At 38.2% G+C, this 247,639-nt stretch overlaps 1 protein-coding gene and 1 pseudogene across 7 annotated transcripts; both read right to left on the bottom strand.

The window, feature by feature from the left end:
- Positions 1-4,494: 4,494 nt before the first annotated feature.
- SPHKAP (SPHK1 interactor, AKAP domain containing) lies at positions 4,495-164,690 on the bottom strand. Of its 7 annotated transcripts, XM_032400601.1 has the most exons (14): positions 164,163-164,690; positions 142,584-142,662; positions 131,136-131,241; positions 109,269-109,376; positions 51,983-52,042; positions 50,241-50,375; positions 43,919-44,174; positions 38,853-42,612; positions 25,270-25,455; positions 24,914-24,940; positions 23,149-23,235; positions 20,893-20,945; positions 20,621-20,802; positions 4,495-6,369 (listed from the first exon to the last, which is right to left on the bottom strand). In XM_032400601.1, exons 1-14 carry the CDS (start codon positions 164,185-164,187, stop codon positions 6,226-6,228), a joined length of 5,208 nt encoding a protein of 1,735 aa, XP_032256492.1. In that variant the 5' UTR covers positions 164,188-164,690; the 3' UTR covers positions 4,495-6,225. The 7 variants fall into 7 exon arrangements, with proteins under 7 accessions (XP_032256492.1, XP_032256515.1, XP_032256500.1 ...); XM_032400624.1 differs by lacking the exon at positions 23,149-23,235; XM_032400609.1 differs by lacking the exon at positions 24,914-24,940.
- Positions 164,691-222,081: 57,391 nt separating this feature from the next.
- LOC116637787 lies at positions 222,082-223,150 on the bottom strand (annotated as a pseudogene).
- Between the last annotated feature and the right edge of the window lie 24,489 nt (positions 223,151-247,639).

Raw genomic sequence — 247,639 nt, 5'->3', positions numbered from 1 at the left:
TTCCTTCCTTCCTTCCTTCCTTCCTTTCTTTCTTTCTCCTTCCTTCCTTCCTTCCTTCCTTGACTAGGACATAATCTACACACACAAAAAAATGCCTTTAAAAGAGTATTCGTTTTAGTTAGAATCTAACCCTTTTGATATGATTTCCTCACAAATCCATGAGATCCTAGAAGGGGGGTTTCTTTAAACAAATATGTATTGAGGATCTTTTTGGTACTAAGATAGAGCAGGTACGAGAGAGGATCTGGAAGGTGATAGTGAATGAGTTGTATGGTTCTAGAGATGTAGAGTCTAGAGCAAAATTCTGAAAATGGCTTGAATAATCCTCCTGAAACTGTACAGGTAATCCCTGAATTTTACATACGTGCAGTTTTCCTTAGATTTTCAAAAGAGCCTATACCACAAAAGTGTTCAGAATCGTAACTTCATTTTTCTTTGTCTCTCTGAATACTCTCAAACGTTCCTTCACCTCTTTATCCAAAATTGCTCAAAATCTGATTTCTCTGTATCTTGCTCCAAACATCGAGGAAACCAAGAAACAGCCTGCTGCTTGATGTTTAATAAGAGGCCTGTTCAAATCTTTATTTCCCTGAGACATGGAATTCCATAGAACAACTGATTTGTTCCTCCTGGGAATACCGCCTTTTCCGTTCTCTCTGCCAAATAGCAATGTGTAGAAAGTTGTAGTTGGAAGTGATTTTATATATCATATTGTCTGTATACTTTTATCTGTTACATTAAAAAAAAACCACCAAAATGTTTCAGAAAAAAAACTTAGGTGCTGGAGGGCACACACAGCTGGGACTGGAAATGACTGCTTTGTCTATAGATCCTTGCACTTACATTTTAAAAGAAGATCCAGATGTTGAGTGAAGGAAGAAGGAGATACTGATCTAATTGAGGAAGGCTTTACTAGACATTTCTAAGGCTTTGGCAAAAGGCTGGCATGTGGCCTACTGCCTTTATCACTAAAAATTATATTGCTATACTTAAAATAATTGGCCTGTTGCTTGAAAGAGTAGGCCAGAGGACCCTTCACACATGGCACACATGGCTGTGAAGAATCCAGTACACTTAAAACTGGAGGATGTCTTGGTTTTATCCACCTTCATTCAACTTCGACAAATGGCGATTCATTCTGTTTTCCCCGGAAGAAGCAAAACTCTCCTACCTTATCTGTGTCCCATGTTGTTGTTTGTGATACGGCAAAAGAGGGATGTATTTTGTGTTTATAAAGATTTGGGACAGACTAGTAGAAAAAAACAAACAAACAAAATATAACCAGTGTTGACAAGGATGTGGAGAAAAGGGAACCCTCGTGCACTGTTGGTAGGAATGTAAATCAGTGCAGTCACTATAGAAAACAGTCTGGACAGCCCTCAAAAAATTAACAACAGAAATACCATATGATCCAGTAATTCCACTCTTGGGCATTTACACAAAGAAAATGAAATCACTAATTCTAAAAGATCTATGCACCTCTGTGTTTGTTACAGGAGCATTATTTATAATAGCCAAGATACGGAAACAATCTCGGTGTCCATTGATAGATGAACGGGTAAAGAGACTGTGGTGTGTATATATGATGGAATATTACTCAGCCATTAAAAAGAATGCGATCTTTCCATTTGTGGCAGCATGGATGGACCAACAGGGAACCATGCTAAGTGAAATGAGATAGCCTGAGAAAGACAAATACCATATGATTTTGCTTATATGTGGAACCTAAAAAACAACAACAACAACAAAAACCAAACAAGCAGAAACAGGTTCATAAATACAGAAAACGCACTGGTGGTCGCGAGAGGGAGGAATGGGTGGAATAGGTGAAGGGAATTAAGAGGTACAGACTTCTAGTTCTAAACTAAGTAAGTGACGGGGATGAGAACTACAGCATAGGGAATAGTCAGAAATATTGTAATAACACTGTAGAGTGACTGATGGTAGCTGTACTCATTGTGGGGGGCATTGAGTAATGGACAGAGCTGTCGAATCGCTACGTGGTGCACCAAAAACTAATATAACCTTGTATGTCAACTATAGTTCAATAATACAAATTAAAAAAAAAAAAAAAGACTTGGGCCACGTGTTCAGCCCAGGGACCACACAATTTGCCAGGAAACAATCTTTGCATCTGGGATCTGTGGCACTTTGAGCATCGTGGTAGCATCTGGAGTCCCTGCCACGTTCCGGGCCGGAAACAGGCACAGCAGAGATTGAAGCAGTAAATGGGACAGGGTTCAACAAAGCAGTGAGAATCTTCCAAAGGCAAATAAATAACTGGTTGATAAGAATTTAACAAAAGGCCATCTCTGAAGGACAGACAGGGAGGAAATAGGAAGGGGATGTGAAAACTGAGAAGAAGCAGGAGAAACTGGATACGGGGCTTTAACGGGGCGGGGCGGGGGGAGAGCATTTTAAGGGAACTGTTACAGGAAATGGAAAATTTAGGTGGTCGAAGGATTCTTGCAGCAACACCAGCAGATTGCATTTTGTTGGCTTTTCTCAAGCACAATTTTTGCTGATAGAAGGGCAGCTCAGATGTTTTTTCCCTGTCCACTGCATTCAAACGTGTCTATACTCAATCGGCCTCAAAGTCCTGCTGATAATGTCCTGAATATGATTTAAATGCATCCCAATACCATGAAAACATTCTCAGTTCTCTGATCAAAATTCTTATGCAACTAAAATAAAAGGCAGTTTTTCATAGAAAGTTTCACTTGCTTATGTCCAAAAGTAATTTCATAAAAAAATCTCAAGAAGCTTAATATACCAGGTAGCAGATTCTGGTAAGCTAAGAAGAACATTTTGGTAGAATTGTGTTTCAGGAATTAGTGGTTGAACATCATTAGTTGGAAACAAAAGTTACCCACAGCCTACTAGATTTCCCAGTGGGCAAGGCTTTGTGCAAGGACTAGGGCGGAAACCACAGACCCAAAGGTGGCTCCACCCTCAAGGAGCTTACAATCATCACAATCATCGATGCCCAGAGATGCAGGTATTCCACTTACCACGTAGAAGCAGGTGGCGGAAAGGGTGTCAGGAGGCCTGGTTTGCTCAAACCCTGCAGATCCCGAAAAGAGGCTTGTTTTCAGATCATGCCTTTGGCTGATTCCTAAGGGCTAAGCTCTGAGCCTTGGACTCCAGGATGCCCTCTTATTTGCCTCAGACAGGGACCCCCCCAAATTCCCATTCTTCACCTTATAAATGATTAACTTGAATGACTCAAACCCACCGATCAACTGGAGCAAGGTGATTGTTCACCAAATTCATTTCACCAAAATTCAGGAGCTTCTGTCCTTCCTCCAGGCCCCTGAACGTTGACCCATCCTCAACCTGATCCAACCTACAGCCCTCGTTAAGAAGCCCCTCCTGAGGGGGTGCATGGGTGGCTCAGTCGGTTAAGGGACCAACTATTGGTTTCGGCTCAGGTCATGATTTCAGGGTCATGATCTCAGGGTTGTGAGATCGAGCTCTGTGTAAACTCTGCACTCAGCACAGAGTCTGCTTAAGACTCTCTCTCTCTGCCCTTCCCTCCATCCCTCCCTCTCAGTCGATCACTGGCAGGTCTCCCAGGGGGACCACTCTCACTGTTACCACAACCTCGGTGCCCCATTGCAACAACCCCTTTCTCCTTCTCATTATAATCCTTTCAAATAAAGTCTCTCCTTGCCAATGTCCAGAGTTCATTTTTATTTGACATTACCCTGTGGCTGACTGGATAAGCCTTTACATAGCATTATTTATGCCTTCTTCTTAGTGAATAATATAAAGTGCTCAGAAGTCTCAGTGTTTTATTTGCACAAATTCTAATAATTTATTTCCTGAATTCAAAGAGCACCAATCCATTTACCTCTAAGCCTGATAAGTTTACCTCTAGTTTACTGGAGTCTAGGTCAGTTTATCCCCAAGCCTTGTTTGCCTTGTGCTTCTTTCTTCCATCCCCCAGACTTGCTGTAAAGGCCACAGCCCATGGGCCTTGGGAAGGTGAGAGGGAATGCTTGGTTGTCAGGTTCCTACTGGGATTCCCTAGACTAGAGACTACAGGCTCCCCTTCCTTTACCCTAACACCTTCTAGAGCCTCAGGCTCTGCCCCTTCAGTGCATTATTTATACCAGCAACCCCTAACTGGTGGTGATTTTTGTCACCCAGGGAACGCTTGGCAATGTTGGGAGATATTTTTTGTTGTCACAATGGGAGGAAGTGGTTACTGGCATCTAGTGGGTAAGGGCTGGGGGGCTGCTAAACATTCTAGAAGGCACAGTAACAAAGAATTATTTAGCCCCAAATGTCAATAGTGCCAAGGTTGAGAAATGCCAATTTACATGAATATCACTGGTGCTAACTAATTTAGTTAAAGAACACGGGCTTATTTGAAAGTTGAGAGTGTAACAGTAAAACTTGTCTAAGGGATAATCTACCTTCATCCAATCATACTGTGGCTCTTGTGTTATATGAGGCACTCAGGACTTTTGGAGAAAAAAGGATGAACAATTCGGCAACAAAAATTTATTGATTAGTTTGCAACATTAGGTACAACATATAACTTTATCACACAGTTACAATCCAGTATTTGTGCTTTGTAGGATAAGTAAACATTCATTTGAGCACAACAAATGTCCACACACAATATTCTGGGATTGTTTAAAAAATAAATATATCCTTTTCCATTTAGTAGCACAAAGAACTTTCAGCTTGAGATAATGGATACATTTTAAAATTTGACATCTTGTTAATGTGACAAATTAAACATATATCCTAAATTTGGACTATTAATATAATAAATGTCTAGTGAGTACTGGGGAGGATTCCTCCGTGTGTGTTGAAAAGGGAAGTAAGTCTTACAAGGAAGCTTTCTTGACATTTCAAGATGGCGATGATGCATAAGGCCCTCATTGATGGCATGGGGCCTTGTTCACACTTAAAATTACTTCACAATTTTTAAAAATAGAATAAAAGCATGGTATTTCAGGAAATCTTCAATAAACACCTTCTTTGGTCAAGAAAATAAAAGCCAGCGTACCTCATTTAGTTGAAGGGAGAGGAGAAGTTAGATACTTTTTATTTTTCAGAACAGTCAATCTCTGTTATTAAAATAAATTAAATGTGATAAGGTTTTCTTCTTCCCACATTAAATGCCAATATCTTTGAATCAGGAAGAGTGTATGATCCTAGCAGGTTATGTCAAATCCTGCGTCTGTCATTATAAATGTCACCCAGGTAACAGGTCTGCCATACCAGAACCAACACATTTATAATAAAAGCACTGAGCTCACGTGTCAAGATATGACACTTAAGACAACAATCCCCTCATGTTTTATGAACCTCTAAGATAACTCAATATATTATTTAAGATAATAATCTCTTCATAATTTACAATAAAAATAAAATGAAAGTTTATATCTTATATAATTTAATACACAAGCAGATTTTATCTCAAAAGACTTTTTTTTTTTTTTTTGTAAGAAAGCTTCATCTTATGGTAAGAATTCTGTGAGCATGTTACCCAAGTAATACAGAGATGGACATGAGACAACCTTCAGTCTTTCTCTCTCTCAACTAAAAACCAATAGTATTCTGGTTAGGTGGGAACACAGATATTGTTGGGGAGGTGCAGAGTATTATCAATGAGTTGAAGTAAATAAATGAAATCACCTCAGTAGAGGACATCAGTAATACTCGTGCCCTTCTGTTAATATCCACTGATATTGGTCTGATAGTGAAAATCCTTTGTATCAAAATTCTGGAAATTTCTCATCCATATCTTAAGTGTTGACCTGGGCTGACAGCCCCTGAATCAGCTTGAAAGAGTAAAATAAAGGTTATATCATAGTTTACAAAATTATTTTGATTAGTTACTTTGCTTCTAGTTGATTCACATAATTGGAGACATTACACATCAGTTTATATAATTAAAAATATTTAAGAACACCTTTCCTGGATTTTTGGGCCTAGTTTTAAGCTTTTAGTTTAGGGCCCACTAAATTTTTGTTTTTCCAGCCATTCTAATACAAGCTCTTTTGAACTTGCTCATAGGTTGTATTGATTTGTACAAACCTATTGCTTTTCCTCAGACTTGTTCCATGTGCAGTAGAGTTGAATAGCAGATTTTTTATAGCTCTGCTAATGTAATGGGATGTTTTGAGAAAGTTTAGAGCATTTAGAGCAAACCACTGTAATCTAAGCTGGGATAAAGGAAAGGAATACTCTAAAGGCAAAGCTGTCTTATCCCAGTTCCAAGAGCCAGTCAAAGAGACTTGGGGTCCCATCCTTCTGTTCCTCATGCATTTTGCAGTACTGAACAACTGCATGAAAGATATCTCCCACTTTCCAGGACTTCTGCTGAACCAGCTGCACGACATCTAAAAACTAAAATAAAGCACAGAGTTAGGATTCCCATATCATGGATGAGCCTCAAATTTATCGCATTCAATCATTCTTCCAAAGCCAACAGCTCTCTAGGCTATATTTTTAATCTCTAGTGACAGGGGGCTATTTTCCAGGACAGTCTATTTTCTTTTTAGACAATTCAGATTGTTGGAGAGTTCTTTCAAGTGAACTGGAATTTTCTTCTTCAGAGCAGTTGTCATCCATTGACTGCTGGAGACTAAATGGAATTCTTCTTTCAAGAGTCTGTCTTTTAGATATTTCCAGAGTTTCCTCAGGTTTGCGTTTCTCTGGGTTGGACTCTCTCTGGCAGGACCGTACAGAATAGCTCCCAGCACCTTCTACCTGTCTCAAATAATCTCTGATTGGGTGCATACATTTAAACTAAATAAATCGAGGGCTAAATTTTTGGGTATGGTCACTTACAGGCTCTTCACTCCATCTTGAAAAATCCCCTCCCCCATCATCACATTTCAAGAGACATTGGCTTTCCATTGCAAAAGGTAAAGTAAAGATTAAAGAAACACCCTAGATTTGCCACCCACTTATTGGTACCAACTTCAACTGGCCACGACTTAGAGACAATGTTTTTGGCTGCAGGTGAATTGTGAGCTGAAGTGTTGAAAGATGAGAAATCATTGTAGATCATTCCCTTCATGACACTGTGGGCTGAAGCCAGGGTGAAGGCCTCTCAAACTCCTTAGGCAGATACTTTTAAAGAAAAGTGACAATTATTAAGGGCCAAAACCTGTACGAAGTACATTTCCGCATGTAATCTCATTCAACTCTATCAACAACTCTGTGAAGCAGACATTAACAATGAAAAATTGAGGTCTTGGGAGATGAATACATGTGCATGATCTTTAGGATGATGTAAACAAAGAGACAGATAGGAGGTCAATAGCAACTAGGTTATAGATAATAATCCCCCAGGGAAGGACAACACCTAAGCCGTATCTTACTATCTTGTTCCTGTACCTGATAGGTGTTCAATAAATATTTGCTGAATGAGAGAAGGAACAAATGACCAAATGTGAGTCAAATACATTCAAAATGACCATGAAGACTATTTGAAATATGGGATGGCATCCAGAATCATTGAGGATGAACCTCATCTAAGTATTCTTTCTTAAGTGTTATGTAATGTATTTACATATATGTAATTTAAACGTGTATCTTGAGGCTGTTTAGTCAATAATTTTCTATTGATAGGATGCTCCACAAAAGTGGTTGTAGGCTGAGGCTGAACAGAGCCTAGATTAGTGAAATGGTAGTGGGCAAGAAGCACAGTAAAACCTGATCATGTGGCATCTGTCTTATTGAATTGTGACTGACAGTGTTGTGTGTGTTGTGGGGTAGGATAGCCCAGACCTCTCTTCACTGTTCACTTGAACAGCAATGGAAGGTTAACTCCATTCAGCTCCCTCGGTCTCAGTGATAACATTTCATAGACTACTAGTTGTTTGGGACCCCTTTGCAACTTCTGCCTAGCTTCCTGTCAGATTCCTGAAATTTTAGAGAGCTTAATCTTTTAGGTTAAGACTTTGCTTAAAAGGCAAATACCCTCAGATAGGGGAACATTTCTAGCAGCTATTAGTAATTTATGGAGATGAATAAAAATAACTTTGTGAGCTGTTACTTATATCTTGGCATGTATGAATGATCCGAGGCATGTTTTCTGTCATACTAATGGTAAAAACATGAAGCATCAGAGAAAAAGAGAGAAAGGCTAGGATGTCTTTGCATGATTTGACAAATCAGACTTTTCCAGCTCTTACTGGAAGTCTAGAAAGTAGGTGTTACCAGTGGAGAAGGCTTGAACATCAAGCTTCTGAGGTCTCATTGTGAGAGGTTCATAGGTTGGTGACTTCTCTTCAAGATTTCCTTCAAGTGTCACCAATGGCCTTAGGCCAGACCCATCCCTTGAGGGTGTCTCCTCTCCCTTAACATGTCTTATAAAGATGCAGTCAACATAAAGTGCACAGAAATATAAAATTAGCCTCAGCTCCTTTTTTTCTTTCTATAAACTCTGGCTCACTGGTCTACCATTTTGTTCCCAACTTTTATCCCTGAGTCATTGCTCTAAGAGACAATCAAAACTCTGGAGCAGATGTCAGTATTTGCTAAGCCCTTCCCAGAAGGCTCTCAGCCTCAGACCTCTTTAGAAGCTCAATTACTGCTTCTTTCCATCTACTTAGGACTTGTTGAAGGAGGATCTCCCACTGTGGTGATGACCACAGGATGAGGTTGATTGACCCAAAGTTGTCAAAATGCCCCACAAGGTAGTCACTCTGCCAGTAGTTTGTGGAATGGTCACAGGCTAGAATCTGTCTCATGATTTCTAAATCCAGTCTGATATCCCAATAAAGAAGCTTTTAAGAATGATCTGCCCCACTAACTATAGCCTACTCTGAGGCTGTGATGACTTAATCTCAGACATCAAGACCTTGAAACATCTGTGGGTCTGATGAGCAAGAAGGTCTTACACTTTCTTTTCTTCCTTGACTGCAAGAAATTTCTAAATAAAAATGAGGCTAAAATTGTGAAGAAGCCAAGAAAGGACATTTCCAGCTTGTTACCATAGCCTTTAAAACCACATTCAATTTAGCAGCTGACCCTAGATCTTTCATTGTGCCTGTCCATGTGTTTGCTCTGGTAATTTCATAATCAGCTTCAGTCTGTCAGTGATCTGAGTTTTCCATTTCAATGCACTGAAAAATAAAAATCAAATATTTTCATTTCCTGCCATTTCACAATCAATAATAATTAGGTTCCCTTTCTATAGATCATAATTGGCATTTCCTTGAGCAAATATTTTGTCTTAAGGAACTAGAAGGATTTACATCCTGTGATGGTGTATCATTGACAGACTCATTTGAAGAAGAGTGTTACATGGTAGAGGACTTTTATATTCACAGGCACATTTACTAAATTAGATCAGTTGTTTACAAAATCCTATGGTAAAATCTATGGGAGTTGTTGCAAGCTGTGAGATTTTAAAGAAACACTCAGCTTGGATGTCTGAAAGTAACTACCTTCTTTTGCTCCAAGGCAGAATTCCATTATCATTAAACACAAGTGAGTTGGTTTTTATATTGCTCCTGCAATTACAGCCTGTAGAGCTATGATTACCAGCCTTGCCTGTACCCTGGAACCACCAGAGACCTTTAGAAAACTCCAATGCCTGGGCTTCATACCAAGAGGAGATTCTAATTTAATTGGCCAGAGCATCTGGGTCCATAAATCTCCCCAGGTGATTCTAGAGCACACTGAGTTTGAGAACCTTGACTAAAGGGTTCAATTCAAGACAATTTCTTATGTTTATAAATGAAGAGATTTAGTATCTATTATCCACTAAATGTCAGTATTCTCCACCAAATTCATATATTGAAACCGCAAACCCCAATGTGATGGTATTACGAGGTGGGGCCTTTGGGTGATAATTAGGTTTAGATGAGGTCATGAGGATGTGGCTCCCATGATAAGATTTATGCCCTTATAAGAAAAGGAAGAGACACCAGAGCTCTCTCTGTCTACCATATGAGGACAGAGGGAGGGAGAGGGCCCTCACCAGGAATGGAATCTACTGGTAACTTGATCTTGGACCTCACAGCCTCCAGAACTGTGAGCAATAAATGTCTTGTATAAGCAGCTCAGTCTATGGTATTTTGTTAAGGTAGTCTAAGTTAAGGCAATATATAATTCTTCTCTATTTTTCCTTCATTTTTTTCTCTTATTGTCCTTCCACCACTTTTCATGTTGAATAGAATGAGAAATTAGATGTGAAATCATGTCTCTTCTGACCCTCACTTTCTTGGGGAGGTATGCATACACCTGTTTCCACTCTTTCCTCTGTTCTTTGCATTGCCTCCAAGAAAAGGAAGTAATTCTCAAATGCATAAAGATGAGAAAGGCACTGATTTACAGTGAAGCCAGTCATCAGGCCATTCTAGCTCACAGAAGCTCATTAGATTTAGAAAAGGAGCTAAAGTGCAATGATACCTTGTATCCAAGAGGCAGAATAATTGGCTAATTTATGTCTTTTTTTAAAAAAACAGTTACCTTCATGATTTTTTTCACTTTGAATTAAGCAGATTAAATTTTTTAAAAAATTCTTTATTTAAATTCAATTTAGTTAACATATACTGCATTATTAGTTTCAGGGGTAGAATTTAGTGATTCATCAGTTGCATATAGTGTCAGCCATTGTGAGTGATGTTTACAAACTGTTTTAGATCATTAGGCATTAGGATTCTCAGCAATCTTTGCCCTGGAATTTAGGATACTTAAAGTGTACCTCAAATTCTACCACCTCTTCAGGATATTTCTTATGGAAGGGGGTCTCAAACTTTAGTACTCATCAAAATGACTTCACTTGAGGGAAATTGTTAAAAAATATATATTTCTGGGCCCCATTTAACGTAATCAGGGCCAAGGAAGGGCCTAGGCATATGAATTGTAAGTAAGTGTCCCAGGTAATTCTGTGAATTTGGCTCATAGTTGAGGTGTGAGAAATCCCATTTTTAAAAAAATTTTATTATGTTATGTTAGTCACCATACAATACATCATTAGTTTTTGATGTAGTGATCCACGATCCATTGTTTTTGTATAACACCCAGTGCTCCATGCAATACGTGCCCTCCTTAATACCCATCACCAGGCTAACTCATCCCCCCACACCCCTCCCCTCTAAAACCCTCAGTTTGTTTCTCAGAGTCCATAGTCTCTCATGGTTCATCTCTCCCTCCGATTTCCCTCCCTTCATTTTTCCCTTCCTTCTCCTAACGTCCTCCAGGCTATTCCTTATGTTCCACAAATGAGTGAAACCATACGATAATTGACTTTCTCTGCTTGACTTATTTCACTTAGCATAATCTCCTCCAGTCCCATCCATGTTGTTGTAAAAGTTGGGTATTCATCCTTTCTGATGGCTGAGTAATATTCCATTGTATATATGGACCACATCTTCTTTATCCATTCATCTGTTGAAGGGCATCTCAGCTCTTTCCACAGTTAGGCTATTGCAGACATTGCTGCTATGAACATTGGGGTGCATATGGCCCTTCTTTTCACTACATCTGTGTCTTTGGGGTAAATACCCAGGAGTGCAATTGCTGGGTCATAGGGTAGCTCTATTTTTAATTTTTTGAGGTACCTCCACATTGTTTTCCAAAGTGGCTGCACCAACCTGCATTCCCACCAACAGTGCAAGAGGGTTCCCCTTTCTCCACAACCTCTCCAACATTTGTTGTTTCTTTCCCTGTCCATTTTTGCCATTCTAACTGGTGTAAGGTGGTATCTCAATGTGGTTTTGATTTGGATTTCCCTGATGGCTATTGATGATCAACATTTTTTCATGTGTCTGTTAGCCATTTGTATGTCTTCTTCAGAGAAGTGTCTTTTCATATCTTCTACCAATTTTTTGACTTGATTATTTGTTTTTTGGATGTTGAGTTTGAGAAGTTCTTTATAGATCTTGGATACCAGCCTTTTATCTGTAGTGTCATTTGCAAAAATCTTCTCCCATTCTGTGGGTTGCCTCCTTGTTGTGTTGACTGTTTCCTTTGCTGTGCAGAAGCTTTTTATCTTGATGAAGTGCCAAAAGTTCATTTTTGCTTTTGTTTCACTAGCTTTTGGAGATGTATCTTGAAAGAAGTTGCTGTGGGCGATGTCAAAGAGGTTACTGCCTATGTTCTCCTCTAGGATTTGGATGGATTCCGGTCTCACATTGAGGTCTTTCATCCACTTTGAGTTTATCTTTGTGAATGGTGTTAGAGAATGGTTGAGTTTCATTCTTCTGCATGTGGCTGTCCAATTTTCCCAGCACCATTTATTGAAGAGACTGTCTTTTTTCATTGCATGTTTTTTCCTGCTTTGTCAAAGATTATTTGACCATAGAGTTGAGAGTCCATATCTGGGTTCTCTATTCTGTTCCATTGGTCTATATGTCTGTTTTTGTGCCAGTACCATGCTGTCTTGGTGATCACAGCTTTGTAATATAGCTTGAAATCGGGCAACGTGATGCCCCTAGCTTTGTTTTTCTTTTTCAACATTTCCTTGGTGATTTGGGGTCTTTTCTGATTCCATACAAATTTTAGGATTGTTTGTTCCAGCACTTTGAAAAATGTCATTGGAATTTTGATCGGGATGGCATTGAAGGTATAGATTGCTCTGGGTAGCATAGACATTTTAACAATGTTTATTCTTCCAATCCATGAGCATGGAATGTTTTTCCATCTTTTTGTGTCTTCTTCAGTTTCTTTCATGAGTGTTCTGTAGTTCCTAGAGTATAGATCCTTTACCTCTTTGGTTAGGTTTATTCCGAGGTATCTTATGGTTTTTGGTGCTATTGTAAACGGAATCATTTCTCTAATTTCTCTTTCTACAGTTACGTTGTTTGTGTATAAGAAAGCAACTGATTTCTGTGTATTGATTTTGTATCCTGCCACATTACTGAATTGCTGGATGAGTTCTAGTAATTTGGGGGTGGAGTCTTTTGGGTTTCCCACATAAAGTATCATGTCATCTGCGAAGAGAGAGAGTTTGACTTCTTCTTTGCCAATTTGAATACCTTTTATTTCTTTTTGTTGTCTGATTGCTGTTGCTAGGACTTCTAGTACTATGTTGAACAATAGTGGCGAGAGTGGGCATCCTTGACGTGTTCCTGATCTTAAGGGAAAGGCTCTCAGCTTTTCCCCATTGAGGATGATATTCACTGTGGGTTTTTCATAGATGGATTTTATGAACTTGAGGAATGTTCCCTCTATCCCTATACTCTGAAGAGTTTTAATCAGGAAAGGATGTTGTGTTTTGTCAAATGCTTTTTCTGCATCAATTGAGAGGACCATATGGTTCTTCTTCCTCCTCTTATTAATGTGTTCTATCACATTGATTGATTTGCGAATGTTGAACCACCCTTGCATCCCGGGGATAAATCCCACTTCGTCGTGGTAGATGATCCTTTTAATGTCTTGTTGGATCCTATTCGCTAGGATTTTGTTGAGGATTTTGGAATCCATATTCATCAGGGATATCGGTCTGAAATTCTCCTTTTTGATGGGGTCTTTGCCTGGTTTGGGGATTAAGGTAATGCTGGCCTCATAGAATGAGTTTAGAAGTTTTCTTTCTGTTTCTATTTTTTGAAACAGCTTCAGTAGAATAGGTATTATTTCTTCTTTGAATGTTTGGTAGAATTCCCCAGGGAGTCCATCAGGCCCTGGACTCTTGTTTTTTGGGAGATTTTTGATCACTGCTTCAATCCCGTTACTGGTTATTGGCCTATTCACGTTGTCAATTTCTTCCTGTTTCAGCCTTGGCAGCTTATAGGTTTCCAGGAAGGCCTCCATTTCATCCATACTGCTCAGTTTATTGGCATATAGTTGTTGATAATAATTTCTAATAATTGTTTCTATTTCCTTGGTGTTAGTCATGATCGTTTCCCTTTCATTCATAATTTTATTAATTTGGGTCCTTTCTCTTTTCTTTTGGATAAGTCTGGCCAGTGGTTTATCGATCTTATTAATTCTTTCAAAGAACCAACTTCTAGTTTTTTTGATCTGATCTACTGTGTTTCTTGTTTCTAATTCATTGGTTTCTTCTCTAATTTTAATTATTTCTCTTCTAATGCGTGGCTTAGGCGTCATTTGTTGCTTTTTCTCTAGTTTTTTAAGGTGTAGAGTTAGTTGGTGAATTCGGGATTTTTCTATTTTTTGAGTGAGGCTTGGATGGCTATGTATTTCCCCCTTAGGACCGCCTTTGCAGTATCCCATAGGTTTTGGACCGATGTGTTTTCGTTCTCATTAATTTCCATGAATTGTTTAAGTTCTTCTTTGATTTCCTGGTTGACCCAAACATTCCTGAGCAGAGTGGTCTTTAGCTTCCAAGTGTTTGAATTTCTGCCAAATTTTTTCTTGTGATTGAGTTCCAGTTTTAAAGCATTGTGGTCTGAGAATATGCAGGGAATAATCTCAATCTTTTGGTATCAGTTGAGATTTGATTTGTGACCCAGTATGTGGTCTATTCTGGAGAAAGTTCCATGTGCGTTTGAGAAGAATGAGTATTCTGTTGTTTTAGGGTGGGATGTTCTGTAAATATCTATGAGGTCCATCTGGTCCAGTGTATCATTCAAAGCTCTTGTTTCCTTGTTGATTTTCTGCTTAGATGATCTGTCCATTGCTGAGAGTGGAGTATTGAGGTCTCCTACAATTAACGTATTGTTATCAATATGACTCTTTATTTTGGTTAACAGTTGGTTTTTGTAGATGGCTGCTCCCATGTTGGGGGCATAGATATTTACACTTGTTAGATCTTGTTGGATAGACCCTTTAAGAATGATATAGTGTCCTTCTGTGTCTCTAATTACAGACTTTAGTTTAAAATCTAATTTGTCTGATATAAGAATTGCTACCCCAGCTTTCTTTTGAGGTCCGCTGGCATGGAAGATGGATCTCCATCCCTTCACTTTCAGTCTGGATGTATCTTTAGGTTCAAAATGAGTCTCTTGTAGGCAGCATATGGATGGGTCCTGTCTTTTTATCCAATCTGCAACCCTGTGCCATTTTGTGGGAGCATTTAGGCTATTCACGTTGAGAGTGATTATTGAAAGATACGAATTAATTGTCATCATGTTGCCTGTGAAGACGTTGTTTTTATAGATTGTCCCTGTAAATTTCTGTTGTATATCACTCTTAGGGTCTTTCTCCTTTTACAGAACCCCCCTTAATATTTCTTGCAAGGCCAGCTTAGTGGTCACATATTCTTTCAGTTTCTGCCGGTCGTGGAAGCTCTGCATCTCTCCATCCATTCTAAATGACAGCCTTGCCGGATAAAGTATTCTTGGCTGCATGTTCTTCTCATTTAGTACCCTGAATATATCTTGCCAGGCCTTTCTGGCTTGCGAGGTCTCTGTGGATAGGTCTGACGTTATTCTGATGTTCCTGACTCTGTACGTAAGGAATCTCTTCCCCTTAACTGACCTTAAGATGATTTCCTTGGTTCTAAGATTTGCAAGTTTTACTATTACATGCCGGGGTGTTGGCCTGTTTTCCTTGATCTTGGGAGGGGTCCTCTCTGCCTCTAGGATGCGAATGTTTGTTTCATTCCCCAGATTAGGGAAGTTCTCAGCTACGATTTGCTCAAATACATCTTCTAATCTTCTCTCTCTCTCCACTTCCTCTGGGATTCCAATTATTCTGACATTGGAATGCTTCATGGTGTCACTTATTTCTCTGATTCTATTTTCATGGATTCTGAGTTGTTTTTCCGTGGCCTCCTCTTTTCCCTTTTTATCTACTATATAGTCTTCCAGGTTGCTTATTCGTTCTTCTGCCTCACTTACCCTAGCTGTTAGATTATCTAGATTGGATTGGATCTCATTGATAGCATTTTTAAGTTCTGCCAATTCAACTTTCATTTCTGCCCTTAGAGACTCTATGTTGCCATTAATTGATTTCTCCATTCTAGCCATTGTCTTCACAATTGCTAGCCTGAATTCCATCTCCAACATCTTGGTTAAATCTGCACCCATTTGTAAATCTGCAGCATAAGTCATAATCTCTGAGTCTTTTCTATTTTTGGGGTTCCTCCTAGTCATTCTGTTGATGGGTGTTTGAGGGAATGTATAGAGTCCAAATTATTGACCAGAACCCAAGCAAGATGCACCTGTTTTCTTGGGACCTTAGGGTTGCTGGCCTCTTGTTTTCCCAGCCTGTCTTCTGGGGGAGGGGCCTGCTGCACTGTTACTCAGGCAACCCTGTTTGGGCAGAGTTGCCCTGCCCCCCAGTGGTAGGAGATGGGCTCAGTGGGAATCAGTTTTGGGGGCTTTTGTTCTCTAGCAGCTTTCCCTGGTGGCTTTCCGTGTCTCTTCCGTGAGTCAGAGCAGAAGAGACCGTTTCCAACCCTCTGCCTCAGAGCAGAGAGATCACAGTTTGTTCTTCAGTGAGCTCTCCAGGCCACACCGTCTCCGTTTCTGTCTGTGCTGCTATAAACTGCAGCGTCCTGGGTTGTGCGCCCTTCAGCAGTGATCCCAGTCCTGCCTCCAGGTCGGGGCACGTCTCTGCCCTTTGTGCTTCTAAAACCTCCAGTGGCTCCCAGTTTGCGCAGGTGACCCCGCTGCTCTGGGTTTCTGCCCCAAGGGCTGCCCTAAAGCCCTTTCCCCGCTGTTACCGGTCTGCAAGTCTGTGCCCTGTCCCCAGTGAGTGAGACTGTCACTCACCAGTGGTGTAGGATCCCCAAGGCCAGGCTCCCTCCCACTGCCGTTTATCCTCCAATATCTGCCTGCAGAATCAGGGCTCCCCACTTCGTACCTCGAAACCAACCGCCTGTGATATTCTGTTTGTAGAGATCCAGATCTTCTTACATCTCAGGCTGGTTTCATGTGTGCTCAGAGTGGTCTGGTAGATATGCAGCTCAATTCTGGGGACCAGTTGAAATAGGTTCCCCTACTCCTCTGCCATCTTTCCTCTCCCTGAGAAATCCCATTTTCAATGTGTTTGTCATCTGCTTCTAAAATAAGTTTCCATCATATTTCAAGATTTCTCTTTACAATCTGAGCTTCTCCCAGTTTATATTCACCCTACTCTGGGTCCCTCTGGAACTGGAATGGAAACTCCATGGGTCGTAAGTTTTGTCTCTTTTGTTCCCTCTATTTCCAGAGCCTAGAACAGTGCCTTGTTGTACATGCTCGATAAACATTCGATGAATGTTCTGAGTGTATGACTTTCAAGTGGACAGCATTTTAATGAGTAGAAAAAAACACCATGAAAGAGAAAGCTTAAAAATGAAAGTGTCGGGCGCCTGGGTGGCTCAGTTGGTTAAGCATCTGCCTTCGGCTCAGGTCATGATACTGGAGTCCTGGGATCGAGTCCCGCATCGGGCTTCCTGCTCTGCAGGGAGTCTGCTCCTCCCTCTGACCCTCCCCCCTCTCATGTGCTCTCTCTCTCATTCTCTCTCTCTCAAATAAATAAATAAAATCTTTTAAAAAAAAATGAAAGTGTCATTTTATCAGAAAAGAGTGACACTACGTTGGGCACCAAAAATGCTTGGAATCTGCCTTTGAGTTGAAATGTGGCTGAAATTCATTATAAGCTGACTTTAATTAAGTGCCCTTCAACTCCAAGGTCAATGGTGGGAAAGATGAGCTGCTTCAGTATTTACTCACGATACCCTCTCCTCTTCAGCTCACGCCTGTATTGTCACAAGGCAGGGGGTTGATGAGGGAACACCTTAGTGGGAAAATTGTTAACTAAGTTAATCTATTTTAAAAATTCAGAATTCACACAAATGGGGACTCAGGGCATAGATCTATGAGTGATGTTTAATATTCGAGTGATGGTGGGAAAATGACATTTCTGAACTAAACAGAGATGCTTCTTTAATCCTCTACAAACTGAGTAGGAACATGTGAGACATTGTTGCCCTCATGGGAGGCCACAATCTCTCTTCCACACTACTTCAAAATAACTACTTAACTAATTAAGAAAGACAATCAGAATGAGGTTTCCAAATGCAGCATTGATAAAAGAAAGGATGTCAACATTTTGCCTGTGGGTTTGCTTTATTTGACCAGTTCCATCTCAGACAACAAACAGTGCCCATTCATGGAGAAGCCACTCTGCATAGAGAACTTTGAGTCTGAAAAAAATTAGAATATTTAGTCCCTAAAGTTACATTACTTAGAAATAAGTTCCTTGACCTGATGCTACATTGAATGAGTAAAACATTACTTCCTGTTTTTCTTGATAACATTAGTGGAGTGTTTATTTTCTTAGAAAAACAGCTATAAGCAAAGGCAGGAATTCCCTCCAAGAATTGAAAATTAGTGAGGATAGTGGGAGGGATGGGGTGGATGGGTGATGGACAATGGGGAGGTTATGTACTATGGTGAGTGCTTAATCGTGTAAGACTGATGAATCACAGACCTGTACCCCTGAAACAAATAATACATTATATGTTAATAGAAAAATTAAAAAAGAAAAAAAATAAATAAAAAGTAAAAACAGAAAAAAAAAAAGAAAAGAAAATTAGTGAGGATAAATAAATAGCAAGTCAGGGCCCGATTTACAAAATCAAGTTAGTAATCAAGTTCGTGACACACCCCTTGTCCTTTCACCTGATAAGGATTTGTGAGACACATATTCACATAGAGTACTATGTTGTTTCTTCAAAATGATGGATTGTATAAAAATCTACTTTATTAAGAGACCATCCAAAAATGCACCAAGTAATGCTCTGGAGATAAAGTTGGAAACCAGCCGTCTTTCATTTTTTCCAGGAATTTGAGGATCCACTTTACCTGAGAATGTTCTTGTTCTCCGCCCCCATGGCAGGGAGTCTTTAGGATTGTGTATGACAAGAAGGAGGGGTCCAATGTGGAGTGCTCTTTCACTCCACTCTTTGCACTGGGCAGGCTGGGTGGTAAGGTGGAAGGAGAATTTATCAAATAGTGAACTACTCATTACCTTGCCAACAAAGGTATGACAAGTATAGGATAGTATCTATAGATAGTATCTAGATTCAGATGGCATGGAATGGTAGGAAGAGAAATATGTTACTGGTTGGAGAGAGAAACTGATGCGGAAGAGGGCAGTATCAATTATGTCTCCTTCTCAGTTTTTCCAGTAGCCAATGCCATTGGCTGGTGATGCAGAAATGGGGAAGCTGTTCTAATTACCATGTGCACAGGCCACATGGTAAAGGATTTTTTCATTTCAGCCTGCTAGATTTTGACAATGAGAATTCCATATTTAAAAAAAAATCCAGATCATAACTCCAAGGCAATTTAACCTGAGAGAGACACTATTGAGAAGTTTCCAGGACTAGGCTCAGACATGACTACCTGAGGACTCTCTCATGGGCCAGCCACTCTGAGTCCTTACTTGCTCATTAAAAAGGGATGATAATAGCCATTGGCTCTTCTGACAGGGTTACTGAGAAAGAAGTATAATCATATGTGGAAATACTTTGTGACAATAAGACATTACAAAATGCACTGTGGCAGTGATTGGCAGGATCCTAAACCAGCTTCCAAGATTTCTGCCCTAATCCTCATTATCATGAATAAGATGAGAAAATTATGACCTCATTATGTACACGGCAAAAGGGATTCTTTAGTTAATAATGTGTTAATCAAAAAGGAGACTATCTGGTGAACCTAATCTCATTGCATAAATCCTTTAAAAACCATTTTCTCTGGTTGGTGGCAGAAGTAAGAGATATTGACTGCATGAGAACATAGAGGGGTCCATAAGACAAGGAATGCTGGAACTTTCTAGAAGGGGCACAGCAAAGAAATGGGTTATCAGTCCTACAACCACAAGGCACTGAATTAGGACAACAACCTGAACAAACTTGGAAGCTTGTTTTTCCCCACAGTTTTCAGACAAGTGCCCAGCCAGGCTGCCATCTTGATTTCTGCCTTGCAAGTCCCTAACCAGAGAGCAAAGTAGAGTTCACCCAGCTTCTGGCAACAGAGCTAGGGGGTGTTGTTTTAACCTAGCAAATTCGTGGCAGTTTGTTACACAACAATAGGAATCTCATACGGCCACATTATTATTAATTTGAACATCTTTAGAAGGAGCATGCTTTTAAATTATGGGAAATTGAGCTTGAAGACATTGGCAGATGGATTTGTGCTTTAATCTTAATAATTAACATTCTATAACAGTTAGTGGACAGTTTTAGAGTTAGAGTGATAGTTGCTTTTAATTTAGAGGTTGGCAAGGGATCTATTCCCTGACTTTATATTTCTGGTAGGTGGAGAGTGATAAGGAGGAAGTCCATCTAATGCAAACCTGTTCAGTAGAGGATTACTTGCATCTTGTTGACACCATGTCACAGTCTGTTTTAAATATCAGTATGGCCTCACTTTAGTTTCTTGTATCTATCAAGCCTTTCCCTTCTACCTCTTATTTAAATGAGTGGTATGAGGAGGTTGGTTCCAGAGCAAGGAAACATCAAAACAAAAAACAAAGAAACAAAACACCAGACTCTGAGAAAGTTCCCATCTCCGCACTTCACTTTCTCATTGTCACCAATGAGCCGAGACCAACTGAGGGTCAAAGAAACAGTTACCATGATTATACTGATGCAGGTGGAAGGTTTCAAAGTTCTAGTCAAAATTTTAAGGTAAAAAGAACAAATAGTTCACATTTAAATGAGTTGACTGGGGATTTACCAAGTTTCCAGCAGTAATAAAAGCACAATTTATTCACACCCAAACACAGGACAGGGTACCTTTTCGATTCTGTTTTCTTGAGATTTCTTAAAGTAGATGGTGGGGATCCCAAGTTCCGAGGCAGCTATCCACTGCAGAGTGGCTCGAAGTTCAGCGTCAGGACACTCTGGCTCCAGATCAAAGTTGATCACTAGCATGTTCCCCTGGGGGCTGGCTGCTCCCATTGCCACTCCAGAGACACCTGAACACAGACCACAAGCCCAGGCTTACTATGCGTTCCAGGGGGAATCACAGGCAAATTGTATGTCAAAATTATGGGAATGTGGCTTACCCTCTACGTTTTCTGACTGTCCTTTAAGAATCTCCTTTTCTTCTACTAATTCACTTTGGGAGAAAACAACAGTATATGGTTGGTAATATTTAGACATTAGCTGTAAATAGACGATGAGGCAATGGATCTTATTGATCTAAAAGCTTCTGAAGTTCAATCTAGATTTATCATTTTCATAGAGGGAAGTAACACTGGAGAAATAGCAATGTGGCTATTACGTAGGATTATTGGGTCTGCCATAAATAGCCCTGGCCCTTAAAAAGGCCAGATAAATTATATAGTTTTAGTTGGGATAATAAGTGTGGGAGAGTAAGAAATTCATCTTTCTCTTCTCCTCAATTTCTCTTCCATCACTGGTTTGAACAATCAAGGAAATATCTTGTAGGCAACTAGATCTGATTTGGGGACTTATCCTTCTTCTGTATTTGACTTGTCATTTAAAAGACCATATATTTCCATCCTAACACAGTGATTTTTTTCCCCTATACTATGATAGCAACAAATTTACATTTTAGTCTAGGAAAATATTTTTCTAATGTTTGTGGTTCTTTGATCTGAAATAAGGGTAAAAAACAACCAATGAACAGCAGAACTTAAATTGTACAACAAAAGATCTCAATTAAAATTGAAAATTTTCTTTTTCTATCAGGAGGATGGAGTAGGCTGGAGGAGATAAAAAACTAGAGACATAACTGAATTATTTCATTAGTTAAAGCCATGTTTAATGTTTGAGGTGTTTTCATACAGTAAGTACTTGTTAGGGAGTCTTAATGTAATGGCAGGACTCAGTAAATGCTTCCAAAATGAGAGCATATGTCCCCACAGCTGAAAGGAGGTGACCATCTTGGGAAGCCTGTGGTTGTCCTATATTTTTGTACGGGCTAGAAATTCAGAATACAGGATCTCTTAAAATGTGTATTTTTATAAGAGTATTCTCCCTTATATTTTCTCTTACTGCTAAGATTTACTGGCTGTAAATTTCACTGTATTCCTCTTAATGTTGAGAGAGAGAGTATAGTTGTTCTGCCACGCATATGGAATTATTTCTAGAAGAATGACCAATTTCCCAAGGGTCTAGAGCCTCTGCTAGGTCTCTGCAAGAGATCTGGTGATGCAGCTTCCCCATTTCTGCATCACCAGAGACCTGCAGAGAAATGAAAGATGGTAGGGACAGTTTCTGCTATTGTGCAGCTGCAGGATGCTGATAGGGGGTGGTCATTTTAGTTTTCCCTGAATGCATAGATGTGTTTGGGGTCCTAGGCTCTAACCCTGGAGAAAGATGGAAAAAGATAGCTAAACAAATGTTTCCTGAAGGAGAAAAATTTACCCCAAGGTAATTTTTTGTTTGTATTTTGGTTCTACTTTTAAAAAACAAAACAAAACAAACCCAAGATCACGTGTATGTTCATCTCTACTTGTGAATAGTGGCGGTAAGGAACAACAAAGGATTGATTCCTTCAATCACTGAGGAATACTCCCGCAGGCAGGATACCTGATTACATAGTGAAATAAAAATGACTTAGCTATAGAGAGTAACTGAGGAAGTAGATAAGGGAGCAGCATTAGTCTTATATTTCATTTTTATCCTTCTGAGATTTAAGAAAACTCCAAACAGTAATAAGCTAAGTCGTAGTGGTCAAAGATAGATTTCAATTCATTTACTTTTCCAGAATAATCACAAATTCTGGATATAGCCCTGACCTCATGTTGTCCTCCTTTTCCACACTGTATTTTGTGTTACACGTGTCATGCTCCTTAAGTGCTATTTCTCCTTGGTCTTTGGAAGGTCTTGAAGTCTTGGGAAGCAGAGTCACTGTGTGGCAATGACATATCTGCATTGTGGCCCCATTTGGTATTAGGCACATTTAGTAGTGATTATCCCAGGTGTCTACAAGTAAAGGAAAAATCATTCACATTATATTCTATTGAACAATAGTCTTTGTTGGTTGGCATGGTATGATTTAAAAGGATTTTTGCTTTTCTGTGTCCAATTAAGTAAAATGACATGTTATTTCTGATTATATGGATAAACTTCTTCCGGGATGATTTTATCAGAGGAGGCAGATTTGAAATCCAGAAAACAGTGGTGCTAAGGTAGGACTAGTCTCAGCCCCAGTTCTTGCTCCAGTGACATGGAACCACGGCAGTCTAGACAGGATGATTCAGCGGTTGGGCACAGTCTGAATGATCAAAATGGATTGCCAGATGGAATTAGAGTAGTGGTCTCACAATCACTGCATCTCAGCGGCTACTTACTTAATCATGGGAGAAGTTGATATGCCTTCCTGATAAATGTCCAGGTCCATAGTGCCAAGACTGCTAGTGGCACTACTGTTGCCATTGCTGACAAAGCAAAAGTTTACATATTAATGCCTGTCTCCACCACCTGGCCACACGGCCAACGCTGACGTTCCATCTTTCTTCCTAAGAGGTCCTTCTTTGGGTGCCCAGAAGAATATTGTTGGGGGCCTCCTAAATTAATATTTATTTCTGGACAAATTAGGGGAAGACACAACAAAAGACACTTTTGGCTCCAGCCAATCATCATCATTATCATCATCATCATCATCATCATCATCATCATCATCACTGTTTTTGAATTTCTGCACTGGTGTTATAGCTAGTGGGCCACACCTAGTGGGTGACTATCAGCATGGCTTTTGTGTTCCTCATTCTAGTTACAGTGAGGATGTTTATCTGTCAGCAAGAGACCCTTTGGTATACCCACGGAGACTGGGATACTTCTGAGAATGCTGGCTGGGGAGATATCAGAAGGCTCATTTGCCTGCTTCTTGACTTCTGACAGAAACCAGTAGACACATGTTCTCCTTTTGCCATTCAAGGGATTTTTCTGAGGGACATTCCACAGAATATGCACCTGGCTGATTATTTTCCTGTGGGACTGCAGAATTTACAAATATGAAGTTGGGCGCCTGGGTGGCTCAGTGGGTTAAGCGACTGCCTTCAGCTCAGGTCATGATCCCAGAGTCCTGGGATTGAGTCCCACATCAGGCTCCCTGCTTCTTCCTCTGACCCTCTCCCCTCTCATGCTGTTTCTCTCTCTCTCTCAAATAAATAAATACAAATATGAAGTTGGGCAATGCCAAAGTTTTATTAGCTTCTTTATTGTAAAATCTTTGAGAAGCAGCACCTGATACCTTGTGTATCATGGAGAAGGAGGGCTGCTGAATCATTTACATAGGTTACGCAATCAACATATGGTCTAGTTACTAGCTTGGAACTTAGTTGCTGAAACATAGTAGACTTGAGCCAATTTTTAGGCTCTGTCGGTACTTGCAGAATGGAATGCATCCAATTTCAGCAAACCGATTGAGTTTCCTCATACTCCCACTATTTCCCAGTGACATCTCTTCCAAGTCAGGTTTCCAAAGGATGAGTGCTGGTGTGTCCTGTAACGGGACAGTCTTCCCTGGGGAGTACCATGAGTAACAACTGTACTCCTTCAATTTCAAATTCCTGCTTTGGGTTTCATGTGGGGCATTGAATATATTCACTGATTGAAATCTGATGACTCAAACATCGCACTGAAGGCCATTAACATATAAACTGCTGCTAAGTCTAGAGATTTATATTCTCTTTTTTTTTAATCTCCATATTGTAATAATTCTCACTGGTCTGGGGGGATTTTAGACCAAGTGTTTAACACTGAAATTTTCCTAAGTCTAAACAGACTGAACTGCCAGAAATAAGACTGCTAAGGAGCCATTACCCCCAGATGCATCTGAATCCCATTTTCCCACTGGTCTTTCTGGAAAGTCTACAGATTTTTTCCAGTATCATATCAAATAAGACTTGGGGCAGAAATGTGGAGATTCTTTTCATTTCCACCTCACAGAGGGATAGTGTTTAGTTTATGTCTCTTGATGGGCTTGGGTCCTTCCAAATCTGATCTTTCACTAACTCGTCTCTTGCTTTCTCTGAGCAACAATACACAGGGCAGGGGAGAGAAAGGAGAGAAACAATTAGGCCAAACAACACAACACAATGTGGAAACACTTGCCTCATGTAAACCCAGCCTGGGTTGCATCTGAAATACAAATGAACCAGAGAGAAAGTATCAAACACACCAGGTGTAACAGCAGGTCTTATTTAAAAATTCCCAGTTGTTATTGAATGCACTAGCTGGGGCTTACAGAGAAAGGAATACAACTGACTCTTAACCTTGGCCAAGGTAATTAAAGGCACAACTGGATATTAAGAAACCTCTCACACAAATCATGACAGGCAGGCACCTTGACCTAGCAGAGCTTTCCTTTTTGCTCTATTAGGGACTCTTTGTAGAGAACCATTTAGAAAGTATTTTTAGAATCTGTGTTGAGACCTGTTTCCCTGGGAAGTCAAGTAAAGAGCAGGTACCTCAGGGATCGCTCACTGAGCTGCAGAAAGCTACTCGTGTCATCCGGATTGTCCTCCTCATTGGCAAGCTGGGACCAGCTGTCCGTGCTCTCCCCGCTGCTGCCAGAAAGGTTGGGGAACTCATCGGGGGCTCTGCCTTCTGCCATGACTTCAGCCCCTGCTACATCTCTGGCATCAAGACTGTCACTGTAGATGGGCAAGATATCATTACCAAGAGCGGAGACACAAGGCAGAACTTTTCATGGGGACCTGGCTGGCTTGAGCATGAGTCTCTGCCGCAGTGAGCAGGATACTTGGAGATGGGTGGATTTTTTTCTTTCAGGCTATTCTTTCTCCTGGTGCCCTAGGGCCCATTTTGCCTTTTCAAGATTGCTGTCCATCAGTTTCCCCATCTCTTCATTTTATGTCTTTCTACTGACTCCCTCCATTCACTTCAAAAACACAGTGAAGCACCCTGGGCTGCATACATAAGCATAAATGTGGGGCAGTAGTGTTTCTAATGAAGAGACCCAGAATCTCCTCCCAGAGATTATGAGTCATTGCTTCTGCAGGGAGACCAAGAAACCTGCATTTTGAACAACTACTCCAGGTAATTTTAATGCAAGTGGCACATGGACCATGCTGGGAAAAAAACGCCCACCCGGTTCTGCAGGTTTACCAAGTTGTATTGCCTGCAAATGCCTCTGAACACATTTTGCATTTGTAGCTACCCAGTTACACCATCCTCTCCCTCTGAAACCTCTGATTTATATCAGCACCACCTTTCTGGATGAGTGCTTTTTTAGGTCAAGTTTCTCTCCAAAGCATTTAACCCTGGATCCGACAGGCTTTTCTCCTTGCAGCCTTTGTTTTGCTCTCTGGTTCCCAGGACTTCCTGCCTCTGTGGTCACACCTTGCCGAGAGCCTGGTTCCCTGTGTTGCCTCTCAGGGCCGCCGTCACCAGTTCCAGTCTGTCCCTCCGTTCCAGTCTGCCCCTAACAATTTCATCTACTCTCCTGCCTATGAAAATAGCTTCTAAATCTGAACTCAACCTGGGCCCCTCTTCCTGCTTCTGGGGCTCTCTTTTCAGCGGGTCTTCTGAACATAGTCAATCTGTCTCATTAACATTTTGGAATCAACACATCTTAAACGATTTCTGATTGCCCTCCTATCCTCTTCCTGTGTTTTTTATTTCCATTGACCTTTCTGTCTCTCTGCTCATGAAATTATCTTAATTTAGGTCCTTCTAAATTGCTTGAATTTAGATTTGGAAGGAACCTCATAGATTTCCTGTAGATTAGGATGCAGAAGCTTGGTGAATTAAATGATTTGTCCAAGATTGCAATAAGAGTTGGTACCAGACTTTAGACTTCAAGTTTTGAGACTCATGGGCATTGCTCCATTACTCTTGGCTGGACTATATTGTATTGGCCTCCTAACAGTTGAGTCCCAACTATTTCTCCTCTTTCAACTATATGATCCAGAAATTCCATTTCTAGGAATTTATCTCCCAAAACCAAAAACACTAATTTGAAAGGACATACGCGTGCCTATGTTTATTGCAGCACTATTTACAATAGTCAAGACACGGAAACAACCTAAATGTCCATCAATAGATGAATGGATAAAGAATATATAATAAATATATACAATGGAATATTAGTCATTAAAAAGAACATAATCTTGCCCTTTGGACAACATGATGGAACTAGGTGGTATTATGTTAAGTGAAATAAGTCAAACAGAGAAAGACAAATACCATATGATTTTACTTTTATGTGGAATGTAAAAACAGAACAAATGCTGGAGAATCATATTGTGAGGTTTGCAACACAGAAAGAAAACCTCAAAATTGTGAAGCTTGGAGCTCATATAGGAGTTGCTGCTGACACATTTGCCTCTCTTCTTCACCAGGGGGAGAGAGAAAGGAGAGAGACAGAGAGAGACAGACAGAAAGGAGCGGGGGGAGAGAAAGGGAGGGGGAGAGAGAGAGAGATCACTTATAAACAAATCCAAATGTTCTCTGCAGAGAGGAGGAAACGGTCTCTACTTCACCACCCTGGATGGTAAACAAATAGCTCCAGAAATGTAAATCTCTGTATCTCTCTAAAAGTCTCTATCTTTAGGGTTAGTATTCAATCATTCTTTGATCCAGGTGTCAATACTCTTTGTTCAGAAAACGAAATGTACAGAAATATGAACATACTCATGCAACCTTTCTCCTGACACTACTGACCGTCATCAAAAATTAATAGTATAGGAGAGAAGGACATTGATAACTGCAAGCAAAAAGCAAGAGGGTATTTCTCAGGTGACAACAAAAAAATGCAATAACCTGGTGTAGTGGATACAGAATGCTTTTCTGGGCTGTTGCACACTGACTGCAGAGAATATTGGCTGCTGCCAGTGTGCGCTGGGAATCACCAGCAGGCAGAGAACTGCCTGGCCAAGGTTGTACCCTCTCTCAGTGAGCATCCCAACAACCAACTGATACAAAGACACAAAAGGCCAGTTCTTGTCTCACTTGGCACCAAACCTGACAGACCATTACTTCTTCAGGGGTTCCTGTAGGATGTGCTGAAGCCCCAGTTGTAAACATATTTGGGGGCACCCTCTCTCCATATAATCTTGCCTTTCCTACCTCCTTACAGATGTATGCACACATATCTCTGGAGAGCACTTTCTCCTACCAGATTATTGTCCTGAAAATCTCCCTCTTAAAGTCTGTTCCCAGGGGATGCAACCCAAGACACTCAGTGTCCTTCATTCTAAAAATAGTATATTGGCTGCAGAAAAGTCTATGTAATTCTCTTCAATCTTAGGATTAGTACCATTATCTTTTCTCCAAAAATGGTTATACTTGAAAAATTTTTAAATGAGTTCTAATATAGAGAGTAGAGTTTCAAATGTATAAATTTTGGAGTTTGATGAAAAATTTCCTTTTTGATAGGTGAACTGGTTATCTAGAAAATTTCACGAAAGCTTTGGATACTTGCTTCTAAGACTCCTTCCCACAGCATTCTGGATAGATACAGTATTAAAGTGTGGCTGTTTCTAGCATGCTGTGCTACTAACACCTGATGAAAAAAAGTCCCTAATTAGCTTGATTTGCCTTTCTAAAATGTTGAGATTTTTCCAAATTGAGCAGGGAGAAAGTGAGAGAATGGCTGCCACCAAAAAGACATTGGGTGAATTTAGTTAAATTCAAATGAAAGAAAAGTTTATTGAAGATAAATGGAAACAATACAAATACTCCCAAAAAGGGGGTAAATAAGCCAAGTACTGAGCACAAAGGAGAGGCTTCTAAAACCATCTGTTTTCTTAGGTAAAAAGAAATTTCCTGGACTAATTCTTTACTAAATTAGGACCTTACATTACTAGAAAAAACTCATTCCAGGATATTTCTCACTAAAGCAGAAGTTAAATCTCAGTGATTGACATTGAATGTTCAGGCTAAAAATGAGTCTGTCAGCATATTTTATTTTATCTAATTTCATGCTCTATTTACAGTAAATCTCATATTCTATGTCACATAACTGGGAATTCAAAATGAATAATGATTATCTAAAACACTGGTTTTCATTTTCTTTTGAGAGAAATGGGGGTATAGCTTTGCTCATTTATTTATGAATAATACACAGATGTGTTATGCAGATGTATGTAGATGGCCTTTTTCCACTTCTGATTTCATAGTTCACATACAGAGCTTCAGAGGACCGTTTTTTATACGATATCAAATTCAATTGTAGAATTTCTGAGTTAGCAGGGACCTCAGAAATCATCTAACCTAATGTTCCCCCAGCTTAATTTACTAGCAAACCACTGTCATGATTTTTGCCATACCTGCATTCCCCCTATATTATATTAATAATAAAAATTGTAAAAATCAGTTTAAGTAAACTAAATGTGTATTTTAAAAAGAAATATTGAATCATCACTGTAAATGGAAAATAGAAATCACTCGCCATAGGTAGAAAATAACAATAAAAATATAAAAGCCCTCTTTCCAATGGGTCATCCAGTTGTTTAGTTATAAAAAGTTCATTGAAGGGGGAAATCATAACAAACATACACGTTTCTTAAATTTAAATTTTAGTTAGTTAACTTACAGTGCAATATTGGTTTTTGGAGTAGAATTCAGCAATACATCACTTACATACAACACCGACGCTCATCACAACAAGTGCCCTATCTCATACCCATCACCCATCTAGCCCCTCCCCCCCCACCTCCCTCCATCAACCCGCACTTTGTTCTCTGTCTTTAAGAGTCTCTTATGGTTTGTTTCCCTCTCTCCTTTTTTCCCCTTCTCATATATTCACCTGTTTGTTTCTTAAATTCCACATCTGAGTGAAATTATATGGTATTTGTCTTTCTCTGACTGACTTATTTCACTTAGCCTAATACCATCTAGTTCCATCCATGTCATTGCAAATGGCAAGATTTCATTCTTTCTGATGGCTAATATTCCACTGTATGTATATATATGCCACATTTTCTTTATCCATTAATCAGTTGATGGATATTTGGACTCTCTCCATAGTTTGGCTATTGTTGATAATGCTGCTATAAACATCAGGGTGCATGTACCCTTTGAATCTGTATTTTTCTTTTGGGTAAATACCTAGTGGTGCAACTGCTGGATTGTAGGCTAGTTCTATTTTTAATGTTTTGAAGAACCCCCATACATTCTCCAGAGTGGCTGCACCAGTTTGCATTCCCACCAACAGTGCTAGAGGGTTCCCTTTTCTCTGCATTCTCTCCAACACCTGTTGTTTCTTGTTTTGTTCATTTTAGCCATTCTGACAGGTGTGAGGTGGTATCTCATCATGGTTTTGATTTGTATTTCCCTGAGGATGAGTGATGTTGAGCATCATTTCATGTGTGTTAGCCATCTAGATATCTTCTTTGGAAAAGTGTCTGTCTTCTGCCCATTTCTTAACTGGATTATTTGTTTTTTGGGTGCTGAGTTTGTTAAGTTCTTTATAGATTTTGGATACTAACCCTTTATCAGGAATGTTGTTTGCAAATAGCTTCTCCCATTCCATAGGCTGCCTTTAGCTTTGTTGATTGTTTCCTTCACTGTGCAGAAGCTCTTTGATGAAGTCCCAATAGTTCATTTTTGCTTTTGTTTCCCTTGCCTCCAGAGATAGGTCTAGTAGGAATTTGTTCCTGTCGAGGTCAAAGAGGTTTCTGCTTGTGTTCTCTAGGATTTTGGTGACTTCTGTCTCACATTTAGGTCTTTCATCCACTTTGAATTTTTTTTTGTTAAACATACACATTTTAAATATTGTATTTTAACTTTAAATGTATAAACATGTCTTTATTCACCAACCTTTGAACTAAAAAAAAACTTTTAGTTTCATTGATTTTCTCCATTCTTGTCTATTTCTGTTAATTCTGTTTCTTTGCTCTTATTTTTATTATTTCCTTCCTTATATTACCTTGGATTTAATTTGACCATCTTTTCTTAGTTTCTTAAGGTGGAATTTCAGATTGTTGATGTTAGGCAATTCTTCCTTTAAAAAAAGCAACCCCTGCAAATTTTGATATATTGTGTTTTCATTTTCATTCACTTTATTTTTTTTAAAGATTTTATTTATTTATTTGAGACAAAGAGTAAGACAGAGAGAGAGCATGAACAGGGAGGAGAGCAGAAGCTGGATGTGGGGTTCCATCCCAGGATACTGGGATCATGATCTGAGCTGAAGGCAGACGCTTAACTGACTGAGCCATCCAGGCGTTCCCCATTTTCATTGACTTTAAAGTTTATTCTAACTCCCCTTGTGATTTGTTCTTTGACCAATGGATACTTGAGAAGTATGTTGCTAATTTCCAAATATTTGGGGAGTTTCCTAGATGTTTTGATTTTGTTTAATTTCATTGTGGTCAGAGAACATGCTCTATAATATTCTAGCTTGTTTTTTCAATTTATTAAGACTTATTTTTTTTTTTAAAGATTTTTTATTTATTTATCTGAGAGAGAGAATGGGAGACAGAGAGCATGAGAGGGGGAGGATCAGAGGGAGAAGCAGACCCCCCGCTGAGCAGGGAGTCCGATGCGGGACTCGATCCCGGGACTCCAGGATCATGACCTGAGCCGAAGGCAGTTGCTTAACCAACTGAGCCACCCAGGCGCCCCTTATTAAGACTTATTTTATGGCCTCATGGCCTACCCTGGTTAATGTTTCAAGTATACTTGAAAAAAAATGTATACACTGCTACTGTTGGTGGAATGTTTAATAAATGTTAGTTAGGTCAATTTGATTGAAAACGTTGTTCAAGTCTTAAATATCCTTATCCACTTTCTGTCTATTATTCTACCAGTTACTGGTAGAAGGGTGCAAAATTTCCAACTCTGATTATGGATTTGTCTATTTTGCCTTCCAGCCTTCCAGCTCCAGCTCAATCAGATTTTGTTTCATGTAGTTTGAATTTTTGTTATTTAGGTGACTACATATTTACAATTACTGTTTTCTTAATGAATCAGGCCCTCTATCATTATAAAATATCCCTCTTTATCCCTGATAAAATTCCATGTCCTGAAGTCTACTCAGTCTGATATTAATATAGCTACTCCATCTTTCTTTTTATCATATCTTATTTCATATTTGATATTTCTTTTTCCATTCTTTTACTTTTTATCTATCTATGTCTTTATATTTGAAGCACATTTCTTATAGAGTGTTACAGTAGGGGTTTGCTTTTATATTCAGTCTGACAATCTCTGTATTTTAACTGAAGTGCTTAGACCATTAAGAATTAGTGCAATTATCAATATGATTGTGTTTAAATATATCACCTTGATAATTATTTACTATTAATCTCATCTGTCCTTTGTTTCTGTTCTCCTCTTTTCCTGCATTTCTCCAGATTAACTGAAATATTTTTAGCATTTCACTTTATCTCCACTATTAATTTATTAGCATAGCTCTTTGTCTTATATTTTTAGTAGTTATTCCAGAGTTTACAGTATGCATCCAATTATCACAGTCTACTTTCAGATTACATGATACAAAGTCACATAGAATGGGAGATTTTTACAACAGTATACTTCTTTTTCTCCCGCCCATCATTTGTATCATAACCAACATATATTTTAGTTCTACATATGTCATAGAACATTTTGTTTTAAATAATTATCTTTTAAAGAAATTTTAAAAGTAGAGAAAGTGTTGTGTATTTACCCACATACTTAGTATTTGTGGAATTCTTGGTTCCCTTGTGTAGTTCAAGTTTCCATCAGTATTGTTTTCCTTCAGCTTAATGACTTCGATTAGCACTTCCTTTTGTGCAGATCTAGTGGCGTGTTCTCTAAGATTTTGTTTGTATACAAAGTTACTATTTGGTCCTTATTTAAAATTTTTTCAATAAGCTTTTTTTTTTTTTTTTTTAGAGTGTCTTCAGGTTCTAAAACTGAGTAGAGAGAACAGAATTCCCATGTGCCCTTGGTCCGCACATGCATGCCTCCACTATCAACATCTTGCACCAGAATGATATATTTGTTACAATCAATGATCCTATGTTGACACATCATTATCACCCCAAATCTTGGCTTACATTAGGGTTCACTTTGGTGCTGTGCATTTTATGGATTTGGACAAATGTATAATGACATGTATCCACCATTATAGTATCACACAGAATGGTTTTATTGTTCTAAAAACCTTCTGGGTTCCACCTTGTCATCCTTCCTTCCCTCCTAACCTCTGTCAACCACTGATCTTTTTGCTGCCTTTTCTCAGAATGTCCTACAGTTGGAATCATATATTATGAAAACTTTTGGATAGGCTTCTTTCACTTAATAATATGCATTTAAGTTTCCTCCATGTTTTTTTCATGGCTTAATAGCTCATTTATTTTTAGTGTTAAATAATATTCCATTGCCTGTATGTACAAGAGTTTATTTATCCATTAACCTACTAGAAGAAATCTTGGTTGTTTCCAACTTTTGTCAGTTATGAGTAAAGCTGCTATAAAATCCTGTGAGCAGGTGTTTTGTGTAGACATAAATTTTGCTCTCATTTTGATAAATACCAAGGGGCATGACTTTTGGATCATATGGTAAGTGTATGCTTATTTTTGTAAGAAGTTGCCAAACTGTCTTTCAAAGTGGTTGTGCCATCTTTGCACTCCTACCAGCAATAAATATGAAAATATGAATTCTTGTTGTTTCACATCTTTCTCAGCATTTTGTGTTGCCCATTTTTTTTTGGCCATTCTAACAGGTTTGTAGTGTCATCTCTTGGTTGTTTCAATTTGAAATTGCCTAATAACATATGATTATTGAGCATCTTTTCATATGCTTATTTGCCTTCTGTATATCTTCTTTGATGAGGTGTCTGTTGAAGCCTTTTGCCCACTTTAAAAGTCAGGTTGTTTGTTTTCTTATTATTGAGTTTTTAAGAGTTCTTTATATATTTTGGGTAACAGTCCTTTATCAGATACGTCTTTGGGAATATTTTATCCCAGTCTTCAGCTTGTCTTCTGGTCCTCATGTGTCTTTCAGAGAGCAACAGTTTTTAATTTTAATGAAGTCCAGTTTATCAATTATTTTTCTCATGAATCATATCTTTGATATTCTATCTAAAAAGTCATTACCAAACCCAAGGCCACCTGAATGTTCTCATATGGCATCTCCTAGGGTTTCACAGTTTTATTACATTTTATATTTAGATAGAGAATCCATTTTGAGTTAGTTTTTGTGAAGAGTATAAATTTTGTTTCTAGACTCATTTTTTGGCATGTGCATATTGAGTTGTTCTGCCAGTATTTCTTGAAAAGACTATCATTTTTCCATGGTATTGTCTTTGATTCTTTGCCAAAAATCAATTGACTATATTTGTGTGGATCTATTTCTGGGATTTCTATTCTGTTCCATTGATCCATTTGTTCATTCTTTTGCCAATGCCACACTGTTTTGATTACTGTAGCTTTATAGTAAGTCTTAAAGCCAGGTAGTGGCAGCTTGACTTTGTTCTTCTCCTTTAATATTGTCTTGGCTATTCTGGGTATTTTGTCTCTGCATAAACTTTGGAATCATTTCATTCATATCCACAAAATAACAGGCTGGGGTTTTGAATATGCTTGCACTGAATTTATAAATCAAGTTAGGAAGAACTGACATCTTGACAATACTGAGTCTTCTTATCCATGGATAGTCTTTATTTTTTGCTAAGTGAAGAATACAAAGCTGGCAGTTTTTTCCTTCTGCACAGGAAAGATGTCATTCTTCATCTTTTAGCTTTCATTTTTTTCTGATGAGAAACCTGAAATTTTTATTTGTGTTCTTCAGTATGTAAGTTGTTTTTTTCCTCTGAGCTGCTTTTAGGACTATTTCTTTGTCTTTGGCTTATAACAATTTGGTTATGATGTGCCTTGATGTGGTTGTCTTTTTGTTTATCTTGCTTAGGATTCATTGTACTTCTTGATTTGTGAGTTTATAATTTTCACCAAATTATATATTCATGTGTACCTTCAAATATTGGAGCATGTTTGTAATAGCTATTTAAAGTCCTTGTCTGCTAATTTCATCATCTCTCTACTTCCTGAATATATTTATATTGACTGATTATCCTATTGGTTATGGGTGACATTTTTCTGCTTTGTTGTTATTTTTTTTACTTGCATTTTTTTACATTTTTAAAATTTTACATTTACTTGCATTTTTTTACATTTTTACATTTTTAAAATCACAAGAATTTATCTTGTGATTTGAGGTTCTGAACCCTTATTTGATGGGGCTTTACCCATTGAAATCCTTTGAGACTTGGGCTTAAATACCCAGGGATTTATTGTTGTCTCTTCGAAGGTCTCACAGTGCTGTTAACCTGAAATTGCTTTAAGTTAATTTACCAACTTGGGGTTTTCTGGACCACACAGATTGTGTAAATTAGAACCTCACATATGCATTAGGGAATCTGTGGTTATAAATTCTTAGAGGATTTTCTTACTTCTACCTAGAGCCCTAACCCCAAAAGATACATCTTCTTATCAACTCCTTTTCTGGTGAGTTAACCTTTTTTACTAAGTTTGTACTTTTTCTGACGACGTAACACTTCAGGATATGGAGGTTGGTGTCATTTCTAAGTCTTCACCATTCATGGACCCACAGTCTTATTTCTTTTAGAAAATGAACTTGTAGGTTAGGGAGACTGGCAAGGCCTCAAGAGCAAGCACAGAATTACTACTTTTGTTTCTATATCCTTTCATTTTCTGCCTCCGAGATTTTCATCATCATTGTTTATTAATACTGTTAAGGTCAGCCCTGTATTCAAAAGGGTATTTATGATATTTAATGTGGGATTTCTACGTGGTCTGTGGTGGGAAGATTTTTTTTTAGGTTAGCTAGAACACCAGTACTGCTTGAAACACAAATGTACATCTTCCACTTCAATTCTTTACATGATGGGCACCCTTTCATCCCCTAGGTCTCATCCAAATGCCCACATCCTATCTTAAGTAAACACAGTCCCCAACCAGTTGTTCTCCATCACATTATTCTTTTTATTTCCCTCTCCTAACACACTGTAATTATCTTTTCCCAAAGGGTCTTTCCATGCATATTGTCTTCTCTCCCACTGGGTGTGTAGGAGCTATGACAGCAGGTACTAAATCTCTATTTTCTATTGTGTGTTTAGCCCCAAGGATAGTGTGTATCACAGAATGGACATGCAAATATTCATTGGATGAATAATTGTTTTCTTGTAGCAAATAGAAATAAAAAAACCCACAAAATATACTTCTAAAAAACCAGATTATGCCAACAAGGGTGACATGTGAATGCTCAGAATTCTCAGCTTGGTGTTTATACCTTGTGATCTCAAATTATCAAAAGGTTATATAATTGCTCTTCAATAATCTCAGAGAGGGCAGCTGAGTTAAGAACACATTACTGCCCACCAATAGGGTACGATTTTCCCAGAAATCAAGAATTGGGCTATCCTAAATCATTTACCTTCTTTATAATTGAGGGATTATTCAGGTATCTGGACAAATGTGGCAGGTTCTTATTTCCATTTGGGCATGGCTTCCATAATGAATTCTGAAATTGTTACTCTTTTTCAAATAAAAAAATAAGAAAGTGATTTTTATTCAGTATGTTGGGCTTTTATGAAGTTTTAGCAGAATTATGAAAATGTCCTTCAAAGAATAGCCTAAAAATATCTTCAGGACATGACACCTCCCTATGGCCAAACAGAATCAAGAGTGTCTGTGTCACCTCCTTCCCTCTGTGTGTAAGTAGGCAGGAACTATTTCACAGAGAACTGAGTTCTGTATTTTGACATATCAAATCCCCTAATTACAACACTGAGCTTAGAAAATGTGATCTAAATATAACTAATTTCCCCCTTGTAAATCTGTTTTAACAAAATTTTCACACTGTTCATAACAGGTTTCTCTTGGGAAAAAAACATCTCTTGAAATAAAGGCAATCATATACCCTAACCCCAAACAACAAAAACAATGATAAAGTAAACATTTATTGAGTACTTCTAATGGGCTAGGCACTGAGTTAAGAGCTTTATCCCTATAGGTGAGTAAACTGACATAGAGAGATTAGGGAACTTGCTCAAGGTTAGTTAGTGGAGTTCTGTAACAATTCTTTATATTGCTCCACAAAGAAAAATATATTCAATGTCCTTATGTTTTGGAAGCAGATTCAGCTCTTGAATTTCTAAGACTGATGATTCTATATTCTTTTTTCTTTGGTTGTTGGAAAACCAAATCAGAAGTCCATATCATGAGTTGAGAGAATGTGTGCTTGGGTCCTTATATAGAATATAAATCTAAATTAGTGGGAAACTTTATTCATGCATATTTCCCCAATAATTTGGAAGTGTCCAGGTTGTATCTATTTTAAGCATAATATTAGTGACATTTCACTCAAAATTTTATAATGGATATTATTTTATTTCAGTGGCAATCAGTATTTGATTTGAGCCTGCAGCCATGAATCTTATCTTCATAAATGCTCCCTAACTAGGTAACTTTCTTGGGCTAAAATTCTCGGCTGGTTTATGAAGATGTTGAAGAAGATTCTAAGTCAGACACCTGGAATCTAAAATAAGACATTTTCATTTTCATATATCTCATGTTAAGGTAATTCTAAAGAATATCACTTTGGTATTTTGTTTCTTCAACTCTTTGATCACTTTTAAAAACTTGTTTCTCCATACTTCCTGGAGGTGGTGAACACTAAAGTGAGGTATTGGTATTCCTATAAGACATTGATAAGTATTGTCTAGAGCTGGAGAATTATGATACGTATGAATTTGTTTTGGTCAGCTTGGCCTGTATTCCATTTTGTTTAATTTGATGTTCTTTTGCTTGTAAGTTTTCATGTTCCCCCCGCCTTGAATTCTTCCAAGATTTAATTCAATTGGAAAGTTCTCAGCATTAAGTGGCTAAGAAGGAAATACTCAGGTGCACCTGGACCACCACCACCCACACCTTGTAATGATGCCCTGTAGTGATAGGGAGCACCTTTCTGCTTCCCTCATAGGGGTGGGGAAGTATTAGGGATTTTCTAGAGCAGCTGAAATTTGATGAAGACTGTGTTCAACTTGCCTACTGCACCTAAATAACAGGCTCTTTGTACAATAGAAATATGTCCCTGAAAAGACTACATAGGCTATTTCTCCAACTTATGTTTTCCAAGGCTAGTAGCTTAATATCTGTTTTTTTTTTTTTTTCTGTCTTACTTAGCTAGAGACAATAAGTCATGAAGATGAAAAGTACAGCATAGGGATTATAGTCAATAATACTATAATACTATAATAATATATGGTGACAGATGGTGACTACATTTGTGAGCACTGAGTAATGTATAGTAGAACTGTTGAATCACTGTGCTGTGCACTTGAAACTAATATAGTATGTCAATTAACTTTAATAATAAATTTTGACACAATGGTCTCATATTCAAGAATATTATGAATTTTCTATGAAAAGAGGAGATGTAAAAGGACTGATTCTTCCTTAAGAACCTGGAAAGAAATAATTCCTTTATCTCAAATTCAAAATGCATTGTCACTTACACTACAATTTTCTGGAAAGGAACTATTGAAATAGCAAAATTCTAATTTTACTTTGTAACACTGCCATGATTATACCATGCATCTAAAGGTCCAGCATTTGTGGGACAAGGTGTCCTTGCAAAGATCTTTAGAACAAAACAAAACAGAAAAACTTGAAAGGAGAGATGATAGAGAAATGATACCAAAATATTTAATGTCAGATTCCAATATTAAAATTTATTTAAATTTAACTATTTTTCAAATAAGTTGGCATAATTTTCCTTTTTGCTTGAAAATTTTCATGACTGAATTTTAAGAGGTAACATAGTATGGGATATTAATTTTCTTGGGGAAAATGAAACTCTATTTCCTCCATTACATAGATGAACTCCATTTGTTTTAGAAATTTAAAAAAATTACTCCCAACTTTCTATTATAAGTGTATATTAACCCAGGGAGGTCATTTATTGTCTCAGGATTTCAGTTCTCACCTCAATAAAGCCCCTAGGATTTAGAATAAATACTAATTAAGATGCAAACTCCAGTACTATGCACCCTATCTAGTCTAAGGGGTCATTCACTCACCTAGGGTTTTGGCAGGCACTCACGGCAGTGTCTCCACCCCTCAACACATCTGGGACATTTTCATCTTTCAAATGCTCCTCTGCTTCCTGTAGGGGGCTGCTTTTGGAGGGGGAGTGTTCAGATTCTCCAACACGCTCTTCTCTCTGATCTGTTTCGATCTGAATTAAAGGCACTTCCCTTGAGCAAAGTGACCGCCTGGCGTGGTTGACAGGCACAGCCCCATGGCATGAAGAAGTTTCCTTTTTAAAAGGATCTAAACTGTTGTGGTTTGTAAGAGGAGCAGCTTTGCTCTGAGACAACACTAGGGGATGTTTGCTTTCGGTAATGAAGTCTTTCCTTGGGTTACCAATGGACTCCTGAACAAGAAGAGTTGGCCCACTTTGCACTCTGCTCGAAGCTGATCTGTTTGCACATTTCTCCACTTGCATGCGAGAGCCACCAGAAACAGGCTCAGCCTCAGCTGCCTCAGCATCATCCACTATAATTTTGTTCTTCTGCATGAGGGCCTTGATTGAGTTTGCCCACGTCTCATGAATTAACATGTTGGTGATCTGGTCCGTTCCACCTCTCCGATACAAGCAAGAGTCAGATTTGCAGAGACCCGAGGAGGAAGTGCTACTGACTGGATGTACACTTAGGAAATCTTGCTGGCTGTTTTGAGCGAAGCTATCTAAAGAGTTGGCTTTAGTGGGTGCATTCACTGTCAGCCTGGCACCCAGAGATCTGCCATCTGGCATGGACGACTGCCTGTAACACAATGGGGATCGCAGAGAAGGTGACAGTAAGCCAACTGTCCAATCCTGGCTGCTTCGTCTGGAGGAGGTGCTGTCTCTGCTTTCTCTTTCAATGTCCCTCAGCATGTACCTATAAAACTCCTCGGTTATGCTCTCAGTGCTGGACTGCTTAGAGGGACAGCTTGGCCTCACAATGAGGTGGTCATTTTTGCAGCATGCCTGTTGCATGGCTGAGTTCAGGATGCTGCTGGCATTCTTGCCCGCATAGTAATCCAGCAGTAACTCAAACCCTCTTCCTTCATTTTCCATCTGGTTCACCATGAACCTGGAAAACTCCTCAGTGATGCTTTCACAGCTGGACTGCTTGGAGACAGAGCTGTCCCTGCTAACTGGCTGACTTAAGGTACTCATTAAACCTAGGCTATTAACATAAGCCTGGGCATTAGAGTCCTCTTCTGGGATGCTTTCACAGCTGGAAGCCTTCAGTCGGTTCCACCTGTCTCCACTGAGTAAGCGGTTCCGGGGATGGCTCTGGGCTTGCCAGACGCCGTCCACCATTGAGAACTCTGTTAGGTTCATGATCTTGGCTGCCACTTCATTTGCAAAAATATTGACAGAATCTGGGACATCCTCAAGATTCATCGACTCATCCACAACCCTGTTCATCAGCTTCTCTTTAAGCTCTGGGTGCTCATCTGTTTTCCTCTTGATCTCACTGAGCCTTGGTGGCTTGTGCTTCCTCACTGTGGCCCCACTGGTCTGGTTTTCCTTCTTCCTCTTCAAGGACCGGCAGGATACGTTCGGGGTAACCAGAAACTCATTCCCTCTCTTCCATGCACAAAACCAGGGTTGTTTTCCATTTGAGTTGTCAAGGCAAATTGCTGCGATTTCAGTTGCCATGGAGACAATCATCTCTGCTAATTCTTCCGCAAAGTCTGTAATGCAGTATATATCTGCATGTTTTTCCTGTAGCACAGATTGAGCAGGAAGCAGCAAGTCATTCCCTAACAAAGACAGGTTCACTTGAACTTCATTGTTTAGAGGAGGGGCACGATTATACTTCTCCTGGGTGTTTGCACTGGTGCCGTCCTCTGTGTCCTGGGAACCTCTGCTGCCCTTGCCCACTGTCAGTGTCCATTCTCCCTCTGAAGGGGCTCTGTACTCATCCTCATTGTGCCTGAGCATCTGATGAGAGTTGTTTGGATCTTCTCCTGCAGTTCCTTTTTGATATATTTCTCTGGGGGTTGTTTTAGGAGTTGAAGAATCAGGCACTCTGGGACTACAGGGCAATTCAGATTGCAGCATGGGCTTCTTGAAGAGTCCTGGCTTCGCTGGGCCCTTGCTATCTTGCTTCAGATAAACATCATCTGCAAGACTAGTGCTACACGGATTGCTAAGTGGATAGCTGCTGGAATATTCAATGGCTTTGGTCCATGTTAGACCAGAAGCCTGGTCAGGTGGCCGGCAGCTGAATTCCGTTTCCGTCCAGCTGGTGGTCTCATTAGCAAGGGTGGTGGGGCCTTCCCCAACCTGTACCAAATGACTCATCTTCTTGAACGTGAAGCATATCACACTGAAGAGCAGTTGATTTGCACTTTCCATCAAGGTGTCAAGAGTTTCAGGTGAATGCCTGCTATCATTGGGATCAATTATTTTGTTTTTCTGGTGAGCTTCATCAATGCATTGCTTCAGGATAACATTGGACAGGGTCTGTGCCAGGTCATTCCTGAGGACATTTTCTGAGCACAAGATCTGAGGCTTTGAAGCAGTTTCTATGATTCTCTTGCTCATTGATTCCATGAGGTCTCCAATGCTGCTGCAGGGATTGGGCCTTGTTAAAACCAGAGCAGCTTCCTTGAGCAATGCCCAAGCAATGGCCTCATTTCCCAGCTCTATGTTCCCCACTGTCGCCAGACTGCAAGGCGAGGGGGCCGCTGCACAGGCCTCAGTTGCACACGAGAGGCCTCTGGGAGCCTTCGCTTCTCCTGTTTCACCCAGGCCACACACAGCAATGGCACTTGCCACCTGAGTCATGCCACACAGAGCAGAGGGAAAGGAGTATTCACTGATGGATGGCTCCTTGAGTACTTGGGATATTTGAGTCTGCAGCGGTTCATTGCCTCCCACTGGATGGGGTGAAACCAAAGATTCTTGCTCCATTTTGAGGCTTTCTGTGGCCTGAGGACTGGAAATGGTTCCAATCACAGTGGCCGCACAAGCCAATGCGACTTCTAGAGCACTCTGAGGCTGTCTGCTGGACTTCTCTCCAGAGAGGACACCTGAGGTTTCAACGGAGACCTCCACCTCAGACCATGAGGCGATGCCCGCCTCAGGTGCGGCATCACTGCCATCTGGACTCTGAACAATGACGATTTTGGGGAGCTCATCCCATGACCAAGGGCCCACCATACCTTTGGTGGAAGAGCCACTGGGTAGCAGAGCATTTCCGACAGAAACACTGACTGCCGATTCCTGGGGCGGTGTAGGCTGAGAATGGGACAACCGAATAAATGCGTCTTGCAGCACGGATTCTGCTAAATTTGTGGCATACTCGCCAGTTGTGGCTTCTCCATCTTGTTTGGGAGGAAGGGAGTTTATACCATCTTCACAGTCCCCTGGGTCTAAGCTGTTGTCATGCTCAGCGAGGGCACCATAGACGGGAGGCCCACCATTCTTAACCATCCTGGAGAAGTAAGTGTCCCCTGGAATATAGGGTGCCTGGGATTTTTCCATGTGACCTTTAACATTTCCTGAATAGTAATAATTTGTGGTTGGCCTCTCCTTCTGCACAGCTTCATCTTTCCATTCTGATGGCTCGGCCGATGCACCGAGGCTCTGCAAAGTGGTGTCTGCTGCTACTTTTTCCAGAGATCCTTCTGCTTTCATCGTCGGATGATATTTGCCAATACGTTTGTCTTCCAAAGCATAAAGCAACTTTTCCTTGTTGCAATTCCATTCCTCCTGAGTGGCTTCCTTTGGTTTTTTACTTTCCAAAACATTAGCCGAGATATTTATATTTTCTTCACCTAGTGAAGACAAAATGAGGGCTCACTATTACTTTTTGGATAGCGGGATCTCATGAGTCTAAAATAACAATTATTTTTAAAAAAGGCCTTATAGCACCAGGGTTCTCCCCCCCAGAAAAAACAGCATTTAGAATGTTCCTTCAAGACAAGTGAATCTGAAGAGGTTTTTGAGTTTCGTTATGGAGCCCCACTCAACAAAATGGCTTTCAATGTGGGATATTAATGTCAGCACTAGAGTGGGAGAAGATAGCACTGGGGAGCTGAGTGCTGATCACCTTTCTTTCTTTCTTTTTTTCTTTAAAGATTTTTATTTATTTATTTGAGAGAGATAGCACGAGGTGGGTGGGGAAGGGGCAGAGGCAGAGGGAGAAGCAGACTCCCTGCTGAACAGGAAGCCCGATGAGGGGGCTTGATTCCAGGACTCTGAGATCATGACTTGAGCTGAAGGCGAACGCTTAGCCAACTGAGCCACCCAGGCACCCTTGATCATCTTTTTCCATGGCTCCATGGGAAAAGTAACCCAGACAGTTGCATCTTAGAGCTTCCCAGTGCAAACGGAAGGAGGAAGAAGAATGTTTACAGCAACCTCCATAGTAAGCCTTCTTGCAAAACTTTGCTCTGAAGTTTGGGTAGGACTTGTCCCAGGGACTGACAACAGCATCTGCAATATCCTTTCCTCTGTGGCTAAGAGTGGGGAAGAGGAACACATCGTTCACTGAGCTCTTTGAATCAGTCAATCAAAACTGAATAAATGCTAAGTGCTAAGTATTCTCTTGTGTTATTTCCTTCTGTCCTTACCATAATAAAAGGTAAATATCATAAATACAAAAACCTGAATATAGTAAATGTAACAGTGCTAGAGGCATTATTATACTCCCAAATACTGGATAAAGAAACTGGGGCTCAGAAGGACTAGGTAACCAATCCAGGCTTCACAGTCTCAAAGAGGCAGTGCTAGAATTAGGCCAGTTTAAGTTGGCTTCAACTAATACGTGGCTTTGTGGAAGTCTCAGGGAAGATAACTTTCCTCCCTGTGATAGTCTTAGCCTCTTGGCAGGCAGGAGGATGTCCTTCAGCATCCCTATGCATCGTTAGGAAAATGGAGCCATCCAACCATCAAGTCTAAGTGCATGAGTCAGCATCCTCACTCATGGTCTGTTATCCTCCTGCCCTCCCTAAACTTGGCATGTGAAGATTGTGATGTGTCAGCCAAACTGACATGGCCTGAAACTTTCCTGAAATTTCACTCATTTTTAGAGGGTGACTAATTTCAGGATGCGCATTTGTTTCATGGGGTAGTTCTCACCGCTCCTATAGTCTTCCACCTCACTTTCCTCCTCCAAGTGCTCAGAGGCGGTGAGAAAGTCCTCCTCGATTGAAGACAGAGAGCAGTTGGTGTCATCCTCCACTTTTAAGATGTTTGTTTCCAGGTGGAGCTGCCGCTCCTGCACCAGTTCGAGACCAATCAAAAATTTGTTGATTTCAAAGATGATGCAGTTGGTACTGTTTGCCCTGTTCCCTCTCGCACACTGGACCAAGCAGATATCTGGCAGCCAAGGGCACTGAAAGTAGAGAGGAAAAAAGGCATTTATTGAAAGAGAGAATAAAAAATCATTGCTTCTGACCTTTCTTCTTCCACCAGTCTCTCTCGTTACAAGGAGCGGGGGATGTTTAAAATATTTGGAATATCTTCTGGGATTTGATTGATGCATGGTTTGAAAAAGACTCAAGTGCTATTCGGGCACACAGGGTACCTAGGAGAAAGTCTGACTTCGGGGAAACTAGACCAGTTGCATCACATATTTTTGTTGTCTCCTGTCAAAGCAAAAGTGGCACCGGGCAGAGTTAAATAGGTTAAGGAAGACTTTCTTCAAAGCTCTTAAAGTAGGAAAGAGGGGCCAGAACTGACCTGGACCACAAATCCACTGAAACAAGCACAAGGGCTTTTAAGAGCTGGTATCAGAGGGCTGCAGGCCTTCTGCACTTGCTGATTGGCTTTATCCAGAGGAAAAGCTAATGTTCTTGTATCTGCATGGCAGGAGGTGGTTTTGCAAATTGGAGTCAGGCTCCTAATGAATCTAGGCTCCCATCCTTCCACAGAGAAAGGGAAACTATCTTCTTTGATGATCTTACTTCAGAGATGGTTCTCAGGTCTCTGAAAAAGACACTCCTGGGCTTTAAACCTGGCATAAGCCTTTTCAAATGATTTACATCTCAAAGGGGCAGAGACTCCTAACGATGTTTTCTAAAGGAAATGTTCTAAGAAAAGGGTGTCAGCGCCTGGAGTCAGGAAGAAGCCTGTCTGAAGTCTAGTCAAGCTGAGGGCAATGTTGAGGCGTCTTGGGCACCCTTCTTGATTAACCCGAGTCCCAGCTTTTCAGACCAAGATCCTTTTCTGCCTTGGTGATGTTCAGTAAAGCCTCTGCCAGTATTTCAGTATTTCTATTAACTACAGTTAGAATTTATGTGTATTGCTCATCTGAAGAAGCAGACACAATGAGGTACAAAGAAGTCCCCCGGAAGAGCACCGATTATTTCTAAAAGTCCAGCATAAACAATGAATCATGGAACACTACATCAAAAACTAATGATGTAATGTATGGTGATTAACATAACAATAGAAATAAAGAAAAATAAAAAATAAAAGGCCAGCATATGAGGAAAGCAGTGATAAGGAGGCCCAAATCATTGGATGGTGTCCCTGTGAGACCTATTAATTCTGTTCTCGTCTAGGGTGACAGACCATATCCTTATTCTCCACTACGAACTTTCCGCTCTCCATATTGTTGTTCACTAGAATAGTGATAAAAGTTTCAATTGCTCCTGCACAGATGACTAGTAAATTACAAACATATCTTGTGCATTGGGATTTTTATTTTCATAAAAGGGACAATACACTGATTCATAGTAATTTTTAACAGAAAATTCTTTGAATGGAAACAGGAATTAGTGGGGAGGAGAAAGCTAAATAAATTTATATCAAAGTGGAATTTGAAATGTTTGGGGGAAATAGTCTACGTATACATGTTTATCTTACAAAGAGGATTATTTAAATCAAATGCTTATCTGCATTTAGAGTTCATTGGGTCTAATCCTAGTTAACTTGCCATTTTGGAATCCTTGAGTCTGAATACATGTGTGTGTAAGGGGTAAGTATGTGTACATGCAGAGAAATACAGACACATAGACATCCATATTGTATTTCTGAAAGTAGTATATCTTTTTTCTTACATAAATGTCATTTATTAATCTATTTGGTTGAATATTATGATTAGAATAATTCCAGGACACTTGATTACAAAATGAAAAATCCAGTCATTCTCCAAGGGGCCCAAGGGGGCTCAGAAACAGAATTGATCTATGTGCTTATGTAATTAGGTCTGTTTTTCAAGGAAAGGGGTTCATAACCTCATTTTTCAAAGTGTGGGTTGTAGACTAGCAGCCTGGCAGATTGTTAGAAATCTATAATCTCAGGACCCACCCCAGATCCAGTAAATCAGAAACTGTATTTTCAAGAAAAATCTCTTGGTGATTCCTACATGCATTAACATTTGAGAAGCACTGGTCTATAGCTTTTATGAAATTCACAAGGGGTCTGAGATCCCCCACGATGATGAGGAACTAATGCTGTAGAGTAACAGTAGCTGGCTTGATTACTTTTATTTCCAATGAATTCAGACATAATGCACTAACTTGAAATTTACAAGATACTTTCTGGGTGTCTATTATATGCAAGGTATGCTGGGAGGTAGAAACATGAATTAGATGGGGGATGGGGGGTGGGGGGGGGCACAATATCCTGCCAGTGGATCAGGCATGAATAAAAATAATTATAAAGTTGAATTAAACGAAGTTACCATATTTATAGGTAAAAAGGGTTGTGTATTGGCCATTTTCTATCATTCAGATTGAGTATTTATAACATAAGGTTTTATATATCGTGGCAGGAATCAAAAGAGATATTACTAAATCAACATGAGCAGTTAAGTAATACCTCAAAATAAACTTAGAGAAAGGATTGCATGAAATGTGCAATGTTCCACGGCTACTGCATTTGTAGAAAGAAAATATATTTTCTTAACTATCTTCTTGAAAGTAAATAAACATCCTAGGAGTCTTAGGTAAGTGAAGGCCAAATGATACAACCTGTAAAATAATGGCAGGTATTGTTATATAATTTTTATTGTAGTCTATTAGGTGCTTCGACTATCCTATTACCTTTAAGGCACACATGGTTTCTATGAGATTGGTGGTGCCATTACTCTTTTACAGAAGAGAGATCAGACACAGAAAGGCTAACTGATCCTTTCAAGGTTACACAAATATAAAATGGAAGAGCCAGCACCACAATCCAAGCCCAACAGGGCTCCAATTCCTATGTACTTTCCAATTTGCCCCATGGCTTTCTGGTCTAATCAGCAAAACTCCAATACCCACTGAGGATGTGCAATTTGGAAAGAAGAGTGGTTTGCACCTGGACATCCTTGAACTCATGCATGCCCAGTAAAATTACGTGTTCATCTCATAGAAAGGACAGACACAGTAGTAGATCTTATTATTGTACCTAATATGCATCTCTGAAATTTTTTTATTTGGGATTATTTATTTGGGAGAAAAGGGGGAGGGGACAGGGAGAGAGAAAGAATCTTAAGCAGGCTCTAAGCCCAGCACAGAGCCCCATGTGACGCTCGATCTCAGGACCCTGAGATCATGACCTGAGCCAAAATCAAGAGTCGGATACTTAACAGACAGAGCCACCCAGATGCCCCTTATTCTGCTTTAAATAACATTTTCTTTCTACTTCACCTTTTTGGACATGGAAGCAAAACACTTTTCATTTGAATAGTCCTTCTCAAGGTGGCTTCTTCTTATTTTATTAAATCACTATGTCTAGTCTCTGAGAATAGAGGAAAGTTATTTTTTTAAATCTCCATTTTATAGACTAGGAAATTATAGTTGAGAGAGGCGAGGTAACTTGTTATCTGGACTACCGAAAATCTTTGGCGTTGCAATTTCCTGGGTCAAAGGTGCCAAGTGGCTTGTTGATTCCCTTCTTCACAGGGTCACTGGGAACAATAGTTATGCCCTGGGGACTGCTTTAGACTTCTTCCCCTTAACCCAGCTCAAGTTGCCTATGCCAGTATCTACATGATTATTTGTGGATTAACAGGTAACTAACTCCATGAGTCAAGGCGGCCAAACTGAGACTATCCTTAAACAATTAGGTTATGGCTATGGTTGGCTAACATGGGATTCCATATTGATATGCTGCCCGACATCGCTGATCTATTAAAACACATGGACTGTGGTACCTAGAAAATGAGGTAGACCTTTGGGAGACTGCAGAAGGGTGAAGTGCTATGTAGGAAATGAGGGGGACTCTTGGGATAGAGAAGAATGAAATGTTTAAGAGTGCTACAGCTTACAGGCAATTCTTGACAGCTCTTAGGAAAAGTATGCAGAATGTTAAATATTTTTTTTTTTTTTTTTTTTAAGATTTTATTTATTTGACAGAGAGAGACACAGCGAGAGAGGGAACACAAGCAGGGGGAGTGGGAGAGGGAGAAGCAGGTTTCCCGCTGAGCGGGGAGCCCAATGCGGGGCTCGATCCCAGGACGCTGGGATCATGACCTGAGCCGAAGGCAGACGCTTAACGACTGAGCCACCCAGGTGCCCCGTTAAATATGTTTTTGATGGATGATATTTGATGAGTCCTGGGCATTTGGACTTTCCCTGACCCCAATTAACATCTGTGCTGCTTTTCTGATACCACATCATTCAATCTTCTTCTGGTTTTCATACCCTGTGGGGCACCATTTTCTGGTCTACTCACGGTCCAAGTGATTTACATGGAGTTAACTGACCTCAAACTCTGAGTTGATCATGTGACCCAGCCTGGCCAATCGGAACACTGCAATCCTCAGGCCATAGTGATTGGTTCAGAAATGGGCACATGACACATGAGAGCCAATAGAACACAATTAGACTTTTGCTGTGAGTCACCTGGAGGAGACAGTCACTCTTGCTCAACTTGAACCCAAAGGGATAGTGCCTCCTCCTGGGAAGAGACTTGTCTGATAGCGGGTACAGAGAGAGAAAGTCTGAAAGAGGCCACAAGGGGAAATCCATGTCCTGAATACACTGTTCAAATAGCTGTAATAATCTACCCACTATACTTTTTCGTTACATTCCTTTTATACATTATCCAATTTTCTGTTATGTTTAATTACATATCCTAATAGGCCTGGTGCAAAAATACTCTTTTAAAACTCAGATGTGAAAATTACTTTTTGTCATCATAGTTTTGCCCAATATAAAGAGAAGTCACTTAGAACCATTTCTGTTTTCTTTTTTCAGGTGATTAATTTTACCACTAAGAAAATGTGTTATTAAATTGACCAGGAGAAATTTTGTTCTAGTCTTTTTTTTTTTAAAGATTTATTTATTTATTTTAGAGAGGGAGAGAGCATGAGCAGGAGGGGGAGAGGGAGAGGGAAAGAGAATCCCAAGCAGACACTGCGCTGAGCACAGAGAGACATGGGGCTTGATCTTAGGACACTGAGATTACCACACTGAGATCATCGCCTGAGCTGAAACCAAGAGTCGGAAGCCTAACCAATTGCACCACCCAGGTGCCCCTTTTCTAGTCTTGATTACCAAATTGTAATAGGCTGTGTGCAGATTTTTACAAAACATCTGGAGTAGATGCAAATGGGTGGATTTCTGAGTTTTTTGATATTTTGAAGGACTGAAGAATAAAAGAATATTTTCAAATTTTCCAGCAAAACTGAAACCCAAGAAAGAACGACTGGAGGAAAACAACTGTTCATCATTTTGATTTGTAGCTGTGTTATGTGTCACTATCAGCATACCTTATTTGGGAAGATCCACGATCTTTGATACAGTGTGCCTTTAGAAATCTTATATTTGTTTCTGTAAATCGCATAAACGATTTAGAATTGTAAAAATTTAAAGAATGTTATAATGATTTATCTAATAACAAAGAACATCAGTACACTGAAAAAGAATAATAGTGTCTGAATTCTTGCTTTATTTTTAATAATGCTCATTTCTTCTAGGAATTTTACTCTTTAAGGAAAATTCACTCTTTAAGGACTCACTCACTCACTTCACTCTTTCTAGGAAACTCACTTTCCATCCATAGGGTTGCTATCCTATATTTATTAGCCTGGCTCATTTAGTATATCCTAAGAAATAAATATAAGAAGAAAGAAGAAATGTTAGGATTCTGGGACCATATGGTATGAATTAGAATTTTGGTATTGTTTGTGAAACAGAAGACGAGTCTGTTTTTGATTACCTAATAGATTTGAAGAAAACCAAGCTAAGCAGTCAATGCCCAGTGTGTCTGCTCTAGTTAGCATCATGAACTTGAGAAGATAATAAATGTTAGGCATTGAGGTAAGGGAAGCTCTGTCAAACTCTGAGTGGCATATTTAGAAGAAATACAAAAGAAGACTCTTCTTGATTACAAAGAGATTTTGGGGTCCTATGCTATGGGAGCTTACGTGTAGCATCTGTTTGAAGTTCATACTGACTTGTGCCAAGAACTGACTATAGATAACTTATCACTAATGAATATTTTACCAAGAGCTTACATCGCTTACCTGTGAAAGTTCAAAATCTGCCTGGAGATTTCCAGATGTTAACCCACTTAGAAGGACGATTTCATTTTCTTTTGGCTGTTGGACATTCATGGAGCTGATGAGTTTTGGAAGATCTGGTGAAACATTGACCAATTTCTGTAGAGGAAGAAATTAAGTAGTTTAGATAATTTCTTTTCACCTCCAAAACTCTACCCCAAAACTATTTATTTGCAAAAATAATACATAACGTATGCAAGCAATAGATTACTTAATCTACTAAGATGATTACTAGAAGAGATTGTGTGAAATTGAAACATAAAGGTTTAGATTGGAATAGAAAATTACTTAAACATAAAGCTTTAAAAACTCTTTAGTTCTAAATTTTCCAAAGTAGATATTTAATAAATACTGTCACATCACAAGTATACGTAGTAAGGATTTTTTTCTCTTTTAACTCTTGTAATAAGAGATTTGTTGACTAATATTATTGGCAAAGGTCAATAATAATCATATCAATAATAAAATAATTTCCAATATTGATTTTGCTCTACATACTAGGTGCTATGCTAAAGACTGTACATACATTACACCTTAGTACATTTAATCCCCACAACACCCCCACATGGATTAGGTACCATTATTATTTTCTTTTTACACATAAGTAGCCTGAGGCCCAGAGATTAGTTTATACAAGGTCATATAACTAAATCAGTGCCAAGTTTCTACTCTTAGCCATAGCAGAAGACTGTCTCAAATCACTCATATAAATCTTCAAACACACAGTCCCTAAGATGCCAACTTGCTTTGGTCTCTCCTGCTCTCTTTGACAGACTCTGTCTGCACCATAAGTCCATTAAATGAAATCATATGTAAAAATATTTTTTCCCAAAAATCCCTCCAGGACTACACAGATGAATGATATTTGAAGCTCTGTGGAAATCTATAATGGATAATCTGTATGGGCAATTGGGTTTGAGAAACTTCAAACGCATTTGCAGCATTGTCAAGAAAAAACATTATAGGAATAATTGAGTGATCACAGCCCCACTGTTCTCACTGTCAACCTGCAAATAGTGTCTATTACACCACTATATTATACCAAATAGTGAGGTCAAGCCACCTTCAGCTTTGGGTATGAAAGGATAATCATATCACACCAATTAATTCTTCCTATCAGACCCCCTATTGACCCTAGTCCAAAGGATTGAGGGGCCCTTCAATTTCTTGCATGTTGTCAAGGATTTACATCAGGATCCTGCAACCTTGGATAAGTTTGGAATACGTACTTGCTGCAGAATGCAAAGAGTCTGAGCCCCAGTTGAGTGTAGGACTGGGAAACCAAAGTTAGGGACAAAATGTTTGATAAAAGCAGCAGGAAAGAGCAGACCTGAGAGCCACAGAGAAGGGCTGGCTGGTGTCAAGCAGATTTGGAAAAGCCTTGGAAACATCATCTCAGGCAGGGTGTTTGAGAGCAGAGGAGGTGGGGGCAGAGAAAGCCACTATCAGGCCCTGCGGGCAGGGGAAAACACCTGTTTGGAGAGCAGCTCTATTATATTGGGAAAGCAAGGTTCCCAAGTATAAGGAAGGCAATCTGCATGGGAGGTGGCAGGGAAAGGGTCAGGGAATGGGTTGTGATGAAGCCATTCAACTAAAGAGTTTCCAACTGAATGAGCGCTATTTATAGATAAAGTCATGTCTGCTCTCTGGTCGGTGCAGCCAGCCTTTGTCATGAGCTCCCAGAGAGCTCATGTTCCCAGTGTTACCTGCTGCAGGTGCTCCGTGCTGCACGCATCCTTATTCACATCCAGGTTCACGAAGCAAACCTGGGGAAAAAACCCAAAACAGCCAAGTAAGTGAAAAACGTGGCAGTTCTTTTCGAAGAAAGCATGGAATCCATTTGGGGAAAATGATTTGAGAATCCTGCACATTTTGTACACTTGGTCTGACACAGAAACAGCCACTGTAACTTTGGGCTTCTGTGCAAACCTCTAACACCCTAGTCACAATTCCCTTGATCCCACTGCACGCCCTCTTCTATTCATGTCCCAACAAATGAAACAGTCTCTATGTATTCAAGTCAATGTAAGTCACAACAAAATCTTCAGACTTATAAAGGGTTATCGAATCTCGTGAAATAGGAGAAAAGACTTTTAATACTCTAAACCTCTATTGTTTTTTTTTTTTAAGATTTTATTTATTTATTTGACAGAGAGAGAAAGAGCCCAAGCCCAAGCAGGGAGAGGGAGGAGCAGACTCCCCGCAGAGCAGGGAGCCCTATGAGGGCTCGATCCCAGGATCCTGGGATCATGACCTGAGCCAAAGGCAGACACTTAACCGACTGAGCCACCCAGGTGCCCCTAAACCTCTGTTTTTAATTGCAATGAAAATTCCTCTCCATTTCTCTTTTTTTCTCATTCCCCCACTTTCTCCTCTTGTTTTCAATCCAATGCATGATAAGCGGATTTCTCTTTGTTTCATGGTTTTTGTTCATTTATTTAATCCTGTTGTTTAGTTTGCCCCTTTTTAGCCATCTTAAATAAATGTCTGAATAAGCTAAAGTATGAAACCAATAGCGACAATCTTAAAAAATAATTCAGAAAAACAACAAGAGAATTGTCGTAGCTTAAATCTCAAATACAGCGCATAGAAAAAAGTCTACTATAGGCATTTGCTTGGAGATGGGGAGAAAAACTTAAAACATAAAGAAGTGAGATATATTCTTTTCTTTCCCCTTAAATAAATAAATTTGATTTAATTGAAATCTTATTTATTTAATTATTGAGTATGGTTGGCACAAAATGTTACATCAGTTTCAGGTGTACATAGCGATTCAAGTTTTTTACTCTTAACAAGTTAATTTGCCCATATAAAACTGATAACATTAAGTATCTGGATATTTATTTAGTCAGATGTTTGGACTTATGTAGATGCTTGGAAGCATATGGGGCCTTTCATTTCAGTTGTTTGGGGTTATGGTTTCTCAGAGGCCATCTTTTCTCTTTTTGCAGTTAAAAAAACATAATTGAAAGATTTGCGGTGAGTCTTTAAGAACTACAATAGTTATACATTGCTATAGTGTAAAGCTCACTACTGTTTTATTCCTCCAATGGAAGGTTTTCTTGATTTCTGAACTCACAATATTTTTGCAGCATATCTCTAAGATACAGTATCTGCTTGTTAAAAATAACCTGATGGGCATTTGGGGGAAAAAGGGGAACGAACTGCCATCCACACTCTCACTCAGAGGCTCTCCTCCATTGGGTTAATAGGATGTCTAAATAGGAACAAGGCATGAGTTCCTTCAGGGGCAGCATGAAGAGAGGCATGAATAGCAGATAGTGCTTGGAAGGAGTTCATGGTTTATAGCAGTTTGTGAATATTCATACAATAATTGGAACTTTGCCCTTGGAAAACTGGTTCAGTATCTGTTCGTACTCAGTGGCTTTGAATAACATGCAACTGGGACTGCATTTACTGAACTGATTAAACAGTTTTCCAGTCACCTTAAAGAAAGGTGTGTTACCTTGTCCTGGCACCACAAGGCTCTTATCTTCTATCACAGTGGGAGAAGATAATGCAGAGACCAAGGGAAGTAACTACTTCTCCACCCTCTGATATTGTCTTTTGTTCTCTGAAGATGAATTTTCTCTCTATTCATTCTGGGCTGCGATGTGAAACCCTGCCTACATTTGGAAGAAACCCTCCATACTTGCTAGCTGGGCCAAGACCAGAACAAAGCCAGACATAAACCAATCATTTGCTTATACTTGACACATATATCTTTCCATATCTTGGTGGCAGAGGATGATCCAGGTTTTCAGGACCTGATGTACATACAATTTTGGAAGAAATTCTTTAAGAAAAGGAAAAACAATAGGAAAGAATGTCCAATGGAAAAAAAAGACAGTCTCTTCAACAAATGGTGTTGGGAAAATTGGACAGCCACATGCAGAAGAATGAAACTGGATCATTTCCTTACACCACACACAAAAATAGACTCAAAATGGTTGAAAGACCTAAATGTGAGACAGGAGTCCATCAAAATCCTAAAGGAGAACACAGGCAACAACCTCTTCAACTTCAGCCGCAGCAACTTCTTCCTAGAAACATCGCCAAAGGCAAGGGAAGCAAGGGCAAAAATGAACTATTGGGACTTCATCAAGATAAAAGGCTTTTGCACAGCAAAAGGAACAGTCAACAAAACCAAAAGACAACCGACAGAATGGGAGAAGATATTTGCAAACGACATATCAGATAAAGGGCTAGTATCCAAAATCTATAAAGAACTTATCAAACTCAATACCCAAAGAACAAATGATCCAATCAAGAAATGGGCAGAAGACATGAACAGACATTTTTCCAGAGAAGACATCCAAATGGCCAACAGACACATGAAAAAGTGCTCAACATCACTCGGCATCAGGGAAATCCAAATCAAAACCTCAATGAAATGCCACCTCACACCAGTCAGAATGGCTAAAATTAACAAGTCAGGAAATGACAGATGTTGGCAGGGATGTGGAGAAAGGGGAACCCTCCTACAATGTTGGTGGGAATGCAAGCTGGTGCAGCCACTCTGGAAAACAGTATGGAGGTTCCTCAAAAAGTTGAAAATAGAGCTTCCATACGACCCAGCAATTGCACTACTGGGTATTTACCCCAAAGATACAAATGTGGTGATCCAAAGGGGTACGTGCACCCTGATGTTTATAGCAGCAATGTCCACAATAGTCAAGCTATGGAAAGAGACAAGATGTCCATCGACAGATGAATGGATAAAGAAGATGTGGTATATATATGCAATGGAATATTATGCAGCCATCAGAAACCCCCCTGAAATCTTGCCATTTGCAGCGATGTGGATAGAACTAGAGGGTATTATGCTGAGCGAAATAAGTCAATCAGAGAAAGACACGTATCATATGTTCTCACTGATATGAGGAATTCTTAATCTCAGGAAACAAACTGAGGGTTGCTGGAGTGGTGGGGGGGGGGGGGGGGGGGGGGTGGCTGGGTGATAGACATTGGGGAGGGTATGTGCTATGGTGAGTGCTGTGAATTGTGTAAGACTCTTGAACCACAGACCTGTACCTCTGAAACAATATAGTAGGAAGGGAAAAATGAAGGGGGGGAAATCGGAGGGGGAGATGAACCATGAGAGACTATGGACTCTGAGAAACAAACTGGGGGTTCTAGAGGGGAGGGGGGTGGGGGGATGGGTTAGCCCGGTGATGGGTATTAAAGAGGGCACATACTGAATGGAGCACTGGGTGTTATACGCAAACAATGAACATTGTGGAACACTACATCAAAAACTAATGATGTAATGTATGGTGATTAACATAACATAATAAAAATTTTTTAAAAATATTAAGAAAAAAAAAAAAGAAAAGGAACAACAAGGGGCGCCTGGATGGCTCAGTCAGTTAAGCTTCCAACTCTTGATTTTGACTCAGGTCTTGATCTCATGGATTGTGAGATCGAGCCCCACGTCGGGCTCCATGCTCAGCAGGAGTCTTCTTGAAGATTTTCTCCCTCTGTCCCTCCCCCCACTCTCTTGAGCATGCTCTCTCTCTTTCTCTCTCTTCCAGCTAAATAAATAAATCTTTTTTTAAAAAAGGAAAGGGAACAACAAAACTGAAAATTCTAAATTAGATATGAAGGTGAATATTCATTTATTTAGAAGGAGAAAAGAAATCACAACAAATCTCAAATTTAAAAAGGGTGACAAATATCACAAACATGACAACTTCCAGAAAAATATTTAACCTACTGCCTAATACATCTCCATAATAATTTTTCCTACATTTTTGGCTCCATACTCTTTGATCAATTCTTTGTATGGTAGTAGTTTTATAACATTTTCTCTAGATAAAACAGAAAGATAATTCAGTCTTAATCTAATATTGTTGGTTGATTTTTTCAGCTTTACAAACTTTTGTTGATAATATCTTACACATTTTCCAAGTTGTTGTCAAATTCAGTGGGAAACCACTCTAAAATTTCTTTCATATATGAGTTGTTATAGGCATACTCACTGTTTGTAATACTATTACAAATTTGTGCTCTACGAACATAAGAATTTGGATAAATTGTCTTTTGTTTAATTCCCATTATAAAAGAAAAAAATGCATGGTGCAATTATAATTTTCAATGCTATCAAATAAATTTCCTCCAGGAGAGAACTTCTGTGTCGACCAGGCATCAATGAGACCCAGTCTTGTGTTTATAAGTTCACATGTCTGATGACTGAAAGAATTCTCCACAGACTAGTTTCTGGCACACAAATCTTGTTTTCTCTCCACTCTCTACATATATCTAGTTTTGGAAACAGTAGGGTATACCTTATATTGTGAAACCATCTCGACCTGATACCTTCATGTCTCAATGTCTGACTGAGTTCCCACTGTCGATGGTAAAAATATTTCTGAGAGCCATTACTACATGTGCCTGGCTACCAATTGCTTAACTATACACTGAAGTGACCTCAAGCCACATAAATATATCTCAGGCCCATACAACCCCACTCAATTTCCCTTCAGCCAGACTCCCACACATGTTTGTGGTCACTCCGATGACTCTCAACATAATAAGATGTAGTGGGAGTTTGATTGGAAGGAGATAATTTTAGTTAAAATGTCTTCCTTTTGAAAATTTCACAAAAACATATAACCATGTGAGCTGCTGGGAATGGGGCCTGTGCACCTGATGAGCCCTGAATTTTCAGCTTTGATGGTTTTATAGTCACGCTAAAATGGTCTATGTAATGGTATTTCTCTCTTCATAGGTCCACTCTCTGTGACCTTGGGATATTTATTGAGACTTAGGCATCCACTAACACTGAACTCCAAGTGGAGAATGTGACAAGCTTGTGTCCAGAAGAGCTGGGGAATGGTGGGTGTGGGATAGGAGGTTTGTGCAGGTTGAGGAGAGGACAAAGAGCTCCATGTTTCTGAGGGGTATGGTTTTGATGCTGGGTTCTGAGAAGACAAGCAATACGAGGTATTGTTCTTACTCTCAGGGAGTTTTGGTCTGGAGTCAGAACACATTCCTTAAATCTATGAAGCACATTTTTAAGTATTACAGAAGCAGCCAGCCTACATGCTGGAGATGAAGGTGGGAGAACGGGGTCAATCACAAACAGTGGTGCAGGGAAGGCTGGATTCGAGGTGAGCAGGCAGGACACATTTAAAATGGCACAAAAAATGAACGGATAAATCCCCCCTGATCAGCGCCTGCTGAGTGACAGTAAGAGGCTCTGAATTAAGCACAAGAGAAGAGAGGGAGGAGACAGAGGCCGTGAAGTCTAAGGCAACAGTTATGTCCTAGACAAATTCCAGAAGTGAGGCCAAAGTTGGTGAGCAAGATGCCTTTCTTTCTACACTATGAAGACTCTGGGCATAATTCAGCAGATTTTTTAAAGAATGAAGCAAAGAAGAAATCATAATTTTATGCTATGCTCCATGTGCAATAAGAGTTGAGAAAGACCTGAGGGTTAGACTTTCCCTTCCAACAAGTGAGGCTGCTCCCTGTGTTATTACAGAGGTTATAAGGAAACTTCTGGTAATGGAAGTTGAATATAAGCTTCTGGGGGCTTAGGGTGAATGTTCTATGTGACTAAAATATTAAATCCTGGGAGATTCTGCATTATGGTTCTATGAGCTGTGTGTCAAAAGGAGTTCCTCAGGGTCCAGAGAGAATGCCATTAGTGGGGAGGCTGAGGCCATATGTCGGAGATACTAGCCAATTGGGAATAAGATGTAACTTCTCTGTGTTGACTCTTCTTCTCGGTCTGGAGTGATGCTATTGAGTTATCTGTAAAATGCCCAAAGATGCAAATCCAAATATACCAAATGATCCAGGGAAAAACTTTTTTAAGTATGTGCGTTTATTTAATAATCTCTTGAACATAGTTTATTTCCCTGCAGCCTTCACTAGATTGTTTATTCATGAAGGCAGGCCCTGAAATATTAGTGTTTAGCAAAGCCTGGTACTTGGTAGGTGCTCAAAAAATGCTGATAAATGCATATGCATGCGTGGAGTGGAAGCGCTGTCTCAGTAATCACGGGCATCACCCCTGTAATAATTATTTTCCTTATTTATGTCATGAATTCCGATGCTGTCTATAAACAAAGTTTTCTTCCAATAAGGATATAAGGCAATAGATAGAGGAGTTATAGAATTAACTGAGCTAATGTTAATCTAGCAGTTGGTACTGTTTAAAGTACTTGGATTGGTTTCTTTTTTCCGTGAATAAGGATTTGCTAAAAATCAGAAAAAGGCCAAAGTCGAGAACCATAATTGGTAATAAAGACACGTAAAAGATATTAACACTTTCTTGCAATGGAAGAAACTCCTTTCTTTCACATAAACTGCATTTCGTGTTGTGTCTGCACGTGTCCTTGTTTAGACCATCTGCAGAGGTACTCAGCCGAGGCAGATGGAAACAAATCATCACCGGGAGAACACAGACACCTCTTTTTTTCCCTACTTAACAAAGCCAATATTGTGGTTGTATGTACCTTTCAAATGCAAATGCCTCTCTTCTGTAATTATTACAGTTTTAAAATAAAATGTTGGAAGAATAAGTATCACTGAGAAAATGATGCCACTTTATGATTGTGGCTTTTACACAATCTAATACAATAGTCTTCAAAAGTTATTTGTACATCCTAACCATTTTAATGTCCATAGGCGATATGCTGTTTACTCTGCTTAGTATTATGGATTATTTAGCCAAGCAATACCAATTATTTATTTCACTATAAGTCCCTTTTCAGAAATAGAGGACCATGTAGGCATGTTTATTTTTTTTATTATGTTATGTTAGTCACCATACAGTACTTCATTAGTTTTTGATGTAGTGCCATGATTCATTGTTTGCGTGTAACACCCAGTGCTCCATGCAGAACATGCCCTCCTTAATACCCATCACCAGGCTAACCCATCCCCCCACCCCCTCCCCTCTAGAACCCTCAGTTTGTTTCCCAGAGTCCATAGTCTCTCATGGCTCATCTCCCCCTCTAATTTCCCCTCCTTAATATTTCACTATGAAATTTTAGTAAATAATGATTTAAGATATATTTTGATAGAGGGGTGCCTGAGCAGTGTGGTGGGCTAGGCATCCGACTCTTGGTTTCTGCTCAGGTCATGATCTCAGGGCAGTGAGACTGAGCCCACCTCGGGCTCCCTGCTCAGCGTAGAGTCTGCTTGAGATTCTCTCCTCCCTCTGCCCCTGCCCCCCATGCGTGCTCTTTCTCTCTTTCTCAAATAAATAAATCTTAAAAAAGAGACATATTTTGGCGCAAGCCACTGTGAGAAAAAGGTTAACATTAAAATGTAGTTAAAACAAGAAAAAAATAATTTAAAGTGGATTGTAATTCATAACATCTCTTGTGAGTTAATTATATTTAAAAATAGTTTTAAACATTTATTATGTATTTATTGTAGAAGTCAGACAAAGCCATTTTAAGTCAGACAAAAAAAGCGTCAGACAGAAGCAATACTGTACATCACGTACAAAATTCAGATTTGACATTTTGAATTGAAACCACAGAGAAAGAACTGATGATGACTGCCAAAGGCAAACTCCCATTGTGTGGGGACAGTTTTATTTTTTCATGGACTCTTCAGATAGTTAATGTGATATTCGAGAAATGCCATTGCCTTATGGGTCCAGGAGGAGCAGATCATGATGCCAGAGGTTACATGTCAGCAGGCTTTTAGCCCAGAGTGTGGGGTCTCTGACTTCTGCTGGGTACTTTCTCATCTCTCCTGAAGTCGGCTAACGCCTGTGAAGGCAATCATCTTATATGGAGATCCTGCTTAGATAACGTTAACAAAAAACAAGGATGTAAAATTGCCTTTAAAATCTGGGCATTTGAATGTTTACTATTACCAAATGTATACTTAAGTTTTATCTTAGAAGAAAGCCAATCCCTTCCTCCGGCAGCTTCTAACAATGCAGCCATCTGGCCATGCGGAGTGGGTGGGATCCCTTAATTTGGTGGCATTAAAATGCTGATCTACAAATCTTTTGAAGAAAAAATTGCCTCTTTTCTTACCCCAGTCTACAGGCTCCTACTAGATTCAGGACCCTGGACCAAAATTATCTTTGAAAGAATATGACATTTTCCCCGATTAGTGTTTTAGACTAATGGTAACTAAAATGGCAATTTATGCATCAATGTTGTTATGCCATAGTGCTGTCAGACATTCTGGAACACACTTGAGGTTTGGAATGATAACTGCATTTGTATCCAGTTATGATTGCAGTAATCACACAAAATGAAATATAAAGTTTTACTTACACTGGAGACTGTCAAATCTCTCTGCTTTTTAAACTGTCAATATTTTAAAAAATAGCTTCAAATTGCCATTTTGAGGGCAGCTGTTCAAGCAGTTTGTGATGAGAGACTCAGTAAAAAGTATAGAAATTCCTAAACAATGCCAGATTTTAACTAGCCCATACATCAAGCCAATTTTATCGCTAAACTAAAAAAATAAAGAATAAGTATGCTACTCAAGGAAATTACTTTCCCACTATTTTGTTGTTTCTAAAGACATTTATTTTGGAGCAAAAGAGCATATTTATATATAAAATCTGACATGCATTTACCGGTTAAAGAACACACTATATTTATTTTAAATTGCCATTTTAAAGATGTGTTTATTGAGATATAATTCACATGCCATGTGACTTACCCATTTAAAGTATACTTCAATGGTTTTTAATATATGCACAGGATTGTGCAACCAATGCCACAATCAACTTTAGAATATTTCTTCATCCACAAAAGAAAATGTATTTATTAGCAGTCAGTCTCCATTTCTCCCCCAAAATCCTCTCCCTAGCCCTAGGCAATCACTCATCTTTCTGTCTCTACACATTGGCCTATTTTGGACATTTTATATAACCAGAGTCATTCAATATGTGTTTTTTGGTGACTGATATAATTTTTTACAACACTTTGATTTGATAATTCTACACATAACACTATGCTCATCATGCTAAGTGCAGTCACCATCTGTCACCATCCAACTTATTACAATATTATTGACTATATTCCCTATGCTATACTTTTCACCTCTGTGACTTACTTATTTTATAACTGGAAGTTTGTACCTTTTAATCCCCTTCACCTATTTCACCCCCCCCCCCCCCCCCCCCCCTGTTTCACGCACGCGTACGTACACACACACACACACACACACACACACACAAGCTTTTTGACTATAATTTTGTCATCTTTCATCTCCTTAGTGATAAGAGCTTTCTCTTGTCATCTTCTCCTACTGAAAGGGGTAGTATTAAGGAAACATGATGCCCAAGGATGGTGGGGACAGAGATGAGTCAAATTTCCTTTGGAACAGAATTTATCTGGAAGCTTTACCTTGTTTGTATTTTAAATTGAAGGGAAAAGGAATACATATGATAGACTTGGTTCCACTTCGTTTACTTTTTCTCTCACAGAGGTTATTTAGATTTCTAATACATAAAGAGCTGAGATAAATTTCTGAACTCTCAGGAGCCATTCTCTGGGATAGTGCAGGCAAAGAAAATTCAAATATGGATCAAATATCAAGCAGATGAATTATTACAGATGTCCAGGGACCTTCTATTCATAAGCAGACCTTTGGTTTCTTTTTGAATCAAGATGATTTTTCAACTCTTCATTTTGACTACAGCAAGTAAGCCAAATTTCAGGGAGCCACAGTAATACATTAACAAGTTTAATAGGGAAAATCTTTTTCTGGAGTATGTGGAGCATGTATTGAGCAAGGGGAAGTAGACAAAGGATTCATGTCTTCCGATAGATGAGCTAGACCTCAGGAAGTGGTAGTTGAGATGATTTGTTTGCTGATCCTAAATCACTCATGACTGGAATATGAAATGCTTTCCCATTATCAGGTCAAATATAGTAATTCCATATATATCATCCTTCAAAATTCATTGTAGTTACACTGCCTTTTTTTTTTTTTAATAAGCTCTTCCCACTCTCTTGGATGGTTTTAATTCAAACCTTTAACTCTCCTTAATCTGGATAAGCATGCTCAAATGAAAGCATGACAGAGAAAACAGGGCTATTCCTGAATCACGGAAGCCACAAATAACTCAGATCCCCAAAGTATGAACAACCATGATAAAAAAAACTAACAACAAAGAACTGGAGAAGCAAGAAGGCTATGTGACCAAAACCCACCTAGTTTTCAAATATTTTAAAATAATCCTATTTTCCATGTAGAGGATACATCATTGTTCAGAGTGTTAGAGTTCTGTAAGTTTCACCAAAGAACAATGGAATAAATTCCAGACACAGTAAATGACTTATCTATGTCGACTCTTTAGACTCTTTAGCTGACCCTTGGGAGAATGTGTTCCCCTTACATGGCTAGAACATTCTCTCATCTTTGAGATATGAGTTCAGAAGAGGCAGGAGGTTGTGCTTTGCCTACAGTCAAAGCCTGGCTCTGTGCTTGCTAGATCCTAGTCTAAAGGGCTGTAATAAAATACTGTGCAGAATTTCTATGAAGACTAAAAGAAATACAAAGAAATACAAATCAGAGAAAATTGGATACCATTTTATGGATTTCTGGGTTATTGTCTATAAGGGTGAATTATTTGAAGTTGCTGCTCTTAGTTCACACAAAAATGGCAATTTCATAAGGCCCAATCTAAATAATTTGAGGTAGAATAATATAAAGTGCATCTATTTCATAAAATGTAAAGCAATTAAAATTTGGATCCTTGCATGTAGCTACTCCCACTTCTACCCAGATCTTATTTACTTGGTATAAATCTTTGTCCCCATTTAATTATGTAAACATTATTTATAATGAAAAACATTAAATTATTTTTTCTAAATCTTCATTATTTATGTTTGGGGTACATATAAGTATAGCGTGCCACCTTGTTTTTTAGGGCTATCAAATATTTAATTAAGAAATGCCTTCCTTCTTGTTCCCAGAAGTATTTATGACTTAATTTATCTAAATGTACACCATGGGTATGAGCGCTGCCTGGTATCACATCCATAAAACCAATGGATGATTTCAACAGACATGAAAGTGCCAAGTGCATATGTGGAAGTAAAAAAAAAAATACAATTTAAAGCAGAAATGTAGGCAAGTTAAAAACATCTAATCATTATCATTTAAGTCCCTAAATGTGAATACTGCTATTTGTGAGAACTTATAGACCTAGACACAACAGAGACTCTTTTATTAGAAAAAAGATCTTAAATCAGAATGAGTAAATACCCACCTTTATGTGTACAAATCAACCACTAGGATCCAATGCATAATTTCAATTTCTTAATACAGTATAAAAAAGGATATATGGATTAGTTTTACTTTAAACACTTAAAAACAGCAGCCAGGAGTACACTTTTCATCAATGTGGAAAAGCTTATCAGTTAAATTGACAAAAATCCTCCTCCAGGTATGATGAGACAACTCATCTTTGACTATGGCATAAGAACCAAGTGCTATAGGTTTGATAAATTGGCTGTAAATACATAGTTTTAAATTTTGTAGAAATCTTTTTAAGGATTTTGTTTATTTATTTGACAGAGAGAGAAAGAGAGCACAAGCAGGCAAAATGGCAGGTGGAGGGAGAGGGAGAAGTGGTCTCCCCACTGAGCAGGGAGCTCAATGTGGGACTTGATCCCAGGACCTGGGATCATAACCTGAGCCGAAAGCAGATGCTTTAACCGACTGACCCACCCAGGCATCCTGGGATTTTGTAGAAATTTTTGTGTTGGTACAAGAAAGTGGTCAAGTTTCATTCTTCTGCATGTTGCTGTCTAGTTTTCCCAACACCATTTTTGAAGAGACTGTCTTTTTTCCATTGGATATTCTTTCCTGTTTTGTCAAAGATTAGTTGACCATATAGCTGTGGTTTCGTTTGTGGATTTTCTATTCTAACCCATTGATCTATGTGTCTGTTTTTATGCCAGTACCATACTGTCTTGATGACTACAGCTTTGTAATATAGCTTGAAGTCTGGAATCATGACACCTCCTGCTTTGCTTTTCTTTTTCAGGATTGCTTTGGCTATTCGGGGTCTTTTGTGGTTCCAAACAAATTTTAGAATTGTTTGTTCTAGTTCTGTGAGAAGTGCTGGTGGTATTTTGATAGGGATTGAATTAAACGTGTAGATTGCTTTGGGTAGTATAGACATTTTAACAATGTTTGTTCTTCCAGTCCATGAGCATGGAATGTTTTTCCATTGTTTTGTGTCCTCTTCAATTTCTTTCATAAGTGTTTTATAGTTTTCAGAGTAAAGATTTTTACTTCTTTGGTTAGGTTTATTCCTAGGTATCTTACTATTTTTGGTCCAATTATAAATGGGATTGATTCCTTGATTTCTTTTTCTGGTGCTTCATTATTGGTTTACAGAAATGCAACAGATTTCTGTATGTTGATTTTATAACCTGTGACTTTGCTGAGTTTATGTAATAGTTCTAACAATTTTTTTGATGGAGTCTTTTAGGCTTTCTAAATAGAGCATCATGTCATCTGCAAAGAGTGAAAGTTTGACCTCTTCCTCGCCAATTTAGATGCCTTTTATTTCTTTTAGTTGTCCAATTACTGAGGCTAAAACTTCCAGTACTATGTTAAATAATAATGGTGAGAGTGGGCATCCCTGTCTTGTTCTTGACCATAGGGGTAAAGCTCTCAGTTTTTCCCCATTGAGGATATTAGCTGTGGGTCTTTCATATATGGCCTTTATGATGTTGAGATACATTTCATCTATTCCTATAGGCAGTAACCTCTTTGACATTGGCCATAGCAACTCTTACTAGACACATCTCCAGAGGTAAGGGAAACAAAAGCAAAAATGAATCTATTGGGATCTCCTCAAGATAAAAAGCTTCTGCACAGTGAAGGAAACCATCAACAAAACTAAAAGCCAGCCTACAGAATAGGAGAAGATATTTACAAATGACATATCTGATAAAGGGTTAGTATCTGAAATCTATAAAGAACTTATCAGGGGCTCCTGGGTGGCACAGTTGGTTAAGCTTCCAACTCTTGGTTTTGGCTCAGGTCATGGTCTCAGGGTTGTGAGATTGAGCCCTGTGTCTGGCTCTGTGCTCAGCATGGAATCTGCTTGAGATTCTCTCTCCCTCTCCCTGCTCCTCCTGCTTTGTGCTCTCTCTCTCTCTCAAATAAATAAATAAATAAATAAATAAATAATAAATCTTTTAAAAAAAGAACTTATTAAACTCAACACCCAAAAACAAATAATCCAGTTAAAAAAATGGCAGAAGACATGAACAGACATTTTTCTAAAGAAGACATACAGATGGCTAATAGGCACATGAAAAGATGCTCAACCACTCATCATCAGGGAAATACAAGTCAAAACCATGATGAGATACCTCCTCATACCTGTGAGAATGGCTAAAATGAACAACACAGGAAACAGCAGATGTTGGCAAGAATGCAGAGAAAGGAAAACCCTCTTGCACTGTTGGTGAGAATGCAAACTGGTGCAGCCACTCTGGAAAACAGTATGGAGGTTCCTCAAATGGTTAAAAATAGAACTCTCTTATGACCCAGTAAGTGCACTAAGTATTTACCCAAAGGATACAAAAATAAAGATTTGAAGGGTACAGGCACCCTGATGTTTATAGCAGCATTATCAACAATAGTCAAACTATGGAAAGAGCCCAAATGTCCATCAACTGATGAACAGATAAAGAAGATGTGGTATATATACACAATGGAGTATTACTCAGTCAGCCAAAAGAATGAAATCTTGCCATTTGCAATGATGTGGATGGAGCTAGAGTGTATTATGCTAAGTGAAATAAGTCAGTGAGAGAAAAACAAATACCATACGATTTCACTCACATGTGAAATTTAAGAAAACAGATGAACATATGGGAAGGAGGAAAAAAAAGAGAGAGGGAAGCAAACCCTAATAGACTCTTAACAATAGAGAACAAGCTGGGTAGAAGGAGGTCGGTGGGAAAGGATGGGCTAAATAGGTGATGGGTATTAGGAGGGCACTTGTTGTGATGAGTACTGGGTGTCGCATATAAGCAATGAATCACTAAATTCTACTCTTGAAACCAGTATCACACTATATGTTAACGAATTAGAATTTAAATAAAATTTGAAATGAAAAATTTGTAGAAATTTATGTTTTACATTACATGTTAATGAACTAGAATTTAAATAAAATTTAAATAAAATCTGGAACAAAAATTTGTAGAAATTTATGTTTTAACTCTTCAATTAAGCTTTCATTAAAGGTTATTTCTAATTTTTCACCTTCAAAGTAATAAAATCAAATAAACTTCCAGTGATTGCCTTTCTTCACTTCTTTAAAGTCATATACATTTGCAAACACAGAAAATGTAAAAGTGTAGACACACGTTTGCAGTCTGAGTAGCTTAATTATTTTAGAGTAGATGAAAAGCAATTCAAGTGCTTAAAATTACTAGGAATGATAGTGAATCTAATTTTAAAATGCAAATAACTGATCTAAACTAGACATCTAACTAGCACATCTCCTATTTTTGACAGCCAAACCCATAAATAACTCCAAACTTTACCTCTCCAGGTTGCCTCAGGTATACTTGAGGAAAACACTTTGTGCCTCTCCAATGATTAATGCTGCGGTCCATCAGTATAGATAAAAAGTGCAAAAACCAAACACTCAAAAGCAACTTCTAAACATGCATCCTGGGTGATGTAATGCAGGGAAGTGGAGTGACTCTCTAAAGAATTCAGTCCCCCAGTCCAGCTGTTAAGGGGAGAAAGGTACTTTTCCTTCCTTTGAACAGATCTAGATTGACTATCTACATTGATGAATGGCACCAGAAAGCAGTTGTCACTTCCACATCACTGGGCTCAGTCTATTTGACCTGCTCTAGGTCTACATATGAAGCCATTAGCTCAAGGCACGTGTCCCAATTATTGCCCCCATAGCTTTGATCCTGAGGGCCCTTTAGAGACTCAACTTAAAATATTCTAATAGGTTGGCAAGTCCTCAGAAGTAACTTGCTTTTCAATTAAATGACTGTAGTTTGCACATCGTGAATAAATAATTAGATAGGTAAAATATTTAAAGAGAAACAAAAAATATGAGAGAGAACATCTATCATAGTAAAAGGATAAAAACTAGTCTTTCATATTTGTTTCCTCTGACAATGATTCTGATTACTTACTAAAATATCCATGTTTCAAAAGTCTTTCTGCATAGTGAATACAGTGACTGTGTGTGTGTGTGTGTTGGTAAAACTACATATATCCTGATTTCTGGCTTCTTTATCCAGTTTGCTTCCTTAAACTTTATTTCTTTAAGGTAATGACTTCTGGAGAAATGGCTAATTCAAGTTAGCTCAGGCTGGTAACAAATATGGCAAGTAAACCTTCAATTCTAATTATGGAATCAAGTATTCAAAATAGGTGACTCAGAAACTCTTCAAACACTTTATATTCTCTAACTACTCCAAAAATCATGCAGGGAGCTGTTTTTTTGTTTTTTTTTTTTTAAGTTTCATGTTTCAATGTTTCTGACTTCAATCATGAAAATGCCCATTAATCTGACCTCATAATTTACAGAAAAAGAGGGAAAATTAAAAAATAAATATCATTGTAGTTTCCTGTGTGAGGTTAAAAATTCCAGCTTTCAACTGAAGAATACTGTGAATTGCGTATTTGTAGCTTTTGGAAAGCCTCCAAAAGACCTCTTTCTGTGCAAGAGAGGCAACACTGTCTGGACAAGATCATCTTAGGCTATGAGGCCGTGAAGCTCATTCATTTGTAATGCCCAAACCTCATCATAGCATGTCTGTACCCAGCTAACATTTACCACTTGAAAGGGAAACAGAGTAATACATAAGAAACATTCTTGGACTTCAAATAACTTTGTCAAATTTTTTTCACTAGGAGTAAATAATAAGAGAACAATCAAAACAAATAACTTCTAAAATGTAAGTGCAAATACATATAGGAAAAATGTGTTTTTAGTATTTTTATTGCAGTATAGAATAACAGAATTTTAGAGCAGAAAGTGCATTTAAAAATCATCTGGGAGTGCCTGAGTGGCTCAGTCAGTTAAGTATCCTGGCATTGATTTTGGCTCAGGTCAATCTCAGGCTCGTGGGACCCAGCCCCACATCGGGCTCCGCGCTAAGTGCAGAGTCTGCTCAGGATTCTCTCTCTCCCTCTCCTTCTGCCCCTCCCTGCTCACTCTCTTTCAAAATAAATAAATCAAATCTTTAAAAAAAATCATCTGGTTCAACTCTTTCATTTCATCTGTAAGGAAACTGAATCCCAGGTAAGGGAAGCATGCCAAATTTCAAAGCTAGTTCCCTCTTTCCTTCCTTCCTTCCTCCCTCTCTCCATCCCTCCCTCCTTTCCTGCATGTACTTTATTTATTCTATTCACTCATTTATTCATTTAAAGAAAACTTAGAGGGCAACTTCTATGCTTGTTGAAGTAAATACTGACATACAACAATAAAAGGGTCAGAGATCCTTCCCTTCCTTATGATCTGGTGAACTAAAGTATTTATTTACTAGAAATCAGACCACTGTAAATGAAGACAGAGAGGAATGGATGCTTGAAATGTACTTGTGTGGCAGGTACGTTTGTGCCTATCATCTTCCTTATAGGAACTTGCTCTGAGCCTAGCCCACTGACTCAAGGACTGTAAAGGACACGATCAACACCCAAACCCAGCCAAGCCCAACCTGGCAACCCCACAACAACCTGAAGACCCATGTGAAGTATATCTTTGGATACCACTGAAACATTGTGGTTGACTCTTATACAACAAAAGTCAGTTCTTACACCTATTTTTTCTGATTAGTTTTGTTTTACAGTTAGTAATCTTCTTTAAAATTCTAATAGATTTACAAAAGCATTAAGAATAACACTTTTCATATCATTAAACACAATGCGACTTTTACTTTTTTCCCCTTTAACCTGGAGACATTTTTATCGAGTCCCCTACCCTCTAGTCTCATCCAGGTTGATTGTCCTTCAGGTTTCATGCACAGCTGCCTTCCTCAGACTTTCCAGCCTCACCTATTTTGGATCTTCTGCTTTAAATAACCAATGTCTCATTTCTTGATTTACTCTCTTGTTTTGAATGTGCACATTTGTCAAGTAGCTTTCTTAGGGCGCATGGAAGAAAGCTTTAGGCATTGCTCATTTTGGAAAAGTCTTATTTTAATCCTCACTTTTGATTGATAGATTGGCTGGGTATAGAATTCTAGGTTGAAAATCCTTTCACTAAAAAATTTGAAGACATTGCTCTGATGATTTTCAGCTTCCAGCAATGCTGTCAAACAGCGATATGCTGTTCTGATTCTTTTTCTTGTGTTAATGGCTTATTTTTCCTATTAGAAGCTGTGATAATCCTCTTTATCCTATCCCTGGTATTATAAAATTTCATGATGGTAAGACTTACTGTGGATTTCCCCTACTGGTTGTGGCCTATTTTCTGAGATCTATTAAGCAAAACACTCTTTCAAATCTGAGAAATTTTATTATCTTTTTGATAATTTTGTCTCCTCCATTTTCTGCTTTCACTCTACCACTTATATTACTTAGATATTGGATTTCTTGAATTGATCCTCAGATTTTTTTTTATTATTTCCTCTTTGCTTGCGTTTTTTGTTATATTTTCTGAAAGATTCTCTTGACTTTATCTTCCAATATATCTATGGAATTTAAAAATTTCAGCTCTCACAATTTTAATTTCCAAACTCCCTTCCCTTTTATAATTGCTTAGAAGAATAAGTCCTATTCTCATTTTATGGATGCACTGTTTTACTTATTTCTCTTATTGTAAACATTCTAGATATTTATTTGTTGATAAATTACTTTTGTTCCCTATATCTTTGTCTATTTCTTTTGAGTCCCACTTGTCTGTTTTATTTGTCTCTTTTGTGTTAGAGGCTTTTTTCAAGTCTCTGTCTTTAATTGAACATTTATATTTAGGAGTGATGAACTCAAAGTCAGATTGGAAGCCACTGAGTGTTTATTAACTAACAGTTTTCTCTGTCAGTTGATTGGATGGGGGTGCAGCCATATAATCCCTTGCTATCCGTATGTAAATGTTCCCTTCCTTGCAATCAATCTGTTTATCCAAAGAGGAATTCTCCAATTTATTGCTTGGGGTATTGTAGTTAACAGTTTGGCTTCTAGCATTTGGGGATCTTGGTAGTATAGGAGTTGGAAGGAGTGTCTTATCACTTAGCACTTGGCCTTTCACTTACACTCAGTTTTTAGTACCGTGATTTTCCCTTATCTTTCTCTGGAGACTAGCTTAGTGTCACTATGGAATAAACCTTCAGTACCATTGGTTTATTGAAGAATCATTGGCTGAGTATTTTATGCGCCACCTATTGTGTGAAGTGCTAAGAGTGCAATGAACAAAACTTCCTGCTGAGAAGGAAGGGATAGTGGCCTCCTATGTAGGATTAGGGAGAGTTTAGAGGTCTAGCTCTTCTTGACACAAAGTTTCAATGAACAAATCTATTTTAAGGTCCTGCCATAGCAACTTCTTACCAGATATGTCTCCTAATGCAAAGGGAAACAAGAGCAAAAATAAACTATTGGGACTTCATCAAGATAAAAAGCTTCTGCACAGTGAAAGAAACAACCAACAAAACTAAAAGGAAACCTACTGAATGGGAGAAGATATTTGCAAATGATGTATCTGATAAAGGTTTAGTATCCAAAATCTATAAAGAACTTGTAAAACTCAATACCCAAAAAAACAAATAATCCAGTTAAGAAATGGGCAGAAGCCATGAATAAGCATTTCTTCAAAGAAGACATACAGATGGCTAACAGACACATGCAAAGATGTTCAACATCACTCAACATCAGGGAAATACAAATGAAAACCACAGTGAGATATCACCTCGCACCAGTCAGGATGGCTAAAATTAACAATACAGAAAACAACAGGTATTGGTGAGGATGCAGAAAAAAGGAACCATTTTACACTGTTGGTGGGAATGCAAACTGGTGCAGCCACTCTGGAAAAACAGTATGGAGGTTCCTCAAAACATTAAAAATGGAACTACCCTATGACCCAGCAGTTGCACCACTACCTATTTACCCAAAGGATACAAAAATACTGATTTGAAGGGATACATGTACCCCAATGTTTACAGCAATATTATCAACAATAGCCAAATTATGGAAAGAGCCCAAATGTCCATTGACTAATGAATGGTTAAAGAAGATGTGGTTATATACACACAATGGAATATTAATCAGCCATCAAAAAGAATGAAATCTTGCCATTTGCAACTATATAGATGGAGCTAGAGTGTATTGTGCTAAGCGAAATAAGTCAGAGAAAGATAATACCATAGGATTTCACTCCTACGTGGAATTAAAAGAAATAAAACAAATGAACATGGGGGAAAACAACAACTTAACTATAGAGAACAAACTGAGGGTTACTAGAGGGAAGGTGGGCAGGGGAATGGGTTAAACAGGTATCAAGGAGGGCACTGTTGCGATGAACACTGGGTGTTGTATGTAAGTGATAAATCACTAAATATTACACTTGAAACTAAAAACAAAAACAAACAGAAAACAACAACAACAAAACTGGATGAAAAACAAAGTGATAGTATGACTAAGAAGTGTTAAGCAGTTAATGGCACCATCTACCAGCTCCTGGGATTCCCCCCCACCCCCCCACTGGGGAAGGTTCATTGCTATGGCATTGGTTCTCTTACACCTGGAGGGTAGAGAGGATTAACAGTGGTAATAGTAGAATTTCAGGTTGAGAGTGCCAGCTCAGAGTCTGGTAGGAGCTGGGGCACCTTCCTCAGGGAGAGTTACATGCACACTGATGACAGCTGATGGCATTCGGGCTTCCAGTGGAAGGAGATGAGGCTGCCATCTGAAATCCATTACTCCCTTGAAAGCTGTGCTTTATGGCAAACCTCTGTCTCTTGAAAATGCCAACAGTAGTATTTAAGGACTTAAGCACAGTTCTTAGAGACCACAGGATTCCAAATTGCTATTCCAGTTTCTTTGGGCACATTGGTGCCAGTATCTTCAACAGCCTAGAGCCCCCAGATGTGAGAAACAGCCCATGTAAGTTTGATGAGATCGTTCTGGTGCTGCCCACAGGATGGACCTTTATTTTTTGCACACCTGATCTCCACATTCAATCTTGAAGGATAGGATAGGATGAGGGTAAGAAATGGGAGTGCATTTTTTTCTTCTCATCATTCGGACCTCTTAAGTGCTACCTCCTCAAAGTGATCTTGTACAATCATCCTGCTAGTCTCTTCCGACACTGAGCACTTCTTCATGGTAGTTATCACACTCTGCATAAGCTTTATTTAATTATTTCCTGTCTTTTTTCTCAATTAGAAGGTAGATTCATGGAGAATAGGACCGCTGTCTATCAGTGTGTACCCGACATCTATTAAAGTGCCTGGCACCACAAATGTTCAGTAAATAGCTGCTAAATTAATAAAGAATGACCAGGTCATAGAGGAAGATAGAGAGATCTTGAATTGGCCATGTCAAATGCTCCATTTGGGCCCAAACCTGTGTTGTTTCGGACTATTGCTTCGTGCCTGATTTGATTGGAAGCAATGTTGTAATTAATTTTAGCATAATGTGGCAGGACCTGCTTTCCCTAGGCACTAAGCTGGCAATTCTCATTCTTTCAGACTTGAGAGCATCTTAAAGTGTTTTTTTATTTTAAATATGAACAAAGGGCTACAGCAAATAAGCAAAAAAAAAAAATAATATCTTTGTTCTTCAGGAAGTATTACATATGGGCACGAGCCAGAGGGCATCATATTTCCAGGTAATAAATACAGTAAATAAAAGGCGGCTTATGAAGTATTGACAAAAGTGCTTGTAAGCCAATTATCAGACAGCTTTTGATGTATGAATAGGCAGAATCCCCTTCACACTTCCTGTGCCTTGTATGGGAAGGGGCTTTTTTCCTTTGAATGGCTGTATATGTGTGTGTTTGGGGATATTTTAAGGTGGATTGCTCTAGCAGTATTTCTGAGAGTAGTTGAGATGGTCCTCATAGTTGGGAAAGAAATAAAATCACAAACCACCGGTGCTCAACAAGGTACACTTGACTTGCTTAGCGGACTAAGGATGCACCAAGTACTTGCATTCAACAACCTCAGCTGCCACTCACAATTAAAAAGGAAGGCATAAATGAAAATCAAAATTGACTTGACCGTATGTTTTACCTCTTCCTTTAAAATTACCTTGCATACCATAGTTGCAGAAGATGTTCTGACACTTACTACAAGTAAAATATCTTAAAAGAACATAGTATTGAAAAAATACGCTAAAAATCATTCTTTTGGTAATGAATACCATCACACTGTGGGGTAGGGCTTTAACATGTGAATTCTGCAGGGACACAAACATTTAATCCATAACTTCATGTGTCTGTCTTGGAAAGACCCTTATGTGGGCAGTTTCTTTCCCCGGACTCTACCCTTCTCGAATTCTAACATCAGATTAAAAATTGGTCTCATTTCATCTCAGATCCTTGTACTTCTACAGAGCTACAGAGATAGGCCTACATTTGTTTTGTTCCTGCTGCTGCTGTCTGCTCTAGGACCTCGTTCTCTCTGACTGGGAGCAAAAGTCTTCAAGTGACATCCCCAACTTCAACTATCTCCATTCTAGCCCATTCTGTGTCCTGCTCCTCCCCAGCCTAAAAAGCTTCCATTTTTCCTTTAATGTCTAGAGGAACCTTAGCAAGGGGTGTGAGTCACTCCATGTGCTAAGTGCTTATACATAAATTATATCACTATACATGCATTGTTACACTTTGTATACTTTAATCCTCATGTGCATTCTAACATTATACACACATTATATCACATAATGTCATTTAATCCTCACCGTCCCCAGATAAGGTAGGCACTACCATTTTCATGCACTCCACTTGTCAACCTGCTCCTTAAACTCCAGCCAAATGAGACCAGTGGAATTGTCTGAACATGCCCAGGGCTTTCTTTCCTCTACCCCTCTGCTCACACCTTTATCACTACTGGGGAGGGGCCTGTTGTCTATGCCGTGCTCCTCACCCCCTCCTCCATGCATCCATTCAGACCTCAATTAATATGCTGCCTTCTTCAATGCCCTTACTTGCAGGTTTTCTGAAGTCCTGTGTTCCCCTAAGCATTTGTTCTTAACTGCTGCTACATAGCATTGTACTAGTCATGTTAATAGATAGAAGGGTCTTCTTTTAGTAGTTCATGAACTCCTTATTAGAAGTGTTTGCTTATTCACTTTCATTTAAAAAATTATATATAGTAAAATTTACACCCAATAAAGCTCAGTTTTGGGGGTGTACAGTTCTATGAGAGATCTCTTTCCACTGTGTGTGGGCACAGCAAGAAGGCAGCTGTTTGCAAACCAGGGAGAGAGTTCTCACCAGAACCGAAAACTTGTTGGACCTTAACGTTGAACTTTCTAGCCTCCAGAACTGTGAAAAAATAAATTTCTGTTGTTTAAGCCATAAACATGTAAAATAAAATAAAAAGAGTAATCTTGAATATTTTTTTTGCCTGATTGCATCAAACTAAACAGGGAAAGAATCATTATTTAGAAATGGGAAAATAAAAATTTTCAGTGGGTTAAAAGTGGACAAAAAAAAATGGGGGCTGTTATTTTGACAGGCAGAAATCTGCACATATTACGCAAGAGATGAGCAGACCTGAGACAAATTTGTTTCAGATAAAGTAAACCAAATGAGAGGAAAAGAATAAAATAATATTAACATAAGCATTCTCTCTTTGGATTTGGCAAGTAGAACTTCCTTTTTTTTCTTGAAGCTACATTAAAAACACCTTTTTCTTTAGAAACTCCCTCCAAAATCATTTGATACCTGTATTTTAATTGGGTAGGAAATACTCTGTTGTCGTGTGTAGATTTACATACATCTTTCTCATATATCTTGTCAGATTGTGTCATGTTAAAATTTCCAAGTTATGGCGAATTTAATCACACAGTCCACGGCTTGCTGCCTCTGTGGTTCTTGTAACCAGTAATGAGATATTCACTCTACAGCCTAAAATATTAAACAGCTAAACAGCTTTTTAGCAGCTACAGATGAGTGGCATATGAAACCATGTCTTGAATGCGATCTTTGTGAGCCTTTTATTTTCTGTTAGCAATAGCAACTTGCTTTCTCTACTGGGCCAATTAATTGTAGAAGATGTGAGCCAGTATTACGTTCATATTCTCTTTCTCCTCTCCTCCATCATTTTTCGTAGAAACAACACCAAAAATATATACACTCTATTTTTCTCTATATTTCTGCTTTACAAATGAGTCTTCACCACAGAGGAGTTAGAATTTTATGAAAGGGGAAGATTAATGAAAGCAGGAGGAAGCTGCTGCAGGTAAATAATTAAAATTAATAAACTTGGATTCTAAAATGATTCCTAAGTGAGAAGGAAGATAATAACTAACATTTATTGAGTCAAACACTATTCAAAACACTTTGTGTCATTATTTTACTTACTCTACATAGCAATCCTGTGCAGTAATTACTCTAATTATTCCCAGGAAACCAAGGCACAGAAAAGGTAACCACAATGTGTAAAACCCTATGCTAAAAGTCATCAGGGGAAAAAAATAAAATAAGATAAAATAAAAGTCATCAAGGGGCATAAAAATATCAACCCAAAGACCCAAGGTCTAGAAGGGAAGGTAGCAGTTGTAATAACATGTATTGGTTGTGTGAGTGAGTGCTAGGCACTGTGCTATGCATTATTTTAATTTGTCTTCTGGAAGTTCAAAGATATAGTTATTGTGATTTCTGTTTTCTAGGGGAAGAATTGGGACTTAAATAGGTTAAGTAAATCCTGCAAAGTCAGGCAAATACTGTGCATAAGAGTGAAGATTAAATTCCAGTCTGCATAAATATTTTAACAATGTTTATTCTTCTGATCCATGAGCATGGAATGTTTTTCCATCTTCTTGTGTCTTCTTCAATTTCTTTCATGAGTGTTCTGTAGTTCCTACAGTATAGATCCTTTGCCTCTTTGGTTAGGTTTATTCCAAGGTATCTTATGGCTTTTGGTGCTATTGTAAATGAAATTGATTCTCTAATTTCTCTTTCTACAGTTCCATTGTTAGTGTATAAGAAAGCAACTGATTTCTGTGCATTGATTTTGTATCTTGCCACATTACTGAATTGCTGTAAGTTGGGGGTGGAGTCTTTTGGGTTTTCCACATAAACTATCATGTCATCTGCGAAGAGGGAGAGTTTGACTTCTTTGCCAATTTGAATACCTTTTATTTCTTTTTGTTGTCTGATTGCTGTTGCTAGGACTTCAAGTACTATGTTGAACAATAGTGGCGAGAATGTTGCTCAGAGCAATCTACACTTTCAACGCCATCCCGATCAAAATACCAAAGCCATTTTTCAAAGTGTTGGAACAAACAATCTTAAAATTTGTATGGAATCAGAAAAGACCCTGAATCACCAAGGAAATGTTGAAAAAGAAAAACAAAGCTGGGGGCATCACGTTGCCTGATTTCAAGCTATATTACAAAGCTGTCATCATCAAGACAGCATGGTACTGGCACAAAAACAGACACATAGACCAATGGAACAGAATAGAGACCCAGATATGGACCCTCAACTCTATCGTCAAATAATCTTCAACAAAGGAGGAAAAAATATGCAATGGAGAAAAGATAGTCTCTTCAATAAATGGTGCTGGGAAAATTGGACGGCTATATACAAAAGAATGAAACTTGACCATTCTTTTACACCATACACAAAGATAAACTCAAAATGGATGAAAGACCTCAATGTGAGACAGGAATCCATCAAAATCCTAGAGGAGAACATAGGCAGTAACCTCTCTGACATTGGCCACAGCAACCTCTTTAAAGACACGTCTTCAAAGGCAAGGGAAACAAAAGCAAAAACGAACTTTTGAGACTTCTTCAAGCTAAAAAGCTTCTGCACAGCAAAGCAAACAAAAAGGCAACCCACGGAATGGGAGAAGATATTTGCAAATGACACTACAGACAAAGGGCTGATATCCAAGATCTATAAAGAACTTCTCAAACTCAACATCCAAAAAACAAATAATCAAGTCAAAAAATGGGCAGAAGACATGAACAGACACTTCTCAAAAGAAGACATATAAATGGCTAACAGACACATGGAAAAATGTTCATCATCATTAGCCATCAGGGAAATGCAAATCAAAACCACAGTGAGATATCACCTCACACCTGTTAGAATGGTAATCATCAAAACAAGAGACAACAGATGCTGTCAAGGATGTGCTGGAAGGGGAACCATTATACACTACAGGAATGTAAATTAGTCCAAGCACTATAGAAAACAATATGGAGGTTCCTCAAAAAATTAAAAATAGATCTACCATACGATCTAGCAATTCCACTTCTGGGTATACACCCAAAGGAAATGAAAACAGGATATTGACAAGATACATGCACACCCATATTTATTGCAGCAGTATTCACAATAACGAAGATATGGAAACATCCCAAATGCCCATCAACAGATGAATGGATTAAAAAAAAGATGAGACATATATACTATATACAATGGAATATTATTCACCCATGAGAAAGGAAGATATCCTGTGACAACATGGATGAGCCTTGAGCACATTATGCTAAATGAGATTAAGTCAGACAGAGAAAGACAAGTGTTGTATGATATCACTTATATGTGGAATCTAAAAAAGTCAAGTCTATAAAAAAACAGAGTAAAATGGTGGTTACCAGGGGTTGGGGGAGGGAGGATAAGATTAATGGTATTTAAGGGTGCAAACTTATAACAAGTAGTAAATAAGCCACAGAGATCTAAGTATAATAGTAGCCAATAATATTGTACACAGTACAATAAAGCCAATAATATTATACTATAATGATGTGATGAATATTATTTCAATGGCAATCATATTACAATATATAAGTGTACCAAAGTAACACCGTATACACCTTAAATTTGTAAATTGTAACATGCCACATTTGTCAAGTAAAAAATTCATTAAAAAAAAAGATGAGGCAATGTCTCCCCTCCCTACCGACAAAAGAATAGGCTCATTTATGGCTCACTATAAAAGCAATGATTTTTCCAAGCTCATCATTCTTTGGTTGTGCTGCAAACGCACAGTGTGCATGACGTATACTTGGGATCCACCAGTATCGGTCCTGTGGTTCTTTGAAGGCAAGAGAAACTGACAAAAGCACACTGACTCTGACCACTGCTGGGTTTGTCGAGTCTTTTCTTGGCGTTGGTTTAACAGTAACAGCCTAATTATTAACTTGAACCCAGGGTAAAATCTCAGCTCTTTCACAGTCCTTGACAGACACTTATTCACCTAAGGAGGCATCTGCTTTGCTGAGAGGTCAAGAAAGATAAGGATGGGAAAAAGCTCTTAATGGCCCTTGATACACTTGGTAAGAGTAGTTTCCATGGAGTTCTGAGGGCTGGAGACAAGCCTAATCAATGTCAAAAAGTTTGTTGATAAATGAAAGTACAGAGGAGGGTAACAGCTGAAAGAAGCAATGGGGTCAAAGGAGAATTCTATTCAGTTATTACATTGTGTCTCCCTCCCTGCCGCTTTCTGCCCCGGGCTTCGGTTTCCCACTCAACTTTAAAGGCTGCTTCTTTCGGTTGCGCAAGTCTGTGCCATTATAACTCTAGGGGGCGCCATTTACTTACTAGTCAAGGTAGAATTGTAGGGTTATTATAACAGTTTTCTGGAGGGAGGTAGGATGTTGATTTGAAGAAGGGGTGCTCTTTGGACCTGTGGCAAAACTGCCTCAGGGGACACTCAGGATAAATCTGCCATTGAGCAAACCAACCTCAGGCCGTAGAGATGGCTTCCTTGCCTGCACTTGACAAAGATTTTATCTGAGTTAACTAAGCAGCAGGGACAGCAGTACTAGGATCCACTAGTGTACAAGACACACTTCCAGCCCTCAAGGTTCCAGAAACCTTTCAGCGAGAAATAGATGCTGACCACGCTGAGGCATGACCAATGGATAGCTGTCAGCCACCAAAGTGGGGAGTTCAGAGAAGTGAGAATCGTTTGTGCAGACTCTGAGTTGGAATGATTCATATTGGAGGGGCTAAGGAAGAGTGGAGTGAAGCTTCAGATGGCATCCTTTATCCCACGGGGCCCCTGTGGTTCGGGCTGGAAGGGCATCATTCACGCTGGAACTTAAGTACGCCCTCGGAGGCCAAGAACAAAACCGAAAACTGTAGCAGTCCCAGAAAGAAGGAAAGAGGTATACTTCACTTTTTCTAATAATTAGACAATCGAATAAGAGCCAGAGAAGCTCCAAGTGTTTCTTGTTTGTTTTTTCTCATGTTTTCCCTTGGATTTTGCCTCTAACTGATTTCCCAATAAAATGTGGTCTATTCTATAGCTGAAATATACTTGTGTTCAGAAACTTCAAAGGTTGATGATGCCAGGGTGCACCTCGGACGCCATCCTCAGCCACAGCTACACCCTTCCTGCACCTCCCATTCTCGCCTCTGTCCTTTGGGTCTCATCTTGATACAAAGTAATTCATTTGCTATAAAATGGTAATTTGTGCCTCTTTGAAGTGCATCCTCTTTTCAAAAGGTTATCCAATTACCTTCTGTCTCCTTTCAAGCTACAGTCAAGCTGTTTGAATCTGCAGATGCAAAGCTCCCCTTCACCTTCTGGAGAGAACAGAGAGCAGAAGAGCTGGCAGCGCCCTGCAGCCCTGCTGTGTGTGGGCAGTGGAGCCAGAACCCAGGGCTGGGATGAGCACACAGTTTCAGGTTGCAAATTGCTCAGATGGTGACAAATCACACTCATTTCAGTGTCCCCAAGAGAGGGAACACATTTCTCAGCTAGTCGAGCTGTTTGGAGCAATAGGAGCATTCACTCTTCCATAATAAATTCTCCTAGCACAAACTTACTGGAGCAGATGATCTTTTAAAATTCACCCATTGTTTTTAGCACTCATTTAAACAAAGCCAGTAAACCGAAGAGATAATACTTCAGAGGCTGTAAATGTGTTTTTGATGTACTATCCTGTCTATTAGGCTTCCTTTCACTTCTTTATTCGTCTGTCCGGCTTCATTGTGTTTACTCCTTATTGCAAAACATATCCAGGATTGTCCTTCACCTAATGTGAAAATTCAACACCATGGATATGACTTGAAAAGCACAAACCACCGAATGTGTGTTGAAAGACTCAACAACCTTGGTTTTTTTGTTGTGTGAGGATGTCAGGCAGAAGGCTATTTTGCTTCTCTCTTGCAGCCTAGCAGTAAAAGAACTGAAAAGGCAGGAGCATTTGCCTTTTTTATTTGTACACTACCGAGGCTAAGTAATTTGAATTGCAGAGACTCACTGGTACCTGTTGGAAATACAGGTGGGTGCTTCCAATCACAGTCAAAAGTGATTTATTCTTAAAATCACACAATGAAATAAAATAGATAAAAGATCAATATCGAGCTAGCAATTTGCAAAGCATAAAACTGTATGTGAACTACACACGTGGAGCTAGAAATCTGGGGAAGCTGAGGTTTCATATGCTCCGGTACAATCATCTTGACTTTGTGACTGACAGGCCCTCTTGAGGGCTGAGCCAGCCACATATCAGACAGACAGACAGATGTGCAGAGAGACTGTCATTCAGTCATGTTTTCAAGGGCCCCTGGTTCAGAGCTGTGAATGAATTTGATTCCAATCAGGGCCCCAGGACTTTAAATGAGCATTTCTATGCTTCTGTTTTCTGTTTATATACTGGGGGACAGGTGAGACTTCATTTGAAAAAAGATTTTTCCTACTTAAAAAAACAAAAGACCATGATGCTAGGCATATTCAGAGGCTTTATATGAATTATTTACAAATATACACGTATAGTCACAAATTTTAGCTTGAGTTGTTAAATATATAAGGAGATGGAAATCTGCCTTTGTCTTTGGGACCAAACAAACCTTGAAAGTGTTACCTAAAGCAGGTTAAAGTAGATCAGCACTAATATTTTGAGCATGTTAAAATTTTATGTTCCAGGTTTCTTTAGTTATCTTTAAAACATCTTTGTTATTATTTAGAGTTTCAAACATTTCCTCTCACTTCAGGCATTTTGTGTTTTATTCCTTTGGATTTTAATATTACAGAGTTTCATTTTTGATGAAAATTAATCACCAAACAGCTATGAAGTGGTGAGTTCTGGTCTTAAAATCATGTAAGACAGTCCTTTCTTTCAAAGATGCATTAGGATCTTTCCTTAATGTAAATATCAAACCTAGTTTATGATTACATGTATTTGCCTTTGATCATGTTTCTACCCCTGCCTAGAATTGTCTTCCCAATTTTTTTCATCCAATTAATGTTCACCCCACAATTTAAAAACATAATCACATCTCCTCTGGAACCTACTTTGCATGTTTAGTTTTTTCCCATCACCTTCTCTGACCTGAAATAACTCTTCCCTCCCCTGTGATCCCACCTCCCTTCATTAGTATCTTTGCTGCTAAGATATCACCGTGAGGTGGAGCTGAAAGAATGACAACCTTCCCCCATCCTCACAGAGTGCCTTGTAGACATGACTTATCTAGCTTTATTTTTGTTGTAAAAAATGTTTTTATTTATGTTTTTACAGATAATATGGCCATTATAATAAGTGAAACAAAAAATAAGCAAAGACAAAATGGATCACCCCAACTCCTCTCCCCACCTCCGCTCTCCAACATTCATTCCAGTGCAGTAATAAATTTTAACAGCTTAATGTATGTCCTTCCATATCTCTCTCCAAACCAATCTGTATCTATATAGATATATAGCTCTATCAACATATACATGTATGTATGCATAGGTGTTAGGATTTTGTTTTGTAACAATAGAATTTTACTATGTATGTTACAATATGCCTTTCACATGGACACCCATATATCTAATTATATATAATTGTTCTAATTTTTCATACACGCACTATAGTTTTCAGTAAAGGGGATCATAATATAATACATGATGGATTTTTCATCCACAAGATGCAAGAATGTATTTGGGGGGATTACTGAGGGAAAGTGCAATCTTTCTTTTATTCTTTTCCTTTTTACTTAATTTGCCCTACTCCTTTATCTGTCATTTTCATGTGAAATCCCTATTCCTTCTACACCCTGATCTGTGGTAAGAACCTGATATATGTATTCATGTGTGTGCATGTGTTTGTGTGTGTACATATATATATGGGGGGTTTGGACATTGCTTTATAAAACTGAGATCATATTATATATCTTTCTTTATAAGTGATTTCTCCCATTCATCAGTATATTTTGGAAATCCCTCCAAGGTAGTGATACAGCTCCAGTGCCTTCTTTATATTAACTGCATTTTATTCTCTGGGCCAACAGAGCGTAATTTATCCAAGCAATTTATCCAGGTTTGTTGGTTTGTTTATTTCTGTTGTTGCCACTATGAAGAATGCTATATATAGATTCTTGTTTTCAGTTATTTTAATGGATTCACACCAAAAGTGGGATTTCTGGGTTGAAGGGCACACATGCCATTTAAATTTTAACAACCATTTTGGTTTCTTATCTAAACATGTTGGAATAATTTAGATGTCATCAGCAGTTTGGGAAAACGTCCTTTTCCTGCATTCATGTCAGTAATATAGGTGTCTTCTTATTACTAAGAAGCATAAAATTGGAACGTGTTTCCTTGATGAAGCTCACGGATCGTCCCTGTTCTTTTTTTTTTTTCTTTTCCTTTTCTTTTCAGTCCCTTTTTTAATGGAAAAATTCAATCCCCATGCACTTACTTTGCCATTTCACCTTTCATTAATCTTTCCAGTTACTTGGTGAACCATTGCAGTCTGCAGAAGCAAGTCTTTTTTTTAGTTCAGGTAAGCATTTCCTTTTAAATTATTTAATTAACATTTCCCTTTCATTTCCTTAAAATTCCTTTGTCTTTTTCAGAACCTTGTCATTCTCCTGTTCAATTTCCTACATCTGTCTTCTTGCTATTGAATGCTTTTATTTTCAAAATTAGCAGTTTGAGATATTTCTTTTGCTTTATCTCCTGGACTACAAATTTGAATCTCTATAGTAATTGTCTTCCACTCAACTTATCTCTTGGAATTCTTAATTTTAAAATAATGGTTTTCAGTGTTAAATAACTCATTTTTGTGTTGTGAGTAGGTTTCCTTACGTGCTCTGTACTGTCCAAGCCTAGCCAGTCTAGAAGCCCCAGAGTCTCCCTTCAAGAGAGGCAGCTAGGTTGGAGAGAGAGCTGGGTGAGAAAATGACGTGGGACTCATGAAGCCACCTCGTTCCAGATACTGAGTAACTTACAGAAGCAGAGGGAAGTAGTTCGAATGATTCAAGCTTGGAAAACATACAGAAACCCCAAGAAACTAAGTGGCTGGATCCACACCAGATCAGAACATTGAAAGATTGATTAGGTGCTATTGCCATTGTCACATTAGTAAGCTGTGACTTGCAATGTTGCCACGTAATATTGAGTGCCACCTGCAGGGAATGAGTTCTGAACTGCCCCCACTTCCTGTCCCAGTTGGGGACAAGAGCAGGTTATTGGCCAAGCTTGAGTCAGACACCCATGTGGTGTCTGGAGAGTGAGTACCGATCTGTCTTTTTCAGCTTCTAAAAGAATTAAAACATTAATAAATCCCCTAAATATAGGAAGGAATTTCATATGCTAAGCAGACAAAGAAACTTCAACAGCAGTGTGATGATTAATTTTATGGTCAACCTGACTGAGCCATGATAGCAAGTTAAACATTACTTCTGGATGTGTCTGTGAGGGTGTTTCCAAAAAAGATTAGCAACTTTCAATTATATAATACAGTATTGTTCACTATATTCACCATGCTATACATTAGATCCTGAGAATTTATTCATCTTATAACTAAAAGTTTGTATTCTTTGACTACCTTAATCCATTTCCTAAACCTACTCACCTCTGGCAACTACCAGTGTATTCTGTTTCTATAATTTGTTGTTGTTGATCCTACATATAAGTGAGATCATATAGTTTTTGTCTTTCTCTGACTTATCTCACTTAGCATAAGGCCTTCAAGTTTCATCTATGCTGTTGCAAATGGCAAAATTTCTTTTTTTTTTTGGCTGAATAGTATTCTGTTGTGTGTGTGTGTGTGTGTGTGTGTATAGTGTGTATATTCATATACATGGTATATGTATATGTGTATATATATATATTTTTTCTTTATCCATTCAAGTGTCAATGATACGCAGATTGTTTCCATGTCTTGACTATTGTAAATAATGCTGCGATGAACATTGGGTGTAGGTATCTCTTCAAGGCACTGATTTCATTTCCTTTGGATATACACCCAGAGTGGGATTGTTGGGTCATATGGTAGTTCTATGTTTAAGTTTTTGAGGAACCTCCGTACTGTTTTATATAATGACTGACAATTTACGTTCATACCAACAGAGCACATAGATTCCCCTTGCAATGTCTTATCTTTTCAATTACAGCCATTCTGACAAGTGTAAGTTAATTTCTCATCTCTGTTTTGATTTTCCCTGATGATGAATGATATTAAGCACCCTTTCATATATTTGATGGTCATTTGTATGTATTCTTTTGATAAATGTCTATTTAGGTCCTTTGCCATTTTTTTAACAGGATTATTTGCTTTTCTTGTTATGGAGTTGTATGAGTTCCTGATATATTTTGGTTATTAACCTCTTATCAAATGTGATTTGAATATATTTTCTTCTATTTTTTAGGTTGCCTTTTCATTTTGTTGATCATTTATTTTGCTGTGCAAAGCTTTTTAGTTTGATGTAGTCCCATTTATTTATTTTTGCTTTTTTTTGCTTGTGCTTTGAGTGTCATATAAAAAAAAAAAATCATTTCCAAGACCAGTGTCAAGAAGCTTTTTCCCTATTCTTCTAGTAGTTTTATATTTCAGGTTTTATGTTTAAGTTTTTAATCCACTTCAAATTAATTTTTGTGAGTAATGCAAGAAAAGTAATTCTTTTGCATGTGGATATTGAGTTTTCCAATACCATTTACTGAAGAGACTATATTTTCCCCATTGTATATTCTTGGTTCCTTTGTCAAATATTAGTTGACCACTTATGTGTGGGTTTATTTCTGGGCTGTCTATTCTGTTGCATTTGTCTTTGTTTGTTTTTGTGCCAATATCATACTGTTTTGATTACTACAGCTTTTTAGTATATTTTGAAAACAGGATGTGTGATACCTCCAGCTTTATTCTTTGTTCTCACATTTGCATTGGCTATTAGGGGCCTTTTGTGGTTGTGTTTAAATTTTAGCACTGTTCTTTTTATTTCTATGAAAAATGCCATTGGAATTTTGATAGGAATTGCACTGAATCCATAGATGGCTTTGGCTAGTATGGATATTTCAACAATATCAATTCTTCCAATCAATGAACATGGGATATCTTTCCATTTATTTGTGTTTTCTTCAATTTCTTTCATCAATGCCTTTCAATGTTTTCAGTGTATAGATCTTTCACCTCCTTGATTAAATTTATTACTAAGTATTGTGTTGTTTTTGATGCTACTGTGAATAGGACTGTTTCCTATATTTCTTTTTCTGATAGTTCATTGTTAGTGTGTAGCAATGCAACTGATTTTTGTATGTTGGTTTTGTATTCTGCGAATTTACTGGATTTACTAGTTCTAACAGTTTTTGGTGAAGACCTTAGGGTTTTCTATATATAATATCTTGTCATCTGCAAACAGACTCATTTCTTTTTTTTTTTTCTAATTTGAAGGCCTTTTATTTCTTTTTCTTGTCTGATTACTCTGGATAGGACCTCTAGTACTATGCTGAATAGGAGTGGTGAGAGTAGGGACCCTTGACATGTTCTTGATCTTAGAGGAAAAGTTTTCAAACTTTCAACACTGAGGATGATGTTAGCTGTGAACTTGTGATATATGGCTTTAATTACATAGAAATACATTCCTTCTATACCCAAATTTTTGAGAGTTTTTATCATGAAAGAATGTTGAATTTTTTTCAAATGCTTTTTTTGCACTTATTGAGTTAATCATATATTTATCTTTCATTCTGCTAATGTGATGTATCACAATCATTGATTTGCCTATGTTGGACCATCTTGGATCTCAAGGATGAATCCCACTTGATCATGGTGTATGATCTTTTTAGTGTGCTGCTGAATTTTGTTTTCTAGCATTTTTTGGATAATTTTTATTCATATTCATCAGGGAATTTGTCTGTAGTTTTCTTTTCGTGTAGTGTCTTTATTTGGCTTTGGTATCAGTTGAATCCTAGCCTCAAAAATTAAATTTGAGAGCATTCCCTCCTCTTCAATTTTTTGGTAAAGTTTAAGAGGCGTTGGCATTAAGTCTTTAAATGCTTAGTAGAATTTACCAATGAAACCATTTGTTCCTGGGCTTTTCTGTGTTGGAAGATTTTTGATTACTGATTCAACCTCCTTACTCATTACTGGTCTGTTCAAGTTTTCTATTTTTTCATAATTCACTTTTGGTACATGATATGTTTCTAGGAATTTATCCATTTCTTCAAGTTTGTCCAATTTGTTGGTTAAAATTGTTCATAGTAGTGTCTTATGATCCTTTGTATTTCTATGATATCAGTTGTAATGTCTCTTCTCTCACTTCTAATTTTATTTGGCTCCTCTCTTTTTTTTCCTGGTTACCTAAATGTTTGTCAATTTTGTTTATCTTTTCAAAGAATCAACCCTCAGTTTTGTTAATCTTTTCTAAGAATCAACCCTCAGTTTTGTTAATCTTTTCTACTGCTTTCCTATTTTCCTTATCATTTATTTCTGCTCTAATCTTTATTATTTCCTTCTTTCTGCTAACTTTGGGCTTAGTTTGTTCTTTTTCTAGTTCTTTGAGATGTAATGTTAGACTGTTTATTTGAAATCTTTCTTGTTCTTGATGCAATTATTTATAACTAGAAACTTTCCTCTCAAAAATTTTTTTTACTGTATGCCACAAGTTTTGTTTTTCCATTTTTTAAAAAATATTTTTAAGACTTTATTTTATTTGGCAGAGAGAGAGAGAAAGAGAGAGAGGGAAGCAGGCTCCCCACTGAGCAAGGAGCCTGATGCGGGACTCGATCCCAGGACCCTGGGATCATGACCTGAGCCAAAGGCAGACACTTAACCATCTGAGCCACCCAGGCACCCCTGTTTTTCCATTTTTGTTTGTCCCTAATATATATTTTTTTATTTCTCTCTTGATTTCTTCTTTGATCCATTGGTTGTTCAGGAGTATGTTATTTAATTTACATGTATTTGTGACTTTTCTAGCTTTCCTGTTTTTACTGATTTCTAGTTTCATACCATTGTAGTCAGAAAAGATACTTGATATAATTTCTATCTTCTTGAACATGCTACAACTTGTTTTATGGCCTAACATATGATCTATCCTAGAAAATGTTGCATGTGCTCTTGAGAACCTTGTTCTCCTGCTGTTGGATGGAATGTTCTGTATATGTTTGTTAGACCCATTTGGTCTATGGTGTTTTACAAATCTGTTGTTTTATTATTTTTTTTCCACTAGAAAGTAATGTTTTTTGAGATTCTACCAGCTGCACAATTTGCTCCTGACATTAAGCTCCTTCTTTGCAATTCATTCTTGCTTAAGTGGTCTCATGAATCCTTTCTTTTCCTCCACAGTCTGGAATTGGCCATGGCCAAACTTGGAGGTGGTGTCGAGGAACTTAAGGTAAATCTTCTCCAGGGCCTGCTGAGGACTTGGAGAGAGCAAACACTCGCTTCTTGGTTCCCAGCACACAGTCTTTCAGCATGACAAGGTCACTGGTCACTTCATCATAGTGGACAAAGCCACCCAGAGGGTTAGTGCTCTTGTCAGACAGATATAATCAGTGGAAGCATTGTTCTTGATCAGTTTGCCATCCTTGATGAAGTAGCCCTGGACAATCTTGTAGATCTTCTTGTTGATCTCAGTGTGGTGATGTAGCCTTTCAAATCTGTTGTTTTCTTATAGATTCTCTGTGTAGATGATCTATCCATTGTTGAGGGTAGAGTATTAAATCCCCACCTATTATTGTATTGTTGTTTATTTCTCCTTTTAGTTCGATAAGTATTTGCTTTATATATTTCATTTCTCTAATGTTGAGTGCATAAATATTTAAACTTGTTATATCTCCTTGATGAATCCTCTCCTTTATCATTATATAATGACCTTCTTTGTCTCTTGTGACCAATTTTAGCTTAAATTCTCTTTTTTTAATATTTAAGTATAGTTACCTCTTTTTTCCTTTGCTTACCATTTGCTTGGAATATCTTTTTTCCATCCCTTCACTCTTAGTCTTTTGTGTGTCCTTAAGCCTAAAGTGAGTCACTAGTAGGCAGCACATTAGTGTTTTTATAATATGAGAATTCAAGAAGGTGGAAACTATGGCATATTACTCCTATCTATACTAGATTAAACATATTGAAAAGTTACTTTGGCATGACATGATACTGTGTTTTCCAGAGGTGGTTACACCAATGTTTATCACTTCACATGTTCTTTTTATAACACAACACAAACATTCCTCCAGTGAATGGTGGGATCATTTCTTCCTTTTTTATCTTTTATCTTTTTTTGATCTTTTATCTTTTTTTAGCCCATGTCTACAGTAGAAGCGACCCTGGTGATATATGAAGATAGGTCAAAAAAGGCATTACAGCTTCTATCTAGCTCCTGGAATACATGACTTGGGAACCCTGAGCCACCATGTAACAAGTCTGGCTACTCTGAAAACCTTATCCTGGAAAAACCACTTGGAGAAAAAGAGAGATTAAAAAAAAAAAACATTGAAATAAAGAGCTATACACAGCAAGGCCCAACTGTTAGAGATCCCAGCTGTTCGAATCTTCCAGCTCAGATGTTAGACATTTGAATGAGTGAGCTTTTAGATGATTCTAGTCTCCAGACTTCTGGCCAACTTATTTGATGCCCAGTGAGCCAGGCTTCTAGTCTTCCTGCTGAGTCCCAGATAGCATAGGGCAGAAACAAAACACCCCTTTGTGCTCTGTCTGAATTCTTGACCCACAGAATTTATGAGCATTAAGGTTTGGGGTGATTGGTTGTGCATCCATATTAACTGGAACAGATAATTAGAGAATCAAGGACTTTCAGAGATAGAAAAGAATTTTGAGAAAATCTAGTCAAAGTTTATTTTACATATGATAAAATTGGCTCAGAGGGGCAGAATAATTAACTCACCATCTAACAGCTCATTTGTGGCAGAACAATGGTCTTTCCTTTCTTGCCATGTGAGGAGAGTGCTGGTCTGGTAGAGAATGCCCTACACGAGTTAGTGAATTGGGATAAGGTCTTCTCTCTAAATGAATGTTGGTTCATACAGCTCCAGATACTCAGGGTGGATAAAGCAAGACCAACGGCAATGAGGTTCCCAACAGTTACTGCATGCTTTCTAATATACTAGGCAGATCCAGTCCCCAAAACTGTTAACTGTATGCACATGTGTGAGTATGTAAGTGCTACATAGGGGTTAGGAGGATGTGGGAATCTTTCCAACTCCGATTCATCTGACTCAGAAGTATAAATACCAAAAAAAAAAAAAAGAAAGAAAAAAAGAAGTATGACTACCAAGGGAGCATGCCTAGAATTATTAGATGGGTAGTCTTGAAAAAAATGCATTATTAATGTACTGCTTAACACACAGAAAGAACTAAAACATGGTGACATAAACAAAAGCCTGACCCCTCTGAGATCTTCACATGTGAGTGTGTTGCCTAGATTTTCAGCTGTACCACAATGCTCTTCGAATTAAAGCAGCACATCAGCAATCACATAATTTCTAGTGCACTGTTAACTCTTTAACAACTAGCCACCTGGTCATTCCTTTCTGCTAAGGGACAAAACTGCTGCCCTCAGGACATTGTGGACCGAAGATTTACATGTCTCAGCCCCTCTGTGAGTAAGTTTGCTCAATGTTACTTTAGCAGCTATTCCTATTATCATTTAATATATATTTTTTAAGAGCATATAATCAAAGACTTTGAATCTGAAGTTAACAGAGCTATGATGCCATGAGGAAGACCAAAGAATCATTCCCAATGACTCCCTATGGTTAATGTAGGAGAGAACCAGTCTGTGAAATATGAGACAAAATTTTTTAAAAAATCACAGCCGTTTCAATGTTCAGTTTGCAAAAAATGCCATACAGGAGAACAAAGATAAGCTTCTGGAAATTAACCACGAGGTCAAAGTTTCCATAATGTGCCCCTATGACCTTAAGCCAAACAATTGTCTGCACTAAGGCAGGCTGCATTTTTTGATAATTTGAAAAGAGGTGTAAGCAATTTAACAATTACTGTAAATGTATGCTATAATTAATAAGTGTATTTAAATGCAAAACTATTCTGTAATGGGAGCTAACTGATATAATCCCACCATTATGTGTACTTTATATTAAAACCCATGCAAAAATAATCTTGAATTATTGAAGTCATCAGAAGTATTCCCTTGATAGTATATGACTATTTTTTAAGGCTGTCTGCCTTCTTTTTCTTCCTTTCTTCCTTTCTTCCCTCTTTCCTTCCCTCCCTCCTTCCTTCTCTTTACCTTTCCCTCTCTCTCAGTCTCTTTCAACATGCATTCCTGCCAATCAAATTTCTGTTCACCATGAGATAAACAATGTCATCACAGAAAAAATGAGGTTATCCTATTTCAAAGCCAAGAAAATTTTGGCTCCAAGAGCAGAGACTGCGTCCAGTCACCATTGTAGTTCCAGGGAGTAGCACAATGCCTATTGAGGTAGGAAGAACATAATTATGGAAGTAAATTAAAATTACAGAATATCATCACAAAAATGGATTTCAAAGATGAAAGGATTTTTATACTTATGTTTTTCTCTTGTGCCAAGTGTGTAGTAACTTTTTAGCACATTGTTTTTTGGTATTCACAAATGTGTCTGTTTTTCAAAATTAATAATGACTTAGAGCTCAGGTTAACTTACTTCCTGAAATCTGAGGCCCAGAAATGAGGAAATGTATCCTGGATCCCACCCCTTTTGAATTCTCAAGGACTTACTTTCCTTTTCTAAAGAGCTGACCAATGTTTGATCCTCTCTCTGAATTGCAAATCACACATCAAAGATTTTTCAATGACTGGGAGCATGGCTTTTGCAATTTTTGTTAGGTTGTGATTAATAGGCTACAGTAAAATGGGATAGCAAATTAGGGTTTACAGGACTAAAAGTACTGTTAGTAATTACAGCTTTGAGAAAAACAAAGGCTAGGTTTATGCAGGAAGCAATATTGTTCTCCCCAAAGATACCCAATTACTCTTCAGTGAAAAAAGAAAACTCAGTATATATGTCTAATTCTCAGATGTAAGTCAGGGGAAAATGCTATGAAACATGTAATTTCTTAAGACACTTTGAGTAGTTAAGCTAGAAGCAGCTAAGGGCGGGGGGGAAGGAGAAGCTAAGAGGTAAAACAAAAAGACTACTAACGTGAAACAAGAATAAAAGAGTTTGTGGGAAATTATTATGAAAAGTCACGTTGATAAAGATTTCAAATCATATCATGGTTTCATGTAATGGGAAGCAGAGACCAGGCAATTAAAAGTCTTGATGGTGGAAAATAAATTCCTTCAAACACTTGATGCAAAAAGACCTGGGAGTTTCTTTAGATAGAACAGAAATAGTCTTGTTTTTATTCATACTAAACCAATAATGCAGAGAAGTATTATTTATTTTTCAAAGCATTAGCTCTTTGTTTTAGCATACAGGTTGGCAAACTGCTTCTATAAAGGGCCACATAGTAAATATTTTAGGTGTGCAGGCCATAAAGTCATTGCTGCATTTACTCATCTCTACTGTGGTGGTGGGGAAGCAGCCATAGAACATACCTTAGTTCATGGGTGTGACTGTGTCTCCATAAAACTTTATTTATAAAAACAGGAAGTGAGCCAGACTGTATTTTACCAACTGCTGCTCTAGAAAATCAAAGTTATGAAATCATAAGACTTTACTTTCCCAATTAATCCTTTAATTGGAAAGTGACGTGGCCAGGAAGAGGCTATTTGGCAAATGTAATTAGAAAATCTGGTTTCAGGCACCAACTCCATCACTTTATGATCCTGGACCAGCATTAAACTTTTTAACACCCATGTGCATCTCTTCCATAACGATACCTCTTCTGGTTACTTCATAGGGTTTCTGTAAAAAACTCAGTGAAATAGTATTACTAGTGGAAACACTTTGTAAACTAAAGTATTATAAAATTCTCATCACTAACAGGTGGTAAGTGAGCAGAAAATTTATTAGATAGGAACCTAAGATTGTAGCAAAAAAACAGATGCAAATGTATGGAATCACAAAGCAATCACTTTCAGAGGCCCTCTGTTTCTATATAAAATGGAACAGACAGATTGTTCGAATGCCATGAAATCAGAGGGCTAGAAATGGCTTGAAACAGTATGGAGACTGCAGGAAGTGCTGGAAGATAGGACTCTTGGTTAGATGGCTGTGTCTTACTCCTGGCTTCACCATTTACTGGCTGTGTGACTCAGATACACCACCCATGTCAGCCTCGCCTGGAGAAAATAATACTCCCTACTTTGTAGAAATGTTACATGAGTTAATGAATCCACTTAATGTTCTTAGCAGAGCTGCCTGGCAGACCAGAAATATTCGATAAATGTAAGTTCTTTTTTATTGAAAAGTTTCACAAAGTCATGTAAGTCTGGAATGGAAGAGCCTGCAGAGATCATTTACCAGATGCCTGAATCACCTGTAGGTTGTGGCTCTTTGTTCATCCCATCTCTGAACACTTATTAGAAAGCTCATTACTTTGCACAGAACTCAGTATAGGTAACGAATTCAATATTTCTATCATTATTATAGGAAATTTATTTCTTCATAGGAAAAAAATAAAGCAGTGTTTAGATTTATTGTCTTTTTTTCATTTCTCCTACACATATCTAAGCCCTAAAACAATACACAGTGTCCTGCCACCTTAATACATGGTACCCACAGGATGTAGCCTATAGAATGCAACACTGGCTAGGAAACCTTCCTTCACCTGCCTCTCAAAGGATTGGCTGGCAAAGCCCTGCCCATTTCATCTTGCAAGGGCAGTGTGTGTTATTAATTGGCATTGATAATTAGTGTTAATTTTTAAAAGATTTTATTTATTTATTTGAGTGGTGGGGGGAGAAAGAGTGAGAGAGAGCATGCACAAGTGGGAGGGCTGGGCAGAGGGAAAGGGAGAAGCAGACTCTCCCTGAGCACGGAGTAGGACCCGGGGTTTGATCCCAGGACCCTGAGATCATGACCTGAGCCGAAGGCAGATGCTTAACCGACTGAATCACACCCAGTATTAACTTTTTTTAAATTTTAAACAAGACATGAGATTCATAACAGAGTAGCCCTACAAATAGGAAGGTAAATAAATGACTATACAGATTCAAAAGTAGCTTAATGCCTGCATGGATTTTTCCCATCATTAGCAACACCCTAAGAAAACATCAGGTCCATTCATTTCACATTTTTATATATTCCTACATAAATATTGTTTATTATAAATTAGTCAAGTTTTTGGTTGGTCTTGTTTTCAAACAAATGAGCTGACATAAATTTTCATGCACCACAAGAATCCATTTTTCTGTACCATCTTAAATGTCTTGTGAAGCTTTGTTTTAGGCAATCTCTAAAATGTTCACCCTTGATTAATTTTGAAAAGTGCTTTCAAAAACTATAACCCAAGTGGACTTTGCTTAACACATTAATTCCTCCTCCAGTTTCCAGGCACATGAACAGGGCTTGAGTCCAATCCTGTGCTTTTCTCCTTTCAAATCACTTCTCTTTAGACCAAAGGGATCTCTGCCTAGATGACGAGTCAGAAAGGGTTATGATGGACAGAGGAAAAAGGGCATCTTCACAGACAAGCTTATTGAAGGAAGAAAAATAGTCAGTAAAATTGAGTTGTCATAAGAATAGCTTGAAGCCTGTGGCATTGATTGATGAATTCCCTTTGCAGTTACTAAGGTAAACCAAAAATACACCCTTAGTTCTTTTGCCTTTTAGGTCATTCAGACAGAATGTGTTTTCACAGACAAAGCATCAGAGCAACAACAATCTGCTGAGTTAACAGAATACGATGCTGAAGATCAGTGTAAAATTTAAAAAATAAAATAAAGGCAGAAAACATTATGCTGCTCTCACTAATTAAGCAAAATATCACTTTCTTCCAATACTTCCTTGTCAAGAACAATGAATATGCATTTGAAAAAAGTCTTAAATCTGCAAGAAACTTTGAGCTCACATCGACAAAGTGACTTGGGAATTTGTGGTGATAAATGAAGTACAACCCTTAATTTTCTTAGATCTTTAGCCTGCACTTACCTCATATTATTTATCAATACTCCTTGACAAAAAAAATGCAGTGACCAGAGAATTTTCTTTGCTACAGATAAATCTATCCATGAATTTCTGGTTGAAAATAAACAAAAATTCTAGTGTGTTTCAAGAATACACAACTAAAGTCTCTTGTAGGTTGGTAACACAATTATGTAGGAGCAAATAGTGGCATAAGAAGACAATTGGGTCTTTTCTGCAATTAGTACTACAGAGAATGACTCAGTTTTAGCTATTTGACACTTACCATCATTTGCCAGATCTCATTTAATGTTTAAGTACCTTCCAGCCAACAACAAGATTGCAAATCAATTCATATAATATCTAAGGGAACATTTTAGCAATGTTTATTTTGTGGGTTCACTTTGAAATTATATTATATTCCTTAAAATTAAAAAAAAAAATCAATGCTGTTTAACAAGTTTTTAATGGCTACTCTGGATACCGAGTGACCCCTGTTAAATGTTTTCAGAATAAAATTAATAAAAGCGTCTTCTGAAGCTGGACTCCATGTATTACAAGAAACTCCAATTTTTCTCCCTCTTGTCTCTTTTGACAAGTATTCATTTGTTAACTTTACACAAAAATGAGATGCTCTCAGACGGTAGATCCACTTGTGGTGAGCACAGCATAATGTATACAGTTGTCGAATCACTAAGCTGTACACCTGAAGCTAATGTAACACTGTGCGTCAACTATACTTCAATAACAAAATAATAACATAAAAATAAATAAATTTTTAAAAATGAGATGCTCTTCTGCGGGGACGTTGGATGCCTTAGCTTTCATAAGACAATATCCACTCTACATTCAAGAAGTCTGAATGCAAAAGCATATTAAGCTAATTTTATTTAACTGGAGACATGAAGCTCCTGACTCTAGAGTTATAGACCCTGCCTGGGTCACCAACCTCCATGGTATAGAGTAACATGGGCTAGAAAAAGAAGCCACAGTTAGTTTCAGATCAGGGATGACAGCATGGGGAACTCTGTGGACCAACTCCCTGTTGAAATAGGCAGAGCTGGCAAAAACCATGAAAGAAAACATCTTAATTCTCAAGAAAGTGTCCTCAGGACATAAAGAAAATGAAGAAATTTTTCAAGAAGATCTAACACTCAGAACAGGGAGACTCTGTAGCATTTAACCCATTTAAACCACAGCTCACTTTCTCCTTTCCCTGCCTCCCCTTGGCCCAGTTCAAATTGACAGAGCCCTTTGGGTTCCTCTTCCCCTCCCAAACAAGGATTACTATCTCTCACTGAGAATCAGAGACCGCCAGCATTTCTCATCCCGCCTAACTCTGAATTGAAGAGGTTAAATTCTTGGTGAGTAAAACCAAGAAGTCAGGGGTTTCTTTCCTCCATCTGGGCCCGACTCAGGGGCCACCCCAGAACTGACAGACTGACAACCCCAGAGCTGACAGACTGTCAGCCCACCATGATCACCCTCACTCAACCTGCTTGTAGAGGAGAGGTTCCAACTGGCAGGGCCAACCAAGAGATCTAGAGGCTACTGCCCCACCCAGTACTGAGTAGCAGCTCAGAGAGCTGGCCCTGGAGGAGATGCAGTCTGTAAGAAAAGAGAGCTCAGAAGCTCTCCCCAAAGGAACTGAGATGATCTGAAATGGAATCTGTGGAAGCCAAGATAAGGGCACTCTCAAAAATAGGAGCTCCTCTTAATTAAGAGCAATAAGCTAAACTGCAGGCCAGCTAGTTTACTAGAAAGAACCAGAAAAAGAAATAGCTAAAGAAAAGCCCTCATGGGGTCAGAACAGAATTCAAAACTGGTCACAAAAATTATGCCTGCCTAAATTTAATTGGATCAGACGGCTGAGCAATGCATACTCTAGGGCATTGTTAAAAGCAATAGAGCAGTCAGTTAGTAAAATAGTAAAGTCAAACAGGAAGGGGTAAAATATCAAATGAAGCAGGCAGCTTAAAAGAAAGATCAGAGGAAGACAGTCAAAGAGAGACTTGCTAAGACCAATGTCATCCTAGGTGACTGTGCCCAGGCCCAAGGTTAAGCACTGAGGAGTGACACCAAAGGCTTCACGCTGTAATGGGGAAATAGATTTCACTAAAACAAAATAGCCTAATAAAAAAAAAAAAATTAAAAAAAAATCAAATAACAACAAAACAAGCCCAGGAGAGTGAGGGGGGATCAGTATACAGAGTTGCTATATTACCTAAAATGTCCACTTTTCTGAGCTGCTTAAGATGCAGAGATTCTGTGCTCATATTTCCATACCCCTCAGAGGTTCTGATAGAGTAGTTTGCACAGAGTAAAACCCAATAAATGCCAGCTGGATGAGAAAGTGTAGGCATTGCCCCTTGAGATGACCAAGGGCTAAGTGGCCTGGCTTGATGCTAGAGACATACCAGATCTTAATGACATTTATACCTACAAATGATGATGTAACCAGATATGTTAGACACAATCAACAGTAATTTATAGACAAACATGTGACAATCTTAAATTTACTAAAAACAACCAATAAAGCTAAATATCTTGGAACTTTTCAATAATACTAATTTAGGGTCTTCAGCTTGGATTACTAATGCAAGTCCCTTATGCCTCAATCCTACAATGAAGAAATTGTATACTTTTTATGACATTCTGACACAATAATTATAATATTTTACAGAGGTGGGGACCTACCATAAAATTGAAAAAGTATACTCACTGCACGAAGAGCTGGTGGATTTGGGGTTTAGACTTGGCCTTGCTACTACTAATTTACTCCGGAGCTCTGAGCAACCCTTTCTCTTCATTGCAATTTTTTCTCCTCACCTGAAAAGTGAGAAGGATGGGCAATATACCTTCTTAGGTTTATTCCAGTTTTGGGGTTTTGCGATGTCACAAATGGAAGCTTAGCCACTTAGTTTGGCAGAATAGGAGAACACTAGTTCATTCTGTTTGCTTAGCATGTGGTGTAAATATGCGCTCCAGTTAATATTAGATTTCAGCGTTACCAGTAGACTCTGGCAAATAAATATTGTGTTTCTTTTTTTTTTTTTTTAAGATTTTATTTATTTATTTGAGAGAGAGAATGAGATAGAGAGATCATGAGGGTCAGAGGGAGAAGCAGACTCCCTGCTGAGCAGGGAGCCCAATGCGGGACTCCATCCCGGGACTCCAGGATCATGACCTGAGCCGAAGGCAGTCGCTTAACCAACTGAGCCACCCAGGCGCCCAAAATATTGTGTTTCTAATGTCAAAGTGTTTCTTCACTGGCCTGTGATTTAGCGTAGCACTTTAAAAATTAGGATAGCGATCGTGAATCAACTCCTTTGGACTTCATATTCAGTCCAATCGCAAACTAAAGCCATGGTCTTGAATTAGACACTGAACTGATTCAGCAGCCCCTGGAGGAATTCTGTGATGCTGAGGGCGGTAGTGGGGACTGGGAATATAATTATTCCTACCACCAGAACCTTAAAATAAATCTAGGAATTTGTTGCTGCAAAAGATTTCAGGAGGAAAAGATACCAGGGCCTTAGGGTGTTCTTTGCTTTTCTGTTTTGCTTTGTTTTTTTCCCCTTCTTTGTGTTTGCTTTTGATTTTTGCATATTAAATCATTAGAAGAAATATGTGGGATATTAGGCAATAAAACAGTAACAGTGAGAATGGAAATGCACAGCCAGACTTGAAAAATCAAAACGGCTTTTGGTAGCCAATTAGAGATGAAAAGTAAAGGAGAAACATGAGTGTGATTCTAAGGGGCATAACATGGGGAAATGTGTAGATTACAAAACCATCAGTGGAAATTGAAAATTTAGAGGGCAGAACATATTTTTAGATACTTACCTCCAGTTATATTGAATTTGGGTTATTTCTGAGATGTTCAGGTGGGTGTATCCAACAAGTACCTAGAAATAAGTCTACAGTACACAGCAGTCACAGGCATATAGATGTGGCTAAAATCATGAGATATGGATGAATGATCCAGTGAAAGCAATCAGCAAGAAGGGACCAGGCTTTTGCACAGATCATTGGAAAATGCCACCACAAAGGGCCAGGTGGTGGAGAGCAAAAGTGCAGGAATAAGACAAAGAAGTAATGATCCCAGAAGCAGGAAAACAATTAGAATAATAATGTTCTTGAAGTCATGGAGAAAAGAGCTAGTTTTCAGAATCTGGATGAGGGTTATGAGTTCAGTGAGTTCTGCCAGGTAATATAAATAGTGAAAACACATCAGTGGATTTGGTGACACTAATAAGAACAATTTCAACAGAATGGTGAGACAGCCAGGTAGTAGCCAGGTAGCAGAGACAGTATACTTTTTATTTGTTTTTAAGTTTGGTGATCAAGAGAAGGAGGAATGTATGATGAATGGTTTCACAGGCAGAGAGGGGCAAGGAAAGTGTCTTTTGCTTGTCTCGATATGTGCTTTTTAAAGAAGATTTGGAGTAACATAAGTATATGTAAGAATGGAAAAGTATATATAAGTAATAAGAACGCAGTGGTGAACAGTACTTTTATTTTTTTAAAGATTTTTTATTTATTTATTTGACAGAGAGAGACACAGCAAGAGAGGGAACACAAGCAGGGAGAGTGGGAGAGGGAGAAGCAGGCTTCCTGCTGAGCAGGGAGCCCGATGAGGGGCTCGATCCCAGGACCCCGGGAACATGACCTGAGCCAAAGGCAGACGCTTAACGACTGAGCCACCCAGGCGCCCCGAACAGTACTTTTATTAAGAACGATGACCACTTGTTCTCTTTAAGACAAAGCAATTTTGAAGCACTACAATATTGAAGTAATTGACAAACTAGCTGTCAGTTCCAAATAAAGTAAGGAATGCAGGAAATTACAGTGAGTTTCCCAGGAATTAATCTGAAAGAAGAATGCAATATTTTTTCCTGAGTTGTCATGAATAAGCAATGCTTAAAAGATGAAATGACGGTTTTGTGTGAACATAGTTGGACTAAAAAAGTATAAGAATTTTTGAGGCAGGAGGCTGGCTCCAGGGCAGCCTAGGAAAAGGAAATAGCATGGGCAAAGGGACACTGATGTTTAAAGAATGGCAAGTATTCCAGCGAACTTGGGGAAAGGGTGGTAGCAGGGAGTGAGGGTTGATCAAGAGACAAATTTGGACAGGGCAGATGGTGGAGGGTCTTGAAGTGGATGCTTGAGCCCAAATATGTTTATTGGATTAATTTATTTTATTTTATTTTTTTATTATGTTATGTTAATCACCATACATTACATCATTAGTTTTTGATGTAGTGTTCCATGATTCATTGTTTGCGTATAACATCCAGTGCTCCATTCAATACGTGCCCTCTTTAATACCCATCACCAGGCTAACCCATCCCCCTACCCCCTCCCCTCTAGAACCCTCAGTTTGTTTCTCAGAGCCCATAGTCTCTCATGGTTTGTCTCCCCCTCTGATTTCCCCCCCATTGGATTAATTTTTATCTTTTGGACCATTCTTTTTTGGTTGGGTCTTCATGAAGTGAATTGTTTACTTACTAGACCAACACTTTCAACAGAAATATATCCAATATAATATTATAAAATGTATATATATATATAATATATAGTATATATTATATGTATATGCATACATGAATATATATATATATATATACATATATGCACACATATGAATAAGGGAAATAAGTTGGCATAATCCACTGTCCTTTATTTTCCAGATTAGTTAAGACTTTATTTTCCAAATCATCTTCAGAGAGTAAGGCCACAGAAGAAGGTGTTGTCTACTCATGGAGAGTGGTAAAAATCCAGACACGCTAATTCAGGTAATGAGAAGGAGGGTTCTAATAATGTACTTGGTCCTACACTAACATACTTTTTGAGCTGGAAAGCATTTGAGGGATTGTTTAGTGACAGAAGTCCTGAATTCAAATGCAAATAGAAATTGGCAGGTAACAAAAATGACACCAGCTGTGCACAAGATGAAATGGCAGCTGTCAGAAACTGGAGTCTTACCAGCTCATTCCATCCCATAGACGTGCTCTGTTTTGTTTATACAATGTTGAAAGAAAATTTTATTACTGGTCAATTTTTAGAAGTCAGATTTCATGTAGAAAACAAAATTTCTGACTTCTCTTAAAAATGAGGAGCCCTTCAACCTAGGACCCACATTCCCATCTGGAATAGAGATGAGCTGACATGCCTGTTCTTTCTGGTTTGTGGGGGAAAGGGTGGAAGGAAATAACCTGGGTACCAAGAGTCGATCCATTAGGTATCAGAATCAGGGTGCTTTTCTTTCTTGTTGCTTTCCAATTGTCTGTTACGTAACTGCATTATATTTGATAAAAGAAGGAAGATATGTTATAAATAAATGTAATACACCTCAATCTAGAAATTGGTTGCCTGGGATATTCCAGTGATACTGGATTCTATGTGTGGGACCTTGACCTACAGGTAGGTATTTTGAACTGGTTTTGGCTGTCTCATGAACTTTCATTTTCAGTCCTTCCTCCCAGTGCTTATGGCCATTGATGAGGGTAACAGGTGAGCGAGGATAATTTGGGAGTAGTGGAGGCTGTGCTTTCCTTCCGTGTCTCTGCAGGCGTGAGGGGAGCTCAAGTTGAAGCCTATGAATAGTAGATACTTCAGGAGAGACTAGGGGTTAAAGCTGAAGAAACTTTAGAGCAGCAATTGCAACTAGGTGAGATTTTGCCCCTCATCCACCACCCCCAGCTAGGAGAGATTGGCAACATCTGGAGGCATTTTTGGTTGTTACAACTGGAGAGTAGATGCTACTGGTATCTACTAGGTGGAGACCAGGGATGCTGCTAAATACTTTACAATGCACAGGAAAGCCCCCCACAACAAAGAATCATTCAGCCTAATCAAACAATAGGGTCAAAGGTTGTTGGCTCCTGCTTAAGAAGAATTCATCTCTGGGTGCCTAATAAAACTACCCAAACCACTACTGACTTAGGCTGTCTGCTGGGTTATTGTTTTAAACTAAACCCTAGGCACAACTTAGCAAGGGGCAAACTTGCCTTCGTCCCTTCTGGACACTTCAGATGCTTCTGGAAAGTACACTGAATGCCTCCAGATAATTTGACTCAATTTCAACCAGCCAATGTGCTCAGTACTGTCTGAAATGTAAAGTAAATGTAAAAGTAAAGTAATGTAATGTAAAATGTAAAGTAAATGTAAAAAGGGCTGCCTCTGGTCTTAATAAAGAGAATAATATTCAAGTATGGAAGAGCAGAAATTCTTCTTTTAGCACTTTCTTATTTCCTAATAAACCTCTAGGTTGAGCTTGTGTCATTGTTACAAAAGAGAGAAATAGTATTCCAGGGGCTCTGAACTAAAAAGCAGACATCTTACAGTAGTCATTAGTGAGGCCCACTTTTTAAATTTCTTCTTATTTATTTTTTTTAAAAAACTTAAGACTCTAAATTGTAAAAAAAAAAAAATGCTATTACTTATAACTAGTTTTCTTGGGATTCTGGAAGAACTGATTAAGAAAGACATGTTGATCCAAACAAACAATTCTACTAAAAAGAAATAGAAATTATATAGTCAATATCCTTGAAGCTGAAAGGTATTTAATGAGGAACATTGTTTATTGTTTTTAGTTTTTCTTGATTGATAGCTTTTCCACTCAGAGGAAAATTGCTATACTAGCAGGAATTGTATGAAATTTGAAATTCAAAGCTATTCTGAGCTATTTTAATAATAAAATGAATTTTAAAGAGAAATAGTATGAACACCCAGGTTTAAATGTACACTCAGGTCTATTCATCCGACTGTACTGTAAGCACAAAAATATCAGGATACATAAAATCCTCCATTATGTATTTGAAACTCAGGTTTACATGCTTAAATGATAATCTCTTGCTTTGGGGGGACCCTGGGACATGGGGATTGCCATATGAGCACTTATCAGAATACCCCATGCTCAGTTGCAAATCCTTTTTTTCTATCTACACACCCTTTTTGGTTTGACTGATCTTCTCTACTCTCTGAGGGTCCCCGTGAAGACCCTCAAATCTCTTATCTCTCAACCTGATCTTTCCAGCAACTCTAAGTTGTACACCTAACTGCCAACTTGACATTTCCACTTGGATGACTAGAAGATATTCAGCACCATCCTCCTCCTCCCACCTCCAACTTGCTCTCCCCATCACAGTCAATAAAACTTCCATCCATCTAGGAGCTTTAGCCCAAATAATAGGACTTAATTCTTGATTTCTCTCTTTCCTTCATCCTACTGATTAACCTGCCTTGTTTAATATATATTATGTACAATATTGGAGCCTATTTTTTATACATAATTACATTGTGAGCCTCTATTTCCATGTCCTGAAATATTTTTATTTTATAAAACTTTGTAAAGAAAGCATTAATCCTCGTGGTATAAATGTCCAATATTTATTTAACCATTCCCGTACTATGGGGCATGCAAGATTTTTCTATTTTTTGCCATCACATGCTGTTGAATTCATTGAATACTTAATCATATTTACTATGTGCAGGCACTGTTCTAAAACTTTAGACATGTTAATGCATCTAATCCTTACAATCCATGAGATAAATACTATAACATCTCTATTTGACAAATGAGAAATCTGAGACACAGAGAGACTAAACAGCTTGCTCAAGATTATGTAGCTAGAAAGGGGAGGTGGAATTCAAATCAAAGTACCCTGACTCCATGTTCCTGAGTCCATGTTTTAAGTCAATCTGGTGTGTTGCCTTGGGTACATTACTTTGCGCGTTGACTGTATTTTACATCAGTCTGCACATAACTCTGGCCATTTCTTTAGAAGTGGATCAATAGTCATGAATATTTAAAATGTTTTGGACAGTACACATTACAAAGCTTTTATCCAGGAAGGTTATACTAACTTTGTCAATTTCTACTCCTTATGTCGGTTGTTGAGAGTGTCCTCTTAACTGTGCTTACATCAACACTGGGTATAATAATTTTTACAATCTTAACAAGTTTATTGGAAACAAATTTTGTAATAGTTATAGTTGATTATCTTTGATTATCAGAGCAGTTAATTTTTTTTCAAGTCTAGAATAACAATTGTATTATTCAGTGAATTTCTTTTTTTTAAAGATTTTATTTATTTATTTATTTATTTATTTATTTATCTGAGAGAGAGAACAAAAGCAGGTGAGAGGTACAGAAGGAGAGGGAGAAGCAGACTTCCCACTGAGCAGGAAGCCTGACGATCATGACCTGAGCCAAAGGCAGACACTTAACCAACTGAGGCACCCAGGTGGCTGTTCAGTGAATTTTTTATGTTTGGCTTTTTGCCAACTCTACTGTTGGAAATTTCACTTTTTCATAATGAATTGTGGTCACTCTTTATGCACTGAGATTAACATCGTGAGGCTGTCATATATATATATATATATATATATATATATATATATACAGTTGTTATTTGATTTTTCATTTTGTTTCTATTGTTTACTGAAGTATAAGCACTGAAAAATTGGTTTCTGCAGTTGCATCAAACTTAAATAGTCATATAAATAACCACCTAGATTTCCCTCTTAATGTTTTTTCATATTATGAATTATTAGTAATCTCATTCCACTTGTTTAAGTAATGGTTAGATATACACCGTAATTCCCGCAGCCAATAAAGAAAGTCAAGGATCTTAATTTTAATTATGCAGCATTTTACCTATAACATAAGCGATAGAACATGAACTCAATTTTCAATTAAAATAAACTTGTAAAAACTCCCTCTTAGTTTCAGGATCCATGGCATTGATAAATGTTCAGACTAGGTCTAACGTCTACACCCACATTACTACGTACTATTTGTCCACACACTGTAGGTGTCGCCCTCAAGTTGTATCAGAAGCTCTATTCAGTTTTATTTATCATGTTGCTAGGTGTCAGTTTCTTGCACGTGACCTCATGGATTTAGAGCCGCCTAGTTGCTTTGGTGGGTGGCTCTTTTCTCTACCACCCCTCTGTGTCATGCTTTATCACAAAGTGTTCTTTCTCATTTATTAGCTTCTAGAGGCTTGGCAAAGTTTAGTGGAACTTTTTTTCATTGAGAGTCAAAAATTTTCCCTGGGACTCACGGATTTCCCAAGGAGCCTCAGGAGCTACTGCCCAGGGCAAGGTGAGGCCACACAGACCACTTGTGGGCTTCTGCTCCACGGCACTCAGAGCCGCCTTGCTTTCTCGGTTTTATCTAGGGCTGGGTTAAGAAGCAAGCCTCCAAAAAGTTCTTCTGGACCAATCAATGGTGGGGGGTGGGTACCCAAAGCCCTGGAAATCAACATGGAAGACATGTAACTTACCAAAACTTCTGTTCAAGAGCAGTCCTGGATGAAGTTGGCAGGAATAATCTACCAGGGCTGAGGGCTGAGAGCTCCCTCTCATGTGGGCAACCTGACAGTGTACTGTCTCCTGAGACTGGGTCCACTTAAATACGGGGCTTTCGTTCTACTCAGTCTGGCTGACTTCCACTGCCAGCATTTGGTTTTTCACTTTTATGGGGGCAGCATTTAGTTTCTCCTTGAAAATTGTTGAATAAATATTTAAAGAACATTATTGTGCAGTTGGTACCAAATTAGTAGCCTGAACAAGGGTTTCTGCAGCTCTGGGTTCAATCCTGGTTTTAAATATTTATGTTCCACACTGAAGTATGTAGGGATAAAGGGGCATTGTGTCTGCAAATCATTCTCAAAAGTTTTAGAAAAAAAAATGCTATATGGACACTTACAGATGCATATACACACACAAAAGGGAAGGAGAAGCAAATATATGGGGAACCTGGGAATTCTAGAAATTCCTGCAATTTTTCTGTAAGTCTAAAATTAAAGAATTTAGGGGCGCCTGGGTGGCTCAGTCGTTAAGCGTCTGCCTTCGGCTCAGGTCATGATCCCAGGGTCCTGGGATCGAGCCCCGCATCAGGCTCCCTGCTCAACAGGAAGCCTGCTTCTCCCTCTCCCACTCCCCCTGCTTGTGTTCCCTCTCTCGCTGTGTCTCTCTCTGTCAAATAAATAAATAAAATCTTAAAAAAATATATCTTTAAAAAGAAACTAAATCAGTTTTTAATTAAAAAAAAAAGTCAAGAGACTTGAAAAGTCCAATTCCTACCCCTTGTGTTAAGGACCTCTATTAAGATAATGTCTCAGCTGTTGGGTTTGGAAATTGGCTTCCAATTCCATTACCCTTCTCCACATTTCCTTCTTTTAAATAATCAGGTTAGGGGCACCTGGATGGCTCAGTTGGTTAAGCGTCCAACTCTTAATTTCAGCTCAGGTCATGATCTTGGGGTTGTGAGATGGAGTCCATTGTTGGGCTCCGCACTCAGCTCCGGGTTGGCTTGTCCCTCTCCCTTCCCCTTTACCCCTCCCCTTGCTTGCTCTTTCTCTCTCTCTCTCAAATAAATAAATAAAATCTTAAAAAAAAAAATGAGGTTAAAAAAAAAGACCCTGAAGGTTAAGGTTAGTGTATTAATTTTTTTTTTTTCAGAATGGCAAATTAGAAAGAAAATGAAGTTTGATAAGAGAATGCTATTTAGGAAAACATAAGCTAATTGTTTATATTTGATACCTGGTGAAAAACTTTTAAGGGTGACTTTTAGGGGGTTTCTCGAGCCAGACTTCCTGGCAAGCTGTTCCTGTTTGGTGTGCCTATCATATTTCTGACTACTTCAAACTACTCTTCATTAAGGCTCTTCATTTTAGCTGTGAAATGAATGCAGTTCTCTATTGAAATAATAACTAAAAAAACTCTTCGCTTGATGCTTGAGAACAAACAGTCATACTGACCCAGGAGCACCACACCCTGAAGGTTTTCCAAGTCTGAGTTTGTCCCTCAATAAAAATTTTAAGTGGACATCTCGAATTCAGAAAATGTTGGTACGCTGAGGTTCTTAGTTCTAAAAAACTACAAGTCCAGACACTTGGAATTCAGTATATTGGATCCCAAGCCAATCAAAACTGGTTCTCAAAAAGTTGGCTGCTAATTTTGATAGGGAAGAAATCAGTTAAAAAAGCAACGATTAACACAAGAGCTATGAACAGAGTACAAAGTGATAAAATATGAGCCAATATTGTAACAGGTTACTCAGATTCTGTTCTGGTTATTTGAAAAGAGATTTTTTCAAACTGAAAAAATGATTTTATTAAACTGAATTTTTAAATGAAACTTGAATAAAGATATTATTTTAAAATACAATAATTTTTCCCTTAAATTATACCTTTTACTTTCATCCTGCTATGGAGAATTTTGTTTTTGAAAGGCAATTAAGTACATGAATTAATAAAACCTGAAAAAAAACACACCAAAAAACCCCAAAACCCAGGAGCACCTGGGTGGCTCAGTCGGTGAAGCGGCTGCCTTCGGCTCAGGTCATGATCCCAGGATCCTGGGATCAAGCCCCACATGGGGCTCTCTGCTCAACGGGAAGTCTGCTTCTCTCTCTCCCTCTGCCTGCTGCTCCCCCTGCTTGTGCTCTCTCTTTCTCTGTCAAATAAATAAGTAAAATCTTAAAACAAACAAAACCCCCAAACCCTGACCATTTTGGCCACTCCCTATGTATTGTTGTTCGATTAAGAGGTCCTGGTCCTGATCTCCATAGCTCACCTCTATTTCGCCTCTAGAATTGCTTCCCTCCAGCAATGTCTAACTCTGGACTCTGTTTTCTCTTCTCACCCTAGAAATCTGTGCCAAGTCAGAAAGAGAGAAAGGACTCCCACTTTAAGAAAATGGGACTAAAGGATACTTTGGAGAGATTGGGGGCTGGCAACTTTGCCATAGGGATTTTGAAATTTCTTTTAGCTTTAGAGTCATGGACAATTTTTATAAACATCGTGGGAAAAAAAATCTTCCAGTATGCCTTTTATTAGTTTTAGGATTTTTCCCCTTTTGGAAAGAATAGAAAGAACTGTAAAGGCAGGATGAATCAGCTCAACCTCACTGATGTCATCTGACACTATAAAGGGACCAAAAATTAAGGAAGGAAGTCATATGGTTTTAACTCCAAATTTGAATCCCTTGGGATTGGTGGGGAGTGGGAGGAGAGTTCTCTTCACTTAGGGAGATCCAATGGTAATCTTGAATCTGGCTATAAATTAAACATTTCTAATTGCAGAGTTCTAATCCAGATTCCAAAAACAGAAAGTTTCGAGAAGACCTCTTTGCCCTCCACTACACAATTTTTCGTGCCCCAACTTTCATGCTTTCTCCAAATGGGAGCCTTCGGTTTTTAAAGGTTTTATTTATTTATTTGAGAGAGAGAGTGGGGGGAGGGGCAGAGGAAGAGAATCTCAAGCAAACTCCCAGCTGAGTGTGGAGCTCAACTCAGGGCTCCCTCTCACATCCCTGAGATCACCACTGAGCTGAAATCAAGAGTCTGACGCTTAACAGACTAAGCCACCCAGGCGCGCCTCCAAGTGGGAGACTTCTTAATACAGGAGCTGCTTGGAGGACAATTTTTTTCCAGAATGTAGCTGGAAAGCCTTTACGCTCCATTTTTCTCCCTTTTACAATGGACAGCTGTGTGATTAGAATTCTGTATCCACAAATGTCTGCATTTTCTAACTTACCTCAGAAGTAAATTCGCAAAGGAGGTATCACTATTAAATTACTTGCCTCCTAATCCTTTTTGTTTTCCCCAAAGATTTTTAGACAGCAACCAGTTATCTGGATAAGGGATTAAAAGTCCTAAAAGTAGCGGGATTAAAATCATTTGCCTAAACAAAGAGATTGAAATAAGTCTGTTGAATGGACTCTGCTTTCCTTGTGCGACGAGACTCTGCGGTGTGAAATGTTTTACATCCTCTGTCTGCCAGTTCTAGTTCTGCCCATTTTATATAAAAAGCTTCTTCATCCCATTTTCAGCTTCCTTCTTTTTTTTGTTTTAATTTTTTTTTTCTTTTAACAGAAATGCTGGCATTCAACTTACCTCCAAGAATAGCTCAGAGCTGAAGTTCTCAGTTTAGTCATGAGAATTACATTTCTCTCCGCTTTGGAAATACTCTTCCCCAATCTCTCTAATTATGACCCCATAAGGGCGAGGTGATTTCAATTAAAATGAAACATATCGCTTTGTAGAACATACAGGAAAGAGCATCTTTGAACAGGAAAAAGAAATCATATTGTTGATTTCTCATGTCAATAATATGTACCCACATATTACGATAAGAATTTTGTTTATAAGAACATCTCTTCCTTGAAAAAGAAGGTTTTGTATGTAAAGCTCAGCTCCAGTATATTAAAATGCATGCCTGTACATTTCTTAGGTTTAAAGGTTTTCAGATGATGACTATAACTTATAAGAATGGTAGAACATTTTTACACAATTTTCGTGTTGGAAAATAACCCACTAGCAGCAGTTATAAAATATATTGAAAAGAATCCAAGAGGGCTCTTGAATGGTCTCTTATTTCTCATCATACAGTTCTATATCTGAATCGTTTTCTCAGTCAGTTTTGAAAATATAAACATCATTTTTCCTTTTCAGAGAATTGATCAGGTTAATTTACCCACTGAAATGAGCAAAATGAGAGTAGAAACATGAGCTCAGCATGCTATTTTGTTAACGGTCTGTGCAAACCAGTTATGCATTTTCTGAAACGATACTTTCCTAAGCTTGTATTTAATGAATTATGAAACTTCCATCTTTAGCATGAGCACACGTGCCGGACTCCCTGCTTTCTCAAAGTAGACCCTGAGAGTTGTGTTTACTTACGGTAGCACAGTTTTCAGACTTGTCTTCCACAAAACCAATCTGGCAAGGCGTCCTTTGATTCTGTAGCCAGTAGTCTGTAGACTCAAGCAGGCTGTTGCTGCAAAGAACCTGGAGGGAATCGAGAAAACCTTCTTAGTGTTACACGGCCAGGCTTTCTATTTCAACAAGCAGCTGTTTTCTGAAGAATGTAGGTGTTTTCTTCACCTCAGAGCATCTGGATACTGGAAAAAAACTTACATGATAATAGCACCTCTAGAATGTGTAAAATATTCAACCAGGAGCTGGTTTTAGAGGAATACATTGATGTTAATACTGATGTTTCTTCTGTCATCAAATCCAACATCTGGAAACTTCAATGATGTCCAATGTGTGGAAACTTCAAATGATTATTTTGGAGTATGGTTCAATTGATAATGAGGATCAAAGTTCATTTTAGTGCTAGTGCACTCTATGAATATTTTCCATCTTAAAAAAAAAGTGTTTTTCCTTTTGGTGCAATATTGCTACTGAAATGATATTCCTTCAGCTTTAGCTTTGCCAACATGTCTGTGAAATAGGGTTCAATTCTTACAGAATACCTAAGGTACTATGTTAAGTTTAAAAATTATTAAGAATAGGGCGCCTGGGTGGCTCAGTTGGTTAAGCAACTGCCTTCAGCTCAGGTCATGATCCTGGAGTCCCGGGATCGAGTCCCACATCGGGCTCCCTGCTCAGCGGGGAATCTGCTTCTCCCTCTGACCCTCCCCCTCTCATGCTCTCTCTCTCCCATTCTCTCTCTCAGATAAATTAAAAAAAAAAAAAATCTTAAAAATTATTAAGAATAAGTAAAGTACATCATGACAATCATTTTCCATGTCAAAACAGTACAGTAAAGCAAAACAAATTTGAATACATGAATCAAAAAAAAAACCCAAATATGATTAACAAATGGCTGGTTTCTGGGCTTGGATTTTAAAGCAAGGAAGAAAAATTATATTTCTGAGACAAGATATTTTGAAGATGCAATCTCATGAATAACCAAACAATTCAAATTCTAATGTGTTTTAACATTACCCAAACAGTGTATAAGATTTTTCCCATCTTATGTGAGATTTCCAATGCTCTCCTGGGGTCCTCTACTTTATTAGGGTACACATCTGCTAATATTTGACTCACTACATTCACTTAAGCAATAGAACAGATTTAATCAGTTTGGTTATTGCCACAAAATAGAATGACACTTCAATTACATTTCATCTGTATAACAAAGGATTGTCTTATGCTGTAAAGATAAAAACACATGAATTTTTGTCTCAGTGTGAGTTAACCAAATATAATTATGACACATCTTTCCATAATACTTTTTGTTTTTGCTGAGAAATATTACTGCTTTTAAATCTTTTCCCACTCAGTTTTGTTATTACTAGAGATGACAGATTTCCATTGTCCTTTTCTAGAATAGTACAAAGAGCCACATAGTGGACAAGCAGGTAATTGAATGATGAACTTGGACTATGATCGCGGACTAAAGTTGGTGACAGAGCTTCTCAATTCTCTTGCAGATTTTACCTAAACTGTGGTTCTCAAAGCACAGGCTGGGCCCCCAGGGGTCCCCGAGGTCTTCCAAGGATGCCAGCTGTCAAACTACTTTTATAATAACAGGAAGACTTTATTTGTCCATTTCACTGTCACGGTCTCTTAAGTTTCCTGCGGAGTTCTCCAGGACCCACGCCAGATGTCAGGGCACAACTTGGCCTCATACAGAAGCCAACAGCAGAGTCTGGTTGCCCAATGTCAAGTGGGACATTAAGGAGATTTGCTAAAACTGTAAAATGAAGTCACTCCTCTTCTCACTAAAAGAGGTTTTTTTCTAAAAAACTATTTTTATTTTACATAAAAAACATGCATATTAATTCCTGTGTTGTTCATTTTAGCCATTTTTTTTTTAATAAAGAAGATGTGGTATACATACAACAGAATATTAGCCCTAAAAAAGAATGACATCTTGCCATTTGCAACGACATGGATAGATCTAGAGAGTATAATGCTAAGCGAAATAAGTTAGTCAAAGAAAAACAAATACCATATGATTTCACTCATATGTGGAATTTAAGAAACAAAACAAATAAGTAAAGGGGGAAAAAGAGAGAGAGAGACAAATCGAGAAATAGACTTAATTATAGAGAACGAAGTGATGGGTATCAGAGGGGTGGGGATTGGGGGATGGGTGAAATAGGTGATGGGGATGAAGGAGTGCACCTGTCGTGATGAACATCAGGTGTTGAACAGAAGTGTTCAATCACTATATTGTACACCTGAAACTAATATTACATTGTATGTCAATTAACTGGAATTTAAATAAAACTTAAAAATATGCATATTAACATGTAATGTGTTTATTATTGTTTTCAAAGTATTTTTAAAATAAAAATTATTATTTTAAAATAAATAATAAAAAAACCTTTCTTAGCTTTAATTGATAATTTGAAAAATGTCAGAAAGTATAATCCCTATAAACAAAAGCTTTGTGAGGTCCCCAATACTTTTTTTATAGTATAAGGGAATTTCAATTCCAACCCTCCAAAATTGAGAACTATTAATCTAGACTCACTTTATTTAAAGTAGAAAAAGGCTCTTGGTCCACCCCACTCCTCACTCTTAATCACTTTCACTTCCAGCATGGAATAAGAGTTTAAGAACATGCGCATAAGTGGTCTGAGTTGAAATCCTAGCTTAGTAATTAATGGTTATTCTACCAAGGTTATTTGGGCAGCTGACTTTAATTCTGATTTCAGCTTCCACACTCGTGGAAGGAGAAAATAATACTCACCTGGTAGGATCACTGACTATTCAGAGAGATGACAAGTGTCATACACTGTGGCATGCAGATAGTGGGTTATCCTCTTTTCACTATTACTATTTGTAATGAACTACAAAGGGAAATAGAAAATTGAATGCTTTCGCTTGAAATTAGTGGATTGAAAGCATTTCAGATCTGTGAAGACAAATTGTCTTTAGCAAATATTCTAATCTAAGGTGTGATGTTGGTTCTGCATTTTGTAGTATTAATAGTTACAGCTACTATTTTTTGTATGCTTAGAATGTGCTGGAAAAATGTGCTAAATTTTTCTTTCTATCTTTTTTTTTTACCTTTTAATTTAATCCTTATTGCAATGCTACAAGGTAGAAGTTATTTTAAAGATAAGGATCTTCACAGAAATTGTTCTTTTGAAGGTGAAGATCTTGAGGCTCAGAGAGATTTGAGTTTCTTTCCCAAGTTGCTCAGAAACTGGCTTTGGATTTGGTTTTGAAGGTACCAAGGCCTTTAAGTGAAATAATTTAATTATGCTGCCTTCCATAACCCATGCAAAATGACTCTAATTTGGGGTATGTTTCTCAAAAGTTATGGACATCTCATTTTTGTTAATATAACTATGCCTTCTTATGGACTTCCATTTTTTTTGTTAAGAGAGAGAGAGCATGAGCAGGAAGGGTAGAGGTAGAGGGAGAGAGAGAATCTTAAGCGGGGTCCATGATGTGGGGTTCAATCTCATGATCCTGAGATCATGACCTGAGCTGAAATCAAGAGTCGGACACCAACAAACTGAGTCACCCAGGCACCCCTATGGACCTCCATTTTAAAGCTGTTTTCCATGAGTGAAATTCTGAAGTGACACTTTTAAGGAGAAGAAACATTTTGTAATGTAAATTATAATAATTAAATTAACCCACTTGGCAAATATTATCAGTATTGAATTTCTCAAAGAAAAACATGGTTTTACATCTGTGTTAACACTGAAAGAAACCCATATTGTCATGCCTCTGCTCTTTGCCTTTCTGTGATCTTTAAAATTTAGAACACCCATGAGTGAAACAAGTTTTCCTTCATTCTGAACCATAAGAACGTTAGAGACTTAAAATGGAGGCATCAAATGAACATACTAGTTAACTATACTTTACTGTGCAGTATAATAAACACTCTGACTATAATCACTTCTTAGTTATTTCAAAGCTCACTCCTCAAAAAGTAGCCACTGGACGTCTTCTACTTTTTATATATTCAAAGCACATAGAATTATGGTTGCGACAAAATATGTCAACAAAAGGAAGCAACTGTCATTTATCAGAGCATATGAACTATTTTTGTCCAAGGTCAGCCTTAGGAAGGGGACAGAGTTCAGACACAAGTCACTTGGGTCTTTCAGAAAGTGGTAACTGGGTTGGCATGTTTTCCTGGTGAAACACTGAGAAGCAGAGATGGAGACACCCAAAGGCCTCAGCCTGTCACCTCCCACTGTGAAATGCCCAAAGCTGTGATAGACACTGCCTCATGACGAGGCCGATGGAGACAACAGCTGGCTAACTTGCCGGATTTCTCCTGCATTTAACTTCTTCAACAGAGAAATGAGGGCAGAACAATGAATCTGTCAAGTCTTCTACTTTAAGGGTATTTTTGTACCTATTTTTAAAGTAAATAATAACTGAAAATATGCAAAGACCTTGTTCTGTCCTATCCTAGCAGTGAGGAAAGTCAAGAGCTTTTTGGATCCGCTTACTCAGTGGAAAATGCTAGAAAGACTGCCTGTTTGGCTAGTCCATACCCCTGGGATACTGAGTGTCTTCTCTATGGTACATCTTTGCTTCAGAGGAAATAGAAATGGCAGAAAAAAGAAGTGGAATTTAAAATGAAACCTAAGTCTTTCAGTGCTTTAGAAGAAATATTTTGAAAGGAGCTTTGATGAGAGTATTCACTCACTATGTAATTAAAATTTGAATTTTATTCATCATAATTAAAGAAATAGTTCACTTGATTATGTTAATAATTAAAGTTGCCCCATACATTTCATTAATAGAGATATAATACCTATATTCTTGACTAAATAATACTACATTTATTGAGAATGTTCTGGGCTAAGGCCTTAAGATATATTATCTGAATTAAACCTCTAGACATACAAGGTAGAATTTAAGGCCCATATATGTAATGTGCTTAAAACAAGAGAACCTATAGCAAGTTTTCAATAAACATTAGCTATCATAACAATGATTATTCTCTTTCTCCTGGGCTTAGAGGGGTCACTAATTTGCCTAGTTAGTGGAGAAGTAGGATTTGAGCCGGGCTCTCCAATTCCAAAGCCCTCATTAGCCGGTGCTCCATTTTAAGTTGGTAAAATTACATAATTTCTTATCCTTGTGTTCTAAGGCATCCCAGTCTATGCATTTATTCATGTCTCTCTCTCAGGACGCTGGTCTGGGTGGTAAGGAGGTTTGAGTTCCAGTCCTGAGCCTACTGTCTGTTTGGTTAAATCACTCACTAGCTTCCAGCCTGTTTTGTAAACAATTAATTCATGTGATCTGAAGGCATGTAACTTCTACACTGAGCAGCATGTAACTCTCCCCCTCGTCCTCCTGCTTGCCCTCGCCCTGCCTCCTCTTCTCTCAGATATATGAAAAGCAAAATAAGCAAAGAGAATAAAAATTCAGCCTTCAATAAACCATTTAGCATCATATGTTAGGCAATTTTAACCTTTGAAGAGCTTTTGGTCTAATGGTTTAGACAAACCATCAGACACAGGAATGCTAGAAGGAAGAATACATACTTGAAAATCTAATGATTTTGAAGCCTTATGAATATGATCTCCCTGCTGAGAGAGTCACTTTCTGAGGGGGAGAAGAGAAAAACTCATCAGGTTCTCAATGGCTCATTTATTTATCTGCTATTTTTAGTTTCAGGTTTACTTATTTCAGATGAAGAGCTAATAATGAATGTGTTGTGTGTTCACAAACTTGAAGTAATAATGACACATTTTCTCTTGAAAATGCATGGGTGTTCTAAACAATGAAGAAAGATCTATCTGCTCTATCTTATAGTGATTCCTCTTTTTTATAGAGATCCAAGTTACATAAATTTACTTTTGACATGGAATGGGGAGGGAGAAATAAACTCTTAGTAACCTGGACACATCTAAGCTGTGCCTTAAATCTTTTTTCAAAAAGTAACCTAGGTTGGAAAAGACAGTATGGTTAGTTAGTCACAGAGGTTTAGAGGTAGAACTGGAATTCTATGCCACCTTATCACTTACTGAGTAAACTTGGGCAAGTCGGACTTAATTTCTGCATCTATTACATGAGGACAAATGAAGCCCCTTCTGAAAGTTGTTCCAAGGTTCAAATAAGAGCCATGAAAAACTATGGGGAAGAAACTGAGGGTTGCTGGAGAGGAGGTGGGTGGGGTGATGGGGTAACTGGGTGATGGGCATTAAGGAGGGCACGTGATGTGATGAGCACCGGGTTTTGTATGCAACTGATGAATTACCGAACTCTACATCTGAAACTAATGGTGTACTATATGTTGGCTATTTGAATTTAAATATAAATAAATTAAATAAATAAATAAATAAATAAATAAATAAATAAATAAAATAGACTCTGGAAAAAAATGTTTGTAAAGGACTAATCTCTTCACAGAGTAGGCAAGTGATATAGGATAGCTATTGTCACGAGAATGCAGTACTGTTTAGACAATGTTTTCCAATGGAACATTTTCTTGATCTTTGCGCCACAGTTGACAATGTTTTATTATTCATAATTTATGATGTACCACTTTTTTTCCTCCTACTTCTCTAATCTCTTTTAGTCAATATTTGGTCAATGAAGGTTCGTTGAAATCTTTAGATGTTTGACACTTGGAATATTAAGATGAACAAAAATGATCACTCCCTTTTGGAAATTAAACTATAATAGGGGAGAACAAACATTCACAGGACTGATAAAGAACGCAGGTGCTTTGATCATTGGCAGCAGCCCAGGACAGATATCACCCAGGAGGAGTGGGTGCTTCTACCTGTGGCAGGGCTGGCGGGAGACTGCACTTGACCAGAGCTTGCAAGATACTTCTGAGTGGTCTGGGAGTATTGGGGGAGGCAGTGGGGAGGACAGGTCTCTCTTTCTAAATGGCTTTTCGTCCTCTGATGCCCTAACTGGGAATATTCCCTCTAGTTCTGTCCTCAGGGTGCTGCTCTTTTCCTCAGAGAGCTCACTGACTCCCGGTCATTAGTTACCATCTGGAGGGAGGACTCAATGGTCCACAGCTTCAGCTTTGACCTTTCTCTAGAACTTGGCTTTTCATTTTTCTAACTGTTAGTTATTACGCTTAGGTCTCCCGCTGTCACTATGAAATCTTGGTTTCTAAACCCAAACCACCTCCTTCCCCAATTCCAGTCTCTAAAAGAAACCTGACTCCCTAACTCCCCTGTTTACAGTTGAAGGCAGAACAATTCTCCTAGCCACCCAGGCTTGGAACAGCTGTGTCATCTGGAATACTGATTTGTCTGTGTCTTGTCTTATATTCTGCTCTCCAAAGTTTATTATTTATTTATTCATTTATTTATTTATTTATTTTTCATTCTCTCCCCATGAGACTGCATACCATGGACTAATCTAGTCTCTGTGGGATACGATAGTGAATAATACAGAGTTGATCTCCATATTTATGGAACTTAAAATATAGCATGGGATCCAAATAGTAAATAAAGGAGCACTGAAATGCACATTCAGTTACAAATTGTGGTGGGTATTATGAAGAAATTCAATATGACACATTGACAGAGGGTAAAGGGGATGGGGCTGATATTTGGGAAGGACAGTTAGGGAAGGCTGGAGCCCTAACGGTTCATGTTGTAACTGTCTGCCTCTTCTATCTCCCTTACTCCCTCATCCTTTACTTCCCAAATCCACCTAGCTCATTGAAACCAGAGTAAAGGATAAGTATGTAAGCTTCCATGACAAACCTAGTTGCAAATTCCAATTTTTCCACTAATTAACTAAGCAGCCGAAGGCAAGTCACTTAGCCTCTTTGAGACTCAGTTTTCCCATCTACAAAAGGAGGTTGATATTGCCACTCAGAATGAGGGATTTTTAATAGACATTAGAAATAATAAATGCACACAGCATCTGATTATTTTAAGTGTTCACAAAAAGGTTTATGTCTGTAAATTACTGATTTTATGTAATTCTATTCCAAGACCTTCACCTTGATTGATTAATTGAGCCAGTATATATTAGCATTTTACCAGCTAGTCCTATTAGCCACTAGGCTAAGCAATGGATAATAGGAAAGAAGGGACATACTTGCTGTCAGTGAGCCCAAAATTTTATGGCCTAACATTCAAGACAGATCCTAATTCAACTCCCACCTGTTAATCATTTCATGGACATTTACCAAGCTCCAATGATGAAGATATTGTCCTATGCCCAATATAGCTGTTTTCCAAGCTTTGTCTCCAATTATTTCCGTGCACATACCCACTGTTATAGTCCACCAGTTTACTAAAGAGCACAGTCTTTATGATGCACGTGGTTTTCCTCATATCTTTTCATCTGCTCCCTGAATTTTTTCCATCAATGTTCTTCCCCAACCATCAAGAACTAATTGAATCAAGGCTCCGCTCCCCACAGCAAGTGTTTCTCTTCTGGTGAAATCTCTATAATGAAAACAATACTTCTACCTCAGAATTTTAAAATGTGCATGTGTGTCTTTTCCTTCCTATTATGATATGGGTGCATGAGTATCTTACTCCATTTATCTTCCACACTTATCTCTTGACATATAGTTGGTACTAAGCAACTGTTTGTTGTTTGGCACTAAAACATTTTGCACTTTGTGTAATGTAGATTTGTAATTTTCTTTTCCAATGATTGCATTTAAGAAAGAAAACCTGTGAGTGATTTATTCAATATGAAGAAAATTTAAGAGTTAAATCTAGGACACAATGATATTTTATATTTCTGCAAGGCTTTTATTTCTCTCAAGGATTTTATGCAAAGGTAACAATTTTAAATTAGACCAGGATCTGCATTTTTGTAGTGCTCTACTACCAAAACATAATCAAATTTCATTTTCTGATAATTTTAAGTGTAAAGATGTAAAGCAGTCCCAAAGCTTTTTTTTTTTTTTTTTTTTAAAGATTTTATTTATTTATTCATGAGAGACAGAGAGAGAGAGAGAGAGAGAGAGGCAGAGGGAGAAGCAGGCTCCCATGGGAGCCCGATGCGGGACTCGATCCCAGGACCCTGAGATCATGACCTGAGCCGAAGGCAGACGCTTAACCATCTGAGCCACCCAGGCGCCCAAAGCAGTCCCAAAGCTTTTAAGAGAGGAAATTTTCACACACAAAATGCTGTATTTGCTTAATGTATGCATTGTGATTAATGATGGAACGTTGCTTAAAATTAACTGAATAATGCCATCAGAAAAAAGGATTCATTTTTCTTCAAAAGCAGAGATTTACCTGCCCTTCCAAACAAGTAGACTCAGAGAAGTTAAGCGTGCTGGAATTTTAAGACATCAATGCGAACAGGGCCTGGCGTGGCCATTTCAGGGCATGGACCCCTGGTCATCTGCTTCCTCAAGAGTTTCAAACAAATATTATTTTTAAAATGAGTCATAATACAAAAAAGGTTTGGAAACCACTGTCCAAAGAAACCTTTCTAACAAATATGACACACAATTTTCACGGAAGAAAGAAAAAGCAAGAGCTATAAAATAAAGGGAGCAAGAGAAGCCCATTGGAAGAGCCATGGGCATCATTCCGAGAAGAATCTCCGGGCCCCACTGGTGTTCTAGACTCTAAGAAACTTAATTAAATGTTTCTTACAGAAGAAGGCTATAGTGTGAGCAGGTCAATCAGATTTGCATAGTAAGTGGGAGAGATGGCAAATAGCTGATTAGGATGAAGGCAGCTACTCATAGATGCTGTCACCTCTGTGCTCCGCAGTATAATTAATGGCATCTCTACTGCAGGTGACTCTTTCTTCATGGAGATATCGTGATCCTATAAAATTCACCCCCTTTTTGTGTGTGTAAAGTTCTATGAGTTTTAAAAAACACACATAATTGTGTCACCACCATCCTAGTCAAAATGTAGAACAACTTTTCAGCTCCAACCCCCCCAAAATATTCCCTCCTGCTCCTTGTAGTCAAATGCCTCTTAAGTCCCAGCCCCTGGCAGCCACTGATTTGATTTCTATCCCTAAAATGTTGTCTTGTCTAGAATGTCATGTATGTGGAATCACTTAGCATGTAGCCTTTTGTGACCTGTTTCTTTCACTTGGCATAATGTGTTCGACATTCATCTACATTGTTGTGTGTTTAGTACTTTTTTCTTCTTTTATTGTTGAGTGGTATTCCATTGTATGGATGTGTACCGATTTTTTACAAAACCCATTTTCCAGGTGAAGAACATTTGGGTTGTTTCTAGTTTTTGGTTAAATATGAATAAAGCTGCTATAAACATATGCCTACAGGTTTTTGTCAGAAATTCAGGTTTTGCTTTGCCTGGGTAAGTACCCAAGAATGAAGTTAATAGGTAGTATGGTAACTTTATAAGTCAGAGAAAGACAAATACCATACGATTGCACTCGTGTGTGGAATTTAAGAAGGAAAACAGATAAGCACAGGGTAAAGGAAGGAAAATAAAATAAGATGAAAACAGAGAGGGATGCAAACCATAAGAGACGCCGAACTTTAGGAAACAAACTGAGGGTTGCTGGTGGGGAGGTGGGAGGAAGGGGTAATTGCTTGATGGGCATTAAGGAGGGCACTTGAAGTAATGAGTACTGGGTGTTATATGCAACTGATGAATCACTAAATTCTACCCCTGAAACTAATAATACAGTATATGTTAACTAAATCGAATTTAAATAAAGAATAAAAAAAGAAACTGATAAACTGGCTTCTAATGTGGATTTATCACTTTCCATTCCCACAGGCAAGGTATGAGAGCCCAAACTGCTTCACATCCTCATCAGTACCTGATGTTGTCAGCTTTTGCTGTCAATTCATTTTAGACATTCTATCAGGTTCATAGTGGTATTCCATCCTGGCTTATTTTCCTTTTAATTTGTAAAGATATGATTTCTTTTCCTTTTTAAGATTCTTCTAAAATTAAAATCTTAATTTGGATTCTATCTTGGTGCAAACCCTTTTCATAAAACCATAATGCATAAATTAGACAATATATTTTTAAATTTTTAAAAAATATTTAATTTATTGATTTGAGAGAAAGAGAGAGAGCGACCAGGGGGAGGAGAAGAGGGGGAGGGAGAAGCAGATTCCCTGATGAGCAGGGAGTCTGAAGCAGGGCTGGATCTCAGGGCCCTGAGATCATGACCTGAGCAGAAGGCAGACGCTTAGCCAACTAAGCCACCCAGGTGCCTCTAGACTATATTTGATGCTAACTTTGAATGCCATCTCTAAGAGAAGGATAATGCCATCCACAGTAACTTTTCATTCTTTCACTCATTCATTCCACAACTACTTGTTGAGTACATATTAGCTTTGAGGGTTTTTAAGTTTTGTTTTGTTGTTTTCTTATTTAAATATATATTTTTTTCACAAAATGCTTTTATTCAATGGGAAAGCCAGTTAAGAGGAAGAGACTTGAGAAGCAGAGAGCTGAATGAAATGAGGCACCAGCCACACAGCCTTTTGGGGGAAGTACAGCCCAGGCAGAGAACATCAGCAAAAACAAAGGTTCAAAGCAGGAGTGTGCTGGTTGTACTAGAAGAACAGAGAGACACCATCTTGGTTATGCAGAGTAAGCAGAGGAGAAGTGAGGAGAAAGTATTTCATTACAATTTTGGAATGTTTAGTCACTGGCTTAAATAGCATTTAACTGCTAACTTAATTTTTTTTTTTTTCCCCAGGGAGCCTGATATGGGACTCGATCCTAGGACCCTGGGATCATGACCTGAGCCGAAGGCAGACGTTTAACCATCTGAGCCGCTCAGGCGCCCCTAACTTAAATTTTTATAATAGCTTAAAGCCCCCCCCCACACACACACGAGGTCAGAAGACTTTGTATAATTTTACACATGTAATTTCATGTTGATTTAATCTATGCTTCAGCAAACTTTCTGAGAATTCTGAAATCTTGTTTCCACCTTGGAAAATAATTAACTTTGCATTCCTTCATGGGGAAATTATAATGCTTATTTAAAACACACCGAGGGGCACCTGGGTGGCTCAGTTGTTAAGCGTCTGCCTTTGGCTCAGGTCATGATCCCAGGGTCCTGGAATCGAGCCCTGCATTGGGCTCCCTGCTCAGCGGAGAGCCTGCTTCTCCCTCTCCCACTCCCCCTGCTTGTGTTCCCTCTCTCGCTGCCTCTCTCTCTGTCAAATAAGTAAATGAAATCTTAAAAAATAAAAAAATAAAAAATAAATCAAACACACCAAAATCCTGAGAAGAGACAGTATACAAACTGGCAATCAAATTGTGTGAAAGAAAAAAAAAAAACTAGCATAGAAAACTCAGTGGTTCAGTCTTCTTTCTCTGAAAGTTTAATTAAATGTTAAGGTAACATTTTCCTTTTAATGATGATTCTAGTGGCTGGCTGCCTGAGTTGCTGTCTATTTAGTGTCCTTTGACAAAAAGGAGAAACTGTTATCCAAAGCATGTTTGATTATTCCTAGGACATAGTCTGTAATATAATTATCTGCTGGGTGGATGTGAAGCATTCTTGCCTCTTAATACTGACCCCTACTACAATTTGGAAATCTTGTAATTGATTATGTGAAAGGAGATTCCAAAGTGAACTAAGCATTGCCAAGAGCATCATTTCAAAATAGGGTGATGAGGGCATGGAAGAAGTAGGGCCTATGCACATCCCCTGTTTCAATTCTGTGAACACCATGAACTTTTGACTTTCGTCAATTGCGACTGGACCACCTCCTGAAATACATCCTTCTACTTTGGACTGAAATAGTGAAACATCTATTGGCTAAATGGCCAATCCTGTATTAGTCAGTCAGTTTAAGTTTGTCAGCACCAATCATAATTCCTTCAAAATAAGTTATGTAACCTGGTGGTTTTTGCCTTTATAAGCCTGTACTCCCCACATGCAATTCAGAGCACACTTTCAACTTCAGTCCGCTCTGCGTCTAAGACCCCAAATACATGCTTTTGGTTGCTCAACAGCCTCTTCTTCTTGGTCAACAATTATTTTTAAAGTATTGGAAAATAAGGGAGTTTTTCAGGCCCTGGAACAAAACAATTCTCCATTATTGAGGAGGGGAGTGCCTAGAAAACACCAGATCAGAGGCATTGTTGGTTGGGAAGGTTGAAAAGGAAATGGTAAGCACAGGATCTGCACCTCATTCTCTGTCTTTACTGTGCAGGGGTGGGAGGCAGTACCCCCAGATAAGAAAGAAGGCAACATTGTCATACCTCATCATAAACATACCTCTAGATAAACTGTATTTTTATAGCAGGAGAGTCCTTACCTGTGGAATGCTTTTAGCAATAGGTACCTGGTCTAACTAAACTTGCCTCTGATAAACATGGGGCATACTGATTTATGGAGTATCTATCTCTGACAAATGTCACATATGGATGCACCTATCTGAGTCTAAAATGGAGATTTTTCATGAACAAAAGTAATCTCTTCTTTGAAATTATTGTCCTGGTGTATGTAATTTAGAGACTCTGTGTGTTGACCTGGGCCAGAGCATGTCCTAATGTGGCAAGAAATGAACCAGACAGAGCCTCAGTGACAGTTTCAGATATCTCACAGCGTTTCTTGGGCTACACAGTTACTTGTTTCCTGGAAACCACATTGTATTTCAGTGGAGTCACAGAATGCTATAAGAGCATAGAGGACAATTCAGAAATATCAAGCCATACTTGTTTACTTCTGCCACATCACACAGATGTCAGGTGGCTGAAGAATGCTTTGAAAGTTGATCAGAGCTTTTTCTGCATGAAAGTGATAACCGAGTTTGAGTCTCAAGTGTAAAATGCAAGAGTTACGGAAACAGATAGGCTCAGGAAATGCAAATATAGTATAATTTATGAATGGTCAGCAATGTTTTAAACAGAATAAAATTAGACGTATAAATAGAGGACAGCTGATTGCTATTTAATTGCTATTTGGAAGCACTATAATGCTGTAATGTTGATATGATCAGTAAGGGGAATGTTAGGAGAAGCAAATGTTTATGCTAGGAGAAGCAAAATACAAGAAAAACACACATGTCAGAAAATATATGATATGCATCAAGGCTTACCATTGATTTTGGATTATTTTGTATAGGCTTCTGAAGTGTAGGTAGTGTGAAATTTACCACTGGTCAAAGGGACAGTGGATTTAATGGCCATGTATTATTTGGGGATTGATGCATGCCTTTGGCCTTTGGCAATTATAAGAAAGTGGCAATTCTCATTTCTTGACTCTTCTCTTGTTTGGAAGAAGCTACTGGAAGCATCTACCTTCTAAGATGTAAACAGATCGACACATAACTTGCTAAGGGTGTCTAGACACCTGCTTCTTGGATGCTCTCCATCCTGGAGAGTATGAGCCCTCACATGGGTCTTTCAGGGTGGGTCTAATTTTGGAAACATGGACACAGAAATGAGGGGGCCTATTCTCAGGGATGAGGCCCCCAAAGGGCCTTCTCTGAGAGCTGTTCAAATTTATCCGGGCCGTATCCTTCTTTCCTTCTCTGACACTGGCTGAAATGACAATTGGGCATTTCAATCAGAAGAGCAAACCTGGAAGGATATAGGAAAAGTGGAAGCTCTTAGGGCTGGTGGGGGATGCATTGTTTACTCCACACTCCAAAGTCAAGAGGGCTGCTTATTCGGGAGACTGGAAGGGAAGAGAGTAAGCCTTAATGTAGGTGGTAGGGAGCAGGGATGGCAGGTCTTTTTTTAAACACCCAAAAATAGAAAGGAGGAAACTTTCTATTATTAGATATTTTTTAAAATTTTAGACCCCTTCCATTCTTACGTAGAGATATTTAATACATAATATAAAGGTTTGGGGAAACTGCAAGAATTCAGGAAAAAAGATCACTTGCCTAGTTCCCTTCGTGCAGCATCACCCTCAACTCCACAAAATGTTCTAAGCTATTTTGGGTTTTCAGAGTCCTACTTTTTGGTTAAAAAAGAAAAGAAAAGAAAAGGCACTGCGAGCTCCTTCCAGGAGTTCTCCACACATAGCAAAAAGGATGCTCAAGGAACTGAGCTGTAGAAGACAGAAGACTAGCATATTGGAATCTCAAGCACGGTAGAGCAATTGCTGGAGGCAGAGAGAGGGGAATAGAAGTTTCCCAACATACTGGCTTTTGGAATAAGAAGCTAAATCACATTCAAACTGCAAAATAAGCCATAATTGATAGTTTTAAACAAAGTCTCCCACATAGGATTACCAAACTGGCATTTTCTGAAGAATGAACTCGCGTGTAGTACATGAAGCCCCACCTCTCCATCTCAGTGTGGATCTGCTGAAGGCAGAGGAAATCTGTCCCACCAGAGCCCTCATTAGCTGCGTTCTGGTCTCAGTGCAACTGTGGCCTCCCGGATGTCAATGTGGTCGGGGCATAAAGAAGGTTTCTTAGGTGGTCAGGGAATTTTGTGGCTGGGCTCTGTAGATGCAACTGGCTGAATCTGAATCTGAATGCTTCTTTTGCTACTTAGTCTCCTAGCTTGTCTTCCCAGTGATCTCAGTGGCACCACCGCTCACGGATGTTCTGGCTTAAACAGACAGAGCTCATGGTTCTGTTTAACTCTCACTGCCAGGGAGTCCTGATCTTGACTTCCACACATGTGTCTGCTCCCACTGCCTGGACGCAGGTTCGGCCTCCCCTCTCCCCGCTCCCCTACCCGCATCAAGTGTGCCCCTCCTGGCATCCCAGATTCCAGTCTCCCTTTGCTCTAAGGAATTCTTTTTAGAACTACTAAATTAGCTTTCTTCAAATATAACTTTTAGTAAGACAATTCTGCATTTATTTTCTTTAAAATCTCCCTATTTCTTCAATGCCTCTGATGACTCCTGCAGAATGGCAATAAAACAGAACACCCAGCGATTTGACAAAACCTAGCTAGGCCATTCTGGTATAAGGAGCTGGGTCTGAAGACCACTGCCAGGTTGCCTGATCAGAAGAGAGTGTTTATAAAGCTGTTGAGTGCTGCATACTCCAGGGTGAAAAGCCTCGTATCTTCCTTCTATAGAAAGTGAATATGCCCAATTATGCTGATTTTGTTTTTAATTTTATTTATGTATTTACATTTTTTTAAAGTCCTTCCTTCCTGTAAGGAATCAGCTTCTAGAAGCACAGAATATTATAGCTATTTTCTATCATGTGCTTCCTAGAAGTACTAATGGGGCCTTTGGCCCAGAACAATACAATTCTGACTAATAAAAATGTCTTTGGAGGTATAGATCAGATCCCGAGAAAGCCTCCCAATTTATATGTCTGTGCCTGCACACATTAATTGAATTGCTTTTGTTAATTACATGCCATCAAGACGATATGAGCTTAGATGAAAGGGTATTTTACAGAATAAGATGAAGCATCCAGGGACATCCATTTTGACAATTCTTCAGAGATTTCTGTGCCACTGTTGACAACAAATTTAACTCAGTTTAAAGGAGGCTAGTCATGGCAAAGAATGCTCTTGAAGCTTCAAAGAGATGATCAGAAATCTTATTAAGATCAAACTCCACCTCTGGGAAACTGAAGTCTTTTCACTCTGCTGCCTTTGGTAGGTCCAGGTTTAATGGGAATTTAATTAACATGACATAAAAAGAGAAGGATATTTAGGTGTTGATTTTTCCCCAACAATTCTTTTGTCACATGAATCCTATTCAGAGACTTGATTCCACTCTATCCTAAAGAGCAAATCTTCAGTCCCATGAAGTGCAGGAAAGATTAAAAATGTCTAGCTACTGTGGAAATGTGACATCGTGTATAAAGCTTTCAAAGCAGAAGAAAATCTAACAGAGATTCAATATAATGAGGGGACAGTGCATGCTACCTTGGATTAGTTTTTAAATTCTATTTAAATAAAATTTGCCCTGTGTAAAGATTGTTTATTTGGAATCAACTAATGTGTACTGAGCACCAGCTGTGTGTGCTAAGAACTTACACAAAGCAGGACTGCCTGGATGGCTCAGTTGGTTAAGCATCCGACTCTTGGTTTTGGCTCAGGTTATGATCTCATGTCATGGGTCAAGAGGTCGAGCTCTGCGTTGGGCTCTGAGCTCAGTGGGGAGTCTGCTTGAAGATTCTCTGCACCTCCCCCACAATCACACACATGCTCTCTCGCTTTCAAATAAATAAATCTTAAAAAAAAAAGAAGTTACCAAACCTTTTTGCATATAAACGTCACACCAACTCCAAGACATCCAAGTCAGAGAAGTTAGGTCACTGGCCTAAGATCACACAGTAAAAGAGAAATGTGGAATCTAACTCAGATCTTTGGATTCTAAGTCCAGCTTTGTTATGTGGTATCCTACTGTCTCCTAGAGATAACAGATTTTGATTTATTATAAAGAGAATAAAAACAACATAACAATAAAAAAATTAAAAAAAAAAAAAAAAAAAGAGAATAAAAAGGCTTTTTTCACTTAGTGTCTAACAGATATAAAATTATAACATTTATAATCATTTAACTCATTTAATGGAAAATCCCTATGATTCAGTTTAACAATAGTGATTGTGTTTGTCTTATAGGAAGGATTGGTCCTATGAGAAGGGGTAACATCAGACAAGATCTGTGTGAGGTAAGATTCAAGAGGTACCACACAGGGCTCTAGTATTCACTCTCCACCAGCTACTCTTTCTCTCCAATTTTTTTCCTGCAATATTTTGAAATTCCATCCTTTTAAACACATGATTTTGGAGCATCACATTGCACACATTAAGACCTTCCTCGAGCTCAGAGCTCAGTAAATTACTGTGACATAGAGGATATCTCACATTCCAAGTTGGATGGATTGATAGTGTCTGCTTGGAGCTTCAAGATGAGTAGAATTCTGAATTCAAGTCCGGGTTCAATAGGATCAATTATCAATGTAAGTTAAGGGAGGGGGCGAATAGTACTAGTTCAGCAGTAGTAGTAGTTAAGTAAAAACAGGTTTTATTTGTCACTGCTATATTAACCTACACAATCACTACTACCTCAGTGAGAATTTATCTGATAACTTTCCTAGCATTTAGAGGAAGGGAAGAAGACAGAGAAAGGATCATTCTGAGGCTTGAGCTGGTTATATAACCATATAACTTATTGTGGCACTTCTGAGAGCAAAAGAGGGTCTATTAACAAAATGCGAGGATAATATATGTAAACTACGATTGGGTGGTATGGTCATCTGAGCTCTGGGGAAGGGCAGTCCCTTAAGGAGTTCCTTCTTTATTTCTTTCTTTATTTTTTAAAGATTTTATTTATTTATTTGACAGAGAGAGAGACAGGAGAGAGGGAACACAAGTAGGGGGAATGGGAGAGGGAGAAGCAGGTTTCCCGCTGAGCATGGAGCACGATGCAGGGCTCGATCCCAGGACCCCGGGATCATCACCTGAGCCGAAGGCAGCCGCTTAACTGACTGAGCCACCCAGGCGCCCAAGGAGATCCTTCTTTAAATAAGTCCACCTAAATCTTTTTTCCTGATGCTATGGCTTTTTCACAGCAGTGGCTCCCAGCAACTATATTTCCCCAACAGCAAAGAGGAACTGAAGCAATTGCATATGTTTAGGAGTCCTGAAACCCTTGGAGATTCAATGTGACACATGGGAGAGAAATTCAGTCAATTTGCAATTTTTCAGAGGCTGATTCTCCAACTAGTGTATTAACTTCCAGACCCCTGTTTTATTTCTTCCACCAGTTAATTTAGCAATATGTCAGTTCTGATAAGAAGGTTTGATGGGGAAGAAGATGAGGCTATTACATAAAATCAGTTTGGGGAATTACCAATAGATTTCAATTATCCATGGTACTCTTATTGAAGGTTGATTGACTGTGAACCGTGGTGATTCAGCTGGACAGCCTTGCTATTTCTAAGAAAGAGCTCTCCTCGTCTTTTTGTCTCTTCGAATACACATTGTATGTGCACTTATAGATTCTCACTTGCCCAGGCCCATTATCTGTGATTAACAAGATTTGTTTTTTCAAATTGATCAATGATCACTTAAATCAGTTTGCAGTAATATATAATAATAAAATAAAAGGATGAACTCATTCAATATTCAATGTCTTGTTATTGAGGGCCTATGTTCCAGATATAAAAAAGAAAACAATAGTGAGCTAAACTTTTGAAGGGAAGGAAAACAATTAGAGCCCACATGGTATATGACATATGGCATATAGGCTACTAACCTGTCTTTAAATGCAATTATTACGTAAGCTTAAGAGAACATTTAAAATGAAAGGAATGCACCCTGAACATTAGAAAAATACTCCAGGACACAAAGGTGTTAACTTCTCCTGCATTAATCTGTAGCAACTTCTCCTAAATTAAGTTGGATAATCAACCTAATTCACTCATTCAAATCTTGATCATACTTGAAAGCCCAAATTAAAATCCAGTTCTCTTTCTGAAGACTGTTGTCTGTTTCAGGTCCAGAGTCTCTCTCTGTTCTTCGCTATAGATGCTCACAATACTCATTTTTCCCATAATTGATACTATCTTCAGATATTACTATATAGTTATCTCACATAGTTATTTAACTTATGAATTATTATTTGACTTTTCACATGAGAAACCAGTATTATCTCCCAAACTGGACTATAAATATATATGTGTTCTTGTATCTCTCCCCAAGATCTAACAGAATTTTGAATGTATTTATACCAGAACATAGGAAATTGCTTGTAATTGATCATTTTTAATCTGTAAAAAAAGAAAATTTCATATGGTTCAACCTGCTAACAATTCTAGAAATGGTTGTGGTATGAGTACAATTATGTTTAAAACTTTAAATTCACATATATATACACAGACATATTATATGTGTACAGATAATAAATGATTGAGTTTGGGTTTTTATTTTTTGAGTAGACATCAGCCCCAAAGAGCTCTATTCAGTAGCTTGCAGACATGATTTTTAAGAAATGAATATGATGACTTCTTTTCTCAGGAAAAAAAAATGTAGCCGAGATAACAGAGCATAAAGTACTAACTCTCTCAGCATAGCAATGCGTATATCAAATTATTTTCTGGCACCGTGTACTTATTGAAAAATTACTCTGTAGAATAATGTTCCTCATAGATAGTCTTTTTTTTTTTTTTTTTTTAAAGATTTTATTTATTTATTTATTTGACAGAGAGAGAGAAATAGCGAGAGAGGGAACACAAGCAGGGGGAGTGGGAGAAGGAGAAGCAGGCTTCCTGCAGAGCAGGGAACCCGATGCGGGGCTCGATCCCAGGACCCTGGGATCATGACCTGAGCTGAAGGCAGATGCTTAACAACTGAGCCACCCGGGCACCTCCCTCATAGATAGTCTTTATTTTGAGTGCTTACGATATGCCAGGCACCATTCTAAACATTTCACATCTATTAACTCACTGAATCCTCACTTGTCACCTTCTTTTTTCAGATGAGCAAATTGAGGCATGAAGAGGTAAGATAATTTGCTCGAGATAACACAACTAATAATGATTGAATTGGGTGTCAAATTCAGGAAGTCTGGTTTCAATCCTTAATTTAAATACCACATGGACTCTAATCAATAGAAATAGAGTTATTTAAAAATTAGAATAAATGCAACATCATGTAGCTTTGGGAAATGTATAGCATCTGGTGAAGACTGTCATTTGGAGTTACAGAGTTGAACAGAACATACCCCAAGGCTTGAAGACCTGCAGTTTTAGCTCTCTCATATAAGCAACTTGAAATCATTTTGAATTATAGTACTTCAGTTTTCTGCATTAAAAATGGACATTTATAGCACTGACTCTTCTATAAGAATTTTATTAGAGGAGAATGAATAACAGATCTTATAACACATGAAAATTAGAGCCTTGGACTGATTAGACCAGTTTATTTTTATATTTGGTTATGAATGTATACATTCAAATAGTTTTGTAAAATTATGTTTAATGCTACTTTTCTATAATCAGTATATGTTCTCTAACACAGATATGTATGTGTCATTTTCTTTGGTACTTGAAAATGATATAAACACCACACAAGCAGAGAATAAATAAGGCTGCTTAACTGGGTGTAGTAATCAATCAATACACATATGCATACATAATGTTACAATATGTATTCATAAATTATATATATATATACACACATATATATACACTACACAATATGTTTAGTAATAGAATTTGTCTTGATTTACACCTATGAATATTTTTTATAATTTAACCTTTTTAAAATAATTAATGAGATAATCCAGTGTGATATCATCTAAGGTTGGATGAGAAGAAACACATCTTTCTCTGGAATTCTGCAGCAAATAGTAACAAAAGCTTTAGGTGGGAAATCGGATGTTTTGCTTTGAGTTTCTGGGCCTTAAGTTGGATTGACTGGAAAAACAAAGCAGATGAATTTATATTGTTCAAATGACAACTTTCAGCAAGTGTGTGAAAGCAAGATTTGTTTTTTAGTTCTAAAGTCTATATTCTAGGAAATGTAACTCTGTGCCTCATAATAAAATGAGCCAAGCACACCCTTCTCTTTAAGAAAGTATCAGAAGAAGAACAGCCATGAGTGTTTCTTAGATACAGATCTAGGTGCTTCCTATAATAAGATGAGCCACTCAAAACCCGGGAAGACTTTTCTGAAGGGAAATGCAGCGAGAAGCTGTCACCCATGGCCGAGTTTGCGAAGAGAAGAGGTAGAAGCTTTGGTGGACCCGCAGTGCGGGCTTATAATTTTCAAGTCATACCTATCTGAGCTGCTTGAGTTTTCTGATCACTCTCATGAATTCCACTTTTAGTGGCGTCAGAGGTTAACCAAGCCAGCAAACTGTGGGCTACTCCATTGTTTGTTTCTGTTGTCGTTGTTGTTTTCTGCTTTAGAAAAAGTACTTGGAGAGTCAAACTACACTAGTGATCAAGTTCAGTCAGGGCGAAGAGAGTGCTGGTAGGCAAGCTTACCTTCTTACAGGCTGTGATGGAGCTCCCCAGGCCGCCTCTCAAACTGTGGCTGGCACTGCCCTCCCGCGGCGCAGACACCTCGTACATCAGTGGTGACTCCAAGTTGCTGTTGGTGCCCCAAAACACAAAAGAGAACACATTCAGGGGAGTCATCTCCGTATTCAGAACGGAAGAAACACAATGTGGTTTATCAAAAAACATCTTTTCAGATTGCACGGAAACTGCAAATCCTGCCGACACTGACATTTCTGTTGGCTTCACTCCTATAATTGGTGGAGCCACTGTGAGCTCTTCTCTTGGGAATAGGAAACCGTGATCCAGTGACTTCTCACGGCTTACGTGGACGCAGTGCATCTGTCTGACTTCCAGCCCTGCTAGTTTTTCTTGAGCAAGCAGTTTTAAAACCCAAATAATGCTTTTTGAACACCACATTAATTCTGCTCGGAATTAAAAATGTAAAAATATTCATCTTATTTCTTGAAATGAATGACCAAACATAATTTTAATCAGGAGTCAGGGCAGTACCATGAAAAGAATGTGGGCTTTAGAAAAAGGTACATCATCTCTTTAGATCTCTGTGGCTGGAAACATAATACCTTAACTTCTCTGCCTCCAAAATTCTAGACTTATCTCCCCCTCCCCCCATCTCTAATTGAGATCATTACCAATCCTGCTTTTCATGGTATGACTGGAAGATTTTGAATTCAGTCCAATTGAAATATAAAAAGACCTCTGGGTTTATGTATTTCTAAATATTTCTCTTCTGAAAACATGAAAACTAGGAATTTAAAAAAAAATGTATGGGTATCTGAAGTCTACACATTTTATTTTTATTGTTCTTGACCACATAGAATATGTACAACTCCTCAAAACATATTTTTTGAAATATGATCTAATAAATCTTTGTGTACTCATCAAGCCAACATTTAAAAATGTTCTCTTAAAAGAAACAGCAAGTAGAAGATCAGTTAAACAATGCATTTCTAGCTAATATGTAACCCTCATGTTTTAAGTTCTAAATTAGTCAATTTTCATTACATTGCAATTAAACATAAGTCAGAAATACATAAATGAAGTCTGTTAGTATTTCCATTATTAACTATTATGAATGGCTTTTTTTTTTTTTAATGACTGCTGATGGTGTATATCACAGATCACAGATTCAGGTAAAAATTACACAGAATAATTCAAGTAAAATCTATTTTATTTTAAATCTTCATATTATTTTCTGAGTAATTGCCACCCTGAGGACTAGAATGAGCTTAATTTAAGTGAAAGGAGAGCACTCATGTTAATCTTGGCTTAACTGGGAAAAGGCAGTGGAAGGAAAAAGGAAAGGAGGCTGGTACTTGGCTCCAGATTCCTAGCTACTCTGCTGCCTGCTTCTTTGGATCTGTCTCTTCATTTTTAAATGAATGCTGGGAGTAAAGTCTGTGGTCCTTTCTGGCACTAGAAATCACTTGCAAAATATCATGGAGAGCCCAAGCCCTATTTTTACAGATGTCTTATAATGTGGGGCCCGTAACTTTTAGCTGACACTTAAGTGTGTCTATACCTCACACCCAATAGCAGATGCCCCTCTGAATGCTTTCCTGGCCTTAGGACAGTCTGGCTCTTACCCAAATGCCAAACATTTATCATTGGTAGGTTCCAAGCCACTTCTATGTGGAAGGTAAGCCCATAGAACAAGCTAACTTGGATATGTAATAACTTGGCTCATGAGTCAAGGAAATCATACTTTCCAGGGTTAGGACATCTCCCATGTCTCTCTACAGGGTTAACAACCTTAGGAGTGAGACGGAAGCAGGCTGAGAAGTACGGTTGAGACAGATCTGATGTGAAACAAGGTAGGAAAAGAGCTTCAATAATCTCTGATTGCTCTAGAGAAGAATGACATCTACCTTGGGGAGAGTTAGTTAGGTCCAAAGTAAGGGTTAATGGGAACACAGAAAAAAGTAAAAGATCACCCATGGAAATTCCTCATTTCCCCATAAAGCACGTTGTATATGACTGCAAGTAGGCAAGGTGCTACAGTAATTTTCATGCATAAAAAAAGTTTAAGGACTGCTGCGTTAGTCTAGTGGAAGGAAGAAATGACAAGTCTACCCACACATACCTTGGTATGAAAGCCCGACTGCCTTTAAGATGATTGTGAGATCCCAGTTGGAAATGGAGGTGAGGAAGGACTTTGAAAGTGTTATTTGCCTATAAGGCTCACTCCATTTGTCCTAATGCTAAGTCCGTATAGCACTAATACAGAAAGTAATTTTAAATATATATGTGCATATGTGTGTATTTATTTATTTATTTATTATTGTGAGAATTAAACAGGGTAGTAGACTCACATTAGTGGGAGTAAAATCAGTGCATTACTCGACAAAAGTCCCACTGCAGCAATATTCAAAGCGAAAGCAACTTCTAATCCCCAGAAACACATTATAAATCAATTTGGTGATGCCTAATATACAAAACTATGTGTAGAGAGGCTTCTCTTTTAAACCACGTGACATGGGTGTGAGTTCCCAGTAAGTGACTTGACAACGCAGCCCCATCTGTTCCCATGCCTTTGGGATGGAGATGGGATTTTTAACGTGTTTGCAAAGATGCTGTCTTTGGTCTCTGGGGAAGCAGAACATTGGCTGCTACAGGATGAGGCAGAGACAGCAACATGAGACTCAGGCATTTATTAAAATGAGGGCAAACTGAAAAGAACTGCTGTCAAGACACAGTGCAAGCTTATAAGTTGCTTCTAATGGGGAAGCCTGCAAGTTCTTCCCTGGGACATTTTCTTTGATTTTGACAAATGTTGACAATATTTCTTAAGCACATCCTTTCAGGCTGGTTTCATGCTGGAACTGCTAAATGTGTTTCAATGAGGAGGTAGATCAAAGTGGAAAAGAAGGTACAAAAGCAGAGTTTGAAGTAGTGACTTTAAAAAAATACAATGGGAAGAGAAGTAGTCTCCCTTACAGATAATATCATATGTGAATGAGGTGCTGAGTTACCACCACAGGACAATCATCAAGGATTCATGCAGTGTGAATAAGTAGGTCATCAGTAGTGACAATGGCTTAGGGAATAGTCAGTGACTTCTCCGGAGAGAGATAAGTGTCCTGTTACTGGAAATCAAGTTGCCTATATTTTGCTACTCAAAGTTTGGTCTGTGAACCAACAGCATTGATACCGCTTAGGAGCTGGTTATATACCCAGGAATTCAGGTCTCTCCCTAGAACTACTGAATCAGAATCTGCATTTTAACATTCAACCTGGGGGATTCACCTGCCCATTAAGATTTGAGAAGCATTTATCTGACTTGTTAAATTAAATACATATTCCCGTTTGCCCTTGGATCCTTGCACATGGTATTTCTTCTTTGAAGAACACCCATCCCAGGCCCCCTCCTTCCTCTTGAATAATACCTACTCTACCTTTTGGGTCTCCATTTATAAATCACCTCTTGCAGCTCCTTCCTCCCCAAGGAGGCCACTACTCCTCTCCAACGCATCACCAATACCTCATGCAAACACAAACGCACTCACACTCTAACCACGCCCTCTATTCCCAACCTTACCCTAACCCAAGAAATGGGATGGACACTCTTCTTGTGTGTTCCAACAGCACCCTGTACCATGTCCTGTTACAGCACTTGTCAAATGGCATATAATTTTGTAATATTTGTCTGTCTCCCCTTTAGGCTGTAAATACTGAAAGAACCCGGACCTGTTAGGACGGAGAACAGCGCCAGCCAGTGGTGGATGCTGAATTAATACTTATTAATATTCTTACCTTCCTGAGCATCCCGGTGGACATCAAAAGATTAGGCACAAAAGAGTGTTTGAATTCAATGCTCAGTTTTCTGCAGTGGTGACAGATGGTGAGATAAACCATCCTTGAGGAGATCATTTAAAGAGTTTCCCAGGATAGTTTTAATGAAAAGGGATCCTGCTGCTATTGTTGCTCAAATGTCAAGTAAACGAAGTGTAAAGTTAAAATAAATTGAGCAGATTCTAAAAGGTAGGATTTGTTCTTATCTCCTGCCCACTTATAGAATGTTTGCAGTAAAATGTAGTAATTACCATTCCTTTGATTATCTCTATCCTATTAAGGATATTTACTCTTGAGCTTTATACTAAATCCTTCCATCTCAAGACTGGAGAAAAAATAAAAGCTCACCTCTATCAGAAGAGAACTTTAAAAGGGAATTGAGATGGTCTCATTAAATTCAATTTAATGACATACCACAACTAAGAATTTAGAGGACTTTATAACACAACTTCACGTGGTTCAAAATGAAAGTGTGCTCAAGTGGATGTCCTTATTTTACTCTGAGCCAAAGGGATTAACATGTTACATGAAGCTCAGAGGTTTAGGTCAGTCTTTCAAAAACCAATTTGTTTTTAAAATCCCATGATGTTTGTTTCTCTTACCTTCATCTTCTTTTTTAAAAATTTTTAATTTTTTTTCCTTTTTATTTAAATCAATTAGCCAACATATAATACATCATTAGTTTTTGGTGTAGTGTTCAATGATGGTCATTAAGGAGGGCACGTGATGTGATGAGCACTGGGTGATATAAGCAACTAATGAATCACTGAACATTACCTTCACCTTCTGACTCGTCTATTGACAAAGGCTTTCTCCTTGACCAAACTTTAGTCAGCTCCCCCAAGTGTCTTTTCAACTAGATCTTGACCTTGAACTACATCCTTGCCCTTGACCCACTGAGTGCAGTTTTTGGCAAGGAACCCTGCTAAGTCAGTTTAGTAAGAATCCCTCCACCCTTGACATCTCTCCTCATCCCTCACCCTTGATAACTACGTCCTTGGTTGGCTTTTACCGGGAATACTGTTAGGCTATTTTAGCAAGGATCCCCCTACCCTCAGTATTTCCACTTAGTATACTGACCCCCTCACTCTGCCTATTGCCTCTAAGTCCCCATTTGTCCCTGTTATATGTGGAATTGAGCTCAGTGTTCTATACTGATGTCTTTCTCTCCTACTGCAGTAACTCAAATAAAATCTGTCTTGCATTTTCAGCAAATGTTTGCGGCAAAAGTTTTTGTATACAGTATGTGCTCTTACACTCTCCTGCTCCTTCTTTCCTTTCCTAGGTTGGAGACATCAGAACATGATTTTCTTATCATGCCATCCATACAAATTAAATATGTCACCAGTTCATCAGAGGCTGAAAGACCTAAATGGTCCTCATTAATTCTGTAAGACTTTAGTAAGCTTATCAGAAGGAACTACTATCCAGATTTTGGAAAATATTTAGAAACACTGTTAAATGTCCTACTTCAATATTTAAAGGCAACTGAGTAACTATAGAATGGTAAATTCCAGACTTTCCCATCTCTTGGACCAGTGAAATAACAATAAAAACATCAATAAGATTATAAAGTGGCCATCCTTTTATTCCCAATAAGAACATTTAAAAAAAAAAATCCCTACCTCTGCTTTCACCATAATTCTTCAAAGAAAGAACATTTTAACAATGTAACAAAAAACTATGATAGATGATTTAAGAATGAAGAATATTTCTTTTTAAGAAAAGATCATTGACACACTTGATTATCATTTTTGTCCTCAAATCAGTGAAACTATTGTTGCAAACCTAAGTTTGGGTATTAGCAAATGATAATAAGCAGAATATAAACAGGCCATTCATTATTAATCATAAAACAAGTAGCTTATTCTTAGCAGAAATAGTGGCTTCAAATTAGCTATACTCTAATTTAATTTTGATTAATAAAAAAACATAAACAGAGGTGCCTGGGTGGTTCAGTCGGTTAAGTGTCTGCTTTTGGCTCAGGTCATGATCCCAGAGTCCTGGGATCAAGCCCAGTGCTGGGCTCCCTGCTCAATGGGGAGTCTGTTTCTTCCCCTGCTTATGCTCACTCTCGTTCTCTCTCCCCCACAAGCACACCTGTGCACATGTTCTCTCTCTCTCAAATAAATAAATAAAATCTTTAAAAACGCATAAACAAAAAAGACATATGATTATAGCATAGTTAATTCATTTGGTAGACAATTTGTACACCCAAGGGCTAGTGATTTCTCTATTTTCAGTACTAGTTGGGCTGAAATCTTTTATGGTGAGAAATTAAATTGAAAATTGCTCAATAGAGACTTTTCATTCAGGCAACTCTCAAATCTATCAGATATATCCAGTAAAACATAAACCTCATCATATGTAGATACTGTGCAAAAATAAGTAGATTATGATAGAAAAAACAGTCAACTTCTTTATATAAGAAAAGTACATATGTGTATATATATATATATATATACATATATATACACACATATATATATACCTGTAACATCATATTCAACAGTATATATATAATAGAAAATAAATATATTGAACAATATCTTGTGTGTCTCAGAAGCTGTGCTTTGCAAATCCATATATTATCTCTAAGAAAAGAGGTGATAACAAGTAATGTCCTCATGAATTTAACCTCTACTATGGGGTTTATTAGCTTTGGACCTTAAAAAGCTGTTTCACAATCTCAAGCTCCACCAAGACCCCAAGAAATCATTTTAAAGCTATATCTTCTTGTTCAGAAAAGCTCAGGCAAAACAGCATGATAGCTTAGCTTCTTTTTTTCTTTTTGCTAATGAGGGCTATAGGGAAATTTTGCAAGACAAATATCTTGCAAAAGTGTTTGCAAAAAGACTATTTAAACGTAAGGCGAAAAGTACGCATCACTGTTGCTAAGTAAGTGTTGCATGAATATGTATTTATCCATGAAGACTATTAGATGCTTCCTACTGAAGTATTTATCCCTAAGTCCTTTGTTTCTAAAAAAAAGTCTTAAGTGTCTGTTTCCATGGTCAAAACACTTTGGGTATGTCACTGTATTCTGCTGCATCTAGACTTTTCAGATACATTCAGAATGTATGTTATGGTAACCACCTCAGCTCCCAAGGATTTCTGCTCTTCCACCAAACCACCTGGCCCCGTGCTGTTATAAAATCTTCTCTATGTTACTTTTAACAACAATTACTATCATTTAATGTATAGTGGGTGCTTAGAGCTCTAAGAGATATTTTACTTAGTCTTTTAATTATACCCTTTTTATAGATGAGAAATTAAGGATTAGAGGTTAACATAATAGAATCCAAGACTATATTACTCGTAAATAACTGATCTGAGATTTCACCTGCTTCTCTTAGCACTATACCATGTTCTTTTTCACTGTGATCTCTCATATTCCATCTAATCCTTTGCTTCTATGACCATGACATCCAAATCAGTCCTAATGCAGCCAAAACCCTGCCAAAGCATGGGCTTTGGCATTTGAGAAACCTAGATTCAGGTTTCCACTCTACCATTTACTATCTGGATGGAATGGGAGGGGTGCCTGGATGGCTCAGTCCTTTGAGTATATGACTCTTCATTTTGGCTCAGATCATGATCTCAGGGTTGTGACACTGAGCCCTGCATTAGGCTCTGCTCTGGGCATGGAGCTTGCTTAAGATTCTCTCTGCCCCTCCCACACACCCCCTCCCTCTCTAAAAAAAAGAAAAAAGAATTGGACATGTTACTGAAACCTCTCTAAGACTTGGTTTCCTCATCTGTAAAATGCAGATTAGATTATAATAGAAGCTTTGTCATAGAACTCTTCTGGTGGTTAAATAGGGTTATTCTCATAAACCAGCAATGTAATGCTGGCATAGGGTTAGCACTCAATATTAAATTGAGAAATGATATCACATTAAGCCCTATAAACTAATTTATTCTTAAGAGTTTCCCTGTTGGATTTTCAGCACTTTTAAAAAAGATTTATTTATTAAATTAAATATAACATATGCAGACCTTTTGAATAAATGCATAAGTACTTCTTACAGTGACATTTCTCTTTTCTGTTCTCAGACCTAGGTTTTGAAAATATATACAGTAAAGATTTTCATACTTATGCTGACTCTTGACTGTTATCACGAGATTATAAAATGAAGAATAATTAAGGCTTTTTTAAATCCAAGAAAACACAGAATTCATTCAATTAGTCTAAAACTGTACAAAGATGTGGCCCATTCAGGCACAGTTTTATATCTATCAACATGGGAAAATACCCAGAAAATTGAAGCAAAGTCGCAAAACTCACAAAAGACTAGTCCGATATTGGTGAAAATTTGATTTGAAAGTGTTTCTAGGGAAAAGTAGTTGTATTGCTAAAATGCTACTTTAGTTGAAAAAAATTAATAAGATTACCTTAATAAATACATAAGAGTAATTTTTTTAAGGTATTTAATATTTTCCCTCCATGTTTCTGTTTGCCCTCTTCATTTGCTTAGAAAACCCTTTCTTCTGGAGATACTGGGACTTAAGCTTCCATGGAGCCCTGCTTCAGTTATCACAAACATCACATCATGAAACTGAATTAAAGAACTGTTACTAGAGGGGTGGGATCCAGATTTAAACCACGCATGCTGGATATATGTATATATTTATATATTTATATATAAATTTTTTTTTTTTTTTAAGATTTTAATTTATTTATTTGAGAAAGTGAGAGAGAGCAAGAGAGAGAGAGCATAAGCAGGGGGAAGGCAGAGGGAGATCGAGAAGCAAACTCCCTGCTGAGCAGGGAGCCTGACGTGGGGCTCCGTCCCAGGACCCTGGGATCATGACCTGAGCCCAAGGCGGATGCTTAACCAACTGCGCCACCCAGGCACCCCTGGACATTTATACTTAAATTCAGTTATATGAAGTGGTACCTGGGTGGTGCAGTCACTTAAGTGTATGTCTTCATCTCAGGTCATGATCTTGGGGTCCTGGGATAGAGCCCGCAGTGAGCTGCATTTCGGGCTCCCTGCTCAGCTGGGAGTCTGTTTCTCCCTCCCCCTCCGTCCCTCACCCTCTCCCCCTGTGCTCTCTTTCTCTCAAATAAATAATATCTTAAAAAAAAATAATGTGTGATATAATGCATGTTGCTTCGGGGAGTATATAAATTGACATGGCTGCTAAGGAAAACAATCTGTGCATGCTTTTCAAGATTTTTATCCATGCACACCTGTCACTCAGGAATGCCCTTTATAGGAATCTATTCTAGAGCACAGATAGCAAGATCAAGTATGTACTGAGATATTCAACTCAATATTATTAACAGAAAAAGCTGAAAATAAATAATATGTTCACCAATAGATACACTGATGGATTTAGTATGCAGACATTAAGATAATGTCTCCTCTCCCGCCCAAGAAAAAGGTGCAGGAAAATATTGCTCTGTTAAATGAACATAGTTGAACACAAAATGTTATTCTAGGTCAATTCTGTGCTCAAAACTTTGCACTATCACTGCAGTTCATTTCCAGGAAAGTCATAAGTCATTGCCGTGGGCTGTAAGGCCCTAATGCCTGGACTCCCCATCACCTCTGAGACCTCATGTCCTCCATGCTCTCTCCGTCTCCCTCCACTTGTTCTGCTGTCTTACTGCCTTCCCTAGCCTGGAATGCTCTTTGGCCAGAGACCTGCACACTTCACTTTATCACCTCCTTCAGGTCTTTCTCGAAGGCCTCTTCTGGATGCAGCTTCCCCTGACCATCCTGTTTACAGTTGCCACCCAGACCTCCCTATCCCTGGCTTCCGATCTTTCCTATCCAGTTTCCGATCTTTCTCAGTTATCAGTATCATCTTCTAATATTCCGGAATGTATTTATTTACTGTTTATTGTTTTTTATGAGTCTCCACACACCCCACAGGCAATACACTCCACACCACCCCTGCCACAGGCAATAAACTCCACAAATGCAGGGATCTTTGTTGGTTTTTCATGATACGATACCTGTGGAAATCACGATTCAGGAAACAGATCTTCACCTATCAATTTAAAATGTATCAATTTCCATTTTAAGGCACATCTGTATTTTATATCAAATGAAGAGGGTTTCTACAGTCTAGCTCGGGGTTCAATTAAAATTGGTAGACTTTCTTTCCAAATTTGTTATTTAGTTCTCGAGGTGAGAAAGAACATCTAATTCACTATTGAACCTCACAAAGTGCTTAACACAACACCTGGCAATGGTTAGTCAGTGCTCAGTAAATATGGTAGGGTCAATAAATGGCACCACTTAAAATCTTAGCAATTTGTCTTTGTCAGATAAAAGTAAAGACAGGCTCTCAGTTCTCACTTCATGCTTTTGTCTGTGATGGCCTACAATCCTGAAATACAAATGTTAGTGAAACTATCAAATAGCTAGAAATAATCCATATAAACCATAAGGGAAACGTCATGGTTTTTGTCAAGATGAAACTCATGTAAATTATAATTGCAGTATTTGAAACCACCACAATAAATGAAGAGATGTGACAACATCCACACATTAAACGAATATGCCAGATGAGAAGACTAGCAGTTAATATAAATATGCCAAGACTGAAAAACTTCTTATGTCATGTGATATAGTTAAAATATGACTGCATGGTGGAAGTCAGAAGACCTGAATTTGGGTCCCAAATGTCACTTTTATTAGTTTGACCTTAGGAAATTTACTTAATCTCCCTGAGCCTCAGTTTCTTCATCTGTCAAATGGGACCAACACTTGTTACTTTTCATGATTTGCTGCTATTGAAGGGAGAAAGTCTCAGCCAATACTAACAGGTATACTTGATTGACATTCATTCTACCTCCATCGTTATGACGGAACCTTTATCTTTGTCACTTCATAGCCTCACAGCGTCAGGACAGGGGAGGGGCTGCTAGCCTATTATCTTCATAAGACTGACTCAGAGGTTTAGAATTTGCTCAGAGTTACACAGTTAAGTGGCACAATTTGAGATGCAAACCTAGATGAACCAGACCCCTGGTCTGTGCTGTTTCCCAGGTGCCCAGCTGTCTCCACGTAGCACCACTTGCTTTTGTCACACGCTAAGTTTCTTAACAACAGTTTTCTTTCAGATGCTCCCATTTTATGGGGGGGGGGTACCTTTGGGCCCAGAGAAGAGGACTGCAGACAAGGAGTGAGGGTTCACAAGAGGGGATGTCTCTGGCTGCTGCACCAGGTGGGATGGCTAGTCCCAAGGGAAGAGGGAGGCTTCAGTAAAACACACTGCCAGCTCCTGGTCTCCGTGAAAGGGGAATAAAAAACAACTTCCTTTTGTGATTTTGGGGATGAGGAAAGCCCCGCCTAACTAAACATTTCTGCCACCTAGCAAAACTTGATCCTGGAGTCCCTGTGAATGCCTTAGAGTCATTTAAATGGAAAGAGGACTCCAAAAGGATGGACACAGAAAGGGTAAAATTTGATGGTAAGAAAGAGATAACATGCACTGCAGTTTGGAGCTTGGCAGAAATAGTGTTGCAAACCAGAAAGCCAGCAGTCAGGGTCAAAATCTTAGAGTTGGGAACCCAGGGGGCCCATGGGATGCTGGAAGGAAAGTGGAGGCCCTGGTTATGACTTGGCTGCATACATCCCCTGGACCCCACACCCCACAACCCACCTGGATTCCTGGGAGTGTCTCCTGGTGGACAAGGCAGCAGAGAGGCTGGTAGGTGAGTTTGGTTCAACTACCCACATGGCTGATGGAGAGGACCACACCCACAATAAAGGAGTTACAAACACCAGCAGATTTGGAGAGGAGGCAGGAGAGGAACAGGGTGGGGAAAAAAAGAAACAGAAATTTTAGTGTCATTCAAGGAGAAAGGCACACTCAAGCAGGCTGTCTTTAAAAAGAACAAAAGTAGCTAGATGATGAGGTTGTTAACAGTTAAAAACAAAACAAAACAAAACAAAAAAACCTCAGTAAAGGATTCAAAAATTGCACGCATATTTTCAGATAGCCTCTGTCTTGAGTAACGTGCTGGATGTGTGATTGGGCTTCACATCTTTGATGCATCAAAAGATAATCCACATCTTGCAGATAAGAATTACAGATCCTTCTAACCTAGTTTATGGGTATCTATAGGTGAGGAGCATTTTGTGCTTCTTAAGTTTAATATTTTAATATTAAGATTAATATTAAGAGAAAAACAGGGCAACAGATTTTTATGGAAATTGAATGCCTTGTAATCAAGTTTCTATACAATGCTTACCTGTAGGTATGCTCTAGTCCTTTTTTTTTTTAATTCAAATCAATAGTGTATTACCTCAAATCTCAAAAGCTAGAAAGTCATCATAACTATGAAAAAACAGTAATATATCTATATCTTATATATTAGATTTATAAGAGCAAAGGTGAATAAGGAGACAGTGAAATTATCTTTGCATCTCCATGACTGGTAGTTAGCAGTACATGATTAGAATTCAAGAAATTTTATTGTGTGGATAAAGACGTCAGAGAAGACGAAGGCGGTAAAATATCAGAGCTATGAAAGCAGGAGATATGTGGTGTGAGGGCATGGGGTATAGCACCATCTCTGGTCTTATAAGAAGACCTCCAATCTACGCCATTCACTAAAGGTTACAATTTTCTCTGGAAAGGTCTTGTCTGCTTTCTTTAGACTTAGTCCTAAAAAATTCATATTTATTGAAGCATAAAAATGTCCTTCTTAAATCTCACTTTTTGTTTGTGGCTCATACGAAAAAAATGTACTTTATGTGTGTGCTTTGATTAATATTCAGCAAACATGATGAACTCATTTATTAATCCTAATAATTAATCTGCAGATATTTGGGGCTTTCTGTGCACACGATCAACTAAACTGCAAATGTCGAGAGGTTTGATTTCTTCTTTGCCATACCTTCTACTTTTTGTTTCTCATTATTGTCTTTCTGTGTTGGCTAGGATCTTCAGTGAAATGTTGAATAGAGTAATGCAAAAATCCTTAAAGTTATACCACTATGTATTATGTTTCCTGTAGGTTTTTATTAAGGAAGTTCTTGTCTATTTACATTTTTCTAGTATTTTTATCCTATTAATCATAAAAGGATGTTGCGTTTTATCAAATGTCTTTTTACATTTACTGATATAACCATATTGCTCTCTTCCTTTAGAATGTTAATTTGATGAATTATAATTGATTTGTAATATTAAATCAGTCTTCAGTTCCTGAGATCAACTCAATTTGATTACAAATGTATTATCCTTTTTATATATTGTGGGACCTAGCTTGCTAATATTTTGGTTGGGAACTTTTTTCCCTCTGTGATCGTGAATGAGATTGACTGTATTTCCTTTCTTCCCTTGTCAGATTGGTATCAAGGTTATGCCAGCTTCATAAAAGAGATTTAGGGTATTCCTCTTCTATTTGCTGGAAGAGTTCTGGTGCTATAGGAATTAACTCTTCCAGTGAGGCTGTCTGGGAGTGGAGCTCTCCTGTTGGCAGGGTTTTAACTACAGAGTCAGTATTTCTAATGTTTATCATGGTTCCTATTTCTTCTTCAGTTACTTTGGTAGGTTCTATTTTTATTTAAAATTGCCTTTTTAATCCAAGTTGTATATATATGTATTGACATGATGTTTTATACTATTACTATAATTTTGTCTTTAGTATCTGTAGTAATGTTCTTTTTTCTTTTTTTTTGTCATTCCTAAAATCACTTTTTTGTGCTTTACCTATCCCCTTTTTAAATTAAATGTGTCAGGGATTTTTGCCTCTTCAAAGAACCATCTTTTGATTTGTCTATCCTTTACAGTACTATGTTTATTTTCAATCATATAATTTCTGATCTCATTATTATTTACTTTCTTGAAGGTTATTTTGTTGTTTCTTTTTAAAATCTCAGGAGATCAATATTCACCATCATCTTTAGGCTTTCCTTTCGTTTTTTTTAATGTATGTCTTTAAGGACATAAATTTTTTCTCTTATGATAGCTTTACCTGCATTCCACAAGTTTTGAAATGTGGTACCTTTATTATCCTTCAATTCAAAGACTTTCTAATTTTCATTATAATTTTGTTGATTTTATTTCAATTTATATGGAAAATTTCAATTTGTCTTTTCATTACTGACTTACAGTAGAATTGCATTTTACTCAGACACCACGGTGTGCCTAACACTGATCTTCGTATTAAGAATTGCTTTATAATCCAATTATGTGGCCAATTTCTGTAAATGTTATATGTAATCTGCAGGTTTGGGTTATCATAGTCTAGGCATGTACATTGAGTTAAGTTGATTGTGATAGATCTTCTAAGTTCATACAGATATTTTTTGGATAAATTCTTTTTCTATTTCTGTCCATTTTTTGTTTTAATTTTAAGGATACTTTGTTATATGAATACAAATTTAAAATGTAGGTATGCCTTCCTGATTATTCAACACTTTCCATTATGCAGTGACATACTTAACTTCCGGCAATGCTCTTCTGTTTTAAAGGTTATTTTGTCTGATAAAAGCAACATCAGTTTTCTTTGGTTAGCTACTGAATTATGTATTTTTTTCCCATCCTTTTAGTATTTTAAGTTTTAAATATGTCTTACTTTCTTTGATTTTGCAAAATCCAAATGATAATCTTTGCATTTTCTCTGGAGCATTTAGTCCATTTACTTTTAATGTAACCATTATATGTTTAAAATCTTTTATAATATTCTTTAGTAACACTCCCAGTTTTTGCCTATGAGAAAATATATTTATTTATTCTTGCAAGATATTTTCACAAAGCATAGAATTCTAAACTGGCAATTATTTCCTTCATACAGTGACAATATTACCTCATTATCTTTGGATTCCCATTGTGGTTTTTGTGATATCAGCTGTCAATCCAATTGTTAGTTTTTAAAGGTAATGTATCTTTTTTCTAGCTACTTTTAAGATTTTGTTTTTCTTTGATGGTCTGTTGATATTTAGCTAATAATTCCTTATTATCATATCCACCCTTCAATTCTTTTATTAAACTTTAAAATGTTTTATTATAAATTCAGTCATTTTCGGCAAGAGGATTGATGAATAACTTTGTCATATTGCTGGAATTAGAACTCATAGGCCTTTCAAAGTTATCTGATGGTGTGGGGAAGAACACACAGAGAAAGGAAAATAGTACCAACAGGTTTCAAGGATGAGAAAAATGTGAATTAAAAACAACTGACCCATTTCCTGAAAAGCTTTTCATGAATTAGAAGCAGTGGGGTGGAGAAGGGAGTAGATAATTAAGTGACTTAAAGGTATCTAGTCACTCAGTCATTTCATGCAATAGCAGCACACTGTAGCAAAACAGAAACAACAATGGCAATAATGCTTATTATATGTCACCCCTTGGAAGTTAAATAAAACCATCTTCATTTTTTATGAAGATTAATATATAGCTAAAGTGACTTACAGTTTTCAAGATGGACCTGGTTTTAAATCATTTACAGAACTGTACTTCAAAAACACATCATATTTGGCAGGGTAAGTGTTGAAAAGTTTGGAAAGTTTGAAAAAGATGGTCTTCATAAATAGATAAATATAGCATACAATCTTTTTCTTAGAAAGCAGCCATACTTTAAAGCAAGTTTACCTCTACTCAATATATCAAAATGCCAAGGCACAGAAAACACAATATCTGAGTTTATTGATAATCATTGAATCTTACATTTTGTGTTATAAATTCATTATAACAATACATTGTTGTTGGGTTTATAGATTTAATTTTGTAGAAAAAGCTTAGGTAAGTGACTCACATACAGAATTCAGGTAGGATGCATGCTACCTCCCTGCCAGATCTAAATTGCTTTCTCCACAAGGCATTTTTTTACCCTAATGGAAGTTGAGTAGCACAATGTTAGGGAGACAGGTAGAATGATCAATTTTTCTATGACTCCACTCTGGTTTAATTTTTTAAAAAACCAACTTAAAAACGATCAGGTTTTAGAATGAGATGCAGAAATGAAGGAAAGAATCAAACATCTACTTTTTCTTTTCTCATGAGTTCACTCAACTAAAAAAATAAGTAAGTGAATGGACTAATAAAAAGACAGACAAAATGCAGATCATCATATTAAGTCCTAAGCTATAATGCTTGAAAACATTGAGCTTGCAAGAGAAAAATACATCTGCACTTTCCACTTCATAGGAAAAGTATGTGAACCAAAGGAGCTTAGAGATTCCTCTAAGTTTTATACTTGAGAGGAAAATTTTAGTTAAAAATAATGAAATTCTAATTTGGGCAGCCCTTCAGAAATTGGAATAATTGATATTACTGGCTAAATTATATCTTTGCACAATTTTAGATAAATTATTTTTAAGCCAACTATCCATTTATAAGGTTTATTATCTAACCCACCTAAGAAAGCATTTTTGTAATTGTATAGCAACATTCTTCCTTTTTTGTGTAAATCATATTCCTAATCACAAATGCCTCTACCATATACCATGAGGCATCATCAAACTGTTCAACTGTATTTTTTTCATCTAAGTTAATCTCAAATATTGAAGTTTAGCTGGTATGGTTTTCTTATTTCATCTTTAAAGCTAACTTTGCCCAATCTTTCTGCTTTCGGGAGGTGAAATCAAGGCCTAGAGCTGGGACCAGAATCTCTGTTGGAAGGTTAGCAATGAATACTCTTGTCACTCATTCAGCAGTACGTATTTCTGAGATAAAATTTGACAAGGGTAAGAATTGCTGCTTCCTAAAGGTAGACATGAGAATAGAGCAATCAGAACACAAATTATTAAATAGTTGGAATCTATATGCAACTATTATTAATGAGAACCTCAAGTGTAATGTCACATATGAATCATAGCAACCTAAAAGGTCACTCAATAAAAAGACCATAAAATGCATATAAATATACATTTCAGATTGTATAATTCCATAGATTCCCAAATAGCCAAGATTCAAGACACCTTTACTTGTTCTTGGAAACCACATTTCATCCTTTCTAGGGGACATGGAGCATGGAATTTTACTGAGGTTGAGCAGATGAACGTGTTTCATCATTATTAGGACAATATAGTCATTGTCACTGCAGGTTGATGCTGTTGCCTCATTAGATGTCACTAAGAAAAGTGAACTGAGAGCAGAGAGCAAATCCAGATAGGGAGATTATGTAAAGAGACCTCCAGGCTGCTTGGTGCCTTGAAACACTCACTCTCTTATTTCCGAAGTGTTCAAAGTACAATAAACATATTTCTGAAACAAATTCTGTAATTTAATATTTAATGGCAAGTTATAGTTGCAAACAGGCAATCGAACATCTATGTGGCACAGGCAAAGAGGGAAAACAAAGGCTCAAAGTTTAGGAGCTGCTGTTAATTGTAGCTCAGGGAGAGAATGCAGCAGACCATCCAGCTTATTAAACTGTTTCTCGGCAAAGTGAAATGAATGTGTCCTAGATAGATCATCCCGGTTAGAAAGGTCTTCCCTTGTGAAAGATTTAAGCTAAAATATGACAACTAAGAGAACAAGACTTTTTCTTTCCCCTTCAACACCTTTTCGAGATAAGATTACTATCTTTTATGTATACCTTCACAGTGTCTACATTATGATTTCTCAGAGAATCTGATGTGCATGTCTCAAACATAGCTACATCCTGATTGTGATAGACCCACAAACAGCAACCTCAAGGTAGCCTTACTTATATCAGTGTTCTTGACGTGTACTGTAGGATTGCCTGAATGTCTCAATTCTTTTCCATTGTAGATGAATGAAGTTCACCCTCCAAAAAAATTACAAGTGTAAGGGCTAACATCAATAAATAGTCAGTTATATATCCCAAACCTTTTGGCCACTAATTCAGATTTACCTCTGAGTCTCTCATTTTCTTAGGCAAGATCTTCTAGAAATGCACAAACATTTAATTTTTTCTGAAATGCTCAATCAAAATGAGATTCCTTTCTAACAATGTGTTAAGTTCTAATAGACACTTTGTACGCAGAAAAGGTTACTGAGCACCAAGCATTATATGAAGTGTTCAAGATGCTACCGTGAATAAAATCGAAAGCCCTGCCTTCATGGCATTTATGTTGCATTGATGGAGAGAAACAAACAAACAAACAAACAAACAAAAAAGCAATATAAAAGTAGAATATGTAAAAGGTTAAGGAAAATAATACTTGAATATTACTCTGATGAAGTGAGTATTTTCACATAGGTTGCTTAGTTTTCTCTGCACACAAGTAATGAGAATTGGGTCAAGAAACATTAATATACAGATTCAGGGTAGTTAAATAATTTGGCCAAAATCACACAGTACATCAAAGAACATCTTACACCCAGGTCTTCCAATCCCATGCCTTGAGATTTTTTTCCATTACACAACACTGTCTACACAGTACCAAAAGTAAATTAAATGTTCCCAAAGAGTTGTGTATTGAATATCATGGAAATGAAATATCCAAATGATCTGAAAGATTCAATATGTATCTGAATATTTCAGGGTTCTCCACTCATAGGCTCAAAGAAAGCAGGACTCGAAGAGAATAGAATGAAGCAACTGGATAATTAGCAATGGAACACCTGTTATTCCCCTTTTCTATTTTTTTTTTTTTTTTTTTTTTTACTTTCAGAGGAATTCAGAGTCTATTTGCCTCCTTGCAGGTGTTTCTATTACTTTGGCCTATTAATACGGGAGTAAAGGAGGCATTATTTTGATGGAAAGGCAATGGAAGAAAGAGAGCAGTACATGTTCTTAAGGGCAGGGATAGTCCACAGAGATCACTGGAATTTGAAATAGTTGGACTGCTTTACAATTGCTAGGAAAGCCTTCTTTGGAGAGTCTTGAAAACAAACACGTTGGCTGCAACATTTTCACGGATTATTTGGATGCCACAGAAGCTCAGTAGTTGTTCTGTTTAGGTTGAATAATTATGATTCTTGAAAGTAAAGTTACCAAGAAAAACAAGGAACCAAAGTTTAAATAATGTTGCTATTCATTAAGCCATATTCACCTGCCTCAGAATGCAAAACTGGTGTAGAAATGCCAGGGGCAAAACAACATGTCAAATTTAGTGAAGCTAATTATGACTGATATGCTTGCAAAAAGTCAGAAATAATGCATCAGAATGGACACCACACTCACAAGTTCATTTCATCCATGACTTTGCACTAAAGCCAAGCAATAGGGAAAATCCAGCAATTATCTAGTGAATTTAATCAGTGCTGATGTCCAGTGTTGATCATCCATTCAAACAACTTCCTATTTATTGTACAAATTGTCCACCAACTGCCTTGTGGAGCAGTGGAATTAGGATTCCAGTCTAGGTTGTGGGACCCCCAGGTCTGAGCTCTTCCACCACTGTCCTGCTAACTAACTTAGAAATAGTCCAGGTTCCTACACATGATGTCAAAGCAAAAATTGTACCAAGGTTCACCAGGTAAGGAAGACTTTATTCAGGGCTACTGCAAAAGGAGAGAAAGCAGTCTAAATTCAACTCCCTTCAAACAAAGAGTAGGAGAGTTTTTAAGAGCAAAGGTGGTGGTGGTGTTAATTGGTCCTACCAAAGGAAAAGTAAACTTTCTCATATCTTCCCATAGAAGACAATTTTATAACTTAGAACAAAGGTGCCTACAGAAGCTAGGCTCTTTTGCTCCTATAGAAATTGGGAGATCTGGGTGCTATCTCCTATGGTGTTTACATTCCAAAGAGACTGTTTCCAGGTGCTTAACAAAGACATTCTTGGCTCATAAAAACAAAAAACAAAAACAAAACAAAAAACAAAAAAAAACTTTTCAAAGGGGCAGAGAAATCATTTACAAGCACAAGTTTTTAAAGAAAATGCTCTAAGAAAAGAGAAGCCTGGGGCTGGAGTCAGGAATATGATGTCTAAACTTTAGTCAGGATGAGGGAAATGTCCAGTCCATCTTGGTGGATGGGCTGTGGGTGCTTCCATCATCAAGCCCTTGGCTTCCCCTCCATCCTTATTTCTCACCACAGGGAACCATGCACTTTGCTTCAATGCTATCATCACTATACATCTATGGAAATAATTTCTGTAAAAGTGTGTCTTTAAAATCTCCCTCCAGACTGATCTATTGTTTGTTGACTACTACTGGGAATATGTCAGGTGCTGGGAGCCAAGCTGGGAGCATTTAGTTTATTAGGAAAGGGAGCAGAGGAATCAGGTGTTCCCTACCCTCAGCTGCCAGGTAAGGGCTTTAATATAAAAACTTCATCCCTTTGAGGAAGACAGAAATGAGCCAAAATACAGATTAAAGAGGAGTAATTTCAGCTTTAGTTTAGTGTTTTGAATGTATCTGAGAAGTGATGCTGTCAATGGCATTTGTGGGCTTAGAAGCAGGAGCTGTGGAATGTTGTATTAATCATGTCCATCTTCTCTGTGACCAGAACATCCAAATGATCTTTAGTTAGAACTATGTGAACCTTCTCAATTAAATGCTTTGATATATTTATTTGGTTAAGAGTAGACTTTTGTATACCAATCAAGGATACTCTGATGGGACAATGAATATTTTTTAAGTGTACTTTTTCAACATATTCTAAACCTTTGCATATTTGTAAGATAATAAATGTTTGGATCCAGGGTCCTAGACTCAGTGCCCCTTCCCTTACATGGACTTTCCTGATCTTCCATTTGAGATATTAGCATCTATGTTCTCTGCACTCATAGGTAAACTTGGCTCAAGAATTATCAGGTAAAATGTATATTTAATTTATTCACCTTCCTTGATGCCTTTTCATACATTCAATCTAAATTGCTACCTGCACCTTAAAAATAGACCAATACTTGTGAGATATTTTGTAAACACAAAGACTTCTGTAATCTTCACTACCGCAGAGATTCCAGAAGATTGAGTTTTTGAAATACTCAATTGCACCTGTATGACTTCATTAGATAATTTGCTCATCTACAGACAATGTTTGTGAAAATAGAAAAGGTTTTCAGCAGTGCCATACCCTGGAGAAAATCTGGTAAACTTAAAGTCATTGGAACTTATCCCCCCACAGATCAGGTGTCCTAGTTATTCATTAGCCAGTCCCTGCAGTTTCAAGATTGTGTAAGAAAGCAAATGGACTGACCGCTAACAATTAGTCTCCAGTGAAGATCCTTCCCACTTGAGTGTTTATCTCTGTGCATTGCATCAACACTTTCGATGGTTGTTTTCTGTTAACGAGTTCAGAGGATGTGGCTTTTATCTAAATCAAATACTAATCAATTGAAAGAAATCTTGCAAAAGATGCAGGGATCAGAAAGGAGAAGAAAATGATACTGGAGAAATCTTTATCACATGTCAAACCATCTCCAAATGAGCATCTGGTAGAGTGAGATCAGTTAACATTGGAAGAAGAGAAAATCAAAGAGGGTGATGACATGATAGATATTTTCACAAGAGATTGACTTGAGAATCAAAGAATTAAAGGGAACATTAGCAAAATGGATGAGGCTGCTGAATATAGTACTAACACTGTTTATGATATTGTGACCAAAAGTGCCATGTTAACAGACAATTTTGAAGGGAAAATTATGATCTTCCAATCAGCACTTAATCCATTATTTGTTTATTACACCATTCATGTTATTTTTAAAATATTGATAAAATGAACTAATTTTTAGAAATTTTATAATTTTTAAGATAAATTTCCAGTCAACTATATTCATTGTCTTTACCATTTAATGACATTTACTCTTCTTTGTAGTAAATTTACTTCATGTGCCCTTTTCCAGGTTCCTGTCATCCTCACATGTTGAAGATGGCATTCAAGTCACTAGGTTTCATTTTCTCCTTTCAAGTAAGCAAGTAAGTCCTCCCTGCTATTTTTTTCTCCCTCTCCCAGTCAATCATACCAGTCACATACAATCCTCAAGGTTAAAACTTGGATTAGATCTCCACAATTCCTGTCTCCCTCTTTATATATGCCCTTATCCATTCTATGGAAAATATCCTAGACCCAGTGGGAAAACTGAGAAAAGTGCCATTATTAATATTTTGTTGATATGCTTTCTCCTTCATGAAGGATGACTGTGCTCTAGAAGGGCTGGTGTGATTAAGTCTGGGATGACAGCTTCTCTGGATAACATGTTCTCTGGATACTGAATCACCTTCTTGGACACTTTTTTTTTTTAAAGATTTTATTTATTTATTTGACAGAGAGACAGAGAGAGAGCACAAGCAGGGGGAGCGGCAGGCAGAGGGAGAGGGAGAAGCAGGCTCTCGCTGAGCAGGGGGAGCCTGATGCGGGACTCGATCCCAGGATGTGAGGCTTGATCCCAGGACCCTGGGATCAGGACCTGAACTGAAGGCAGCCACTTAACCGCCTGAGCCACCCAGGTGCCCCACTGGACACTTTGTTAATAGTGATTCATACGATGAAACTATAGCTAATTTTCTAAATGACAAGGTTCCAATGAAGTCACCACATTTTTTTCACCTTTGCAAGAAAAGAAGGCTAATGGTTTAACAGAATGCCTGGTCAGATCACTGACCTGTTGATAATTAGACAGGTGAAGTGTATTACCTCTTTAATTGTTATTTTGAAGCACTGTTAGTTCATTCAGGGAAAAAAAAAGTAGAAATTAAAAATCTTCAGGTTATATTGAGTGCATGAGTCAGCAATGAGCACATCAGGTGGGGCCAAGATTTCACATAGAAAAAAATGACTTCAACTTGTCCCTTATTTTTTACCTGAATTTTTTTTTTTTTTTGGTTTAAATTACTGAGATATATTTTTTATTTGTCTGCATAAAATAAGTGGAAGTACTGGCTACTGAAACTATAAATGAATGAATAAATCTATTCATAGGCATAATCTATTAAAGTTATTTATTGCATTCTTTCGTTATTATTATGTTAAAAGGTCACATGCAAGGAGGACAGGAACTCAGTCTTACCCTATCCCAGAATCTTGAAGGTTTCAGGAGTGAGTGTCTGCTCAATAACTGTTGCTTGATATCTGACTCTCCAGTCTTCCTCTTCTGTTGACATGCTACCAGAATCACGGTGCAGCATTAGAAGCATCTAATGCAGGGTTTGAGGTCTAATGTCATTGCTTATCTTGAAAATGGTGTGGAATCAAAACAACCTTTGAAAATTCCTTAAAAATTTATAAATTATGGCATGTTGACTTTTGTGAAAAAGTCTCATAACGTTATTTGTGTGTGTATGTACTATATAGAAATGCAGGATATGTATTAAAAATACAAATAAATATAAGCTTACCATGTTTTTAATAATGAGAGAGAGCCAGAGAATGAAAGAAGTAAAAAAGGAAAATGAGCATGTAGCATTGAATTTGCATGGGTTAAATGTGCTTACGGTATGCCATGATATCATTAAATAGCAGCAGCTCTGTGGGACTGTGCAATGGGCAAGGAAGGATATCAGGATATCAGGATGAGTGTGATTCCCCTTTCACACTCCATGTCCTCAGGAGGAGAGAGCGACAGGCCACAGTATTCATTGTTATTATCTGGAGCTGGTGCATAGGGCCTGCTTCCTGACTGCTTCAACAACTGGCCAAGGTGCGTGTCATATCTCCCTTTCTCCAATCCCATCCTCATATCACTGCATGTTAGCGATGAGGATCTTTGGAAGTCCAGAGCAAAAAGAGAATTCTGTGAGATCAGGCACAATGCACTAGGTTTTACTGCAGTTTCAAACAACTCCAAAATCCCGGAGAATTAAAATCACGAAGGTCTATGTCCTGCTCGTATTACGTATCTGTCATGGATTGGCTGAGAGCTCTGCTTCAAGTTGTGGTCACTCTAAAACTCAGGCTGGTGAAGCAGCCACCACGTGAAATCTGTTATTCACCATCATAAATGCCCTCTTTAACACTTCCACTTGGAAAAGACACATGTCCCTTCTACACACTTTGCATTGGCCCAAGCAAGTAATATGGCCATAGCTTGTACCAAAAAGATGAGCAACTGAAATCCTACCCAATGCTTAGGAACACAGCTAGAAATACTTGCTGAAGAGCATTAATGACCATTGCAACAAAGAGATGTGCCAAAGAGTGAATTCTGTAAGGTCTCCAGGTCCACTCTGAACTGGTCTTATGTTCTTTTTTTTTTTTTTAAGATTTATTTACTTATCTGAAGGAGAGAGCATGAGCATGGGGAGGGGCAGAGGGAGAGGGAGAGACAGAATCCCAAACAGACTCCCTGCTAAGCATGGAGCGCGACATGGGGTCTATCACACCCTGAGACCATGACTTGAGCCAAAACCAAGAGTCAGACGCTTAAGTGACTGAGCCACCAGGTGCCCCCTGGTCTTATGTTCTTAAATAAACTTCAGGAACCGGGTCATTATGTCAGCTTAGCTACACTGAATGACTCACATATAGCAGTGGAGAAACAAATCATCCTGTCACTTTTCTCCTTTATTTAAGAAAAAGGAGGAGAGAAAGAGAGAGAGAGAGGGAGAGAGAGAGAAAGGGTACTCCTGGTAGAATCTCAAGTGCCATTTCAGAGCCAACATGATAAATTTTTTAGTTAAATTAATGCTTGTGGTGGCCCCCAAAGATGTCCATTTTTAAATCCCCAGAACCTGTGCATATGTTGTTATATGGCAAAGCAGAATCAAGTTTCAAGATGGAATTATCTGACCTTGATGTAGGGAGATTATCCTGGATAATCTGGAAGGATCCAATGTAATCACCAGAATTTTTAAAAGTGCAAAAGGGAGGCAGAAGAAGAGGTCAGAAGTCAGAAGCATGTGATGTAAGAACTCAAGCCACCATTGCTGGCTTTGAAGACATAGGAAATGTGTCATCAAGCAAATGCTACAAGCAGCCTGTGAAAGTTGGAAAAAGCAAGAAAACAGATTCCTCTATAAGGCTTCCAGAAAAGAATGCAGACCTCCCAACGCCTTGATTTTATTCCAGTGAGACCCATGGCAGACTTCCAATGTAGAGAATTATAAGATAATAAATTTGTGATCTAAGCCACTAATTTGGTGACAATTTGTTAAAGCAAAATAGAAAACTAATATAACACCTTTATTTTTTTTTAAACTAACTTGTACTTCTAAAACCATGGCTACTCTAAGAAGTTCTGTTAACTATTTCAATAATTTGGCCGTACGATACATATTTTAAATTAAAGGAATAAAAAGAAGCACACTGGTCTGCATATTATTTTTTTAGAGAGAAATTCTCTCAAACCATAGGTCCAAATATGTCACCTCTTCTATTTCATGCAGAGTGTGGCTTGATATGCAGGTAAGTTTTCAGTGCCTGGATTCTTAGACCTCTTTGGGAACAGACACAAGCTTTGTTTCATTTATGTGCTTGACTCTATTGGTTGTCATGTTCTGGGTTTCCACTGCATTCCTGTTGTGTCAAAATCTCTTACAGCATCCACCTATCTTCACAGTTGTTTTTGAGTTAGACACCATAGTTTGAGAAAAATTGAATCAAAAGACATTTAGCAAAAAAAAAAATGCATGTTGAAATTATATACTATGGTCATTGAGGGCAAGAACCATTTCTTACTCACCATTATATATGCTTCAGTAACTTTCTTAGGAGTTCAAAAATGAAACCATGTGGCATGAATAAATGTCTTGGAGGCCTCCAGGGTAGGAATGTACATGTATTAGGAAACAGAAAAGGACAGTGATGTAGTTTGACAACATTTGAACACTGGAATTTGAAAAGCAGTGTTCAAATTCTGACTCTGTCACTCACTAGTTGAATCATCTTGTGCAAGTCATTTAACTTTTCTAAGCCTAAATTTCTTCATCTTTAAAATGGGAATAAAATAATTGCTCTGACTTCCAGTTCCCACTCCAGGAAACTCTACTACCCTATATAAGATATCAGGCTTTTAATAAAAAGTTATAAGTCATGTTAAAAGGCAGGAGAAAAAAAAAAAACTTTCAAGGGACAAAGCAACCAACAGAACCAGACTTGACTGTGTCACTGATGTTCAAACTATCTGGCAAAGAATTCAAAATAATGATAATTAGTTTAATGGCTCTGATGGAAAAGGTACACTGCATGCAAGCTGACATGGGTAACTTTTGTAGAGAAGTGGAACTATAAGAAAAATCAAATGGATACGTTAGAAATACAAACCACTGTAATAGAATGAAGAATGCCTCTAATAAATTCTTCAGTAGAATCAACTTAGCTGAGGAAAGAGTCAATGAACTTGAAGTTGGCCAATACAAATTACTTAAACTGAAACAAAAGGAGAAAAAATAGAATAAAAAACTAACTAACTAAACAAAACCAAAAGTGAGTATCCAAGAACTATATTCTGATATATGCACAATTGGAATTCTAGAAGGAAAAGAGAGAATGATAACAGGGTAGGAAACATATTAAGAGATCATGGATAAATTTTTTTCAGAATTAATAACAGACACTAAACCAGAGATCCACGAAGCTCAGAGAATACCATGCAGGATAAATACAACACACACACACACACACACACACACACACACACACACACACATAAACACACACACACATTCCTTGGCATATCACATTTAAATTGTTCTAAATAAAAGATTAAAAAGAAAATGTTGAAGGCAGGCAGGGAAAAAGGACATATAACATAGAAAGGAGCAAAAATAAGAATGTGAAACAGTTTCTTAGCACAAACCATAAAAGCCAAAAGACAATGGAGTGATATCTTTAAAACAGTGAAAGAAAAAATATCTTGACAACCCAGAAAACTACAGTCAAAAAAATATGATTCAAAAAGTAAAGGAAAAACAGACTTTCTCGGGCAAAGAAAAACTGAGAAAATTCATTGCTAGCAGACATCCCTTATAGGAAATGTTAAAGGAAGTTTTTTGGACAGAAGGAATGTAATATTAGACCGAAGCTTGGCTCTACACAGATAAAGTGTCAGAAATGGAATAAATGAGGGTAAAATAAAATTTATTTTTTCTTATTTCTAATTGCTCTAAGAAATATCTGACTTTGTGAAGCAAACATAGTAGCACTAATTAGTGTTCATAGCATACACAAAAACAAAATATATGACAATAAGACAAAGGATAAGAGAAGAAAATTTGAATATATACCTGTAGGAAACTTACACTGGGGATGAAGTGGTATATTATAATTTGAAGGTAAATACTAAATAATAATAATAATAATATACATAAATTTTTTTTTTAAGATTGATTGATTATAGAGAAAGAGAGAGAGAACGCAGGGAGGGGAGGGATAGAGGGAGAGAGAGAGTCCAAGCAGACTCCATGCTGAACATAGAGCCCAATGTGGGGCTCGATCACATGACCCTGAGATCATGATCTGAGTAGAAATCAAGAGTCTTGTCACTTAACCGACTAAGCCAACCAGGCACCCCTATAAATTCTAAACCATAAGGCAATCACAAATTTTTAAAAACAAATATAAACAATAAATTAATAAGGATAAAATAGAATCATTAAAAAATTCTCAACCTAAAGGAAGGCAGAAAAGAGGAAAAAAGGAACAAATAACAGATAACACAAATAGAAAATAGCAAGTCAGTTGGTGAATTTTAATCCAGACTTTCTAGAATCATAATAAATGTGAAGAGTCTAAACATACCAATTAAAAGAAAGAGATTGTCAGATGGGATTTTTAAAAAGTAAGATACAGTACCCTATCTATAAGAAACAACTTTGAATATGAAGACTTAGGTTAGGAGAAAAAGGATGGAAAAATGTAGGCCAAGAGGAAGCTGGAGTAGCTACGCCAGTGTCAGTTAAAGAGTGCTTCGTGTGTGAGTTATGTGGGCTATTCACCAGCACTGATTTTAAAAATCTATCACAAAACAGTTGAATTTAGAGGAGTTTATTAGGTATGATAAGCAGCAACAGCTAAAGGTTCACTGCTCCTTGTACTTCATACACGCTATCTCAAATCTTACAAAGTTTGCCCCAATGTGGGCAAACTGTTAAGTAGTAAAACCAGGATATTAATCACTGTGCTCTGTGAATAAGAATAAGATTTTATTGTACCTTCTGTGAGCATTATGCTGCTCTCCATATGGGGAGACATTAAAAACAATCCAACCCATTCTCTAAGCTGGGCTTTCTTTTGGATGGGTGGAGTGTTGCTTCAGTTCTTTTAAATGCCTTAACTTCATCTGTCTCTTGCAGGAGAATGAGATATTCATCTGTCTCATGCCCAGCTGAAAGTCACTGCTACAATAAAGTCCGCAGCAGTATAGTTTAGAAGTTAAAGGGACCTAGAAGAGCAGAATATTCAGGGTATATGTCATGACATCTAGAAGAAGATAGAGGAGTCACAGGTCAAGCAACATGCCGAGGCAGACACAGCCATCGCTTTCAGAACAGGACTAAACACCAGGTCTCCCGCCATCAAATACATCACTATTTCTTCTTTCTCACTTTACAAGTCTCTGGAGCTATTAACTCTCACGCACAGAATAAAACCCCATTAAAATGAATAGTACCAGACAAAGGCAACCCCTTGTGAATGAGACAAGCTCTAACAGTTCATTTAAAAATTGATAATTCGCTTTTATTGCTGAGTACTATTCCATGGGATAAATAAACTGTGGTACATCCATACAATGCACTACGACTCAGCAATAATAATTGTTGATACACGCAATGACTTGGATGAATCTTGAAGACATTATCCTGCGTGAAAGAAGCCAGTTTCAAAAATTACATATTGAATGATTCCATTCATATGACAACCTCAAAAATGTAAATCTGGACTGATGAAGAACAAAGGTGTGGTTGGCATGTGGCAGGGGAAGGGTGTTTGAGGTGATGTAACCATTCTTTATTCTGATTGTGGTGGTAGTTACAGGAATCCATATATGTATTAAAATTTATAGAACAGTATAAAAGAAGTCGATTTTAGTATAGAACAATGTAAAAAATAAAACTTAAAACGGAGGCTTGTCACTCCTATTTTTAAAAAAATTGATTGGTATCAGATACATATTTTACTACAGGAACCACATGGCTAAAGATCAGAATGCCTTCAGAGTTTCTGTCTCTTCTCCAGATACCTGTTACCCTACGGGAATATGGATCTCAGAGTCCTTGGTAGAAGGACTAATTTCCAGTTTCTTTCTCTGTAGTAGGAAACAACACCTCTTGGGCTGTGTTTCCTTGTGAATTATGAGTTGGAGAATGTGGTCATGTCAGTGCTGCTTTTGAAGAGAGCATGACTTTCAGGATAGAGAATGGCCTTTGGTTTACACTTAAGGTATTATCTGTATTTGTCCCTGCTCCTCAATCTTTTCTGAGAGTTTCAGATAAAAAGGACACAGAAACGTAATGTACTCTTGAATCTTTCCTTTCATATGAATTTGAAAACAGATAACCTTTCAATAAAAAACTTGTTGACAGAAGACCATAGTCTAGTTTACAGTATTAGGTTGTTTGCTCCGTTAAAAGAAAGGAAATCCAGTTGGTTTTTTTCCCCCTAGAACTAGCATTCTTCGAGGAAAAACCTTGAGATTTTGGTGGGCTTTAGTGAAATGCTGCTAGGTTAACCTTAGGTTTGGTTAAAATAAACTCACGGGAAATCTATATCAAAATACCTTATTTTTTCAAAAGTTCATCTTTGATAATTTTCTCATTCAAAGTGTCATATAAAATCATTACTGAAATAGAATCGAGTAAGCAAAACAAAACAAAAATAACAAAACAATACAGTATTAAAAAATGCAAGTAATTTAGGAAATGAGATGGCCCCTTTCTTAAACTTCAAATTCAACCTTAGATATGGTCAAGGTGACAAATTATTTCTGTTTACAAAAATGATTTTTTCAATGTTTGTTGGCTTTAAAAGATGATCTTGCTTTTAGGCTGCCCCCATGTGTTCTAATGATATCAGTGTTTGCCCAAACTGTGCACCAAAATCTCTTTTTCCTCTATTTGAAAGAAAGCATGGATTTTCAATCCATACAAGAAAGAAAACCTCACCTAAAGCCAGAAGAACTCTGTGGATGACCCAGCTCTGCTACATACTATTGTGTGGCTTTCTAAATCTAATTATTTTCCTCATTTAATTTCCTTTTGCTTCAAAATTTTCAACTAAGAGGAGATAATTATATCGGTCATATTAACTCACCAGGATATGACGATCAAACAATTTAATATATAGGCTAATGCTTCATGAAATATAAACCTTATTTTATATACACTAGTTACCAATATAAGTGAGACTTTCCTTCTATCAGGGGCGGCTACTGTATTATAGTGCAATGAACTACAGCCAAGGAACACGGTGGGTGAGAGTCCTTGGATAGTCTTTTATTTTCATAATATCTAGTTGTGTGACCTTAGCAAATCAAATAAACTTTTTATAAAATAGATAACGAAAGAATTGAAAAAATTTTCCCCCTTTTTTTATGTTTTTTTTTCCCTTGAACTAGACTACTAGTCGGGACACACTTGGCTTCTGGATCTATAAAACAACTAACATGGGAACACTTCATCTTCCCATAGCTCAGCCCCATGATTGGGGACACCTTCCAGCTTTGACAACCAGTGACTGAAAGAACTCTGTAATGTAATCCACATAGCTTATCGTACATTTAGAAATGAAAATATTAATATTAACAACTAATAGGAGCTTTCACAGAAGTAATGTAATATAGTATAACAACTCGAAGCATAAATAATTCCTTTTTAAAAAAAACATGCTTCAAGTATCTAAACTGTATGAATAAAAACAATTTTGAGATCAGTCGTCCCAGAACATTACTCAAATAAAATTTCATTTATATCCTTGATTCACTGAAAATTTTAAGAAACTGTAAAAACCAACACACAAAAAATTCTATAATTAACTCAGTGTATTACTAAATCATTTTGTTTTTCCTACCCAAGTGTTAAACAGAATGTCTTCAATTGCTTTATAATTCTTAAGGGAAACAATGATTTATAATCATCCACTTAATTATATTAATACTGAAAACATTTCAGATTTAGACAGCACAAATATTGACAACAACTTGATTTTTCCTGATCATTGTCATTTTCTTGAAAAAACTTGTGAAGAGTTTCCTGTCATCAATTCTTTAAATTCAAAGTTCTGTGGACAAGTGGTATGACTAATATAATATTTCCACACACTGTTTGATAATTCTAGTTTACTTTTTGCATATCAGTTCCTATGGTTTCCAATTAAATATTATGTTTCTTTGAAAGAGAGGATCAAATTAGCTATTCTATTAGAGTTAACTGAATATGTTTCATATGAGTAAAGATGTTAATAAAATACCTGAATTACTACACTGATTCGTGGAAATGTTATGTGTCTTGGTGAATAAACAATACTATTTAAATTTAAATTCAAAATTTAATTTGTGGCAGCTGATATTAAAGCTATATTAATATTTTTATAGGATGCTACAAGACACAGAGAAATTATCATCGCAGTTGCTTGGCTCTTTATAAACCCTTTTTACAGTAATGCAATAGAAATAATTTTAAGGAATTATTGGCATAATGAATTTTAGTATTTTAGAAAATGTCCCAGCTTTTGAATAGGAATATAGTCCTGATTCAAGCACAGCACTATTGATCTGCAAACCTGTGTGTAAGACAAGGGATCTCTTTTCAAAAGTGTCTCTATGGGAATGCTGGAATCACAGTTTACCATTTCAATTCTAAAGATCTTAAACAGTAGAATAGAGGGTGTAGAAAGTGAAGCCCCAGTGGGCTTTCTTTCAAAGTGCCCCACACTTTTACCTAAAATTCAGTGGCAATGTTTTTTTAAGTTTTAAAACAAAAACAAAAACAAAACAAAACAAAAACTTTTTGCTGTTCTTATTGTCCTTTTCATGCATTAGGGCAGAGTGGAAAGACTTCTGGTAGCTTGACCATGTTTGGCCCCAGGGTTAGAGATTTTGCACTGGAGAGCAGCTTGAGGCCAGGCATAGAAACCACCATGGACCTTTTCAGAGCCCTTTGCTACCCTGACAGACAAGGGATGCTTGAAGCAGAAATTGCCCGTGGAGCTAGGAAAGCTCTATTTCATTACAGAATATAAATACTTCATGTCTCTAGATGGCAGCCTTCAACGCGCTTGAAGAGCAGTTTCGTCCTCCTCTGCCACCCCCATTCCACTCTCAGCCCCATCTTGGCTACTTGGCAATATAGTATCAGCTACATGTGTGCCCTAGCCTGTGGATGTGGGGTTTTGCCGCTCTCCAAGAACGCGAGCTGAAAAATGTCTATTCCTGTGCCTGACGATCTCGGCGGGAAGCCGCCTAGATGTGTGCTTGGGAAAAAGGGGAAGGAAGGGATGACAGGATGAGCCACAGGAAGCCCCTCACCCAGGAGAGGTGGGGCTGTGCGGGCAGCAGTGAGACCCCCCAAACCCCGCGGTCTGCAGCATCCCCTGTTCTCTGTGCGGACCCTCTGCCACCCTGCACAAAGAGCGCAAAAGCCACCTGCCCAGCTGAGGGAACACAACCGGTGCTACAACCTCAATTTACCCCTAAACGTTTTATGGGGGTTGAAATATAAAAATTTCAGTTTCTCAAATTGGCAAAGGACTGAATGTGAAGGAGCGCGGAACAGGGGCGAAGGGAGAGAAGGAGACGCAAACCAGGGAAACACGCTGCTCGCACCTGGCTGAGTTGAAGGTGGCGTCCCTGACCTACCCCGTGTGGGGACCCCAGGCTGGGACGGAGGCAGGGGACGCGCTCGGCCAGCGCAGACTGGTCTCGGATATGGGGGCGCTTGAGGCGGGTGGGACTGGAGCGGCCCGGGTCTCGCTGTCCCGGGTCTCGATGGGGCGCAGCCTAGGTGTCGTCGGGGATTAGGGGCAATTCCGCCGCCCCCCACCCCCCGCCCTCTTCCCCAACCACTTGCCACCCTGGCAACAGCGGACACTCGCTCAGATCGGAATGGACGGGGATGGGGGTACTTTGCCCTAGTCCTGCTCCCTCCTCTTCTCATCCCTACCTTGAAGCCCGTCTCCCCACAAGGCGCGAAACCCGTGCAGGCTGCGTCCACGGGAAGTCCGGCTCCTGGCTCCCGCCGAGGAGAACAGACCCCATCCCCGGACCCAGAGGCGAGCCCGAGCTGTCCCTCCACCCTGAGCCGCCCTGGCGCGCAGGCCGCACCCAGCTCCGCGCCCTGTGGGGCAGTGGACTGGGGGCACCATCCCCCGGGCGCCCCTCACACAGCCGGGGCCAGACCCTGCCAAGCGCAGACCCTGGCGCCCCCGGGGCAAGTTCGGGAGCCACCCGAGGCGCACGGCGGAGTTTGAGGGCCACTGGGTGGGGCAAAGGGGAGAGCAGGTCTTACCTTGGTACGGAGAGCAGGGATCCATCCATTTCGATGGGCGCGCAGAGAAGAGAGGCGGAAAGCGCGGGCGAAGGACGGAAGTCTGCGGCGCGAGGAGCTGGTTCCCGGAGCGCACGGACGGGCGCGCGCGGGGACAGAGGCGCGCAGGCTGGGACAGCTGTCGAGACACGCTCCGCCCCGGCCGGGAAGCGCGGCGCGCCGCGACCGCGGGAAGGTCCTCTCCCGGTCGCCCCTCTGATCTGGCTAGAGCGCTGAGCCAAAGCGGCAGCCCTTTGCCCTGCTCCAGCCCTTCTCCACCGAAGCCCCGGGCAAGGTTGCTGGAGGCTCCCTCTGAGCTTTCCCTGCCTCTCCTGGAGCCCAGCAGAGGTGACCCCGACAGAATTTCTCCCCGCCCCGCCGTCGCGTCTCCTCCCCTCTACCTCTTGGGTACAGCAGGTCTCAGCCCTGAAGTTGTTCACCCACTTTCCCACATTTGCACTCTACTGGCAATACCCATATTCCCCACTGGTCGTGCAGCAGTCCTTTGGCTGCTTCTCTAGATTTGAGGTTATTTTTGTTACCTTCTGCAATGTAATGGCTGATAACTCAGAGCAATGCAATGCTCTCCTTGATCCCCCAACTATTTTCCTTTTACGTAGACTCTCTTTCCTGTTTTTGGTTATCATAATTCATCTAACTCATTTTGCTTAATTGTGACTCACTTACTCCTTGCCTGTTAGAAGCTTGTGTGCACATAGAGATCTCAAAACCCATGACAGTGGCCATCCATCAGAGTCCAGCACCCAGGACCTGAGAGGAAGGCTGTCACAAAAATTCCTATGTGCCTGCTTCAGTATCTCCTTGAGCAAAAATGACATTTGTTTTAAGAAGAAAGACGTTGGTAGTAGCAAATGACTGTTAAGAGGGTACTATTGACTCTGATCCTTTTTCATTACACAAAATATTATGTGTTATATTAAATTATATATTACATATAATATATAAGTGTATATATATATATAAAAGAAAACCATAGAACTTCCACAAGTGGGAAGGTGGAGTATGTGTATTTTGCCCTATCCCTCCTGGTAAGTGCAACTAAAAGCCGGAGATTATAAAACAAATATGAGGGATGCCGGTTGGCTCAGTCGGTGAAGAGGCTGCCTTCAGCTCAGGTCATGATCCCAGGGTTCTAGGATGGAGTCCCGCATAGGGCTCCCTGCTCAGTGGGGAGCATCCTTCTCCCCCTGCTTGTGCTCTCTCTCTGTCTCTCTCTCTCTGACAAATAAATAAATAAAATCTAAAAAACAAAAACAAAAACAAATATGAGAAGACAAGAAGGTACTCAGAAGAAGGCAGACAAGCTAGGGACCTTGGGACACAAGGATTGACATTGTAGTGACTTCCTGGGTTTTTCTTTTTGCCTCACATATCCCAGCCTTGGGGCTGAAGAAGCTGGCAAACTGGAAATGTCAGTGGGTGCAGACAGAAAAACCCTCCTGTTTCTAGCTATAGGATCAGAAAAGAGGCAATCTAACAAGACAGAATATTTACAGACAGTAATAACTATGCTCTGTCAGAACACAAAAGAAAAATTCCTGTGGTTCCACCTTAACGTACACCATGAAAGGACAAGTGGGAAACCCAGATTCTACTATTTCTAGGCTCTAAGGAAGCACCCCAATCCCCCACCCCAGCCCAGCTGGTGTCAGAGAAGGCTAAGTAGGGAGCCAGGCATTTGCAGCCATCCCTCCCACCTTGGTGTCAATGAAGCCTGTATTTTCATACAGCATAGCAGTAATGAGGCTGCTCCCCATTCTGCATTGGGGGAGTATAAGAGGAGGCAGAGTGGAGAGTCACAAGTTTCACCACTGCCCAGAACAAATGCTGAGGAAAGCAACTGTCAACACAATATCTATTATCCAGTGAAAATATTCTTCAGAAATTAAAATGAAGTCAGAGCATTCTCAGATGAATGAAAACTAAGATAATTTGTCACCAATAGACCTGCCCTGGAAGAAGGGCTGAAGGAGGTTCTCCAAATGTCAAGGACATTATAAGGAAGGAATCTTAGAACATCAGGAAGGAAGAACACCATAAGCAGTAATATGGTAAATACAAAAGGATTTCTTTCTCTTCTTGAATTTTCCAAATTATATTCTACAGTTAAAGCAAAAATTATAAACAGTGTCAGATTTCTCTTTTTTTTAAAAAAAGATTAATTTATTTAAGAGAGAGAGAGTAAGAGGGCATGTGAGTAGGGGACAGGGGCAGAAAGAGAGAGAGAGTCTTCAGTAGACTCTCCGCTTGAGCATGGAACCTGACATGGGACTTGATCCCACAATCCTGAGATCATTACTTGAGCCAAAATCAAGAGTTAGATGCTTAACCACTGAGCCACCCAGGCACCTCAGTTAGATGTGCTTCTAAATGTAGAGGAAACATTTCAGACAATTATAAAGGGGAGAAGATAAAGGGACATATGAGATCTTAGATTTCTACATTTTACTCAAACTGGTAAATTGACAATACCTGGAGACTATGATAAGTTATGCATATATCATGCAATACATAGAAAAATCATTAAGAAAAGCTATATAAGTAGATATGCTCAAAACATTATGGATGAATAAAATTAAAATAATAAGAATGTTAAGTAACCACAGTAAGGCAGGCAAAAGAAAACAGAAGGAAAAAAAGAGAAAACAAAAAAACCCCCATAAAATGTCAATTTTAAACCCTGGTATATTGATGATTACATTAATTATCAATGGTCTAAATACAACAATTAAAAGACAAAAATTGGCAGAGTAGATTAAAAATTCACCCAATTATTTGCTGTCTATAAGGAATTCAAATATAACTATATAAGAAGGTTGAAAGTAAAAATGTGGAAAAAGATAAATCATGCAAATATTATTCAAGAGAAAGTATTAGTGGCTACATTAACATTAGATACAGTAGACGTCAAAGAAAATAAAATTGCCAGAGAAAGAGAGGGAGATTATATAGTGATAAAAAGGTTAACCCACAAGAAGGCATAGCAACCCTAAATATGTACACATTAAACAACACAGCTGCAAAACATGTGAAGCAACAAACTAATAGAACAGAATGGAGAAATAGGCAAATTCACAATTATAGTTGCAGACTTCAACCACTCTTTCTTAACAATTGATAAACTAGACAGAAAATCATCAAGGATATAGAAGGACTTAATGGCAACATAAACCAATAGGATCTAATGGTACTTATAGAACATTGCACCTAAAAATAGTAGAATACACATTTTTAAAGAATCTATGGAACAGATGCCAAGATAGACCATAACCTGGAGCACAAAGCAAACCTCAACAAATTTAAAAGAATTGAAATCATATCCAATGTGTTCCCCAAGTGCAGTAGAATAGAAGAGAAATCAGGAACAGAAAAATAAAAGAAAGATATTCCAAACCTAAAAACTAAATAACACACTTATAAATAACCCATGGGTCAAAGAAGTCTCAAAAAAAAATTTAAAACACAATGAATTCGATGAAGATGAAAATACAACATTATCACAATATGTGGGACATAATTAACCAGATGGGAAAGTTTATCACACTAAATGTACATACTAGAAAAGTGAAAAAGTCCCAGATCAATAATCTAAGGTCTCACCTCAAGCACTTAGCAAAAAGAAGAGCAGAATAAACCTTGATTTAAAAACCAAGGGTGGAAATAATAAAGATAGAAGCAGAAATCATTGAAATTGAAACAGAAAAACAATTAAAAATTGAGTGAAACAGAGATGCCACCTTAAAAAGATCAGTGAAATTGACAAACTTTTAACAAGATGAACAAAAAAACCAAGAAGGAATAAACCACCAAATTAGTCATTAAATAGGGGGTGTCACCACAGATCCTGCAGTCATCAAAAGATTAATAAGAGAATACTATGAACAACTCTGCACACGTAAATTTGATACCTCAGATGAAAAGGACCAATTCCCTGAAAAACACAAAGTACTTTTTATGGGTTGAGTTGTGATCCCCAAAAAAAGATGTGTTGAATTCCTAACCCCCAGTGCTTCAAATGTGAATACATTGAGAAATAGAGCCATTGCAGATTTAAGCAAGTTAAGATGAGGTCATTGGGGTGGGCCCTAATCCAATATGACAGATGTCCTTATAAAAATGGGAAATTTGGACATGCACACACATGGAGTGACGATGATATGAAGAGACACAGAGAGAAAGCAGTGTGATGAGGGAAGCAGAGATTGGAATTACACTTCCATAAGCCAAGGACTGTATGGGTCTATCAGAAACTGGAAAAGCAGAGAAAAGATCCTTTTCTGACAAGTTTCGGAGGGACCCTGCCAACACCTTAATTTTGGACGTCTAGCTTCCAGAACTGTAAGAAAATAAATATCTGTTCAAAGCCACTCAGTGAGTGGTATTTTGTTATGGAAGCCCTAGGAAACTAAGACACTATCTAAACTGACCCAATATGAAACAAATCATTTGAACAGCCCTATAACTATTAAGGACATTTGCAATAGAAAAAAATCCTTCCTAAAACACTCTCCAGACCCAGATGGTTTCACTGGAGAATTCTGTGAATACTTAAAGAAAAAATTAACACCAGTTCAATGCAATCTCTTCCAGAAAATAGAAGAGAAGGGACTATTTCCTTATTATTTATTTATTTATTTATTTATTTTTATTTATTTTAAGTAGACTCCCCGCCCAGCATGGAGCCCAACACAGGGCTTGAACTCTCGACCCTGAGATCAAGACCTGAGCTGAGATTAAGAGTGGAGCTGAGATCAAGAGTTGGAGGCTTACCCAACTGAGCTACCCAGACACTCCTCCCAATTTATTTTCTGAGATCCATATTCCTTGATAGCAAAACTAGAGAGATTAAAAGAAAATTATGTACAAGCATTATTCATGAATACAGACGCAAAATTCCTTACCAAAATACTAGCAAACATAACTCAGCAATATATAAACAGAATTACACATCCATGACCAACTGGAGTCTATTTCAGGGATCCAAGGGTAGTTCAGTATTTGAAAATCAGTGTAAACCACCATGTTAACAGATAAAAAAAGAAAAAGATCAGATCAACAAGTGCAGAAAAAGTATCAAATAAAACTGAAGAGCCATTTATAATAAGGAAAACTCAGAAGAATAGGAATAAAGGGTGACTTTCTCAACTTGATTCAAAACATCTACCAAAACCCTACAGCTAACATTGTACTTGTATATATGGTGAAAGACTAAATTATTTCTCCCTAAGGCTAAAAACAAGGCAAGGATGTCAACTCTATTCAACTGTACATGCTGGAAGTTCTGGCCAGTGTAATAAGCAGGAAAAGGAAATAAAAAGCATACACAGTGGAAAGGAAGGAATAAAACTGCTCCTGCCATCAAAATATATAACTGGCTATGTAGAGCCTAGAGCTTAAAAATTGCTAGATTGCAAAATACAAGGTCAATATGCAGAAATACAAGGTCAATATGTAGAGCCTAGAGCTTAAAAATTGCTAGATTGCAAAATACAAGGTCAATATGCAGAATTTTGCAACATGTTACCATTGGGGTAAATTGGTGTTGGAGGAAGTCATGGAGAGTGTCTGACTGTTGGTTGACCTGCCAACTGGACCCAGGCAATCGGAAGGTCCTTACCCCCTTCATATCCTTGGGATGTAAATTGTATTTCTATATACTGGTAATGAGAACATAAACATTGAAATTAAAAATACAATGTCATTTAAATTTACTCAAGAAATGGAACACTTAGCTATAAATCTAATAAAACATACACAGCTCTTGTAGCTGAAAACTCAAAATACTGAAGAAAGAAACCAAAGAAACTCTAAATAAATTAAGACACATACTGTGCTCTTGAATTAGAAGGCTCAACATAGTAAAAATGTCAGTTCTCCCCAAATTCATATTTAGGTTTAACACAGTTCTTGTAAAAATCTCAGCTAGTTTTTTTGGGGTTTTTTTGTAGATATAGACAAATATAGACAAGATTATTGTAAAATTTTACAAAGAAAGGCAAAGGAACAAGGATAGCTAAAATTGTTTTTAGGAGAAATAAGTCTATTTAAATTCAAGACTTAGCATGTTGTTACATTAATTAAGACTGTGTGGTATGGGGGAAAGAATAGATAGATCAATGGAACAGAATAGAGAAACCAGAAATAGACCTGCACAAGTATGTGCAACTGATTTTTAACAAAGCTGCAAAAGAATTCAATGGAAGAAAGACAGCCTTTTCAACAAATAGTGCTGGAACAATTGGACATTCCTATATTAAAAAAAGAATGGACCTTGACCAAGTCTCACACCATATATAAAAATTAACCTATAATGAATCTCAGACTGAAATGTAAAACATAAAACTATAACACTTTTAGTTCAAAGCATAGAACTAAATACTTGAGATCTAGGGTTAGGCAGAAGTTCTTGGACTTGGCAAAAGCACAATCTATAAAGAGAAAATTAGAAAAATCACATTGAATTTAAAATCTTTTGCTCTGAGAAAGACCTTGGTAAGAGAATGCAGACAAGCTACACACTGGGAGAAAATATTTGCAAGACAGATAACTGACAAAAGACTAGTACCTAGAATCTATTTTTAAGACCTCCCAAAACTCAACTAAAAAACAAACAAACAAACAGAGGTGCCTGGGTGGCTCAGTCAGTGAAGCGGCTGCCTTCGGCTCAGGTCATGATCCCAGGGTCCTGGGATCAAGCCCTGCATCAGGCTCTGCACTCAGCGAAGAGTCTGCTTGTCCCTCTCCCTCTGCCTCTGCCCCCACTCGCACTCTCTCCCTCTCAAATGAATAAATAAAATCTTAAAAAAACAAACAAACAAAATCTTGCTAGAACTTGGGCAAAAGACATAGACATTTCACTGAACAAGGTTTACTGATGACAAACACATGAAAAGATGTTCAACTTTATTATCCATTAGAGAAATGCAAATTAAAACCACAATGCTGGGGCGCCTGGGTGGCTCAGTCGTTGAGCGTCTGCATTTGGCTCTGGTCGTGATCCCAGAGTCCTGGGATCAAGCCCCGCATCTGGCTCCCTGCTCAGCGGGGAGCTGCTTCTCCCTCTCTCACTCCCCCTGGTTATGTTCCCTCTCGCTGTGTCTCTCTCTGTCAAATAAATAAATAAAATCTTTAAAAAAATAAGTAAAACCACAATGCTATTTCACTGTGCACTGATCAGAATGGCTAAAATAAAAAATACTGATAAGACCAAGTGCTGGTGAGGATGCAGAGAAAATGAGTTACTCATCATTTATCCATTGCTGGTGGGAATGAAAAATGTAAAAATCACTCTGGAAGCAGTTTGGCAGTTTCTTAAAAAAAACTAAATATGCTAGAGCCACATGACCCAACAATTTCACTGCTGAGTATTTATCTGGAGGTAGATGAAGTTTTATGTTCATACAGCATCCTACTTGAATGCTTATAGCAGGTTTATTCATAATAATAGAAAAACTAGAAATAATACAGGTGTCCTTCAATGGGTGAATGGTTAAACTAACGGATACATCCATACCATGGAATACTACTCAGAAATTAAAAAAAAAAGAACAAACAATTAATATAGGCAACAACCTAGATGACTCTCCAGAGAATTATGCTGAGTAAAAAAAACAATTTCAATGTTACATTTTCATACGATTGTATTTATATAATATACTTGAAATAACAAAATTATAGAAAGAGAGAGCAGTTGCCAGGGAGGGGCTGGGAGCAGGAGGGAAGTGGGTGTACATATAAAATGACAACATGAGAGATCCTTGTGGTTATGGAAATATTGTGTATCTTGCCTATACATATGTCAGTATCTTAGTTGTGATATTGCATGCTAGATTTTGCAACATGTTACCATTGGGGTAAATTGGTGTTGGAGGAAGTCATGGAGAGTGTCTGACTGTTGGTTGACCTGCCAACTGGACCCAGGCAATCGGAAGGTCCTTACCCCCTTCATATCCTTGGGATGTACATTGCACTTTGTCTTCCTTGTGCTAGAAGGTGCCCCATGGACCTAGCCTTGAGATTGTAATGTGTTGCTGAGGCCATGTGGACAGCTATGTGGCTGAACCCCATTAAGACTTCAATATAAACTTTTAAGATTCTGGAGACTGGTTTGGAAATCTTTTGCAGCCATGCAAGACAAGCTTTGTAAGTAAGTTCCCTTGCTTATTAAACCTACCATCTACCAATTTGGAATGGCCTGCTACTTTCCTCAGTCTCTCTTTTCTCTCTGTATATGGGGGCTGGTTTCAGATTTCACCCAAGAAGCTCCAGAGGGTGTGAAGTTGTGAACAAACAATCTGATAAAGAGTATGTAGGCTAACTCTCTTTTCTTTCTTACAACTGCATGTGAAATGACAATTACATAAAAGTAAAAAAGTTTAGTTTAAAAAAGAAAAAGAAAATATTGCTTTAATATTATCACCTGGTATATTCCGTGGAGTAACTAGTATAGAACCTATGGACAAATTTAGAACTTTTTCTCTAGATTATACTGTCTCCACTAAAGAAAGAAAATGATTGCCTTCTAAGTGTCCATAATCAATGGCAATTTAGGGATAAGTAGAGATAAAAAAAAAAAAGGGGGGGGGGGGGAAGGGAAGGGGGGGAACGAGAAAGGGAGGCAGGGAGGGAAGGAGGTAGAGAGACTGATGTAAAGCCATCTTTGCCACAGTGGAATAAAGAGATGGGCTATCATGACTTTGCTGCTAAGGAACCATTCTCGAACGTTGTTTAGAGGCTTTCAATACTTTACAGTAAGTCTTGAATAAACTAATTTTGGACTATTTTGTTGGAGCAGGTCTCTGAGAGATCAGCTTCACTGTATCTAGAACCAGAGATCACAAGACTCATCAGAGAGGTAGAGTAAGGGCTCAAGCGTGCACACGCCACCAGTACATCCTTACACGGATTTTACTTGCATTTCACTCTAGCTATATTTTTCTGTAGAGCTTTTGTGATCAGTTTTTAGTGCTGCTATAACAAATTACTACAAACTTAGTGGTTTAAAATAACAAAAAGATACTATCTTACAGTACTGGCAGTTAGAAATTAGGTATTGGTCTCATCAGGCTAAAATCAAAGTGTCTGCAGGCTTCATTCTGTTCTGGAGGTCCTGGAGGAGAATCCATTTCCTGGCCATCCAGGTTGTTTGTAGAATTCAGTTCCTTATGGTTATGGGGCCAAGGTCCCCTTTCTCTTCTGGCTGTAAACTCAAGGCTGTTCCCAATTCTAGAGGCTGCCATATTTCATGAGTCATGGCTCTCTCCTTCTATCTTTTTTTTTTTTTTTTTTTAATTTATTTGAGAGAATGAGAGAGAGCAAGCACATGAGAGGGGGGAGGGTCAGAGGGAGAAGCAGACTCCCTGCCGAGCAGGGAGCCCGATGCGGGACTCGATCCAGGGACTCCAGGATCATGACCTGAGCCGAAGGCAGTCGCTTAACCAACTGAGCCACCCAGGTGCCCTCTCCCTCTATCTTAAAGCCTGCACTGGTGGGTCACATCCTTCTTATATGCCATCTCTCTGACCCACCTTCTGGCCACTTTCAAGGACTCACATGATTAGACTGGGCCACATGGATAATCCAGGATAATCTCCTCAACTCATTCTTCAAGCTCATCACATCCATCAGCTTGCTTTGACCATGTAAGGTAACATAGTCACAGGCTTTTTGGGGGTTGGGGCATGAATGAATTTGAGGGCCTGTCAGTCTGCCTACCACAATCGGTTGTTCTGGTGGGCTGAAGTGGGAAGCAGGGAAATGCACCTCAAATGCCTTTATCTTTGTTTCTTAAACACGATCTACTATTACAAGGATCCCCAGGTTGTCTCCGGTCCCACACTTTCTCTCTCTTTTTTTTTTAAAGATCTTATTTATTCATTTGAGACACAGAGATACAGAGAGAGAGCATGAGCAGTGGGGGAGGCAGAGGGAGAGGGAGAAGCAGACTCCCTGCTGAGCCAGGAGCCCGATGTGGGGCTCGATCCCAGGACCCTGGGATCATGACCTGAGCTGAAGGCAGACGCTTAACCATCTGAGCCACCCAGGCGCCCCCCACACTTTCTATTACAGAGTTGTACCTGTTGACTTCCTTTCACTCCTCTCCTCTGACTCTTCATGCTCTCATTCGATAAATACCCCATGAGCTGGTCCTGTGACCCAGGTACTATTATAGGTGATATGCATAATCAAGCTAAACCAGCACAAGAAGATTCCTGCTTGCTCCCATGGAGTTTATATTCTGAAGGAGGAAGCAGACAAAACGAAATATTTTAGATGGCAATGCACAATACACATTACATACAACAAGGTAACTTTGGATTGAATGGTTGGGGAGCATATTTCTTAAAAGCGAACATTTAAGTCTATACCAGGCTAGAAAGAGCTAGATGTGCAGAGATCTAGGGAAAAGAGCTCAGCCAATAGGCAGAAGCAACAGTTACTGAAATTGCTCCTGAAACTTGGAGCACATTTTCTTCATTGTGCTGGCTTTCCCTCTTCCCTCTGTAGGATTTGGCCAGCTAAAGCTTGCACTTCGCAATTCATTCTCTGGTTGAGTACAAAGGCAAAGACAAATCCAAGAAGTGAGCATCATAATGTTTCCCTCTCCCCACTCCCACTCTCCTGTGAGTTTCTTCCTGTCCCCATAACTATCTGTACTGACTGTCCCCGTCACTGACTAACACGGAGGTATTTCTTCCAAGATATGTGACAGGCATGATATATATTTTCCCATTTAAAAATAAAGAAAAAGTTAAAGTATCAAGGAAGAAATAAATCACTGTTGCGGAGAAGTGGTTCAGTCTGTAATGTATATGTCACACATTAGAGTATAGTACTCGTTAAGAAACAAGGAGAATACCTGTGTGCATTCAAAGTCCTAAAAATTTCTTGATGACTGAGACTCAGAGTCTTTTTTTAAAAAAATATTTTATTTATTTATTTGACAGAGAGAGAGAGAGAACACAAGCAGGGGGAACAGCAGGCAGAGAGAGAGGGAGAAGCAGGCTCCCCGCTGAGCAGAGAGCCCAATGCGGGGCTCTCAATCCCAAGACCCTGAGATCGTGACCTGAGCTGAAGGCAAATGTTTAATTGACTGAGCCACCCAGGCGCCCTGAGACTCAGAGTCTTAATTTACAAAACACAGGAGAACATTCTTGTGTTTTACAATTGCAATGATCACTGCACAGGGCAAAACAACTAAGCAATGAAGTTTCAAAAAAAAAAAAAAAATTAATGAGGGATATTTCTAACTTTTTATGTATCATGTTAACATAAACAGTTGAGAAATTTAGATTTTAAAAAAGCAGATGGAGAATATGGCATCATGGAACTCTCCAAAACATTAGTTTGACTAAAATTTTCCTTTTCAATTTCTTAGTTTTGCCAGGATTCTCAACTCTGGTGCCTGTGACACTTCTCTCCAAAATGTAGGCTTCTACCAATCATGGGAGCAGGAAGAGGGAGGTGTCAGTGGGCATATGGTTCTGGATGGTGGCCATCAGAATTTGAGCTCCTGAGGGTGTGGGCAGGTGCCAGGTACTGTACTTTTAAAGTGGTCTTAAGACAGAGTCTGAATCAGTTGGTTTGGTTCAGATTTCTGGAACAAGTCTGAGGAGCTAGAATGTAAGGACTCAGAAGTTTCAGATCCAAGATTCAATGGTAGTCATAGAACTTTAGGGGTATTGTGTAGGACCTGCATGATTCCTAAGAGGGCATGAAAATGACCAAGATCCACCTGTGTTGGCATTAAGCAAGGGACCTACTTAGCTTGCAGGGTATAGGTTAGAAGAGGAGAAGTAGGATGTGAGATTTATTCAGCAGCTTAAGGAATTTGGAAATCAAGGGTCAGTAATGAACTCACAAGCAGCGATGAAATGGGAAGAAGTGCCCAGAGAGCCCAGCTATGGCCACTCTTTCTGGCAGCCTCTTAGTATCCCTCCCTGATGTCTGCAGCAGCATTGGTGATACTGATAAACTCAACAAGACACCTCTCCCTCCACCTCTCACTTTATCAGTAAATACCTGGACACATTAACTAACTTACACTTGTAGCAGATTGTTCTTGAACATAGTTAAACCATGATCTTTGAGTTAGTGTGTTTTACTCCTGCCTGTATATCAATGCTTAAGCCCCACAAAGATGCACTAAATTAGAATCTTTGGACATGGTACCCAGCCATCAGCATTTTATAGAAGTTTCTGGGGTGATTCTAATGTGCGAAGTCTGTATGAATCTCTACTGAGATTCTACAGCAGTTCTCTACTGACATTGAAAATAAATGAAGTGAATCATGAGAGAGTGCATGGTGTTGTAGGAAAAGCACAGAAAAAGAACCAAGAAATTAGAAGGTGCGAGATTTTCCCCTCCATGTCTAAAATGCTGAAGGACATGAGGCAAGTACCCTTTCACCCAGGTACACCCATAACATTTGTGGGACCTGTGGCAAGTGTACCAACAGAAGGTCACAAACCTTGTGTTCCAATGGTAAGTTGTTTAAGAAGTTATTAAATAAAACAGGTTATATTGCCTCATTTGATTAAAGTATCTTCACAATGCCCAGAAGGCCAGATTCTTGTATTCCTAGAAGTTCCTTGAGGGAACTTATCAGGTGAAAGAGAGGTGGCTCTGTCCTGCAGACTCTGGCCCCTTCCTCTGCCTACCCCTTTTTCTGGAGAATCCATAGTCTTCAAACCCTTATGATGATGTGTTTAGTGTGTTTAGGATGTGGGCTTGTTTGCCAGAAGGTTTAGTTCCATGTCTCTTCTGCCTTCATCCTTACAGTTTCCTTATGTATGTTGGATGTGTCTCTAGGCTCTTGCCATTGTCCAAGCAGCATTCTACTGTGACTTGTTACTCTGCACTTGTTATTCTGCTGGTCTGTGCTGGGCAGTGGTATATGGTGTTCTTTTAGTTCTTGTTAAACCTCAGACTCAAGCACACATAGTGTCCCTGGATCTCCTGGGTGTGACTTGCTCCTTGCTCCCTCCCCCAGCTGTGGTTCTGAACCTACCAAGGTATTCCTGCTCCTTCCCCAGGGGTAGAAACTTTTTCTGCTCACCTCCCCAGCTGCAATGGGTTTCAACAGTCCCCTAAAAGTAATACTGGGTTTGGCGTCTCCTCCTTACTCCCCTGCCCCAACGTTAAGGTTTTTGTTCCTTAGAGTAGATGGGGAGAGAGGTGTGGGCGTATTTCATGTCCCTTCTATAGCAGCTGTTTCTCCTGTCACCCAGGCCTGTTCCACAGGGAAATGTTCCCAGGACTCTCACGAAACATTTCTGTGGGATCCATGGAGAAAATTCTATAAGACATGAGAACTCTCAATTGATATGCAGTCCCAGGGGTTGTACACTCTCTTGCCGGACCCCACTTGGCCTCCATCAATGCCTAACTATTCTAGCTGAATTTTTCCTACCTGTGTCTGGTAGGTAAACAACTGCTTTCTCCTTGTCTTTTTCCCAGGTACCCCTGTCTTCCTAGATTTCAGGCCAGTACATCCCCGAGGGACCTCAGATCTCTGATGGGTTCAAAGAAAGCCATAAACTTACTGTCTGTGGGCCTTTGTTGTTGTCCTTAGAGTGGGAATGAGAATCTTTTCAGCTTGCTACATCCCAAGGAGAAAAACTGCTGTTACTTTCTAAGCAAAAAAATATGAAACTAAATAAAAAAAAAAACTAGATTTATTTCTATAAAAATGTTAACAATAGTTATCCTGGATGGAGGGACTGTAGAAAATCTATTTTCTTCTATGGGTTGATCTGTGCATTCTACACTTTTTTCTAAGTGATATTACTGTGTTAATCAGAAGAGACCAATAAACATTACTTTAATGCAAAAATAAAAAAAATAATAAGTGAAAGACTATGAATCTATTTTATAGGATGATCAAATTCTGCTCCTCAGACATACAGGCTAATTAACCATTCAGTTTAGTTTTAAAACTGAGGAACTGTCTGATCCCTACCCCAAGACTAGTGGTAGCCTCTAGCAGAAACATGACCTGTGTGTGGCTCAGCTTCCTGCTGCTTCAGGTGCACTAAGCAGGAGGCCCCTAGGAAGCAGCAAATTAAGAAGAGGCTTGGTCCACAAGTGCAGCAGACCAAGATGAGACAGAATAAGAAGTGTCTGACAATTCTCCTTTCATCTCCGTGCCTTTGTTCCTCCTTCCCATGTCCCACTTCTGTCATTAGTTAGGTTTTAGACTCAATGTCTTTTGAAGGTCAGAAGTGTGATAAGATTTTCATGAGGCTAAAATCATGGCGTCAGCAGGGCTTGTCTTTCTGGAGGATCCAGGGGGAGAATCTGAATCCATCCCCTCTCTTCCAGACTAGAACCTGCCACTTTTCCTTGGCTTGTGGCCGTGTGACTCCAGTCCCTACTTTCGCTGTCACATCACCCTCTCCTTCCTTTGACCTTCTTGCCTCTCTCCCATGAGAATCCAGTGATTACATTTTGAGCCCACACAGATAATCCAGAATAATCTTTCCATCTCAAGATTATCTCCTTAACTAACTCATATCTGTAAAGTCCCTTATGACACATTCAGTAACATATTCATAGATTCTGGGGATTAGGACAAGAAAATCTTTATAGCTATTATTTAGCCTGCCACAGGAGATTATTTCTGTAGAATTTATTGTAATTTAAAAAATGTAACTAAACTTTTAAAATATAACTATAGAATTTATTGTAATTTTAAAAATAGAACTAAAATATATATTTGCATATTTCAGGTATTTCTAGAAGTTCTGGAAAAGGGGAACATGGCACCTGACAATAGCTTATACATTACCTGGGAGACTTCATAAACTATTGTATTAATGTACCACAAGGGCTACATTTCTTCTAGGCACAAGTCCTTCCCATAGAAACATAGCAATGGTGCTGCAGATGTGGATTTTTGACATCTTTTCAATGCAACTTGTTCTTTCTGGAGCAAAATCCTCAAGCAGAGTGGAGGTGGTTTAATATACGTGAGCCAAAGATGCTGCCGTCAGGATTCAGCAAGAACAATTTGCTATCTTATTGTTCGTCACATCTACAGTCCAAGAAATGAAAGCTGGAGCCATGTGCAATGAAACAGGAATTTTTAGAATTACTGTAGCCACCAAGCAATTCAGAAGCCTCTCTCACAGTGCATTTGTAAGTAATTGGACAGAGAGCTGTAGCAAAGAATGATAACTTTATTGCTGGGGATGAACTTTTTAATTTAAATGTTAATTTCAGTAATAAAAGTGCTTACTGATATCAATATTAAAATAATCCAGAATCCAATCCATTTTTGATAAATATTTTATATTCATTACAGCATGTGATGGCTGAAGTTATTGTTTTATTCTCTCATTTAATATGAGTTTATCGGTACCTAATATGTGCAAATACATTGCAAGTGGTACTGTGGACATATCAGGGAACAAGGAAGTCATGACTCATCTCCCTATGGAGCTCATGTCCTAGTTTGAAAGGCAGACAAACAAACAAACCAAAACAAACTATGATCAAATAAATGTCTGTATATACAAATAAATATATTGGTAAAAGTCCTATTATTAAAACTCTTGTCATAGTCTCCCAGGTTAAAAAAAAAATAAGTTGTTAGGATTATTGAAGGCATTAAAATTCAACACTTAATTTTTTTCATCCAATAAGCATGAAATCAAATCTCACTGTGTGTTCATTCTTCCGAGATACCTGTCTTAACTTTTAGCTCCAGATGATTCCATTTTAAAGAGAAATCTGCTGTCACTAAAGATTCCCAAACCACAAACAGCTGCCTTTTCCCAACTTTCCACCTCTCAGAAAATGACACCCCAGTTACCCACTAGTTCAAGATAACATCCTAATGGTCATCCTTGAGCCCTGCCCTCTCTCTTCTTTATTCATTATACTCATGGATAGGGGGTGGTCAGTGAGCCAGGAGGTTCATGAGGGGGAGAGATGCTAAATTGTTCATAGTGCTAATGCTGTTCTCATCATTTCTTCCAGCTTTGGGGTGAGTGTGCTGGGGACATCTACCATGGCTACAAGGGCTGTAGGAAAAGCCCTGTGTGTTTCTTGTTTCAAGGAATTGCAACAGGATGAGTAAGCAGGAAATTGACCTAGGATCAGAGACTTCAAAGCGGTGGCCCAATGCACATGTCTAGAAAGGATTTTAAAGAAGAGATTGATGGAGAAGAAATGGAGTTAGAAACAAATTGGGAAGAAACAACTGAATGAGATGCAAGTGGATATAGTGGGGGCTCTTAGTGTATAACTCAGAGGGGCATCAAAGGCAAGTGGCTGAAGACACACAGACCCTCCCATGGTGGGAGACTATATTCCAGTCCAGAATTTTCCACTTGTTGCATCATTTTCCTCATCATCAAATGGGCATTAAAAACACTGCTTATCCTAAAGAATTGCTCTGTAGGTATTAGATAAAATTATCCGGGGTGATAATGTACGCAAAGCACTTTTCATGCAGTTGGTGTCTAGTTGTTACCAGAAGTGGAATTACTGTGAAGTTAGTAAATCTTAGGTTTCTGGAAGCCTCACACTGATGGGCTTTTATGCATCCTTGCAGAGGGCTTAGTAATACGTTCATGTCATATTTTAGACAAAATTTGTGAAAATAAAGTATTTTAAGTGCAATTTTTGAAGTCCTCTTTTTCTTTGCACTCTGATTACCTTAATTTCATATTTCCCTTTGCTTCAGAGTGTCCTTAGTGCAGCTGTAGGGAAGAACTTGAGAAAAGAATAAGAGAAAACAAACTCTCTCAGAAATACTAGGCTCAAAGGAAAAGAGATGCCAAGGAAAATTTAATAAGACATATTGAGGAAAGGTAGGAAAAGAGCCAGGGGAATGAAAATTAGATGAAAGGAGGAACAAAAGACATCAGGGAAAAAATGGTTATGAGGGAAGCCAGGAAAAGATATTCCAACATACATGAAATTGGAGTCCTTGAAGAAGAAAAGTAAGCAAACAAATTTAAAAAAATCCATCAAAACTAATATTCAAAACTATACTCCAATAAAACATTTTTGGAAATAAGATATTGAAATAGTTCATTTGAGAAAATTGGCTTCGCAATAAACTCTAAGACCTTTCTTAGCAAAACTGTTAGTCTTCAAGGATTTTTTTTTTTTTTTTAATCCCAGAGTCTTCAGACAAAAAAAAAAAAAATCAAGCTACAAAAGTCAGAAAGTTAGGCTGGCATTTGACTTCGTAAGAACTGAATGTAGAGCAAGGGGACAGTAAAACAGAATTTTCAAGAAACACAAAGAAAGAGAGCATTGGGCAAGAATGTACTTCCCTGCCAAGCTGTATTTTAAATATTGAGGCCACAAAAGAGCAGTTTTAAATATGCAATAACTCAGGGAATATGAAACACAGTGACCTTTCCTGAGGATTCCACTATATGATGAATTTCATCTTACCAAGAGATAACCAGAGATACTTCAGTAAAAAGACTGATGGCGAACACTTAACACAATTAGTTGTACAATTATAACTAAAATAAGAATGGCAACAGGAGTGGGAAAAAGCCAAATTAACATTATTTGTTCTGAAGAAGTGGAATGAATGCAAGTAAAAAAATAGGAGTAGAAGTTAAGTGAAGGGGGAAGTAAAATAAGATCATTGTTTGAGAGTTAACAGATGAGGGTCAAAGCGTACTAGGACAAATCAGAGAGTAAAAGATTATGTAAAAAAAAGGAGATGAAAGTATAAAGGGCTTAAATACAAATATTTCCACTGGAGAGAAAAGAAAGAAAGAAAGAGAGAAAGAAAGAAAGAAAGAAAGAAAGAGAGAGAGAGGGAGGGAGGGAGGGAGGGAGGAAGGAAGAGAGAGAGGGAGGAAGGGAGGGAGGGAGGAAGGAAGGGAGGAAGGAAGGAAGGAAGGAAGGAAGGAAGGAAGGAAGGAAAAAAAAAAACCTTCCTAAACCCCACTTCCTAGACATATGAAATATAGCAAAAATGATACCCCACCTAGAGAAAGAAACTTAGTAAACACTAATATACAGAGTAATTGTATCATAGAATAATATGATAGAGGTGAAAAATGTTTCTGCTTCTGATGAAGAAAGTTGCGAGAGAATGCTGCTATCGGTTTAACAACTAAAAGAAGCTTGAATAATTTATGTAACCATATGTTTTCCAAACCCCCCAAAGAATTGAGGCCATAAAAACTAATGAACCAGACTTCAAAAACTAACATGATCTTAATAACACACAAGAAAGAGGAGCTCTTGTAAGGCAGAAACTGTGATAAGAAAGGGATAAGAAAAAAATCAGCGTAATATTTTTAACAGGTGCATGGGGGTTGGCAGGACAGTTTGACGTTTCATGACAGGCCTGAGAATGGCCACCTCAATAGAGATAACAGACTTTCATGAAATGTCTCTTCCTAGCCACGGATAGCAGGATGCCTTACAACCCTCATTGCTTTTGAATCCTTTGTCTAGTAGAGAATGGAGTGTTCTTTCTTCTTTATAATGTTCATGGAACCCTTTTCTCAAATCAGCTGGTTACATGGCTTCAGCTGTAACAAGCTTATTCTTTTTCTTTTCTTTTGAGTCATTGTTTTCCACTGCCAACCTCTTGACATGGGTTTTAATTTCCCTGTGGCTGCTTCATAGGAGATCCGTGAAGATTCACTGAGATGCTGCATGGAATTTCCCACAGTGCCTGACATATATGAAAAGGCTTAACAAATGCTAACTACAGCAACGATTATTATTAGAGATCATCTTTTTCCAAGTAGGAGCAGAGAGGAGCATTCTTTAAACCCCTCCACTACCTCTTTACAACCTACACTTCGAGTTCCTGTGATGGGTGCCTTCCCGGGCAGCGGGCTTCCTGGCTGCCAGTGATTTTCCCCAAAACCCCACAAAGCAAGCGCCTGTTGGCAATTTCTCTTCCCTTCAAAGCTCCTTGGAGGAGCTCCTGACTGACCAGGAACAATTGATTTGAATTAGAATTAAATAACTTTGTATCAATAAATGGCAGCCGTAAGGTCGGGATTGCTTGAGGAATGAGCTGTGGCTGTTTTTCTGCTCAAAGAAAAGGTTTTGATAGTTTACTCTATGATATCATATCATTGTCATGAACTCTTTCCCATCTACCTAGGGCATGTTGTGACTAAGCTTGGTTTGGTCTTCCCATTTCTCTCCTCTTGTTCTGTTTTTTTTTTCTCCCACCATTCTGCTGTTCTGCATTTCCTTTCTAGAAGCCTCTGCCCTTAGCTGCCTTTTACCTCCCCCACAAAGAACTAGCTGATAAAGTTTTAGAATTGTTAATTATCCCAGTCACATTTGAACTCAGGAATATTTGTAAAACAAAACCAAAAAGAAAATTCTTTGGTTCTGGACTCCAGAGGACACCATTAACATATTTGATTTTACACATAGTTTCTCTCCTTTTTCTTTTCTTTTTTCCCCCCAGAGAAAATATGAAATTAACTGTATGTTATAATGTGTCTTAGTCGCATTAGGAAAGGTAATTAAAGAAAGCTGTGTGGCCTCAGGTGAACTTTTCTTAAGTTCTTCCTGATCCAGTTTAATCATGTGTAAGATGAGGGAATGAGAGTGACTCTGAAGTGCCCTTACATGCAATGTTCTCTAATGGGGTGATCCTTAAAGATTCACCACATCTAGATGGCCGTCTGGTGATCTGTGCACCACATGGATGTAAGATTTTTAAAGGCAAAATGTTTTTTGAAGGTGTATATGGGTGTGCATGGGTGTATGTGATTTTGTGAGGGGCAGCATGAAATCTACACGGTGTTGCTCCCACTGGTGAAGAATCTTGCCTCTCATAGGGTCTCACCAGTACCAGCATCTGCACGGGACATAAGATGGCAGGTAGAAGGCTTTCTTAATGTGACTTCTTAAGAATGACTCAACCCAAGTTCTGGAATGAGACTATGTGCAACTCTAAATGCTATGTGATATTATTCTCACACAGCCTTTTATTTCCTCCTTAATTAGTACCTGGTGTGTCCTTAGTTACTGTGGTTAACAACATAGCCTGGGCATTCTCTGGATCCTGCGGAAATACCAGAGTATTTACACTTTTACAGCAGGCAGATTATTTCCCACCTGGAAAGGTGAACATGATCTTGCTATCTCCTGGAAGTGGCAGGGACTTTCATATTTAACCATTTCATGCCCATACACTTGGGGCTGCACTTGCTTCAGGGTATAGGTTTCCCAAACAGAACACAGGGTGATTTGAACACTTGGAAGCCATTGTTTAGTAGATCAGATGGTTTCTATCCATCTTAGGATCACCGTGACCAGGATATAAGACTGTTCAAGAGCTCATTAGGGCTAAATAAGGCCATTAGGGTATATCCTAATCCAATCTGAATGGTGTCCTTATAAGAAGAGGTGATCACGGCACACAGAAAGATGCCAGGGGTGTGCATACACAGAGGCAAATAATCTGTGTGTTGGGGGCACCTGAGTGGCTCAGTCAGTTAATCATCCAATTCTTGATTTCAGCTCAGGTTATGATCTGAGGGTCCTGGGATCGAGCCCCGAGTCCAGCTCTGTGCTCAGCATGGAACCAGCTTGTCCCTCTCCCTCTGCTCCTCCCCTCACTCATTTTCTCTCTCTCTCTCTCTCTCAAATAAATAAATAAAATCTTTAAAAAATAATCTGTGTGATGGTTAATTTTTGTGTCAACTTGGCTGGGCCATTGTAGATATTGTGGTCAAGCATTCCGGGTGTTTCTTGTGAAGGTATTTTTGGATGAGATTGACATTTAAATCAGTGGATTTTGAGTAAAGCAGATTGCCCTCTATAATGTAGGTAGACCTCATCCAATCAAGGGAAGACCTAAATAGAAAAAGATCAACCTCTTCCTAGCAAGAGGCCTCCAGACTGGACCTACAACATTGGCTCTTTGTGCGTCTCCAGCCTGCTGGTCCACCATGCAGGTTTTGGACTTGCTAGCCTCCACAATCATGTGAATCAATTCCTTAGAATAAATATCTTTCTATATATATGTACATCCTACTGGTTCTGTTTCTCAGGAGAACCCTGACTAATACAATGTGGACATAGACAAGCATGCAGAATGGGGTGCTTCAATGCATGCCTTCTCCACTGCCCTTCACGGACTAAAGGAGGGAAAGCCAGAAAAGCAGATGCATCACAATACAATGTATTAGGCTTCAAACCAGGTTACAAATGAAGAGTTAGGAGGGAAAAGTAACAATGAATTCTACCTGAAAGAGACAATCAAACATCCCAGATGAAGTGGCGTTGAGTAGGATGTTCCCAGGTCATTAAATTGGGGGAAGGATGGATGATGGGAGCTTTCTTGTCAAGAGGAAACAACATGTGCAATGGCAAGAAATCGTGCAGGGACCTGAAATGTTCAAGGATATCAGACATGTTGGAATTGGGAAGAACAAGGCAACAAACAAGGGGACGGGTGTGCAGGAAACTGGTTCTCTATAGGACAGGGGGCTGGGCAGGGGAGATGATGATACTATCCCCTGCCAGACTAAGAAGAAAGAAATGAACCAAGGAGACAATGGAGAACAAGCTGAACTTCTGGAACATAGCCCATTAATAACCAGGACAATCTCTTTTAAAATAGCGAATATGTGCCAGTTTAACTTCAAAGAAAAAGAAGTGGGGTCTCAATGAATAATTTCAAAGGAGGAGATAGCTTCAGTAAAAACTCAAAGGTTTTTCTTCTCTAGGATTTTGACTTTCTTTGAAACTATTGGTGAGGGCACTAGATAGTGCAAGAAGATAAGGTACCATTGGGAAGATGTGAGTTGCCCGCACTAGCATGAAGATTGGCTTAGCATAAGTAATCCTTCTGCTATTAAGAGCTGAAGGAGTCTAAGGTGATCCACGAGAGGAATGGGAAATTATTGTGCAAAATTCGTATCTCTTGGGCGCCTGGGTGGATCAGTTGGTTAAGCGACTGCCTTCGGCTCAGGTCATGATCCTGGAGTTCCGGGATCGAGTCCCGCATCGGGCTCCCTGCTCGGCGGGGAGTCTGCTTCTCCCTCTGACCCTCCCCCCTCTCATGTGCTCTCTCTCTCTCCTCTCATCCTCTCTCAAATAAATAAATAAAATCTTTAAAAAAAAAAAAATTCGTATCTCTTGTCAAAACAATTGATTTAAAAATTTCTCAAACTAAATTCCAATTCTTCAGGATACAGATAACACTCTAAGACTCCCTCTAGGAGGAATACAAAGTGAATAGAACATAAAACCGACCACAACCAGTAATAAAAATAGCAAATACTTGAAGGTGTTTTCAACTGTGAATTAGAATGTTCCAGAATGGATTCAAACTCCAAATATGCTTCTTATGAAGATGGAGCAGATTGACATAAAAGGGAGAATGGGAATACCAAACATTATTAATTTTTTTTCTGGAAAACTGATAACAGGAGTGGTTTCTGAAACACGCAAAGTAAATAAAAGATTTCAGAATAATGGGACCTCTGTACACATTCTTCAGTTGCTAGAAATCACAGCACGTGCTTATGAAGATGTGGAAGGCAGCTTTAACACAGGAATCCAAATGATAAATAAGCCTCTTGAAACAAACTTTCAAAAGAAAGTGGATAAAGAAGTCATTATTGGTATGTATATAAATACAAAGAGGAGTACAATATATTATGGAAGAAATAAGCCTGAGTCCATCTCGGAAGTTTGGACTTTTCCTGGCCCTAAATCTTGGAGTTAAAGAACTGGGACTTTATGTTTTCCTGCCAAATTTCCAATTAGATGGACATCTTGATAACAAGATTTGTTTCATTTCTTCAACTCCTGAAAGTCCTGCAGTTAGAACTTATTTTACACATCAAACCTTTGGGAAAATAGATGGACAGAAAAGAAAGTGAGGGCATATCACAGCAAAAAAAGGGTAATTTTAGCTTTCCTCTGTAATGGAAAATACAAAGGGTCCTATCTTTCAGTTTTTGTTGATATTAAAACAGTGATGGTGTTGGTGGCAATAGGAGTTCATGGTGCACAATTTACCTGCTGACACCAAATACAAGGGGAGCTGCCCACCAGGACCCGCAGTTCTGCTCGGCCCGTGGGCACACCAGATACCTTACACATTTCAGTGCTGTGTGCTGGGCCTAAAAAGACCAAATTGAATTTAAAATCAATTATGACTCATTGATGCAGAAAACAGATTTGCTTCGGTCCATTTTCTCTCAACACCTGAAAGGAACTTGGATTATAGCTCTTCTTGGAATTCCCCCAAATGTAGCTGCAGCCACCTGAGATTGGGAAAGTGCCACTAAATACACAAGGTACCGTCATGAGTAACAATTAGCAGTGCTATTCAGAAGTCTTTCACGTTGGGGTTATTGACAAAATACACCATGATGGCTCTTGAGTCATACCATCTCTGTACTAACAAACAAAGCATTATCCCTTTCTTTCTTCCCACTCTTTCTTCTTTTCCATCACCATTTTGAATTTTTTGAATAAAACAATCTAGAAAACTGTTTTGATTGAAATATATGAATCATTTAGTTTACGCAAATATTACCTAAAATGTAAATTTATTACTCAATAATGCAAATGGGAGACTTGGGAAGTAATAAATCACAACTAATGTGAACTAACAAATGTAAACAGTTATTTTTCAGGAGTGCTGATTGAAAATTGATTTTATGCTCATTACTGCTGGTCAGATATTCACAAGGACTTTCTATATTTTTCTCTGATCTTAAAAGGAATCATATAAAATATGGCATAGGCTTTAAAAAGTATAGGGCAATAAAATAGAAATGACCCATAACCTCAACAATCAGAATCAGTACTGAAAGATAAATATCTATCCTGGACTGAAAGAATGAAAATCAGCTTGGATTGAAGAAAACATAACACCCAAAGAATCAGGCTCCAGGACAGACACAGGTAAAGCCAGCCAGCAAGGTTCACAGGAATCATGGCTCCTCATGGGTCATGCAGCAGCCATGAAATGCCATGATGGCTCCCTTTTGTAGTCTTTGTGATTGATTACTACTGTCTTACCCCAGACCAGCTTTCTTTTTCCTATCATTACTGTGATACCATTGCTAAACTGCTCTCACCTGCCAGCACCCAATTTTTATTTAGTCCCACTTTTAATCTTGCCTCAGAAATAGCAACCAGTGAAAGGTAGAAGCTCCCAGTTATAAGATAAATAAATCCTGGGGATGTAATGGGCATGAGGAAGTCACAGCATGGTGACTCTAGTTAACAATGCTATATCGTGTATTTCAAAGTTGCTAAGACAGTAAATCCTAAAAATTCTCATCACACACAAAAAAATTAACTATGTGTGGTGATGGGTGTTAACTAGACTCATAATGATAATTATTTTTCAGTGTTTACATATATCAAATCATTATGTTGTATACCTAAAATGAATACAATGTTATATGTCAATTGTATCGCAAAACAAACCACATTCGAAAAAAAAATTTAAAACCTTGACATGATACATTTGAAATTGCTGTCTTATTTGAGATGAGACATTATGTAATTGCTGCTCTGGCCCTGTCTTGAACAAAGCTGAGTCTCACCCAATGGCTTTCATGCTGATCTTTCATTAGATAAGATACAAAGGACTGAAAGTTAACTAGGAATGGGAGGCGGACTCCTAACATCAACATTAGCATTGTTTCTAGACACAAGGAAATCATTCCTGACCTTTTAAAAATACAGCAAGGTGAAACCTTATCATTAAGATTTCAAATGATATGGGGTGCCTGGGTGGCTTAGTCGTTAAGCTTCTGCCTTCGGCTCAGGTCATGATCCCGGGGTCCTGGGATCGAGCCCCACATCGGGCTCCCTGCTCAGCAGGAGGCCTGCTTCTCCCTCTCCCACTCCCCCTGCTTGTGTTCCCTCTCTCACTGTGTCTTTCTCTGTCAAATAAATAAAACCTTTAAAAAAAAAAAAGATTTCAAATGATAATGCAACATAGGAGAAATGTATGTTTTATAAATGAAAAAGTATATAATCGTTCTTTTATAATCAAAGTAGTTAACAGAGGCGAATAATGAGGAGGGATGGCAGAATGAGAAGGAGACAGTCTATGGAATTACTCAAACCCAGGTGCTATGGACTGAATGCATCCCTTTCCCCCAAATTCATATGTTGGAGCCCTAATCCCCAGTGTAATGATATTTGGAGATGGGGCCTCTGGGATGTAATTAGGTCATAGAGCCTTCATGAATGTGATTGGTGCCTTTGTAAGAAGAGATACCAAGTGCTCTCTCTCTTTCTCTCATTCTCTCCCCTGCCCTGTGAAGACTAGTGAGAAGGAGGTCATCTGCAAACCAGGAAGAGAGTCCTCATCAGGAACTGAATCTGCCAGTGTCTTGATCTTGGACTTCCCAGCTCCCCAAACGGTGAGAAATACATGTTTGTTGTTTAAGCCACTCAGTTGATGGCGTGTGTTATAACAGCACAGACTAACTGAGACCCTGGGTTTGAGTCATAGATATGCAACTCATTAGCTGTGTGATTTGGGAAGAGTTCATTAATTTCTCTTATCCTCAGTTCCTTTCTAGGTCAGATCTGCCTCTCCAGGTGGTTTGTAAAGTGGAGACAAATGTATGCTAAGCAGCTGACATTAGTACGAGCTAACTATTAGGGAGTGGATAAATGGTGGGTATTTTTTTCCACTGTTAACAACTATCAGGTGAACAATTATTTTTGCACATTTATTCACAGCTCTGTGTGCACTCACACTCAGTTATTGGTTCTCCATGAGATCAATGACTTGGCATGCACGACACCAGGACCTAGGATCATGACCTCAGCCGAAGGCAGACGCTTCACCGAATGAGCCACACAGGCACCCCTATCTCATTTTTGTAAAGAATTAGGCTTTATGAGAATCCAATCACATTAAAAAGCAGAGAGATATGAAATACAGCATCTTGTTGTACTGCTTTTTGGACTTCACCGAAACAGTGATGTAAAATATGTGCAATGAGCCCAAAGTGCCAGAATGTTCATGGATTTCTATTTTTGGACCAGTTTTAGAACCTAGAAACCTGTACTATTTGCATAATTATGTCCCTTCAACTAAGAACTCACCTTGCAATGACAGGAGCATGATCAATGAATATTTATTAACTAGACATGATTATACATTAATTATACATCAGTTAGCTTATATGGTCTCCATACTTTATACCCTATTGACAGTTAACTTTTTAGATATTGTAAACAAATGTCTCAAAGTAAGTTTGGCTTCAGTTGTAGATAAATAGGCATAATTTTCAGTATGTGGAGGAGAATCTGTGTTCTCAGCAAGGAAAAGTCTTTATTCACTCAATAACTGGAGCCTACCAAAGATTTGCTCATTTTGTTTAGAATTGTGGGGTCCTTTACAATGGGAATCTCTGTGGAAATGTGGCTCTAAAATGCGTTAGCAGTTCTTTATACCTACTCTCAATTTGATATCTGAGAGAAAGCTTTAACTGGAGAAAAGTAGAACTCCTGTGAAGAGACTGGGTATCAGAGAAGTTGTTCTACAACTAGTGAAAGAAAACTTTTACCAAATCAGTAAAGTGGTGTTCTGGAACACAATCTTCACTGTTTCGTAATTTACTGGTGAGACTACTTCAAGAGGTATTTTCTGTCCTTGGGCTTGCTTGTACAACATGCTTCTTTATGTATTGCCTAAGATATGTGAACAGTGATCACCTATGTGTACTGTTGCAACTGGCTTGCGGACACCAGCATCTGTTAATTCTCATCAGTTAGAAATTCTACCAATATTAGCATCCTGGTAGGTAATATCTATATAGTACTTACTATGTTCCAGGCATTGTGATAACTGTGATGCAGGTATTTTCTCAATAAAACTACCTCCCAATAACTCAGTGAGGAAGATATATATCATTCTCATTTTACAGATGTGGAGCCAGACATGGAATATTTACATGACCTGCTATTATTATCAGGGATATTAAGCGGGAAAACTATCCTAGTTGTGTATGAACACAAAACATATTTTTAAAAACCACCTCGATTTATTGTTTTTTCCCCTTTGATAACTTCCTTTAATTTCATCTCAGCTGTTTTAACCTGAAGATATTTCTCAGAAGTGATACATGGGAAATAGCTTTTGGACATCTGTCATTACTATGCTATCTTGCTGGGAAATCCACTTCATTCTTTTCATGGTATAATACCATCAAATTTACCATATGCTTATTTGCATGGGTGTTTTGCTTTTTAAGTGAACTACAAATTACTTGAGACAGAGATCAAGTATTATTCATATGTATCCCACTTTCATCTAGCTAACGGACTTGAACATAGAAGGTGCTACAGAAATTCATTTCTATTTATTCATACATATTCATGTAAATTCTAATGATGGATGTAGCTCTGTGAGCCTGAAATTTCACCTAAACTGGGGATATTATAAATACACAAAATGTTAAGCTACATAATGTAGCTTGATAACTCTCATCTTCCTTCAGGAAAAGATCTGTAAATAGTTTGTGTGAGACTTGCAAATAGTAGATATAAAACAATAGATTTTTAAGTTTTTGGTTTTCAAGTTTTTTTTTAAATTAAACCCAGAAAGTGATAATGAGTTAGTTTCAACTGAAATAATCAACCTTTTATAGACTGTATTAACATTTTATTCTGATAAGACAGAGTGATCAATTGTTCTTATGTGTGTCCTAGAAAATTAAAGAACAAAGTACTTAGTAACTTTGCTAAGAACAGTTAGTCTTTGAAAGAAACATAGTTTATGAGTGATAAACTAGTGCAAAGAATGTCATAAATATACAATTTTGGCTTAAGATTTGTCAGAAATTCTAAAAAATATGATATAAGAGTTTTTTCTTTATATATTCACACATTCTTAGACATGTAATAAATTTATAGACAGTAGATATAATTTGAATCATAGAGCTAGAAAAAGATCAGTTAATATAATCTCTTTATTTCAGATGGGAAACTGATGTCTATAGAATTTAAAGATTGGCCCAAGGTCACATGGCTAATTGTTGATATGACAAATCACAATTTCTGATGTCTAATTCCTTATGCTTTTGATCATACCATACCAAACAGAAAATATTATTAAACTTTTTTTACTTGTAGTTTTGCTTTACTTTTCCTATAATACATTTTAACCATATACTCCATTAGACTACCGATCTTCTCATTTTGTAGATAAATACTGGGTTTTTCCTTCATTTTGAATATTTCTTGAAAATGTACTGATTGCCTCTGGATTTTAATATCTGGCTTTTTCTTTGTGAACTCACTAAAACTTTTTTGTCATAATTGTTTTTTGCAATAATTAATTATAATGTTTACCATTTTAATAATGCTTTTGGTTTTACAAAGTGCTTCCATATGTTATAACACTTGAGGCAAGCAGCAATCCTGTTGGGGAAGTATGTCTTTCAATGAAAGACCAAACTGATTTTGTTACTTTCCCAGTTAAAATCATTCAGATGCTTCAGAAACACTCCTAACTCTGTAGAAGGTGTGGCATGATTGGTCCACCCTTACTTGCTGACTTTATCATCTGCCACTCACTGTCATCCAGCTGCACTGGCTGTCTTCCTGCCTACTGAATGCACCATGGTCCTTCCCAATTCAGGGCCATTGCATATAGTGCTTCCTTTGCATACAACACTATCCTCGTGCAAATAAAATCCTTTTCTCTTTGCTCAGTTACATAGTACCTTTTTTGGATTGCAACCCAACATCACTGCCCATGGAGGTTTTCCCTGACCCCAAATGTGGTTCTGTTCCCCTCTTATATGTTCACAGCCCCATATACCTTCCCTCAATGATATTAATTGCAGTGTAACTTTATACTCATTTTGTGATCATTTGCTTAGTCTTCTGCTGTCTGCATAAACCTTTAAGCTCCAGGATGGCAGTGAGTATGTATTCCGTATCTGTTGTTAGGTAAATACCATCCTAAAGTTTCATTGCTTAGAAGACCTATTTATTCCTATTCTCTGTAGTTTTGGAGAATTGATGGGCTGCACTGGGAAATTGACACCTTGGGTCCTTCACATAGTTAAAGTTAAATGTCAAGTGAGACTGGACTCATTTTTAAGACTTCATACAGTAGGGTGCTGGAGCTGGAACAGTGAGAGACTGACCAAGCCTGCACTCCCTGCCCCCTCTCTCTTTTCCCATTGCTTCTCCACGTGGCTTTGGACTTCTTCAAGGGTGGCAACCTTAGGATAGTTGGAATTCTTGCATGGTGAGCTCAAGATTCTACACACGCTAGTGTTCCAAGAGACAGGAAGTGGATACCTGCCATCTCTCAAAGCCAGCCTGGAATCTGGCACCATATCAAGACCATTGTATTTGGTCATAGAGCCTACCTAGAATCAAGGCAGGGGAAATCTACTTCTGCTTACCATAAGAGAAAGGACTGAACATATGGGGAGGGAAGAAATTGATAATGGCCATCTCAGGGGCCAGTGACTACAATCTGTTTAGGGTAACTGTTTTAATGTAACTGCCTAGCATTGTACCCTACCTAGCCTTGTACCTGGCCTGGAGTAGACACTCAATGAATGTGTGTTTAATAGATAAAAGAACAAAGGAATGAATGAGAACACTGAATATCAGAGCAGTTAGGTGAAATGCCTGCTTTCTGGCACCTGGTAAACAGTGGGCATAAGAAAATAAGTCACTTTATGTGTAACGCTGTTTCTAGGACACTAGACTGTACAACCCAGTGGTCAGTGACAGGATGAAGACCTGAAAGAGTTTACAGGCATTCCTGTGAGGCAGGGGGTGAATATCCAGCACAAGAAGAATCCAGCACAAGAAGAATCAACTAGAAGGGACCATGGAGACAAAAAGAGTCTCAAAGAACACTCAGCACAATGCTGATTCTTTAACTCTTCCTCCTTAAAAATTATCACAATAGTCACCCCCTCAAATTCCTTTATATCGTTTCCCCTTCAAAGGAAATAAATGAGATATTACCTATTAAACATTTCATGTCTTCAGATGGAAACCCGAGTGAGAGTAGTATTCTCAGCCACTCAAGCAGAAGGCTGTATTGCCCACTCTGAAATTCACATAGTCTACTGCAAAGAAATCTGAACTCCACAGAGTGGAAGAGTACAATACACTGTTTTTATATGCCATTCATGAACCCATGCAGATCTTCCCAATTCATTCAAATCTGGAAGTTTGAGAAACCTTTGCCCAAACTCTATTCTTGAAAGATTTCCAGCCTAATTTGTAAAAGCATTTCATTTTGTGACACTTTCATCTTCATGAACATTTAACCAAGCTGAATTTACGCCCAAGAGATAATCACATGGCCAATACCCATTTGTTTTCACCACTTTGTCTCTTGGAGGAGGGGGATGAATAGGAGACTTGAAGTGAATAATGCTTGTAAATCACCACACTTGACATTTTAAAATGTCCTCTGACTGATCATGCCAGAATTTTTTTTTTACAAAATACCAGAGTTAATCTCCATGAGTAGAAGGGTTCCTTGGGAACAGAGGTCTGGAGAAGTCCCCCTAATGTGGTCCAGCAGAAACGCTTGTTCATCTAAAGATTGACTGGGAAACATTTCAATCAGGCCTTTGGTGTTTACTGAAGATGTACACATGCATCCATGGACTAACATAAAGCCCAGTGTCCCTGATGGGGACCCAAAAGGCCAGTGTCCGCTCTAGCACATTTGTAAACCACTTTCATTCCCTAATTTCAATGCAGGTTTGCTTCAGAGAACAACCTGTCAAATCCCAGATTTAGTTTCTTTTTTGGCAAAGAAATAATACCAGAGCAGCAAACTGTCTTCTATGGCTAAAGGACAAGAAGACAAAGGAAAATAATTTCCATGAGGCAGGTAGGTCCATAGACCAAATGACATACCCTCATCTTGTGTACAGTTTCAGATTTTCACTAGCTGTCTGAGATATTCCTAACGTTTGTGATGACATAAATAGGTTGTCTCAGGAACACAACCTGCTGACCAATATAAAATAGCTTTCAGCACAGATGGTAGTCTGTTGAGCCAACAGTGATAAAACGTTTTACCCTGCACTCAATTGTTAGAAGACCAGCGTGCAAACATTTGTACTCCACATAAAAGTTTTGCTCATATCACAGCTAACCATGGACATCGCTGCAAGATCTTCTTAGTAATAGGGACATTTCTTAGTTCAGGTAGAAAGAAATCAGAAGAAATGAATAAACGGTCTCACTGGTTGTGGAAATATTTTTTGATTGATATAATGCAACTTATAATACACAGTTTTATGTACTTTTAAAGGCAGCTATAACTAAGTGTTCCTCTAAATTGAATTCAGTAGTAAAGAGATAGAGGAACCAGGTAAATTGATCTTTAGTGAGAAAAACAAATCAGCTTTACAAAGATTGAAAAGATCTAGCAACCTCATCAAATGTTTTGAAAAGTAATTTTAGCCCTGGAGTCCCCAGTGGGCATGAGTGGTCAGGTCTACTAACTGGCTGCACCAAATGTAGGACATAATGAGTGACAGTTCTGGGTACAGCAATATTTAGAGCGATTATAACACTTTTGCAAGTTTATGAAATACACTGAATAGAGGAGCTTATGGACTCCTGGAATTTGTTACTGTGAGCCAGAACACTTTTCAGTGGCTTCTAGACTTACACAAGTTCCTTGGCAGAAACCAATCTGGGGGCTTCAAGGAAGCCAATCTCCTAATTTAATGTCCTCACTGAACTGAACTTGGAGAACAGGGATGACTTCAGTTACAGCCAGCAGGCCCTCAGCTCTCCCTTAGCCAGGGTTCCCAACATTTGGACAAATTAGGTACAAGAGAATTATTCCTTCTGTCCCAGAGGCCTTCTTCCTTCTTTCCTAGGAAAAGAAAAAGATGCTTTGTTTTTTAATGGGAAAGAAAGAGAACTTTTTCTAGAGGTTTTATTTATAAAGAACTTATTGATGATATTTATATGAGATTTGAAGACCCTGGGGAATTAAACAGTTTTTAAACCAATAATTTACTAATACTTTCTCCATTAAGTGCTTTTTTCTGTCCATGTTCCTCAGTATTATTCAAAGATACAGAAAAAAGAAGTTTTCTGTGTACGTGTATGTGTGGAGAAAGAGAGATTTTTATCTCTAACTGGTATTGAACGAATGAATGGTCCTTCTGGTCTTTATAATCAATTTTCATTTTGGATAACTCAATCTTCTTTGCTCTTATATTATTACATTTTTCCTCTGAAGATTATGTTTCTACCCAAGAACCAAGAAGATCCAGTTTCTTTCCATGCTAATGAATTTTTGTTGTTGTTCAAATGACATTCCTTTCAGAGGACTAATTACCTTATTAAGTACATGTGTACATGTGTTATTTTTTTCACATAGAATATTCATTTGATGAGTATGTATATTTCCTTTTGTGTCTGCTATAGCCCCTGGCAATAGTTGGTACTCACTTATACTTCTTTAATTTATTCAGTCAACAAATATTTATTGAGCACCTTGTGTATACACACGGTGTTATGATAGCTGCCGGAGGCTACAATGTGGGTGAGATCCAGCCTATGACAAGAAAGGACTTTTAGACTAATTACATCATTAAATTGGTTACAAGTTTAAACTTGAACACTTATGAGTCACTTTATAAAGTTGTTTCATAACATATTATTTCTTGTCATGTTCACAACCACCTTATGATCTTAGTAAAATAGATATGATTCTCATTTTATGGATGAGGAAAGAAAAAGTAAGAAATTAACTTCAATGGTGATACCAAAACTGGAATCAGCTTTAGTTTTGCTTTTTAAAAAAATTCTTAGTATTAATCCTTTTTAATTACCAGAAGATATAATTATATTACTCTAGGTAACATCAGGAATATGGTATATTTTTCAGGAATAATTGTTTCAAGCAACTCTTTTCTACTCTAAAGGTAAGATAATATCTTAATAAAAAGTCATAAAATAGCACTGTATTACAAAAATATTCCATAAACTCTGTTATTTTTATAGCTAATAGGTTTTTTTTTTAACCTTTAACAGTACCTTTATTGAGTTCTTAATACACAAATAATAAAATACTCCTTTCAAGGGTAAAATTCAATGAGTTTTGACAAATATATACAGCTCTCCAACCACCTCTCAAATCAAGGTCTAAAACATTAGAAGTAGATTTTAATCTTTGAGTTTTTTTTACTATACCCTCCTGGACCAGAGCTCAATCCCCGAAGGTAGGTTCCGGGGACCACATGGGGACATTGATGTTGGGGTGGTAGTTGGCCCAACATAGCCAGGCTGACAAAATTCTCCTCTGGCACTTCCCTTTCAGATTGCCCACTGACCAGCCCCTCGCTTCAAAGCGCACTTCGGGAAGGTGGCAAAACAAAGCCATCTGGTGGAAGGGCAAGGCGCCATTTTCCTCCTAAATGCCTCCAGGAAGCCAGACCTCTTTTTATACTATCTGGGCTCATATTCTTATGCTGGCTTCCTCAGCATATTCCCCCCACTTCCTCATTCTTCCCCACATTGTATTGTTCCTTTCAACTGAATAACTCCGGTTGCCTTCCTTCCTTAAAAGAAGATCATGCAGAACATGCCCTCTTTAATACCCATCACCAGGCTAACCCATCCTCCCACCCCCTTCCCCTCTAGAACCCTCAGGTTGTTTTTCAGAGTCCATCATCTCTCATGGTTCATCTCCCCCTCTGATTTCCCCCCTTCATTCTTCCCCTCCTGCTAGCTTCTTCTTTTTTTTTTTTTAACATATAATGTGTTATTTGTTTCAGAGGTACAGGTCTGTGATTCATCAGTCTTGCACAATTCACAGCGCTCACCATAGCACATACCCTCCCCAATGTCTGTCTATCACTGGGCCACCCCATCCCTCCCACCCCCCACCACTCCAGCAACCCTCAGTTTGTTTCCTGAGATAAAGAATTCCTCATATCAGTGAGGTCAAATGATACATGTCTTTCTCTGATTGACTTATTAAAGAAGGCATGTTCTGCATGGAGCACTGGGTGTTATACACAAACAATGAATCATGGAACACTACATCAAAAACTAATGATGTGATGTATGGCGATTAACATAACATAATAATAATAAAAAAAAGAAGATCAGTTCTCTCGTTTCTATCTTTTTCTGTTTGGAGATACATGTAACATGTAACAGACATTTTTAGAAAGAGAACCCACAGGTAATTGCAGTGATGCTTCTGCCCGACATAAAAGGAAAGCATTCCTGTAGGCAGGAGGTTTACAAACAAACTGCTGACCTACTGTTAAGAAGCTGTTCTGCAAATTATTCCTCTGTGAAAATGGAAATTATGGTCTTATACATGAGATGTCAAATGAAAGTAATGTGCGAGGCATTTTAGATGACTCACAAAGGAAAATTCTCCCTGCAAACCAAAGGAAGTCAACAAGAAACAAATAGCGTTTCTCTAACAGCCGTGTTTGTCACTTAAGAAAGCAGCGTCGAAGTTCTGCGTGTCCTGTCTTATGTGTGACAATAAGATAGTTCTCCTTTTGAGAACATGCCGTGCTGACTGTGAATGAAAAGCAGATGAGGACAACATTGACTATCATGTGCATTTTTGGCACATGAAGTGGTTGTTCTTTGCTTGAAAGTGAGGTGTGAGAAACACACATGAACCATGAAAACAAATGCCGTTTTTGCCCCTTTATAGAAGATACTAAGCCCACCAAGGGATCGTTTCCAAAGATGTGTCAAGCTGTGGACTGAGCAATTGAAACGAGAACTAGGGAACAAAAATAGCAGAGGCGAAGTGCTGTGTTTAGGAAGAGATCAGGATGTGTCCTGTAAATACCTCTGAGGCAGTAGAATGGAAGGTCTATGTGAAAATTGATTGCTCTACCTGAGATCCATTTAACTTATGTTTTTAAGCTATGTGATAGGCTCCTTAAAACATATTGGAGGCTTTAATTTTAATTTTTTATTTATTTTTAAGTTTTTTTTAAGAGAGAAAGGAAAAGCGTGCGCACATGTGCAAGAGTGAGGTGGGGGAGTCCCATGGGAGACAGAGGGAGAGGGAGAGAATCTCAAGCAGGCTCCACACCCAGCTCAGAGCTCAAGGCTTGATCTCAGGACCCTGAGATCATGACCTGAGTGAAAATCAAGAGTCTGTGGCTTAACCCACTGAGCCATCCAGATGCCCCTGGAAGCTTTAATTTTTAAATGCAATGTAGGAGAACCATATATAAATATATACATAGAAACAAATAAATATATAATATAAACATATGAAATATATAAAGACATATATATGTATATAGAGAGGTGTCTAAGAAGCCATATTATTATTGAAAGATAAAGAACATTGTGTTATTGAAAGTGAGCACTATAGCTTCATTTTATTGTTCTCAGTGTGTTCTATCTTTCTAATTTAAAAAATGAAGTGTCTGGGGATCATTTGAGTGAAAAAAATCTCAAGAATTCCATACATGGTTACATGAATGATCAGCCTGTTTACATAGGCAATGTTGGGTAATTGAAGTTTATCTTTGTCATCCTTCAACCTGTGTGCCTCCCTCCCTGATGGGTAGTATTTTGTATATAGTACATGCTCAACAATTTATATAATTAGATGTGTTCTCCCATATTAACTTGCTTTCCCAATCTTTACACATTTTACAACAAAACTTTTGCAGAACTTCTTTCTCTCTTTTTAAAAAATTTTTATTTAACTTCAATTTAATTAACATATATTGTATTATTAGTTTCAGAGGTAGTTTAGTGATTCATCAGTTGCATATAACACCCAGTGCTCATTACATCACATGCCCTCCTTAATGCCCATCACCCAGTTACCCCATCCCCCCACCCACCTCCTGTCCAGCAACCCTCAGCTGGTTCTCTAGAGTTAAGAGTCTTTTATGGTTTGCCTCCCTCTCTGTTTTTGTCTTATTTTATTTTTCCCTTCGAATCTTCTCTTGCACCTCTCATAGACAGTCTCATCTTTTATTTCACAGAGAAAACAGAAATAATGGAAGTGGGGTTTCTCCATTCCTGCCTAGAAAACCTGCAAGTCTGCTTGAGTCCACACTGCCGCTCTTATCCCTGTGAAAGGGACTTCTCTGCTCTTCTGAGTGCTAAACTCCCAAAGCTAAAAACAACAACAGCAGGAACAATAAAACATTGAGCAAGACTGGAATTGTAAGCAAGAATGGGAAACCAACATTGCACTCCACGTAGAAACTCATGCCATAGGAAATCACCTCTGCCCATTGGGGCTGCCATGGGGCAATGTGCTGTGTGTGGAATTTAGGGCACATCCTGGGGCTGGGGTGTGCATGAACAGCAAGACAGGTGCATGATGCTCTGAAGAATTCTGCTAAGTAGGAGAGGAGCGGGTAACATTCAGGCAACCTTTGTTCCTGCTGTTTGGGACGACAAGAATTCATGGATTTTCCTTGGTTTTGGTGGACACAATAAAACACAGCTAGTTCCTTCCCAAGAGAGTGGTCTGCCAGCATAAGGAGATGCCAATCTGTAAGTCTGTGGGATGTATTTTGAAATACAGGCTAAAATGGGATAGTGGTAAAATCACATCAGCCACATCAGGGAATTGTTCAGAGTAGAGCTCCCAGAGGGTGTCCCCAAGGAAACCAAGTCCTGGAGCCCATAAAACATCATTGTTTTCCAGAGGACATCAAACATCAAGCAGGGACTCCAACAGCAGGACAGGTATGAAGACAGTGATGTTCGGCCCTTTTCTTTAATCCTCTTTCTCACCCCTTGGAGGAACTAGAAGTAGAAGGATGGAAGAAAAAACAGCAAGGAGGAATAATTCTTGAAAGAAGAGACACACTCTTGTCTGTGATGTAACTTGTATACTAACACTTGGGCCTGATCATTTTTTAACACCATCCTCTATATGAAGAGATTATTTTCAGTAATAGTCTTGAAAAATTATTATGGCAAGAAAAGAAATGCAGACAGTGGAAATTTTCTTTAATTGAACTTCAAATATATATATAATCATGCCAGTAAAAGATGAAAATAATTTAAAATGAAAATAAAGTTAATATTAAAAAAGTAATGTAAATGTTAAGGTAAAAAAGAAGAAAATGTAATGGATTGATACTTTTAAATTACATTGTTACACTTTTAAAAGAAAAAAACTATACCAATATATTAATCTATACCATGAATAATATAATTTCAGTTTTCTCCAAATATTTCAGTGACTGTTAAAGTTGTTCTTTGCATAGATTTGCTCATATCTGGTTGATTAAAATTTTTATTCATTTTAATTGTGAAATGTTTCTTTCACATGTAGCAACAGATCTAAAAATAGTTAACCAAAGTCTTAAACATAAGGTTAAGTTTGGCAGAAATTCATAAAAATTCCATTTCATAATAAATTCCAGAAATTGAAATACTATTTAGATCTTTATTTCTTCAGAGTTGATTCTAGAGGCAATGAAATATCTCCACTGTTGAAACATTTCCACTAAAATATCTTCACCAGAAAATTCAACACAGACTTCTGTTATATTTGGAAGAAATTTCCAAATTTCTTTCTTCTGCAAAAATCAAGGTAAATGGCTAAATAGCTTTACTTGATTCATTTATTTAGAAAAGTGTCTAGTCCTTGGTGAAAATGATCACAGCATTCAAATACTGTCTTTTTGGTGTCTCTGGCATTACAAAGCCATCGTCTTCTGTCATTTCTCATGATATTTCTTAAAATTTGATTTTTTTCACTATATAAATTCTATTTCTTTACATTTTATTTTTGCATAGTCAATGACATTCTCTACAAGGAACCATTTTAAGCCCAGTGTATTGTTCATTGTGCATTGTTCAAGTTTGATTCTGGTTGCTTTGCCTCATCTAAAACTTCACATCAGAAAAAAATAACTCAGAAAAACTGTATACAATATCACTGCTTGTTTACAATTTTACAGTTTGTTACATCCTGTGTACATCCAAGAATATGTAGGGGTTGGTAACATGAACTATGCCTTATCAAGTTCGAATGATTCCAAAACTTTGCTAACTTACTCTTGAAATTAATGCGTGGCTGATGCTGTGTGTTCAGGGTCAACTCCATTACTGGAAGTTCTCAAAATTAGCTTCTATGTAGAATACCACATTTATTAAGAGGAAAGTAAGATAAATGTGCTCACTTGAAACATAGATTGTATTCTTAAAATTCAACAGTAACCTTGGAAATTGTTTACAAGTTGGATTATATAAAAGATTTTTGGGGGGAGGAGTATTTCACTGCTGACATTGTTTAAATTTGCCTACAGATGGTGGTAGTCCTTTAATTGGTTTTATTACTGCCTGCATCTTGAGCAGACTGCTCCCATATCCTTGCTTAGAGTATCCCACTGCCTCTGCCCTCTACCAGGCTGAACTGAATGTGTGAAGAAAGTTTTGATTTAGATAAATGCACCTTTTTATATTTGAAAGTTGGTGTAATCACAAAAATAAGACAACTATAACCTAAATTGACCAAAAGCTAAGGATCCACTGGAGATGTCATCAAGAGATAGAAAAGAAAGATACGACAGAGCAGGACTGCACCCAGTGAATGGAAAGATATGAAGCCTTTTCATATAAATGATCATTATTCAATACAATGGCTACGAAAGTTGCAAAGTCTTTTCCAATTTCATATCAATTACTCTCCCCTCCCAAAGCATAAACTAAATGCCCAAATTAAAATACATCAATGATGTTGAGTCAAAGGTTAGTCTTCCCTTTCTTAGTGCCATGCTATTAAATCATCATGTAGTTGTCTGGTAATAGGATAAATAGAGAACTTAAGAAGTTTTCGAGCTCTTTAGGGTCAGGATTATAAGTAAAAGGGGAAGTATTGCTTAAATATGTGTCATGAACTGAGTATGTATTTTCAAGTAACAGACCATACTATTTGTGTGTGCCTGAGAGAAAGAGAGGGAGCAAGCTTGATTGACCAATGACTGACTTATGGGCAAACATTATGAGTTTGTGTCATAGTTATCAAAGAAGGAATCTCTAAGTATGGTCGGTCTGGCAGCTTTGTAAAGGTGCTTGGGCTGTTACTCTCCATTTGCTCTCCCCTCTTCCTGAGATCCATTTCCAGGATCTCAACACCAGGGCCCCAAGGTGACTGATTCCTATATACTACTGGATCCAGATCCCTGGACCTTGCTTCATATTATGTTCAGCTAATAGGAGATGCTGTCGGGAGAGGTCTGTGCTTGCTAAGGTAGCTGTCTCTCTTTGACGACACCACCAGTCAGGTGGCCCCACGCTTCCAAGGCTCCTGCTCTTGTCAGAGTTTCCTCCCCTTGCTCCTCCCAGGAGTAGAGCTTGCTGGGCCAGAGAAACTTAACATCCCCTGTTGGTTTCCTTGACCTTGACCATCACTCTGTTAGTATCCCATTCATTAAGTTTGAGCCACAGTCTTAGCTGAAAATGCCTTCGGTCTCCTGCTGGGACTCTGACTAATGCAGCGCCTTTTTTGTTTGGTTGGTGGTTTTTTGTTTGTTTGCTTGTTTCTTTATTTTTTTTTTTCAGCGATCCTTTATAAGACCCCTGCTTTGCCTGCCTATGCATCTTCCAGCTATTCTGTCTACCCCTCTGATATCAACTCCGCTACATTTTGGGCTGGATCCTTAGACACGATAACTCTTTGAACATCAGTTTTCTTGTCTGTCCCATGGAAAATGTATCTAATAACAAGGATTAAATGAGACAGTGTATGTAAACACGTACATCAGCATGGCTGGTACATCACGGTACTGAACAAAAGGCTGTCTGGTCATATTACTACAAAGAATCTGGAAAAGCCATCCTCAGCATCCTACATTGCCCTCAGTTTGGAATGGCTACTCCATTTCTTTGTTTAGAGATTTGTCTCCTCCACCCATACAGGGACCATAAGGTTGATTTCTTGCTCCTCCTTCTTTGGAATGAGGTGCATGGAATTGGGTAATCATATAGTCTATGGTCATGACACCCTCTTTTTGTCACTACATGGCCCCCTTCTATTTATGTAGTCAGCATCCTTAAGCCCACCACTCAAATAAAAGCAAAGTTCTTGATGTAATTTACCTGTAAGCCTCTAGTTCATCTTGCCTCCACCCATCTGATACAAACATCATCTTGGGTGTCATTTTCATTATCCCTTTGCTTCCATTTTTGTCTAGTTTGATTGCATCTATATGCACTGCTTAAAAAAGTAAGCATATTTATTTTACTTGTTAATTTATAAAAATGGTATGTGGTATGAAATCTTTTGATCTTTTGGGATTCATTTTTTTTTACTCACTTTTATTTTTCCCAGATTCCTCTGTGTTGTCGCATATTGTTGTATTTCATTAATCTTGACCATTATGTAGTATCCCATTTTATGAATATTTATTCACCCTCTAGGTGCACACTTTTGTTGTCTCCAGATTTTTTGCCATCATAAACAGTGTTATCATCAATATTCTTGTTCTGATTCCTGTTGTTCTTGTGCAAGGGATATTCCTAAAAGTGAAATTGCTGGGCCTCAGGTATATGAACATGCAACTTCAGGAGATAATGGTGTAATGTTTTCCAAAGTGCTTACACCAATTAGCACTTCTAATAGCAATGCACAGTAGATTCTGTGTTTCAAAATCCTATTCAAACTTTGCATTTTTTTCAGACTTAAAATTTGCCCATTGAATGGCATGGACTTGTATCTGGGAAAATGGCTACCACTCATTGCGATTATATTGTCTTTTTTCACTAATGATGTTAAACATCCATCCATTTGTTTCTTGGCATAATGGGATGATTTTTTTCTGAAAGTGATTTTTTATTTTATTTTGTTTTTTCATTTAAAAAAATAAATTCAGTTTAGTTAACAGATAGTGTATTATTAGTTACATGGATAGAATTTAGTGATTCATCAGTTGCATATAACACCCAGTGCTCATTACATCGTGTGCCCTCCTTAATGTTCATCAACCAGTTACCCCATCCCCTCACTCCCCTCCCGTCCAGCAACCCTCAGTTTGTTTCTTAGAGTTCAACATCTCTTATGGTTTGCCTCCCTCTCTGTTTTTCTTATTTTATTTTTCCTTCTCTTCCCCTATATTCATTCTTTTGTTTCTTAAATTCCATGTATGAGTGAAATCAGATGGTATTTATCTTTCTCTGACTGACTTATTTTGCTTAGCATAATACCCTCAAGTTCTATCCACGTCATTGCAAATGGCAAGATTTCATTATTTTTGATGGCTGCATAATATTCCAGTGTGTGTGTGTGTGTGTGTGTGTGTGTGTGTGTGTGTGTGTGTATCTCATCTTCTTTATCCATTCATCTGTTGATGGACATCTGGGCTCTTTCTATAGTTTGGCTATTGTGGACACTGCTGCTATAAACATTGGGGTGAACATGCCCCTTCGGATCACTACATTTGTATCTTTGGGGTAAATGCCCAGTAATGCAGTTGCTGGGTCGTAGGGTAGCTCTATTTTTAACTTTTTGAGGAACCTCCATATTGTTTTCCAGAGTGGCTGCACCAGCTTGCATTCCCACCAGCAATGTAAGAGGGTTCCCCTTTCTCTGCACTCTCGCCAACATCTGTTGTTTCCTGTGTTGTTAATTTTAGCAGTTCTGACTGGTGTGAGGTGGTATCTCATCACGGTTTTGACCTGTATTTCCCTGATGATGAGTGGTTGAGCATCTTTTCATGTATCTGTTAGCCATCTGTATGTCTTCTTTGGAAAAATGTATGTTCATGTCTTCTGTCTATTTCTTGACTGGATTTTCTGTTTTTTCTGGGTGTTGAGTTTGATAAGTTCTTTATAGGTTTTGGATACTAGCCCTTTATCTGATAGGTCATTTGTGAATGTCTTCTCCCATTCCATAGGTTGCCTTTTAGTTTTGTTGATGGTTTGCTTTGCTGTGCAAAAGCTTTTTATCCTGATGAAGTCCCAGTAGTTCATTTTTGCCTTTGTTTCCCTTGCCTCTGGACACATGTCTAGCAAGAAGTTGCTGTGGCCGAGGTCAAAGAGATTGCTGCCTGTGTTCTCCTCTAGGATTTTGATGGATTCCTGTCTCACATTTAGGTCTTTCATCCATTTTGAATTTATTTTTGTGTATGGTGTAAGAAAGTGGTCCAGTTTCATTCTTCTGCATGTGGCTGTCCAATTTTCCCAACACCATTTGTTGAAGAGATTGTTTTTTAAAGTATCTTTCCTTTCTATTGGGTCATCTGTGCTTTTTAAATTGAGTTTTGGAGTTCTTTATATATAATCTTAGAGTTATTCCTTTCTTGGTTGTGTGTACAAGTTTATAAATTGTGTTTTCATTTTCTTTAAAGCATTTTCAATGAACAAAAGTTAATTTTAACAAACAATTGCTCTTTTCCATTTAGTCAATTTTTTGTGTGTGTCTTGCTTAAAAGATCTTTCTCGGGGTGCCTGGGTGGCTCAGTCGTTAAGCATCTGCCTTCGGCTCAGGTCGTGATCCCAGAGTCCTGGGATGGAGCCCCGCATCGGGCTCCCTGCTCGGCGGGAAGCCTGCTTCTCCCTCTGCCACTCCCCCTGTTTGTGTTCCCTCTCTCGCTGTGTCTCTCTCTTCAAATAAATACATAAAATCTTAAAAAAAAAAAAAAAAAGATCTTTCTCTACCTAAGATGTAACAGATATTCATCTATATTTCTACTAGAGGGCTTAAGATTTTGTTCTTGATATTCAAGCAATGATCAACTTTTTAAAAACAAATAGAGTATCCAAATAAATATTGTTTTACACAATAAGTTAGTTTGTAAGATGTAGTTGGGATGTCCAAATACAATAATTTTAGAGACGTGTTGATGATTTGAGGAGGATGGAGTGGAGTGTCAAAACTGGAAGTGATGGGGTGCCTGGGTGGCTCAGTCAGTTGAGCATCTAACTCTTGATTTCAGCTCAGGTCATAATCTCAGGGTCGGGGGATTGAACCCTACTTTGGGCTCCCTGCTCCCTGGAATCTGCTTGGGATTCTCTCTCTCCCTGTGCCCCTCCAGCCCTTGTGCACATGCTATAAATAAATAAATATCTTAAAAAAAAAAAAAGAAATTGGAAGTGAGTATCACTGTTCCTATCCATGAATGATGATAACTATTTTGTTCAAATATTAGGCAAACATTTAAAATTTTGGACTTTCATCTAAATGCAGTGAGACATTTCTAGATTTTCCTATAAACATTTTTATTTACTACAGCCATTAGATTGCTCTCAATTCAGCTCTTCCATTACTCAACTACTGCTTATTTGGTGCCAGTTCTGTGTCATCATGGTTCCACTAAATGCCTATTTAGTCTTGTCTCATAGTTAATGAATACACCTGTGTTTGGAATAATCAAATATTTTGTATAAAAAAAGAAATATATTTTCTTTCCTAGATTTTCAAATTTAAAATGCAAAATGATTTCTTTATGCTGAAGCTAAACATGTTTGAATATATTTGGGGAAAATTAGAAGATAATTATCTACTCTCCAATATATTTTCCTTACTGCTTGTTCCTTCTCACTTCCGTTTTTCATTTCTTTCTAGAAGCTATATTCTTATGTTCTTTTCAAATTGTCAGTTTAATATGCACAAATAATTCTTTAATGTAAGTGCTTTGATATTTTTTCATTTTGTTGAAGGTGATTATTTTAAACCTGCTACTGAGACTTGATAAATCACAATTATATTACATACAAAAATATATTCAGGACATCTATTTATAGGAGATTTGTTTTCCAAGATAAAACATTCTTTTTGTATGAGAATTCACTGTATCCTGCTACTAGACTGGATCAGGAGATCATTTTGAAATAGAATTAAATGGAAGAATAAATATAATTGTATTTCATGACATATTTAACATGTTTGAAGTCAAATAGGTTAATTAATTTTCATGTCAAAAGTGGTAGGGATCAAATCATATTTTAGACCATGTGCCCAAAACCTGAATACACACACATGTGCACACAACACACATACACACATACACACATTCTTCCACAAACTTAATGGGAGTTTTTAAAAAGCTTTCTCTCAGTGGCAACAGAATTAAGGGTCAAAAAATTAGAAAGTTAAAGCCGATTTGAACTGGTTTGAAAATCTGACTTAATATATGTAAACAGAATAGTGCCATGAGCAAAGGTGAAATATACACTTTTTTTTCTAATCACACACAGAATAGTTCAAAATCTATCACATTTAACATGTCTAAGTAAATCACATGGTATTGAAATCATGTATGTTAGCATATGTTCTCTGACTCCAGAGAATTCTCACCTCTACATTTCCTTGCTTTCCTGTGTTACATGATTATAGTCGTGATCATCCATCTGATGCTTTTTCAAAAAAGCAAACTCCGTAAGTCACTTTCCATTTTTTGAGTGTCAATTTAGTTAATAATATTATCTGTAAATCCTCTTAGCTGGGCACATGTAAACTGCAATAACTTCAAATGCCCAGTTCGTGGAGGAAACAGCCAGACACCTTGCCAAAATGTTTCTGTGTGATTCCTTTCTCCTCCCACATTGGACCTTGTTTACCACAGGAGACCCAGTGGTGGCACAGTGGTAATCTATAGATTAAATATTAGAGGAGACTAGTTTATTTCTTATCTTCTTAAACAATGGATAGAGAAGAAAATTTCTTTTTCCTGAGGCACTAAATGAAAACTATTAAAAAGTTCTCATTTTATTTTTCCTGTATCAGAAATTTAAAAATTTCACACGCCCTGCTTACTTTGGATGTTTCTTTCTACATTGTAGTGGTTTGTGGTAGCACAGTGAGCCCTGCTGATACTTCGTCCCATATCCCCCTGGCTGCCTGCAGCACCATTCCTGCTCACTGCAGGGCCCACATGTCTCTTGTTTCTCTTCCTGAGAGCTTTCTTGTTCCACTGAAAGTAAGAGGAGTTAACACCCCACCAGCACAAACTTCAACCCAAGGGAAATGGTAATCAGTCAATAAACACCCCCAGTTCCTCCTGGTGGCCAATTCTCAGACATACTCTACTTGGTTTCTGGAGGGCTCTAAGTGGGTTGAAGCCCCAGTCACTTTAGCAGGACTCTGGTTATTAATTTATTCTTTACTGGCTTTTCTCCCTTCCTCTCCTACTTTCTATGTTTCCTCATTTGTGTTTCCTGGTACAATCCACACCCAATTCCTTGTCTTCGATTCTGTTTTAGGGTAATCAGAATAAAGACATGTAGCTACAGTTTTCATTATACAGTACACATTTTCCTTTTCCTACTGTTGATAAAACATCCACTTTTTGAAGGGAAGCCACTCATCTTTTACCTTAGTTATTCTGGAAGAACTGACAGTCAGAGCTTTAAGTTTCCTCTAGTTTAGGGGTGTAGGCATGTGGCCTGGGCCTAGTTAAGCATGGTATCCTAACCCCCTTCATTCAGTGATTGAGCCAAGCATTCTAGCCATACATTTGATACATGTTTACTGACAGACAGGCTCTCTCTTCTTTCTGGATCGCAGTTTCTGAAGATGCAGACCACGACCTCCAAAAAATAAACAAACAAAACAAAACAAACAAACTAACAAAAACCCCACAAAAGCCTGCCTGAAGCAGAAAGGAATAATACAACAAGAAAAGAGAAGTCAACACAAGGAGCAATTCATAAATAAAAAGGAAAGAAGACTGAAGAGGAAAGTTCAGAATATAACGTTTGGACTCCTGGGTCTTGTTGGGTCTCAGATATAATCTCTGGGTTTCCCAGTTATCTGAACATTTCACCACTACACTTTTCTGCTAAACCAGTTTAAGATGGATTTCTGTTAGTAAGACTCAGAGTTCTGATGATCATATACACTCTCTTCCTCAGAGAACATAGGTGAAAATATAATATAATAAAGTACACAGTGTTCCATTTTATGGCATGCTTGATGTTTAATTTTATTTGAAGTATTCTGCTTTTCCATGGTGACAATACTTTTACTGTGCAAGCAAGAAATGAATAATAATTCTTTTCAACCTCATCAATGTCTGGTTATTGTACTAGTGCTCAGCACAGAACAGAACATGATGAAATCACTTTAAAAATGTTTGTTGAATGAATGAGGGAGGGAGTTTAAGTGCAGAGCCTGTGGGTAAAGTAAGCATGGCACGTTTGGGCAACTAAAAGGAGGCCAATATGGCAAGTGTTTGAAGAGCCAGTGTGGTACCAGAAGAGGCTGAGAAGGTAAACAGGTGGCCAGGTCAGGGCCACTAGGTGGCACACTCCCAGAAAGGACCTTCCACATTATGGTTTGTATATAAATGGCACCTTTGGAGCACAACTCAACTGTGAATGGTGTCCCTGTCTTCCTCCAGAACAAGCTGTGTAATGCAGTGGCCCTGGGACAGGTGATGAAGAGGCAGGAAGAGCACCAGGTTGCTTCCATACCAAAAGAAATGAGGGAGAAAGAGTTTTGTTATGAGAGAAATCTCACAGATAGCTAAGCTACTCTGGGCAAAGTTTTCATACTTAGCATTGTTTGTGGTTGATCTGTTTGTCTGTTCTGGATGCACACATTATTAGCAATTGCTATTGACAGGAAATTCCAACACATGTACTTACTTTAACACATGCAAAAACATTTATGCATGCAATCCAGTTCTCAGGACTACAAAAATGCGAAGAATCTAGATGCAGTGGATTCTCTAAACTAAATAAAATCATCCTCACATCCACTCCTACAACCCAACAGCCAGTCACCCAGTACTGTTTTGAATTATTTTTTGTATTTTTTTGTTAAGATTATTTATTCACACTTTACTTTCAATTCTTTTTGATGTATTAAAATGAGAACATTTTATTACATGTCACCTCCCTTGCAAGAATTGCCAAAAAATCATAATAAAACCCACATGTGTTTCCTGAATGGTATGTAACTTTCTAGTAAATAAGCAGGGTAAAATATGCAATCTTAATTTTACTCTATCCTGAAATTATCTGCGTAATGCGTGTTCTGCCATAAAAGAGCTTTTAAGCAATCATTTTTAAGATTAGCATATATGACAAGAAGAGTAGCAGCTTGCTTTTCTGCCCGCTTTCCAAAGAGTTGCATGACTTAATGAGAAAATACAATTTCTCTTTGTTTCATGTGACTGATGGTCTCCCAAAAGACATTGTCCATTCCCTGTCTCAGAGCAAAGTTAATTCTTTGGCTCGTTTGCTTCAGGAGCCAGATATTCCTAGGCTTAATTGATGCCGCTTCCATGTTTAACCTCTATAACCTACATTTAATGTTCCTTAATCTCAGTGTTCTCAACTGTAAATAGGAATTATAATGACTTTACCTTACTAAATGTGAAAATATAAATATCTAATGTATATCTATGTCTGGCACAGATGTTATTTTTATTACTGAATTTAATGGTATGTCATTCATTTATGACTAAATTACAAATATATTCCATTTAGTATCTAGATCTTGACCCCTCTAGGAAATAAATGTATCTCATAATCCTGTCCTCTTGAGCATCTTCCCCCTTCCAACTTGATGTGCTTCTTCAAACTGAAGGTTTTTATTCTTTTTTCAAGAGTGAACAATCATTAGCCATATAGATACCTACTTACTATCTTTTCCTTCTTGCTCTGAAACATAGAGCATGCTGATCCTGTCATTTTATCCTCCATGCTTATTAATCTTGCATTCATTTTTCCTTATCTCATTTTGTGCTGCATTCTGGTAATTTCCTCAGCTATATTATACAGTTCATTGATTTTCTCTTCTACTCCAACCCACACATGGAATTTTAATCAGAAAATGGTAGGTGTATCATGAAGCTATTTAGGGATGGTCAAGGTGGTGGCCCTCAACCCTGACTGCACATAGAATTGCTTGGGGAGCTTTAAAAATCCTGATGTTGAGGCTTCATCTCAGACAATTTAATTAGAATCTCTGGAAATGAGGAACTAGACAACAGTAGGTTTTTTAACTTCTGCAGATGATTTCAATATCAGAAGCCAATTGTGAGGATTTCTGGAAAAAAAAGAGGGAGGCCTCAGCTTCACATCAGTTTGGAGGTGAGCCATGTATGGGACCTGACTGATGATAGCAGAATGAAAGCACAAAATCCAACTTAGTTGAGCTTTTACACTTTTTAAAGGATGATAACCAACTTTGAATGTGCTTATCGTGCATTTCAGCGTGTAAAAGATAAATAATTTTCAAGAAACATTTGTTTATAGTTAAATTCCAAAATGAAAATTCTGAGTTGGTAACTGCTATTTATTATGTTATAATTTTTTGTCCCTTTAAATGAGTAGATGATGCCCTTCTATATCAGAGTAAGTTTGGTGTATGTGATGGGAAAGTTTAGGTACAATGAAAATTATAGTAGTAAAGGTTGTGTTTGAGTATCTTCTGTGTCTGGCACTTTATATGTTTTCTTCTAATTTTTACAAGAAGTTGGGTATTATCATTTTCCTGCTTTGCAGTTGAGGACACAAACATGGGAAGGTTCAGAAAACTGCCCAAGTTTGCACAGCTCGTGAATGGCAGAGCTCTGATTCCAAACCCAACCATTTTAACTTCCTTATCCTTTTGCCTTTATGAGTTAGTTATTGCTTATTGGTACATACAACCATTATTCACAGCTGATTGCACTGCCTGGAAAATACCTGTTACCAGTCCTCTGACCTCTGTTGGGCAGCCATGGTCAGTTGTCTTTGGGCAATTATATTTACAGGTGTCTCCCTCCTGTAGCAATTTTCCAACAGTTGGCCAGAAATACTCTCTAATCCTAAAGACTCTATAATTTTTGATTCTTTATCTTCAATCCATAACATGGCAACCTTATAGAGAGAAAGTGCTCAATAGTATTTATGGAACAAATAAATGAAATGAACAGAGAATGAGCAAAGTTGGAAATGAGTCCTTCAGAGACTTGTGTTGGGTAAGCATGTGTAAAGTTGACAACCATTCTAAATTTTGGAGCAAATACAATGGGCCTTGAAATAAGGCCAGTCTTGGTTTGAACCACATTTTTATACTCATAAACTCTGTGAACATAAGTTATCTTTCTGAGCTTGGGTTACCTTATCTATAATGTGGGATTAGTAATGATAACTTCTAAGTGTTGTTTTATAGATAAGAAACCCACCATCTGTAGAGTGCCCAGCTTTCAATAATTTAATCTGAATTTTAGGAATTTACATTAAAAAGAAACTGTTGGTCTGTATTAAGGCTACTGTTGACTGTTAAAAAATTATGTGCTTTTTTTGAAATAAGTCAACCAGAGAAAGACAATTATCTTATGATCTCACTGATATGTGAAATTTGAGAAACAAGACAGAGGATCATAGGGGAAGGGAGGGAAAAATGAAACAAGATGAAACCAGAGAGGGAGACAAACCATAAAAGACTCTTTTTTTTTAAATTTTATTTTATTATGTTATGTTAATCACCATTCATTACATCATTAGTGTTTGATGTAGTGTTCCATGATTCATTGTTTGTGTATAACACCAAGTGCTCCATGCAGAACGTGCCCTCTTTAATACCCATCACCAGGCTAACCCATCCCCCCACCCCCTCCCCTCTAGAACCCTCAGTTTGTTTCTCAGAGTCCATAGTCTCTCATGGTTCGTCTCCCCCTCCGATTTCGCTCCCTTCCATAAGAGACTCTTAATCTCAAGAAACGAACTGAGGGTTGCTGGAGTGGAGGGGGGTGGGAGGAATGGAGTGGCTGGGTGATGGACACTGGGGAGGGTATGTACTATGGTGAGCGCTGTGAATTGTGTAAGACTGATGAACCACAGACCTGTACCCCTGAAACAAATAATAGATTATATGTCAATAAAAAAATAAATAAAAATTTTGTGCTTTTTTGAGACTAATAATACTTTTTATTGTTTTATTTGCCTAATAAAACATCTGCCTAGATGTTCACTAAGTGATTTAAAATAAATACTTCTGGAAGAAGGAGAAACATGATCCCAGACCTGGTAGATAAGGGACAATCCCCTATGATTTGCTGAACAATAACAGAGGAAAAAGAAACTGACCCCACCTATGAGAGAAATGCAAGGAAAGTGGATCAACCAATGTCTTCAACACATAAATACTTTTTTTTAGACCCTTGTTCCCTTTCTCTCCCTGCAGTTTAAGTTTTTAATACTGATCTTGAATCAGAAATTATTTATAGGTTAAATAAATTTGCTCAAAAGAAGACTGACATTTCAACTGCATTCTAAACACATTCTTGTTTAAGACCATAGAAAGTTTTAATTTTAACTCTGGAGGAACTCCATCTCACCACATTCTATTATTTCAGTGACAGATGTTTCTGGCCAACCCAGTGAGTCACCACATGTTTTTCTGACTATTTGTCTTTCATCGCATTGTACATACCCTCAAGTAATCCTTCATAATGCCAGCCTTGAGCCAGCACACTTTGAATAAACTAACTGCCATTTAAAACTATATAGCTTCCAATTAGAAAGTCAACCAAATCACTAGGAAAATGCTATCATTTTAAGTGGGTTTCCTGGGAAGGCAAGACTTTTTTCCCTGAATATATTGGTATTTTTATATTACTATGTCATACGGTGGAAGGAGACTGGTCAGATATATCCACTTTATGGGATGGTTTCTTGTTTTTATAACATTTGGTTGAGATTCCCAGGGTGCCTAATAAGGACCAAATACTAGCTTTATTTTCTACGTTTAGGAATGGGAATTCAGTATGTAGTTTTCTTAAATGAGAGGCTTTTTTTTTTTCTTGTAACGCATAAGTATATAATCAATACCCTTGAATAACAACTTTAATCTCTGTGTGGGATCCTCATCTTACTCCCCTGGCTCTTTCTTACATGTAACTAATACTTTGATTTTATGTTTATAAGTTCCCTGCTTTAAAAAAATAATTTTAGAACAGACATAATTATGCTTAACAATACAGTGATTAGGTTTTTTTGGTTTTGTGTGTGTGTGTTTTGTGAAATTCATATGTATTCTTCCAGGTCTTGTATTTTTAACTCAATTTGATATTTCTAAAATTCATCTTAGTCATTTGTAAATGAGACTCATTTGTTTTCATTGCTGTATAATACTCCGTGGTGATTATACAAAAATTGATTTGTCTCTTTTTCCAGTAGATGGACTTTTATCTCCCCTAACCATTTGGATATTCTTGTACCCTTTTCATGTTGTACAATATGCAGGGGTTTCTTTAGGATAGGAATTTGCTGGGCCATGGATATATCTCTCTTCACATTTCCCACAAAATGGGAAGTACATTCTTTGCCAAAGTGGTTGTACCAGTTACAACTTCCACAAGAGTACATGTGCTCTTGTTGCTCCATATCCATAACAACGTTTGGTGTTTGTCAGGTTCCTAAGTATTTGTCAGGCTGATGGATGTGAGATAGCATTTCACTGTGATCTTAACTTGCATTTCTTAGATCACTAATGAGATTGAACTTCTTTTCATATGTCACCTTATGTATTTATTCCTCCATATAAGACCTGTTTCATGTCCTTTATGTATTTTTCTATTGTGCATTCTTTTATCTACTTTTCATGTACTGAATAATTACTCATTTCTTAATGATCTTTAATGCTATTTTTATCATATATTGTAATTCCTTTTCTGGACTCTGTGATTCATTTGTGAGTCCCTGCACTAAAATTAGCTATATCAATTATTATGGATTTGTAAGTTTTTATGTCTGATAGGGAAAGCTATATTTTGTTATTTTTATTATTTAGGATTGTTCTGCATATATTTTGCCTTTTGTTTTTCCAAATACATTTTCAAATATTTTTGTCAAGTTTCCCATAAAATGCTATTGGGATTTTTATTGAAATTATGCTGTTTAGGTCAAATTGGGGAGAATTGAAAAATCATTCTACCTATCTAATAAAATATCTATTTGTTTAGGTCTCTAAAATATATTTACATAAAATTATATGACTTTCTTGATATAAGTGATGTTTATCATCTTTTTGACGAATTCTTTGATTCATTTCAGTATTTATTTTTATTATAAATGGTATGTTTTTAAAAATTTCTGTTTGTTGGGGCGCCTGGGTGGCTCAGTCGGTTAGTGTCCAACTTGATTTCAGCTCAGGTCACCATCTTAGGGTTGTGAGATGGAGCCTGGCATCAGGCTTTGCACTGAACATGGAGCCTGTTTAAGATTCTTTTTCTCCCTCTCCCTCTGCCTCTCCCCACCCTCTCTCTCTCTAAAAAAAATAATAATAATAATAAAAATAAATAAAATGAAATTTCTGTTTGTTGCTGGCATTTAGAAATGCAATTGATTTTTATTTATTTATTTATTTATTTTTTAAAGATTTTATTTATTTATTCATGAGAGACAGAGAGAGAGAGAGGCAGAGGGAGAAGCAGGCTCCCAAGGAGCAGAGAGCCCGATGTGGGACTCGATCCCAGGACCCTGGGATCATGACCTGAGCCGAAGGCAGACGCTTAACCATCTGAGCCACCCAGGCGCCCGCAATTGATTTTTATGTATTTATCCTATATCTAGCCATCTTTTAAAATGATCCTTATTATTTTTATTTTTTATTTTTTTAAAGATTTTATTTATTTATTTGACAAAAAGAGACACAGCGAGAGAGGGAACACAAGCAGGGGGGTGGGTGGGAGAGGGAGAAGCAGGCTTCCCGCAGAGCAGGGAGCCCGATGTGGGGCTCGATCCCAGGACCCTGGGATCATGACCTGAGCCGAAGGCAGACGCTTAACGACTGAGCCACCCAGGTACCCCAAAATGATCCTTATTATTTTAAGATTTTAGGAGTTTTATGTAGGTAATTTTATCACCTGCAAATTAAAAGTTTAATTAGTTTCCATTTGTTCTTCTCCAATATTTATGCTGTTAGTTTCAGGATTTAATTTATCATCATGGGTGTGTAGTATTCACATATATATTTGTGTTTTTCATCAGTTTAGAATATTTGCATTTTTATTCTTTTCAAATACTACTTCTTTTCAAATATTACTTCTCTCTTCTCTCCTTCTGAGACTGCTGTTAGATATATATACCCCATTCTCATTCTATCCTTCATATCTTTTAAGATTTGTTCACATTTGCCAATTTCCTGACACTGTATGTGATGAATTGTCTGTCATTTCATTTTTTTTTTTACATTATTTCAACTAATTCTCCCAAGAATCCTATGAAGTCATTATCTTCATTTTACAGAGAGGGAACTGAGAAGCTCAATATTTATTTATAGTCCATTCTTTTACACATTGATTTAAAATACCACCTTTATCATAATGAGAATTGCCATTTATACATGACTCTGTTTTTAACTCTATTCTGCTCCATTGATGTATTCAACTATTTCTGCCTCAATACCAAAGCCTTTAATTATGGGTTTATTTATTATATATTTTCTTGTTTGCCATTATTATATTTTTTAAAAAACATCTTGTTTTTTAAAAAAAATAGAGGGCGCCTGGGTGGCTCAGTTGGTTAGACGACTGCCTTCGGCTCAGGTCATGATCCTGGAGTCCCGGAATTGAGTCCCGCGTCGGGCTCCCTGCTCGGCGGGGAGTCTGCTTCTCCCTCTGACCCTCCCCCATCTCATGCTCTCTCTCTCTATCTCATTCTCTCTCTCAAATAAATAAATAAAATCTTTAAAAAATAAAATAAAAATAAAATAAAAAATAAAAAAAATAGATTTGCTCCACATGAAGCCTATATTTTAATTTTATTTAGTTTGTTGTCTAGGGAATAAATACACATGATATTATATACAAAAACACAGGAGGGTAAATAGTAACTAAATAAGTCTTCCTCCCATATAGTCAGTCTATGATTCAGTTCTCCCTTGAAAGGCAACTGATGTTACCAGTTTCTCATCTGTCCTAGAAATAGTCCATACTTATGAACTTTTAAACTTATCAAGTTTTATCAAAGTTTATCAAGTTCTACCAAAAAAAATTCAGTTAAAATTTTGATTGAATTGAATTTATGGATTAATTTGAGGGAAAATCTATGCAATAACCTCATTCAGCAGCTAAATGTCTTTCCATTTCTTTTGGTCTTCTTTTATGTTCTTCAATAAATTTTTATAACTTTCTTTATATCTTGTATGTTTTTGAAATTTATGTCTAAGTATTTTAGAATTTTAGTGTGTGACAGTAATGAGTGGGATCTTGGGTGTTGTTGGTGTTGTTTTTTAATCTCTCTTATGAATCTAATACTTTCTGATGATTTCTCATTTGACTTTCTTGCATTTTATATCTAGATAATGATATTGCTAACAAGTAATTGTATTTGAACTGGAAGTTCAATTCAATTTCAATTGAATCTTTTCTTTCAAACTTTATACTCCTTTTTGTACCAAATTGATTGATTTAGCAAGACTTTCAGTAATTTCCAGAATAGTAGCAGAAGTAGAAGATAATACCATCTTATCCCTATCTTTGTGGGAATACTACTTTTACACCACTATCATGTTTACTGTGTGTTCCCAGTAGCTAAGTTTTCCTTTTCCTAAGTTTTTTCCCCATCTACTAAGAGTTTTTTTTTTCCTTTTACCTTTTGACCTCCTTCACCCATTTCTCCCACCCCCACCCCTGCTTCTTTCAATCATCAATCTGTTCTCTCTACAAGCTTGTTTTTTTTGGGGGGGGGTTAGGTCCCACATATAAGGGAAATCATACAGAATTTGTCTTTCTGTATAATTTCCGATATATCTTCTAGTTCTATATTTTCTAATTCACTAAATGTTTCAACTATTTCTAAGCTGATATTTAGGCTATCTATTGAATTTTTTAATTTAAAATTTAATTTTTGTTTCACTAGATCCTATTTTTAAATAACTCTTCTTATTATGTTCTTGATGATCTCTTGTGGCATGCTCATCTTTGAATCATTTATTTCTGTAATAGTTGCACACATAGCTGAACTTGCCAATTCCAATATCTTGAAGATATAAGAACATCATTTTATATTCCTGTTGGCTCTTTGTATAGTAGCTTGTCTCCTTGATACTTGATGTTTGTGGACTTATGGTTTGGACTTCATCTGTGGAAGATTTGTATGCTTTAATTGTGATAACTGTTCTCTAAAAAGGGCTTGCCCCTGCTTTGTCAATACCAAGGAACATCCTCAATCTGGGTCTCTTTCTACCTCCCTCCTTATTGTGACTCAGTATGGGATTCTTAGACTCAAATTCCTTACAAACTATCTCTTAAGGCTCTCCCATAATTGAGTTACTGTTGGCATTTGCCTTAAGGATAGCACTGCTTCCTTGATTGTTCACTGTTCGGTCCCAACTCCTTGATCTGACTCCAGATCATATTAGGAAAAAAATAAAATGGGTGATGAGGTGAGGAGGAGGTTTTGAGGAGAATTTTCTTTCCTCTTTTGAAACTATGCAGATCCTGTATTTTCTTCCACAAGACTGTATTTCTATTCAGCCATAATGTTGAACACAAAAGATCTACATGAGAATTATTTGACTAAGTTTTGACTGTGAGATTCTTTTCACATTTTATTGAATACAGACTTGTTTAGAAAATTATATTATAGAATGATAATAACAATTAACATTTATTGAACACTTCCTATATGCAGATACTATCCTACACATTTTACATTATAGTTAATTTCTCCAAAGTACTTATAAAAGAAGTGCAGTCATAATCCCCACTTAAGCAAAATGTGGAAATTGATACACAATAAAATTAAGTATCTTGCCCAAAGTAACATCTCTAGTATCGACCTGGGTAGCCTTCTTTACAGAGCCAGCTTTCTTTAAACATTGTGATACACTGCCTCTCTAAAAAACAAGTCAAAGTAGTCAAACATCATGGGGTTCTCCACAGAAAGAGGCACCAGTCTAGAGCTCATGTGCAACCTCAAACTCCAGAAAGTTTTATGTTGGCATCTCAGAAAGGCTCACACCTAGTTCTGTCTGTGTCCATGGCATCCTCAAGTGGTGGATGTATTTCTACAGTCCTTCAGGATTTCAGCCAATAGATAAAGGCCAATCTTCCTTTCCTCCTGGCAAGCACGGTCTTTTTCAAGGGTTCATTTAGAGACCCTCTCAATAGCTTGTGTGAGGTTCACAAAACAACATGGTGTGAGCAACAACTTACCAAAGAGTAAAAACACAGGAAAATACAGCAGGGAAGTTTTTCCTTTTCTTCTCTGTACCTCTACTTCAGAAAATCGAGAATATAGATGGCTTTATATATTACCAGTAACATAACATTACATTAGTTTAATAGAACTGCCATAACAAAGTACTACAAATAGATGGCTTAAGCAACAGAAATTTCTTCTCTCAGTTTTGGAGGCTAGAAGTCTAAGATCAAGGTGCTGGCAGAGTTGGTGATGTCTAGGGTCTGTGGGAAAGAATCTGTTTCATGACTCTGTCCTAGGTTCTGGTGGTTTGCCAGCAATCATTGGCATAACTTGGCTTGCAGAATAGCACCCAATCTCTTCCTTCATCTTTACATGGCATTCTCCCTGTGTACATGTCTCTGTCCAAGTTTCTCCTTTTTAAAAGGATACCAGTCATACTGGAGTAGATCCAACACTACTCCAGTATGACTTACCAAATGAATTCCTTTTATCTGTAATGATCCTATTTCCAAATAAGGTCACATTCTTACATGCGGGGGTTAGGACTTCAACATATAAATTTTTAGGGGCCACAATTCAACCTATAACAGTGTATACCCTTCCATTCTTAAAGGTTTCTCTCCTATCTCAGGCATCATCATCATCACTACAATTTACATTTTTAAAACATTAATATGTATATTATGCACCCTTCTAGTTATGTTACATATATTGAGTAATGAATTCTTACCACCTTTAAGCACCTTTGAGGTGCTACTGTTAAGTTTATTTGACAAACAAGAAAGCTAAGGCACAAAGTGGTTAAGAAATTTGATCGAGGTCTTAGAGCAAGAAAGGCTCACACCTGGCCATGGCTCCAGGTGATTGCTCTTAATTACTATGCGTACTACTGTAATATTGTGATTTATAATAAGAAATACATGGTTGGTCTTTTTCCCATTTCCAGCACAGAGCTCCTAAAACCCTTGTAATTTCCTAAGTGTGAGAGCAAAAAAATATAATGTGCTTATTGTTATGTTAATGAGGTGACTTAGTAACACACCTTTTAGTTACCAGGAGAATCAACCTTTTGATTAGAGGGTAGAAACTTTCAGTCCCAGCCCCTGACTTCCAGGGAGAGGAGAGGGCTAGAGATTGAATCAATCACCATTGGCCAATGATTTAATCAAGCATGTCTATGAAATGAAGCCTCCATAAAAAACCAAAAGCACAGACAATAACCTGGATTTGTAACTGGTGTCTGAAGTGGGGGGCAGTCTTGTAGGACTGAGTCCTTAACCTTTGGGATCTGATGCTATCTTCAAATAGTGTCAGAATTGAGCTGAATTATAGGCTATCCAGCTGGTGTCCAGGAATTGCTTGGATGTGTGTGGAAACCTCCCTATCTCATATTAGAATTTGGTCCTAGAACCTTAACCTCATTTATGCATTTCTCCCTTCATGCATAATTCTCAGTTGTAGAAAACAGTTGTGGTTGTGGCTGGCATACCACTACTATCTTTAAGTACGGGTCTGGGTAATAATCTCTCTTTTTTTTAAAAAAAAAAAAAGACACATTTATTCAGTGTCATGATCAGACTATTACATTTAGCAATCAACAGCATGGGTGCAAAAAAAAAAAAAAATCTACATTAAAACCCTTTGTTGGAATGCTTTACACTTTCCACAGAACAGAAACTAAAATAACCTGTTATACAATTAGTCACAAATACAGTCCTCGAGTTTTTTGCCCATACACATGAGTATTGTCTAAAACAGGTCTTTTTTGTAGCAGCTAGCCTCGGCCACCACTGTGCTTGGCTGAGGTCACAAATCTGTTGTAACCTGTAGCTTCCCCGTCCCTCCTCTGGCTCTCCTCTCCTGCTAAGCTTTGTTTCCTGGCAGTAATGAAAACCTCCTGCCGCTGCGGTAGCTACTGCTGCTGCTGGAACCACCACAGCCACGTTGGTTTCGTGGTTTGGCAAAGTATTGGCCTCCACCACCACAGGGGCCAGAGCTTCTGCCTCCAAAATTTCCTCCTTTCATGGGTCCAAAATTTGAGGATTGATTGTTGTAATTGCCAAAATCATTATAGCTTCCGCCACCTCCAAAGTTGCTTCCATCATTACCAAATCCGTTACAGCCATCCCCACTGCCACCATGTCCACCACCACCTCGACTGCCACCAAAGCCACCTCGACCACGGAAGTTCCCTCCACGACCAAAGTTGTCATTCCCACCAAAACCACCTCCACAACCACCACCAAAGTTTCCAGAACCACTTCGACCTCTTCGGCTGGATGAAGCACTAGCCATCTCTTGCTTAGATAGGGCTCTCCTTACTTCACAGTTGTGGCCATTCAGTGTGGTATTTTTGAATGACAATCTTGTCTACAGAGTCATGGTCATCAAATGTTACAAAAGCAAAACCTCTCTTTTTGCCACTGCCTCGGTCAGTCATGATCTCGATCACTTCAATTTTCCCATACTGTTCAAAATAATCTTAGATGATGTTCTTCAGTGTCTTCTTTAATGCCACCAACAAAAATCTTTTTCACAGTTAAGTGGGCACCAGGTCTTTGAGAATCTTCTCTGAGACAGCCCTCTTTGGTTCCACAACTCTTCCATCCACCTTGTGTGGCCTTGCGTTCATGGCTGCATCCACCTCCTCCACAGTGGCATACGTGACAAACCCAAAGCCTCTGGACCGCTTGGGGTTTGGATCTCTCATTACCACCCAGTCCGTAAGCGTTCCCCATTGCTCAGAATGGCTCCTCAGACTCTCACCGGTTGTTTCAAAGCTCAAACCTCCGATGAAGAGCTTCCGCAGCTCTTCAGGCTCTTTGGGAGACTCTGGCTTAGACATGACGGCGGTGGGAGGGGAGACTTTAACGATGCTTACTCGGAGGCGTCCACGGGCAGAAAGTGGGTAATAATCTCTTTTATGTGCCATTAATATTTTGCTCTGTTTTTTTTGGAATATAAGTTTTTAAAATTAACAATCTTAATATGATTTGAATACTATGTATGAAAATTATTTAAATTTAGTAGCTGCTTTTTGAATTTTTTATTTCGATTCAATGATAGAATCATTTCTGTTTGCACTTCCCTTCAAGAAACTATATATATATATATATATATATCTATATATATATCTTTTTTTTTTTTCATATTTTCATCCTGGGTTGGGATTTTACTTTCTAATCCACTTTCAATTCTACTCATGTAAGGAATGCTTGAATTAAAAATTAGGACTCAGTTCTCTACTTCACCATAAACCATGCAGTTTGCTAAAATAAAAATGGTCAAAATAAATATATTTCAATGAGAAGTCTCATAAAAACACTTTAGTTTATAGTTAGGTTATAGATACTGTCGTGTTTTAAAATATAGTGAAAAGACTGAAACAAAGCTTTTTGGCTTTTTAACAGGTGCAAGCAAATTAAAACTGGAACTTCATTTAAAAGAATTAAAACTGCTTGTTTTAGGTGGGAATATATTCACCTGAAGCAGAACTGTCTTTCTGAGCTTGAGCTCTAATATGTTATGTATTTCACTGTTTCTACTTTCCTCATGACGTTTATTTAATATATTTTTCTATTATTTGCTCCTAAGGCCTCAAAACATATTGAAGACATTTATCACAGAATTGAAAACATTTTGCAGGCCTTAATCTTGAAATTTAAACACAAAAATCAATTGTCCTGTGAGAAGAGATTTAAAACTAAAATATATCAGTTTACCTTAATAGAGTGATTTTCCTAACCATTATTTATATAAAAATATGTTCTGTGGATATACTCTATTTCTATTATTTCTATTACATGTATAATTTCAAGTGAAACACTTAATGTATAAATGGCTATAACCTCTAGCTGCCATCTCATATTTAATTTTTAATATATATATTTATACCAAAGTTTTCTAAATTAGAAAATTTGTAAATGATGCTTAGATTTATCCTCAGCATACATATAAGATCAACTAGTATTATAATTTTGCTTTTTGTATCTTGACTTTTTGTTTTCTACATGATTTAAGAAACTGATGCATTAAAAATTATTATTACATGTTTTGGACACACAAAGCATAAAGGTAGAATTTTATGACATCAGTTACTGAAAGGGGGTAACTGACAGAGCTGTGAAGGAACAGAGTTTTTGTATGTTGTTGAAATCAAGCTGGTGTAAATTCAAATAGGAGTGTAATCCCTGATGTAACCACAGAGAAAATAGCTAAAGAATATACTTAAAAAGAAAATCTGAAGGGAATTTAAAAATTTCACTATGAAAAAATCAAATAAATTCTAAGAAGAAAGTAATGCAGGAAATGAGGGACAATAGAGCTATAAGGTATATTGAAAACAAATAACAAAATGGCAGAAATACATACTTTCCAAAGCTAACTTGAAAAAGGACAAACTAAGAGAACTCAAACTTCTTGTTTTTAAAATTTACTACAAACCTACTGTAATCAAAACAGTGTGGTAATGGCATAAAGGCATATCTATAGACCAATGGGATAGAGAGTGCAGAAATAAACTTTAGCATACATGGTCAAATGGTTTTTGACAAGGGTGCCAAGACTATTCGGGGGGGAAATGGCAATCTTTTCAACAAACAGCTTTGGGAAAATTGGATATCCACATGCCAAAGGATAAAAACCAACAAAATAACTAACAATCTAATTTTAAAATATGCAAAGAATTTGAATAGATAGGTCTCCAAAGAAGATATACAAATGGCCCTATGAGCACCTGAAAAGATGCTCAACATCACTAATTGTTAAGGAAATACAAATCAAAACCACACCGAGATGCCACTTCACTTCATTAAAATGGCTACTACTAAAAACAAACAAAAAACACAGAAAATAATGAGTATTGGTGAGGATGTGGGATAACTGCACTCTGTGCCTAGCTGGTGGGGATGTCAAGTGGTACAACTGCTGAGGAAAACAGTATGAAGCTTCCTCAAAAACTTAAACATAGACTTACCATATGATCCAGAAATTCCACTTCTGGATATACACTCAAAAGAATTGAAAGCAAGAACATAAACATATATTTGTATATCCATTTCATACCAGCATTATTCATAATAGTCAAAAAGTGGAAGCAACCCAGGTGTTGCTTGCATGGATGAATGGATTGATGGATGAATGGATAAGCAAAATGTGGTATAGACAAACGGTGGACTATTCAGCCTTAAAAAAGAACGAAATTCTGCTACATGCTCCAACATGGATGAATCTTGAAAATACTATGCTAAGTGAAATAAACCAGACAGAAAAAGACAAATAGTGTATGATTTCACTTATGTGATACCTAGAGTGGTCAAATTCATATAGACAGAACGTAGAATAATGGTGTCTAGTTGCTGAGAAGAGAAGGGATGGGGGTTATAGTTTAATGGGTTTCAGTTTGGGATCATAAGAAGGTTCTGGATGTGCATAGTCATGATGATTGCACAACAAAGTGAATGTACTTAATGCCAATAAATCGTACATTGAAAATTTTACATGATAAATTTATGTTATGCATATTTTACCACAATAAAAAGTTATTAGTTTAAACATTTATCCAAAATGGTATTTAAAATTTTCAAACAAAACAGAGGTGCATGAAGTAAAAAGAGAAAGCTTTTTTCCCTTCACTTGTACTCTTTCAAAAATTCTTTATCTTTGAAGTAACATTTAAGGGCTATTTTATGATATTAGCCCAGATTTCTTATGTAAAGAATACAGGCAATGTGTAGGAAGTGCTAATAAAAATTAACAAAAATATGGGGCTTATAAAGAGGAAGATAAAAGTATCCATGACAAAAGAGCAATTAGTTATATGGGATCATAAGTGTTTATCCAAATATAGGGCTCAGGCAGAGCCTGAGTTCTTTCTAGATGGTTAAATAATATCTGGAGCACAGATGGGTCTTTTTGGCTCCTCACACATGTAAAATGTGATGTGTGTTTATAAGATAATCCCTTATGGCATGGCAAAGCATTTCTCTATTTTATATAGAACTTATTTTTACACTCAATAGCTCTTTAATCTTGAAATCCTAACCTCAGAAATCTGCCCTGTGAAAATGCTTGGTTGAATAGGTTTTTGCCATAGGCTTGTTTATTCACATTTGTAGTTCACCAGGATAAAGCAAAGAATTCAAAAGCCAGTATGCTCTTAATTGTTCATAATTCTCACCCTAGAATCAGACAAACTTCCTCCTTATTCTCTAATTTTTCTTTTTTTTATATTCTTACCCCTCTCTGTTATCCTAACTTAAAATTCCTTCCTTTTCCCTTAATGATAAAGAACCTGAGGCAGAACTTTCCTCTATGGAGCCTTTCCCATCTACTTCAGGGCATGTGCACACTCTTTATCATAGTATTTGGGCTTATGGCCATTGAAATATCCCGTTCCTTGTAACTTCCTTTATTGCTTAGACACTTCGTGTGGGTAAAACTTTTTGCCTCTATATATTGTCTACAAGCATATAACAGGACATTATCACCACACTAGATATATAATAAATCATCAACAAGTCCATATTGATAGCATATGGTACTAATAGACATTCTTTAATAATGTGACCTGCTACCTTCATATCTGCCTATTATAATACAAAACTTATTCTACATAATGTATCCAAATCATTCTTTTTTGCATTTGTTCTGGAGTCTCTTAGACATAATATATCAATTTTCTTAAACTCTACCAATAAAAATGTATTCACCAGCTGATTTTCCAGCCCTCTGTTTGGTTTGACATTAATCCACGCCAAGACTCAATTTCCTACGATGTAATATTTTTAGAAAATGTAAAACATTATTATCCTTCCCATTTTTATACAGTCAGGTGTTTGGAGAAAAATACAATATTATGTTGCATTTAAATTTCATAAGAGAATTCCTGTTATTTTGAATGATCTGGACTGGCTTATAGCTTGATTTAGAGAGTTGATTTGTTTTTGCACAAAGTGTGTGTTATTTTATAGCTCATTCCCTTATATGTTTGACATGATGAAGCACATCACAAAATTGATTTTAAAACTATGAAAACTGGAATTGATGCAGTTTATGTTCCCACTCTGATTGGGAGGGTAGTACTAACGCTTGCCTGTTGGTTGTAGGTGAGACCAAGGTGTCATGAATCAGTATATGATATCAGCATGAATCCTTACCTAGGTGTGTAAATAACTTGATGACCCTGACTTCATCTGCAACCTATGGAGTTGTGTGGTAGAGGCTGGTGCTTGCCTCCCAAAGTTGTAGCATCAACAGTATCACCTAGAAGTCATTAGAAATGTAGGTTCTCAGGTTCCACATGAGACCTACTGAAGCAGACGTAAGAGGTTGGGCTTCCAGATCTGCGTTCTAATTAGTACTCCAGATGAACCACTGGCCTACCCAACAGCTGCTGCTAACATAACCCCTGCTTCATTTAGCAGCAACATGCTCAAGGCTTTCCTCCCATCATCGGGATCAAGTTATGATTAGTCTGAGCCAGTCTCGTGAATGCTATTTATTTTCACCAGGATTGGTATAGGGGATGGCATGCCAACTACTTCTGGCCACTCATGCATTATAAGAGGAGCCAACTGTTTCCTTGTGGGAGACATTCTGCTTCCTGATAAAAGAGAGAGCCAGCCTGCGAAGAAAAAGCTATTTTATTACCAACACCTCACCTAACCCCTGATTTCTGTGTGAATATAGTTAGTTGTGTGATGTCTGTGATAGCAGCTGCCAAATTGTAGCTAAACGGGGAAGGCTAAGAGAAATGCAGAAATGTCACCTCGGTGGTCTGATACCGCCCAGCCCCTGAACAGACCTGGAAGTCACCTGTCCCAGAGCTCTTGGTAGGTAAGTTGTAATAAATATCCTTATGGTTTCAGTCATGGGTAGTCAGAGGTACCTTTATTTTCAGTCAACACATCTTAAGTGATAAGAACTGTGTATATTGACATTTTGGCAAACATCATACCAACTGCAATGGTTTATAAAGGAATTGCCAGCTAAACTTAGTTTCAGGAGTCCCATGGCTCATAAATAATTATGAGGAAAGTACCAGATTTAGAGATTATCCAATGCCCACATTTCTGTGCCTCAGATTAAGTGAATTTTAGGAGCTGTGGCAGAGCAATGGATTCGTAATGGCACCAGGAGAATGGAGGAGAGAGGCAGGCCCATTTGGTGAGTGGATATAATGCATGATTCTCTTCTGGGGTGGAGAACATGGCCAAATTCCAGTGAGCAAGGGAACAAGGGAATTGAGAGGAGGTTGGGGAGGAAATTAGTAGATGTTCATGAAGAATTAGGATCTTAAATACATCACATAATGATGGCCGATTTTTAAGCAGGGAAGTAACATATGTGCTATGAGAAAAGAGAATTTGCTTCTCGAGGGATTGAAAAAGGCAACTTCTACTGTTTTATTTCATACTAATTGGTATTTTATGTAATTAGGTGACTCTTTTGGGGGGGTCTCCAAGACCACCTATATGTTCAGTGATTTGCTAGAAAAAACTCAGAATTCAGCATGGAGTTATAATTACATCAACACAACACACAGACACAGCTGAATCTGTAAGGGAAAAGAATACAGGAGTTGTCTGGTTACATACACATTCACTTTCCCATGCTCCCTCTTTCCTGTAAGTGTTCACACAGAGCACATTCTCCTTCTAGCCTCTAGTAGCAAAAATACAGCAACGTGTGTATATATATATGTATACATATATATGATGTTTCTGCCCAGGGAAGCCCAGTTGAAGCAGGTCATCTATGTCACATTCTTTGCTAGCAACTAGCAAAATTCCAGACTTCCAGTAAATGTTAACAATAAATCATGTTGTATGTGTAGGCATAAGAAAACAACCTTGTCAGTTAGGGAAAGTTCCAGAAGCCTAGCCAAGAGTTAGCCAAGAGCCAACCTTGAAAGCAATCTCTTCTAGAGATAGCAGCCCTGGGCTTGCTGTGTTAACTGTTTTCTGCACAGTAGATTACCATGTAAATAATAAAACTATCCAGGGTGATTCTTACATGTTACATATTTAGTTGGTCAAAATATTTCAAGTTTATTTTGTAATGATTTCAGGTAGATGTTGTATGTGACTTTTAACTGAACTATGACTTGTATAATAAATAAGACAAAACATTGACAAAACTTTAGTATCTCTATCAGACACTAGAGAAGCACTAAAAAGCTAGAATAATATATTAACTTTAGGGAGTAATATTCATTTTGCTATTTTTTAAACATTATTTTAGCTGGCATCAGTGTGAAGAGGGGATGGTCATGACATTCGCCCAAGGCATTGTGTTTAAGAAGCTGATGAAAAATAAAACACTAACAGGAAAGGGGCATGAAATTGTTAGAACTTGAGGGAAAGTATTTGAGAGGAATGGAGGTAGTGATATGATGAAAGCCAGTAATGTACATTTGGACTTTGGATTTTTTTAAAGCCAAGCTGGTTACCTTAATACTATAAAGTGGTGGTGTAAGGAATCCTCATGTTTAAGTTGGAAAGGGAACTACTGTCTCCTTTATGCTTTTTTTGGGGGGGTTGCTCAATTTGCAAAAATAATAAATGCACCTAACAAGCAGAGCATAGATTTTACTAGGTACTTACAAAATTAAATTAGTATAATCACTTTCCAGATGGTACATCCTTCTATCATGTCTAGCCAAGGCCTAAAGTTTTTGCACCACGGATACTTAAAAGAAAAATTATTTTTCTCCCTATTCAGTGGAAGAAAAAACTATTACATCTAGGTATCAAGTATGAGAATTATTGTATAAATGATAAACTCGGATTCCCGGGTTGAGTTTGAAATTGGGCACTGTAGTGGAGTGAATGAATTAAACCCATAACATTTCTTAAAGATTTTTTATTTTATTTATTTGAGAAAGAGAGAATGAGAGAGAGAGAGCATGAGAGAGGGGAGGAGCAGACTCCCCGCCGAGCAGGGAGCCCGATATGGGACTCGATCCCGGGACTCCAGGATCATGACCTAAGCCAAAGGCAGTCGCTTTTTTTTTTTCTTAAAGGTTTCATTTATTTATTCATGAAGGACAGAGAGAGAGAGAAGCAGAGGGAGAAGCAGGCTTCCAAGGAGCAGGGAGCCTGATGCGGGACTTGATCCCAGGACCCTGGGATCATGACCTGAGCCAAAGGCAGATGCTTAACTCTGAGCCACCCAGGCGCCCCGAAGGCAGTCACTTAAATGACTGAGCCACCCAAGGGGCCCCTAAACTCATAACATTTCTTAATATATCTTTATTCACTAAATCTCAGAAAGAGTCTAGAATAGCTCCCAGTTCTCCAATTGAGATATTCAGCCTAAGCTCTAATTGTGATCCTGGAATATGTAACACAAATTAGGGAGACACCATCGTTCACTGGGTAGTTACTCATGAAGCCACAAATAGTCAAGCACAGTTTTGCTTTCACTTCATGTTTATCTGCCGCATATTCAATATCATGATCAGGAGAAAAAAATACCATTATCTCAGTTTATCTTCTGAAATCTAGTTCACAACTACAGATTTTCATAAAAGATAAAAGTAGCTCTCATGAAGTGGCTCTCTCCGTTGTCATTACAGGATGCCGCACAAAGGCAGGAGAGAGCAGCTCCACAAGGAACTAAGAGTAAATGAGTGTCTACATTGCACCAAGGGCTGTTGTAGTTGTTTTCGTATAGTAGCCTACCTAGTCCTTACCAGGACTCTAGGAAACAATATACATCCTTATTTTATTATTGCGAGAAGTTAGAACTAGTCTGGTTGAAATAAAAAGCCCAAGTTCATATGGTTTTAAGTGGAGGAGCTGGGACCGAGTCATAATCTTGGTCCATAGTCCAAGCTTTTGTTAACTACAGTGGCTGAGTGCAGAGACCTGCCATTTATATGAATGAAACAGAATTTGTATTCAATAAAACATGAATATGAAGATTAAAAATTTATCTTTGGAATAAGACAGGAAAAAGGACATTTTTAAATCTCACTCTTAGAAAATTTGTCATGTTGGAAGTCTTGAAGTATTCTAAGCTATCTTTCTAATCATTGTCACATTTTCTCTCCTTTGCTACACCATTATCCACTTCATACATGAGACAGCTCATAGTCCAGCACTGTTTTACTATCATCTCATACTTACCTGGAGCACATTCAACAATGTTATGGAATAAATGAATCATGTTCTTGTTTTACTTCATTCAGAACTATGTTATGAACTATGGATTCCCTTCCCTGCTGCCACATTTTATTTATTTATCTTTTTAAGTAAACTCCATGCCCAGCATGGAGCCCAACATGGGGCTTGAACTCAGGACCCTGAGATCAAGACCTGAACTGAGATCGAGAGTCAGATGCTTAACCCACTGAACCACCTAGGCACCCCGTCAAGTTTTATTTTCAATTGAATTAATATCCGTGGCACAGAAACACACAGTGGTCTCTCTGATATTAAAATGCTCTTAATAACTGTGGCCACCAGAAGAAAGAGGTGGGAGCAAGAACGTGAGGAACTGAATTCAGCTTCCTAGGACTACAGACTTCAGCATGCCTGTTAATCACCTCCATCCTACTTAAAAATAGGCAATGGTTTTGAGACTCATCGTAGATCTAGAAATCGGCATTTTTTGATTAGCAATGATCAAGTCTGATGTAGATGAGAAATGTTGCCCTAGGGCAAGGAGCTATCAGAAGTTAGAGAAGGGTTTTTTGTTCTTGTCTTGTTTTAAGTCATCTCTACACCCAACATGGGGCTTGAACTCACAACCCCAAGATCAAGAGTCACATGCTCCATCAACTGAGCCAGCTGGGCACCTCTTGTTTTGTTTTGTTTACATAGATTAAAAAAAACCCTGAGAATCCCACTGAATCACTGATGTATGAAGAGAGATAACACTTTGAGAAAGGATTATGGGAGTCCTGATATGCATAAAATCACGTCTTTAAGAACTAAGATTCATTTAATTTGCTAGGGTTGTATTCCTCCAGCCCAATACGGAGACCATCTGGATATGGGATGAGATGAGCCATTAGGTGAGGGCAATGTTTCAGGGACTTATGAAAATCTTTGTGGAAGAAAGCAAAGTTGCTAATAACTGAAGGGAAGACATTTATTAGGCAGCTTTAGTGTACAACCAGTGAAATGCACTGTGGGAGAATATAGGGTCAGTTTGGTAGCTGAAATCACTTTATTCTACATGATTCCATAGAAATTTAGTCTAAACTCTATCCTCAAGTGGATGAATAGTATTGAGCTTGGCTAACAGGGCTTTTCTTCTATTATTTATTTTATGGGTACTCAAAATACATATTCATGTTTTCAGGTAACAATGTGGTATCTAATCTCAAAAGAACTTTCTTTTTAAAGGAAAAATATTCTCTATAGAAATGTGAGATGGAATCCCCATCAGCCTTTAAAGGTAGAAGTTTTATGGGCTATTTAAAAATATATATCATTTTGGGTCCTAGTTAATAGAGCCCTTTGGATAAAGACTAGCTTTTCTCATGGCTGATCTTGGAAATAATAATGTGATAATGCTGCTTTCACAAGTTCAGTTGCATTTTTATCTCATCTGAAATCTTTCAGGCTTCCCTATACTTTGAAGCACTGATTGACAGGGCACTCATCACGTGTTAAGAATGTTACCAACTTTGTTAAGTTGCTGACAGAGAATACATGTGTCAAAGTCTGATGCCAGACTATAAAAATATCAACTTCAGTAAAAATTTTCTTCAAGACCCTCCATCCTCATGTTTGTATCTTGCTGTTATCCAGTTAAAAAAAAAAAAAAAAAGACCCACAAAACAAATATCACAATACCCAATAAAAGTATGACCAGTCTTGGGGCACCTGGGTGGCTCAGTTGTTAAGCGTCTGCCTTTGGCTCAGGTCATGATCCCAGGGTCCTGGGATTGAGCCCCGCATTGAGCCCCGCGTCGGGCTCCCTGATCAGTGGGAAGCCTGCTTCTCCCTCTCCCACTCCCTCTGCTTCTGTTCCCTCTCTCTCTCTCACTGTGTCTCTCTCTGTCAAATAAATAAATAAATAATCTTTTTTTTTTACTTTTTTTTTTTAAAGATTTTATTTATTCATTTGAGAGAGAATGAGATAGAGAGAGCATGAGAGGGGGGAGGGTCAGAGGGAGAAGCAGACTCCCTGCCGAGCAGGGAGCCCGATGCGGGACTCGATCCCAGGACTCCAGGATCATGACCTGAGCCGAAGGCAGTCGCTTAACCAACTGAGCCACCCAGGCGCCCAATAAATAAATAATCTTAAAAAAAAAAAAAGTATGACCAGTCTCTCTTCTAGGTGTACTTACATGATGTCTTGTCTTAGAATGGTTAGTGTGTTAATCTTTAAAGATGAATACTTGCATTTGATTTTTTTTTTTATTGATAACTTTTGGTAGCTCCAAATTCACACAAATTTTCTATGGAGAAAAGAACCTGGCTACAAAGGACTACTTGGGCAAATACATAGGTGTACATCTAATAAAACATGTATAGGATTTGAATCTTGAAAACTATAAAATCATGATGAAAGAAATCAAATATCTAAATAATGAAGAGACATACCATGCTCAGGGATTGGAATACTCAACATGGCAAAGATTTTAATTCTCTCCAAATTGATACAGGTTTAGTACAATTCCTATCAATATTCCAAAAGTTGATGAGGTTGTGAAGGAACTGGATCACTCATCTATTGCTAGTAGAAATGTCATATGGCACTGGCTCTTTAGGAAGCAGTTTGGCAAGTTTTTTTTTTAAAGATTTTATTTATTTATTTGACAGAGAGAGACACAGCAAGAGAGGGAACACAAGCAGGAGGAGTAGGAGAGGGAGAAGCAGGCTTCCCGCAGAGCAGGGAGCCCGATGCAGGGCTCAATCCCAGGACCCTGGGACCATGACCCAAGCTGAAGGCAGATGCTTAATGACTGAGCCACCCAGGCGCCCCTGGCAGTTTTTAAAATAACTAAACATACAACAGGCAGCTGGGTCATCTGACTCTGTAATTGCACTGCCAGATATCTATCTCAGAGAAATGAAAATTTATATTCACACAAAATTCTTACATGAATGTTTGTAGCATTTTTATTCATAACAACCCTAAATTGAAAACAACCAAGATGCTCCTCAATGATGAGTGGTTAAGTTGTTCTAACAATCATACCATGGAACACAACTCAGCAATGAAAGGAATGAACTAATGATATAAGCAACAACCTGGATAATCCTGAGTGAATTAGGCTTAGTGAGAAAAGCGAATTCTAAAAGGTTAAAACTATATAATTCTGTTGATATAACATTCTTGAAATATAGGATTATAGATATGAAGAACAGGTGTGTAGTTACTAGGGTTGAAAGGGTATGTTGGGAGGAAAATGGGTGTGCCTATAACCGATCAACATGAGAACCTTGTGGTGATAGACTTGACTACATTAATCTCAATGTCTTGGTTATGATATTTTAATATAGTTTTGCAATATGTTACCACTGGGGTAAATTGGATAAAGTTTCTATGGGATCTCTCTGTGTTATTTTTTACAACTGTATGTAAATTTAAGATTACCTCAAAATAAAAATATTAAAAAATATTCTAGGTCTCTATTTAATATATTCCATAATTTATCTACTTTCTTTAACATATGGAATATAATTATTATAACTTTTTAATAAAGATTTTATTTATTTGAGAGAGAGGGAGAGAGAGAACACTAGCAGGGGGAGGGACAGAGGGAGAGGGACAGGGATAAGCAGACTCCCCACTGAGCTGTGAGCCCAACCCCAGCTTGATCCCAGGACCCCGAGATCATGACCTGAGCTGAAGTCAGAGCTTAACTGACTAAGCCACCCAGGTGCCCCTAATTATTATAACTTTTAATGTCCTTTTCCAATTCTCTCACCTGTGTCATTTTTGGATCATTTTTGATTGATTTTTCTCCTCTTACTCTGCATGCCTAAGATTTTTACTGGATTGTAGACATTGTGAAATTTGCCTTACTGTTTGCTGAATATTTTTGTACTACTATAAGTATTCTTCCACTCTTCATTAACTGTTCTGCAATTAAACTACATGCAAATAACTTATCCTTTGCTTTAAAGGTTTATTCAGGTGGGATTAGAGCTGCCTTTATCCAGGAGCTAATTTTACCCCAATGCTTGGTCAATACTTTCCTGAGCACTTTAGCTCATACACTGAGAACTGTGAAGTTTTCCCACTCTGGCTGGTGGGGGCACTAACTATTCCAGCAGATGTGATCTCTGGCTCTTCTTTCACCTAATCCTTTTGAGTGGCTCTTTGGCCACAGGAGGTTTCATTCATATGCATGCACTTAATCATACTCGGCTGAAAACTGAAGGGGAAAACTGCAGACCCCTGGATCTCGATCTCTGTGCAGTTCTCTCTTTTCAGGTACTCTCACTGGCAGATTCTTAGCACCTTGGTCTCCTTTGACTGCCTACTCCACCTGCTCAACTCAGGGAAACCACTAAGCTGAGATCCCATCACCCTTCAACCCCATGTATGACCTGACAGTAATCTAGGGCAATCATAGGGCACCTCTGTTTCCTCTCAGTGATCCCTGTCCTACTCTGCCCAATACCAATATTTGAAACCATCGTTTTATATATTTTGTCCAGTTTTTTAGTTGGTTTAGGCAGGACGATAAATCTAGTCACCCTTAGTACATCTTGGCCTGAACTGGAAGTAATTCTCCAGTCTAATATTTTTTTAAGATTTTATTTATGTATTTAACAGAGAGAGAGAGAGCAGGAGAAGCAGCAGAGGGAGAGGGAGAAGCAGACCCCCTGCTGCTCAGGGAGCCCAATGTGGGACTGGATCCCAGGACCCTGGTATCATGACCTGAGCTGAAGGCAGTCGATTAGCCAACTGAGCCACCTAGGTGCCCCCTCCAGTCTAATTTTTTAACCTAAAAATGTGTAACTCTGTAGGGAAGCCTCATTAATGAGAATCTTCAATATCATATCAAATATTGCCATTGGCTTTTCCTTTTTAAATCTATTTTTTTAAAATAGTGGATCTAGGAAAATCTTTTTTGCTTTTAATGCTTCTCTGGAATAAGGAATTAAAGATGCATGAAAAATGGTAGTGATGGCAAGGCATGAATCTAGGACAGAGAGATAGAAGAGAAATGACTGAGATTTTAAGAGAATATTTAATATGTAACAAAATAATTGTAGGAAAGCTTTTATAGGTATTAAAAAGATAACAATATGGATACTAAGAGAAGAGAAAATTTTTTAAATTTATGTATGAGAATAGGATATAATTTTAATAAAAACTCATCAGTGAAACATGAAAAAGACAAAGCAAAGTATTAGCCTAACAGGGTCAGACTATGACAAAAAATGCCATGAGGGCCAAACATTACACCTTCTCTGCTATTCTGCTTTCTAAGTCTTTATTCCCAGATGCCTTTAGAGAACCTCTGGGTCGTACCTTGATTTTTCTGACGTCCTCTTCTTAATCACATCCTACCTTATCTATGTTGTATTCATAGACCCAGATGAAGAATAAGCACAGTTTTTTTTTTTTTTTCTGAGCATTTTGTACTAAAGTGCTGTGTGGAACCCTAAGAGACAAAATTTAGACATTTTCCAAGAAATATCTTGTGGGAATATTCTAGGAAACAGATTACAGGAACAACAGTGATAGGAGATAATCTAATTTTATAACTGAAAATGAGGATTTTTCCCCCTATTCTGATGTCCTATATCAGATAGTTTCTATACAATTCATTTGGTCGATATATGCTTCCTGAGAAATGTTATATTTCAGAACTAGCAAGAACTTTTCAAAACATAGTCTCACTTCCTTTAAAGAGGAGCAAGCTGGGTTGAGGTGTAGTTAGGTAACATGTCTAATTTCACACCATTCCTGGTTCCCCTTGAAGGCCAGCTCTGATTCACGGGTGGAGACTGCCTGGAACACTGTATTGAAATGAACTATGGAGCCCAGTGAGAAATGGTGCCATGGTCCATGAGCAATACCCTCCATGACCAGCCAAGGCTGAGTGGCAATCCACAAGTCCTCTTCCTGGCCAGCCCTGGAGTATGACAGTCACAACATGGGGCTCTCACTCCTTAGAGGTCAAGACTCTGTTGGAGCTCTTCTATCTAATACAATACCTGATGGGGAATGTCAAAAGGCAATTATTACTTGAATGGAGTCTCCATAACTATGCTGTATTTTTTCATAGTACTTAACCACATTCTCACATAGCATAGTATTTACCTACTATGTATATTTTCTGTATCCTTACACTAGCATGTAAATTTCACAAAAGCAGGAATATCTTCCTTCTTGCTTTCTTCACTGATACAATCATAGTGCTTAGAAAAGTGCTTTGTTCATAGCAAGGATCCAATGCACATTTAGTGCATTAATGCATTAATTAATTTAATTGGTGTTTTTTCCACTGCCTTATATATCGACTCTTATTCAGGAAATCAAACTGTGGGGAGAGGAGAGAAAGTCCCATTCAGCCATAAAACAAAATCTGTATCAATTATTTCTTACCTTCCACACAGCTGCACACAGCTCTTGAACGGTGACATCCATTGTCCTCTTTGTACTTTGCTAAACAGGTTTTTGAGTTTTTCAAATGCCCCCGTAATAAGACAGCCATGACCTAAAGATGGTGTTCCTCCAAATTTTTCTCATGGGAGTACCATTCCACTTTTACCCTAAATACAAAACTTAAAGACAGAAATACCATTAATTGACTGTGCCCATCTTCTTGACCATCTTGTTTGTTTCTGTTTAAGAAGAAACAACCCAGGCAGAGAAATTCTAATGTTAATCTTCACCTGCTTATTTCAGATCCCAAGTAGAGTGTCATGGTGGACAGGTTAGGAATAGAGGCATCTTGGACCTAAATAGCTTAAGGAAGCCAGAAAGAAGGAAAACTTTAGGGAAGTGTCATCTCCTTTGAGGTATATTCACTGCCTGAACAGCAAATAGAAGCCTATAAAGTGAATCTTAAAACCTACATATAAGTGCATCTCCACTCTTTAATCTCTCCAGGGAAGTTGGTCCTGCTACCTTACAAGATAAATTTCCCAAGTGTTTAATACACTAATTCATTTCCGAATGACTTCCGAATTACCAAATATTGAAAATTTTAAGGCTTGAGCCCTTGGCCTTGGTACTTCAGAGGCACCAAGTATAAGGTTTACAGTGCTTTGCAGAATTCTATTTATAAAGGATTTTTATACCAATGTAAGCATTTCTACCCATAAGGCAACGTGTGCTGCTGACCAGAGTGACAGAGTATTGAGAGGTAGGATGAATGGTGTTTCACTTCACAATGGCTGACATCAATGATGCACCTCCCCCCTCCGCCCGCCCGCCCGCCCAGCCCATGCCAGCACCGTTACACTGCTGGCCCTGCAACCAGCAGAGAACTTTGTGATGCTGGGCACCCCTCACTTTAGTTGGATCTGAGCCTGGCTTTTGCCAAAACGTGCCATCTATGCTAACCTCCCGGAAGGTCTTGTTAAAATAAAGACTCTAGCAGACAGCACTCAAGTCTCAAGCTCTTCCTAGCCTTTTGAGGTGTTGAGAATTTGGTCCAGGGGTCCATTGCACCAAAATCTGAGGCCCTTGTGGAACACATGGCCAGGCACAGCTCCAGAAGTATTGAGGCAGGATCTCTGGCGGTGGGGCAGGTAAGGAGGAATTTTTCATGTGACCTGTACCAAAATCCTAAGAAATAACTGGAGAAAGAAGAATTTGACTTAACAATGAGTGACAGGATTCAGACGCTGCATTTTTTTTTTTTTTTTTCCTGTTTCTTCATCCACACAAACATGAAAAGCCTGCTGTGCTTTCTGACACTTGTCTGATCTCACTTCTGGTACAAAGAACTAATTTCCTCTGTGAGTCTGTTTATACTGATGAGCTGCCCAGAAGTTCCTGCAGAAATATTCTGTAAAAAAGTCATGTTAAAATTGTCCCGTTTTTCTCACTTAAGAATCCTTTGAGATCTCAAGCTATTTGTAAAGAATGTAAATTCAGCGGCTTATGATACATTCTCCTCCCTCTTTTTTTGTGTGTGTTCATGCTGAAAAATAAATCTCAGTATTTTATACTTATGAATAATTCATATACAGTGAAAAAATGCAGAAAGGAAGGGGTGTGCTGCTATTTCCATAAGAAATAAGCCCCTAAGCTTCTGACTTGGAAGTCTCACAATATCAGCATCTGGATATTTATGGTTCTAACTACAACAGGGAAGATTACCTGCTTGTGTACTAAATCTGCCAAATTCAGAATGAAGTGAGGCCTATGTTTTTCCATTAAATTTGGCTGTTGAACTTAGCATTTGTCTTTGGCTAGGGAAAGAGAGATTTCGGCAGTTAGTAACTGCCACCTGTTTTTGGAAGGTGAAATCATGGCGCTGAAACAAAGGACAAGCTGCCTTTAACCACCTTTTTGAGGCCATTTCAGTCTCAGTTCAACACAGAAGGGAAGACTCTTCTACAGAAGTAAAATAAATATTATCAACAGGTCTGAGAGAAGCTGTGAGCCAGACAAAGCAACACCGGGCTGTGGGCTTGTCAGAGGCTCTTTCCAGAAGCTGTTTGTCCCGTGTGGGAAACCATTATCTCCTTGCCAGGCGCCCAGCAGGGACTGCTTCCTTAACTGCCTTAACTGTCTTTGAAAAGAAGGGGTGGGAGAGAAAGATGGATGGAGTATCATTTATTCATACCTTTAATCCAATTCCAGTTCAACATTTGGATTTTTTTTTTCCTCCAAAGATCACTTGGATGTACTCAAGTTGAATTATGAAAACAAAAAAAAAAAGAAAAAGAAAAAGGATTTAGTAACCATGCAGCGGGAAGCTAGGACAGGAAGTAAAATTTTGGTTGGGAGACTCTTCCTCCAGGTCATCCGTCGGAGGTTTTTAACTGCATTTGTGCCTTTTGTGTTCAAAGTGTTCAAATCCGTAATTAAAAGAATATAGCCTAACTGTCCAGGAAGATCGGCCATGGGAACAGAGATGGTTTATGCGAGATGATTCACATGGCAGCGAGTTTCTTGGTGACTCCTTAACATATGATTTCAGAAGCCGGCATTATGAGGTGGTATAACACAGATTCCCTATGAAGATTCCCTTAGAATTTTAAAAGGCAAATCCTAAGATGAAGGCTCTGTTTTTCCTTGGAAAAAGCATGTTTATTCTTTATTAAAATGGGCTGATGGCCTAATGATTTCCAAGCTTGGTATTTAAAGTACAGTTTTCTTGCCCTTTCTCCTGGCACATGTAACAGGGTCGACAGGCCTGGTGGTGCACACGAACATTGCAGGCAGGCTGAATGCAAGGTTGTCAGAACTCCTGGCCCACCTTTTTCCATTGGCAAGCCTGTACTTTAATCATGCAGATTTAAATACAGAGGAAGCAAGAGAATGAAGATAATTGTGAAGATGGGTGAGCAGTTGCCCCTCCTTTCAGGGGCCCAGTATCTCCATACTTGGCCAGCATGCCTTGCCCAGGGCTGTCAGCCACAAAATCAGAAGAAATGAACACTAGTTTTCTTTATTGGTTTTTTTTTCTCACTTCAGTATTATAATTAGTTATGTAACTATTCTATAACAAGGAGCTGGGTATTCTATAGGGCATTGTTAATCCTATTCGTGTATTTCTTCCCTCAACATCAGGCAGATACGGTTGATTTCACAATAAGCGTGTTTAAATCTGCATAAATTAGATGTGATGAGAACACAGTTTTTCAACTCACCATCAGGTACCTTCACATTTCCTGCCTAATGTATTTATGTAACAGCTCAAAGACAAAGATTTTTTTTTTAACCAGGGAGATTACTAAAATGATTATCATCATCAACTATAGGTTAATTATGAATAAAAGATTTCCTCGAAGCATATTAATTATTCTAACAATGCTTGCACTTGAAGGTGTGAGGTTTTATTTAACAGAATTTTTATTAAGTATGTATAGTAGCACCCTGGTTGTATACTCTTGAAACACATCATTTCTGTGTGTTTTCTCATCTGTAAAACAAGATTAAGATAGATAATCACTAATTCACTTTTTTTTTTTTAAGATTTCATTTATTTATTTGTCAGAGAGAGAGAGGCAGGCAGAGGGAGAAGCAGGCTTCCCGCTGAGCAGGGAGCCCGATGGGACTTGCTTCCAGGACCCCGGGATCATGACCTGAGCTGAAGGCAGTAACCAACTGAGCCACCCAGGTGCCCTCTAATTCACTTTCAAATCTCATTCTCTTATTATATGAATGATTACAAACCAGGAGCTCTGTATTTTTTCTCAACAAATATTTACCAACCCTATTTGTGCCTGGCATTTATATAATAAGTAGTGAAGTGTTTACATGTAATATTTAGTCTTGACAACAATTCTGTGAAGTGGGTATTTTATCCCAATATTATCAAGGAGGAAATTGTTAACATTCCACAGCTTGTAATTGGCCAAAGTGGGACTCAAACCCAAGTGTGTGTGCGTGTTCGTGTGTGTGTGTGTGTTTGTGTGTGTAAAACTTTGAGACCACTTACCTGTATGTATCTTTTTATCGAGTGTATATTATGAGCATAATGGCCTCTTGGACTTTGTGATAGATATAAAGAAATAAAATACAAGGTCCCTTTTCTCAGGGAATTTGTATCCTAGTTAAAGAGACAAGACATGCCTAATAGTAAATAGCATTAAAATTGATAATGCCAGCAGTTCCAAAAGACTGAGAACAAGCATCAAATGGTTGGGAGAGACAATAAATGTCACGGGTTCCTGTGGGTGGAAAGAATCGGGGGGGTGGGAGGGTGTTTCAGGAGGCCCAGTCAAAGCTAAGAAATACTGGGTCAGGACTTCTAGGCTCCTCAGAAAGAGGAGGGTCTCAGTTTTCTCAATGGCAAGGATTACGCCTTTGCTTTTCTGCAGTATTTTCCCAACCTGGAGGGAAAATGATGATTCTACAACAAAAAAGGCTATTGTTGATTGGCTGTGTCATTTTTTTTCTTTCTTTCTTTTTAAAAAGATTATTTATTTGAGAGAGAGAGAGCAGGGGGAGGGGCAGAGGGAGAGAATCTTCAAGCAGATTCAGGGCTGAGTGTGAAGCCCCACGCTGGGCTTGATCTCAGGACCCTGAGATCATGACCTGAGCCGAAATCAAGAGGCAGCCACTTAACCTACTGAGCCACACAGGGGCCCCAACTGTGTCTTTTCTTTTAAAGAAGAGAATGCATACCTCTCCTCAGTACTCTGAGAATGCCATAAAAGATTTCACGTTGAAGGTGCTATTACGGTGCTGGCCCTGCCCTGCAATGGATGAAGGTGGTTACCTCAGTTCTGCGCAAAACTGCGGGGCACAGAGGTGAGAAGCCAGGCAGTTGCCCCATAAAAGCCACAGCTTCACATATATGTATATATGTTTTGGCATCTAAATCAAGTATATAGCAGTGCTTACTTGAGAGGGTTGGCATTAATTCAGATGCTTCTTCATTATTAAGGCATTGTTCAAATTATTGTTTAAATTATTAAAATAAGCATGTGTTACTTTTCTAATTCCAATAACTGACATTTAAAAAAAGTTTCACTGCATACTATTGAATCTACTGAACTTTACATGTCTGAATGAACATGAATATGGATCAAAGGAGTTCAGCATCTATCCTATTTTAGAAAATTCTGGGTCGTATAAAAATAATGAGAAGAAAATTGTATAGAAGATACTTACGGCTGGTTGGCTTAGCTGGTTAGAGAAGAGTTACTGCTGGCCACGGCATCAGCTTAATTCCTTAGTGGCCATTTAGTTAAGAGCAGCTCCACGGCCTCAAGCTGCCTGCCCAGAAAAGCCACAAACAGCCACTTGACAAAAGCATATCGTTCTTAATTGGAATCAAGTGACAAAGTGTGGATGGTTCAGTGACATTCAAATCAACTGTGAAGGAAGGAGCTCCCTGCACTTTAGGGATGGGAGTGAGTAACTTTACACATGAACAGAAACCATGTCTTCCTATGCCACAATTTGTCTCTGAAATATTTCTCAATCCACTTTCATAAATTATTTTGCCAACCCTTTACTGCCAAAAGTATTAGAGAAGTCCTTGACCAACCTAATCTTCACAGAATGGATCTCATAGGTAGGTGGATTTCCAGGCTCTTGTTGCTCAATCCGTTCCCAAACACAATCAGACGCAGGGAGGTCCTGCTTTGGTTGCAGTTAAATGGCATTTTTTTTTTTTAAGATTTTATTTATTTATTTGAGAGAGACAGAGAGCAAGAGAGACAGCATGAGCAGGTGAGGGGCAGAGACAGAGGGAGAAGCAGACTCCCTGCTGAACAAGGAGCCTGACGTGGGCTTGATCCCGGGACTCCTGGATCACGACCTGAGCCAAAGGCAGGCTCTTAACTGACTGAGCCACCCAGGCACCCCTTAAATGGTGTTTTTTACTGAATTATGGAAGTCACGGGAAAACATATTTCATCATAGAATAGAAAATTCTCTTTTGTAAAGATGTAGTTTCCTTACATTGGCATAGAAATTGAAGCCATCCCAATTAAAGTGACTATAGGAGCTTGTTTGCTTTGTGGGATTTCAGGAAATAGCATTGAAGGTAGAAGTTTTTTGTAAAAAGAATCATTCAATAATGTCCAGGATTGCTCTGAAAATAAGGAGTCATAGGCACAGGGCCCTGGTTCAATGAAATATTAAAGTATATTAAAATTTTACATTAATGAAGACACTTGGAAAGAAGAAGCACAAACAAATCAATGAAGCTAAAGAGAGACTTCTCACCGTTATATGAATATATGAAAATTTTACTTATAAAGACTAATATTTTAAATATTTGGTAAAACATGAATTTAATCAATTATTAATACTGGTATAACTAGCCATTTATAAAAATAAGAAAAAAATTCTTATTGCATTTGATTCATTAAAAGAAATTCTAGGTGATCAAAACTCAAATATTAAAAAATGTATCTAATATGCATTGGAAGAAATTAGTGGGAATGTTTCTTTTAAAATGTTTTCTTGGGGCGCCTGGGTGGTGCAATTTGTTAAGTGTCTGACTCTTGGTTTTGGTTCAGGTCGTGATCCCAGGATTGTGGGATTGAGCCCCAAGTTGGGCTCTGTGCTCAGCATGTAGTCTGCTTGAGGTTCTCTCTCTCCTTCTCCCTCTGCCCCTCCCCCCACTCTCTCTCTCTCTCAAATAAATAAATAAATAAATAAATCTCTTAAAAATTTTCTTGAAATAAATCCAATACACATTATAAGTAAATCAAATTTATTTCTAAAAATATTTCTTAAATACAAAACACTACCATAGGGTTTATTCATTTATATATGATTCAATAGGTTGAGAGCTGCACAGATGCCTTGGTGTTTTCTCCATCACCTACTTGTTGTATCTAATGTTTCCCAGGTGAGAAACGCAAATCTACCTATTCCAGTTACTCTTAATTTTGTTGATCCTAGTAATTTTTTTTACCATAGATATTCAAATAATAAAAGCTAATACTTTACTTAGCTTTAAAATAAGTAAATAAATACCAAGTGATAAGAGGGGCGCCTGGGTGGCTCAGTCGTTAAGCGTCTGCCTTCGGCTCAGGTCATGATCCCAGGGTCCTGGGATCAAGCCCCGCATCGGGCTCCCTGCTCCGCGGGAAGTCTGCTTCTTCCTCTCCCACTCCCCCTGCTTGTGTTCCCTCTCTCGCTGTGTCTCTCTCTGTCAAATAAATAAAATCTTTAAAAAAAAAAACAAAAAAAACCAAGTGATAAGAGCCTGAGCCCTGAATGGAGCGGTTTTACTTTGGAGCCTGAAAGGAGAGTCTAGACTCTGGGGTCGAAGTTCAGGGCGGGAGAAATGAGGTAGGTGTTTCAAGGTCAGAAGGCCATGAAATTCTTGTATTAAGAAAGCAGAGCTGCTGGGCACTGCTGATTAACTGGCCACTATAGGGCCTGTGGTCAGAAAGGCTGGAGATGCTCTGCTGTGGTCGTGGGGAGCGACCTGAGGTTATAGGTACTAGAAGCCTCTGCTGTGTTTATATCAAGTCCCAGTAAAGGTTGTGGGACCGGTCAGGTCTGCACTGGTGGCAAGGTTTGTCAGAATTTACCATGTGGCAGGCACTGCTTTGAGAAATTTACATATAGATTAACTTTCATCAAACCAATGGAATAATTCTGCTTATTTACCCTCATTTTTATAGGTGAAAAAAATCGAGGCACCAAAAGTTCCAGAAATTTGCCCAAGTTCCCAGTGCTGGTGGTGGATTGAAATAGTCTGGATGCAGACTCTGAGTTCGTATTTATTATGCTGCCTACAAACCAGACCAATAAATGAGATCCTAACATGAATATGGCTACTCTTTATTCTGTAGATAGGAAGAGAAAGAGGAAAGTACTCTTTTTTTTTTTTAAGGAAAGAAAGCAAGCTTATTGACACTTGAATGGGAGATTTTTCTCTCCTTCTCCTTCCCTTCCTCATTCCACTCATCTGCTTCCTTTTTTTCCTAGATGTGTTGTCTGGGGAAAACCACAAGAGGTGGTGTTTTTAAATGATAACATTTTAGGACCACAGAGGTAGAACTCTCTGGCTATAGTTTTAATTATTATTGCTTCAGAGATCCTTGTGAACAATTTGGTCCGCATCATAGCAAAATGAATGAAGAGAGCATGCGCAGTTGCCTGTTAGTGGACAGAGTAGTTTCCAATACACAGCCAGAGCAGAGACCTGGTGAGAGATGCAAATGCTCCAGGCAGCAATTGCTGTACACATTCCTTTATCCACAGCTCCATCTGTCAGCACAAGTGTGTTACTATTTTGGGACTCCATTGATCCACTTGGAGAATAATTTTCAGGCTTGTTCTTAAGGTTAAAATGAAATTCGTAACTCACCAAGACTTTTCCTGCCTGCCACTGAATTCCTTCTCTTTTTCACTAGAAGTAGGAATTATTGGGGTGAGAAGATAATTTTACATTTTCGGGGGGTTGGGTATGCTTGCAGGGGATGATAGAACACACACATTTGACACTAATACAAAGTAAAAGCAATTAAAAAGAAGAGTGAGGATATCATGCTTTCTGCAGGGAACATACTGATTTGAAAATATAGTCTGATAATAATCCATGAATAGGAAAGCCCAGACTCAAACAGAAGTGTCCATTTCCACCACATCTAGAATGCAGCTGTGAACCTAACACCTGAATTTAAAAGGAATATCCAATAAGTGAATTCCTAGCCCAATGACAATTTTTTTCTCCCTCACAGTTTAAAGCCCTAGAGGTTAGATTGACCATGGTCTTTCTTCAGTGAAAAGAGACGAAAAAAATAATGTTTTACCTGTGTCCTATAAGAGAGAAATATATAACTATACAGTGAAGTCTCACTCTAAGATTCTATAGGAAAGGGAGTCAGAGGACACTATATAATGGAGTCCATTCAAGGTAACAGCTAAGAAAAAGGTTGCCTTACTTTTGCTTCCTCTTTTGAATTAACAAAATAAAAGGTTGCAATAAATACAAATAACATAAATGTATTTAGACCTTAGGATGAACCCATAATGATGCTCAGAGTCCAAGTCTGTCACATCTTGGACACTGGTATCAGGACTCCCATAACAGTTAGTGTAAAGCCTATTCACTTCTAACTGTCAGCAATGGAACTCAGGAAGGACCTATCTCCTGTCTTCCAAGAATACCTTGTTTTCCCCACTTTTTCTTGTGCTCCTCCACCAAAATTGCCTTATCTTCTCTCAGCCTCTACATACACATCCAATGTGTCCCTCCATGAAGTTCTACCAGATTACTCCATTCTGGAAATTTCTCTTCCTTCACTCTCCTTCTAAACCACATGAAATCCACAGGTCAGTCAGGGGATCCTAGGATACTGACTTGTGTCCGCTGAACAAGAAGACACAGAGATGGGATGAGGAACGTAGGGATGGGGCTGTGCCTGGGAAAGATAATGGAGGAAGAATGCAAAGTGGGGCAGGAAAAGCCTTCAGATTGTGATGTAGATCCGACATCCATGATAAAAGAGGGAGAAAGCAGAAGGGGACAAGGAAACATGGGCTGTGGTGCAGATCTGGGACTGTCTGCCAGCAGAAAAGGGAATCAGGTACAAAGATTGCCTGGTAGAAGAACCTTGCATTGGGCAGAAATGGGCAGGTTCTGGGACCCTCCCTGTGCTCATGGTCTGGAGGTTGCCCAGGAGGAGCCGGACATTTGCTCAAAAGCTGTACGCCATGGGGCACCTGGGTGGCTCAGATGGTTAAGCGTCTGCCTTCAGCTCAGGTCATGATCCCAGGGTCCTGGGATCGAGTCCTGCATCAGGCTCCCTGCTCGGCAGGAAGCCTGCTTCTCCCTCTCCCACTCTCCCTGCTTGTGTTCCCTCTCTTGCTGTGTCTCTCTCTGTCAAATAAATAAAAT

The sequence above is a fragment of the Phoca vitulina genome, unplaced genomic scaffold (assembly GCF_004348235.1).
Source record: "Phoca vitulina isolate PV1807 unplaced genomic scaffold, GSC_HSeal_1.0 scaffold1, whole genome shotgun sequence".
Classification (NCBI taxonomy): Eukaryota; Metazoa; Chordata; class Mammalia; order Carnivora; family Phocidae; genus Phoca; species Phoca vitulina.
This window is presented reverse-complemented; position numbering and strand designations above follow the sequence as displayed.

What these genes read in the sequence shown, in the direction of transcription:
- SPHKAP (XM_032400601.1), bottom strand. Translation starts at nt 164,187, where the DNA reads ATGGATCCCTGCTCTCCGTACCAAG. An exon ending in GGTGGAAGACTATAGGAGCG is followed by an intron (nt 42,613 to 43,918) that starts GTGAGAACTACC and finishes TGTCTTCACTAG; the next exon opens with GTGAAGAAAATATAAATATC. An exon ending in TCAACTTCTCCCATGATTAA is followed by an intron (nt 20,946 to 23,148) that starts GTAAGTAGCCGC and finishes TTTCTCCCAAAG; the next exon opens with TGAATTAGTAGAAGAAAAGG.